The 221,282-nt window shown below is 36.2% G+C and overlaps 3 protein-coding genes and 1 pseudogene across 4 annotated transcripts; all 4 read right to left on the bottom strand.

Moving 5' to 3' along the window:
* Positions 1-4,340: 4,340 nt before the first annotated feature.
* Positions 4,341-10,267, bottom strand: LOC113105162 (immunoglobulin-like and fibronectin type III domain-containing protein 1; annotated as a pseudogene).
* Positions 10,268-23,737: 13,470 nt separating this feature from the next.
* Positions 23,738-31,768, bottom strand: LOC113088508 (immunoglobulin-like and fibronectin type III domain-containing protein 1). The gene is made up of 20 exons (XM_026255773.1): positions 31,673-31,768; positions 31,468-31,567; positions 31,303-31,344; positions 31,140-31,188; positions 30,801-30,981; positions 30,407-30,520; positions 30,148-30,310; positions 29,270-29,542; positions 28,614-28,758; positions 28,281-28,324; positions 27,761-27,888; positions 27,495-27,636; positions 27,109-27,402; positions 26,170-26,349; positions 25,919-26,047; positions 25,447-25,755; positions 25,103-25,188; positions 24,816-25,008; positions 24,226-24,522; positions 23,738-24,119 (listed from the first exon to the last, which is right to left on the bottom strand). Exons 2-20 carry the CDS (start codon positions 31,565-31,567, stop codon positions 23,770-23,772), a joined length of 3,219 nt encoding a protein of 1,072 aa, XP_026111558.1. The 5' UTR covers positions 31,673-31,768; the 3' UTR covers positions 23,738-23,769.
* Positions 31,769-36,414: 4,646 nt separating this feature from the next.
* Positions 36,415-63,670, bottom strand: LOC113097175 (immunoglobulin-like and fibronectin type III domain-containing protein 1). The gene is given in 30 exon segments (XM_026262386.1): positions 36,415-37,002; positions 38,245-38,571; positions 39,657-39,953; positions 40,737-40,929; positions 41,673-41,758; positions 41,837-42,145; positions 42,394-42,522; positions 42,603-42,782; positions 42,890-43,186; positions 43,287-43,580; positions 43,671-43,815; positions 43,899-44,023; positions 46,467-46,823; positions 47,925-48,029; positions 48,111-48,131; positions 48,833-49,223; positions 49,225-49,841; positions 50,353-50,625; positions 51,162-51,179; positions 51,182-51,329; positions 52,109-52,222; positions 52,338-52,521; positions 52,711-52,756; positions 52,909-52,950; positions 53,068-53,167; positions 53,613-53,752; positions 54,962-55,081; positions 56,201-56,230; positions 58,042-58,129; positions 63,563-63,670. Coding segments are annotated over 29 exon segments (5,142 nt in total). The 5' UTR covers positions 58,091-58,129; positions 63,563-63,670; the 3' UTR covers positions 36,415-36,997.
* Positions 63,671-76,665: 12,995 nt separating this feature from the next.
* On the bottom strand, positions 76,666-220,878 carry grm4 (glutamate receptor, metabotropic 4). Of its 2 annotated transcripts, XM_026262405.1 has the most exons (12): positions 220,449-220,878; positions 177,384-178,277; positions 132,525-132,741; positions 121,291-121,426; positions 119,815-119,969; positions 118,700-118,840; positions 105,356-105,556; positions 99,579-99,715; positions 97,887-98,822; positions 89,239-89,488; positions 79,704-79,736; positions 76,666-77,845 (listed from the first exon to the last, which is right to left on the bottom strand). In XM_026262405.1, the coding sequence occupies exons 2-11, from the start codon at positions 177,909-177,911 to the stop codon at positions 79,717-79,719; spliced, it is 2,721 nt and encodes a 906-aa protein (XP_026118190.1). In that variant the 5' UTR covers positions 177,912-178,277; positions 220,449-220,878; the 3' UTR covers positions 76,666-77,845; positions 79,704-79,716. The 2 variants fall into 2 exon arrangements, with proteins under 2 accessions (XP_026118190.1, XP_026118185.1); XM_026262400.1 differs by lacking the exon at positions 79,704-79,736 and having other exon boundaries at positions 220,449-220,876.
* Between the last annotated feature and the right edge of the window lie 404 nt (positions 220,879-221,282).

The raw sequence follows: 221,282 nt of genomic DNA on the forward strand, positions 1-221,282 counted from the left end.
ATGATGCTGCTAAAAAGAACATTCTTCTGTGTAATGCAATGTTTTTATGTGGTTTAAGGTTCAACAACACATTATTTTGCACATATTTGCTCCTCTATGCCCCCCCTTTCTTTGTTCTGAAAGGCCAGACGAAGTAGTTTCGCTTTCAGAACAAAACACGCAGCGTCTCCACAACATGGCACCAGCGGCAACAGCTTTCTTTGGGTGGATATTTGGGCGGCATTATGCAAATCTTCTACATCATGATGTAGACATGTGGGGGCGTGTCTGAATGAGCAGTTTTAAGGGGGTGTGTTTGACTTTTAACTTCTATAAAGAATATCTGTTTAAATTTGAGACTTTAGTCTTTGCAACTTTACATATCTTCTTTATGCACCAAGAGCTTGTAACACTCCAAAAAGAAAGGAAAAATCGGAATCGCATCATAATGACTCCTTTAAAAATACACTCAATGTGATACAGAGTCTCTATATAACTTGCGTATGATCCCATGCACTTGTGGGAAAGAGCACACATTAACTGTAAGTATGTGATTTGAGAGTAAAGCTGATTATGAGAGTCATATCATTATGAAATTAAAATGTTAATATTATGCGAATAAAGTTATTAGGAAAGTAACATCAAAGTGATGTGGTTGAGAATAGCAAAGTGGAGAATGAATGTTTGTTTTTTCTTAATAAATTAAATTCTTTGCAACTACTGAAGTGTTCAGATAATTACTATACTGATGCACCACAAGACTTCTTTGTTTAGTAAATCCTGTAATTCAGTTGCATCCTTTTTGCATAGATTTTTTTTTGCTGTTGCTGCAGTGGCCTGTATATTTTGTGATCACAACACGTTGTTATATTGTGATTGCTTTTTTTCCTCTCTCTAAATATTTATAGTTTGTTCATACACCATTGTCTTAAATCTCCTAAAAAAAATTATTCCCACAACTTTACGACTTTGTACTTAAAATCGTGCTTTATTTTTATTTTTGAGATACTAAAAAAAAAAAAAAAAAAAAAAAAAAACTGTCTGTATATAGGTCTTGTTATTGTCTATTATTCATAAAACTGTTGCTTTGAACTTTCATAATTTCCATTATTTAGTAATAAAACCTACTGAAATAATCATGATTTTCTTTCAGGATAGATTAAGTAATGAAACTGCCAAGTCCTAAACCCCAGAATTTATTTAAAGGTGTTCCTCTTTCTTTCCCCTAATGTCCCTAAAGAAGATATATCAGGCCATGACCTTCAAAAAGTTAACCAATAAAGATATATTAAGGATTTGATTTGATACATATCACATGGTGCGTAATACTAGACTGGCAGTAAAAAAACTTATTGGCATTCCACGATTCACAGGATCCTCAGCAATGCTTTTACAAGGCCAAAGGGGAAAGAAACAGTTATCCAACATTTGACAGATCACACATGAATAAAACGAAATTATGTGAGCCGTAAATGAATATTTCTGCCTAGCTTAGAACCAAGAAGATGTGACACAATTGTCCGGTGCTTAGTAACTGTGTCTTGCTGCGGGAAAAGAAATTTGAAATGACATTTTTTTAGTGGCTGAAGCAATGGTTCTCCACCATTAGGCTGAGATGATGCTGTTCTGAGGTCCCAGCCTTAACCTTTCATTCAGATTGCTCATCTTTCCTCAACATTTGTCAATCGATCTGGTGTCAAGCTGTATAGTCTATCCAAAAGCCTCCCCTTTTCACTTTATTAGTCTGTCTGTCTCATTTTTTATCTCCTACGAAACAAAGTAGTGAAACAAAGCCAAATGAAATGCATCAAAACAAGAATAATGCACTCAAGAAGCAAATTTGTTTAAGATTTTAAGAGTCGAGATTTTTCCTATGAATTATGATTATTTTACTTGGACCAATGGCAAAATGCAAAATGACAGCCTCAGTTGCCATTTTCTTTCTTTTTATGCAAATGAAAGTAAATGGTGACCAAGGCTGCTCTTTACTATTGCTCTGCTTAACATTATCTCTGTCTTTTATGGAAGAAAATAAGTCACTGAGGTTTGGAATGGCATGAGTTGAACAATGCAATATTGTCAGAGTTATGTCTAAAACAAGAAAAAAACATTATTCAGTTGCATTTTCTGAAAACAAGTTGTATTATCTTTGCTTCTTAAGTAAATGTGTTTTGCTTTACCAGATCTCATAAGATGTACAAGAGGTTTGGATGTTTTGTTGGAAAATAAGATGAAAGTAGCTATTGATTTATTACAAATATTTTTAACGAAAGTTTGATTTGAAAAATGGCATGCATTTTCAAATAGAAGTTTGTATAATTCTGCATGGCACATCTTTTGGTAAACATAATAAACAAAGTTAAGTCAAGAGATAGCATGGATGGGAATGATTCTCATAGCCGAGATTAATAATGTATGCCAGTAGATGACCACATATTCATCTGTGCTAACTCTTAAGAGGAAAAACCACTGCTGGTGTAGCATATTGCTCTCAGTGGTTTTCCCCTCTGTTTTACATGTGCAGCTGTCTTCCCATAGTGATAATAAAATCATGTGCTCAAAACCATTATTTATTTCCAAATTTGTTTCCATTATTTATTCTTAGTTCAAGGACTAATGAAATTCTGCTGTGGGTAAGCTGTGAATAGGAATGGTGAATTGTTCCTGATGGTTTTCTGTGCTGCATGTCAAAGAAAAGAAAATCTCACCTTTAAAATCTTGCTGCTCCTCCAGCTTCTGCGTCAACACTGCCCGTTCAGTTAAGAACATTGGTGGACCGAATGGAAACCTTCCATGCAGTTGAATCAATCAGCTGTCACATTAAAGCTTTCATTTGAGAAGCTGGGGTGGATGTCCAACCCAAGAAGCAGATATTCATTTGCATGTATCATTTTCTGATCATGACTAATGGAAAGCAAAACTGTATTGCTTTGTGTGATGTCAGGCATTGCAAAAAAAAAAAAGAAAAATTGTTTATCATGTTATTTTGATGTTCATCTGCTGATCTCAATGTCTGGCTGAAGAAAGTGTCTACAAACAAGACATTGTTTATTACTCTCATTGTTTAACCAAAACTGATTATGAACTCCATCCCAGTAGTTCACTTATTTGCTGAAATGTTATGATTACAATGAAAAAATCGAGTGAGTTTAGCATTAAAGCCATACATGTGTCCTAAATGTAGACACTTGCCCTATACAGGCTTTGCCATTTACAGTAGGATGACGGTCTCTTGTAACATGACTGAACATATTGCATGTTTATTGGACATTTAAAGTGTATCTTAAACGGCTCTTAAAATGAAAGCAACAGTTGCTTGTAAGAGTTTTTTGAGTGTAATTATTACAGGTGATTTTTGACCATTGCATTTTGATTATGCCTAAATATAAAGCTTTTACAGATATAATAATCAGTGGCTCATATTGTTATTAACGTAGGCCTTGTAAAAAAATAAATATATTCATGTGGCAGCATATTTCCCTTCACAGCCCTGAGAGAGGGTTTCATTTTACATTGACAGGGGTTTACCAAGCTTGACGTGCCCAGACAGCTTGTCTCAAAGTCTGGGCCCAGGCAAATTGCAAGGACCTGGGCTTGAGTTAGCCTGGAGACATCTCTGGACTTCAGGAAATTGAGTAAACACAGACGTCATCCTATGACCTGAAACAGCTTCTGAAGCCACAAGGTAAGCAGCAAAATGAGTGTTTATTCTCCAGTAGAGTCGTAGATAACTTGCATCACTTTTGTACTAAGTCTATTGTAATTGGCCCAGGGCAGGTGATCTTTGCATTGGTGTAGTAAAGTACTTGAATCTTTTATGATATCCAAAATGCCTTGTGTTCCATATCTAGAATTTTTTGTTGAAAAAGGAGAAAATACAGTGTAAAAACCCTTGCTAAGATTATCTTATTTTGATTTAGAAAACTGTTTACTTATTTAATTATTTTTCAATAAACAAAGTTCACGTTCGATTCTTATCGCTATAACAGCACTAATATGCAGTTAATAATTCTGATTTCATCTAATAAAATATCACAAATAGTGATAAACCAATATATCGCTTGGCATTTGCAGTGCATATTATTCCTAAGGAGCTACATAAAATGATTCAATATATATTGGTTTGCAGTACACAAGCTAGCTGGTTGTCAGTGTCCTGAATTTAAATCTCTAAATGAATCGAAAAGAGAATAAAGTCAGAATAAAATGTCATTTTGATTGCATTTCATGGCAGCAGTAACATATTCAAATGTGGTAATAATGATTATCTCTCACTATTAGTTTAGTGGAACATTCTGCTTTGCCACATGAGTTGACCGCCAACACTTTGTACTCACCACTATGTTCTGGCCCAACTCGGATTATGTAGAGCAGACTCCATATACATTTGTGAAGTAGTAGTTGTTGTTGGAGTTGATGCAGATGTTTTTGAGGTATAATGCAACCTCTGGTTTGGGGAAGCCACGGACAGTGCAGGTCATGTACAGCTGAGAGCCCTGTGCTGGACTGTGGACTTTCAGTGGAACCAAGATGGAAGGTGGCCTCTCAAGAGTTATCATGGTTGGTGACCTTGTGACTAGTGGCACTAGATATGAGAAAAGGGAATAGTTCAGGCCAGAATTTAGTTTCTGTTATTGCTTGTTAATATTATTGCTAAATAAATTGGCACATGAAGTATTCAATGAAAATTGTATACCCCAAAGGACATTACAGCCAGTAGTGGTGCATATTGGGTACATTCTTTATTAAGCCATTTAAACAGCCTTACAAAAAGTAGACTAATTAAAACTATTTCATAATATATGAATTTACAGGGTCACTGAGAGGTGCTTGTTGACATAAGGACACTGCCCTTGCTTAGAGATGCTTCTGCATGCAGCAAGGCATAATTATTACTGTTATAAAATGGACAGTGTAGTCACATTCACAGTAGTGATGTACTTTGGTCTGCTTTTTGCTCTCTGCATAATTTATTGAGGCTACTTAAGGCAAGGATTTGAAATATTGCACATGCAGGATATGCAAGGAGGTTGTTGATATGGCAGTGATTTAAGATGATGTAAGTGATCTTACTTTCTCAAACTACTTATATATTTGTATTAGTGGTGAGGCTACATAAGGGCCAGGGTGGCACCAGATCACTCAGCTTGACGGCTGGTTCACCCAAACGAAATATTTGTTTTTTTTTTGTAGGAAAGAAAATCAATAAATTTTCTGCATACATGACAATAATACATTAACATAAGAACTTCTTGTTAATGCAATGATACTGTAATTGCAAGAGTTGTCAGTCAGAGCAATCAATCCAGTCCAAGTGCACTCCCACTGTAAAATATCACTGACTGCACTACCCACCATACCTAAGATCCAGTTTCTCTTTGTTAAACTTCCTAATGTTTTCAAATGATCATCGAGACACGGTTGGTTCCTGAATGTCCTATATCTTTAGCAAAGCAGCATTTCAAGCCACTCTGAGGATTAAACCAAGATCTACATGTAGTGTTATCTTGTGTTTGGGCTTGTTGGAATAGAGAACACCTGCTCTAAATAAATGGAAGTGGTTTACTAATGTTTGGTGAAGCTACAGACCAAACCAAAATCTAATTGTGGCATATTTTTTATGTACTTTTTGTACTTCAGGTATTGTTTGGTCGCTAACTGAAACAATTATATTTGTTGTAATCTGCAAGTTGGGACCTTTTTTTAACAATATAGAGCAAATCTTTTATGTATAATGCTCAACAGACAACATTTTCAAGTAAAAAAAAAAATAAATTATCAAAAACGAATCAAGTCATTTTAGTTGTTGAAATTTTCATCCTCATTTATGTCCCATGTACTAGAAAATTACGCACTTTAGTTTGGGAGTAGTAGTACAATATTTCATCAAGGTCCACTCACTTCAAAATTTTAGGCCTATCAACTGATTTGTATATATCCTAATATCTTGCAGTAATTGTTAGATATATTGTTAAATGCATCCTTTCTCTCTCTCTCTTTCTTTCTTCCAGGCTTACCTGCCACTCTGACCTCTATGTCAAAGCTTGACTGTCCACTAGAGATATTTGCCATGACGGTGAAAACACCCGAGTCTGAGTAGTTTGACGAGGGGATGACGAGTGTGGACAAGTCCTCAACATTGATGATGTTGGCCCAGGGGGACACAGGTTCATACTTTTTCAGCCATGTGATGTCAGGTTGTGGTGAGCCGTTGCCATGTTTGAAAGGAAATTATAAAATAAAAATCATGACTGATTAAAAATATTGAGCTTAACTGACCTTTCTTTAGTAAGCCCACACCATCCCTTGGTTATTGATGCTTGCTTAAGACTGGAAAGTATGATTTTTGCTCGAATTTACAGTTTGAACAAGTCTATGCTAGTTCCTGAAAATCTGAGCCAGTTTAATCTGCTGTTAAATTATGTGCTAGCATGACTAAATACAGCAGAAACTGTGAGCGCTTACCAAGTTATTAACATTAATTTACATTAGGGCAAATCTACATGTTCTTACTAATGTTAGATATGTTCATTTGGGAATGAGGCCTGACACACAGTTTAATTCACAGCATGCACAATAAATCAAAGTACCTCATAATCGACTTTGATTCTTATAGAATTTCTTGCTCTTACAACCATGAAGCCTTCAGGATCTTTGAAGCGGGGCCTGACTGAAAATGAATGGATGGAAAGTAGAAAGAAAGACAAAATGTTCAATTCAGTTCAAAGTTGTACATTTATATTCTCTTTTAAGAAACTATTATGAACAGAACTTACTGTTGGGGGTTTTAGCGCAAACCATCGCAGAGGGAGCGCTGGGTTGTCCAGGCCTAGATATATTAATGGCCGACACTCTGAACTCATACCCTGACCCCTCAGAGATATCCTTCACTGCATACTTTAAAGCTGCGCAAAGCAGCTTATTTTTAATTGTCATAGTAGTATATCAAGTAAAGCCGGTGACTTGATAACCAACATGTCTGGAGAGGAATAATTAGTCCACTGTTATCTGCTGGCGGAGCCATGACATATTGGGCTGTTGTGCTCATTAAGAAACTGGTTTGAATCTTGCATATCTTGATTATTATTAGAGGAAATTGTCAGATGATGGTATGAGTATGTATCAAAGGAAATCAAAGACTGTTCTTTAATTATAAAATTGTGTTAATTCCATTAGGAGATGGAAGAAGGAAGGAGAAGGAAATGTTTCTAGTTAATGAGACATTGTTGGTTTATGAGAGACAGCGGTTTGGTTTCTGGGGTGGTCAAGCAGCTGGGAAAATATGATGGAAATGGAGAGGCGGTAAGCTCTTGAAAATTACTGGAAGTTTCTGTGAGAATTCATAAGAGGTGCCTCAGGTAAAGTGCTAGACCATTAAAAGCCTTACCAGGGGCTATTATAGGATTTCAGTGTTGGGGGTCTGAAACGCTTACCTTGTCGTGAGTCGTTTTGGTTCAGAGAAATATGTCTTGCTTTGAGAGTTGCAGGGTTGAGTCTCGCTTCATTGACTTTGTTTTGTAAATGCACCCAATAAATTAAAAGAATATATCAATAACCATAACACATTTGGTCGATATCACTCGGGGGGCAAGAGTTTGGATGAGAGATAGAGCGTACGTCTGAGAGCCTTGAGCAGAGGTGTCTGTGCCTATTTCTCACTGACTAGAGGGAATGATTATACTTAATGCAACTTAATGTATTTTTTTTTTTTTAAATGTCTGGTATGGAGGTTTCAGAGTGAAATACCCTCAGATGCCTTACTGTAGCCAGTTTTCAGAATAATTACAGTTTTTATGGAGAATTTCATGTCATTGTTTTATATGTTATTTATAATATATGGCATGATCACCCCGACCACATTAGATTTCATCAACTTAAAAAGTTACAACACAGTTCAACATTTTACAGTGTAGATGTATATGTTTAAATATATATATGTATATCATATAAGATATTTAGATCCTCTCTTCCATGGCATTTACTTCTCTCTATAGCTACTCTTGTATTAATAATCAGAAGTTTTATCTGAATTAAAGGTCATTCAATCATAAAACTATTGTTTCTTAACTACATAGATTAAAAAGTACAGAAAAATAATTTCCATTTACTTTGAACCTTGGATCTGTCTTCAAATGCATGTCCTCTCTCGGATTCAAACACTATAATTCTTGTTTAATTGTAACCTAAAGATACACAGTAATTACAATCAAGGTTTTCCTAGCTATACATTCATTGGGTTCAACAGCTGGAAAGTTCATGGCATTAATGTCACTTTAACTATGTCCACTCTTGATTTTTACTTGAACAGCTATATAAAGCTGAATGGTAGGGTTTGGGAAGTGTTGAGTGGCTTATTAAAGCATGTAACTCTTGTCTAACTGTAGATGAACCAGAAACCCTTTGGTTTTAAAAGTGAAGTTCTCTGTAATTGGAAAAAAAATAACCAACAACCCAGACTTATTGGAAAAAATTTACCTGAGTGGACATTTATGTGAAATGATATGACCTTGCTTGTATGTTTTGTGACACTTTCAAAGTAAAATGTTCATAGAGTGAGTTACAGGGCAAGGTAACTATGTCAGAAAATCCATACATATGAATCTGGATATGTGCATCAAAGTAGCAGTTTACAAATCATGCACTAAAGTGTTTTGAGATCATAAAACACTATTGTGCGATGTAATTTAAAATCAGACCCTGTTTAATCTGGAAAAGATTAAATAAGCAGCCCTTGTATGCAAGGGTACATTTTTGGAGTTTTACAGACATGTAGGCGTTTTTTTTGGCAAATGCTAGGAAAGTAAGTACCTTAAATAGGTTCCTTAGATGGGTTCAGATTCCCCCACTGGTTTGTATCTTTCTTGCGTTTCTCTAGCTGGTAGCCCAGTATTTTGCTTCCTCCATCTTTTTCTGGTGCATGTTGGCTTGAAGCGCTGACCACTTTAGAAGGGGTGGGTTGACCAGAGTAAAGTGCATCACAGAAAGTTCTGATACCGTACTTAAGTGGAAAAAATGTTTCCAGTCAGAGCATTTGGTCAAGTTTTTATTTTATTTTTTTATTTATTTATAATATGCATAATTGATGTTGTTAATCATAAGCACTCCTTATGGAAGCATAAGTTCCAGCCATGATGCCTTCTGTCTCCAGAAGATTATTGATACCCTCAAGATTTCTCAGCATAGATTCGAGATATGTACTTGCCATTGGACACGTTTCTGTTTTGAAAGGACAGGCGGTCGGCTGAATTATCCCACACCTTCTTCCACATACTCTGCCCCACCTGCTGATGCTCGACTAGGTAGATGGTCACTTCACAGCCACCGGTATCACTTGGTGGATTCAGTTTTAGTTCAATGACAGAAGATGAGTTGCCAATCACTTCTACTGGACCTTGTGGTGGACCTGGCTTGTCTGCAGGGGTACAAAGTTGTTTGAAATACTTAATGTGTCAGTTTAATGTTAATGTATGAGCCTACATGTAAAAGGCTGAAGGTTTATAAATATTTATTTCAGAATACATTCAATAAAATACACAGTGGAGTAGAAACATACCGACCACAATAAGCCTAGAGAAGGCCTCTGCAGTACCAAAAGTGTTTTTTAAGCTGGATCTTAATTTCCCCAGAGTCAGACTGCAGGCATTCTTTTATCTGAAGACGGCTCTAGTTTAGTTCCTTTACTATTTTTATGCTTCCACCATCAAAAAGCTCAGTGCCATTCTTAAACCAGCTGATCTCTGCTGGGTCTCGAGAAGGTAATGGTATTTTAAAGAAAGCAGTCTGACCAACTTTTACTACCACATTTTTGGAAAACTTGTGAAGGTCATCAGGGTCGAATTTAGGAAGATCTGTAATATATATAAAAAAAAATCATCACCTATTCAATCATGAGTAAATTTTCCCTATGTAAAATACAAATATTTATTTATATGTTATAGCAATATATTGTTTTCTGAAATGAAAAAGAAATACCAACAATACCTCCAGCTGTTGTCATGGCATCAGTCTCACACCCCATAACTTCAGCCTGATACTGTTTTGAGTCTGAATCTTTGCTGCCTTCTATTGCTAACTTTTGTGTACCTCCATCTTTAGATATGCTTGCTTTATCTTTAGAAGACAAATAACAAAAGTGATAGATGCAATATAAAGAGCAATTACCAAAGACTTTTTAGAGCAATTAATAAATCAATACTGTGTGTATACTATATTATCATCAATTCACCTTCTTCCCATCCTTACTGGATTTGCTGGCTTTCAAGTTACCAGCAAGCTCTGCTGATTCCATACCTATAATATCCAGAGAAATGTTGCATTTTATACAATTATTACTTTATCTCACCATTACCTTTTTTATGTCCGAGTCAGAAAAAGGGTTTCTATACAAGAAACATCACATCAAAAAACGGTGAAAAAAAAATTGGAAATAAGATGTTTCAAGACCATTGAGATCATTGAGAAATCAGAAGAACCTTGTAGCAAATAAGACCATTATATGATGATATGAGAATATGAGGATGATGTGGGAAGATTGTTTGGTGTGGGTGACAACTGTTGCATTGCAATCTGTCAGGGATTTTTAAGATAGAAGACCAATTATGAGAGAATTGAAACAGCGGAGGAAAGCGCTTACGAAGGCATAGTCTAGAGATTCAGTGTCTTGGGCTTAGAAGTGGGAGGTGAAATGCAATATTGTGGAGGTGGAAGAACGCAGGTTTAGCAAGGAAATGTATGTGGGCTTGAAATGTTAAAAGATTGTTTATTAGTATCAACAGTAGTTATAGTGTTCATTAGTATTAACACCACACATTGTAATATCAGGTTAAAGCTCATTGCAAAAAACCATAGTTCCGTGCATTATGCCTTTTGATTACATTACTAGGGACTAAGAATGTGATGCATTTTCAAAACAGAATACTAAAATGATATATAAAATATTGAATTAATAATGAACAATGAAAAATATGCAAGTTTGCAAGTTTAAAGCTTGGTATAGTTAATCACAGTGTTACCAAAATTAAATGGATTAAGACAGTTGACTAGCTCAATTATATTTGAGTTATAAATCACTTGCCTAAACTGCCTAAATGACATATCTTTGCCAGCTAAGGACCATTCATCTTGTCAACCGTTCCCCTCAGGCTGATCGTGGGCAGTGTCATTCATAGAGTGCCACACTGTGGTTAATGTGAATATGGCACTGAATAAAAAAGGTTAGCGCTACACTTAACTCATATTAATTGGAGTCAATGTACTGATGAGGAAATTAATGGCTGTTGTATTTGAGCAGTTATTATTTCTCATGTAATGTTAAGTACACCATCAAACAGTCTGAGTCTCCAGACAGCAGGGCTTCATCCGAACCTGTAGTCACACCTTTCTGACATTTTCTCAGCTGAAAATCCTATCAGTCATTAAAAAAGGATCATTTGTATGCATGCATGTAGACATTCACCTTGATATCACTTCTGCCTTTGGACTCTCATGTCACGCTTGAAAATGTATGGATGTCACTGCATGAGAAATATCGATGCAACTGTGGTGTCTTTATGTGGACGGAGATAGAATTTTTCTTATTTAACGAACCTGTGCAGATCTCCTACCTTCCCTTGTGTCTTTTCCTCAAGTGTCTGTTACACTCCTCGCTGGACCAGTGTCTCCAGAGCCATGTCTCCTGACCTCTTTTTCTGCTCGAGAACAATCTCCAGGAGAAGATGCAGAAACACCGCTGTCCACTGCACCTGCTGCCTCTTCCTCAGCACTGGCTGTTTTGACAGCAGCAATTCTCTCATCTCTGCTGTTCTGCAGCGATCTTTGCCAGGTCAAGCCTGCCCCTCCAGCTTGGGCTATTTTTCGGGGTTCCTTTTTGCCCTTAGTATCTCGATTGTTATCGGCTGGTACATTGCACATGGCAAACAGGACACAAACAAAACAAAACAAAACAAGACAAGCACAATATACAAGTCTTATTAGATATATTGCTGCAATGTGAACTTTAACAGTGTTGGGGATACTGTGGTTAACAACACTGAAGTTATATTATGGAAAGTTTTATTTATATATTTGATTATTATTTGATTTTTATTTATTACTTTTTTTTTTAATGATTTTTGACCTGTGAATAAATTTGTCTTTGGACGCAGTGATGTCATAATTGTTAAAATCAAAGTTAAGATGAAGTTCAAAAGAAGCTGATCCATCGATGTGTTAAAGGTTAGAAATGCTCTTGAAAAACTGTGACTAAAAATATCATTACATATTGAAAATGTATCTAAAAAACAAAACATAGAAACCAATCAAAACCTCTGCTTGCTCTTGTTTTCTCTCACTTTTCATCTCATTCAGTTTCTTCAGCATCCAGCGGAAGTCAGTAACCCCATATTCTGCACAGATGTGCTCATAATCTTTCTTATCGGCGCTCAGGAAAATCTCCCAGAACTTTGGGTCAATTTCTCCATCTTTCCTTGCTTCAGTTTTAAGACGAACCTTACTGCAGGGTTGAGAGGTAATTCACAGTTGATTAAAGGAAAAGGTATGGCTATAGGATATGGGATTTATTTTGGGAAAGGCTTTGAAAAGGATATCAAACTTTTAAACCTAATTTCTTACAATATATTTTTTTCTACCACAGAACTTTATTAAAGCTTTGGGGGACCATGTCTCCCCACCTCCCCAAAACAGCTCATATCTTAGGATGAAAACAAAGATGCATTACTGTTAATGCATTAGTCACAGAGATTGCATATCTATATCGCAGCTGAAAAATGCATGAGCGAAGAATCAAACCACTGACTTTTTAAAAAAAACGTATGGTACTGCACATGTTGTTAACACTCACTGGTCTCCTGGTTTGCTTTGTTCTTCTTGAACCCCACTGAATAGAAAATGCCACATTGCAAATGATTGGGGTCATGAAGTGCTGTGTTAGGAATGGAAACAAATTATTTGCATACCTTCAGCATAACAGTGATCATAGCCTTTCCAAATTCATTAGTAGCAAAACATCTGTATGTGTCTGCTTGGTCTGGAGGAACATCTGGCATCTAAAAAAGAGTCTAACTAGGAATATACATTCAGTAATATAATTTGTGGGATGAAACTGGATAATACAGAAATTCAGCTCACCTCAATAATGTGTTCACCAGAGTTAGGGTCAAACTTGGTTTAATATTTCTATGGATCTGAAATATCACCATTGTTCCTGGCCTATTAGGGATGGGATCTCCTACTACAATGGCCTTGAAAATAAATTGTGTTTGCAAAAAGAATGATGTTTGAGCTGTCTTATCATTTAAATTAATGGATGATGGTGACTTATTAAGGAAAAAAAATACTTTGGTGTTTTAATGTAGTGTTATAGCTTTTTTTTCACGATTGTAAATAATGTATATTAATAACCTGTAGGGGTAATCATCAGGGCTGGTAGTGCTACATTTAGGGTCATTTATCAAACTCAAGCAGTGAAAGATTTGTACCTATGTTTATTTAGCAAGTAAACCATTTCTGATGATGGATGATAAATTGTCTGTAAATGTGCATTTCTGAATAACCGCCATGCTCACACTGACCATTGATAGATAGGGATCTGCCTGGTGACAAGAAAGAAATTGGTCTCTATATGACCTGTAATTTCTGAAACAGTGCCACTGTCATACCAGAAATTGCTTTGCGGGATAATAGCGTGGCTTCGCTGAAAAAAATTGTTGAGGCGGAGTCAGCGTAAAGGTTGATTGAAGGTTTTCCTTTTTCCGGAAACCATCAGTCCACAGAATAAGACCACTTGTGGTCACAGGGAATACTATTCTACAACTTGGCATGTTGCATGCATGCTTCAGGATGCATGCTTTTTTTCTCCTTTTGTGAACCTGCAGTATGATTTGATAAACGTTAATCAGATCTGAGCAAAAACACACTTTACAGTAAATTGTTTCAAACCTACAATGAAGTGTTTATACATATTTAATATTACAAATGTCGAGAAGTTGCTGGCCTTGATGCTTCAGACCACAAGTGCTTGAAATCTATTTAAATATATGCAAAGTGCCCTCTGCAAGGTTTCTAAGTGATTGTATGCCTTTCAAACTTGACCATGTTAATCAAGCAGGTAAACAAGGTGCTAATCTTAATATCATAACCTCACAACATGCCGACTGCCCTCCGTGACTCCGCTAATCAAACGTTCTCAGTCTGTAAAATCATTCACCTTGCATTTCTAGAGACTCTTAAGATCACTTGATCACTAAGTCCCAGCATCACTTAGAAGAATTACAGCTGATGACAATGTTTTTCTGGCAACTTCAATGTAGTTAAAACCCCTGCTGTGCAGATGATTCATTGAAATATCACCCATCTCTTGAACAGATTCCAAACGCTGTCTGACGGGGCCGATCTCAGCAGGACTCAAGAGCGGTCATGAGTCCGGTCAGACGGTGTGTGGTATGTTCTTTTAACAGTGTTCTCAAAGGGAATGCAAACTATCCCTGTTGATGTCAGATATTTTTTTTAACAAGGATTTGAGCCAGGTGACAGAAATTGACTTTGAGTTAAAGAGGAGCCCCGTCTGTCTCCGATCATTTGCCATGTCGTGTATGATGGGAGAAGTCAGCAGGTGTCACTCATATTTTTGTCTCAAGCATTAAATGGAGATCAACACATATCACTGCGGCATGCGATGTTGACATGTTCTGAGTGATCTCTGGACTTGCTGAGTTGAAACACTTTCTTTGAAACATAGGTCAGAAAACAAATGAGATGTTTTCCAAGGGAACACTTTAAGCGAGGTCGAAATGTCATCATTTAAAGATTTTCTCTCATGTGCACAGTGCACAAAAAAAAAAAAAAAAAAAAAAGATTTTTCGAGGTTGTAAATTTACATAAGAGAACATTTCTACTTAAATATTCTTTTTGATTAAATGTGTTACTGGTTCTTTGTAATTATTTGTTGAATTCAATAATTGTTCCAAAAAAAAAAAAATAATAATAATAATAATTCTCAGTGTAGAACGCAGTCAAAAATTTCACAGAAATTCTCAAATAAAATTAAAAAATGTAAAAATATATTATGTTGTGGGTAAACTTTATTTTAGGAATTATTTTTTTTTTTTTTTTGACAAACACAAAATGATGACAAGGAACTAGCTATTCATCATTGATTTTTATAATAAACCTCTCAAATTCCTGTTATTCCTTTAAAACATTTGGTTACATAAAACATTGATCTACTGCTGTAGTTCAGTTTCAATAATCTTATATGTTAAACTACAGTAGTACCCTAAATGGCCTTTAACCTCTCAGGAATATCTAATAAAGATATATTAGGATTTTGATTTATGCATCTTAAGTAATCTGAAATGACCTGGTGTACATGTGTGTGACATTATAGGCTTCCACAGACTGGCCTTTTTTAGGCTTGTACCAGGTTACATAGTCACTTGATAGGTAACATGTCACATATAAACAAGAACATTTCATCGTAAATGTCATGATGTTCTGATGAATAACTAGACACCTTGTACATTTCCTCGACAGTGGAACATTTTTTTTTTTTTTTTGAGGTGTCCTTAACAAAAACACATGTTGAAAGACAGTGACAGCTCTCAAAAATCTCAAAATTCTTCCCCAAATTAAAAAGCTCTGGCATTATGAAGTGAATATTGTATTTATGTTGTAGCAAGTGAATAATGTTAATCTTAATAAAGTGTTAATCTTTGGTTGGTCAAATATACGTGGTCAGACATTTGGCCCCTGACTCCTGCTCTTTTCTTGGCTTAGGAAGCGTGATTTAAAGTGAGCCTGTGCTACATTCACTGAGATCAGATGTCTGATGCAAAGTGGGGTTCGTTTTTATGGGCCATGCTGACCTCCAAGCATGCTAATGTTAAATCCGGACACCTGCCACACATGTTCTTGGCTTTGGCAGGAACATTAAAGCTTTTAAAGCAAAGCATACTGTATAGAGATCAAGCACTGAAGGTACAAAAACACTTAACAATGGCTGTGATCCAAAACGTGAGCTGACTACGTAGGCTGTTTCAAAAGCATCATTATGGTGCCAAGAATACCTTTTGTTTGGCAAAATTCTAAGGCAGCCTTGCATGGACAATCCCATGATGCATTGCAGTAAGCTCAGTAAAAAAAGAAAAAGAAAAAACATCTTTTGAAGATAAAGGACAAAGCAGTTAAATCAAATTAAATATGGACTGGTTTACTCAATATTGTGTTTATGGTTATTAACATGGCAACACTTTATTAAAATTGTAAGTCGGATCTCCTATGCATGTTGTGGGAAGTGCTATTTGTACAATGCTGCCAAAAAAAGAGCGATCCAAAACAGTCTTTTGAGGTTCTATTTCAGTTTAAGATGCTGCCTTAAGAGACAGCAAACCAGCTCACTGAGTTTGGGAACTCAGCCAACATGTCTCAGCTGATTGTGTGAGGATCAAATAGAACTAAAAATGTAAAATGCTTTGGAGAATGACTTTCAACTCCAAAATGAGTCAGTTTGGATCCTCTTAGCAACTGAATGCCCTGTCTTTTTTTCTTGATGATACAGAAACATTGTTTTTATTTATTTTTTTATTAAACTTAAGTCATTTAGCAAGGACATCTACAACTGCAGCAAGTACAATTTGCATAACAGTCTTTGGCAGCTAATAGGATTTTTATTAGAAGATTATAAATCTTTATAATTTAATAATAAGGGTTATCAACTGGATTAAACATTTTATTGAATTGATTGCATTATTGCATGCTGATTAATTATTACCATTAACCAAATATATAAGTTTTTGCCACAAACAATAAGAAGACATTACTGTGGCAGATAAAAAAATATTAAGCAGACATTGCAGAAAGTGATATTTCAAAATTATTGCAAATTATTGAGCTATCCACTTTATGTTTGTATATTTAATTGTGCTAAATTAATTAATTCATTCAATTAATTCTAATAGTGTTTACTTAGTCATTTAATGATTATTTAAACGTACTGACCTTTTGTGTTTCACATAAACGTACGTCACTAAATAACGACCATTTGAGGAGATTATAGGATACAAAATGAATGAGAACGTACTAGAGCATGTGGAGGAAAATGTTTTGGAGCTTAGTGAAAGGTTAAATACACATCCAGGTGTCTCAGAGAGATGACATACATCTGTGTTTTGTCTGAACAGTACAGCGTGAGTCATATCAGAGCTAACAAATCTTTGACACACAAACGGTTGATTAAGATAAACAAACCCAGCGTCAGCAAAATAAAATTGATCTGCTACTGTGCAAATCCACTTTGTACACAAAGTAATACATTTTACTCCACCATGTTTGTTTTTACATGAGATGATGTTAAAGAAGTTAACTTGCAGGCTGATGACTGAAAATGCAAATGGTAAAGCTTAAACTGTATTTTTGAGAGTTTAAAGACCAAAGCAGATTAAGATATTGACCAGCTGTCAAAAGCATAATTATTTTCCACTATGTCCAGGGCAACAGTAGATTGGCAATTAACTTACCAAGAGCCAAGTGAACTCCTCTATCTAAGCTCTGCTTAATAGTCTGGTACGGTGTCTCCAAAAGCTAATAAAATCATTAAAGGAATTTAATATCAATGTCCCTCTATCACAATCTTAACTACCCAGTAGCTGCCAAGAAGAGCATTCAAGCTTGGTGACGTGGTTCCCCCTAGAGGGGGAGGTAATTATTCAATTTAAATTTTAATTTTATCTTGTGGTAATTGAAGAAGACACATTCATATTTACCTGAGTGACAGCAAAATTAAATATTTCATGCTTAGATAACTAAAAAAGCCAATGACAAATAACCGTGACTCGTAAGTAACCCTCCTAAGCAAAAACATGATACCAATTAATGTTGTTGTTGTTTTTTGTTCTTGAAATAAAAGACTGTCTGGGACAGTTACGCAAACCTTTTTATGTCTTTCTATTCTTTTATGCTCACAGACCAGAAGATACCAGAGATAACATAACTACAGTAGGCTACATCAGCGGTTCCCAATTCCAGTCAATGTTCCGAACCCGGAGGCAATGAACACGGTGTAGGGATCGTATAGATCGGAACACAGTTCATTCACATAGCTCATTTAGTGAGACATGCAAAATATGTGCGCGAGGACTGGAATTGGGAATCGCTGGGCTATAGCCCATTGTGTCATTCCCCAGTGAAAAAACTTTAAATGTACTACAATGCCGGGAAGGAAGACCAAGTTGTTTATGTTTGTCTGCCATTCTTGCTCTGTCTACACAACGTGCATTAACACGCTGATGTATGCCATCAGCCTGAACAGGGTGCACTGAGGTATGCTGATACATACGCTAACAGGCAAGTAGGAAAGCCATTTAAAACGCTCGCTTTAATTGGACTTACATTGCTTGGTCTTACGCCTTCCACAGAATATATAAACACAGATAAATACATTTAGACCACTTAATAAAATGATTGTTTTAGGGATGTGAAAAGACTTTGAACCAGCATAACAAAAAATGTTTCTGAAGACAATCACCTATTGCACCTTTAAATGTTCTGAATTTTGATTACAATTACTTTTGACGTAATTTCTTTACTGTATAGATTAGAACAATTCTTTATAGAACAATAGTGGATTAACACCATCATTTAACATTTAATGTGAAAATGTATGTTTTGTTTTTGTTGTTGTTTTTTTATTTAACCTACCTATAAATACTTTCCTCATAAATAATTTATGCATTTTATAAGTAATACAACACTTTTTAGAGAAAGTAATTACAGTAAACTACACTGAAAATGATTAATTGAATTTACTAAATAGTTTTAAGGTAAATGGTTGCAATAAATTTATCTGAGCCACATTTAAATACATTTAGCTGAGTAACTTTCAACAAATGTGTTTATTTAAATCTAGCTAAAATAAATTGATAGCAACCACTTACCTTAAAAATGTAGTAAATCAATTAATCATTTTCGCTGCCGAAGAGCTAAACAGCTTATTTTTAGATAGATGCAGCTAAAATTTTGGTGAAAAATTCCTTCGTATTAACATGATTCATTGCACCAATTTTGTTGTCTCTATTGTCACAGTCCATAATTATAGAAGTGATGTCAGGTGTTTGAATGAAGTTAAATCACTTCTGTGCTGTAACATGGAATGTTGTTTATGAAAAATATATTTATTATGGATTTGGTTTGCTCATTTGCTACATCAAACAATGACTCAGGGATGAGTCAACAGTGATTAAAATAAAGTGTAAACTGTTTCCAGACATGGCAGGGTGGTATAGATGTTTTTCTTCAAACCAGCAATCTTTAATCGCATCCTTCAATCACAGACGACTCGCTTTAACCAGTCGGTGGTTTCAGAACAGCGGGGTTAGCCAATGTTTCGTGCCCTTCAAGGTCATTGCCGACAGACTCTTCCTTTAAGTTTGTTTTTAACTGCCACTTTGGAGTCTCTCAGTGCCGGCAATTATAATGGCTGACATCCAAAAGGTTCATTTTATAATTTCATGGGAAGGAAGAGGTGCAATAAGTTCTTCTTTAAGTACCTGCAATAAATCAGATTTGCCGATGTCCAAGTTTCAGCAGAGTAGATTATGGTTTACATTTGGATGTAGCATATCAATCACTGCAGAAAATCCGATATATTCATTTCATTAAGCTGCCCGGAAGATGCCAAGCACCGGGTTCATGAGAGGACATGTGGGATTGGCTGCAAACTCCTCCCAGTGAAACTGAATATATTTTATTCTTACCACAGGCTAGAGGCTATGAGAAATAATGACAAGTGTTTTTAAGGTCCCCAGAAAGAACACCAATACATTCTGACCGCTGTCAGGCGGGGATGAACATCGCTTTTGATAAAGGACACCTTGGGGCCCAAAACGGAGTCCTCAGGATGATAAGAGATTTTTGCACATCTATATGTGGTGTGATGCGCAGCACAAGGGATAAGAATACAGAAACGACCTGGAAATTGAAATATATGAGAGACAGCTTTTTTAAATCTTTTGTGCTCTATACTGATAAAACGGTGAGAAAAATATCTACAAACCAGAATATATAGAAATAAATGGACAGAATAGGGGGATTGTAAATAGATTTTCTAGATTATAGATCTTCTGCTATTGATTAAAATGTCAAGCCTGTTTGCATAATACAACATTCCCCAAATCCTCATAGAGAAGTAATAGATTTCTGTTAGCTGGTGTATTAAATCGTATTTATATATTTATATATATTTATATATTCCTTGAGAATATGAGGATAAATTATGTTTCTCTAAATAGGAATATGACCATACATTTAATGTAACTTATTTAGAGCTCAAAAAGGGAACTCTCTCTAGAATCCATTTCATAAACACAAGCTGAGGATTCCGACTGGCTTATTAATAAATTATATTATGGCAGCCGTGAAAACTGCGACACCTATTATGCAAATAAGAACTGACCTCTCTACGGTGAGTGGTCTAAATTAGTCATTTCCAAAATAAAGAGGCAAGCAGTCTGAGGCTCTGATGTTGTGTATTATTCAGTTATACATTTTGGGAAATTATTCATTTGTGTCTCACGTTCTGGAAATAGAATTTAATTAATAAAGCAAACTACAAATCGACAAAACACATCTGCAGTTAAAGAGTATTATAGTACTTCCAAATCTGGTAATTTGTTCTAAACTAGGAACAGGCTAAGATCCGTTCTAAAGTTCAAGCTGAAGTATTATAGCTGAACCCTTGACCATGGTAGTTAACCCTATATGTTGCCTTAAGAAGTCTCAGGTTAATGTCAAATCACCTCATTACAGCAAGGTTCAAAATCCATGTCATTGCTAAAAACTGCTCAGCAGAAATTATTTTTATGCCATTGCTGTTGTAGTTGTTACTGTTTTTGCTTTGGTAATAATTCTAGATTTTTATTACACTGCTCTATTAAATAATCAACTTTGATTAACCAATTATATTTCTGTATCCATGCTGAATAAAAGCATTAATTTCATTTTTTTTTAAATATAATAGTGTATAGTTACAAAAGATTCATATTTAGAATAAGTTATTAAAAAAACAAATGTGTGTGTGTATATTATATATATATATTAATATACCTTAATATATATTCACCAGTACTCGAAGACGATAGACTGGATGACCACAACAGTAATACAAACTTAAAAAAAACAAAAAAAAACAACAGAGCACAGAACATAGGGGTGAGCTTAAATGAGGCAACTAATGAGGGCAACGCAGGTGCAGGAGGTCAACTGATAAAGAACTAAACAAGATAATGACCTGATGAACTGAACTAGGACAGGAACAAAACCAAATAAGGGCAAATAGGAATAGGAAACACAAAAGACAACACTCAAGTCCATAACTGTGAAATATAACAGTGAACAGTATAATTGTCCCTACATGACTATCATTTTGCAGTCTCTTCCTTCTTACATTAATAATTTCTTACTCACATTAATAATTTAAACTCAGTTCTATTTTAATGTTCGTTTATTTATATATTTGGTAAGTAGCCATATAATTATGGAGATAATGTACAGATAGCCTATCATTATACTTCAGTCAACCCCTCTGGGTGATTATGAAAACTGACTGCACATTTTCCCTTACAAGTTTTACAATAATACAAATTTTAGGAAATGTTCATACTCTTTAATTCTTGAATGCATAATACAAACTAACTTTTTACCATGGTTAAGTTAGAATTCCTATGTGTTTTAAATACTTTATTTTGTTAATAACACACAAGTTTTGCAGACAGTTCACATCATGTTTTTAACCAGGCAAACAACTCTAAGCATCCATAAAGCGCACTTGAGTTAATTACTTTTACTTTGCGCAGTTAACTGTCTAGTTTAGCTTTGGTCAGTCCTCTGATCTATTGACTACACTTATCTGTTATGTGTTGTTTATCCATTTACAAATTATAGCCAGAATCCACATGGCAAAATTAATCTGTCCTGCAATTATTTAGAAAAATTATTTCCATTTGTTTTAAATAAACACTTGAATATGTACATACTGTGCACACGTAGTTGGAAGGACAGATATTTTAGGAAAGGTAACATAAGTTTAAGTGCTTAGTCAAGCCTAGTATGTCTTTGAAAGCATTCATTGCCCCGTCAAGCTCCAGGCAATACTTTCATTTGACATAAAAGCACTAGATTGTGTATACTTTCTTCCCGTTGCCTGTTGACAGATTTTCACGTATACATGTATGCGCTCTTAGAGGTCTTCAAACTATAAGCGGCCCCTCCCTGTCTGCAGAGGCACTGCCATCTGTCCACTTGACTCAGTCCCTCTCTGACCCCAGTACATGCTAACCCAGACATTATATGCATTTCCCATTTACTACCAGCATGCACTTTCGTCCCTGTAGGGGAAAGTTAATAATGGAAAGCTATAAAGCGAGAACCGAGGCCAGGTCTTAGAAAAATAAAACACTTTTATGCCTTTTTTTTGTTATTATTTATGTCTTGCATTTGGTGACATTTATTTGAAAATGCCTCAGAGTAACATATTTTGTACTGATTTTGGAAATGCTTTTACCTTTTGGGAGATTTCAACAATCTTCACTGGCTGGAGAGATTTTTTATGATCATGGTTTACGGCCAACTTCAAATATTTACAGGGAAAGTTATTGCACAGCACTGACATTTGCAAGCATGTTTACTAGCTATTAAGATCAAATGTTACTTGTTTTCACATTTAAGTGTTTATAACCTTTGCCCTGGTGGGGTCATGTACAACATAATTGTATACGATCAATTTGAAGACAAATATTTGTCACAAATATGGCTTTATACAGTTTTATCAAAAGTAAATATGTGGCAATAGGTACATTTAATTCACTCCTTTTTATTAGTGATGTCAGTCAATGATGGCAAATCAATTGACAAAGCAAGTAGCATTAATGCTTTGAAACAAACAAAATACTGTACTTGACTTAAAACTAAGTCAAACATCTGCAGCTGACATTAATAAATGTAAATCCCAAGCTCAATTATGTTTACATTTATAAACTGAAGATGAGTCAGAGGAGTCTTCCAGATGTCACACAGATATTTCACTCTGAAAAATGAAAAAGCAGACATTAAATTATAGCTTAAGGATACAATAATTATAATACTTTTCCCAACAAGCAGAATGTTTAACAATAATATAATAATAATAATAATTTTTTATATATATATTTTTCTGTATTTTTTTATTCTTTGTGGTTTTTAGAAATATTAAGCAGCATTTTTTTCATCCTTGATAATAAGGAAGGTTACTTGAGCAGCAAATCAGCACATTAGAATGATTTCTGAAGAATCGTGACACTGAAGACTGCCATAATAGCTGGTGAAAAGTAGGCTTTGCTCCACATTAATAAATTACATTTGAAAAGATATTCAAATAGAAACCAGTTACTGTAAATTCTAATAAAATTTTACAATTTTACAATTTTATTTTTGATCAAATAAAGGCAGTTAAGCAAAAGAGACTACTTTTAAAAATGTTGTTTTACCGAACAAATTTTTGAACAACAGTGTATACAGTACATATTTATTTAATTTACGTTCATGCACAAATGTATTTATTAAATTTATGCATTTAGCAGACGCTTTTATCCAAAGCCACTTACAGTGCATTCAGGCTATCAATTTTTACCTATCATGTGTTCCCGGGGAATCGAACCCCCAACCTTGCGCTTGATATTGCAATGCTCTACCAATTGAGCTACAGGAACACTATATGATATATTATATATTATATATTTAAACTACAATAAAACTACAGCTAGTGTTTCAGACATACTCTGACAACATACCTAAGATTGTCAGCTGTGTGCTACACTGAGCACTGCCTAAAGAGTTTTCTGCCACTACGCTGTATTCTCCGTTGTCTTTGGCACCGACTCTCAAGATGAGCATGGAGCACACTCCACAGGTGTTAGTGATGTAGTAGTTGGTGTCAGTGTTGAGGCTGACGTTGTTGCGGTACCAGGTGACATGAGGTATGGGGTTGCCTCTCACTGCACAGCTCATGTAGCACTCGTATTTCTCCGGGGTAGTGTGCATCTTCAGGGGAACCGTGAAAATGGGAGCAGAGTCAAAGTTGCAAGGTTTGGATGGGGCTAAGTTGAGGCTGAACTTTTCTGCAGGAGATAAGAAAGCGTGCTAAATGGAACAAAGAATTTCAAGGAGCAGATTTTATATTATTTATCGAGAGTGGACCGAGAGGTAAAGTACCAGTCAGCTCACCTTTCTTCCTTACAACGCCCCATGTCAGGGACTCAGATGGTTCTGAGAGACCTATGTCATTTTTTGCATACACACGGAAGTTATATTCCCTTCCTGGCATGATGTTGACTGCTGTGAAGTTGTTGTTGAACAAGCGGTCAGCGACTGCTTGCCAGGTGCGTTTGATGGAGTCCCGTTTCATCACCATATAGTACAAGTGATTGTCTCGTTTCTCATCAGGAGATGGTTCCCAAGAAACAGTCAATGTGCCAGGGACATTTTCTTCCAGCTCCACTGAGCCAGGTGGCTTTGGATCATCTGCAAAACATGCCAGGTATCAACACAATCCATAATTTCCATCAATATAATCTTAGAGATTTTGCCAAGGATGTGTTCTTTGATAAACAAGTTTTTAGGCCTGGAACAGATAATAACAACCACGTGAAATGGTTGAATAGTTGCTGAAGAAGACTGCACAAAGTCTAACCCTAAAATCGGAGTGGTTGATATTGTTCCAGGATGAACAAGATTGTTTATCTGGAGACACATTCTGTGTGCAAAATTGCAGTGAGCAAATTATATTTCAGGCTTGATGTGCTTGGCTCTCTCACCCGTCACTCTGATCTCAACACTGAACGTCTCCTGACCCACTATGTTCTTGACTATGATGGTGTAGATCCCGCTGTCAGAACGCTCGGCACTTGGAATCAGGAGCTGGGACATCCCATCTGTATTGCTCACAGTTACACGTTTGGACACTGGTATTCCATCTTTCAGCCAGATTATAGTTGGCATTGGGGATGCCTGGATATGAGAGTAAACATTTTATTACACTCAGTAGATAAGACATCTGAGGATGGAAAAAATGCCACCATTTCGTTCTATAGCATTTGAATACCTCAAAATTTATGTTGACCCGAGCTGAATTTTCTGCTCTTACAACCATAAAGCTCTTCATTTTGTGATTGGTGAAATTCGGCCTTACTGAAAAAGAGATTTGAGGAGTAGTAAATTAATGGAAATGTAAAAATAATGTTAACAAATACTTGCAACTACGCAGTAAGTCAAAAGTTTGTTTTATCATTGCTAGTTAAAAGCCTTAGAATTGCTTTGGGTAAAAGACTTTGAAAATGTATGTACGTTAAATGTAAAAAAAAAATCAAAGAAATGTACAACCAGTGAGGTCTGAGTGGTAGTGTACAAATTATATATATATATATATATATATAAATCATATTATACCAGGTGGCGGCATGGCAATGATGTAGTTGTCCAGATCTCGGGGTTCCCCATCACCTCCTTCATTGGTTGCAACCACTCGGACCCAGTACATAGCCATAGACTTGAGGCCAAGAATTGTATAAGAAGTTGCAATGAGCGGGTTTGAGTTGCAGCGACCCCATTCTGTGTTCTCAGCTGGCCTTAATTCCACAAAATAACCTTTAGCTTCATCCTGGACACCTTCTTCCTCCTTCGGTTTTGTCCAATGCAAAGACAAAGAGGTATGGGTGGAATCTGTGACTTTCAGGTCAACGACTTTACCAGGGGGTTCTGAAATCCCAAATTGAAGCACAAAAAGGTCAAGGAAGGTAGTTCAGTTGTAGAATTATATATTTTTTCTTGTTCCTTTGTGCCTTATTCCAGCAGATTTTCTATAATAAAAATGGTTATAAAATGTGTTAATTTCATAAATATTTGAGTGTTGTTGACTTACTTTTTGGATCTCTGGCTATCACAAATTCAGAGGGTGTGCTTGGTTCTCCAGCACCAGAAAAGTTGATGGCTGACACACGGAATTCATATTCCATTCCTTCAATAACATCTTTCACATCATACTGTTTGCCTTGGAGAAGACAATGAGTGAAATAAGCGTAAAGCAAAAGCCTAGCATGTTTTAAAGAACTAACTAAATGGAAGTTCAAAAAGTATATTAGAACTATGAGATCTATGAAACATAAAGACAACCTTTAATTGGCTCATCAGGGGGGTTCACTTGACCCCATATGTTGCTGCCCCGTTTGCGTTTCTCCATATTGTAGCCAACAATGTTGGACCCACCAGTGTTGGTGGGAGATGACCATGCCAAAGTGATGCAGTTCTTAAAGGCACTGACCACTTTGGGTGTAGATGGTGGTCCAGGATATGCTGAAACAAATTAGTCCTTTATATGTAACAGCTCCTATGATCATGAATGTTTGCTGACATTTTCAGTGTCATTGTGATGCTATTTAAGATCTAAACACATGTAAGCTCACCTTTGGTGCCAGCCTGGATGTCATTTGTCTCAAAAACATCACTGATACCCTCTGCAGTCACGGCCCTGATGCGATAGCAGTACCTCCTCCCATGGTCCACATCAGAGTCATTGTAATGCGGCTCTCCAGGGATATTTCCAATCTTCATCCAGGTGTTACGTCCAATCTGGTTACGCTCAATATAGTAGTTTTTTATAGGAGAACCACCATCGTCCTTTGGGGATCTCCACTTGAACTCCACACAAGATGCTGAGGCTTCTAATACTTCAACAGGACCCATTGGGTTGGTGGGTTTATCTGAATTACAAGAAAGAAATGAACCCTGATGAAGACCTGCTTGACCTGATACGCGTTAAGGTGTCCTTTATATATATAGCCCTGTCTTAGAATGAAGGCTATTTATTTTGCTTACTATGTGAGTGCCTGGATGTGGATTTGTGTGTGTGTGTGTTTTGCAACAGGATCCACCTACTGTATCATTTATTACAATAAATAAATATTGGGATCTTGATGGATTTTGTATGAGGTGGTGTATACCAATGTCTTATGGATTATGATTGGATTATATTTGTAAATTCCACTGGGAACAGGTTATATACATTTCTCTTTACTATTACATATGAATGTTACATGGCTTTTCATGTACAACCTAGAACGATGAGTCTTGAAAGGGCTTCAATGGTTCCAAACTCATTTTTGAGCTTCAGCTTTATTTCTCCACTGTCTTTGCGTTGACATTTCACAAGTAGAAGGCTACTGTGACTATCTGACTTCTCAATCCTGATGTGATTATCCTCAAGCATCTCTTCACCCTCATTGTACCACTGCACTTTCATTGGCTCACGGCCTACAAAGTCCATTTTGAAAGTTGCTTTTTGGCCAACCTTGATTATCACAGGCTCTGAGAATTTGGCCAAGTCATCTTGATTCATCCTTGGTGGGTCTGAAACAGAATACACAAGAGAGTTTCCTTTTTCAAGTTTCTCACTTGCCAGAAAAGGCAACTCTGTATTTTGTACATATAATGCTTATTACCTTCCACGACCAACATCGCCTCAGTTTTACGTCCAGCTGCCTCAAAGCGGAACTTTCCACTGTCATCCTCTGTACAGTTTGATACAATCAGTTTATGGACTGCTCCATCTTTGATGAACTTTAGTTCATCTGTGGCTGTTATCTATACAGATATTTCAACAGAATCATTACTTACTAAAATCTCTGTTCTCCATGAATAATATTTATTTATTTGGGTATTGTTAATTATTACACTGGGACTTTGAGCATCGAAAACCTGTGCTTACCTCTTTTCCATCTTTATACCAAATGCCATCACACACATTTTCACTGCTGAGTTTGCACACCATTTCAGCTGACTGACCAATGATGGCGTGAACATCTGAAAGTCCACTGGTGAAGTGAACTCCTGGATCTGAACAACAGGTACATTGACCACAGTTTAAAGGTTATACTAAACTTCCACTTATATCATTAGGAAAAATTATGCATTGGCAAGACCTTCCAAAAATAAGGTTGGGTGGGGGGATGGGGTGTTAAGTTTGTTTTATATGCAGTTTTCTGCTGATGCAGTTGGTACACTGTCCTTAAATATTCTGAAAGTGGTTCCAGGCCAGCATTATTATTCAGCATGAAAAATGCTGCACGGCTAAGTAAGTCTCAAGCAAATAACTAAAAAAACGTAACAGCATGACTATTAAAGCCTTAACAACTTAAAGCTACTGATGTATGTAAACTGTTTTTTTTTTTTTTTCGTAGTCAAAAGAATCAGCTAATGCAAATGGTAAATCAGTACAGTAATCCTACCAATAATGGTGTCTGGGACCAAGGGCCCAGTTCTCACTCTCTTCCTTGGCTCCTCACTGGGTGCCTCTGTTGGTGGAGGAGCAGATTCCTTTGATTCTGGTTGTTCCTCCTCTGCCTCTGGCTCAGGTTCTGGCTCTTCTGCTTTGCCTTCAGAGTCTGTCTTGGTTTCTGGTTTAGGCTTGAGTTTGGGTTTAGGTTTAGGTTTAGCCTTTGGTTTCGGCGGTTTCAGGGGCAGCATTTCCTTCATCTGCTGGTTTTTCTTCTTCTGCTGGTTTTTCTTCTTCTACTGGTTTCTCTTCTTCATTGGCAGCAGCCTTTTCAGCCTGAATCTGCTTCAGCTGCTCCATCCTCTCCTCGCGCTCCTTCTGGAGCTTCTCCTGCTGTTCTGCTGCGATCCTGATCAGGTCTGCGCCTCCACCTCCTGCTTGAGTGGTTTTGCGTGCACCCTTCTTGCCCCTCTGGTTCGGATCTGGGTCAGCTGTTCCAAGGGCAGACCAACATAGGAGGTGTTAATATTCTGGCCACTGAGTGGAAAACTTGCTGGATGTCTACATAACACTGCACACGTACATTCTGCTCTCAATGATATGATGGATAGAAATGGCCATTTGAACAATGCAATTAGTTTTCTTTTTTGCTCCTTATTCATTTAGAATTAAAACATTTTATTGAAATGGTCAATTTTGTGGTTTCAGATTGAATTACTTATTAGTGCTTGTCAGGTCTGTCCATACTGAAACTGTGTAATTGCAGCAATCAATGTTCATTTAATTATTCATTCATTATAACAAAAGATTCTAATTTTGAACATGTTAATCAAATCTGCTCTGAATCAATGAGGTGATCATTTAAATGTGTCAATTGCAATGATATCTATCAGTTTATGAATAATTCTCACATGGCTTTACTGTATGTGAGAGGATCAGCATATTTTAACATGTTTATCAATTGATCTATTAAATGTGGGTGATGTCCGATATTAATCTTACCCTCCACTATCAGCCAGGCGTTACAAGACTTCATTCCAGCCACAGCTGCGTAGATGCCTTTGTCCACTTGCATACAGTCCTTCACCACCAGTCTATGGATTAACATGTCCTCAGAGACAGAGATGTCATACTTTTCACCCTGTTCCAGGGCGACGTTCTTGCCTAGCCAGGAGATCTTAGGGAGCGGAGCAGATAGGACACACTCAAACACGGCATCCTCTCTTTCCACAGCCTTCACTTCCTGAATCTTTACCAAGAAGTCTACCGCTGGAACTGTGAAGGTAGAGACAGTAACAAAAGCATGATTTAACTTAAAACTGTACTTTATGTGAAAACATATAAATGAATTGTTAAAGAAATATTTTAATAGCGCTACATAAATTACTATCAAATAGAAGTCAGCACTCCAAATTGTTTTCCTACATTTAAAGACATAATTCGTTCTGAAATGAAAATTCATGTTCACACTTATGTCACTCTCATCTGATTGCATTCATTTTTTTTTCTCTGTGAAACACAAAAGGAGACATTTTACATGAAAATGCATGCCAAGTACAGAAATTTAAAGTACTGTAGACTTATAATGTTCCCTTTATTTGAATGTTATAATTACTTAAGTTTCAGGTTGTTCTACAAATAAATCATACCTCTTATATTTTACCTTATACTGTATATATCATACATAGTTATCCACTTGAATCCCGTTGTATGGAAATTTAAGGCATTTTCTAAAATATTGTTTCACAAAAGAATTGAAATTCCTTAACATACTGTAATAGAAAAGTATGAGGTTGAGTAAATGCTGACATTTTTGTCTATTTTATAAATTTCATATCATTTAATTGATAGATGTAGCTTTCTATATGCTTAATGCTCACTTTTAAAGTCAGTTGAGAAGACATTGACCCCCTCAATATCGACTTGATACAATCCAGCATCTTCTGCATTCAGACCATGTACGCTAAAGATGAATTTCCTGCCGACTTGACGCAAAGAATGCTTCTCGTCCGTATCAGTGTTAAATGGAACCATAACACCGTCCTGAGACAAACAAAATGCAGAAATGTTTTGTAAATGAATTTCATTTCATTATTTATCTGCAAAATGAAGTAATCAAAAATGTGTCTATTGCTTAACCTTGAGGAGGAAGATTCTGGCATTGGGATCTTTGAGATCCATCTCAAATTCAAATTCGGCACATCCGGGCGTCTTGATTTCAATATGTCTCAGGTTGCTCAGGTGTTCAATGTACTGTTGGAGGAAAAGCAAGTTAAAAATATACTTTCAAAACTTGAAAAGACACCTCAGAGGCTAGATTTACAGAGGAATTTAGCACATGCACTTCTTGAGCAAAAATAGCACAGTAATAGAGACCGCTGAGGTATTTCACACATCACATTCATTTCCAGTGCTAGTGTATTTATATGTTGAAAACTATGACATTTATTATTTAGTTTGATGGATTTGGTTTAAGCCTTAGCAAAAACAGTACATGCAGTAATGATTTTTCACTGTTCATTTAAAAATTCACCTGTGACTGCTGCTCCTCTATTTCTTTTTTCTTCTCGTTCAGTTTCTTCAACATCCAGCGGAAGTCCGTCACCCCGTATTCAGCGCAGATGCGCTCGTAATCTTTCTTATCAGCGCTCAGCAACAGTTCCCAAAATTTCTCATCAACTTCTCCATCTTTCCTCTCCTCCTTTTGTTCAGCTCTGCAAAAGCACAATACACCATGAACACCCCTTCCCAGGACCTCCAGGGTCAGGCTGGACACATGCGGCTGCTTTTGCATTTCAAAAAACAGATAAACAGGCCATTCAGAATGCAAGTTGTGTAAGAACCATCATTGGTATGATCAGCAAGAACTTACCGGGTCCTCAGGGTCCTTTTTAAATCGGCTGCTGCTTTCTCTCGTTGGTCTGAAAATAAATATAGTTGTGCTATTCATCTTTATTCTGCAAGAGAGGTTGTATTTCGAATATTTCGTTGTTTATTGCTTTAGTGATTCACTCAGGACTAGAATGCAAACTGACCTAATCGTGCTTCCTGCATTGCTTTGCTCTTCTTGAACCCAACTGAAAAAAAGAATCGTTTTTTTTTTAGCACAGCCAAGTCAGTTAATTGATTCACTTGTTTTACTTGTACTTTCTGCTTAACACAAATTTCCCAAGTACAACTGGTGGAGGCTTTGTACTGACCTTCAATCACGTTGAGTGTGACTGTGACCATAGCACGTCCATATTCATTATTTGCATAACATTTATATGTATCGGCTTGATCAACGCCAACATTAGGCATCTATTGGGCAACATTGATTATGTTAGAATTAGAAAAAATACATGGATAAGATGAGAATTTAATGAAAAATGAATGCAATTAAACAAGTTGCAGACACTATGGCACCTGTAATTGATGTTCTCCTGAGACTGAATCATATGAAGCAACATATCTTTCAGGATCAGATACATCTCCATTGTTTCGAGCCCATGTCACAGTTGGTGTTGGACTTCCAGTGATGATGGCTTTGAACATGGCAAGCTTTCCTGTGAGGTGGGTTTAACAAAGTCATGTTAGTACTTCTGAAACACAGCCATCATGTCTTTTCTTTGAGCATTACAGATGCTTTGAGCTGCTGTACTGTACAGGTACCTTCCTGAATAGTCAAGGCGATGGGTTTGCGGGAGAAGTCAGGATGACTTTTTCCTGCTGGGATTTCCTCCACGAACTGTGTGATCATTACTCCTGGGACTTTAGATCGCTTCTTAATGGCCACTGAAGAATGAAAAGAGAATTTTAAGAGCTGATACTTCATACGTGAAATCAATGGATTTTGAAAAGGTTCTCAGTGAAGATCTACCTTGCCCAGGAGCATTGGGCTCCGCTTCCTTACTTTTTGAAAATTTCATCTTGGCATGTGGGATTTAGGGAACTCAGTCCTGTGGGATCAAAAAAATCATTACAGCTAAGAAATATTAGCAGTTTTGCAGGATAGTCCAACAAATGTATTTACAAAATGAAAATTCTGTCATTATTTACTCATACTTATATCCTTATAGTTTATTTTACTCTATGGGAAAAAGATGAGATGAGATGTTTTGAAGTGGTTTTGAAAAAGAAAGGTTTTACTTGATTGTATACTCTGTTAACTTGCGAACTGCTGTTACCGGACCATTAAGTCAGTGATTTGAACTCAATAATTGGATCAGAGAACAAATTGTTCCTTTGAGCTAGCCTTTTCTCTCTCTCTCTCTTTTTTTTTTTTAACTGAACCATTGATTTGGTAAGAAATCGGTCTAAACGATTCATTCTCAAACTTGGACTAATTTGTGGAACCACTGAACCTCACTTTATCTATGGTACTCAAATTCACCTCATTGAAGTTCAAGACTATCAGTGAATAATACATTCAGATTTGGATTCTTTCCTATACATTTTATGGATTTCTTTTGTGAAATGTATTTTTTTAAGAAATGGGGGGGGGGGGGTGGGGTGTTGAAAGATATCTTAATAATGTAAATAATTACAGATGTCTTTTTTTTGGTTTACTTAAAATTTTTGGAATTTAAAATGTGATTTTTAGTTTGAAGTGAATTCACTTCTCACTGTTCTTTGATGATGACGTTGCAGTGATTCTTGTGAAATTATGAAAAAGTTATGAAATTATGAAAAGAATTTGTTGCATTTGGAAAAAGTGCTAGACTTGGTTCTGATGAGCAAGCATAATGAATTTTTGACTATGATCATTTCTGTTCCCTGAGGCTGGGAGCATGGAGCTTAGCAGCAGGGCTAAGCTAAGCGCTTCTGTCAGCTTTTCTCTGCAGCAACATGAACACTCCCAACTGTCTAGAAAGTAATTCATGGGCAAGTCACAGGAAGGGAAAAAAAAGCTGGCCACACTGTCACTTACACCAATCCGCAACCTTGGGATTTAAGCAATATGTCTGCTACAGGAATGTAATGCTGACACATTTCGAGTAAACCTCATACCTCCTGAAGTCTCTATTAGATGGGTTTTTTTTATAATGAAGATAGAGACAATAATTGTGTCTGGAGGTGGTGGCTGTGAATTGTTAGCAAGAAATATGCAGCAATTATGCTTTCATTGAATTACAACTAGGGTTTTTATTGAAGCAGGAATGGTTTCTAAAGCTTCTAAAAGCTTCATTAATTGTGTTTCTTGTGAACTGATGAGTGGTGGTGACCTTACAGGACTTGTAGCCATGTATATTGTTTGAAGCACATAAACTGACATGCTTGAATCTAGATTCACAGATCTCAGAAGTGTATAATCAAATTCAGCAAATGCAGTATGGTAGCTTAGAATTGATTCAAAAGGACCGGTGTTACTGAGAACAGCATGATAAAGACGCATCGAAATTGCAACATTTTTTTAGAGTAGTAATTTAAAGCTATGGTAAATTGAGGACTTTGCTTCTCAATTAACACTATAGCATGTGCCCACTGGTGTAAGTCAAGTAGCCCTGCGTGTTTTTGTCTGGTATAGGTCACATACCTCATAAAACTATCCATCAAAACCCCCTTTGACGCACACTCTCATCTTAAATGCAGAGTACCAACATTTTTCAAGTGCTCTTTTCCTCCACAATCTCCTATGATACTAATACTATTCCCAAGTGCATTTCATAAAAGCTAGATTGAAAGGTTTCATAAACTATGCCATTGGTTTCCTTTTAATATTTATGTGTAGCAGTTGCCTAGGTGATATGTTGCATATATATGTGCATCCAAATAATAAATGATAATAAAAAAAATGTATACATATATATGTGTGTGTTTGAAAGTATTACACACACACACACACAAACATAGAGGTTGTGTTATGTGTGATAATCATACAACTATAAAATAGGTGCTGATTTATAGTGTAAGCAGTACATCAAGATAAGTTTATCTGCAGACAGCTTCTTATCAGGGATAACCATATTTGTAGGAGATGAAAAATAGCCATGCCTAGCAACTGAGACATATGATTGATTTATAAATGTGCCCAAAGGAGGCCTGGAAAGGGTCTTGTGTCCTAAGATGTCAGCCCCCCATTAATGGCAGCACGGCTTCTCTTACTGCTTTGACAATTTTTATGTCAGATTTTATGACTTATTAAATAATCTTTTCCCCTTACCCTGCTTTCCTTGCTCTTAGGATTGCCTAAGGATTTTACAAGGATTGACCTGCATGTTAACAGCATATTTTTTTTAATTATTGATCTCGTCATCATTATCCATTGATATATATTTACTTGAACATTTGTTATTGTCTATGACATGAATGCATACATTTTATAAAAACACAATATAGAGTTATTAAATAAAATGACCTTTATTAGGAATATGTAACTTGTTTTTTTCTCAGTAATCCATACATTTTAAGCTATTTTCATGATAACATTTCCCCTAACACATTAGAAGTAATTTTGCTCCAGTATAATTGACCAGAATTGCTTGCTGTGGAGTGTGATGTGAGACCAATAAAAATAACACAATGGCCTAAAATAAACTTTGTTTTCATTTATAGATCAATGTAAAAGCTGCATGTCACACACATTGCTCCAAACTAAGAAAACAGATGGTGTAGCATCCTTTCATCATGACATGATAATAGGAAACCACTTTGAGAGGAACAGAGACCATCACAAACATTTTGTTTTTGCCCCAACAGATGTCTCTGTTCATCTTTCTGAGAACTATTCCGATGGGAATCAAACATTTTCATCTCCATTTGTGTTTCGAAACAACAATCAGTGAAATAACGTAAAAACGTATTTTACTGTTGGCTACAACAATCATTTCACGATCAGTACTGCTCTTTTTTTTCCCTTCAAAACCCTTTCAAATGCATTCCAAGAATTTTGCACATCTTTTCCCTACATAAATAGCTTAAAATCAGTACATAGTTTTATTGAAAGTAGTCTGTTATCTACTGACATGCAGTAATTCAGGTCCATTCATGAATCATGTCAGACAACTCCAACCTGTTCTGATTGGCCAGGTGCAGTACTTCCTCATGAAGATTCCTGGTGTAATGTAGCAGAATAGTGTAAATACTAAAGATTGGCTACTTACTTTGTGACTTGTGCCCCGTGCTCTTTGTTCAGCTTTGAGTGCAGACTTCACCTTTGCGACCCAACTTGAGATGTTCCTCAAAGGTGTCCTATTGCTCCTCAAGGGTGTAGGCTGTGGGATAGGCTTAGCCGTGCGTTCTGATCAAGGACATGTGTGCGATGAGGAACTGTGACTCCTCCCTTAGATATGGGACCAGGCTGGAGAATGAAGCTTATGAACTATCCACTGAATAAGAAACCCCAGGACTAAACGCACAGTGACAGCGAAGGGAGCAGCTTCCTCCTGATGTGAGAAAGGTAAGCTTGTGCTTCTCAAAATGATCTGAAGAAGCTTTGAACATATTGATACTGATGTTTTATTTGTCATTATATGTGCGTACCATATTAAAAATTCTATGTGGGTCATATAAGAATAATCTAGGCTATATTAACAAAATAGAACGGTTCTCATTTTAAGCTTTAGAAGACATGTTTATGTTCAGTGTAAATATATGACATTGCTTTGGAGATAAATTATACTTAATGATTTATGGGACGTATAAACTTTTAATTGGGCAAGAATGAAAATCCTGTGCTTGTTGGATATGAGTTTGAAGTTACATTGGTATGCTCAGGCCAGGGAGTTGTGGCCCATATATGGATCAGAAGAGACATAGGTCATAAATCATCATGATGTATTGACTCTTAAGTCTGACATCTCCACATGAGCACATACGGTACATAACCACACCACAGGAGCACCATACTGATGTTACATGTGCTGGACCCTGTCAGGCTGTTTAAAAAAAAAAAAAATTGGCAGTAAAATACTCCAAATATAACAAGGACATCATGTTCAGGCTTTACTTATACAGTATTGTAAGTGAGACTTCATGGTGTCATCTGCATGCATTTATATGGTACGTCTGTTTACTATTTCTCTCATTTTATTCTCTCTATGAATGGATGTGTTAGATGAATTTTAGAAGCTTAGGATCATGGATAAATAATTGGATCAATATGTTTTGTGAAATCATACGTAATGTATTTGTAATGTTAAGGTACAATAATGGTTGATACACAAGTGCACTGTTCAAAGAACCGGAATAATTTTTTTATTTACACCAAACCACTGTATATTTCTGATAAAGCATACCTGAAGAAGCAAAAGCTTCTTTTACACTTTAGTGTTTCCAGACAAGCAAAAAGAAAAAAATGGATGCAAGAAATCAGCACTTTACACTTTTTTTTTTTTTTTTGTAATTGAATTTGTGAAAGTGTGAAATAGCAGCATACGTACACAAAAGCCAAGAATAAATAAATTAACAAATAGCGTACAAGAACAATAACCACCAAACCTGAACTAAGCTGAAGTAAAATCATTGCCAAACAGGATTAGGTAAGCATGGCATATTAAGCATCAGCCACCCAAGCGTTACAGTTCAGAGGTTTTATTTCTTCATGTTTTCAGATTTTTGTGCTATTTAACACAGTAAAACTATATGAAGTTTTTCACATGCATTTGATTCTACCATTTTTTTGTCTCATGAGACCACATTGTGTAACGTTTTCACGAGCCATCTTTCTGCAAAAAATACTCAATGCTGTAGCTCTACAAATGGCCTAAAATCCAAAAAACAACGTTTTGACATCCTCCCCATGTCAAGGTTTTATTCTGAAAAACAAAGAAAGAAAATATAATATGGTTAAGGTGTTAGATTCAGTTTATTTGCAGTGTTATGTATGAAAACGTTCTAAACTTTCTGTATTAACTTTGAGTAAAATTTATGACTTTTTGACATAAAGATATTTGAAACCAATTTATTCTAAGGATGTCTGAAGCTGTTTGAAATATATTTACAGTAGAACATTTTTAAATCATTAAGCTAATTAGTGATGCATTGGTAGAAAGTCTTGTAAAATTGGATTCAGAAGTATTAAGATGTTTTTGTTTTGTGCAATTATCCGATGCATTAACGAACAATTAACAATACATTTGTTACAATAATCAGTAAGTTCAGGTCCATTAAATAATATTAAGATACTTTTGATTTTAATAATGTATTATACATGTTGAAATTAAAATGAAATTAGATTAATAAATGTTATTTTATTGGTAGTTCATGTTAATTAATGTAGTTATTAAATGTTCTAAACTTTACTTTAAACATTATTCACTTTCACATTAAGTAACTTTTATGAGTAAACACATTTAAATACCTGAAATAGAAGTGTTAACCAAGTTAACCAAGATAAATTTAGGAATGTATTATATACATTATATTGTGCATAGGTAGTTAGTTGTGCATTGGAAGGATGCCTTGTAAAATTGGATTGAGAAGCATTTAGATGTTTTCATTTTGTCATTTAATAACTTTTCTGAGTGGCATTTGCTGGGATTCCAACAGTGTTGTGGATCATGGAAGATCATCCTGTAAATGGATAGATCAATGCTTGTTTTCAAAACCAGCACACAAATTGCTTGCTATTAAGTAAAATGTTCAGTAAATGCATTGTTACCGTCAGGTCCAAAGACCACCCTGGATGCCATCTTTTCAATTTTGTCTCCCCAACATGAAAATAGTTCAAAAGTGCTGCTGAATACATTATGTTATCTTGTCGAGGCATGGAAGTTATTAAACATTACTGAATATAGTAAAAAAAAAAAAAAAAAAAAAAAAAAAAAGCTGCCGCTTTGGTAAGGCAGATTTTCATAAAAGATACAGTTTTTAATACTAAAAGAGGTCTGAGGATTTATTTATGGTTTTATATAGTACTTAAGCAGACGATGATGTTTTTGGGAAACTTGCCTAGAGATAAAGTACGACTTGTACTTCGAAACCCCGCTGTCATCAGGTACTTAATGGTGTACTGTAACTTTCATCGAGTGAAGCGAGTTCTTCATGTGGACCCTTACCTCTCACTGTGAGATTGGTGGTGCACTCTGCTCTTCCCAGCGGGCTCTCAGCCATGACTTTATACTCTCCCATGTTGTTGGCTCCAACCCTGAGAATGAGCATGGAGCACACTCCACAGGTGTTAGTGATGTAGTAGTTGGTGTCAGTGTTGAGGCTGACGTTGTTGTGGTACCAGGTGACATGGGGTGTGGGGTTGCCCCTCACGGCACAGCTCATGTAGCACTCGTAGCCTTGCGGGGCTGTGTGGATTTTCAGGGGGACCATAAACCTCGGAGGACTCTCCAAGTTGCAGGTCTTTGACTCTGGGATCTTCAGTGTGAATTTTTCTGCAAGAATTGAAGGGGTTTGGTTAAAAAACAATTAATTGAAGCTGTGTACTTGACATGTCAGTGGGACACCCAAGCAGGGTAAACAGACACCCCTAGTGGCAGGACATGGGTCGCAATCCAAAATTGGATTACAAATCTGGTTACAATAGCTGGGTAAAAACAATATTAAATGCAAATAGAATGAAACTAACCCATATAATGTAACCAAGTATAGTTTGGGTAAAAAAATAAAAACGCTTCCCATTATATTTGTTGTTGGAGGACATTATATCAAACTCAGTACTCCTGGCATACATTCATCTGTCACTTTCCAGTATGCCTAACATATTATCACGATATTATGGTAACACCACATGTTATTAAATTATTTTTTTTATTAAGCATATTTTTTTTTTGTTATAAAATTATAATAAATGCAGATGTTCATTGTTCGTTTGTGTTAGTTTAGGTGCATTATACAATATTAACAGATACTTTTGATTTAATTAATGTATTAATAAATGATAAAATTATTTTAGAATTTTTAAAGTTAGTTAACTTTAACTTTTTGTAGTTTTGAAAAACAATTTGAAACTGATTGTGAAGTGTTACAAATATAAGTGGTATAATAATTGGCCCAGTATTTTAGGCTTAGCAAATTGCAGTCATAATAATAATACATTTAATACATTTTAATGTTTGATTTTCAGGGCTTTTTTGTTACATTTATATATAAACATAATACATAATAATAATTTTGGTGTTCGGTCAGCAGTTGAAGCACAAATCTAGATGTTGAATCAAAAACCAGTTTGAAAACTAAAATTTTAATTAATGTACATTGAATCTAAATAGCTAACTCCACCCATCACTGCTCAGATATTTTTTTTCTCTTTAGTACAAATAGGATTTTACTAAGAACTGTCTGAATAACATCTGTCAAAATTTGCACAATCTCTCACAAGATGCTATATATCACTATTTATACTAAATGCAGACAGATCCACCATTCATACACTTAGTGTAAATAGCTGCTGTCAGAAATAAGGACAGAATGTAAATAATACTAGAAGTTTGAATTACCACACCCCTGTATCACAAACCTTTCTTGCATGTGATAAGCCATTTTGGTGACTCCGAATGGGCAGACAGGCCAATGTCATTTTTGGAGTACACACGGAACTGGTATTCTCTCCCTGGCATGATGTTACAGGCCGTGAAACGATTGTTGAAGATACGGTCAGCTACAGTGTGCCAGGTCCTCTTGCTGGAGTCTCTCTTGCTCACCATGTAATGCAGGCGATCATCGCGTTTCTCGTCTGGGGATGCTTCCCAGGAAACTGTCACTGTGCCTGGAACGTTCTCATCCAGCTCTACAGGGCCTGGGGGCTTTGGCTCGTCTACACCAAAACAATCAGTCGTAGTTCATCAGGACTGACAGATCAAGTCTATTACACATACATTCCTCTACAGAGCAAACTTGGTTGAGTATATCCATGTATAAATCTACACTACCATTCAAAAACATTTTTTTTTAAAGAAATTTATATTTTTAATCAGCAAGAATGCATTAACTTAATCAAAAGTGACAGTTAAGATTTTTTTGTGTGTTTCAAATAAATGTTCTTTTAAACTTTCGATTCATCAAAGAATCATAATAAAAGTGCATCACAATGTCTGCAGAAATATTAAGCATCTGTGTACACTGTTTTTAGTATTGATAATAATACGTTTTTTTTTTCTCACGCCAAATCTGCATATTAGAGGGATTTCTGAAGTATCATGTGATGCTGAAGAATGCTTTGCCATCATGAGAATAAATGACATTATTAATTATATGAAAACAGGAATAAGTTAACAGAAGCTTAGTGTTTTTCAAAACACAACATTTCTGAAAATACTTTCTATTGTCCCATCTTAATATGTAGAGCCTAAAAGTTATTCATGAGATGATTTCACCAAAAAGTACAAGAACTTTGGCTCTGTGGTACAATACTAACAAAGCGTTGCTTTGTTATGCCAACATAGCAACATGGCTTAACCAATAGTGTGAGTTGGGGGCGTGGCTATCTGTTTTTCAACCATTGAGACTTAATGGTTATTTCGGACAACATATTTATGGCCATTTACGATACCATCTTTGATGACGGATCCACAAAAAAATGCTGGCTCCTTCATTTTACCTGTAACTCTAATCTCAATACTGAAGGTCTCTTGTCCCACAACGTTCTTGACTACAATAGTATAGATTCCTGTATCGGAGCGATCTGCGGATGGGATCAGGATCTGAGAGCCTCCCTCAGCATTGCTTATAGTGACACGTTTGGACACAGGGATACCATCTTTAAGCCAGATGACATCAGGCCACGGGGAAGCCTGTAAAAAGGTAATATAGGACAAGTATCTGACATGTGGCCAATGCAAAATATAATTTTAATGAGGGGAGTAGGAATGATCTGAAAAGTTTATGGGAAGGGAGCATGATATAGCCTGGCTCATGGATATTAATTAGGGGATGTAATATTCAGCAAGAAGTCCCAAATTATTAATGTTATTATATATTTTTTATTTGTAGGCCTTACATGACACTCAAGGACACCATATACAAGGATGGCAATTGATATTTTGTGAATGAAAAAATTTTGAAGTAGTAATGTGAAATTGAAAGTGACAGTGACATACAGCCAAGTATAGTGACCCATACTCGGAATTCGTGCTCTGCATTTAACCCATCCAAAGTGCACACACACAGCAGTGAACACACACACCGTGTACACACACCCGGAGTAGTGGGCAGCCATTTATGCTGCGGCACCCGGGGAGAAGTTGGGGGTTCGGTGCCTTGCTCAAGGGCACCTCAGTCGTGGTATTGAAGGTGGAGAGAGCGCTGTACAGTCACTCCCCCACCTACAATTCGTGCCAGCCCTAGACTCGAACTCACAACCCTTCGATTGGATTGCAAGTCCAGCACTCTAACCGGTAGGCCACAACATCCCCCAATGCTGTTAAGTACTGTCCAAGATGTCACCCAGACTTTTAACCTGTTTATGATTTGCAGATGCAAGTCGACACTACATTTTTGATAAAGGAATTGATATGGTTTTAGTAATGCAGATTACCTCAAAGTTGATGGTGAATCGTGCAGAATTACCAGCTCTGACCACCATGAAGCTCTTGATCTTAGAATCTGTGAATCTCGGTCTCACTAAGAAAAACAAGACATTGATGTGGCATAGCCAGTTCAGTTAAAAAAAAATGAGAGGCAGTAGATAAGGTGATTCACCTGGAGGAGGCATAGCCAAGATGTAGTTGTCCAGCTCCCGTGGCTGACCCTCTCCACCATCGTTGACGGCGATCACTCTAACCCAATACATGGCCATTGATTTCAGTCCCTTTACAGTGTAGGAGGTCATGATGATGGCATTTGTATTGCATCGATCCCATTCTGTGTTCTCAGCAGGCCTGACATCAACAAAGTATCCCTTGGCCTCATCCTGAACACCAGGCTCTTCTTTTGGTTTAGTCCAAGTCAAGGACAAGGTAGTGTAGGTGGAGTCTGTCACTTTAAGGTCAATGACCTTACCAGGGGGTTCTGAGAGAAAATTGAGATGAAAGCATTTGAATGAGAAAACACTGCAAGAGAAAATAGGGAGAAGTGCAAGAGGAGTTCAAATTAGCTTGTTATTTTAAGCCCAGAAAATTCTGACCTAAATCGGCTATTTTTGCATATTTTTAAGGGGAGGCCACGGTTCATTTTACGAAATGTACAGCCTTGAGAATACTTATGCTGAATTCCTCTTCTCTTTTTGAAGATAATGAGCAATCTGAGAAAGAACTTACTTTTGGGGTCTCTCGCAAACACAAATTCTGAGGAGATACTTGGTTCACCAGCTCCAGATATGTTGATGGCAGATACACGGAACTCGTACTCCATTCCTTCAACTACATCTTTTACTTCATATTTCTTTGCTGTGGATGGTAATTAAGAGGTAAACATTACTAGCAGGTAGTACTTTAAAGTAGCTCGTGTAAAAATGTGAGATACAGACCTTGGATTGGCTGATCTGCTGGATTGACTTGGCCCCACAAGTTGCTGCCCTTCTTGCGTTTCTCTAAGTTATAACCCAAAATATTGGTTCCTCCAGTGTTGGTCGGAGGGGTCCATGTCAGGTTAATGCAGTTTTTAAAGGCACTGACTACTTTAGGAGTAGATGGCTGACCAGGATATGCTGGAAATTAAGACAATCCAGAGGTTTATAATAAGACGAATCTGTATAGCGGCTGACTAGCACAAGGCTACTCTGAGATAATTATTTTTTTTTTTTTAGGAAATTACCTTTAGTGCCAGCTTGCACATCCTCAGTCTCCATCAGTTCACTGATGCCCTCATCAGTCTCGGCTCTGATACGGTAACAGTATCTTCTGCCATGGTCAACATCACTGTCTTTGTAGTGGGCTTCACCTGGGATCTGGCCTATCTTTTTCCATGTGTTGCGTCCAATTTGGTTACGCTCAAGTATGTAATGTTTAATAGGGCAACCACCATTGTCTTTTGGTGGTCTCCACTTGACCTCAATGCAGTTGGAAGATGCTTCAACGATCTCCAGTGGTCCAAGTGGGGGGGTAGGTTTATCTAAATTAGATAAAAATAGAGAGCAAGTTTGTTATCATTAACTGTATTGCATTCATTTAAAAAATACAACCGGTTTAACTGGGTCACGTTTTGTACTCACCAAGTACAACTAGATTAGAAATGGCTTCAGTTGTGCCAAACTCATTTTTGACTTTGATTTTTATTTCCCCAGTGTCTTTACGCTGTAATTTGGTGAGAAGCAGGCGGCTTTCAGTCTCTGAAACCTCAATCTTGCAGTGAGAGTCTGGCATGAGCTCTTCACCATCTTTATACCACTGGACTTTGAATGGCTCACGGCCAACAAATGGAATTTTGAAGGTGGCTTTCTGATTGTGTTTGACCACAGTCGGTTTTGCAAATGCTTCGATTTCCTTGGCACTGAATCTTGGTGGATCTAATCACACACACACAAACAGAAAAAAAAAATGAAACATGAAATATGAAACATTTGCATATATGTTGGCTCAAATGAGCAGAAACAAACCTTCAACAGCAATCACACATTCGGTTTTACGCCCATCAGCCTCAAATCGATATTTTCCAGCAAATTCTTCTGTTATTTTATCAATTTTCAGTTTGTGGACCACTCCGTCTTTACTGATAGTCATACCCTCAGTGGAGGCAGTAATCTACAGAGAAATTTAAAGAACAGCTTACACATGCACCATATATACCATTTATCATATTATATATACTTGTGGCTTCTTTATACCTCATCGCCATCTTTGGACCAGACACCTTTACATTCAGCACTGCTAAGTTTGCACACCAGTTCAACTGCCTCTCCCACAATAGCTTTGCAGTCTTCCAGCCCAGCAGAAAAGTGAACACCAGGATCTGTGAACAAAATGAGTAATTAATAATTCAAGCACAGTTATGATTTTGCTGGATGATGTTTGAGTTGTAGTCCACATACATTAATTGAGACCTACTGTAGCAATTCTACACTTGTACACTTAGTAAGTATTATATGGATATACATATTTTATAGCATGTGTTAAAATGAATTAGCTTTCATTTAAATGTAAAAAAAATATCAGGTGTATGATATCTTGCCATTGTCTTCAGTGCTGACTTCCTAGAATCCGAATCTTCTTAGAATCCGTCATGATGATGATGATAAAGAATATCTCTGAATGGCCAGTACACATTTAACCTGACTTATTTTAGAAATGCATTGTACATTCATTTTTTCTGTTCTAATAGCACATAATTATCACTCTTGGTTGAAGTTGTTCAGTTGAGATAATTCTCTGAATTAGTAGTCACTCTAAATAAGCTTCACCACTAATGGGCAAATTATCGAAACCTTCTTGTTTTAGTGGTATTACCAAATAATGTTGCTGTTCTATTAGATTAATAAGAATATTTCCCCCCTTTTACAATTTCATGTTGTCTTTGGATACCATCCAAATGCAATTTGGTTCTTGCGCAGAATTTGCTTTAAAATCTCCAGGTAAATACTGATTGAGTCACTTTCTTGCAACCCCAAGTGTTTCGACAATTAAAGATCTTGCTGGAATTACTTCTGAGGCATATACAATCTTTAATTTGTCTTCTCGTAATTAAAGTTTGTGAAGTCCTATTTGGCTGCATTTATTAAGATCTTATCATGTCATGGTTCCTCTGATTAGTGAGCGAGGTGTTTGGCCTTTAGCAAGACAAGCAAGCTAGGTGAAGACAAAACAAGCGCATATTGATCTACACAAACAGCAGACACACAATGCATACGAAATATCTGGCACATTAAAGACTGGGTGGATACTATTTTTACAAAAATACATTTATTGTTCTATCTTATAATAAAACATAAACTGTTTTCCACAAAGAGTTGGTCCTCACTCCAATTACATACTGAGATTTTTTCTTTATTTTAGTTAAAGGAATAGATTACTCCGAGATGTTCTTCCAAACCTGTATATTGTTGTTATTTGGTAAATTCTGAAATTCAATTTATAAAGTTTTTTTACATAGATCTTCTATGACATTTCATACAGGCCTGTCAAACACAACACGAGCAGCATAGGTAAAACATATGATTCTTTTATACAAACAAATAAACAAACAAATATAAAAAACAAAACAATAATAAAAAAATGAAACAATCCTTTCATTATTATTATTATTATTATTATTATTATTATTATTATTATTATTATTATTATTATTATTATCCAGAGGAAAAAATACAATAAAATACATTTTTGGAATGGGATGAGGATAAATGCATTTAAATACATAATTTTTAATTTTGACTGAATTATAACTTGAAGAAACAAAGTTATCCAACCTCCACCAGCATCATGTGAAATAAATTCCTACTCAAATCAACCTAATTGAAGAGGTTATTAAAGTTACTGATTTCAACTCGCCTTGTCCAATATATCTCTCACTTATTTTGAGCTTGCTCATCAGCTATGCCTCCACGATGTTTCAACAAGCACATTATGTCCAAGAACTGCTGATAGGAATATGCAGATACTTACAAAACCGGTTCTATAGCTGTCGGAACCTAGGGTATAATCTTTAAAATGAGCGCTAAGGACAATGGAACTGACAGAGTTTCTCAGTGGAAAGTTATCCAGCAAGTCCCAAATTATCTTGGAAGATGTTTGGTCCTATGGAATTAAGATCCAAAACATGTCCAGAAGGATTAAATTAAAGCTAAATAGCTTAATAATTTAATTTAATTGGGGCAGCCGTGGGCTAATGGTTATAGAGACAGACTTGTAACCAAAAAGTTGTGGGTTCGAGTCTTGGGTACCAGCAGGGATTGTCAGTGGGGGGAGTGAATAACCAGTGCTCTCTTCCACCCTCAATACCACGGCTGAGATGCAACCCTTGAGCAAGGCACTGAACCCCCAACTGTGCCTAGGGCACTGCAACATTGGCTGCTCACTGCTCCGTGGGTGTGTGTGTGTTCACTACTCACTGCTGTATGTGTGTGTGTGTGTGTGTGTGTGTGTGTGTGTTCGCGTGCACTTGGATGGGTTAAATGCAGAGCTCAAAATTGGAGTATGGGACACCATACTTGGCCACATCTCATGTCCTTTCCTTAACCTAAGTAAAAAAAGACCTAAATCCTTCAGAGAGGCTACTGTATAACAATTAAATGCTTTACAACCACACAATTAAATAAGTTTCTGAATAACAATGTGCTTGTTGTTTGAATTAGACCAAGAACTCCTACAAGGAACTGCACAGTTATTCTGTGAATGACAGAATGACTTTGACATATGCATGGACGTCATTCTTAAGTGCAACTTCAAATATCTCTTACCAACAGCTGTCTCTGGAACCTTTGGGTCTTGCTTTTTACGACCTGAACGCTTGCCAGATTTAGCTGACTCGTCCTTTTCATCTTCAGCTCCTTTTTCTTCTTCTGTGGCTTCAGTGCTGCCCTCTGATGGGCCTCGGGGACCTGGCGGCTTCCCTGGGCCTGGTGGGTCCCCAGAACCTGAAGCACCACCGGACCCAGACGGGTTACCGGAACCTGAAGGGTTGTCAGAACCTGACGGGTTTCCTGAACCGGATGGATTACCGGAACCTGATGGATTACCAGAACCTGATGGTTTGCCAGAACCTGATGGTTTGCCAGACCCTGCTGGTTTTTCTTTATCTGATGGGTTACCTCCACCTTCATTCATGCCGTTCGGTCAGTCGGTGAAGCATTTTGAAGATTGAAATGAATTTGATAAAGAGGTTGGAAATAACATGTAGAATAAAAAGAAAAACATTTAAAACAAACAAGAAAATTTTAGAAAACTGACAAAAAAAACAAAAAAAAAACACAAAAATGCAAGCAAGTTTTCGAGGTTGTGCCTCTGCTGGATCTGCAGTTTTGTTGCTTTTGTGCCATGCTGGGTAATTCCACCCACTATAAAATCTCAATGGCCTGAAAAATCCTGCTCCACAAAGCTCTGTAATAAACAACAAATATTCTGATTTGCATTTATTTTGTGCACCATTTTTGTTTTTTATTTATTTACGAGACAATGGAAAATGCATATAATATGATACCAGCATTCTAGTGATTTAGTTTTTGCTTCCTATTATAAATAATTTGGTATGGCTGTGCATATTATAAATAATACTATCCAGATCAAGAATTGTGTACCATAGTATGATTAAGGTTTTATTTATTTATTTATTAAGTTTCTGCATGTTGCATGGCTCTGTTGCACAAACATTTAGAACATGATGTTTAATATACAACTATGCAGAACTCAATAAGGCCAATGAGATTTCACAACGGGAGGGGGTACCCAGCATATCACCACAAACATGGAAACCAAAAATCACATAGATTTTTTAAAACTTACACACTGACACTGAAAAACACTGACAAACCAACACCACACAAAATGGGTACATGAACAACAAATAAATGACACAAACAAACAATTTAAGACAGACAAGCTGAATAGGACATTTAGCTGAAAGATTTATAGATTTTATGGAAGATTCAATGATAGAGAAAATAAAAAAGATTTATTATTTGATGTATTATTATTATTATTATTATTAAAAATATTTTCATTGGATGACCTCGTATTAATGGAAATTAATGGTTCTCATTATCAATATTTTATCAATCATTCAAGTAAAAGCTATTTGTGTTACTGTTGATGTTTAATGGAAAAGACACGTTTTAGTTTAGTAAACTATTTAGTTTCTGTAATCACAGCAAATGATTTTAATTTACTGTATATTTAGTGTATTTATCCCACACTCTTACCAGTGACTGTGTCTGGTATCAGTGGGCCTTGTCTGACACGAGAACGGCCCTCGGCTTCCCCTTCTATGCACACATCTGGAACTGTGCTGGGAGTGTTTGAGTTTCCTATCATGATTTTTGATGTAAACTGTTAATTGATCGGCACAGGATGTGCAATGCTTTGATTGTGTTGTGAGTGTTTCTCACCTGAGCTACAGTAAAACACCTCTAGGATGTGTGTTGTGATGAGATGAGTTGTGTAAACAGAAAGTTGTGTGAGGATGTTGCACAAAACAAAGCTATTTTACAAAACCTGTTGACACTTCAAAAAAAGGCAATAAAAGGTTTGTAAAAAGGTATCCATAATATAGATTTGGTAAAGATAAACATTTATAAAACAGGTATCAGTATTATTGGTGAATGGAGTTCAAATCTGTGTGTACATATACTGTATAAACACTCTACTCACCAAGAAATTAATACTTTTATAGACCAAGGATGCATTATATTGATCAAAAATTAATTTTGCATTGTTTAAAATCTAAATCAACTTAAAATAAATACTAAGCAAATAAATACTATGCAAATATTAAGTGGCAATGTCACGAAATGCAATTTCCCCATAACATGAATAAGTAAAAAAGAAAAAAAAGAAAAAAAAGAAAAGAAATAGAAAACTTTTTTGTGAAAATTGTTTTTAGTTTTACTGCATTTTACTGCATCCAATAAATGCAGACATAGCCTTAGTCAGTCAAGAGACTACTTTCAAAAACATAAAAAATCTTGCTATATATGTATACATGTTGTATGAAAGTTTGGCCTGCAGTATATTTTCTGTAAGAACCAATCAATGCTGAAATGTTACATTACATATTTTTTTAAAATGAAAAATAAAAGCAAGAAGGATGTCTCCTTGTATAGTTCCTTACCTACAACAGTCTCTGGTACAAGAGGTCCTGCTCTCTGACGCTTCTTGTCTCCTCCATCTCCTCCATCTCCTCCCTCACCACCGCTTCCTCCAGAACCATCAGCTCCTCCGGCCCCACCAGCAGCTCCGGCTCCTCCAGCTCCATCAGCTCCTCCGGCTCCACCAGCACCTCCAGCTCCATCAGCTCCTCCGGCTCCACCAGCACCTCCAGCTCCATCAGCTCCTCCGGCTCCACCAGCACCTCCTGCTCCATCAGCCCCTCCGGTTCCACCGGCACCTCCTGCTCCATCAGCCCCTCCGGCTCCACCGGCACCTCCGGCTCCATCAGCTCCTCCAGCTCCACCAGCTCCACCAGCACCACCAGCTCCTCCAGCTCCCCCAGCTCCCCAGCTCCCCAGCTCCACCAGCTCCACCAGCTTCTCCAGTACCGGTAGCTCCTGCAGCAAATACTGCTCCTACCGCCGCTGCAGCACCACCTGCAGCACCAGCCTTCCCAAGACTTGCTGCCGCAGCAGCTGCTTGTGCATTCATCGCAGCAGCTGCTGCAGCTCCTGCCGCGGCAGCTTCCTCAGCACTCAGACCTTCACTTAAGGCCTTGAGTTCAGCCTGCTTCCTGGCCTCCTCCTCAGCACTGGCCTTGGCTTTAGCTGCTGCAGCCCGAGCAGCTGCTTCTGCTGCAGCTTTAGCTTCAGGCTCAGATTTACCTTTGGCTTTAGCTGCGGCAAGTGCATCCTTTGCAGCTTTAGTAGCAGCCGCGGCTGCAGCAGCTGTTGCCGCTTGAGCTGCCGCTTTTGCCGCTTCGGCTTCAGCCGCAGCTCTGGCTTTAGCTTCAACTTCTAATGCCTCTCTTTCAGCCCGGAGTTTCTTAGCAGCCTCCAAAGCTTCTGCTATCTCCTTCTTGTTTTTCTCTGCCTGCTCAGCAGCTATCTTCAGCAAATCTTCACCACCACCACCTGCCTGAGTGGTTTTACGGGCTTTCTTCTTTCCCTTTGTTGCAGGATCTTTGTCAGCTAGTGTGGAAACAATAATACAAGCAGATTCATATTGAATTGAAGCAAGTTAATAAAATTACAGGATGTAGTACAAATATATACATTAAAATAATACATTACAGAAATGAAACACAATATACTGACTCTAAAGACATATTTTGTTATGTCTTTATTTGTGGGCTTTTTAAAAATGTATGTTATTAAGGGAGTCCTTTATTTGTGGACAGTATTTTATATACATATGTGTGTGCGCGTGTGTGTGTGTATATATGTATATATATATATATATATATATATATATATATATATATATATATATATATATATATATATATTTAATTTGTGTACATATGATAAATAATAATTTATATAATATAAAATAAGATACTTTGAAGTATGCTTCTGGTCGCCATTGACCTTTTTTTCATACTATGGAAGTCAATGGGGAGCATACATATATATATATATATATATATATATATATATTTATTTATAGGACATATTTCTAAGTGAAAAAAGTTGTACTTACCTTCTACAATCAGCCAAGCACTGCTAGACTTAATTCCAGCTATAGCAGTATAGATTCCAGCATCCAAAGGCATACAATCAATAATTCTCAGACGGTGGACCAGTTTATCTTCAGAACAAGTAATCTCATATTTTTCATTGTTAGAGAGAGGTGTATTTTTTAGGGTCCAAGTAATCTTACTAACGGGCTGAGTTAAAACACACTCAAAGATGGCATCCTCTCTCTCTTGGGCCGTCACCTCCTTAATCTTCAGGGCAAACTCCACAGGGGGAACTGTGTTAAATATGGATAAACACACCTCAGTCAATCCATGGCATTATGCATTCCGTAAAAGCACTGCTGAAAAGATTAAAAGCAAAGCTGGTTTTAAATTCATGTGCTTCCACTTGGATTCTTAACTAGCTTAAACAGCACGACTTGCTTGATTTTTTAATGGAAAGACATTAGTTAAAAACTGAATTAGCATATTAATATTATTATAATGTTGGTAATGTTGCTACAACTGTGTATACATGTTAAGAAGCAAAAGACAATTTATATTAGTAGACCAGAAACATCACACGCTGACTTTGATGTAACTGTCCAGTGTGCTCTCCAGCAGATGTTTCCAGTTTAGACAGCTTTATTGATTATAATGGGATCGATTTAGTTTTGGGGCATAACGGCACATAGCTCACATCCAGTGTAGATGTGTTTTTATGTTGGCAAACCAACACAAATGAAGCTTAGACAGGCATGGGAATTCGTGCTGGTCTTCTCAGCAGGAGGTTAACTGACAAACAGACAAATATGCTGTAAAAAAAACGTACTCTTGAAATCCGTTGAAAAATATTGACACCCTCAACATCCACTTGATAGATTCCGGCATCTTCTGGATTGAGGCCGTTAACAGTGAAGATGTACTTCTTGCCAACTTGTTTTAGACCATGCTTAATTTCACCTTCAACGTCTTTGCTGAATGGAATCATGACACCATCCTGATCAAAAGGGAAAGAGTAACTGTGATGAATGTTCATGATGCATATATAAAATAATGTTCATTGAATTATGATGGCTGAATAGATGGCACTTGTGCAGTATCTTCTGAGTATTTTTAATTTGAAAAATATGCAATGTCACAGTCAAGTACAGTAACGATAAAATCAACCTTCATACCCATATGCAAATGCATGTTAGCACATCATGTTTTTAGTTGTAGTAAGTAATTTAAATTTAGTTAATTATTTGCTTATTGTGGCCTAATATTGTCATTACCCAACAAAGTAACTGATGTCATAATCATTGAATAATACGCCACCTACTGGACTGAAGTGTGAAGCGCTGAATGGAGTATAATCATGTCCGCTATGATTTTACTGTTACAATTTGCTTAAATATGGAGGTTCTTTTCCCCATATTATTGTATACAATATGAAGCATCAGTCAAAGAAAACAATTCAAAGCAAAATCTAAAAAAGAACTCAAATAAACATTATCCGAAATAAAATAAAGCTGAACAAACTTTAACTTTTACTTATTTAAACTTTTACAAATGACAACAAAATTATTACAACTTAAACTAAAATTAAAATGAAAAAAAAAAAAAAACTATAATAGATAACAACTGAGATGAACCAATTTTAAGTGGCTGTTTACTGATTATCACTTATGATGAGAGCTCAATAACAGGCCTTGCTTTGTAACTAACATTGATCTACTGTGCCAGTTACACCTATTTTTCACTGGTATTTCACATCCTCTGATTCGCAGTTCTCACCTTATACAGAAAAATGCGGCTGTTGGGGTCTTTGAGATCCATTTCCAGTTCAAATGTTGCAGCATCCTCAGATTTCACCTCAATGGGCTTGAGATTACTGATATATTGGATGAACTAAAGCAGTGAAACAAACAGAACATGACAACTGGTCTCCAGATTTGTGCATCTAGCCATGAAAATGTGGAAGCAGTTTTTTGAGAAACCTTCTGTCATTTTGGCAGCACTTTACCTGTGCCTGCTCCTCTTCTCTTTCCTTCTTCATCTGGGCCAGTTTCTTCAGCATGCCACGGAAATCAGTGATGCCATACTGGATGCAAATGTTCTCATAGTCTTTCTTCTCAGAACTCAGCAGCAATTCCCATACAGAATCGTCAATGTCACCTTCCTTTTTCTCCTCAACTTTTTTGCCAGCACTTTAAGAAGATTGTGATGGCCATTATGAACTTCAGGTCAAATGCTAGCACTTAACTGGGTTAACGTGACTGGTGTTTTAATATGAGATGGGCTAATTAACTATCAGACGTATAAATAAAGCCTAAAGAGAAACTGCACTGCTGATGACATAGCATTAATGTGTAATGTAATGGAAACAAATGTCTCACCCTCTCCTGAGCATCTTTCTTAACTCTCTTGGGTCACCTGCTGGAGCTTCCAAATGCAATCAACAAACAGAAGAAAGCGAATGCGTATATGTGCCTTATTCAATGTCAAAGTATTCAAAGTATCCCTTTAAATCTTTTTCCTTAACTGCCATGCTAAATTGAAGAAAATCAGCTACTAAAAGGTTACAATAATCTTACCTGCTTCCACCATTTGCAATTCTTTGTCCCTTTTGAATCCAACTGGAAAGAAAAAGAAAATAATTTGCAGCTATTTTCATGTATGAATGTGTTGATAGAATAAAAACTTTGTAATGAAAGTAACAAACAAGTAGGGCTTTTAAGATGTGTGTGCCCTACCTTCAATTATATTTAGGACAACAGTGCAAACAGCTTTTCCATATTCGTTTGAGGCATAGCATTTGTAAGTGTCAGCTTCAGCACTGCTCACTTTAGGTATCTGCAAAATTAAATGAAAAATAGGTCGTGTTGATGAATCGTGGGCAATAATTGGATTACAGAGATAATGAGATGGACATTTAAAGGTGAAGTGTTTAATATGTGAGCTGCTAAAGATAATAGTTAGTAAGGACTGTTTCCAAACAGGTTTCTTGACCACTCCCACCACCCTCTGCCATTTGGCCAGCGAACAGGAAGTCCCGCCCCAAAATTGTGCTGGTTGTGATGATAATGGTGCGTAGGGCTGCTCAAACAACTGATGGAAGCAATGCTTTGATGGCACAGGGCAACAGAGTTTACACTTTTCTTTCTGAATCATCCTACTTACAGTCTCTTCCCATTAAGCTGGGATATGAGAAGGTATTTTAAAATTAAACCATTACACACTTCACCTTCACTACATGTTAAGTAGAGGATTTAATGTGAAGCTAAAAGCCTGAGCTTACCTCCAAAGTGTGTTCATTAGTTGTTGGGTCATATTTGTTCTGAAACTTTTGGGGATCATTCATTTCTCCTTTTGCTCTACGCCAGGATACAGTGGGTGCTGGGTTTCCAATCACTTTGGCTTTAAAAATGGCTAGTTTTCCTGCATTACGAAAATTCAAGTTGTTATAGACTTGAAATACATTTTTAAGTAGAACTTTCAAAAAAGAAATTCTTGTGCCTTGAAATTCTTGTTCTTGTTGTGTGTCACGTGTGTTTCGGGCTGTTAATTGCAGATTTTAACAGTCATTCTTTACAGTAATCAGTAAACTTTGTGAATATTTACCAGAGAATGTGTTCCAGTGCACCTCTACTCAAAAGTTTGGACACACTTAACTGAATTTATTTATCTCCATTTTGATGGAAATGTTTTATGGTATATGCTTAAATGCTTGAATTTAGTTTTGTGTAATACATTTATTCTACAAACTAATGTATGAACTGAGCCTATGTGTGAATTTCTTTACAAAACTAGCATGTTAATAATTAAACAAGTGCCTAGCACACTGTATATTCATTCTGACCACTTAAAATGCATCCCAGGATGCATCCTGTGAAGGTTTATTTATTTATTTATTTTGTGAACATCAAGTGAATATCAAGATTGTGCAGATCTAGTAATATTTCAAAATATTATTTAATTGGACCTAAGTTTTCATGAGCTAATATGGAACAGTTGAACATTAACAAAGAATAATAATTACAATAGCGAACGTATTTCTCCTTATTAGTTTATGCATTAACTTCCATTAACTAATGGTACTTTATTGTAAAATCGTACCATATTTTCTTTATTTCTTATTAGAAATGCACATGGTTAACATGGCTGACATTGTTCTGTTTTCCAAGAGACAGTCTTAGTTGTATTGCAGAAGACTATTTTGACAAAGTCAAATGGTTTAGATATAGGCAGAAAAAGGGGGGGGGGCATAGTTTAAAAGGTTACATGTCATTAAAAACATAAATGAAGACAAGACATACATTACACATTTGAGATCTGACTCTGTGCATTTCAAACTAGCATGAAATGGGATATATGCTATTTGATTTCTTTCCCTTGGAACATATATAGCCGTGGTCACATGTTAAAGCTGGAGGACGAGCAGAGAACTTGATAAATCACTCATGTACTGCGTAAATTAAGTCATGTAGCTGCACTGCTTAGACATTTAGGGCAGTGAATCTGTGTGATAATCCTCTGTACGTGCTCCTAGCTTGTTAATTTCACATCCAGGATCATTTAGCTCTCAACTGTCGCCTCTAATCATATTTGCTTTCACTTTTGTAGATTCTTCTCTTTTAATGTGCTTACCTTCTTGAATGGTTAAAGCGATGGGTTTACGTGTGAAGTCTGGAGTTGTCATCCCCTCTGGAAGTTCCTCAATGTACTGTGTAATCATAACACCGGGAACCTTGGATCTCCGTTTAATGCCTGAGAGAATTCACATTCAGGGTACAGTGTCAGAACATCAGGGGAACCAGCCCAGCAGGTGCACAGTGACGTAACATATGCTGAATAAACATCTGCAACAGCTGTAGTCTATGGATTGAAAAACATTTTACAATCTCTGTACAACATATAAGATATTTTTAAGTGGGGATCTATGACTTACAATGATTGATTTACTTAAAATATGCAGATTCATGTTTGGCAGATTTAAACATTCCTAATTTTTTAAACAGAGGACTGGACCGAGGCTACTTGTCACAGTGTTCACTCTGGTGAATATATTTATTAAAGTAGGTTTATTTTTGAACGTAAATTTGTCTATTGCCATGTCCTACATTTACACCATTATTACAGAACACACTTGAGCTTTTTACTGTCATGTTAAGCCATTTTGTCACATTTCTTAAAATAAAAAAAATAGCAAAATAAACAGTATATCAGCTTTGAGAGTAAAAAAAAAAAAAAATAAAAAAAAAAAAATATGACACAGCAAAAAAAAAAAAAAAAAAAAAAAAAACGAAACATCACACAAAAAGTCAGTAAATTGTTAAATATTATAATTTTTTTGTGCTAAATCCTAGCATTTATGTGACAATTTGCCCCAACAAACACCTCTGGTTATACCACTGACAGATATATTATATTATATTATATTATATTATATTATATTATATTATATTATATTATATTATATTATATTATATTATATTATATTATATTATATTATATTATATTATATTATATTATATGAACCATCTATTGGTTATTTTAAAGGGAGAAGATTTTCTAAATATCACATCATGTTTCAATACATCAATATTGAAATGAAAATTGATCAAGCATTTTACATTGTGCATTTAAATGACAGCAATCTGAACATTAATTGTATAAATAGCACACTGATTTGAAGTTGTATTGCTTATTTAACTGAGTATTATGATATGATGGATGTGATATATTACTTGATGTTATGATGTAACGTAGTACATATGATTTGTTATGTTAGGATGTGATGTGATGTGATATGATATGATATGAACATATACTGGTTATCGTGACATGCATGCAGATGTTCAGGTTGCTGTCATTTGATTACCTTACCTTGTCTCTTGAGAGGCAGAATTTCCAGTCCTAGTACAGTATGGACACAACATTACAGTACAACAGCAACGAAGGAAGGGGGAACAAAGAAGGAGAACACAAAATTGTGAATCCTGGCATTTTTTTCCTATGTCAGGTTTGAACGAGAGACAAAATAACTCACAAATACAACCAAAAACACAGACAGGGGAAAAGACGGGGAGGTCAAACCAATAAAACATAATTATTCAGACCATTAAGTGGTTGAATGTGAGATTACAATAGACAAGACTAAAGAGAAAGCAGACAAACTGGGAAGGAAATAAAAGTTTGAGACCTGTTTCACACAGCATACATTATCAGGTGATTATTCTACTGCTGCCTTGTGGAGCTACGAGTTTCTGCTAAACACACATTTTGGCTGTACACATGCTGAACCCATAAGGTAATATGGTGAAATTATATAATAGGCCAATTTAGAAACAGAGTAATTTTGAATATGCGATTTTTGAGGTAACATAATTTACATGAGTGAACTTCTCGCTCCTCGTAAAAAGATGAAAGCCGGTCTTGATGTACGTCTCACAGTTAGCATACTATTCAATGTGCGTCACAGTTATCGATTGTTGCAGAGGAAATCGTCTCAGAGAACTTAACTTATTAACATTATAGCAGCATTCGTCTGGCTGCAACACTGATTATTTTACACATTCCAAAGAACTATTTTTTCGTATCAGAAGTTTTAAGTTATACATTTAACTTTGTTTTTTTTTTTTACTCTGCTAAAATTTGCGGTATGAAACAGGCCAAAATGGGCAGAAATTTAGTCATTTGAGAACACATATTCTAAATCATGACTGTAAAAAAGGAGGGGTTCATAATAAACATAAGAAGAAGTAAAAAAAAAAAAAAAAAAATTATTAATAATTAAATAAGGTAAAATAAACCCCCTCCTCAAAGGAAATGAAATAAATAAAGCAAGTGAGACAGAAATAAAAATGGAAATAAACAAAGAAAATAAATGTTAAGTGGGTGGATTTTCATAAAAAGGTTTAAGAAATGAAGAGTTGTTCTGTATACAGGTTCGACTCCAGCCTGGTTTTATTTACCGTCCTTCACATCACAGGCACTTCACATTCTGGTGGGTTGATGGTTGTCCCTCGCATCCATGGTTACCCGATTCAAAGAAACCCTCGATGAATGACGGCAAATGCTCACAAGGCTGTTTAGTGAGCTTCCACATGAAGGACGCACTATACACTGATGAAGGCTCTGATTGCATAAGCCACATTCACAGCCTCCACTTCATTTGCATCTTGTGCACAGTGGTCAGTTTCCAAACCCACAACCTACAACTTTAACCATCTATTTGATCATTCATGTGTTTAAATAAATTTGTGTGGCTAGGTTAGACTCAACGCTTGCTTTTATCTCGCTTTTCTAACCCCTCAGGGACAGATATATTATTCACTTTACCATGGAGAGGAGGTCATTAGGTTTTATCTGGAAAATCCGGCATTGCATTTTAACGCAGCTGCTTACTGTGGTAGAAGTTTTCTAAATGAGACCCATGTCCTATCAAGTGTGTCAAATTCCATTGCTATACTTTCATCATTATGAATACAAAGAAAACTGATTAACTAAATGACATCTTCTGGGAATAGTGACCATTAAGAAATAGAAAGAACAAATTACAAAACAAAAAAGGATGGGGTTTTTTTTCCGCCGTGTATTTCTCTAGCCGGTCTTCATGGAGAACATGGATTTCTTGTTTCAGTAATTCAGTAATAGAGCAGTTGGACAAGGTTCGGTGCCGGTGTCAGCCTGCCATATGGGAGAGAGAACAATTATATTGTTCTTACCGCCTTGCCCGGGAGCAGTTGGATCTAAAACCTTGGCTTTTTTCATCATCTTGATGCAGTCCAATAGCTCAAGAATTCAGAAGCTTCTCTGGGTGTGAGAAAAGCAATATGAAAGGTCAATTCAATTTCAGTCTTATTAAACACTTGGACAGATTAAAAATGTTTGCACGATACAAGATGCAATTAGAAGATGTATGAAAATGCAAATTTTATAAATCAGTCTGTCCAGGATATTCATCCCATGTGGTTTTGCAGCACTTATCCTCATTAAGCAGACACCTCAAAATAGGTAACACTGAACATTTGCACGTTTAAATAACCTATTAAGTCCAAACAGTTTAGGGAAAAAGAGCAATTCATGTGAAATAGGCACCAAGATGGAGCAAAGTAGGACGATGGTTATCCCATCTGTTGGGATGTGATGCAGTGTGACAGTGCAGTGCATTATGTTCCATTAGAGAAGCTTTGGGCCTAGTCAGCAAAACCTCCACGGCTCTAGTCATTCATCTTTTCAAATCCACTCATATATACAGTTCAGATCCAGTCAGTGTGTCCTCACTAGTATACTAGCGCTAGCGTAGCACTAATATGGGATTTTGACATGTTTGGATTTAACTGTCTCCTGCAGGGAGACATATTGGATTTGAGGAGGAGAGATGAAAATGTTTTAGTGAGCATGTGTTTGAGATTTTTAGCTTTGCTCCAAAATCTAGTGTGCTGTCTATTACAGGGGATGTCACATGGAATGTATGCATCCATTTGTGCTGTTTTAAATGTTTTTCTGTAGACAGATGACAGATGACATAAGACGTATTTGTATTTGATGTATTTGATTCATGTGCACTGCTTTTTAAGACACAGTGACACAGTTAGCTAGCTCTTTTTGAAAGCAAGAACATGTGTGAACTACCCCAAGGCAGCATCCTAGTACTGAATTAAAAATGTCAGTTGAAATTTTCACTGAACGCACATTTCTGACAGGGAAGAAAAAAAAAGTCTGAATTGGGGAATCAAAGAGTTGATGGTTCAAAATTCTCAGAAAACTGAAAATTGTGAGATATGCATGTAGAATTGCTTTAATAAGAAATTGCACTTCTTGTGTGTTTATCTCCCAGTTTAGTTTATAAACTCACAATTCTGAGATGAAAAGTCTGAATTCTGAAATTTAAAAAAAGAGAAGTTGCAATTACCTTTTTTATTATTTATTTTGTGTCTGAAACAGGCTTCCATACATTACAGGATTATTTTCTTATTTAAGGACAAGTGCAATAATTTTGCCGAAATGAGGGGAAAAGCTGTCTAGGTAGGCAGTTGACTAGGTTTTGTACAGAGCTTGTTTATTTGAAATGATCGTAGTCTAGGGCCGTCGATGCCTCTTGTCCCACTCTCGCTGTTGACTCCTGCTAATGGTAGTCTCAATCTCATCTCAGATCCTGAGCGAAGCAGGTTGCTTTATACAGTGGCTATCTTCTTCAATAAATAACTCTATGAAATTGCATTCTATGCTACATCAGTCATCTGACCGAGTGCCATATTCCATACACAATAGCATGCTGATTGGTCTCTTAGAGACACTGCACAGAGCATAATGAGATATAAATGCAAGTGTTTTGTGGATCACAAGCTGCTGGAATATGACATTTGAGTGTCATCCTTCAACATGCATGTGATTCATTGCACTCATCATTATGCATGGTTTGGCTTGCTATTTCAGTTGGTGAAAAACCTGACAGTAATTATTTCAATTGGTTGCATCATTGAGAATAACACTATGGCAGTTTTATTACTGCTTTGGATAGTGATACAAATTTAATAATAATGATAAACTTTAAATTAATCAAGTAAGTGCATGTACCATATAATGAAGTGGTGACACTCAAGTTAAATAACATGTAATGCATTTATGTTCGTTAAGGCATTAGGCACTATTCAATGAACAGCATTTATTAGATCAATGTTTTTTTCTGCATACAGTATACTAATACATACATTTATACCATTACAAGTAGCATAAATTAGCATTAGTTCAAGATTTATTAAATATGCTGTTAACAATGATCAAATGAACAGTGAACAATAGTATATTAACATTAATATTAATCAATATTAATTCAATATCAAATCAATAAATGCTGTAAAAATGAATCTTAGTTTATGAAAACTAATGCATTAACTTATGTTATAATTCGAACATTTGATCAAAATTGCGTCATCTATGCTATTATACCAGTGGTCTCAACTGTTGGTCATAACTCAAAAATGGGTTTCAGGTCTGTTCTGAATCTGAAAGGGTTGCAGACTGCAAGAGGTAAAAATGAAATGCTAAATGTAAATAATAAACTAAGTAACAAACTTTTAGGATCCTATATGATTGCAAAATAAATAACCTTGTCAGTTTTTAATATACTTCCCATATGTTTTGTTATTCAACAGCTGTGCTTTTATTATAGCACAAATATATCTGTTATGTGGTAGGAGCAGCCAAATTAGGTGAATACCAACACTTCATTTTGTGACACTAAACATCACATCATCCCTAAAAACCTTGAACAATATCATGTAAGGTAGAACCAAATGGACCAAGACTAGATTAAATACAGATTACTTCAAGCAAGAGTAAACATGGTTTGTGCCAACCACAATTTGTTGAGCACGAAACTATCAAAATTCAAGCTGCTTTTGCAAAACAGAATGGTCAATTTCCCTTCGTTTTGTTTGATAGATGGTTTCGGTATGTCATTGGGTCACCACATGCCCAGTTCAAAATCTGGCTGCAAAACAAAATGATTTGAGAAACACTATTACACATTCTCTGATTACAGCAAAAGGTATTCAGAATGAAAAATTATTTAAACACTCGTGCTGGTTTGTATCATGTCCTATGCAGGTCTTGGCTTCTGTTCATTTTGGAAAATGATCTCCCTAACCCTCCTGAGCAAAATATCCCGAGACTGAAACTTGCCAAGCTGAGGGTCTTCAGTTTACACGCAACCTGAGCTTCACACCACTCAGCGCAATCACATGCTTATATGGGGACAAGAAAGCTCTCCATCTCACTGCTATCTTGGGCATTCTCCAAATAAAAGTAGGTGCAGTATATTCCCATCTTACTTAACAAATTAGTCATTTATTGTGCAAAATGCACCTGTATTAGCTACGAGGGTTTTCCACCTGTATCTCAGATCAGAAGAACTGCTGCATAAAAGGAGACATTTTCATTGTGCTGAGAACCTGGAGCCATGCTTCATAACATAATTATATGCCAGCAGCAGGCCGCACTGTATAACAGTAATAACAGTGCATGAGTAAACTATCACTTCACACGACTATATGAAAAGCAAGTCTAATGACATGCTCAAGTTTTAAACTATACCGCTAACCTGTTTTTCCTCTCTCAGAATTGCCCTGCTGACATGTTTAGTAGGACACAGTCATTTGTCAAATGATAGGGCTATCATGCCAGCCTAGCACAGCCTTGGTTGGTGCTAGTTATTTACATTTCTCAGAACTGGTGAAGTTCAAAAAGAGAGACATTTAGGGATTAATAGCATATTTATCATTAGCATACAATGCATTAGGCAACATTTATGTGAACCCAATGGGTAAGTTCTACCTTCGGCTGAAACCAAAGGGCCTTTCAATAGGAAATAGTCTGAAATATCTCAAATTACATTCTCATTCTCATTCAGACACATACTTGAGAATTTAAAGCCAACATGCTTTAAGATATTATTATTTATTTATTTATTTTTATTAAAATGAGTCCCATTTCCAGAGCCGTGATTGTTTTAGTAATTGCTTAATTATGTTGGTGCATAACTAAGTTTCCCACTAGCCAAGCACACACTAAATGCAATATCGATGAAAGCATTAATTCCACTTTTTCTCTTAGGACAGGCTGGCAATGACCTCTTTAGTTCTTAAATTGAAGCAACACATGTTTTAGGTGAGGAAATGACTGTGTTGAAAATCTGCCTGCTTGTCAGTAATTTATCTAGAGTATGGAAGATGTGATTCCACAGGGTGTTTAAGTGAGCAAAATCACCCTCTGCAATAGGCAAAGCCAATTTTGCTCAGTCTATCGCCCTCCTATTTCTCTGATTGGCGATAAAATCTCTTCCTCTGTCCTGTCAGCCTTACCCACTTAAAATGGCTCCAGTGGATAGACTCTCCAGGGATCTCAAATGTCCCCATGCACCCCTTAACCTCTCTCAGTGTGCAGGATAAAATCTGTGGCTCCCAGAAGACGTTTAAAGATAAATTAACACAAGGCCAGTGTTAGTGACAAGCTTGAAAAATAATTGCTGAGACAATTTGTTGTTAATTTCCTTTTTCTATATTTCAAGAACAGCTTTAAACCTTGAGATTCACTTTAGCACTTCACCGCATTGTAAAGCATCAATGCATATGCCAACATGAGGAGTTATGGTGAATTCACTTTATAGTCACACTAAATATTTTAAAGCAACTCCAATACACATTAATAATTAATTGTTCCATATAAATTATTGTTGCTTTTTTGTACACAGCTTCATTATCATCACCCAAGAAAAGTGTACCTACATAAATGTAGGTTTACAATTCTTATAAATTGTGTGTATAATATAATATAATATAATATAATATAATATAATATAATATAATATAATATAATATAATATAATATAATATAATATATAACACTATGCTTCTACTACCTGAACACCATTATTTGCATGCTTCTGCATTTTTTCATTATAGTAGACTTTTACATGACTTGTTCATGCTTAAGTTAAAAACTCCAGAGCTAAAAATCATTAGTTCACAAACCATCAATAATAAGATTATTTTTATTATTTTATGGAGAACCGATGTGTTACATGACACATCAGTCACATACAAAAAGTATGGAGATAGGTCCTCCCACTGATTCAAAATACTTCACGTTCATTAGCTTCATTTGATGTGATAGCCGTATCTATAGTTAGAACTTCCTTGCAACTGTTCTGATTTGATTTCATGCCACCTGACTATAACAGCTCTCACAGATTCCAGACCCTGAAACCCAAATCGGGAAGACTGACTCATATGGTTTTGACGTGTGGCCACCCAAATAACTGTAAGAAACTGCGTTTAAAACATCCAAGTTAAGACTAATAATGTTGTAATAATGATAATATAAGGCAAGTCTATAAACAGGGAGTAACACTATAAAGCAGCACAAGATCATTTAAGAGTCTCTGGTTTCAGAACTCAAAATAATGTGAGATTGTCAGAACTGGATTGTAAAAATCCACAGTCGCTATATTAAGTCAACCTACATGCATAGTTCACTGCACCCAACAGAGTGCGAAACTTGCCACTTTGTTTGTGTCTCGTAGAAAACATACAATTGTCTGTTCAAGGTACACAGAGTGATGAAAGAAACTTTGGCACAAAACAAAGATATGAAGCTCTTATTGTTTTCTTGTCCTTTGTGCATGTCTCTCAGTTCTGATAGAACGGTAACAAAAAGGCTAAAAAAAAAAAAAAAAATCCTTACCAGTTCACAGTTCTCTGTGCTCCGCTCTTGCTTCTTGTCAAAGTGCTCTGTCCTCTTCTGATATTTGAGTGCTGCCTCCAAGTTGTCCAAGGTAATAAATCCTTTGAGCTCTGTGTGTGTGTTTGTGTGTGTGTGTGTGTGTGTGTGTGTGTGTGTGTGTTTGAAGGGAGGGTCTATGAGAACACCTCAATACTGTTGACACCTAATTATTATCAAATGACTCTTTGACATGATGTATTCTTAGAGGTACACTTAGTCATACTTCATACTGATAGTCAAAAACCAGAATTAATTAAGGAATTTGCTTTATTTACCACAATCAGCATAACTTAATAGTTCTGAATTTATGAACAACAAAGAGAACTTTACTGTCTCTGCAGTACTGTAAATGTTTGACATTTATGTTTTAAATTCCCTTAAAACAAAGCAATTAAAGAAACCATTTGCAATACAACTGACTTAATTTTATGTCACTGATAAAATGAAGCATTTTATGTAGCTTTAGCTGCAGAGAGAACAAGCAGTGCTCTGAAAGGAATTTACCATTACAAGGTGGTTTGTCAGATCAATCAAAGATTTTACATCACATTTTGCAAAGTCATATTTCTGTCTGCTATCTAACATCATCAGTGATCTTGCAGTATATCGAGCAGTAAAACCCATTATAAGAAAGCGAAGACACATTTACTGCTGCTGAACAATTTACCTTTTCCCGTGTTTTTAATGTATTGATAGCACTGTGAATAAATAAATGAAAAATAAAAAAAAAACAGTAGCTGTGGTTTTCAGAATAATTACAAGAATATTATAATAAAAATATAATACATATTCACAGAAAAACCTGTAAATTCTACAGTTCAAAACTCAAATTTACAAAACGCTACTATTAAATAGTGTTTTGCGACACATTAACAAATCAAAGTTCATCACACGATTTTAAACTAATATATAAAATGTTTACGTGTCGTGTGACGCAAATACACAAATGCTAAATAACATAATAGTAACAAATATGAAACCGCAACAATGCGATAAACATTAAGTAAACAGTCTGTTATCTAAAACCCTAATAAATAAGTGATAGCAAAAACTGTTATAAAATATAATTATGCAAAAAAAAAAAAAAATACCATCAAATGTGAAGTGTCATCCAGGGAATTCTGGGAATATCAGTTTACAGTTCTCACTGTGAGATGCATTTTTACTTCTAAAAAAGGTACAGTGGTAAAAATGCATGAAATGTATGGAGTTTAATCTATTACAGGTTTTCCCCATATAATAAGGAACTTTTTACAGTGAGTCTATAGAACAGAATGAGCACCTATGCATTTTTTATTATTTATTTATTTTCCTTTTTTATTATTAAATGGACAAAATATTGTCGATTTTCAATGTGTTTTTTACTTTTGGCCTTGTATCCATGTGTCCATGACGTCATGAAAAAGCCTTGAGAAAATATCCAATCATAAAATACATGACAGTATTATTTTACATAATTAAATTCATCCAGTAAACAATCCCCTGGGCAATTATGTTTATGCGTTTATCATTTAGATTACAATCACGGAGTACAGCTAGGATTGCATTTAGGTGTTAGGAAAGCAACACTCCTCTCACTTCAGCCAGATAAAATAGGCATTCGTGTTAGAACATAAACATAATCTCTTTCATAATTATCCGCATGTGTTTATGGCCAGATTTTAGATGTAAAAAGTGTAGTGTGCATTAGCTTATCCATGTAAGTTTGTAGATACTTGTGTTTCACTGCAATCTCCTTGACATTCTGTGCATTCAGTTCCTGTGTACCTGGAACTGAACCCAACACATAAACCATCGAATTGCATCGGAAATGACTCAGCAGAATATCATTTCTCCTGATCACATGAAGGCTGACCTGGAGCACTCATGGTAAGATGTGAGAAAAGATGGCTAATCCTCTTAGACCACAAAGGTCACTGGGTCACAAGTTTTTATTACCTTCTCATTAAACTGTACCATGACCTTTCTGCTTAGGCTGCAATGTGCATGGAGCAAAGTTATGAAAGGAAGGCCTAAAGCCAGGAAGCCTGTTCTCTGTCGATGACTGATTGATTGTTATTACCTGGAGCCAGTCGTGTTATGAGCAACAAACATATTGTATAAAATAGCTGAACAGTAGCTGCTTTCAGTTATATGACGTAAAAATATTAAACTAATTTCTTTTAATTTATATTCTTCACCTGCTAAATTGTGCATGGGATAGAACCACTTTTTAATTAATTTATATCACATTTAAGTGACATTCAAAAACAATTCACAGTACAGCAGGTGAAAATCATACAGATGGCCCGAAAATGAACTCATCTTAAAGCTCTTCAGAGGATATTTGCACCTTCTGTGAAGCTTTGCACTTGTTTTACAAATTTCCATTTATATATGACAATCTCTAACAAGTGAACACAGCTGGTGGCCCTGGAAGTAAATGAACAATGCTCAGAGAATTACGGCATTGCCAGACACACTGAATGCCAGTTGCATGACTGTAATGTCATTCGGAATTGCTTTCTGTGCTGTCGTCATTTCTAAAGTTCAAAAGGTCTTGAAGTAGTAAAATGAACGCTATATTATTTTTCATTTGGAAGATCAAACTGAATATACAGACTTTTGCATTAAATGATTCATGCTCATTAGCACTGAGAATACATATCCTGAGAAGTATTTCTGTTATGCATTAAATGATGCATTTTTTTAAGGAAATACAACTGATGAACTTTCCTGCATTAATTAATTGATAATGACCTCAACATATTATGCAACTTGTAATTGTCTTATGCCAGCATTATTCTCTGTCTTAAGCTGCCTAACTTGTTAATTAATTACAACATCTGTAGGAAGTGAACAAGTCAATTATTTTTTCCAGCGTGTTAATTTGTGGTGCAAATACAAATGAGGAAGTGGAAAAAGTCTGATTTCAAGGTGTTAGCCAATGGTGGAAATGCAAATGGAGTGATTAGCCAAATCCGCATGAAATGGCAAAGATGGAGTTATTACAATCCTGCAGCCAACAAAGTTATTTCAGTGCAGACAAATATGTGTGAACTAGGAATATGATGGTTAAAATCTGTTTCTGAAGATGGAATCAAGCAAGCTATGAGTCAAGACTTACTATTTTTGAGCAATCTAACAAATGCGGTGGTGGTTGAAGTGTATATTTAAATCTTATGCAGTGTTCATATCTGAAGGATTCATTTGTCTGCATGTCTAGACCCTGATAATCTTATTTACAAAAACATAAATATCTTGTAATCCTTTCAAAGTGAATTCAATATTACAGAAAGATAAATGTATGTTTTTGCAAGAGGCAATAATCAGATTGTATACTAAAACAGAAAAGCTATTGATTTGCCTTATATATGAGAAAAATAGCAGTTTCTCTCAATTGCGAGTCCAACAAGTGAAGTTTATATTCCTCCTCCATCACATTCTCTCATTCATCATTTGCACTTTTCCCAATGTGACAACCTGTCAACACTGTCACTTCAGTAATTTCCCATATTTGTTTATTTTTGAACATCAACATCCCAACCCCCATTCTATAAAAACAGATAAAATAACCCTGTTCATTTGTACCATCATCCAGACTGCTAAAGAGCTAAACAAACAGCTAAACAGTATTTTTTTTTTCTCACTAGCTGTAATCATTTCGAGCTAACTTTGTTTAAATATATTTGAAACTTCAGTTAGGACTCAGTTATACTTAAAAAAAAAATTGTCCGCACTCATGAGGCTTTCTGTTTTGTTTTATTTTTGGGCCAATCTATGCTTCACAGCAAACAACTATATAAACCTTTATTTCACAGCTAATGGTAGCATGGCTCATGCCCCACAGGAAGCAATTGGTTTTCTGGTTAGTCCTCGTCTAGAGTGGCGACTCTTGATGAGTTGTAAGCAACGCTTATGGTGACATCACTCTTGAACCCTTCAAGTGGCAAAAGGTCACCCACTGACTCCAAATTTACAGCACCTTCAGGACAGCCATTCCAACACAGCATGTACAGAACACAACTCCAGACAGAATGTTATTTTTAGGGAAGACCTAATTAAATGACTGGCTGTGAAGAGGGTACTGGAAGGTGGGAAAAGTTTCCCACATAGACATTGCGTCAGAATAATCTGAATCTGTTGACACGCCATGATGTTGTCTTTGAGGGAACATTTATATATTTGCTGCCCATTTATGTAAATTAATAGGAGATTTATAAAATTCCTACTTTATAATAAAAAAAGACATATATATATATATATATATATATATATATATATATATATATATATATATATATATATATATATATATATATATATATTATTTTTTTTTTTTTAATTTATGAATTAATACTTATTTATTTCTAAATTTTTAGGGTATTTTTTTTGTCTTCTTTTTTGTAACCTAAGGTTTATCCTGATATGCTTAGTTTATATTTTACCTCACAATCTTTTTGATGTGGCTCTAGTTCCAGGTTGAGGTTGGCAGTTCAACAAGGACCAGCAGGGGTCAAATTGGGCCGCAATGATCCAGAACAGCATTCTGGCACCTTTGATGCAAAAAATACATTTTCTGCTGTTGGTTTATAAATCTAATCCACCCATGTATGCTCAAGGCCAGTTTTTGTCTGATCCAGTATGCATATTCTGTCTCCATTTAGCAAGTGTACTGACTTGAAAAACATTTTCCTTGGTCTGTTTAGAGCTGTATATGCTGACGGGTATTTACAAAATGCTTTCAACACAGGTATATATAATATTTATAATTTTAAGAGGATTTTAACATCACCTCACCTCCAAAATTACAAATTACAAGCACAGTAGAGAAGTTTGCAGAACTACCACCATCTCAGAGATGACTGATCTTTTTGTGGGGTCCAAGAAAACCTTTCTATGAACAACATTAATGAGACTGTGACTTGACTGAGAATACATACATTTTTTGTTCTAAGCCCCTTTGGTAAGAACCAGCATATTAACTTAGTGTTATAGCACACCGACATGCTAATGAAGTTTTAGTTTTATTTTTTAGGATAATTCACAGTCTTTGGGGAGAAAATAGCATATGTGCATACTGAAATGTCAACAGCTTATCTGTGAATTTCAGCTCGCGAGGATACATTTTTAGAGCGATAGCAAAGTTAATCAGTTGGAATTGCTGCATCTTGCAGTTATAAATATGTCATGTTACGCATGCAAATATTCCTTTCCAAATAAGATGTGATTCATCGTGATAATCTGTAAATATAAGTGCTGTCTGTTTCTGTATAAATGATGATCTTACTGCATAACCAACTGATGATTTTGATCACAAACACAATGCCGTATATACAAGCTTAGCAGCAGTAAATATTTTCAGTATCAATTAATCTCCAAACCTGCAATCTTATTCTGGTCTTTCAGACCGGATTAATTGCTTTCTCTTTTGTTCCAACAGGCTGCAAATGTGTTGAGCAAGAAGCTATATTGCAGAGAAAATAGTTTTTACATTTTGCACTCAGGCCTGTCTTAACTTCTCAGTGGCATGTTTATGTTGGAGATCTAATTCAAGAGACTATTAACCAGCTCTCCCATGGCTAAATGATAACCAGCGAGAGGGTATTAGAAGGCTTCCAGCAGGTCAAAGCCTGACTCATTTGAAGTCACTGTGTGTGAAGAAATGAATGGTTTCCAAAATCAATCATAAGGCTACAACTGTTTTACATTCTTCAACATTCACACTATTTGAAAACGCCAGGTGCACTTGCAGTACACTTAGAAAACTGCCATAATATTTGAAACCAGAGCAGCAAATTTAACTACAGCCCTGACTTCAAACACAATACTGACTAATCATACAGAATTTGTTCCTGCAATATTATCAAAAATATTCAATATTAATCATGTCAAAGACTCAGACTGCCTACAATTCTGTATACGTATACCCAGTATTATATGTTTGCAATACACATACAATGAAATAGTGGATGGAAAAAAACAACAACAGTTTGATAAACTTAAATCTATGGTTTTATAATTATCTTTTTTTTTTTTTGTCATTGCTACCTAGTCATAATATTTGAAAATTAATATATACATATTTAGCAATAAATGAAAAATATATTTTTCTGTGTAATAAACATTATGGCGCATAACCTTTCGTGTTCATCCAAAGTCTATTACATTCATTCCCAACAGATGTGAAACTATCATGTAACCGTTTCACAGATGCCTAAGCAGTGCATAAACTGCGAGAGGAAGGCCATTGTACTAAATTGTACTACATTACTTTTTTGGGTACAATTTATGAGTAGCCTATATTTAACTTTTAATATCCTGCAAAGCTCCTCCGAGTGACTGACAGTAACCAAGGTGGGTGGAGCAATTGTATTGGCTCAATTGTATAATCCTGATAAATACCCTGATCTTCACTTTGAAATCTGACACCAGAACAATCCCAGCCTTGAACACAGCCCAAAAAGCCTGAGATATTACTAACAGCAATGACATATCACGAGTTCCACATGAACAACTATATGCACGTATTAAGTGCTAGATATATTAAGCCTCCAGTGTGGCAGTCGTCAGTCAAATCCACCTGGAAGCACTATCAGAGGAGTCTTCCACAGAGGGAGGGGAGCGCGAGTGGGTGGCCTGCATGGTATTTTTTGCACGTCATGTGATCAGTGAGTGCAGGTTGAGCCGGGTGGGGGTGGGCCACTGAAAACTGAGACATCTCTATTTACAGTACAGCTGCAGTCAATATGTTTCATTTTCACCCCTAGCCAACAGCTAATTGGCAAGCTTTTTGCCTCACGCTCATCGGGATTTTTCGAACACTCTCGAGTTACCCATTAGGCAACACGGTTTCCCCGTCTCCTTCTGATATTCAGTGTCCATGTGTTTTTTTAATTTCTCTTCTCTCTCTTTCCCTAATAGGAGGCTAAACCAATAGCCGTCCCATAAAGATCCTGCCTGTGGACTGTGAATTCTTTAGGTCTTTAGCTAGAATCTCGCAAACTCTGTTGACTTGACCCTACCGCCACTGGTGCGCTCGTGATGTATCCAGTTAATGGCACAAGATCTTGTGAATAAATACTTTTAAAAGGTGAAAGATCACCGGGACCTGACTTGGCCGTGTGACAGAGGGGTATCAACACGGTCTTGTGATAAAGCAGACAGCCTGAGTGTTGTAAGCCTAAGACTTGGAAAGTCGAAGTCTGCAGTGCTGGAAACCAGTGGACAACCTCAAGGGGCTTAAGATTCAACTTTGATATATATACTAACCATAACAAGATGACAAATAGACTTTAAGATGAATGTACTGTAAACAGTATAGTGTAACATGATAAATTTACTGTGTGACTAAGAAATTGTATAATTAGCTGTTATGAAACACATATCTATTTTGAGTCATAAATGCTTTTTTTCAATTTAGTTTTTACATAGCAACCTAATTTTATTTACTGCCAAGTATTATATAGTTAATTCTATAATGTATATTCATAATACAAAATACATAAATAAAATTTAAGCCATATAAAATATAAAATAAATAAATTTACTAATGAAAAATGTTAGATAATATTTAAAAAGTATTTTATATGCTTCAAAAATATATTTAAAAGGTATATTTACATTTTTGATCATTATAAATATAATATTTCAGATTTCTTTATAATTAATTTTTTTTTAAATTTAGTAAAAAAAAAAAAAAACTGAAATATATATCCATCAAATATATTTAGGCTTTTCTTATTTAGAATTTATTCCACTTTGGGAACCAGAACAACGTTTTTTTTTTTTTTAAGAACCGGGCCAAAAGAACGATTTGTTCACATAATGATCTGGTGGTGTTTAACAGCTCGCTGGAGTAGAATTTTGCAATGAATAATGACTCTTCCATTTGTGTGGTGTATTTATATGGACTTCTGAGGCTGTTTTGACTCATTTTTGAAGCTTAACAGATGGGATCATTATGAATGGCCAATGTGTGAAAAGAGCTAAAATAATGACCAAAAAAAATGTTTTGCACCTAAAATAATATAGGCCTAATACTCAAATCTGAGAGCCTTAAATGCTGTACTAATATTAATTTGTCAGTGTCAACAATCACAAATGCTTTTTTTGCTTTCTAGTCCTCATGATGTTTATTGATGTTTTATACAGAAAAAGTTGTATTTAGAATCTATATGATCTTTTTGGATTCAGTTGATTCACATGTTTTGACATTTTGCATGTTGTACTCAACTGTAAGGCATAAATGATCTGTGAAAACAAATGTTTTTAATTACACTATACTAATTTGGCCGCTTGCTGGCTTGTATCTTGCATTTTGCACATTACTCGAACATCCTATTTCCATCTTTCAACTTGCGTAAATGAATACTGTCACAACACCAACATGGAGTAATTTGCCGTGTACAGCTCCCTAATCGAGATGTGATTACCGTTTATATCCCCATAAGACCAGCGACAAGTGCACTGGTCAAAATTACCCACTTTCAATCTGCTGACAAGTAAAAAGTGAGATACTTTGGTGACAAGCTAGAGACTGGCTGTTAATCAAAGCAGCTGTGGTTCGCTCGTAATCAATCAAACAGCTGTGCAGCACGTTTACCCAGAGGCTCTGAGTGGAGAGCGCATTGGCCTCCCAGGGTTTTGACACAGCAGTGCATTCTGGATTCCCCATAGGGTAAAACATATGATATTGACAGTGCTTATTGCTTCATCTAGCTCACCACATTGGCATTTGGTGCAAAATATAATTACATTAGACACATGCTGCGAAGTGTAAAACATGGCTATTTGATTTGACTCATTTTTAAAGATAAGTGGTTGCACATATTGTAGAATACATATAGCCATACTCAATATTGTTTGTTGTTTGCGGTTTGTATATATACGTGTTATATATGACCTGTTTTCTGGCTTTATTTATGCAAATCTGGTATAAAAAACTGACACATGAAATATATGAATTATATAAAAATAAAATAGTAATGCAAAAGCTGAATTGTTTGAAGAGTCATTACTCCTGTCTATTCTGATTTGCTGCTCAATAAACATTTCTTATTATCAATGTTGAAAACATTTGTGCTGCTAATTTTTTTTTTGTTTGTTTGTGGAAAGAACTGCATTTATTTGAAATATACATATTTTGTAACATTATCAATTTATTTTCTGTTATATATTTTTAATGCATTAATTTGTTTATTTATTTTGTATATATATATATATATATATATATATATATATATATATATATATATATATATATATATATATATTTTTTTTTTTTTTTTTTTTTTTTTTTTTTTTTTTATAAGCCCATCATTTAGATTCAAAGGAATTAGAAAGTGGATACTTCAGAGCACAGTTATTGTGTTGAGCGACCTCAGAGAATTCCCACTGGAAAGACACAAGTTTGGGTTAAATGACTTCCCCAAGAGCACAATAATAATAAAGCAGAACGTGACGTGACTAACACTTGAGACCACATCCACAGTTCAGCAGCTCTGGGATCTGCTCTGTTGCTAAGCCTGTAGTTTATTATGCAGAACTGGGGGAAGATTCTGAGTCAATTTATGCTTTGGGAGGAAGGGACAATCCAGCAAATACAGTACACTTGACCTAATTCTGTATTTTATGATCCTGTTGGATTCTTTCATGCTTTGTTCACTATTGTTTAAGTGCCTGGTCTTTAAAGTTTACCCAATGTGTTGGAGCCAATGTCCTAAAATTTAATTTGTAATATATTGATTTGTTTATGGATTGCAATATATGTTATTTAGCCAAATATCCAAGCTGCTCTTAAGGGTGACCAGTGGCTGTGAAACTAATAAGGGCAAAATGTACCATGAGGTAGGACATATCTATATGAGTCTATATGCTGTAATATATATATATATATATATATATATATATATATATATATATATATATATATATATTTTTTCATATTTTTAAAATGTTTTATATATATAATGTAAGGAATAGATCACATTTAAGTTGTATTTTACTCATTTAAATTTTATCCATTGTGTACATCTGGTCTTGTTTACAGTATGAGTACACTTGTGTAAAGTCTAGTCCACTTTGCAGCTTGTTTTGGACACAGATATCTAATTAGAGAAGAAAGGACTGTCTAACTGACATGTAAACTGAGCAACATGGCAAACCTGGGTGAATGCAGCGATTACTTCAACATGATACTTGGAAGACATGCTTCTAGACAGATGGGTGACACTCAGACACTGCATGAAGTCAGCCATTCAAAATGGACCTACTGTAATTGACATGTTGAGAAAAGCATGTACGAGTTCAACCTGCAAAGGCGGCTGACATGATCTTTGCTTTTTTTGACATTTTAACCATAAGACACACAGTAAACAATATAAAGGGAACAAATGAAGCATACTTTCTTCAGGAGAATTCTCTAAGGACCTGCTGCACCAGCTGCCATTTTGATAGATTGAGGCTCTGTGCAAATTGCTCGGCCGGACTATAACTTGACACCTCTGGAACCGTAAACAAAGCCGCTTTTCATCACAGGCTTTCCCCAAAACCGAACACATGTACGTACGCCTGCAAATACACATTTACAAAACCTAATCCCTTATCCTTACGTGTTTGTGAATCCCCCTTTCAGGCTGAAGGTAGAGTTAGCGCTGCAAAATGAGTCTGAGTCAGGGAATTTAAATAGCTTTAGTGTCTATTTCGCGTGATGACAAGCTACAGGGCTGTTCTTACAGTATTCGCGCAGCTCTCCAGAATGTGATATATGAGACCACACACAGTACACACGGTAAACACACACCCACGGAGTGCCACTGTGAGGTGCTGTTTCACTGAAATCTACCTGAGCAGCTGTTTGTTTCAATTTTTTTCAAATTGTTTAGCCCCAACTTGTCCAAATGGATTTTAGTAGCAATGTGCAAAATAATCAGTCGCATCACCAATGATAATCCAAATAAAATGTTATTTCAGTGCACTCAGTTAACATGAAAATAAAAATCATATTTATGTGAAAAAATAATGAATATACTTTTAACAAAGTACATTTGTACACAACCCAGCCTGTGCTATAATTGTGTAAATTATCGGCAAATGAAACAGTTAAACATGATAATATAGACCTAGCATCTGCAAGGATTAAATGTAATAACTGCAAATATGAATTAGAAGTAAACATATACTGTAAATGTGCACACAGTATAGGATCCAAAAGCCTGAGACTACATTTAAAGTCTGTAGCCAACATAGAAATATGTGAATAGACTGCTGTGTGAATGAAAAGCTATTACAGTAAATATTTAAGAGACTGCCTCCTGAAAATCCTGGGTTGAATGAGCTAATGTAGAATAATTATTGCGGTATTAAAAAATTAATACATACCTCTGTGGAATAATTGATTCTGATTAGTCAGTCACAACATTCTCTGGTTATATAAACCAAACTGTATAGCTGACTGTTGTCCCTGGCAACCACTTTCCTACATTGTTTCATGTTTCATAGCATGCTATGATCGCTTTCTTCTCACATATAAAATTAATTTCAATTCGCATCAATATTTCATATTTCCATTTTTTTTTTTTAATATTTTTTTTATTTTTATTCAGTAGCTGTGTAATGATCAAGATTACGTACAGTTCATGTTGACACAATAAAGTATCATATTTCGCTATTAAAGCACCAATATAAATATTACAATTATATACATAAATATACTGTACACATAGACACACACTAAATAATATTAGTACTTTAAAATATTTATTTAAATGAAATAATAACAATAAAACATTAACAATATTTATATTTAACAAATAAACTGTAATCATATTATTATAATTCAAATAAATAAATGCTTATGAAAGTTTAACTCATAAATAAGGAAGAATCTTCTTCAGCTAACAGACTACTATGTTCACACACACACACAGATGTATCGATCTCAGAGAACATGACCTCCTTTGCACAGTATCCTGATCCACCCTTCACTGTACACTCTTTCCATCAGTTTCTAAGCACTGTCAGAGAGATGGAGTAGCATTCCAATCAAGTCCCTGTTTTATGTGCTGTATTCCAGACAGACCTAAATAAGCCTAACATGGCCTATAATTTATGTCTTGTAGCTGCCCCGTTATACATCACAGAGTCAAAGCACCAGTGCTTTTCTTTATAGCTCCTGTCTTCCTCTGCGCTGTTGCCACTGATAGCAGATACATTTCACACTTAATAATGGGCCTTCTGAAATGCACATTATGATAGATGGCTGCCTGTTGTAAAAAAAATAAATAAATAAATAAATGTTTCAGTCAAATGACATTTCTTTTAATTTCCACCGTGCTTTTGTGTCACGTTGTCTCCTAATCTACTAAGTGCCTTCTTGAAGGAAATTTGAAATGCACGAAAGGGAATATTTGATTTTTCATTCAGGCATGAGAACACTCCTCTTGTGATTTTGACTAAGAATATTAATAAAAATAACTACAATAGCGTATTAGCACATTAAGAGACAATACAACTTGGTTGTTTTAAATACTGCATGTTTCACTTTATCTATTTATCTTTTGTTAGTTTTTAATAAAAAGCATTACACTTGAGTCTACTTATTAAGATTAGGGTTAGAATTAAGTATTATTGTTTGTTCTATTTTTCTCTATTTGCAGAAGAAAAAAAAGAGACAAGTTTGAGCTAAAGACCTGAATCTTCACTCAAAAACTGGTTTATAGGAAAGAGCTGTGCTATCACTTTTTTAAGCAATCCGACTTTTGGATTTTGCTTGACGCTGGAAAAACAAGTAAAAAAAAAAAAAGAAAATCGCACAGATTTAAAAGCAATACCATAATAACTGCACGCAATGCCCTAGCAACCACCCAGAACAACCTAGCAACCACATTGCAGTGTGCCCAAACCACAGCTCACATAAACATCTGATGCTTTGCCAACATGGCAGAGATGATTTTTCAGAAAACAATGAGTTTTGAAAAATTTCTTTATTAGAAATTATTTATGTATAAAAATTAACATGCTTCACATACCTCATATGTCTTATTTTACAAATACTTTAATTCAGGCACTGTATCTGACTTTTATTTTCTCTCTTTTAGGATGAAAAGCAAACATTAGCAATCAAGAACACACATTAAGTTGCCATTTATCACGGTCAACATAGACATTTTACTCTGCAGCACAAACAGTGCAAAAACAAAGAAGAGAGGGGAAATCATAAGAACTGAAACTTAAATTCACAAACATCTAAAGAGACAAATCAGCTTGTCTCTCTCTATCACCTGACATTTCCAGATATGAGTACAGGATCCTGTCATCTACTCCATCAGCAGAGCTTCTCAGAACCGTCGGTTTACTTGAAAGTGATGATTCTTCCGATTTCCACGAGAGTCTTTTATAGCTGTATTTGTATGAACGTGACTTACTCGTGCCGCCCTGTTCCAGTGGAAGTCGGTTCCGATATCTTGAGTGTCCGACGAACGTCACACCATTTCTAAATTGTGATTTCAGATTTGCACAGGTGACTGTGACAGCTAGCACATTTCGACAACAGGGCAAATTTGTTTAGTTTCTCAAAGGTGTATACTTATGCACAATCAAACATTACTCCAAAGAGCACTTCGTACATCTTCAACAGTTTCACAAGGCCCATGGTGAGGTAACAATACAGCAACATAGTTCAACAGCATTCCAGAAGGTTCTTTTTTTTTTTAAAAAAAGGAAAAGAAGGAAAGAAAGAAAAAACAACACAGCACAGGATGTCAAAACCAGCATGCTTAACATCTGTAAACAATGGTCACTGTCTCTGCTGTTGAGGAACAAGAGGAAAAAAGAGGAAAAAGCTCCAATGAATTTATTATTTTTTTAGCCACCACATAGTGTTAGCATCAATGAAACAGCGGACACTGACATGTTGTCCTTAATTAGTGTGTATCACTTTAACAATGGCATCTGAAATAGATAGAGCAAGCTGTAATGGAATAGTCTGGGTGACAGACCGTCATTCCGACACACCGTCTCAACAGTCTCGGCCTCCCCAGATGCTCCCTGTGTGACTTCACATAAGCTTCATTAATGGAAACATGTCTGTGGGGGTCTTCCAACCATCTGCTATCTCACTTCCATAAGTGACATAACGTGAGAGTGATTTATCTTGAAATGCTGTCTTCCAGGGGTCACTTCTGGGATTTGGTAGTGGCCTTTTATCACTTACCTAGATTGCGTGGTTGCTGTAGCTGATGTACGTTTGTTTAGGGCTGAGTCCTGCAGAGGAAGAGAGAATGTGATAAAAAATAGATCGTTTGAAATCAAAGGAAATGAAAATGTGCTGAAAATATGAAAAGCCAAAAATTGGTTTCTTCGTTGGAACGGGTTTGAAGAAAAGAAAGCGGTAAATCCTCTGCAGTGTATGGGTGCCGTCATAATGAGAGTCCAAAAAGCAGATAAACATCACAATAATCCATATGATTGACTCCAGTCAATCCAGTTATCATTATCTTGTTAAATGAAGAGATGCGTGTTTGTAACTTAAAGTGGACGCTTCTGGCCAAAATACGAGTCCATAATCCATAAAATGCTTTTTCTAGTTAAAAGGTTCTTCTCTGTTATCCTCTCACGTCAAAATCCACAACATATTTGCTTAAAATGGTTTCGGACTGCTTCACTTGTAAAGTGATCTGTGCACATTTCTCTCCTGATTAGGAACTGTTTCTCTGGAGAAAGCAATATTATAGATTAAGTATTCTTTTAAAGGTAAAAACTAATGGTGGATTTGTTTCTTACAAACATGCAGTTTTATGTCATGTGCATTACTTGTGATGGTTTTATTAGCTGTTTTGACTCTCATTCTGACGGCACCCATTCACAGTAGAAGATCCATCAGTGAGCAAGTGATGAAATGTTACATTTCTCCAAATCCATTACGATAAACAAACAAACTTGCTTAAATCTTGGATGGCATGATACATTGTCAGCAAATGTTCATGTTTAGGTGAACTATTCCTTTAACTATAAACAATGTTGCCTTATTAGCCTTTTTCGACGTGAAACACAAGAGGTAATTCACCAGATACAAGTTCACAGGGATCTTCATCAAAACCAGAGTGGTTTGACGCAGTACCTCATGTTTCATTTCTCTACAGGTCCTTTTCCAATGTGACAACAACTTCTTTGAAATCTCTATTAATTTGCCAGGAGTCAAGTAGCGGAGTAGCAGGTCTTGTTAGATATCAGACTCTGTCTTTCTGTCCATCTTTAATATCTTCAAAAACATGCAAGTTACCTGCAAACAGTGTCAAGTCTGCTATTTAAGCACTCATTCAACAAAAACCTGTAATCAGCAGCTTAATCCTGTCATTTGGCATCCATCTCGCAATAGCCGTGTAGTGCAAACAATCAGCAAAGATTGCATGAGTGACACTGCCTTCAGCTGTTCATGTAATAACCTTGCCAAAGAAGAAGGGTCAATGGAAAATTCAAGCTCATTGCATCGTTATATGGAGATCAAAAGGTTAGCTCATGCAATCATGCAGAGCTGTTGGAATAAGTAAGGTGAGGTGATATTTGACCCAACACTACTGGTGCAGTTATCTGTTCTGGAATCTCCCTCAGCGAATGGAGCACTGACCCGTAGGTACTGTCAGATAAATAGCTCCATTTCAGCTTAATGCGAAGGACGTTGTCACAAAAAACGAATTTAAATGATTCTTTCTCTATATAAAAATTTCTAGCTTAGGTTTATACTGTTCTGTTTGAGTCTGCTACCCCAATTTGTGTTCCTGTTTATGCAATCTAGGCCATGCACGGTTTTGAAAGTTTTCATACCTACTCTCTATTTGTTGAAAAATGCATAAAAACAAATTTGTTGCTATCTTTAGTTCTTTCCCCGGTATAGAGTTTCTCACCTACAAAGCCCTCTGCAAACAAGTGATTTGCAAAAACAATGTGGCATGCAAGCTTTTTGTGTCTGTTAGCAGTTCTAACAAATGTCAGCGCAATGCATTGTCTATTATAAGCTAATTGATATGCACAGTTTAAGCATTAAAGCTAAATGGAACATGATTGAGTTTAACAATTAGGTCCAACAGTAAGCCAAGCAATAACCAATAATTAAAGTGTTTACCTGTCTTCATTGTTTAGTTATCATCAACATATCCTGAAACACAGGTTGAGCGGTTACATGTATTAGTCAGGCTTTGTTTACAATAATTTAGCAGCATTTTAATGCATCTGTATCAAAAAGAATGACTGAAAAATGATAGTTTAAATAACAGATATTTGCTTGTTGACTTCATGATTTTGCACTACATTTAAATGAATCACACTGCAATATATAATATATATGACATCATATGGCCATACCAATTTTTTTAATGGTATGCATACTTTGGATTATTTTTAAATGATCTTCAACCCCCAAGTGCTTTCTTTAATAGAAAAGTATCAGCTGTGTGTGCATTACGTTCAGTTATAATGTTGCAATCAACATGTTTACAGCGATTTAAGCATTTTCTTTATTGGTTGCGTCACATTGAAGTACCTCAACCTTGAAGATGTATATTCACAATCTAAATAATGATCCATTTACTGTAAGGTTACTTTTCTTGTTTTTGTTTTTTTTAAATCCAGAAAACGTTGTCGTTATTTTAATGATTCATGGGCAGCTCACAATTGTGAGGTAATTGTGTCCTCATCAGGGCAATTGTTTTCCATCTGTGTAAACTGGTATCGTCTGCAATGCAGGGACAGGATACTTATGCAAAAAGCTAATTTCTGCATCTTATCTCTGCTAGGAAGTTTCCTAACTTAAAGTTATATTAAAACAGTTTTAAAATAAAAATGTCACTTAGAAGTAGATTTCAATGTAGGATGTGAATGTGTTTGCAAGGCAGGCTAACATGGAAAGCTACTGGAAATCTCACCAAGCTTAAAAAAAGTGTATATTATACAAGGGCAGCTGTGGCCTAATGGTTAGATACTTGCACTAGTTACCCGAAGGTTGCCAGTTCAAGTCTCGGTGCTGGCAGGAGTTATAGGTGGGAAGGAGTGCATAAACAGTGCTCTCTTCCACCCCCAATACCCATGGCTGAAGTGCCCTTGAGCAAGGCACTGAACACCCAGTTGCTCCCTGGGTGCTGGATAAATAGCTGCCCACTGCTCTGGGTGTGTGTTCATGTTGTGTTCACTACTCACTGCTGTGTGTGTGTGTGTGTGTGTGTGTGTGTGTGTGTGTGTGTGTGTGTGTGTGTGTGTGTGTGTGTGTGTGTGTGTGTGTGTGCGAGCGCGCACACTTGGATGGGTTAAATGCAGAGCACCAATTCCTAGTATGGGTTACCACGACTTTCAAAAGACAGTACATTCTGAAATCTGTTAATATACACGCAACAAAATTATAAACGCAACTTTAGTTTTTGCCCCCATTTTGACTAACCTCAAAGGTCAAAGACTTTTTCTATGTACACAGAAGGGCTATTTCTCTCAAATATTGTTCACAAATATGTCTAAATCTGTGTTAGAGAGCACTTCTCATTTGCAGAGATAATCCATCCACCTCACAGGTGTGGCATATCAATATGCTGATTACAGAGCATGATTATCGCACAGGTGCGCCTTAGGCAGGCCACAATAAAAGGCCAATCTAAAATGTGCAGCTTTACTGTACTTGGTGGTCCTGGGGGGTCAGAAAACCAGACAGTATCTGGTGTGACCCCCATTTGCCTCAGATCCTTGATCAGGTTGTTGATTGTGGCCTGTGGAATGTTGTTATATATATACACATTATATATATATATATATATATATATATATATATATATATATATATATATATATATATATATATATATATATATATATATATACTGTTTGAATTAGGGAAAAATAAGTCTGTCCTACCTAGCATGCCTTGAAAAATGGCTCAAAGTTATACCGACAGTATTTGATTGACAGGTTGGGTCTTGGGTGTTATGTGTGCATGTTCTGTTGTGTTTAAATAGTAATGATACAGCACATATTACAACTATGAACATGTGTATTCCTGACATTAAGAGTACTGTCATTGCACACGCATGTCTAAATAAATGATTTTAGGCACAAAATGGATAGCTGAACTTTGGCTAACTGCACAAACGGATAAATGAACAAGCACAATTTGGTGCTGAAATAAGTTTCTTATGCATTTCAAAGTAACATAACGAACTGCTTTTTTTATGCATGAGCGCATTTAGCTCAGCTCAGCTATCATGATATGCACACAGCGACTACCACCAACATGCTCTCAAAAAGACACTCTTCAAACGCATCCTTGGATTTTGTGTTTTTGCATTTTTCATGAGTACTATTTATTTAGTTTAATGAAACAACTGAGCAGTTGAATCTAAAATTCTAGTAATGTGCTACAAGAGGCCAAATCCAGGTTAACAGAATGCAGTTTTACAGTGTAAAGTCTCCGAACCCTATAATACACCCGACACAATGCGATGCAAGGCGCAGTGCAAGTGTGTTTGCTGGTTTCAGTCGTTAAATTAGCAAATGCATTTGCATCCATTTGTTCGCCCATGGGCAGGCTGGTCTAAAAAAGAGGTGTGTTCAGGCACATTGCTGGCGCATTGCTATTTTAAGGAGCTGAAAATAGACTGCACCATAGACCAACTCAAACCTCTGTCTGGCGCAATGTTTTTTCTTTATTATTTAAACAGCGTGTTAGTATAGGTGGGTCACCAATGCACGTACACGCTGCTTATTAAACACAGGGACGCACAGCAGCACACAAACATGCCAAATCTAAAAAATTAAAGTATTGCAATGCATACACATTTTTTGTAGGCTAATTAAATGTATTTATATATTTTATATATATATAAATGCCTACGCGACATCATGGATCTCCAGTGCATGTATCAGAATTAGGCTATCTATTTGCTCGCACACGAGCAGCTCCGTTTTATCTCGGAGACGCGTTCCGTCTTTGCACTGGAAAAATTCTGCCTTGTAAATAGCAAATGCGTTATGGCACCAGCGCAACAGGCTCTTAAAGGGAATGGAAGATGTGACTCTGATTGGTTTATTGCACGTTACACTCTGTGGTATAACTGAACCTGTTGGGGCCCATTTGGCCTTAGGGCCCATTGAACTTGGATATGCAGAGGTGCTTTCTCGCTGGCTCAATCTGCCCTGAAATTAAATGACCTTGCACAGAAATTTTCAGGAGGCATTAAAAATGTAATTGTCATTAAAATGTAGCCTGAAGGAATATGCTGCATACTTTAACTAATCCTAACAAAAAATACTTTAAGCCTCCTTTTAGATGTGTATCGCCTAACAGACAAAAATAATAAAGTATGCTGCAAGATATCTTCAGAATTTTGCTTTGTTTAGCCACAATATAAAAAAGAAATGATGATGAAAATATATTTCTGATAATAAATTGTAACAGTCTGACTCATTGTTTGTTTTCTGGTCAAGGATCAAGTCGTCTGAGAATTATTATGCATTAAATTATTATTTTCCAGTGTAAAAAAAAAAAAAAAAAACCTCTCTAACCAAGGCAGCAAAATATGATATTGCGGTTTTGAATTCATCAGTATAGCTGTCTGTATGGTGGTCATGCACCATTATGATGTCGAGAGACTATTTCAAGGAGACCTACATTGATCGTTTTAGTCATACAAATCCTGTCGGCTGACGTAAAGCAGACTCATATTAATATTGATTATATTTAGATTTCACCCAAGAGCAAAACTCTTTAACTTAAAGGACACATGAGAAAACCTACTGATGTCCACAGAATGTAACTATGACCTTGTCATTCTCATCCTCTTATCCTCATTCTTTGGCAAGTTTCTATGATCTTTGTAGGCAACATCACACATGCATTACAATTTGATCTTGTTTATATGCATCACTAAACTCTATACACGTGCTGCATTGCAATGGTATCAAAGATGGACTGTTACTTTGGAATCCTAAAGTGTCTTTTATATCCGTGATAAAACTGCTTGCCAAGTACTGACTTTTGTAGATGCACTAATGGAGTGCATCTCGCTATGACTGTAAATAATGTCACATATATGAGCCAACATTATAATAGCTACATAAAACATGTCTTGTCCAATCTTGATTGGTTCAAGATCTTGTTTAACTACCGGTAGGTGAGATGACAAGAAGTGTGACTTCAGAAGTGTGACTTTAGGTGCTTCAGAGAAGACGGAGTGAAATGCGTCACATATGTGGTAAAAAAAAAAAAAAAAAAAGACGGTGAAGACTTACAAGTCACCTGACTGTGAAAAAGTCTTAAAAATTGTGAAAAATCAATGGGCGGGAAATGTGTCATATTGCTTTGTTAATAACTTGTCACCTTATAGAATGCACAGTTGCACCCTGTCTCTTTAGGCTACATGAATAATTAAACTTAAAGTATAATATTGTCTAGTGCAAAAGCTTCAACTGATTATGTTATAGAATATTTATGCAGGATTAGTCTCAGAAAACTAAAATAGCTCTATTTTGTATTTAGCTGTATTTTTTCAAAATAAAACATTTATTGAAAATAATTGTGATTTGGATTTATTTTAGTGTGTTTTATGCAGCTTTGAACTGTACCTGGGAGTGATTCTGCAAATATGGAAATACTTAAATTAGATTAGACACTAATGTTTAAAAGTTTTGGGTCAGCAAGATGTTTTTAGAAGTCTCTTATTCTCAACAAGGCTGCATTTATGTGATTAAAAAATAAAGAAATAAAAAGAAATAAAACTAAGAAGAAGAAATATTATTACTTAAATAGTATCACTGTTTTTTATTTTAATATATTTGAAATATATTGTATTCCTATAATGCAAAGCTCAATTTCCAAGTGTCACATAATCCTTCAGAAATCTTTCTAATATGCTGATTTGCTAATATGCTAATAAAAATGTTCAAAAGAACAGCATTTATTTGAATAATAATAATAATAATAATAATAATAATAATAACACTGTAAATGCAGTCACCTTTAATTATCAGTTGAATGCTTTATTGCTTAATAAATGTATACATTTCTTTCAAAACATATTTCTCAGGAACTTTATAATGATGTGGACAGTGGATAAGTGCAAGTGAATACACATGATATAGTTTTTATACAACATTTATGTTTTATGTATGCTTATTCTTCACTGCTAGCTTCTCCCTTGCCTCTTTCACGTTGTTTTTAACATTCACAAGTCAGATAAGACTGAGAATACTAAGTTTCCTCCTTGGCACTTTCCTGGTCAGTCATGTGCACAAAGTCAAGATATATTCAACTTTACTTGAAAGCTATGTTATTGTAGCACACTCATGCTAATAATATAATGATGATTACTGCATATATCACGCACAGATTGATGAGTCCTTGCTCGACTAGAAATACAATTAGGAGATACGTAATAATTCAATGTCATGTAATTCATTTAGAAGTAATTGTAACACTTTATAGCAACATTTCTATCACATTACGCTACATTAAGACACTTAACAGACACTTTTAGTTAATTCAATTTAAGTCTTAAAGGAGGATCACAAATCAAATAGAATCAACAAGGAGATCCTGTTTCCCCTTTAATGCATTCATGAAATGTTAGACATTCCTGAGCCATGGAAAAGTTATTTGTTAGCTTGCATTTGCTTTACGTGCAAAACAACTGCTTGTGTTAAATAACTCTAGTTAGATCTTTTAAAAGGGCACATGCTAATGTAGTCACTGACTCTAATACCTCATTTACAAAAGCACATAGTTCCACTGCAACTGAATTCAAAGTGGTGCTATACAGAGCTGCTGAATATGTACTAGATGAGCTGAGCAGATGAAATTCACACTGGGTTTGGTAGCTGTCTGGTACGGTCATGCAACCAGCGGTAAATATTTGCTGAAAACACTGTGTGCTAACTGGCCATGCTTAATTGGGCGAATTTTCATCTATGTAGCAACCCTCATTACACAAATTTAATTCTGTTGTCAAAACATTTATCTGGATGTCAGAGCTATTTGTTATTAAAACCCTACAATATGATTTACTGGGTACTGCTTCATTGCAAAATGAATATAAAATGCTACATAATGAAAGCAGAGTGGATGTGCGTTGCTGTGAATGCCAAATGCAATGTAATGGAAGCAGATCATTTGTGCCTTCCTAGTCTAACATGATACTTTGGATTGGTTTAGCGTGATATTTTATTCTAGAACAAGTGAATGTACAGACATATCTTGGGAAATGTCACATTAAATTCACATCATTATGAATTTTAATATTCTTTTTGCACATCTCTGCCTGGATCTTTTTTTTTTTTGGTGGATTTTTTACGTGTGTATCTGCACATGCTTTTTGAGCTGGCATGGAACAACATTCCCACATCAAAGGGGTCAAAGTATAGTTGGTTAGCATGACCCTGTTAGCCACTGATCGTAGATGTGATCTGCCTGCAAATAAACAAGTTGCTTCACTGACGACAATTCAACATGATCTGTGTATTCTGGGGGAAAAGGGTTTTTGTAAATAACATATGAAGCATAAATATTTTACTATATTATAGACAGTGATGCACCAAAAAAAATTGCAGCAACAAAAAATATGATTAAAACAGCAATTTTTGGTTTTGGCTGAAATCGTTTTGAAGGGCCGAAACTGTTGACTAATCACATTTTTGTTTTTAACAGATAATGATATGGATTATTTAAAGGGGTCATATGATGCTGCTAAAAAGAACATTATTTGGTGTAATGAAATGTTTTTACGTTGTTTAAGGTAAAAAAAAAAGAGCTTTATTTTCACATTCATTACATTTATTGTTTCTCCTCTATGCCCTGCCTTCTGAAACGCGTCAATTTTTACAAGGGTCATCGGTCTGAAAAGTGAGGTGTTCTGTGATTGGCCAGCTATCCAGTGCATTGTGATTGGCCGAATACCTCAACTGTGTGACGGAAATGTTACGCCCCTTAACATATTGCGATGCTGTGTCCGGCCGGAGCGATGAGACATAAAACCCATTATAATCATGATATAAACATGACTTCTAGTCGTGTCCTCTTTTGGGAGGCCAAACAAAGTAGTTTCACTTTCTCAACTAAACAGCATCACACATGGCAGCCTTGAGTGAGTGAAGGCCGGAAGCCTAGAGGCCTAAAGTGAGCCGCTTGAGAACGGTGTGGCCAGTGGATTCTTGCGGCAACCACATGTGAAGACCCTGGGCTGGACTCCAGCACAGATCAACTCCAGGCATGACGAAGCAGATATCGTTCTCATTTGGAAGGCCAAACAAAGTATTTTCGCTTTCACAACCAAACACTCAGCATATATACAACATGGCAGCAGCGGCAACAAAAATACTATGAGAATAAAAGGTACGCTGTGGGAGTGTGTTAGAACGAGCCGTTTTAGGGGGGTGCGGACAAGTCTTAACTTGTATAAAGAATATCTCTTTGGATTTTGATTCTTTAGTCTTTGCCACTCTACAGATCTTCTTTATGCACCAAGAGCTTGTAATACTTCAAAGAGAAAGGAAAAATTAAAATTACATCATATGACCCCTTTAATCTCAAGATCGATCTTTTATTCTATGCTGTTTTCTGTTGGTGCGTGGACTTCACTAAACATCATTTGTAGTGCATCTGCCATCCAAATACCTGCAACAGCCTTGAATTTTTGCTTTTAAAAGTTTTAATATAAAACACTGTCAGCTTTCAAATTCTGTTAATTTTATCCAAAATACAAACCATACGTGTGGTTTTGACACTCTAAGCATGAATGAACATCAGAAGGTTTGTTGAAAGTAACAGTAGAACTTACAGAAATGTATCATGTCTCAAGTAATGTAGGGAAGTCCATAAATCAGCTTCTAAGCAATGTCAAGTAATGTTGTATTTATCTCAGGAAAGCCCTTCAGTGTCCATAATGTCATCAGCCATCTACAAATAAATGAGCACTAGATGCTACTACATATTCATAATATTTTACTAAATCTGTTTGAATGTTTGAATAAAAACAAGTTCCTATTACAGCCACCATTTATATATTTATAGTTCAACAACAAATTAGAGTACAAACTTCATTCTGTTCATGAAAAAAAAAAAGAGTAATTTAAATGTTTATACAACTTTGGTTTCATTTTTTGGCTCAATGAAAACATTAATTTCATTCATTCAAATTTTGGCCTTATGAAACCTTTCATTTACTGGTGTTAAATTAATTTCGGCAAATGTCTTACTATGTCTACTGAAAGGGTGAAATGGATTTATATTTGCATTTTATTTTTCTCCCTCTCTGGTGCATTTGGAATCACATCACAGATTAAGGTAATGAAAATGCTAATGCTAGAGGCTATTCGAAAAAAATTGTAGACTAACAGGAAGTCTGGGGTATCAAGGCACAATCAATGATGTCTCAAAATTGCTGTACTGTCTAGCTACATTCACACAGGCAGTGAAGCACACTTTTAGTCTGTGAATTACTAAAACTTTGTGCATATATAACACATGCAAACCAGATGGCATATGCAAAAAAAAAAAAAAAAAAAAAAAAAAAAAAATCTGTCTACTGAGGACTCTGTATTCCAGATATAGCACCAGAAGTTAGCGCCTCATGTCTGTTTTTGCAGGTTTCTCTTAATAAGTATGTCGTTTGGGGGCATGCAAAATAAAGGGCAACGTCAATGCAAATGAATGAAATAGTTCTTGCAAAGTTATTTATCACCTCAAAACTTCAGAAAAGGTGTGCAAATGAATACCACATTAGATTAAGAGCACAAAAACATATGAGGTCACATTCAAACTTAAAACATATAAAACACACTCATCTGCAAGACAGTACCTATCCAGATGCTGCAACTAAGTGTATAAAAAATACAAAATGAAAACTTTTTGGTACCAAACTTAAATTGAAAACCTAAATATATAAAATGAAACAAGTGCATGTGTGCCTATTTACCCTTAGTATTACCATAATGCTTAAAGACAATTTGACAGACAGTGCAAGCAAATTAGTATAATTTATTTGGAATCTTGGTAAATAAGGCCCTTAATGAATAATATAAATATGCAAACAAAGACTCAGGCTTTCGTTTCTCTTTCAAGAAGGCTACAGGTTTGCTTCTGTTCTAGTTTGTGAGTTATTTCTGTTGAGGCAGCAGGGTTTTATTTACTGCTGTATTACAAAGCTTGTTGATCAGCTGCTGTGTTTTATTGATATTTAAATTAGCAGGAGATGGATTTCAGTAAGGATTGTTGCACCGATTCAACCGATTTGCCTCTTGATAATTTAAAAACCACACCGCCAACACATATCTGATGCCAAATGTTTAGATTCTAACATAATGAATCCAAAAAAAACCTTGCGCAATGTGAGCCAGACGATTAGCGGTTTGTCTTGTTATGATCATCACACAGACTCCATTAAATGTCTTCATTGCATAATAAAAAGAACGTTATATTGGTTTGGTTTGGAATGATCAAGGTGTAAATAACAACAGATTTGTTGATTCTGGGTGAATTCGGCCTTTAAAAGAAAGTAAAATCTAAAGCAGCTGTATCCAGACTGCTGAAGCATGATTTTGCAACCCTCTTCAAATTCGGATCGTTTTAAGTGAGCAAAGGAATGATGACAGTAAGTAACAATAAAGTGTTTGACGTCAAACCCGCTCACCCTGAGTTTCCAGGTTCTCGCACAGCTCTGACTTGGCTTCTCCGTTGGGCCGGAGGCTGGCCTTGGGGTTGAACTTGTTAGACATGGTGGCGGCAGTGACCACAGCTTTCAGGCTGCGAGTGTTGCGTTTGGCCACATTCTGCTCCGGGTGGAAGAGCACCACATAGACTTTCGGCATGTAGAGCATCCCCAGAGACACAGACGCGCTCAGACTCACCGAGATGGTCAGCGTGGTCGTTTGTATGTACATCTGCGAAACAAAATCACAGCACATGAAAATTAGAAATCGCTGAAAACAATGCCATTACCACATGCCATACTGGGTCGTAATTGGTCAATCACAGCTTTCTGTGGCCAAATATTTTTGTATAATGGAACTGGATATTTTTCTGTTGCGCTGGGCAACCAATACCCAGCAGTGTGCTAGTTTTATATCACACCGCGGTCTATTTCTTCCCACATAATCAAATCATTTTCACTGAAATCAATATTTCAAGTCCATTTATTTACTTATTTGATTGCCATGGAATTATGTAAGAGATAATTCAGGCCATTATTACAAACTACGGCCCTTCAGGATGGCACAATAGCCTTCTGCTTCACATATCGGGGGTGCATTATGCAATAATGAAGATTTGTTCACATGACCTGGGACCTTCATCTCACGAGGGCTTGTTGACATAATAAACCCCTGATCTAACTGACACAGTCAATATGTCAAATCTCAACAGAGAGTGACTCAACATGCCCAAAGCACCAAGCACCATCGCCACTTTCAAATATGCGTAATTCTCTGCTACATAATATGCAAATGACTAGAATGTCAGAATACACAGTATTCCTGATATAACAAGCAGATGACGGACAGCATTTGCTGAGATTATGAAGTGTTTAAACCAAGGGTATGACAGTTAGTTTATAACTGACAAATTTCAGTTAGTTTCCAAGGGAAAATACATTTCTCATTTTTATTTAAAGTACTTGAATAACTAAAACTAAATCAAAAAAAATATTTTAAAAAGGCATTTTTTTTTAATAAAATGACAATTACACAACTATTACACAAATTTAAGTAAAAACAGACAACACAAAAATAAAATCTTATTTAAAATATGAGAAAAAAACTATAATTGTATAGCAATGATACCATAACCCTGACTAAACCAACCTGCTCTTTGCTCTTGCCCAGAGTTCAAATAATAAACTACAAGATGAATTATTTAGGAACTTAATCTGTTATAATAGACTTTACTGTACAAATGTATCACATAATGCTCAATGTTTTTCAGCTTCTACAGTTATTGCCACATTGTCCATGTTTGATGTTTAATATATAGTGTGCTCTAAAATGAAAATGAATAGAAAAAAAGAAAGAAAGAACCACTGAGCCACAGGAACATCGTGTTCCTGACAGATAGAGAGATTATATATATACAAATACATTATATATATAGTATATCTGTCAGGAAAGAAGGTCCATAATGTTCCTGTGGCTCAGTGGTAGAGCATCACGTTAGCAGCACAAAAGGTTGTGGGTTCAATTCCCAGGAAACACACATACTGGTAAAAAAAATATAGTCTGAATGCACTGTAAGTCGCTTTGGATAAAAGTGTCTGCTAAATGCATGAATGTAAATGCCTATACTGGTACCTTAAACATACATATTAGTATCTAAAGTGTACATATTAGTACCTAAAAGGTACAAAAGTGTAGGCACCGCCCAAGTGACAGCTTTTGTACCTTTTTTTCTGAGAGTGTATATAATAGTAATATAAAAATAGCATTACATAAATAATAATAATATTATTGTAAGTCATAAATAATACAATTCTGAAAAAATATATAATTATAATAATTAAAACCATTTTCATTCTCAGGTTTTTGGACTCAATTCACTGTACATAACGAGCAGCTGTGAGCATGATTATCCGGCACGATGCCACAGAAAGAGAAACCAAACAACTGATAAAACTGTTGTGTCATTTGTCTTGGCTAGTTAGCACAGAAACTGGGATTAACTTGCAAGTGATTGCTTGGATGCTTTGTTGTGTCGTGCCCGGGTGGGACACAGTGCAAGGCATTATTGCCTAAATAATGAGAGGGTAATCGTGATTATTTTTAACCAACTACTTGGAGGGCTCTGTTTGTGACATGTTTTCAGTGGCACACAAACAGTCACACACCCCAGCACTAATGGCTCCAGCCACTCCATAGCACTGCTGCGAACCCCTGCTGTGTGTTTTGGCTCTGGCGGACGTGACCTCGGCTCTGGCTCCTCTGTGTGCTGTGATTAAGTGTGACTCACTGCTGTGATCTCCATCCAGAGAGACTGACTGGAAAGCAGTTTCAGCACAAGTCGACAGGAAGGGTTAGGGCCACATCAGCTGTGCTGGGGCTCTTCTCGAAGAAGAGACAGATGGCTACCACCCAGCACTGGCCACTATGAACAATCCTAAAGTGTGCCATTGAAATATAGTGCAGTATCTTTAAAAACAGGTCCTTATAAGTTAGTCACGACACCAGCATTTCAATGTATTTTAGTCTCAACTATGTTGTTTCCACCATTAAATCACAATTAAGAGCCAAAGTAAATAATTTAAATAATATCTGAAAATATTTAGTTTGTATTAGTGCTGTCAAAAGATTAATTGCGATTAATCGCATCCAAAATAAAAGTTTTTGTTGACGTAATATATGAGTGTGGTGTGAATATTTATTATGGATATCAATACAAATATTTTGAAATGTATTTACAAATATTTAAAGTATATATTTAGAAAATATTTGCAATGTATTTAATATATAACCATAACATTTTCTTGAATACATGCATGTGTATTTATAAATACATAATAAATATACACAGTACACACACATACATTATGTGAACAAAAACTTTGACAGCACTAGTTTGTATTAAGTTGAAAACATATTTTTATTCCCACTATTAGTAATGCTAGATTTATAAAAATAATACAATTAGTATTTAAATACATTTATATTTAATATAAATATTAAATCTATCATTAATATTATACTTCGTTAATATATATTTATATCTAAATATAATTTATTTAAATATTTAAATTATATTTAAATATAATTAATAATTGTTTAACATTAATATAAAACAATGCCATCCTCCTATAAATACAGTTCGTAATAAAATGAAGAAACCAATTACATGAGTGTTTTGTGTGTGTGTGCGTCAATATATAATAATGACATAATAGGCAGTGGTGGATTTATATGACTGCAACTATAAGTAAAACTAAAAAATATTTTTTTTTTTTGTCAACTGAAATAAAGCTGAATATATATTAATGATAAATAGAAAGATTAAAAAAAATCAATCAATCAATAATTACATAAATAAAAATACTTATTTATTTATTGGCAGATATATATATATATATATATATATATATATATATATATATATATATATATATATATATATATATATATATATATATATATATATATATATATATATATATATTTTTTTTTTTTTTTTAAGCTAATTCAAAACCTAAAAAAATATATAATTCTAAAATAACAATGCATGGCTGTGTACATGATTTGAATAATGTCCTTGGATAATAACTTGACACAAAAAGTGCATTTGACCATTCATGCGTTGAGTATATCACCACAAGGCACGAGTACCAATTACAGAGCATGCATGTATGTAGGCATGGAAAGCAGCCACCTGTCAGTTAAACAAAATATGTTGCATTAATTTTCATGCTTTGATATCAAACAGAATTACATTTGACTTGGGCTAGAAAGCGATTATATAGCAATCACCCAAAATACCCAAGCAAACATTCAGAACACCTTACAATAGCAAAGCAATGCTCTGGCAAACACCCACAACACCCTACTACTGGAGAGTTTTAGCGCCGCTCAAATTGTCTGCAGTGAAATAAAGCATAGTTGAGAGAGGACAGTAAATGATGGGATCAAGATATGTCACTTGTCACCGGTCAATATGTCGGAGGTCTAACCACATGGCCGTGGCTCAGACAAAAGCTATTGTACAATATAGTCCTTGGTCACTTAGTCAGCAGAGTCACATTTCCAAATTTAACCAGAAAATCTATTGCAGGGGTCCAACAAATCACCTGAAAGGAAAGCGAGCGGTCCATACATAGTGATTAAACCAGCCCGAAATGATTAGGTTTGGTCTATATGTCGAAATATCTCACTAATCTTGCTGAAACTGAAATTGCAATTACAGTCACAAAATGAGGATTTAATGGCGCACGCGATACACGATTCATAGCGGTATCTCATCAATGCCTCCGCCTCTGGCTCTGTATGTGCAGACAGCACACCTGCATCTAATGAGGCTTGTGAGAAATACTGAGATGGGAACTAGGCAGTGAATCAGGGTTAGTCCTCTGAGACAGTCTCTGTTGTTTCAACACATACAAAGTGTTCCACTTTTTTGCCCTCGAATTGCAACAACAAGTAAAAAAAAAAAAGGCTACCGTTATTGCACTCCCACATATAAATGATGACTTGATAAAACGTACACCGGAACGCCATCAACTTTAATCATGCAACAACTCACTCTGCCACTTCTTCACCTGCTGCTGCCAAATTATCTCTTGGGGTAAAGAACAAAAAAAATGAACTGCCATTTTTTAAAAGGAAGTAGGTCTTATGTCAACATCAGAGGCTTTTTAAGAGAGAAGTAGGTCTCATGGTAAAAGCGGTGCTGTGAAAAACACAGCTCAAAGGGATGTGAATATTTGTCATTCAAATGAACTATGCATTATCCACATTTAAAATCCTTCATTATGATGCCCACCAAAAAACAAAATTCCTACTGTTGGATTACATGCTGCCTTAGATAAAATAAAATAAAACACAGAAACAATAGGTTTCATTTTTCCAGTATCTTGTCCAATCAAAGCATGCATCCAGGTCATCCCTGAATGTTGGATAAGTCGTTTTGTTCACCCATAAATAAAATATATATAAACTGGAATATAAGTAAATTTTAAGTACATTTTTATTTTTGGATGAACTTTTTTTCACAGACTGTCTCCGATCCCAAGTTTTTGCATCCTTTGAACTTCTGGCTCTACCAATCACGTGAGTTTGGGAGCACAAGCACCTGTTTGACTGAGCAATGCTTCACAGGTTAGTACGGAAAAAAGTACTTGTGTTTGAGCTTTGGCCAAAAGCACACTATAAAATAAATGTTTTATTGCATTTTCCTGTATTATATTTCATAGCAGAGTGTTCCAGGCTTTCACTGCATAGTGCAGTCTGAATAGTCACTGTGTAGTATTAAATTCTATCAGTGAGAAGTAATTTTTGTATATTTCAGATATAAATGCACTCATGCATCTGTCTTCACAAGGTACTCATTTGTGACATCAAATGAATGACAGACTGAAGGAGTTCAATAACGGGAATGTCGAAGAAACTGACATTTAACAGAGGTCAAGGGCCCCCTGCTACCACACCTGTCACATCGCTGACACACACCTGTATGTAAATAAGAGATGCTGACCTCGCACAGAAAGAGACAGTGATTACTCCGTCAGCAACACAAAGGAGGAAAGCCCCTGCAAGTGAACCCTATGGCATGGTAACATGATGGCACTGTAATGATAGCTTCCAGTTTTGGAGGGCGGCGATGCATACAAATTGCAGTCCATGTAAGTCGAAATGCTTGACTTGACTTGAAGCTTTCTCAAAACCAGCATGAAAGAGGTTGTGATAACATCCAACCACAGAAAGAAGGATTTGTAAGTTTAGCTTATAATGTTTCAATGCACAATATGAATTGTACTATCAACTACAGGGACATCAGATGAAATCAAGGCATCTTCACATAATCTGGCACATGTACATCGATGTGAAGTTTCGAATGTAAAAAAAAAAAAAAAGTATTACTGTGCGTATATGAAATGTATTTCTTGCATATTTATAATATAATTTCAAAGAATCAGCAAAAACACATTTAATTAACTGTGACAGCAGAAAGCCTAAAATATAGTATTTTCTTATAAAACATACTCCAATATATATTTTAAGCTTAATAATTTCAATTTATTACACATGATTTTTGATTAACCATTTAAACTGAAAATGTAAATGTAAACACTAAAACAAAGAGAGAGAAAAACATGGAAAAATTTGTAATGACAGGATTTTCAAGATGAATTTATATATATATATATATATATATATATATATATATATATATATTGGCATAATTTCCCAGCAAGTAATATATTAAGGATGGGAAAAGCTACTTAATTGCATTGCATTCAATTGTTTCTTTTTATTTATTATAATTCACATTTTCATTTTTAAGATGCAGAAAAATGACCATGCTTCTTTTTTAAGACAGACAGGTTTTTATCAATAGTCAGATTTTTTACATACATTGAAAATTACCCAACAAAGCAATCAAAAATCCATCTGGATCCGTCTGAAATCCAGGAAGGCAGCATGCTAAAGTCCTTAGACCACAATGAGGCCTTCCTGCCAGACTAGCTCATTTAAGAATCTTTTGGTTAAACCACAATAAGATGACCCTCCGATTAATCATTTGACAGGCTGATCAAATTCAGAAGGGACCAAACCAGCTGCCCACATTTAAATGTTCCAGAAAGCCTCCAAAGACATTCATTATTCACTTTGACATAAGATGACAAACAACTGATGGAGCCGGCATGCTGATGAGGCGTCTGGCAGAAATCGTGTGACAAGTGCACAGGCAGAGAGATAAGGTAAATCACAGGCCAGGAGGAAGTGAGGCATTTAATTGCTCTAAAAAGACATGTCATCTCTGACTCGCCGGGCTTTATTGTGCTTGCCAGCTTCGGATGATTGTGAGGTGCTCTTGTTTTGATATGTTAATTCCCCTCTGAAAACACTGTTTGTTGCACACACAGTGGTGGGATTTTGTCATAGGATGCATGCTTTATTTTCTGCGCAAAACAAACTGTTTCACTCCTGTGATGTACAGAGCAGAATTAATTTCAAGCCCTGATTACACCATAAGAGGACTGATTGAACTTGAGTGCATACTATTGTCAAAAATTACAAGCCTTTTACAAGACTGATAGTTTTACTTTGAAAGCAAAGCATACTGTCATTTTCTTTGGTAATTACATTACTTTATATAAAAAAAATCTATTTAAAAAAGCATATTGCTTTGCATTTAAACAATATTGCACTGTTGTTGTTCTACTACAACAAAAACGAAATAAAAACTGTCACCATTTAATTTACTGCAATACTGCAATAGCCTCTAGATCAGGTCTGTAATAGAGTATTTTCTCACTTGCTAAGTAAAGTAAAGACTAAAATGTAGACCATAACATCACGATTAAAATGTTTAATAGCTCACTGAATTGATATCTTTTGACATAAAATTAGTGCTCAGTTTTTACGAAGCCATTCATTCAAGTGCTCAAAGGAACCTGACACATTTTTAATTTCATAACTTCATTCCTTCATGATTTTTTTTACTCATCATGTCCTGTAACTATCCAATTGTGAAAAGCATAAATTCCAAGATAAAAATGAGACCGACTGCAGTCCGATCACTCAAACGATCACCGCTAATTGCTAAAAGACTTCCACAGAAAATTGCACTGAAGAATTACTGTAAAAATGACTGTGAAAGTACGTCAGCTAGTTTCCAGGAATACTGTAAATTCACACTAAAACCTTATATGGTGTAGATTAAAGAATCAGATGCCTGGGAAACATTGGGAAAAAAGAGAAGAGATTATGAAAGAGCATGTGATACAGAGTTACAGTTTCCGTCATTATGATTTTCTCTGATCAGCAGAAATATAGTTATTTGTTTCTTTGGGATCGGTATAGGCAGGTCATAGGCAAAATGCAATTACCTAAGTCAGTTCATACAATTCTATATCTGAACGAGTCATTCAAACGATGGTTAAAAAGGCACAGTGGGAAACTGAGTTTGAAGCAGTAATGGCTCCCTAACAACAATTATAATAATACTCAAATAGCTGAAATTGCTTGTTCAAGGTTTTGCTAAGGGATACACTAATTAAATAAAACTCAGATTGAAAAACGAGAAAGCCCTTATCTTAAGCTTCACAAACAGAAGGTCCCAGGTTTTCTAACTGAAATGAGTAATGCAGCCAATGCCCGTGTAGCTGAATATATAATTCGGCCTCAAAATGAAGAGCCTTTTTGTTCCGAATTCTAAGTCAGTCAGTACTTGTCAATTGATTACATCATCTACAAAAAGCTGACACTCAATCTCCTTGCTATTTTCAAAGTCTCTTTTATCTTTGAGAGAGCAGTGCTTGACGGGCAAAAGAGAGAGCCTTTGTTTTTCCCAACTGCACATGTCCTTTTCAATATTCGAAGGAAACCACGTGAGTTCTGCACTGTAGCGCCAAAGCTCATGATTCTCGATTTCTCTTTGAAATGAACTGTCTGTTTTACCGCTCTGCTTGATGTGAGGCCCAAATGAACAAAGTCAATTTGTTCCCGCTGGTCTGTTTTTTCGCTGAAAATGGACTGCACTGAATGGCATGTTTTGAAGGAAGCTGGGGCGGTAAATGCTGTCATTACTTTAAAACGTTTGATTTGCCAAGGTCTTGAGGAATTGCGCTCACTCATCTGCTCTTACCTTTTCCGTCGACTGCGACGTCCCGAAGAAAATGGGGATGAAAGCGAGCCAGATGATGCAGGTGGTGTACATGGTGAAGCCGATGGGCTTGGCCTCGTTGAAGGTCTCGGGCACCCCTCGCGTCTTGATGGCGTACACCGTGCACGTCACCATCAGCAACATGCTGTATCCCAGGAGGCAGATGAGCGACAAGTCTGATATGTCGCACTTTAGGACTCCGCGCGCCATCTCGGGATCTGCCGTGCGCTGGTCCTCGTAGTCAATGAGAGCTTGGGAAGGGTCCATTGCGAACCAGATGCACACCCCTAGGAGCTGAACGGAAATCAAGCTGAAGGTGATTACCAACTGCGAAGCCGGACTGATAAAGCGTGGCGCGCTCACAGTCATTTTTCCCTGCTCAAAAATCCGATAAATCCGATTGGTTTTGGTGAGCAGCGCCGCATAGCTGATGCTCATTCCGAGCCCCAGGAAAATTCGCCTGAGCGAACAGATCCCTACATCTGGGGTCGAGATCATCAGGAAGGTGGTGGCGTAACACAGAAAGATTCCCGTAAGCAGGACATAGCTAAGCTCCCGTCCGGATGCCTTAACAATCGGCGTGTCATTGTAGCGAATGAAGGTGACCACAACAAAAAGAGTGGCTATGATGCCGAGAATAGCAATCAGGACCGGAATGACTGCCCAGGGTGAGCTCCACTCCAGCTTCACAATCGGAATGGGCTGGCAGGCTGTGTGATTCTTGTTAGGTCTTAAATCAAAGCGGCACATCTTGCAGGTGTAGAGGTCGTGCTGATACTGGTAACCATCGCAGCGATCGCAGTGCCAGCAGCAGGACATGCCCTTAACAATCTTTTTACGCCACCCAGGATCGCAGGGCTGACTGCAGATGGAAGCCGGCACCTGCTTCACTCCACCTGGCCACTGCATCGCCCGCATCTGAATTGCAAAAAAAAAAGTATTTACCATTTATCACGGCTAAAGACGAAACAATGTTTAACATCTCAAATGAATGTTTCATTTCCTCAGCCGTTGACTCATTAAATGAATTCTTGGGGATCTCAAAGGAGCCATTTTCAGCAGTGTTCCTTAAGGCTATGCTTCAAACCCTTTTCAAAAGCGACGTGTGCGTCAAGTTCACCAAAATGTGAAACCGTGTTAGTGTTTGCTTACTCTCACTTCACTCCAAACCCATATCCTGTTTGTTTTTCTGCAGAATGCTTTTCAGAGATTATTGTGCAGCTCATTATAAAATGAAAAAAAAAACAGTGATTAGAAGCTGTAAAACTCCCCAAAAAAGTATATTCGATTTATGTGCTATAATTTTACAGCCATATGTTTAAGGAAAAGATCATACTGTAAGTCTTTATTATACAAATAATACTAATACTAAGAAGTGTTACTGTACAACATGACATGACATTTTTTTTATTCTCGACACTTCCTTCAGATTATAAAAATATTAATTTTGGTGTGTCACACAAAGCAATTCAATGACTTAAAATTCACAAACATTTTTTTTTTTTTTTTGCCTTTTTTACAGTTTGAAATCTATAATCAATCTTGTCGTATGGCAATAACTGATATATATTATTTTAAAAAGCCTACATTTGTGTTGGACAAAAACAATAACAAAATTACAGTTTGTAATGGTATAAGGGTGAAACACAAGACAAGAATTTTATATATACTTACATTTAGGTAAAGTTGGTCAGTCCAGTGGCCGATGGTTTTGTATTCAGCTGTTTTGTTCTTTATCTGGTACTGGTAGATATCGTAACGGCCTGGGGCATCTCCGTTCTCATTGAACTGCACCGGACTGCCGGCAATGCCTGTGAGCAGAGAAATCTGATTAAAGGATGCAAAAAGTGTTGCACCATATAGCTTCACAGTAATGAGTAACTGCTCATGTACAGACATATCCAGGTCAGCGTCCAAAATCTGTGAACGAAATTCACCTGAGATTGATGGTGAGCTGGAAACTGCAATATGTTAAGCTGGACTAAATGTGCTAGCAGTCAGTTTAATAGCACTTTTGTTAAATATATTGCTTTGGAGGTTACTTAATACTATATCTAAGCTATAGTAAATAACAATGTGTGTTTCAAAACCACTTATCTGTAATATAACAATAAGCATTGTACCTAAAGGAGCAAAAAGGACCTCATTTAAACCTGAAACTGAAAAAAAAAAACCTGCATTACCACTGCTTAGTATAAAATGCATGGGCACATTCATTTAGCTCCATTTAAACAAGTCGAAATTCCCTTTGCAGATATCTAACCTCAAGCACGTTGAGTGCAATTTCTATTTTGCGAGAGCAATAGCTTATGGAAGGAGGCAGGCGAGGAGGACAGGATAACAATGGTGCTGCATCCCATGATGCATTTTAGATTAGGTGCCTTATTCTGTGGAAAACCCTGCTGTCTCAGGCTTTAAAGTTTCGGTTAAGCTATCTGTATTCCAAGCACCTGACCGTGTCCAACTTAATTCCCTGGACCCTGTGCAGCCGAGTCTGCCGAACAATAGCATAAGAAATTGTGTTTTCACTACTCGTGTTTGCGTTATAACTATTTTGAGGCACAATTCTCACTGAAATCTAAGGGTGATTATCAGCAATGGTGGATTTCTGGTGATGAATATCCATTCTTCTTTGTGCAGGCTTGGAAGCTGCGAGAGGCTTATTTCAAACTCTGATGAGTCAACCGCTCTGGATTAGGGAATTAAGATTTTTTACAGCCATGCTTGGTGGCTGTGCAGTTCCCTATATAAAGCAGACAGATGTAAAGGATTATGAGAATTTCATAAGGACAAAATATTCATCAAAACAAGAGGGTGCATACGATTGAGATTCCCAAAGTAAGCACTCAGTTACTGACTCATTCAGGCGTATGACCTTACCATATTAATTTATCATCAGCAGTGCTCAAACTTGAGCCTATGTACTAAATGCCAGTGCATAACTTGTCCCACACATCTGTACTATGCATATGAGTGATACCTCAAATCTTGTGGGTTAAAATCTTGTGATTCAACCCACTTTAGCAACCACACTGCAAAATATAGTTACTAAACATGATATAGACAGAGCCAAACTCACAGTACCAGTGATATGAATTCTTTGTTTGTTATTCAGTATGGGGTTCTAACTCTACCAGGAAGATGCCACTAAACAGTGAACTGTCCCCAGACATATATCCTTATTAGAGCCGTGAGTGTGCTCCACGGCATCAAAGGGTTGAGAGTTTTCTTCTGAGGTTCACTTGATGAGACATTGTGCAGCACTTCAAACAATGGGATCAGGGAGAAACACAGGTAGACTTCCACCTCCAGAGACAGAGCTTTCCACTCAGCCAAGAGATTCTTCTCCAACCATAATATTCAGCAGAGAAGACACATGGTCACTGCCAGCATCACAATGAGTCTTTGTCTTAAAGACTGCTGAAAATCATACTGATAGAACCATAGAACAATAGAATGATAAACAGAAGGATATATAGAATGATAATTATACAGACAAACAGATATAGATAGCCACAGACACAGACAGACAGACCGACAGACCGACAGACCGACAGACGACAGACAGACAGACAGACAGACAGACAGACCGACAGACAGACCGACAGACAGACAGACAGACAGACAGACAGACAGACAGACCGACCGACAGATAGACATATAGATAGATGCGTAATGATACTCTCCAAAATGCCACTCTAGGGTGACGCAGGGGAGAAGAATTGTTAAATAAAAGTTGTTATTTTAGTTATTTTTTGCGCACAAAAAGGATTATCTTGTAAAATTATTTTCTGAAGATTGACAAAGGTCTTGCAGGAATGATATGAAGGTGAGTGATTAATGATATGATTTAAATTTTTGGATGAACTATTCCTTTAATGAAACTGAAAATGAAAGCATTCTGTGCTTTATCACCAGCAGGACTTTAAAGGAACACTACACTATTTTTGATCATTGAATCGGATTAGACCATTAGCATCTTGCTCAAAAATGAGTTTTCTATTTAAAACTTGACTCTTCTGTAGTTACATTGTGTATTAAAACCGACAGAAAATAAAAAGTTCAGATTTTCAATGCCGATGTAGCTAGGAACTATACGCTCATCCCAGCATAATAATCAATTAAGTCTGCTGCTGTACCATGGGTAAAGCAGCCACAATGATATTACTCAGTGCCTGAAAATAGTCCCCAGCTAACTTCCAACGGTAGCCTATTTTAGGCGCTGCTTACTATCATTGCGCCCGCTGCACCAGTGGTACAGAATATATTGAGGAAAAATATCTAAACTCTTTGGTCATTTTTGAGCGAGATGCTAACGGTCTAATCAGATTCAATGATTTATGCTAAGCTAAAGCTAAAGTGCTACTGCCAGACACAGAGATCGGCTGAATGGATTTGAAAACAGTAAAACTCAACTGTTTAACTCTAGAGCAGTTGGACAATGTGCCTATTTAAAAAAAAAAATAGTAGAGTGTTCCTTTAAGGCCCATTTTGGTAGTGATATATGTTGTTAAAAAGACAATGTGGAAGAAGCCTTCAATTTGAAGAAGTTTGGGACTAGTGGTGCACAGTAATGAAGTAGTTTTACTTTTGAGCCGATTGCAGATGTTCTCAAGTCAACCAACTCACTGATTCAAATGATCAGTTTAGTGCGAGTCTCCAGTGAACTGAATTCACAAGTAAGAATCAGTGTGAGTGCACGCGCATCTGATGCTGTTAAAAGTAAGTAACTAATGTTGAATTTTGGGATTAATTATTGTGACTTAAAATCATATTTAGGTCAAAACTGTCAGTTGTTTGTAAACTAAATCTGCTGTAAAGGGTGATTTGTTTAAGCCCACTAAAATACTCGAATGCAGACACATTAACAGCAGAGTCTCTATGTTTTAGGTAAAAAAACATTAAAATGACACAGATTAAATAATATTATGCACATTCATCTTCCCCGATGCTGTAACATTAGCTGGTTTACTGAAGTGCTATGCATTTAGCCCTATCTGTTTTTATATTGTTTGTCAGCACACATAGCATAAGTTACTATGTATCTGGATCAACTAGCGGCGTAGACAAATATAAATGTTTATTCATAAGCATGCTGAAAAGTCAATAATTTTAGCTGATGCTAACTGTCTAGTTAAATTGTGCTAAGTTGAGGTAATTTTATAAAAATAAAAGCCAAATATTTTTATTCAACCACCTAGATAGATTAAATCTGAGGGAAAAAGAAAGGATGTGATCTTCAGAAAATGGTTAATACATTAATCAAAGTGGGACGTGATGCCCTCTGGGGGCATTTGACATGAGGTGTTTTTACACCACAGACGTGGTTTGAGAAGAAAAAAATCATTATGAAAATCTAATTATATTTTCCTTATTATATTCATTATTTCCTTATTGTTTACTTTGGGAAAATCCCAGGTATTTTGAGCAGTAGGATTATAACAAATATATGCTAACATAAAATTAAATGATATAAGTAACCTATATAAAACTGCAAAATAAACATTCATCTATCGGTACTTTTTACTTAAGAACATAAAAAATCTAGTTCTATTGTACTCTCACTCCAGTAAAATTGAAAACTGAGTACTTTTACTGGAGTAATACTGTATTATACGGATTTGTACTTTAACTCAAGTACTTGATTTGTGTACTTTGTCCACCACGGTTTGGAAGCAAAGCCAGCAGTTTAAAGGCCTCACACTCAGTAAACTTACAAAGAAGAACCACTCTGGACAAGAGTGATGGCTACACAAACAGAAAAGTGATGGGCCGCCTCGTTCAATCAGGCTATTCAAGCCTCTAAAATAACTAACCTCACTCAAAGTCACATGGAAAGGGGAGGATGGGGTTAAGTGTGAATAGGAGCCCTGAAAACGTGCAATGGTTACTAGACAGCAGGTCTCAAATCTTGCAAAACAAGTCTTTTTTTTTTATCAGGCTTATGGTTATATAGCAGTACATCGCTGCCAGACACTGGATCTCAGCTCATCTGCTGCAAACGTCTGCCATGGCCACTTCTGAAGTGGCAAGGAGAAGTGTTGCAAACTGACTGCATTCTGAAAACAATTATACTTATCAGCATAATAGAATAAGATGACACTGAGTAATACAAAAGCTGTTGTTTTGCTGTAAATAGGGTAATAGGTCGGCCAGTATGTAATGATGCAAGAGTTCAAGTCAAGTAAGCTCAACAATAAAGCTCAACTTGACTTGACATGAAGAAATCAGAGGATTAGTGGTAGGTTTTTTATTAATGTAAAAAGGATTAACAAGAAATATAATCTAATATGAAACTGAGCATGTGAACCACTCCTCAGATGTTCATACTGAAGAACGTGATCATCAGGCTGTTAGAAGGATCATAAACCTGCTAAAATCTAATGCTACGATTCTGAAATTTATGTATGTCTTGCTGAAGCTTTCAACTCATATTGCTATGTTGATAATATGATTTGTTAGGAAAAAAGAAATGCAAAAATGCAAAGTGAAAGATTTTGACTGTGGCTATTTCTCCCCACTGTATATACTGTACAAATTAAATTCATTTAATGCAACAAACCTACTTGTTTTAAAAAAAAACAGTTGCTGCTTCCTGAAGGACTCCTCGATCAAGTGTTTATGTTCTGAACTAGCATTCAACTCCCGCAGTAATTGTCAGGCACTTCATTAATTCAATTAGATATGCACCCCCAACCCCAACCCCCCCAAAAAAGCATCCTGGACTATTCCAAAGCAGACACTACTGACACAGTAAAGCTCAACAGAGAATCATTCAATCAAATGCACTAATGATTGAAGGGCACTTGGTCATACAACCATGTGACAGATCGATTTGCATAACAGTTGACCCAGTTGGGGGGAAAAAAAAAGTTTATGACCCTGAAAGTCATATTCTATTAGCCGGTTACACTTCAGAACAGTAGGCCACATCACCATGGTCCTCAGAGTAAATGTGAATACTTAGTAAATTAATTAGTCATACTGCCATTGATAGCCCAGGAAGAACATGTCCAAAGGGTGTTGTGAGCCCACTGCAAACTGCTTTAATTAACACATACATGGCTCAGGAGGAACCTTGGCTTGGTTACGCTAAAGCACATATCAAAATACTTTTCTGGGGAGCAGTCTGTCACTCCTCAGGGCTTCTGTTGTTTCTCACAACTCTAATCCATTCCAGCAGCTAATCTTTGTAAAACCATTTGTTGAAAATTTATGGCCAGGGTGGGGCTTTAGTAAAAGGATTTTGAATAACTTTCAAAAAACGTATCCTGTGAGAGAGCCGTTTTAAAATTGTTATGCTGTAATAAAGAAACTTAAATTCACAGTCAGAGGGCTAATTATGCAAAACTCCCTTTTCTTAAGCACCCATAAACAGATGTTTGCTCTGTGCTAGTAGGTCTGTCAAAAGACAAACAGAAGAGCAGTAATGCAGAAGGTAAACCGCGTACCTGCTATCTTGACATTGCGGATGTACTTTAGCAGGAGGGTTCCATCAACTGGGTCCATTCTGGAACAGAGTCCCACCTTGCCAGGGCAGAGGTCTTTGTGCATGTTGTGGAGGGCGTGCGCCATCGCGTACACTGCATCAATCACGAACATCACCTTTCCTTCTTGCTCGTAGGACGAGTCTTTTCCGATCCTCTCTTGATCTAATAGATGAAAAAGAAAGTCTGCATCAACACTGAGTGAAGTGTCATTTAGATTTTAACGGAACTGTCACACTCACACCAGGAGTAAAAGATAAAAGATATAAAACATAAAATAATACATTGTATTAAAACGTTCTTCACGTGTGTCTTTTTCCATCTAAAATTAAATAAAATGAATCAGGATTGGTTAACTTGAACAGGATGAAGATGTCAAATTTTTCTTATGTTGTAGAAATATTTTTTATTTCCTTTTTTTTCTCTCTTCTTTTAGTACTGCCCTTCGGAATCAACAAGAACTTGCAATGTTTCCCGGAAGTTAAATTAAGTACATTTTACCTTTAGATTAAAAAAGTTTTCACCACCTGGATCTTACTGCATCGTGCTTCTTTCTGGAGCAAAAGTGAATGTTTGAACCTTTTTTAATAGTTGTGTTTGAGCCCCTCAGTTGTCTTCAATGTGAAAAGATGGATCACAAAATCATACAGTCACTCAAATATGCAAAATATGCTGGAAAACTGCAGAATCAGCAGGACATGGAGGAACAGTTGTTACTAGTTACATGTTACACTCTAAAAAGACTGTATTTAAATATGGTGGTGGTGGGGGGGGGTAATCAAATATCTACAATATGCCACGAGTTGTCATCTCACATGTTCAGTAATCCAAGTCCCTTATCTTGCTCTTCATGCCACAGATAAATGAAAGAGGTCTGGTAACACACGAGGGTGGAATAATAGACAGGGAGACAGCAAGCAAGATTAATTATCTCTCAGCGCTCATATAATCATGCCAGACAGCTGTATATTCATTAGAGCTGGAGTTGCTCAGCTTGTGTTTTTTTTTTTTTTTTTTTTTTTTTTTTGTAAGGTCTTAATTGCAAAGGAGCCGTTTCAATTATGACCCTGCCAGAACAAACCATGGAGATAGCTGTCAGATGTCAGGTTGGCAGATTGCAGGGTACACTCTTCAGAATAAAGCCAGAGCCATTGTCATTTTGGGTTACTGCCAGCATTTACAGAACATTTACAGTGTATCAACCAACTGCAAAAACTGAAAGAGCAACCATTACTCTTTACAATAGAATGGCTTTCAGGTTAATGTTGCTTAGTGCAGTATTGTACAATTGCTTGAAATTTCAAAAGGCTGGTTTCCTCTTTTGCTCAATACTCCTTTCTGTTTTGCCCAAGACAAACCCATCCATACCCATCCATTGTCAAACCTTTTCTTATCTAAACAAAGCCAGTGCATTTTTATTTTGAAAAGCTGCTGTCCTATTCTTCTAGGGTTTCTAATCACCAGGACTTCAGCTTTGCCTTAAACAGAAAGCCAACGGCAATTTAACATCCTCAACAGTCCCTTTGCCCAAACCCTAAATTAAAATGACAGGTTATGCTTGTGTAAGGGTTCACCATAAGCATAACTACAGGTGTTGGGGGTGGGGGATGTGACTGTTCGAGTTCCGACATGGGTCTGCCTGAAAAAAACAAAACATTGAGAATCTCTGCTGGGAGAGGATAGTCAGCCCACACACTTCTTAATGCTCTGCATACACAAACACATTAGCACTCTCACTGGCAGATGAACACACACATACATGCTGTTTGTATTCTGTGACTTTATCTTCATATGGTGCAATTTCTCTCCAAATATTGACATAATAATTAAATTATTTATATATTTTTATGTGGTGTGTGTGCATAATATATGTCTGTGCGTGATTTACTAACAATGTGCAAATTAAAGAACACAGGCACAACATCTAGTTTACAAATTGACCAACGCAATATACCAAGCCCAGTGCAGATTTGCATTGTTGCAAATAAAGAATAAGGAAATAAAGAAGCAACAATACACTGAAAAGAAATGGAGGAGAAAAAATGTATGTTTGCTAGAAGCTTAGATAGACCTGGTATTGCGTGACTCCAAGTTGAGGGTTCCAAGTCATCTTTTATTTCCTGAATTAAAATAAAAAATAACATTTGGCAAACGATATGTTCGGATAATAAATAAACATTTAAAATAAATAAATAGGTGTGGGAAAAATCGCTCCCTTGGGGTGGTGTTGGCGCAGTGGATAAGACACATATCGTTGGTGTGAGAGACCCGGGTTCGAATCCACTGTGAGACACCAATGTGTCCCTGAGAAAGACAATTAACCCCTAGTTAATCCAGAGGCTTGTGACCTCTGACATATATAGCAATTGTAAGTCGCTTTGGATAAAAGTGTTAGCTAAATGAATAAATGTAACTGTACCATGCACTCTCTGTTCTCTGTGGTGCTTTCTCCTAACTACAATAATTGCAGTTATTTCAAGCGCAAAAGTTTAAGACACTTTTTTGGGGCACTTTTTTTCTGGCGCAAATGCCAGTTATCTGACAAACGCAAATGTTAGTAAAAAGTGTTGAGTGATTCATTTGAATACTCTCCTCCCATAAATTTTCCATCTGTAAGGGAAACTCCTACAAATGCATATTCAATCAGGTCAAGTGCGAAAATAACTGTGTTCACACCTTTTCAGCGCTAATTCATCACTGAGTGCCTTTAGGAAAACCTGACAGTACAATTTTAATGGCAAAAGATGGTTTGCGCTGGTGCAAGCTGTTAGTAAAACTGGCCCTTGGGCTGTTACCAAGCAAATGAAATCGGTATAAACTAAATTCATATTTTCAAAGCAGAGGAAACACAGAAGCTCCATCTGAAGTGACATTTAGATGTATTAACACACTGTTTAATGCAGGACATGAATGCATTTAATTTGCAATTGCAAATTGATAAATTATGTTTTGATTCTGTATAAATGGAACTAAGCATTTTCTCACCAAATATTTACTATATTTACATATAGTATAAAGTTTATTAAATTCTATTTAATTATTCTGCACTGCATGAAAACATGAATTACAAATAAAACAAAAAAAAAAACATCAACATAAAAAAAAAAATCAACTGGCCTGCACACAAAAAATCCTACAGATCTGACATCGTTACAAGCACCAGCTCCTCAGCCTACATTCTAAACACATCCACGTTCTCTATACCGCCGGGCCCTGCACCTTTTAAGGAATCCTTTCCAATTAAGGGAGGCATCTCAGAGAGTTTGTCGGAGGCTGAAAGGTGGCAGAGAAGGGGACCATGACAGAGTAGCACGTACGTAACCTGCAGTACCACACGATGCTTTAAAGACACTAGCTGTCCTGCTCCGAGGGCGATGCTCTCACTGGGAATAATGGCTCTGACTCTCCCCATTTGACAGAAAAATCTCCAGAGCCTTTTGTCTCACTTAAGTCTCTTGTTTGTGGTTTCGGATAGGTGATTCTCTGCTCAAAGGGTTTTGTGGAAACTCTGCTGTACCCTTAACCTCAACAATGGTTAAAAATAAATAAATAAAAACTTTATACAAAGTGCTTTTGATTGACAAAGTGTGAGTGGGTCTATAGAAATGGCCAGGCTGTGCATGCTACTCAAGGAGTGCCAGTCTCTGAATGCACTTACTGTATAAAAGCAATCCATTAACTTCCGGCGAATGAATTAAAATATTCAGCATAGAGATATCTGCTATAATTGATTCAAAGGACAGAATGACTGCTTTAGATGTTGCATACATTAGTTTTGGATCTCGGACCTCAAAATCCCTCCAGCAATCAAAGAAGAAGGGTAATTATTTCTGGCCTTTCAGAAATAATGCAGGTATTATTTATTGCGAAGCTTCAGGCGTTTCGTCTTAGGTGCAGACAATCTAAATGTTAAATGGTATTATATATATGTTAAATAACAAAATAAACGACTGTATTTAACAATCTATTTAAATTAGTTTGTAAGTCAAACTGTGGCATTTATACAAAGCGTCGTCTACAGTGTTGATGACTTAAGTGTGTTCTTCGGGATCAAATCAACATTCCTTTGTTTACAAACCCCCTCTTTAATCCATATGCAACAAAGTTCCAGTTTAGGGATGCTGATAGCAGATGGAATCTGCATCACCTCTGCATTTATCAGACATCCCTTCTGGATGAAAGACGAGTCCTGCTTTTTCATCTACGCTCCGATGCAAAACATTCAAGACATAAGACGTCTACTCTCCCACTCCTCTCTGAGCAACACAAGCCTCAGGGAGGTTTTGTAGGGAACCAAAGCACCTCAAGTTTTCCTGTTAAAGCTTGGCAATCCAAATCCCATGAATTGTCCCCATCTTTCAACACTTTTTGAATAAAAACAAGGATGTCTTGTGTCATCATTGTTTTTTAAATACCCCATTTATGGGAGCCATTTATTTGTTTAAAGCTTAAAAAGTATGGTTAAAAATATTTGTCTCAGCTTAACTTAACTGCATGCAATCTACTAAAACATATACAAGAGTATCCTCAAACTCTTTTATGTCAAGGTCCTTGATTAGGATGACCTTTTAAGGAACCTCCAGTAAGTTGTAATATATTGTAATTTTCCATATACATATATATTGCATGAGATTTATTTTTATATATAAAATATAAACATTTCCAAAATGAAATAATTTTCGAATTTTTTTTATAATTTGCTTTGGCTCCAGTACAATGAAAATAAAAATGTAAATAATTCACCTTGTACTATATAATCTAAAAACTGTGAACAATTAAAAATACACTAAAAAGACACTCTGCACACTATCGTTATATCCATAACCTGAATACATTATCAGTTGAATCTAAATTCATTAATTTCTTACTTTTAAGTTGTCTCTGCTGAATAATTAAATGTTAAATGCAAATTTATATACCACTTCTCACAAAAAACACCCACTCCAATGCAGTTTTCACAGAGGATATTGCCTTACAACCCCCAATGAGTCTATGTTGAAGAGAGGCAAACAATGAGTAGAGCTTGTGTTGAGGTTGTGGAAGGGGTACATGGAGAGTTTGCTTTGCTGTATATTGCTTAGCTCAAAAGCAATTACTGTGCAAATGTTTGTGATGTGACTGTCCTTTTCTTCCATTTGCTTCCTGCCAACACTATAGATTACATGTGGTGTGGAAAAAAAAGTACAGTACATTTTAAAATGCTATTCTTCACTACACTGAAACAATTTTCACTCAGAAATTGCAAGTAAATTTCACAAATAATTAAAGAAATGTAAAGGAACACCGAATTAAACAGGATTTTGAAATAAAAAGACTGAAATAGTATTTTCTAGTAAAATATACTGCATTTATGCTTATTATTTTAAAGTTATTTATCAAAGTATAGTAGTTAACTGCACGAGATTCAAGTGAGAGTTTCCGTGCTGGGTTTTTGTGCTACTTATACAGGACAGGAGATGTTATAATGGCAATTTGCATATACACATACTTTTCTAGATTTATAAAACCATTCTCACATACTCTTAGACATGCTAATTCAAATTAGCAGAACACTGTGCATACAAGCTTGAACAGCTTATTATGCACAGCCTCATCTGCATATAATTTCCATATGCATCCAGACAGGTGATTTAAGTAACAACGCATTTAAATTACAGTTTTAATATTGTTTAGATAATAGTGAAAATAGTGAAAATATACTGATGAAGAGAAGTTATTCTTGTATTGCAAGTGCAGTGAAGCAGATCACTGAAAGAACTTGCTTACCATTTTCTTTAACAAATGTGGAACTGCAACATTATTTTTCATAGTTTTGGGAAGGCCACAGGCGGCCATCAAAGGGATCATTGTCAGCATTAAGTGGCACAGCTCTGCACAATACAACACATCTGAGTGCATCTTTACAGCATCATCACACCTCCATCCATGAATACCAATGATCAGACTGATCCAGACAGCTGACAAAAGATGTTTCCACAGACCAATGGTCCATTCGACTGCCAAACTAACAACTCAATTAAAGCTAAGTGTGCATTAGACATTGATGTTTATTTCAAAATTATAATTTTTTTTTGAATGGTGAATGCAATTTCTGCAACTTAGAACAAGCCCAAGTGGAATTTTCATGAGCCAAGAAATCCACGCTTTCGTTAAAAATACACTCCCCTTAGAATGTCAAGGAAAAAATCTAAAAGCAGTTCACCTATTCCCAACCTTTCCGTTTTAGAGCTTATATTTTAATGCCTTTTCAATTAGTTACGTATAATTAATTACATTTTATCACTCCTGGAAGATGACTGCATCTGATTTGAGCATTTTCTTTAATACATACATAAGCATGAGGTTTTGCTCTAAATGTGTTGAATTAAATCAGAAGCTGAGTTTTGAATCATTCATTACTTTGTAACAGGAGACATACATAGCAATAAATTAATGTGGTGCACGAGTTTAAATAAAAAGTGACGTGACATACAGCCAAGTATGGTGGCCCATACACGGAATGTGTGCGGTGCATTTAACCCATCCAAAACACACAGAATTGAACACACACCATGAACACACACCCAGAGCAGTGGCCTGCCATTTATGCTGCGGCACCTGGGAGCAGTTGGGGGTTCGGTGCCTGGCTTAAGGGCACCTCAGTCATGGTCTTGAAAGTGGAGAGAGCACTGTACATCCACTCCCCCACCCACAATTCCTGCCAGCCCAAGACTCGAAGTTACAACCTTTTGGATTCTAAATCCAACTCTCTAACCATTTCCTGCAACTTTTTTATTATAACTTATAAAAGTTTATTATTTATAATAAATACTTCAAAGGGCACTTTTGAGGGCAACATTTGGGCAACTACACCATATATTCTGCAGAAATAAGTCAGATTGAAAATTCTAGGTTAAACCAGCAATTAGCTTTAATTGATGGTACTGGTGCTGCTTTTTCTGGTCATTTAAATTTGGTAAATGGAAAGATCATGTATCAAATTAAACAATTTTGCGAGCATCAAAGGGATAATACATTTCCCCTAACATTTATTCCTTTTGAAACTAGTTAAATGAGGCATTTTGTGTACAATCAATATCTGGGCTACTATATATTCACCAGCATCAGTCAATCTGATGCTACTCAGTATCAGACAATGTGTACATTGATATTTCATTGAGCATCTTGATGCGTACTGCACTCAAAAAATTGGCAAGAATAAGACTTGTGCTATTCAATTTGATTAAGTCGCTGAGTAGCAAGCAAACTATATTAGTGGTTTTCAACCAGTTATGCTCCAGAATCAAAGATGAGTATCAAAACTGTACAACTAAACAGTCCTCAAAAGTGCATTGTTTATTTTATAAGTTGCGAAGCCTATTTATTTTTCCGATCCTATCGATACACGCATATGTAGCTATTTTGGGTCACAACCTACCAAAACCATTGAGAAAACGGTACTCCAAAGCATTGCATGTCCCCTTACTCAAGAGAGCAGTAAAATCAAGAAGCTACAGCAAACCCATGTCAACAAGCTAAACTTTGCCCTCACATCTTCTGATATCACAAAGATCCATCTCAACATGTGCAATCCATAATCACAAGCTGCTCTCTGCATGGAGAATTTCCTGTATGTTCAACCCTGATAAAAGAAGAGCTGAGTGCTACAAACAGAGAAAGACAGAGAGCGAGAGATAGAGAATAGGAAGGAGGTAGAGAGGAGGAGAGGCAGAGAGAGCTGAACGCTGAGATATCCAGCCTTTTAATCCGACAGTAACCAGAGGGCTTTTGTGAGGGCTGGAAAATCGCAGCATTGATGTACCGCTCTCTGCTATCTCTGGCTGCTGGATCTTCGATAAGCGTGGGGGTCAACACAGTCTTTATATTTAAGCATTGCATTCTCTCTGATAAACCAGCAATGCTATACATTTCTGTACTCATTAACTTGCTATCCGATGCATAATTTGAATTAAATTCAACATGATGCACTGACGTTTTTTTGGACTAAATCTAACACACAAAACCAGTGAAAAGTTTGGGGGTGGTACGATTTTTTTATGATTTTGAGAAGATGCGCCAATAAATGCTGAAAATAAACGTGGATTTGCGCATCTTCTCAGTTAACAACGGCTCTGTGTAGTAACAGCTGCTCTATGTGAAATCACGCACCTGATGGAATTTACCGCTGATTAGAGAACCGGCTTTACTGATGAGATGCGCATTAACGATCGGCCGATCGTGATCGGATCAGCCCTAAAAGGAGTCCATCATAACTCTAGTATTTAACGATACTTTAGAAATCACTCGAATATGCTGATTTGATTTTTCTGATTTTTCAATAAAAACGGTCATCATTTAAATACAAATAGTAGTTTGTTTGGTTGTTTTTTTTTTACCTAGAATTTAGCCTCTGATTGGGATGCTCTGTTGAAAAGGGCGTGTCCACTGGAAGATTTAAATGTAAATGCTAATTTCTTTGAATATGAAAATGAGCATTACATGTGGAACTCTTTTAAAAGCTTTAACTGTATTTTACTATAACAGCCATCAAGATGGACTAATGGTAAAAAAAAAAAAAAAAAAAAAAACAAGTGTCGATTTTAGCAGTACCTTTCAGTAATGCATAAGTGTGACCAACTGAATGTTGTTCATCAACAGCTCATTACTGAGATGTATTTTTAGCTTTTAAAGCAATTTCAACAAGGCCATTTCATGACTAGGGCCAAATGCACACAATAAAACATGAAGCATGAACTAAACAACTTATGTAGCAATGGTTTTCCAAATGATTTACACAGAAATTTGTCCTTCATGTGTTTCATGAATGAGGTCCATTGAACACAGCATGCCAATAAAGGTGAGATTCAGGCTAATAAGCCTTAAGGTTAAAAATATACGTGCACTGACGTGTTTTGCTTTAACTGTTGACCTTTCTGCAAAGAAAGAACACAATTTAAATGAAAAATATGACATCAGATGACTTCTATATCAATGGTTTTTCTAAAGTAGGACTCTCCAACAGTGACATCGGCGGATTAAGCTTCAGCGGGGGACCTCCCTTGAGCTCGATGTGCTCTCGCTGAGCTCCTAGAGCGTGACGCCAATGAGAGGAGGGAACAGCAAAATACTGCCAAACGTTACTGTGATTGGATGATTACACCATCAGTGCACAAATACACATCAACGGCTCAAACTGATGGAACAGGTTTAACTAATTACAGAGTAAACAACTCATTTGGTCAACACCACTTTCAGGCACGTCCCAATCAATGTCCCAATCAAACTTCAAACCGCTAGAAATGATCTGTGAGCGAGTGCTCAGCTAGGTAAAACTGAAGCTGCATCTCTGCTGCAAGTAAGATAGAATGGATTTAATATAAATATACACAAATATTACAGCTGTAGATGCACCAATTCAAAAATGTGTGTGTGTGTGTGTAAATATTAATATTAATTTATAAGTTATAGCATGAAAAAAGTATATTCATGCTATAACTTTTAAATGGCTGACACAATATTACATTTTCTAAATAAACAAAAAAATTTAAACAGCAAAAATAATAATTTTAGTGAATTTAAGTGCCGCAATAATATGCAGAAACGTACAGTTAAAAAAATGAATGATAGAATGAATTCTGAAGGGTCATGTCAGAATTAAGACTCAAATAATGACAGCTGAACATGTAGTTTTGTCATCACAGGAATAAAAGACATTTTAAAATATAGAAGAATAGAAAATGTATATTTTAAAATGTGGTAATATTTCACAATATTAGCTCCTTTCTAAACAACAATTCTAAAAAGAAAATGCTATATATGTTATATGTTAATAATGTCATTAATATATGTTATATGTTTATAATGTTAATAATTAAGGTCTATATGCACACACAGACACAAACACAATATGCAAGGTATTATTTGCAGTCAAATACCATGGCTGCATTTCAGGAAAAAGCCCCATCTCTGTTAATTCATTTATATATACACATTTGCATGAATGCATGAATGCAAGAATGAATGAATGAATCAATCAATCAATAAATGAATCAATAGCAGAGAAGGGGCTTTTTCTGAAATCCAGGCCACTGGATTGAAATACTGCAAATAATACCCTGCATATTGTATGTAAAACCCAGCTCACAGCTATTGAAAGGGATGAAAGGCAGCAATGTCACAGAATCAAGCTTTGATTCATACCCCAAATATGTTTCACAGATCCTCCATCACATTAGTCATTATCGAAAATGTCAGCTGGAATTTAGGCAAATCTGTGGGTGCCTGTTGACTCATGCATTAGCATTGTCCCTCTGAGGCTATATTTACACTGTAGTCTGTCTAGATGACGAAAAAAGCAACAACTCCTCACTGTGCCAGTGACAATGGGCAAAACAGACTCAAAATGTTCTCAGAAAGCACAGGTCTTCTTTGGACAGCACATGTGGCATACTAGGAGATTTCCACTACACAGTATCATTGTGTGCGAATAATTATGCCATGCTCCCTTGGAGACTACAAAACAAATCATAAAAATTCAACCATGCAAGCTAAACCTTAATGGAAAATACATGCAGATCTTGACTGTTAATCTCGGTCAGCAGTTATTACAGCATCGAAAACACCCAAACCTGGGAGACTGTCACTATGCTAACTCTAGGTCCCACAGCAAATGATAAAGGTTTAGCAAGCCACAGTCATAGTGGCCTTCGGTTCTGAATCAGTGCTTTCAGACAAATATTACATCCTCCCTTTGAGACATAGCTGTTAGAGGATGCGACCCAGTTAAGGCTGCATTGTATTTCAATGTGTGGTCGTTTTCATGAACTAATAAAGCTGTGTAAACAGTCTAAAACCATTTTCATTTCCCATGTGGCATTATAAATCTGCTACAATGTGCATGGCAAATGCCGAATTGTTCTTTACACGAATAATCAAGCCTGATGTCAGCACATGTGCAGTTCTGCGCGCATACACTATCACATCTCCTGTTTTGAGATGTGAGCCCTTGGGTATAGCAAGAGCATGCTAGAAATACATTTGATCACAAAACTACCATAAAAGAGAAAAAAGGCTGTGCTGAGTTGAACATCTCATGCATGCACACAAAAACACCCTGCCTGCAATATATATATATATATATATATGGTCACACTTTATTTTAGGGTCCAATTCTCACTATTAACTAACCATTGACTATGACTTTTGCCTCAACTAACTCCTTATTTGCTGCTTATTAATAGTTTATAAGGTAGTTGTTAAGTTTAGGCTATTGGGTAGGATTAGGGATGTCATGCGTTATATGTACTTTATAAACACTAATAAACAGCCAATATGTTAATAATAGACATGCTAATAAGCAATTAGTTATTGGTGTGAGTTGGACCCTATATTAAAGTGTTACCATATATATATCTTTTAATATCAAGCGGATAGAAGCACTTCATTTTGGGTAACAATGACGAATTCTTTGTTAGAATTATAATAACCGCAATAAAAATTATACTTTATAATTATACAGCCATATAGGACTTTTAAATCATTTTCAAACTTTTAGTCTGTAGTTAATTCATAGTTTATAAATTGTAGCCTCTGCTTAGATACAGTAATAGGCATATGTAGAGAGTTCTTCATTTATTGTCACTAAAATTAACAAATTAATATTGTTTTATTGTTTAATTATAAATCATCCTTTGTTTGTATTTACTGTATCTCACTGGTTCTTATGAGTGTTTGTTTGTCATTTACATAATGCATATTTACTTACAAAAACATACAATATTTCTGTATTTATGCAATTATTGCACTGTAAATTTTTCTGCCTATTACATATTATTTATATATATATATATATATATATATATATATATATATATATATATATATATATATATATATATATATATATATATATATATATATATATATACAGTATAAACTTCAAAGGTAAACAACATAAAAAATATTTATTTATTCAATATGTATTACAGTATTACAATTAATAATAATAATACACTGGAAAAAGACATATTCTGTTATTATATTAACTAATTATGATTAAATGCATAATAATAATAATAATAATAATAATAATAATAATAATAATAATAATTACTATGATTGTTATTATAATTTTTCTTTCATGTATTAAATTGGACAATATACTAAATCTGCTTTGCAGCACCTTCATTTGACAAAAATAAATAAATAAATAAATAAATAAATAATGAAATGCAATGTTCTGTTGTACCTTAACTTTTCATTTGTTGACATTTTTAAAAGATAAATTAAGCTGCCAAAATTTCAGATGTGAGCCCTTGGGTGTAGCAAAAGCGTGTGGGAAATATATTTGACTGCAAAACTACCATAAAAGAAAGTAAAAGCTGTCCTGAGTGGCATGTTTTGCATCTCATTCACGCACGCAAAAACAGCCTACCATATTTTTTTTAATCAAGTGAATAGAAGCACCGCATTTAATCACCAATGGCTATTCAAGAATGTGAGGTAACAATGATGAATTTTCTCGTGGGCGCAGCAATTAGCATAAAGAAAAAGTGATTTATTATGTTGTGGAGGAGCGATGGATTTTGTTTCAGGCCAGATACTTCTTGCAGCTCACTAAAGGCCAGCCATTACAAGTGAGCACACTGACAGGGATTATGCACGGTGACATTTAGCGCGCTGCAGACGTTACAGTGAGCCCCTTTGCCACAGTCGCACATAATCTGACTTACGCCGTCTGTAGGGGGTCACCGCACCGATACCGAACTGAGAGGTTAATATCCTGCCCTGCTTACTGGTGCAGTGCAGTAAACGCTGTAATGCTTCGTAGGCTACATGCTGAGAATTAGACGCGCTACCGTAGCAACCCTTGGCAGAAACCTCTCCTCATAAGATCACAAGCCGCACTGATGGGACAAAACCTGAAATGTGTTGCTAAGAGTCAACCTTTCTCCACGGCCAAACGGACGGGCTGTGACCAGGGCTGGACTCATAGCTGATGGGGCCACCACGGGGGGCTCTTCCCCCGAGACAAGTCTTGAATTAATTAAAATCATCATCTCTTATCCAATTGGCTGGATTGTATTGGTTATGTGTGCTTAGTGCAGGGATGCTGCTGCTGTGCATCAGAAATTATCAGACATAGAACAGCTTTGCTGTGGTATGACTAATCAGACTCTGGTGTAAACAAAAGCCCATTTCAGGCGATCTGGGAACAGCCAAGTTGCCAAGTCTTTTACGGTAGATTTGGTTTTCTCCTTTGCTCACTTTCTTTCTTTTATGGTGCTCTGGAAATGGAGTGTTGCCATAGGGAGAGAGAAAGATTCTTACTTGTGCATTTCTTAACGCCGGATCCCTTCTTCAAGGCATGGCGGCTGAGCTTGCAGTTGAAATTGTTCTCCCAGAACTCCGCAAACCAGATATTCCTCCGGTTGTTCTCGAGTGTGCGGCTGGTGAAGTAGCGATCAAAGCCTGAGGGTAGATCGATGAGATCTGTGTCACTTTAATGCGCTTTGTCAGAGTCAAAGCTCTAAGCCAATGAACTTCAGAGAGCAACATGATTTGACGGAACATTTGCATCTAACATCATTTTCGTCTCACCAAGAATGTTCTATTTTTGCTATGACTAGTTCACACAAAAAATGAATAATTTGTCATCATTTGCTCATCTCTGTGTCAGTTCAAACTAGTTGGCATTTTCCTGTGGAACACAAAAGGAGAATTTTTGAAGAACTATTCCTAGTTACAGTTTATAGTTTTGGAGCAGTCAAGCTTCAAAAAGGACCAAAAACATTTAATTGAAAAAAAAAAAAAATTACAAATAGAACACACATATAACTAAAGACAATAAATTGACATTTATATTAACTGGAAAGAATGAAATTACTATTGTGTGTAATTCTAAGAGTATTAGTTGTAATAATTATAATAATAAATATTATGTATGTTTTAAATTATTATTTTATTTTATTATTATATGCTGTATTTAACAACAGATTTAACAAAATATTAAATATCAATTCATTTACAACAAAATATTGAATGTTTTGTCAAATATGCAGTTTGAATTAAAAAACGTATCTTTGTATTAGCAATAATAAATAATAATAATAATAATAATAATAATAATAATGTGTAATGTACTGTATGTATTTATAATATTTATAATATAACGACAGCATTCTGTGCATTCTTAAGAACTTAAAAAGAAGACTTTAAATTATCTTAAGCATGTTGTGTTCGAAAGAAAAAAAATCGAATGCATTTTTTTTTTTAAGTGAACTGTTCTTTTAACGCTATGCATGCACCATAACTTACACTAATTAAGTGCATCACCAGTAGCTAAAGTGTTGTCAGAAAACATTAAGCACACACTCCGGTTCAGACCTGGTCTCTAATGGATGAGAGCAGCCACTGATAAGCGCAGGATTTAATCTGTCACTTGCCTCTGATGTTCTGTCGTTTGGGTAGGATGGTAACAGCTCCCTCGGCCATTTCCTCCTGGTGAAGCACCGGCGATATCTTCGAGCCCCAGCTATCTGACCCCACCCACAGGAAGTGACCCGTCTTATTGGCTTTTTTTGCCGCCTGCAGTAGCCGCCTGTTAAAAGATGAGTGACAGTTTCCATAAAATATTGAATATAGGCTTTGCTCAGGACTAACATCAACTCTAATTACATATTTGCAATTATTGTCTGCATTCTGTGGTACTTTGGTGATTCTCCATTTACATTAACTGCAAATCAATATGTTATTGAAAGGTCAGTATCGACACTGCTCACTGCTGACTTTTCTAAGCATTCTCCATCTGGCACGGTAGCAATTGATGTCAAAATTAGTCATGCACTACTGACAGCAAAAGCATTTGCCCAAGATAATAATGGCTCAATAAAGTATGTTTCAAGCAGCACGCACAAAATCATTTGCTGTCTTTTAAACAGGAACCGACTTAGAGCGCCTTCACTCGCAGTGTCTTTCCGTAAGCCGTGGAATTCATTATCTGGGCTTATATGCCAGTAACTTATCAATATTTTTAATAACTGCATAACAATTCACCCACATGCCAGCTACGCCCTCACTGCAATTTATTTACCTACATTAAACATGAAACAGCATTCACAACTCATTTTACTTGCAAAATAAAGCATTAACTACAAAAATGCAAATAGCTATTTCTCTATTGGTTAATATTAATCAGCAGTCTACATGGTCAAGGTGACATCAGCTGAAAAAGAAACTTAAAACAAGTTATTACTTGCATCCACAATAAATTCAAGAATATGTATAATAGGGAACAATTTTGGATTCATATTCAAGTTATCAAGAAAAAAAATCAAGTGATTGTATTTTTTTAATTAGAAAAGCATACTTTCTGAATTACAGGTGCATCGATGTGAACATGGATAAACAAGCCATTATGAACTCAAGGACAATGGCTGACAAACAATAATTAGAGAAGCACGATTAAACAGTCATCCTGAATGCTTAAGCAAGCAACAAATGGAAAAAGTTTGACCATAATTATTCCTTCAAATTAAAATGATTATTATTCAGTGGATGTCTAATAGCACATTTAAGTGAAGGCTTTTTGTCAATTTTCATGAGGATCTAATAGTTTTGATTAGGTACTCCAGGTGCTCAGTACTGGAGCGTTCAGACGTTCCCATAAGGCAAATTAAATGTGTTATAATAGAGGTCAGGTAAATGAGTTGTTCGCCTCTCTGCAAAGTGTATCTTAGATGTTATTTTAGAAAGCAATACCCATTTTGGTATTTGTTTTATTAACTTTGTAACCCTGCACAATGGATTGAATTAACAGCAGAAATAAGTTGAACTGCTTCACGTAGCTACAATAAAATAACATAAAGACTATATAATTTGTCAAGATAGATGTTAATTTAAAACTAACAAAAGCTACTCACCTTATATCGTCCTCGTTTGCAAATATAATAACAACCTTCGCATTCGGATTTTCTCCCAGTCTCTGAATTATCTTATCAAACTCCCCTGGTTTCGGCTCACGGGGGATTTTCACCGACTGTGAGATACACACACTTCCTGTGGGGGGAAAAAAAAGAAAAAGTGGCATTACTGCAAAATATGGAATCACACGCCGAAAAATTCCCAGCTGAACAACTTCTTATGAGTAGTTCTGTCTAAACTCACTCATGCACTGGTAGAGGCAGATGTTGCTATGTTTGGCAGCTCAAATATATGCTGTAAAAATAGACAACTGTTATCGCAAGGAGCTATTTCTACCTCATCTGGCCGTTAAAAATGACTTTTGTTAGTGTGACCTAATGTAGTCAGGTTCATTCAGATATATGAAATCATATTTTTGACTTAAATAAATCCAGTTGCCACATTTTTCGGTTACTTGACAAAACACTTTTTACAGTGCACTTGAACAGAACAATGTTTTAAATGCACCACAATGTTTTTACACTACACTGAAGTCAAGTGGCTTGCTTTATCCTTATCATTTTCTCTGCACAGCCGACTGAGATCAATACCAGACCCCCTAAGACCAAGGCCAAGACCTGCTGGTCTTGGGGAGCTGAGAAATAGAAGATACAGAATTTATTGCACCATTCAGTCACTTAATCAATGAGTTCATTATACTAAGTAACATATATCTGATTTTATATATACAAAATGATAGATGTAATATTTTAACAATGTGTAATGTAACACAAAGCTCAAAGAGTAAAGTACAATGAGAATGCATAAAACTGATAAACTTGCCTCAGGTATCTGAATTCTGACCAAATTATTGGTTTCTTTTACCAAAATCCCATTGGCACAAATACCTTCAACAATCCTGAATAGCAAAAGAGCAAAAATAAAACGAATATAACATTTTAATGGTAGAAAAATCTGGATGTTACAGAGAAACTTAACTTTAGCTTTGGAACCCCAATGTGTTAAAGTTTTGCTCTGCTGGGTTCTTAAATTGCATCAGTTCTCATTATCAGTTTTGTTTTGTTATATTTTGTTATCATGTACGTTACTGTATGTTTAACAAATGCCCTAACTCTTTTGTTGTAATCTTTTGTTGTAGAAAGTCTCATCTTCCCAATATCCAACCGTCACATATCTATCTTCCTTTCACAGATGCCTTGAATTAACCTCCTGTCATATCAGCAAATAGTCGTATGCAGATTAACAGCAAAAAAAAAAAAAAAAAACGCATAATAATAGGCTCATTAAACTTCTCGCATCCTTTCAGAGAAAACACCGAGCCCTTGTAAACTTCCACACAAACCGATGGTTGCCGTTCCAAGGAGAGGGCCTTTTCAAAGCGTTTGACCTGTCCTCGCTGAGAGAGGAACACTGATTTGCATCAAAGGCGTTAATTAGACAGAAAAGAGAACCCTCAAAGATGCCATATGGAGAGGCTTCTTAACGGCGGGAGTCTTGCAGTCACTTGCAGCCCTCTGCTGAGTGCATATGCTACTTTGAGTCAGGAGATATTTTGAATGACTGAAGGCCTTAAGGTAAGAACTCCACCTGTCACTGAATGAGACAGCTATGAAGCTGACAAAGTCACAGTGACTTGGCTGGGTGTGTATTAAACTATTTTCTGTCTTAATATATTTGACAGAAAGTATTTTAAAGTAGTTAAAACATGTAAATAGTTCGTTAAATTGCTAGCAAACAGAACTCCAAAAATAAAGACAGACAATTGCAAAAATAATTATTGTTTCCAAACAGGTTTCCTGAACCCATTTGCCACTGATCATCCTGTCCCAAGCTCGAACCACTGGTTGCAGTGTCAGTTTGGTTCTGGTCATAAAGCTGTTGTAATAGAATCCTATCTTAATCAAATTTAGCACATTTATTTTAATAGGAATACATGGCTTTCTAAAAGGAACAAATGGGGTTTTGATGCATCACTGTAAGCATGTCTTGTGCAAATTGACCAATATATGCACAAGCATTTTCCAGCAGGGTCATATTTGATGCTTAATCGAAAATAATGAACAGCAGGAGGGGTGATCTGAGAACAGACGGGTACTGACAAGATGGAGAAACTGACTGAGTTATAAGAGTTATTTGAGTGGGTAGGTCAGTTTTCTATTTATTTACTCCTTTTTGTTTTTGGAAACAATATCTAAAACTTAATTTTTGAAAGGAGCTCTTTCTGTCCACTTTGAAAATGAATGGCATGCACAATGTATTAAGAAACTTCCAATCATGTAGAAGTAAAAATCTGATAATGTAATTAGAGATAAAATGTTCTTTAGAATGGAAATCTTTATTATACCCAGGGGTCAGGGTTTGGCAGGTTAACATCACCCAATTAGCCCCTGCTCGCTCGCAGATCCTGTGACTACACCATCTAGATAAAAAATATATATATTTCTCCATGATGCCAATTGAAAAAAGTAAAAAAAAATAATAATAATTATAATAATAATAATAATAACTTCTTATTGCCGAAATTTAATTCAACAGCGCAGGAAGATTGCACGTTGAACCATTTCATAGGGTCTTTAGGGAAATACACAAGGAAAAAGAGCCACGACCTAATGTTGTGAAAAGGGTCTATTAATAGCAATGACACATTCAGAGTCAAGCCCTGAGTGAGCCCAAAGTGACAGGATGTCAGACGTTGATCCTCTGATTTGTGACAGACTTAATTATTATCCTTTCCAGACATTGTGAAAAAAAAAAGCTAAAGAGAAGATACTAACAAAGCATCCATATGCTTTAGCAGCCTGTCTTCAGTGACAATTAAAGGGACAGTTCGCCTAAGACATAAATATTCCGTCATCAGTTATTCTCCCTCATGTCATTTATAACCTGTATCTTCTGTGGGGGGAAAAAAGAAAGAAAAAGAATTCTGAACAATGTTCTGGTGGCTGTTTTCTATTCAATTATAATAAACATCAAAGGAAGAACAAGCAATCACCCTAAAGGTATCATAAAATTGGTCTACTGTATATGATTGCTACTGCTACATTTCAAGCTATCCGAAGCCTTTGTGTGAGAAACACTGTTGAATGAAAGTTCTCATTCACTGAAAGTCACATTAAAGATGAGTAAATGATGAAAAGGGTAATTTCTTCAATAGCCATTTATTTAAATAGCCAGTATCCAGTCATAAAGATTTTCTATTGTTGCAATTTCTATATTAAATTGAGAAAAGGAAGCTGATCCATTATTCTACACATTTCTGAAGTAGCACACAACCGAGGGAGGAAATAAGTTGACATTTCTTGAAGCAAAAGTTTTGGCTTTATGCCTCCGTCTGGGTTTACCGTGTTCGATTTAAAAAGCAACGACAGCATCGCATTTTCACGAGTGAGTGGATGTCTGTCATGTTTTCCTCAAGAACTCCCACAGACTTCAACATGATAAAGAACCCCAGCAATCCACAGCATCAACTGGGATATCTAACTTAGATATATATATATATATTTCAAAAATCCCTTTTAGCGGGGCACTTTTATCAACAAAATCCATGCTGCATTTGCACCTCGCCCGAAATCAGGCGCGCACGGTTTTTGAGAGCAGACTGTCAGAGAGGAATCACAAAGGAAAGCAAACGTCAGATCGAATCTTATGCGTTATATATAATAATCTGCATGTTTGTCTCCAGTAATTATGAAGGTTATAATCGTTGATCCATTATTACGAAGCCTTAGGTAACTCACCATATGACTAACCTCCCTCTTGATTAGATTTACCAGGGCCTCCAAGGTTTCTATTTGGATCTCCACATGGAATCAATTACAGCGGGCAAATCTTATTTATCAAATATTGTAGATTTATGTATGCTGAGAGCAGCGTAGGCTGTTTACTTTGTTATTGTGCCATGCTGCGGCTGAAGATTGCTCATCACTCAGCGGTGGCCCAAGTCAACTCCACGGTACCACTGGGCGACCATTTTCCACGGTGATGTATGCTAGTGGCAGTCACCTTTCAAAACTCACCAAATCTATTCCTTCACTTCAGAATTCGACCCCTTCAAGGTCCCTTAGCAGCGGGCGCATTATAAATTTGGCCCATTACTGGAACCCAGAAGATATTGAAAATATCGAATGAGGTTCTGCTTGAAGGAGAGTCAACAAAGAGAACCGGTGCAGCATGTTTCCCTCAATGCCTCGGATGTTCTTTTACGGTGGACAGCTTATCGCACGCAAACTAGTTTAATTTGATTACCGCGAATCTACTGTGGTATTAGATAACACACACTCGGTTACAGACATTACAAGAAAATAACATATTAAGACAGGGTTAAGATGTCACAAAGCCCTCGTTTGAAAACGCCATGAAAGACAGAGGAGAAAAACAGTGAGGTGTTTCACAAACATAGTGTTTTTCTGCTTTTTCCCTGGAGGCAGAACTGAATTGAATCATGTGTTGGTCAGGGCAGTAACACACACACACACACAAAAGTGAAGTCGGGAAAGCCTTCGGGCCTGGAATTGAAGAGCGCTGTCTTATGCTCCATAGGTATTCTTGAGTCTGCAGGGAATGATGAACAAATCATAAGATGATCAAACATTATGTGCCAAAGAGGCGGCTTTTCATGTCCATCATTTAAAATGTATGGGCTAAGGTTAGGATATGGACACTGTAATCAAACATCCATAGCCTACAGACCCTCAATATAACAGGGTCTCTTTACCGGGGGCATTTTCTCAGAGGAGAATACAGAGGCAGTGCCTCTGTTCACATAAAAAGAAAAAAGAAAAAGAAAAGAAAAAGCGAGAGAGAAATAATCGACAGTAAAAAAAAAAACACCAAATAAAACATAATGGCTAATAGCTAGAAAAGGATGACAGATGACTTAATAATATTAATCATTTTCTGTATTAATGCAGGTATTATTTTTTAAACAGTGTCAAAAAATTGCAGTAAAATAAAACAAAGATTTGCTAACCAATAGTTTGCAAAATGTGACTCTTAATAATATGAATAATTAATAATATTAATTTCACTCTATTATCACTACAATTATTTTTGTAGCAATGTCAAAGATGTTTACAATTTTCTTTTAACACAAACATATAAGTACTGTATATAGCACTGGTTGCTTGTTGATAGTGAGAAGTAAATGGTGTTCCATACAGTATGCTTTCATTCCAGCAACTGTGGAAACATTAAATGGAACATTAATTCACACTGAACTAAAAGTAAACCTAAAATGCTGAAAAAACTATTTGCCTCCTCATTTCAGAAGATCAACACACATCGCTGCACTTTACCCACTGAATCTGTCCCCGTTTCATTTCTATGAATATCTGAGAGAATTCTGTGTGCTGTACATCACATATTATATTACAATAAGTAAGCATTATTTATCAGCCTATCACGCATTAGCAGAGATTCTACAAGGTGCAGGATACCATGCTGAGTCTCTTCGCTCTATGTGGTACACCACTGCTCTGTCTCCGTTATTTATTCATTTGATGTCATGAATTATGAAGGAATTACTCCAAGCAGGCAATGCTACACAAACATAGTTCATAAACATCTACAGTGCAGCCCAAATGTCTAAGACCATGTAAAAAAAAAAAAAAAATAAAGTATATATTTCTTTTATTTAAACATGTTTTAGAATTTTAAATTGGAAACACATTATGGTGTAATATGAAGATGATATTCTGTACTATTTATAGGCTACTAATCAAATTTGAAATAAAATAAAATAAAATTTAGCTTGACGGCTGCTGTCATTAAATAAAAAAATGAGTCAAACTAAAATAATTCTGTTCTGAAAATCATATTTTAATTAAATGATTCCTCTAAATTGTTTTGCATACAAACAAATAAACACATAAAAGTAAAACTAAATAAATACAAGTCTCAGACATTTGGCTCCCACTGAAGATCCTGCACTTAGGGATCATTCTTAAAAAAAAAGAAAAGGCAACTAATATGATTGTTAAATACTTTTGTTGATACTTAAATAACTGTATTCCTAAGTGATGGGGACAATATAATAGGATTATTCAGCTAGACATCCTCTTCATCTACTGTATTACTGCAGTTCAGAGATGGATGGAGATATATGTGAGCAAAGCACCATAGGAGACATTCTATCGACCCGCACAGCCAAGACTTAAGCTATTAATTATCTTTGTTTGTTTGTCTCTGCCTTTCTTTCTCATTCCCTGTTGTCCCTTTTCTTTCGTCTTGGCACTTGCTCTTTCTCTACGCCCTGGACAGATGTGCAAACACTCCCATGAAGCTATAAGGAAATGGCATGGCACTGCAGTGACGCTCATGGTTATTCATATCACGGCCCCCAAAGTCTCACGCCATCCGTCCAGCATCCTCTAAATACAGCTGTGGGAGTGGTCTGGATATCCAAAGTTACATAATGGGGACTTTTATATGGTGTATGAATAAAAACATAAAGCATGAATAAATGCACATAACTGTCACCATTCCCTTTGTCTATATCTAACCACCAGCAATCAGTTACAACTTGGAGATGCTATTAACATTTTTCTTCTGAAGTACTTTGTATACTAGCATATTACAGCTAGATTTGTCACAATATCAAAATCTGAGTAGTGGGTATCCTGGGAATGAACTTAAAAGTGGGGGACACACTATAACACTATATATTAATTAGGTGATATCATGTTCCCCCAGTGAGTGTTAGCCATATAAGGATTACCATTTATCGATTGGGCGTTATATTGATTGACTGTTGATGCAACCTGTAGAGCGTGGATTCTGCTTAATCTTAAAGCTGTAATTTTATTTCACTAAATGCATATATATATATATATATATATATATATATATATATATATATATATATATATATATATGTGTGTGTGTGTGTATGTATATATACGTATATACGTATATATATATATATATATATATATATATATATATATATATATATATATATATACATATACATATATATATATACAGGTGGTATGTCGGAAAAAATTCACAAATGAAAATATTCAAATAAATATAAATAAACAAACAGGCAGCTGTAAAACATATAGTAAAATATGATGCAATTTTTTGCAATGTACTGTATATGTTTATCTGAAAAAATGTCTTTAGACATAGACCAGTCTCAGGCTGCTCAAACAAACAGACCAATGCACAGACCAAGTCTCAGCATTTAATCCATTAATTTAATAACACTTTAAATAGCTAAATAACTTTAAATACAAACTATAAATAGATACAATTCTGAAAGACATGTGATTTTCTATCAGCATCAGTAAATATGACCTTAAGAAAATTAACTTTTGACTACTTTCCTAAGCTCTTCTTTTGACGAATATGACTTCCACAATTACATTCCAAACAGTAGGTTCTTATTAATTCAACTCTCTATAAATGCAAGGCCGTTTTTCATTTCATGGTTTTTAAATGTTCCCTCTCTTCCAAATTGATTGTCTTTCCTACTGGCGAACACAATTTGATTCATTCGAATGAAACTTGCTCTCCATTCTGAAACACCAGAGCAGCTCTAAGAACAAAGATTTTCTGGATCACGTTATTTAACATTGATGCATTAATGAGTTAATCCATTATGCACTGCACATCTACAGTCAAGCAAAATGTGTTTGGGCACACCTTTTTGAGCTCTGTTGTGCTTGTTAAAAGAAGGGAAGTGGGGTTTTTCTACAACGGATCCTGAAAGAAATGTTCTATATTAAGTGTGACTGGAAGCATGCAAATATGGTAATTACTCATCATCAACAGCGGTTCACTTCCGCAGTTTATTCCAACTCTGAACCTTGAGTTCACAAGAACCACACCTCAGATGTACTTTTCAAGAGTTCGCTATCACACCAAGCAAACAAACTTTAGCTTTTAGTGCAGAGTGTTAAAGCACCCTGATTCTCCATTAATAAGGAAGAGCCAGTTCTCAGCATAGAATATGGGAGAGTAACAGATGTTGATAGCCTCAATGCGTAGGAGAAACCATGGACATGTGAGGAGGACACTGTTACCCTAGAGAAAAGAAAGGAGCATGACTCCATCTCCCTCAGAACTTCCTCTAGGCGGTTTTGAGTATGCTCACAAAGACTATTCATAGAACAATTTTAGCTTCCATCTGTTTGCATCCACCAAAGCTTGAGGGTTATGAAAACTTTTTAAGATCCAAATAACTGTATAATGTGATGAATGACTAATTCTATATTAAATATTTAATGTAGAATTTACATTTATAACAAATTAGACTGAGTGCATTAACATCTCTTTTCCTGATCTATGTGCAATGCAAAATTCTGTAGATATTTCCCAGTAACAAAAACCTGGGACCCTGGGACCCTGGGACCCTGGGCCACATGTTGGTTCCAGCCTGTCAGCTAAGCTTAACCTAAACCACTAGTTACAGTAACAGACTTGGAAACTCAGGAAGAAATTTAAAAGGAAATCAATGGCTGAACTCAGTATTCCTCTCACAAATCGCAAGACCACTTCCCCCCTGGAGTGCACTTGAAGTTTCATTTCTCAGGAAGGAAATGCAGTTGGGAAGGAAAAGCTTTGGAAAATATTGCTGCTTTTGATCAGCTTATACTTTAAGCTTTGTGATTCATTTCACAAAACAACTAGATGTTCATTTGCAGGAGGAAAATATCAATGTTTTCAAGGCAATAGAATAGCATTAAAGTTTTAGGGTAAAATGTCATAAACTAAAATTTGATAGAGGAAGAAAGGAAGAGAGATCAATAGCAATATGCAATACAGACGCATAGACAGGTGCCAGAAAGAAGTCCATTGCAATTCATTATAAAAAAGTGGATGGGGACTGTAAATTAAGTTTCAGTTTCAGTTAATTGCAGAAAACTGTGGAGAAGAAGAATAAAAACTATTAGAGTTGCATTTTCTAGAGGAAGTCATTGAAATAAAGAAGTACAGCATTTTTAAAAAGAATCCTTATAACAGAAATAATATATTTTAGAAAGGATATCGTTTAATGTGAACTAAATTAATTTCTTAATAATAGTTTAATAGTTTATACAAATACAGTTCGTTTTAATGCATGTGTTGGGCAGGGGCGTCGGACTGGGGGGGTAAAGGGTACCAAGTACCCAGGGCCCGAGCCAGGGGGGGGGCCCTTAGAAGTCAGTTTTCTATACATACATATACATGCACTATCATTTGTAAAGCATTTATTTACAAATAAAAAAAGTTCCTGTGCAAAACTAAACTTGTAGTTAGGCACTGGTTTGGTATATAAAAAAAGTCATTTTCATGCTGTGCAGGGCCCCACCACCCCTCTCAAATCAACGTAAATGGTACGACCCGCAGTTCAGGTGCTTCTGCTGCGGACCTGCGGTTAATCAGTTAATGAGACAGGAGCTAGGAAGGAGCTAGGAAGACAGGGGAAGAGTCATGTCTATCCTTAAGAAAGGAAAATCAGGTGCTCAAAAAGGAAAAGAAGATTAAAGAGAGAAAGGCAAATGGGTGCAAGCAGTTGCTCACTCAGTTTTTTTAAAAGAAAGGTGAGCTCCAAATGCTTCATTGAGCACTGTCATTGTTTTAACATAAATATCTACTCTTGGAGGAGTTCTGCCCAGAGTCAGAAGTTTTCATGAAAACACTGTATATTTCCCTCCATTGTCAAAATTTAACACCTGCGAAAACACAGATCGTTAGCGCCTATTTTACCAAATTGTTATGCAAATTAGCTCACGCACGTTCTTACAGTAAGTACAGGATTGTTCTCAGTTTAATGCACATCTTAATGATTGAAAATGACTTATTTTAAAACGTAATTCAAAGACTGAATGTCTAGTTTGGTGGTTAGTGTTCCCTGTGATTCCATAGTCTGCATTTATTTTAAACGGACAAATAATCAGCAATTAACATGTACTTAGCGTACACTTGAAAAAAGGTATTGTGACAATAAATTATATTTTAGCAACCATTTGAAGCCATATATTTCAGTTTCAGACCCTGCAGCAACAGGCCCCTCATCATGGCCAGATGAAAGCAGTGACAGTGAGGTTTATGTGACAGTGAGACTCACTTAGTAATTAGTAATTAAGTGTTAAGAGGAAATAAGCAAAATGGGTACATTGTTATTGTACACATTTAAACTTTAAAGGGATAGTTCACCCAAAAATGACAATTGTCATCATTTACTCTCCCTCAAGTTGTTCCAAACCTCTATGATTTCCTTCCTTTCTTCTCTTAAACACAAAAGAAGATATTTTAAAGAAGGTTGGTAATTAAACAGTTGATGGTCCCCATTGACTTCCATAGTATTTTTTTTTTCCTACTATGGAAGTCAATGGGGTCCATCAGACGTTTGGTTACCGACTTTCTTCAAAATATCCCACCCATTGGTATCACTATGGTATTTGGTACGGGGGCCCAGCAAGATTGTTTGTACCCAGGGCCCAAAATTTGGTGCTACGCACCTGGTGTTGGGAGGGGGTCATTTAAATAAACTTAAGCACAAAATGATTTATATTATCTATTTTTACTACTTTTTATTTGTCAAATATACTGACAAACATTTATGGTAAACTTTATTATCTGTTGAAACATTTATGTCATGTATTTAGTATTTAAATATATTTGTAAGTGCTCAATGGTAATTATGAAGTTGCAATTTTGTACATGTAAAATATATTAAAGGGTTAGTTCACCCAAAAATGTCATTAATGACATCATTTTCATTTTTGGGTGAACTAACCCTTTAACATAAGCTACCATAATGCAAATCAAGTTCTGCTCACATGCTTTAGTATTGTGTGTTCTTATTTAAAGCATGAACAAAAAATCATTAAAACAATGATTTAAAATGTACTATAAAGCAAAACCACTAATTTGACATTAATACAAAGTTCACTTTTTAAAATGTTTTAAGAAAGTGTACTTTATGTGCACTTCAGGGTCTTTGTATTTCATATAAACATTATCTGTAAAAAAAAAAAAGGTACACCTTTAAGAATTGAAGTACAGTTCAACTGCACATTCAGTACAATTATGCACACTTCTTTTCACAAGGGAATACCAGTGCTAATTTGCGAATCCTGTGGTTGGTCACTTTTTTCCCCCGTCAGACCATCTCTTCCTGTCTGAGTGGGCAATTCTTGGCCATAAAAAGCTACAGTGAACAACAGGCTACACTGCATGATGAAATTTGAGCTAAGTAAGACTTTCAAAGATATCCCCAAAGTGAATGCAAACACACTCTTACCCTCTTCCCGAGATTTCTGGATGAATGCGTCTACGCCGCTCTCTCCGTAATTCCCCTCCGACGCCACCGTGGAGACGTAATTCCAGCGCATGGCCCTGACTATATCCACCATAGCCTGTGCTTGGTAGGTGTCCGGTGGTACCACGCGGGAGAAGAAGTCATAACGGGTGTTGTCACTAAGATCAGGAGCCGTGGAGGCATAACTCACCTGGGGAATCTATAGGAGGAGACAAAAACATAAATCCCATTCAGGCATTAAATTACACAATTCCCAAAAACCCCTGCTGCTTCTGAGCTCACCTCTGACAGATTATAACATGCTCCATCATGCCAGACTACATCCCCTACCAAGCTCTCTCCTGCACAGCCACAGGTGGCACACTCAAGACCGTGGGGATGAGCGCAGTCCATTCAGAAATAAGATGTGTGGAAAGCAACAACAAGCTGGTCAACAACTTCCACACTATCAAGGACTGGTTTACAGGAACCCCAATTGAGATGAGAGTCTCTTAAAGGAATAGCTCAAATTTTCTGCATTATTTACTCACCCTCATGTCTCTTCAAACATGAGGGTGATTTAGTATTTTTATTTTTTTCAGTGGAATTCAAAAAGTGCATTTCTGAAGAATATCTACAAGTATAGCTCTCTTTGGCATGTTCACTAGAGTGCATGAGAAACATCTGAACTGTGAATGAATCATTATTTTGAGTCAGATATTTTCAATGAAACATCTGATCCACATCATATAACTGTTTTGAATGATCCAGATTCTTGACTTCAGAACATTTGACTCAGAGTTGTCAACTAAAGCGGAAGAATATCAGATTATCAGCTTAAATCAGCGGGCTTGTAACACAGTTAATCTTGCAACACAAAATTCATTTGGACTACTTTTAAGACACTTCTATTGTGTTTTTGAATAAATCAAAACAGCCAAAACAGGCCCTTCAAAATGTCATCCTCTGAGTTCTGAGGAAAAAAATGAGGACATGAGATTGAGTCAATTTTGACATCAAATGAGTAAACTAACCCCTTAAGGGTCTCCCAGACTGAATTGTGTTGAGAATTTGTACACAGGCTACACCGAACAACAAACACACAAACCAGGCGTGATGTGAAACTTAAGCAATCACCATAAAATGGATAGCCGGTGATGCTCGGAATACATTAAGCTAATGTCAGACATAACATAATGGATGGCTTGCACCACCAAGAATGTAATTTATACAAGTTTATTAACTTGGCTATTGTGAACATACTCTGGCTTTTAAGCCCACTCTCTGCAGACATAATACCAGCGGTATGGCTCCATTAAAAGGGATCATAAATTCATCTGCGCAGAGGACAACAAAATATCAGTCAAAACAATAAACGAATGAGAGGCTTTTTCGAAATCCAAACAGACTGCAGGTCGATCATCCACCTTGATATCAGCTAGTAATATTTATTGAGAATGTAAAAAATTAAGCTTGAACTACCATTTGTTTTTACAGTTGTTTTGAAGTAGACATAACGCTGAATGTTGCTTAAAGGCCAAAGTTTGCCTTAAATTTAACTTTTAAGCAGTATGTCCCAGCATCAAATGTATTACACGATCATTTATCAATCAAATCAAATCATGCATGAAATATAATCCAGGAATATAAATGTAAAACAAAACAAAACAAAAAATCTCGCGTACTAATGTAAAGCTATATACAGTATTGTTCAAAATAATAGCAGTACAATGTGACTAACCAGAATAATCAAGGTTTTTCGTATATTTTTTTATTGCTACGTGGCAAACAAGTTACCAGTAGGTTCAGTAGATTCTCAGAAAACAAATGAGACCCAGCATTCATGATATGCACGCTCTTAAGGCTGTGCAATTGGGCAATTAGTTGAATTAGTTGAAAGGGGTGTGTTCAAAAAAATAGCAGTGTGGCATTCAATCACTGAGGTCATCAATTTTGTGAAGAAACAGGTGTGAATCAGGTGGCCCCTATTTAAGGATGAAGCCAACACTTGTTGAACATGCATTTGAAAGCTGAGGAAAATGGGTCGTTCAAGACATTGTTCAGAAGAACAGCGTACTTTGATTAAAAAGTTGATTAGAGAGGGGAAAACCTATAAAGAGGTGCAAAAAAATGATAGGCTGTTCAGCTAAAATGATCTCCAATGCCTTAAAATGGAGAGCAAAACCAGAGAGACGTGGAAGAAAACGGAAGACAACCATCAAAATGGATAGAAGAATAACCAGAATGGCAAAGGCTCAGCCAATGATCACCTCCAGGATGATCAAAGACAGTCTGGAGTTACCTGTAAGTACTGTGACAGTTAGAAGACGTCTGTGTGAAGCTAATCTATTTTCAAGAATCCCCCGCAAAGTCCCTCTGTTAAAAAAAAGGCATGTGCAGAAGAGGTTACAATTTGCCAAAGAACACATCAACTGGCCTAAAGAGAAATGGAGGAACATTTGCCCTATGCTGAAGAGGACATGCCCTTGAAATGGTTGTTTCAACAAGACAATGACCCAAAACACACTAGTAAACGGGCAAAGTCTTGGTTCCAAACCAACAAAATTAATGTTATGGAGTGGCCAGCCCAATCTCCAGACCTTAATCCAATTGAGAACTTGTGGGGTGATATCAAAAATGCTGTTTCTGAAGCAAAACCAAGAAATGTGAATGAATTGTGGAATGTTGTTAAAGAATCATGGAGTGGAATAACAGCTGAGAGGTGCCACAAGTTGGTTGACTCCATGCCACACAGATGTCAAGCAGTTTTAAAAAACTGTGGTCATACAACTAAATATTAGTTTAGTGATTCACAGGATTGCTAAATCCCAGAAAAAAAAAATGTTTGTACAAAATAGTTTTGAGTTTGTACAGTCAAAGGTAGACACTGCTATTTTTTTGAACACACCCCTTTCAACTAATTGCCCAATTGCACAGCCTTAAGAGCGTGCATATCATGAATGCTGGGTCTTGTTTGTTTTCTGACAATCTACTGAACCTACTGGTAACTTGTTTGCCACGTAGCAATAAAAAAATATACAAAAAACCTTGATTATTCTGGTTAGTCACATTGTACTGCTATTATTTTGAACAATACTGTATGCATGCTAGAACTGCCTCTGGGTAGCAATTGGTCTTGCTTTTCATACAAGAATTTTGCAGGTCAGAGGAATAGAGACAGACTGAAAGAATCACTGTAAAGCATCTCTTAATGCCTTGCATGTCACACAATGCTGGCATTCAGTGAGTGAATATGAGGGCTGCTGTCATTCGCATGTTAAGTTCATTGGTTCAACTTCATGAGCAACTGACTGACATCAGCAGAAATGCATGATCAATATGTTCAGCAGTTAAATATTTACCTTTCAATCTGCATAATTGCAGACAGAACCTTTATATTGGGATCCAAGCATCTGACACCACATGGAAAATTTGGGATTTCTTAAAAATGTAATGTATAAATTACATGTATAACATAAAACTAAGATATATTTAAGATTTGCACTATTTATAGGTAATCAAAAAGCTAAATTATATCATTACCCTTGTGAACAATTTCTTTTAAATGCTAAGGCTATATAATTCTGGAGTAATTGCACAGTTATTTTTAGTTATATTTGCAGCACACTTTTTAAATAGAGCACCACATGACCGTTTCAGTTTGGTTTGGCAAGACATCTCAATAAGCACTGCCTGCACGGTGTTACAGAAAAGCAAATTTAATCTCTAAAAATGAATCAAAAATAAAATGTTCTTCTGACTTGACATTTTCTTCATTCTCTAATGTCACTGAATACTTGAATCTTGAGGGTGCATGACTTTGGTAAGGAACCACACACATCTGAGCAAGTAATACACACACACACACACACATAAAGTTAATAATCATCAAAATTAAATAAATAAACATTTGAAATATATCAGTCTGTGTGTAATGAATGAATATAATATAAAAGTTTCACTTTTTGAATGGAATTAGTGAAATGAATCAACTTTTTGATGATTTTCTAATTATATGACCAGCACCTGTATGTATATGTATGTATATATATATATATATATATATATACTACACACCAAAAGTGAAAGTATTAATATAGCCTTAACAAACATTAAACATTAAATTAACATTAAACATAGCCTTCACAGTTTCTTCAAGGTAGTACCAAAAAATGTTTTTTTAAATGATGAAGCAAAGAGAGCTTTAAGTTTTTTCAGGTATCTAACAACAGTTAAGTACTCAAATACATTTTCAGATAAATATACAAATAAATATATTAAAAAAACAATTAATTATATATATATTTTTAATAGGTCTATTCTCACGGTGAAAAGCAAAATACTAATATGAAGAGGCAAACATTTACATCTTAAAAACAAAGAACCGTCTTCAAGAAGATCTGTTACACTGATATATTTGCAGCACATGTTGATGTTTTCAGCCAGGGATATGCTAAAATATATGTATACGAATTCTGTCAGGGCCAATAACTTAATGCATTACTCAACAGAGAAGAAGCTAACTCACATGGCATCGAATGTGACAAGTGCGGACTGATGTGTGCACACCAAGTAATGAAGACTCCAAATATTGCTGAGGCATTCTGACTGACATTACTGTAGATGACACAAGGAAATTGTCAAGGCTTTTATTTTCTGTTGCTAAACCAACGGCTGTAAAATCATAATTTCTACATTAATGTTAAAGGAAACCATTAGTCAGGACTGAAAAAAAAAGAAAATCTTGTTTATTTGCTGAATTCGACCCGACACCAAACCTTGGCATCGCTGAATTATTTGTAAATGTCATTGAAATGGTTCAAGTCACCCTGCTGATTTCTCTAACAAAGATTTATTTAATATTCCATGCTGAAACGAGGGACAAAAGAGGTTTGTGATGAATCTCTTTTCTTTGTGTCCAGACCTCTGAGGAGTTCTTGAGAAGAGAACCAAAGGTTACAGCTGTTGCTTCTCCTAACATGTGCATGTCAGAAGTCATTTAAAATAAGATTTATTAAACAGAAAGTCTAGGTGAAAGGCACCTAATCATAGGCGGCAGCTTTGTATGAAATGAATGCGACTATCCCTATGCATTGCTCTGAGCCTTGTGTATGCACTCGCGTTTGCATAATAATGTTAGACTGCTACAGTATATGCAAAGGTCAGAATTAGCGTTTGTCTAATAAATAGCCAAATGCAAAGTCCATTTATTGCAGTCCTTTATATCAAGTGAATCAAAGGAAAATAGTTCATTGCATTGTTTGCTATAATTAGCTGAATAACAACTAAATACTGCGATTTCACCTGTCAGTGAATGAGCGAAATGCAAGAAATATGCTATTTGTATCTGATGCCATTGGCATGGGGCGACGCATAAGAGGTTTGTGGACAAACTAATTTGAAACAAATATCCTTCTTCCATATCTAACGTCTTCTCTGCTGGTATCAGCTGTTGTTTACACTGATAGTCAATGCAATTTTCACATCTGTTACTGTCAAGCTGAACAGGGCAGCAAATGGCTGAGCTGTGAGAACAGAATGACAAAAAAACGCTGCGTAATTATTGAACAAAACAGATTGGAACATACTCTATGGTGTTACAGTCAGCCATTGAAACAATTTCATAAGCCTGACTCAATTTTCGGTGAATATTTGCCTGATTAATTAGAGAGGAGCAGCAATATTTTATCTAAATATAGAGAGCATATTTTATCACTGTATATTGACATGAGCACAAGTGTGGCAAGGTGTTCTAATGCATCGAGCTACATCTTTTTACTTAAACCACTGCATCCCAAATATTGTAATTGCTTTTTTATGATGCAGAATCAATGGCTCTTTAGCCATACCACATGCCCAGACAAGCCCATTCACAAAACTGCAGTATCTCTGGTCCTAACAGAGGCATTTAGAAACTCAATCCTCCCTTTTTCAAGGCCACAATCTAATTGAGAAATCTGCTGATGTATTGGCCGAGCTTCCCTCACGTCTGACAGTGTGACAGTCTGTTCTGCCATCAGTGGCATGTCTCTGTAGTGACTTTCATTCACAAATGGCTCGCTTTGTCTACAAACATGGTTCTCAACTGGTTTGCATCAGATTTTATAGACATCAACCTGCAGCTGGGTTCCCTAAAATATTAGTAATAATAATACATGTAGAACTATGTTCATAAAACTTAACTGGGACAAATGTTTATTGTTTATTAACAAATGTTTATTACATATACATAACAGGACAAAAACAAGACATGCCACACTGGTGTCTGTATCAAATTTCATTTTTAAATGTACATTTTTAAATGTACAATGTGTTTTTTTATACTTAAAGCATATTTAATGCAAGTAAAGTATCTATTTTAATGTTTCAAATAAAATGACAAAATACGAGTAAAAATTAACATATTCTGAAATGTGCATGTAAAATACAAATGTACAATATGTAAATTATATCAGATTTTATATAATATAATATATATGTTTTATATATACAATAATAATCAATATAAATATATATTTTTTGCAATGATTATATTTATTTACTTATGTGTTGTATAATGATTCTTATTCTAAAAGTAAGTCAATCTTGGGGGGGGGGTAGAAAGATTTAAAAAAAATATTAAAGGTAAAGATCTTTTTTAATGCTCAGAATAATAATTTAAAAAAAAACCCTACAAAAAAAAAGAAAAAAAAAAGGTTTAATTCTAATGTACATAAAAAAAATAAAGCTGTATATATTTTTCGTCCTGGATCAGAACAAATTTTGATGAAACTATTTGTCAGTCTATCAAATGTTGGTTTAAGTAATATAGATTTCAATATTAGCATTTTCAGGAATTTGGGTGTACATAATTACAGTATTTAAATATGTTTTCGATGCTGTCAGTATGCATATATAGTCCATTTCAGCAAGTATCCAAACATACAAAAAGGTAAACAAAGTGTTATGTAAAAATAACTACATTATTTTGAGATGAGGCTGGACAAATAGCCTTTGACATCAACAACCAAATAAAAGAGAGGTATTTTCCCTTCTCTTTCCTTTGCTAAATGCACGATTATATGGTTTGTTGCATTTAATCACTTAAGTTTAGCTTTGTTTTGACCTTATCAGAGCATACTTGACTCACCATTTGAGAACAACTGACCTTGAAAATAAATTCACTCGATGCTTCTGTGAAATTCTGATAAGCATCCTCCAACATCCTCCTCATGAACTGTAAAGCTCTACATAAAACGAGTGTGTATGCTTGAAAAAAGGTGGTTAAGTGGCACACCTTTGAAATGTAACGTTTATCATGCATACGTCAAGTAAAAAGTAATTCATTAATAAGCAGATCTTCCACCTAAACTGAAGACACTGACTCACCATGAATAATATTTCCCAGCATGCCTCAGATCTCGGTTTAATATCTCCATCACTCAGTCCTGACCTTTGTAGATTTAGTGCTCCTTTGCGCACTGGAAAATGGCATCTAGTCATGCTTATCTCCTTGAGCATCTCTGCTCTCCCGGGAAGACTGTCAACACAGGGCTTCCTTATGGCATTTCCTTGGTCAATCAAATTATGATGGGATTCATTTTCGGACTGAACGCCCAATGCTTGACTGATCCTCCTATATATTTCTACAGTAATGAGGCTCTCAGGTAGTGAAGCGCTGGGTAATTCAGGCGGACGCAGTGATGAATTGGAAACTGGGAATATCATTTGGAAAAGGTCAAACTACTGATCAGAGGTAAAATTTACGAGCTGGGAAGGACCCCTAGTTGGAGAAGGTATACCATAAGGCTTTGTCAGTTCATTATCTCCTTCAAGCAGATCAACATGTCACTTGTTAAGGTTGACAGCATGAGAGGAGCTTATCGAAGCAAAGGCTCAAAGAAGTTTCGGATATAGACGCCGCAGGAGAGCCGAAACCAAGCAATCTAAAAAGAATCGACTCTAGACATCAGCTTGTTTTTTCCCCGCAAGACCAAAACAAGACAGAACAGCCATTGGCAGATTTCGGAGGTATCTGTTATTTGGGAGCAAAGTTGAAAATTAATGGGAGTTTGGGGAAAAATGGCACCAAAGTAAACAAAAATTCGAGATAAGGGTGCAAAAAAGCCCCTGCCCAGTTGAGCTAGATCTATTATGACTTTCATAATTAAAGTGAAAAGCGAAATAAATTAAAAATGTAGACTGGGGTTACATTTACAGTAGATTTTCTCTCGTTGCATCAGATTTCTTTTCAGAAGTGTTTGATTTGTCACTATAGAGAGCACCAGAGTTCTGTCGTGCGTGCGCTCATTGACCGAATTCTGAATCTGCATTCATGAATTCTCTCATTATCACAAACAACAAAGTGCAGAAACAATGAGATTCATTTTGCAGTGTAGACAGCTTCAGAGATTATAAAAGGACATTTTTGTGAAAGGGCATAACTTGCTGCACTTCAGGACTGCTTCAATGTTCTTTGCTCCCTTTCTTTATATAATTTATTCCCAGCTTGAGTAATTATTATTTTTTAAAACAGTTTGAAAAATAACCAATTAAAGTCTTGATTTTTCGTAACCATAGAAAACATTAAACAAATTCAGAACCGTTTCTTAGATTGTTTCATCTATAGACAGAACACGACATGCTTTTTCCCCTAATTCTATTAAACGACATTATCATTAATACAATACAAAGAGCATTAATCATGAAGAATGATTTTGTGATTATATTGCATCTTCACCCTCTTATAAGTTCCTGGTTTATGGTTAATATATAGGTTACTTAGACTAAGTTATGTCATTTTTGTGTGAATACATAAAAAAAACATAAATGCCAGTCAGATGTGGCTTCTGTTCCACCTTTTTAGTGTAAAGACTGCTTTTGCTTGAACATTTTGATGGGAAGCATATAGCAATGTGATTGACTAAAGAAACTGATTAAATGTAAGTATTGGACATAAGATAAAAATAAATTAAAAAAAACATACAAAATACCATTACAAAGCTTTCAAATCTATGTTTAAGCTCCTGTTTGTGAGAATAACTTAAATAGAGTAATTGTTAAAGCAAATATTTATAGTATTCCAAAGCTGTTTGCTTATGTTGACTGGGTTACATTTAAGAAAAAAAAAAAAAACATTAGGATCTAATATTGCATGAAAGCTTTCTTGAGGTGCACTTGTGTGCTGTTTTTTAACCAGTTGTGCTTGATATTTTTCAAAAACAAGCTCTTTCATCCACTTTCCCCCCTCTGTTTAAAGAACATTAATCAAGACATGAAACACTCGTTCAACAACGAGAATGTGTTAATCAGCACTGTCAGTGATAAATGTCAAATCATCCACACAGAGTTTAGAGACCATTGATGAGTGATGGTTTTACAGTCGGCTGCACCAAATAAATGAATAAGAACTGGTGGAACAGCCAACATGATAACCCCCCTGAAGAATCGATAGACGGAAACACTTGTTAGCTGCTCTTGTTTGTTTCCCCTGTTTTCATTTAAAGAAAAATCTCATTTAGTTTCATTAAAAGCATGACATATGACGGAAAACAATGAGTCGACTGTGAACTCCATTCCAATGAAAGACACCCAAAGAAATATGAATTTCTATAGCTCATCTGAATCGGCAATTTGCTGCTACTGCGGTGTGAGGTGTTGCTAAAGCCCTTTGATAAATAGGGTGGTCGTGGAGGCAATAAAAGCTGCCATTAACAAGATGTGCGGGATAAACCCAATGTTAGAGAATTCTTCAACGACACTGCCTTGCAATCTTTCTCAGATGGATAAAGGCGTAAATTATAAATGCTCACAAGCGGCATCAATTATTTAGAGTTGCCTCGATGCTCTAGAGCTCTCAGTGGCTGATGTCGGTGAAATATTGGCAAGAGAAAATACCACCTGCTTAATTATGGTGATTAGCTTTGGGGGCCATCTCAGCCTGCCTAAACCATACATTCTTACTTATCTATTTGACTGCAAATTGAACCACTCTAGCTGACGCATTAATAGCATGATTGTTGCTGATCTATTTGTTGCTGGGTCAAATCTTCCCTCGGAAATGAGTTAATGTTAGTGTAATAGCATGTCACCGCTGCTATTTTAAAACCATAAACAACCGATTTGTATGAAATAAATATCTCACGATCGGCTGGGGTTTGGTTTAACCAATTATAGTGGAAATTTGAACATACTATGCATAAACAAATTACTACTACATCTTACCATACAACAACTTCTGTTACATACAATTTCTGCAGTAATGCATGGAAGTAGTGCAGTATACAACCGATAACTGGGTACTGAATCCCTTCTACCGTCTAAATTCCATACAGTATGTCAAATTAAATTCTACATTAAATACTAAAATGCAAAACTCGAAAAATGAGATAAGATTGACAATTTATAGCATCTTTTCAAATACTCAAAATGCAAATATGAAGTCACAACAATGTAGCAAACATTTATTGTTGCATCATGTTTCTATACAATTATGTATAGTATATTTTTTTAACTTTTTATTCAGATTAGAATGCAAGTATTGATCAAAAGTGACAGGAAATAATATATTTCTATTTTAAATAAATGAACATAAAAAAGTATCGTTTAAAAAAAAAGAAAAAAAGAACCACAAATGTTTTCCTTTGATTATATGAAGAAAAAGAGAAAAAGAAAAAAAAGTTTATAGAGCAGCACACCAGTATATTACAATGATTTCTGAAGAATCATTTGGCTCTGAAAATCGTTATTTTAACCTTGTAATAATATTTCACAATATTACTGTTTAGTGTTATAGCTCACTATTATATAAATATAGATTACTTTAAAGTAGTAATCTTTTTTTTTTTTTTTTTTTTTTTGAGATTGCCTCTCATCTTGTTCAGGCACTCACCCTCATTACCACAAATCATGCAAGAGAACCCAATGCCTCTGCTGAAATACTGCAGCCGCTCGGTTGCCCTCCAGAGTCCTGTAGTCATATTTTCTTTACATTTGTTTCATGCCACTTCCACCTTCTCGACCTCTGGATGGGTAATTAAGTCTGTGCCTCCACAGCTAGCCTTTTTCCCAGGTTCTACACTTCGGTATAGAACAGCTATTACCATTCATGGAAGGTCACGCCACCTCAGACATTTCCCCAGCAAAAAGGGAAAGACTGCCCAGTGTGCTGAATTCATCATTGTTTTTACTGTGTTCTTGTCACAGACCTTTCGGACTGTAATATACCTTCGCACAGCGGCAATGCTCTCTCAGTGGGTCCTCCATCCATCCATTCAACTCACTGTGATTTCCGCGTTCTGTACAAACAGATGTTAAATGTGGAGCCTACAGAGGCCTGTGCAACAGTTTAATTATATTGTATGAGGTCTGTTCATTTAAACACATTAATTTAGTGCAATTAATAAAAGATAAAAAAACACAATTAAAAGTAACAATTAATCATGCTGCCTGATGCATGCAGTATTTGAATTCCAAAGATGATGTTTTCGTATGCACAATAATGTAATATAGCAGCCTCCAAATGAATGAAATGAAATGCAATTAACTTGATTAAAACTTATAGTTGATTAAAAGTCCTAGTAAAAACAAAACATCAAAAAATAAATAATTGAATGAGCCCAGATAATAATATACATTATACATTAATATTTTCTAAGCCTCTATTAATAAACTGTACATGCAATTAACTATATTAAGCATTCGAATTGTTGTAAGTCCAAAGTTAAAAACATGTCCCAAAAAAAGCACAGATTCTAAAAACAGGAAAACACACAAGCCCTTTTGCTCTGCCAAACTGAGACACGTTTAGATCTCAGCACCACAGCAAGTGCTAAAATGGCCCTCTAAATGTCAACAGCAGCATAAATACATGCGCATTTGCAAACACATGCACATTGTTGTCGGTTTTGTCAGGCATTTTTGGAGAACAGCTCTGGAACATCTTCTCTGCATGTTCTTATAGTTAAAAAACCGCCTGTTTTCGCCCTGCAACTCTATATGGAGTCAGATGGTGATCGACTGCGAGTCAGCAGATCAGTGTTGACTTCATCACTAGAGATAGGGCAGCTGGCCCATCAGGAGGAATGACAGTTCACAAGTCGCCGGAGGGGCTAAGCGCCTGCTCTTAACAGTCAGCCTGCAAGGCTTCGACACAGTGTCACAGATCACTCTAAGCTCCTCTGCCTCATGAAACTGCCCCTGATTCATAGGCACTCCAACTAACACACAACGTAATGATAGATGGCAGTTGTTGAAAGATTGAAAGCGAGCTAAACTGTTGGCTTATTTGCTCTTGTGACAGCAAAAATGAATATAGGTGCTTAGAAAAGTCACGGCTCTTTAATAATTCATAACAATCAAGAGTACGGTGAAGCAGAATCGGTAATTTGTCATGCATTAACAGTGCTCTTTTGTCACAGTGAAAGCTTTGCATTATCGCTGGCTTATCACTGTTATCACAAAAACTACAGTATTTACGGTTCACTCTCGTTGGCGGCTGCAACGTTCAGATGCTGGATCTGATAAATGGTCTTTGTTATGCCAATATTCCAAGCGCTGCTAACCACACACAGGGGAAAGGCACTGGCCAAGCAGCTATTTCAGAGGTTACTGAGAGTTTATCAACTGCAGGGGAATATATGCCGGTGCATTTTCTTTTTTTTTTTTTTTTAAATCAGAATTCAGCTCTCGGTGTATTCATTAAGACCTGAAAGCACATTTTTTGCCGGAACTTTGGATTTCCATAAGCTCATTAGTGATCATGTTCCTGCTACGGATCAGAAGGGTTGGGGCAAGTCGTTATTATGCAACAGCAAGGCTACGCTTTTAAATAGGAATATTTTAATTAATAATGCCTTTATGCGCAAACTCATTCAAATTCTAGAAGTGAATGAGTACTTTAAATCTTGTTACATGGAGAAAGAGAGTTGAAATAAATGTACTGTAGGGTATGGTCAAACCTTTCCTTTGCCTTATAATGTGAATATTTTAATATTGCAAAGCTTATGGTCTGCACTCTACCCGATGAATATTTTACATAAAAATGCATTTAAACGTGTAAGACCTAGGTGTGTGGGTCCAAGGTATTTATTAATAAATAAAATCGCAATGCATTATATAAAATGATCAAAAATGTAACAAATGTGTTGAAACGGTAATGGATTTCATCGTGTTTGAAATATTTTAAGAAACAGTCTCCGAGGAGCTTTTAAAGCTATAGATTTTTTTCATCTCAAAAAAGTAAGGAAGAAAATACAGATTTCACAGTATTATTTATGCATTTTCCCACGAGGCAAGATGCAATGTCTTAGCAATCCTGTTGTCATAGCATTGCTTCTGTACTGATCATGGGTTTATTCTGGATTTAAAGGGACTCTTCACCGTGACATTGCAATTCTGCCATCATTTACTAACCCTCATGTCATTCTAAAACTGTACGACTTTCTTCTAAGCAGAAAGGACAAATTCTGAAGAATGGACGAGGACGGATGCATTCAAATACTGTACATTCTTTAAGTCATAACATTAAAATTTTTAAGCTGATTCGGTTTAAAAAATAAAAAATCATGAACAAATTATTTGGTTCTCAAGTTCAACTTGATTTATTTATTCATTTGCAGCAGCTAGAGAAAGATTATCTGTCTGTTACATGTAAAATTAGTATATGAATTCAGAAGGCCTTTGTTGCATCTTCAAACAGAACAATATGTTGCATGATTTGCAAAGACCACATCTATGGTGCTTTTGCATGCTTTTTAATACCTAAAACCTCATGTCCATTTAGTTGCATGAAAAAAAAAAAACTTGTACATTCTTCAACATTTTCACTTTTTTTAATAAAAAAAGCAAATCATGCAGATTTGGAAAACATACTGTGGTAAATGGAGTAAATGATGACAGAAGTTACATTTTTGGTTGAACGACTTTGATGCAGATAAGCATCATTCTATTTTCAGTTCAGATGTTTTGTGCTATCCAGGCACACTAAAAAGCCGAATCTCCAGACTAACTGCCTCTTGATTATCCCACTATCAATCACCAGAATCATTAGATAAGTAAAAGCAAGACTGAATCTGCTTCCAATTTCAGATGCAATTCAGGGGTCAATTACAGTTCAAATTCATCCAGCGATGGACCTTATCAGGCATGAGAACTGCCAAAGGTCTAAATCACTAAAATCTATATAAAACTCAATCTTTGACATTTGGAATTGGAGCTCTCTATTGGCACGTCCCTATCTCCTATAAATGGCACACGAGGAATGTTGGCCCTAGAGTCATTATGTTGCAATTTTTCTCAATGGCACTATGACAATAGGCTGAAAACAAGCGGCTGCTGTTCACCAAATGTATTCACACCAGCAAATAACCTAATCGTATCCAACTTGAGTGATTTGTTTTTATTCATTTTTATTTTTTTACAAAATAAAGCTGGATTCAATGTGAATCGAGGCCTATTTGCAGACAACCCTAATTGAATTGTCAATAAACTTGTATATAGAGGAAATTTCATTTTGGATGAATGCAACTGATTGATCCTGATTTTAGCATGAAGCTTACAATCATATACAACTAATCTACAAAACTGCAAAGAGACGACAGTGGCCCATTTTAGGAGTATTCCTCTGGAAATAGTCAATGCAGTCAGTCAGTTGAGGAGGAACATAGACCTTATTGTGCAGTAATGCACTCCTCCTAATTCACTCTTTTGCTTAAAGGGCTACAAAGACGCTTCAGACACAACAAGAAAACAAACCCACGGGGCTCCAAAGTGAAGCAAAGTCTGAAAGAATAAAAGCATGGTTTTAAAATAACATCCATAAAGCAGCTCTTATAACTCAGTGGTTGGTATAAAACCCCTTTAAAGTTTAGCCAAAAATTACATACATTTTTTGTGGTTTCGTGAGCTCTTTCAAGACTCATTTTTGTTGGTGATGCCAGTCTGATGCTCCATTAGTGGAAGCTGTTTTTTCTGATACAAGCTCAAGTATGGTATCTCCGTACACACTCATCGCCTCCAGCGTGTAGCAGCTTTAAAGGCAAATAGAACAGTCAAAAAGCAAGAGGTTATCAGATTGTGATGTAACCTAATAATAAACTCAACACCCAGTGGCCGGCATTTCCTGTTACACTGCCTGAAACCATTGATTTGTCTCTCAGGTTGCCATTTCAATTAGATACAGTATAGACTCCCCTCTCCCAGGGCACTGGATTCAGTATTGCTCTCATTGTGTCTTACTCACTCAACTGAAATATGCTGGTCTGTGTAGAAAATTGTTCGTGTCTACATCTAGAAGTCCTAAAGCACGGCTGATAGCAACATAACTGTCTTCAAGGTGATTACGGCTAAAATATGGGGCAAACACACTCTCATTCGGTTGCAGAGCAGCTTCCACCTGAATAGTTAAGCTAATATACATTTATATCGATATCGATCTTGATCCTACAGTACACTCTTGAATAAAAATAATTGGTCGCACTCGTAAAACACCTGCAAGAAAATTTCTTGTCACAGCTTTCACTGTCATAACGGTCAATCGATATCATGTTTGAACTTCTTGAAGCTGCTACAGCTGTCATCTGAATCTGGCAGGTGAATTGACGTGTATATGGTAATCCATATTCAATTTGGCTTCCTAATGCTTTCACTCTCAACGGATCAGTCACAACTTGGTAGTTCTAATGTCATTTTCTCTAATGCTCTGATCTTGTCGTGCATGGGATATCTCTAATGGATAATGATATTTATTGCTTGTGCTTGTTTTTTGTTACATCTGTCCGCTTTCTTCGCTGTGTTTCAGGCTGAGATTTGTTAAAGTAAATGCTGTAATCAGTAAAGAGATGAATGTGCAAACCCAAAAGTGTGAATAAAAACAAATCAGCTGGGGCCAAAATAAGAAAAACTGATTTGCATAACCTCGCTGGCCTCGTTAAACACTTTCCTTCCTCTTAAGCCCTTAAACACAATGCATGATTTTCGGCTGTCCCAGACAAAAGATTGTCATCGTGAAACAATCATGGTGATTTCTGTGAGAGGTTCAAAGATGGCCGTTGTCACGATCTTGTGACCAAAGATAGCCTATGATACAGCATGATCATCACACAGTTTGTTTGCTGGTTTGATCCAATTTTACTGACCAACCAATTAAAATGAAACAAGAAATCAACGCGACATGGCGCTGAAACATAAAACTGCTTACCTCAAACTCTTATGCATTCCTCTTTCGCCACTTCAAAATACATCTGCTAAAGTGTGATTTATCATGCTTTTTGTTTACTACTAGCGCATGCTGGAGACATTTCATTCTTCTATAGAAACGTGCATCGTAGCCCACGAGTCATCATCCTACAGTCCACCGACATATCATAGCCAATTTTATTAGATCCATGTCCCACACTGTGACATGCAATGATCTTATAGGATTGCTAAAATCGTGATGTGTGTTTAGGGCTTTAAGACAGAGCCGGCCCAAGGCATAAGCGAACTAAGTGACTGCTTAGGGCCCCGTGGCCACTAGGGGGCCCCCAATAGTACATGAAATGGCTTGATTTGAAAATTACAAAAGACAGCATGCAGTCGTCAACTCTAGTGGTAAAACGAGTGACTTACTCATTTTAGACTCGATTGACCCCGTGCTCGAATCCGCCTTTAAGCAAGCAAATTTTCTAATTTCAATTCACATAAGAAAAGCATTTATTTTCAAAAAAAAAAAATGTATAATCGAAAATATTGAAAATAGGTGTGGGGAGGGATTTATTGTCCTAATAAGGTGACATCCATTTAATCATTTGAATTAAAATTTAAATTTACACTCCAAGTTATTGCATACCGTTTTATAATGTACTACACTCTTAAAAATAAAAGTGCTTCACAATGCCCTAGAGGAACCTTTTTGTCTAAATGGTTCCATAAAGAACCTTTAACATGGCCTAATGGTTAGAGAGTCGGACTCGCAATCGAAGGGTTGTGAGTTCAAGTCTCGGACTGGCAGGAATTGTAGGTGGGGGGAGTGCATGGGTGTGTGTTCATGGTGTGTGTATGTGTGTGTGTTCACTGGTGTGTGTCTGCACTTTGGATGGGTTAAAAGCAGAGCACGAATTCTGAGTATGGGTCACTATACTTGGCCGTATGTCAGGTCACATCTGATGAACCTTTCTGTTTCTTTGTGGCGTAAGAAGTTTCTTCAGATCACAAAAAGGTATAAAAGAGAGAACCTTTGCCTGAATGGTTCATTATGGAACCAAAAATGGCTTGAAGATCCTTTTTGAGGCACCTTTGTATTATAGAGTGAATAATACTGAGGTGCAGATAATTTGCAATAAGTAGTATAAATAGCAGAAATATTCAGGTATTTTTACAGTGTAAATTTAATTTTAGATTAAAGTTTTTGTCTTCTGTGTAAAAATTACTTTCATTGGTATGCATTTTTAGTAATAAAACAATTGTTTCATAAACTTGGTACTTATAACCGCTTAATTATTTACCTTTGCCTACCTTTGACATCCTTGCTAGTATATTCCAATATCATTATGCCTCAATTACTGTAGTTAAATTTAGATTAAGAGTTGTCTTTTTATGTACAGACGGCTTGCTGCTGTGTATAATAATTTATGTTGTTAAAATAACATTCTTTTCTGTAAATGCATTGACTGCTGTTGTATTTAGCTACTTTTCAGTACACCACATTATATTCCACTTAGTACTCTAAGACTTGTGTAAATGTTAAAGTGCAAATTAACACCTGACCACTCTTGTGGGTTTGCTGCTGTTACAATAAAAAAATCAGAGAAAGGTCAAAACATTGGTATGATGTAAGCAACACTGACAAAATAAATAAAACTGATAATGGGTGAGTTAGATTTGTGTGAGAATAATCAAGCATTGACAATAATAAATAGATGTATTGGCGACACCAAGGGGCCCCCACATAAAATTCTGCCCATAAATGCTTGGGCCTTTATATTAAATGATAAAAAAATGCAAAACTTGCAGCATTGTGAGCATGAGATATGTTTAAGTTTTTAGATGATGTTACCTTGAATACAGGATTAAAAAGGATATTTTTTTTGTATAAGGCATTTTTTTAAATAAGTTTAGAACATAAACTGTCTTCATAAATGCAAGGTGTTAATTAAAGTAGATATTTGTATTTGTATCAGTAAACATTCCACTGTAGGTTATAGCTGCAAAACTAATTGAAAAAAAAAAATTCTAATTAAGATTATGATTACGGCTTCTCCAGTTAATTGAAAAATGTTCCTGTTATAATAAACAATAGATATATGTTATTAGCATATCCATTTTACTATATAGGCCAAAATATAATATTTAGCTATTTTGTTTTGTTTTGCTGTTTTTATTCAGCTTGTGCATTAAATTGATAAAAAAGCAACAGTAAAGATATGTATAATGTTACAAAAGATTTATATTTAAAATAAATGCTGTTCTTTTGAACATTCCTCTAATCAAAGAATCCTGAGAAAAGTAGCAAAAGTAGAACATTCCATAGTACAGAGAAAGGGGGGGGGGGGGAAACATTATGTAAGTCAATGGCTGCCGTCAAATGTTTGGTTACCAACATTCTTCTAAATATCTTGTTTAACAAAAAAAAAAAAAAATCATATAGTTTTGGAACAAGTGTGGGGAAAGTAAATTGAGTTGGAAGTATATAAGATGTGAGAAAAAATGGGATGAATTTTGGTCATTAAAAGTTAGAGTAATTCACCAAGGGTAACATTACACAGCAGTAGCCCGGTGCAGTGGGAATACTAGAGACACGGAGACTGGTATTAATGCTGGTCTATCTGACAAGGCACATTAGCACACTGGTGTGTGTCTGTGTGTGTGAATTAAGGTTCTGTAAAATGAATTCTTCGTTTGACTGCCCTGCTGAGTCGCTGAGCAGGTCCCTACAATTATTAAGGGACCCGAGTCACATTAAAGGGAACATAGATCTTTTAATCCTTTGTTAAGCCCATTTCCAAGCTCAATTAGCAATCGACGTTGGAAAGTAACGCTTGCATCAAGTAAGACTGCAAGTTGCAAGTGTATAAAACACGACTACGTCAACACAAAAAGGACAGATAAAACATCAGTTAATGAGAGTTTTGACAAGGCTCCTCGGGGACGATAACCTCCCATCTGCACTAATTAGCCCATCACAATCTACTTTGTTCAGAAAATGTACGTCATCCGCTTTCTTACCCTTCTTTTCGGTTACTCCCATTGTCATTTTAGCAATTGTCCGTGTCACCTACTTCAATTTCCCTGTCACCATTTCAGTGGTCCCAACTAATCAAATCTTTCCCATCTTCCTTGCCACCGCCTGGCCTTTTTCTGAGGGCAGGTCAGAACCACCTCTAATCCCCACTGTCTACTTGAAGGTCATGAAACACTAAAACATGTTTTTCAAGACGTTAACCGATGCGTACGTGCTGCGCATGACAAAGACCATGACAGTCTGCATATTTTTTTAAACTACCTCAGCTTTCAAAGTGACTCATTCATTAAAGTGACCATCTTATGTACACTTCACTAATGGCTCTCAGCATCCACTTCCCACAATGCCCTTCAATGAAAGGGGGGACGCCATTTGGAATTCGTCCTTAATGTCCTGAGGAATCCGATACCCTTGGGACTTTGTTAAAATGCCTGATTAAAAGTCACTGTCACATCTTCACTCCTTAGCCAATCATATAATTATGTGTGTGTGTGTTGTTGTTGTTTTAAATACATTGATAGAAAGAAAAATTCATGAAAATAATCATAAACATACAAACTGTCACTTAAATTTGCTGGTCCTGCACACTGAGAATATTCTATTTACTAGAATACATATTTTAACCACAAAGCATGCAAAATATAAGTTTTGCTGAATATTTTAGCTTAGTACACTAACTAATAAGAACTGTAATCATAGGAAATGCAATTATATATTTTTCCAGTCCATGAAACCTTTTAAGCTTCAAAAAAAAAAAAAGAAAATGCAATTATCTGGGATGTACATAAAAACCAATATCAAAGCACGATAATTCCCCTCAAATGCTGTCCAGTCAAACACAGTTGTCTGAACAAAGCATTTCATATTCCTGAAATGTTAAGGGTTTGTGAGTTCCCAGAACGCATTGCAGCATGAATAAACTATGTGGTTACTGTTATAGGATTATTGTTTTGTAATTATTTCAATAGATGTTTTACTAGTAACCACTTTTTTTTTTAATTACAGGTTTAGTCTTTTTTTTCCTATTTATTTGGAATGTAACAGATAGCTGACAAAGTTGTACAAAACTATGACATATCGCAATGTATCGCTGTCTCTGCCTACAACTGTCCTTCCAGACCTGAGATTCAAGCCGATATGCACTTGAGAAAAATATGAAAGCTAACCCGTAGACATTACAGAAGTGTTGTGCAAACCTAATGTAAACTGAGTTCAATTTCTCCCTAATCTGGGGATCAGATGGAAAGTAAAGTGGAGAGGCGCCTTGTTAGGGGATGGTCTTTTTATCCTGAAACATAATCTGTCTTGATACGTGGAAAGGCTCCGGTTGAACATTTCCCTTGAGATTGTATAAAAGCAAACAAACCTTTACTCCAATAGCACAGAATAGTGTGTCCATTGACGCAACATGCTTTTCCGATAGATTCGAGTCCATTCAGAAGCTCTATGAGATTCTTACAGAACCCTCAAGCATTCAGGGAAGAAGACAGAAGCGTTTCTGTGTTACTTGAACAAAGCTGAACGGAAACCATTGTTAATGTAGCTCTCAATAGCATCGTCTGACAGATTCCCTCATCTCTAAGCACAGGGCAACTATGTGCGACTGAGTTCCATTTCAGCAGCTCGAGATGGAGGAAGTATCACGACCGAGTTCAACCGAGTGCATCCCTATGGAAGGCTCATGCATTTTTCATGTAGACCCATGCCTTTGAAAAACCCAACACAATAATTTCCATCACCACTCTTCTGTTCTTCTGTAGTGATGTATATGTTCTTTGGCTCAGAGCAAGATTGCATTCCCTTTCTGGATAGACCCGTAGATGAACCAAGATGGCTGAAGGAAAGAACAAAATGAGGTTCCTGTACTAAAACACAATTTATCTATTTTACGAGTTGCCCAATGCAGATGAATAACAATAAAAAGGATGATGAATATCAATAGCTCCAAAATTAACCTACTGTACATAGTCAAGCATCGTCAGAGATAGTGGCTTGCTCCTGGTAGGTTAACTACATTTTGAATAAATTTAGTAAATATCTGTACATAAACTACATACTGTAGGTTCATGAGGTAACTGGTTCATATCTGAATTTGCTGGTTTCACTTAAATTTTAAATTTAAATTAAAAGTCAAAAATGTAATTTTTGCAACACTCAGGGTTCAGTACAAGTTAAACTGAATCAAAGGCATTTACAACAATATTTACCACTAAAAATGTCAAAAATAATTTCATTTTTATTTAAAATCATTTAATCAAACAATCGAGCTGTCACAATAAGGCATTTACAATGGAAGTGAATGGGTACCCAATCTGTTTTATTCCATTGTAAATGACATTATTTTTATGGTAAATTATTATTATTTATTTACTTTTTTGGAAAGTGAAATGGTAAGTCACAAATGTTCTTGGTTAAGCTTAGCTGTATTGAAAAAGTATTATTATTATTATTATTATTATTATTATTATTATTATTATTATTATTATTTAGATCAGGGGTTTTCAAACTTTTAGGAGCCAGGAACCCCTTACAGGGGTGAGGATTTACCAAAGTTCCTCTCATAATCATAACAGTTTTTAAGGATAAAGTTTAATGTGGGAAGGAGGAATGAACATAGTATGAATGTTTTATTGGTGCAAATGGTCCCCATTGTATATGTACTTTTTAATAGTACAACATAATATAATAAAATGTACCATATTTTCCAGAAAGATGCACCAGGTCAGAGAGAAAAAAACAAAACAAAAAAAAACAAGATTTGCATCGGTGTGTAAGTCGCATTGTACTATTACTTTCAGAAATAATTTAAATACAGAATAGGTCTAAATAAAATGAATGGGAACCAAAAAAAAAAAAAACATTACAAACATGAACATGAATTTTACTTCCCCTCACTCTGAATCATTTAAATAAATGAATATATATATTTTATACTGCCAACTGCTTGGTCAAAAAGAAATTAGCATATTTTGCATATTAGATAAAGTGCAAAAAAATGAATTAACATAGTAAAGGCATCAGAGTTGATGACTGAAAACTACCCTGCTCTCAACATCAGGAGGAGGTTAAAATGAGGGCTAAGAAAATCACTTCTTTAGTAAAAATCAAAAAATGTAAGCCCTTCAACGCAACAGCTCAGAAGTGGCTCAGACATATGCACATTGATTTTGAAACCATACACCATCAAATGAATCCATCAAAAGCCCAATTACATGCTCCTCGCTGACATTTAATAATTATCAAACACAGTCATAACCACTCAAAACATCCCATTAGGCAAGTCAGATCCGCGCCTGAAAAAACTGCATTGTGCCATATATACACACTCTCTACGTACATCGTGGTTGTGATTTGATGTTATGGAGGCTGTGTGGGATATAACACATGCACCGGGTCCTGCAGATAGCTTTGACAGTCATAGGATAGATAAGGCTGGGATATCTCTCAGCGGTGCTGCTGGCCGGCCTGAGTGCTGTGATCACACAGCGAGTGAAAATGAGGGATTGATGTTTGCACCACATCAAAAGGCATTGCCTGTTTTCGCGGTTATTCACAAGCATTGTGAGGCAACCTCGCCAATCTTACACGCTGTCCCATATGTTAGTACACTTCTTAATGAATATTTACATCATTGCAGAGAAGCATCCTTAAAACAGAGGGTGGAATATTCCGCCGCAGTGAGTGGGCTTAACATCCACTCAGCTCCATTAGCTGAGTGTGGGGGGCTGGAAGAAGCTCTGTGGATGGTTGGGAGCAAAAGCTGGTGGAGAGAATGAGGCACGAGAGAATCATTTACAAGCTCCTCATCACTCACATTGCTCCAGAACTGCATGAAATGCACCCCCCCCCCTCCCCCATCATCCAATGGTCTGCCTAGGATTTTTCGCGCTGGGATAACTCTACACAAAATGAGTCGGTGCTCTGAAAGGAATGGCTAGCACCATGTCTGTGAGTCCCCACAGGCCTGACGAGGTCTCGCTGTGTACAGTGTGCATTTGTCCAGATTTCCCAGAAGACATTGTGCTTTAGTTTACGATGCGGTTTTTGTTTATCAGTGCTGACAGCGTTAACACTCTGTGGACACCAGCCATACTGAGCACGACTGTTATGACCATAAAGTCCAACAATATTTCACCATATATACTGTGTACTACACATAATATACAGGGGTCATTCCTAAAATGCAGTGCTTAAGCGTAAAATAATACACCTTTGTTGTATATATGACAGAAATATGCTTTGGTCAGTTCAGGTACTTTGAACTTTATTATTAATACAACAGTAAGAAAATGAAGAAATTGGACTATGTAAGGATGGAAATAAAAATCAAAAGTTCAACTGTGCAAATTCAGGTTAGATAAAATGAGGGTGTAAATTTGTTTATAAAATAATACATATTAATCTGTTAAATTTTCAAACAGGACGTTTAATGTTGCACAGTGAATGAAAACCAAGTAATATCACAAAAATGCATAATTTATCAAATCCATTGCTAATATTCACTGATGTTTGATTTGCTTTCGATCCAAAGTTGGGTCACTTCCAGGGGGCTGATTTTAGCCAAAAAGGGGATATAATAATTACAAGGATATTTCATCAGCATGAAAAGTTATATTGCAGAAAGCGACTTACATTGCATTCAGGCTATCAATTTTCTCCTAACATGTGTTTCCTGGGATTCGAACCCCCAACCTTGCACTTGCTTACGCAATGCTCTACCACTTGAGCTAAAGAAACACTGTGTGTGTGTGTGTGTGTGTGTGTGTGTGTGTGTGTGTGTGTGCGAGTGTGTGTGTCTGTGTGTGTGTGTGTGTGTGTGTGTGTGTGTGTGTGCGCACTCTTGTTTTTGTGACATATTGTGTATACTAGTGTTTATAATGACATTGGTTTGACACAGGTATTACAAGAAGAGGGTGATTTATGAGGTATGATTGGCTGGCATGAACTAATCAGTGTTTGTATTTCATTGAGATTGGTCAGTTGGGTAAGTTTCATGAGCTTATAGTGCCTGTGTTGTGAATATAAAAGAGGGAAGTGATTGGCTGCTTGGGATGCATTACCCTTGATACTGCCCATGTTTGACATGTGGCTCTTTGAATGAGTGCTGGCAGTTGGGTTATCCTCCAGTCTGTCATGCATGCTGGCTGTTGGCAAGTTCTCAGGTTAGTTCCTGGTGTAGAAATATAGAGGCTTATTACCTTGTTTGCTTTTAGTCATTGGCCTGCAAGTAACTGTAATCCTGGATGGTATGCGACCATGTGTATTGCAACATTGTACAGATTTATTGGTATGTATGCAGTTTCTTCTTCTTTTTTTTTATGAGTTTTTGAGTAACTTTCTGTTCAATGTCCGGCAGGTTTGATTGCACGTCCAGGGGTTTCCAGTGATCTTAACTGAAGCCTGAAAAACATCAAGTAACTGTTTTGTTATAGTTTTAACAGTCTGTTATATATTTTTTTTTGTGTGTGGTTTTAGGTAGGAGGGGTTGGCCATGTATTGCGTGTCCACATGGAGTGCTGAATAACCTTTTTTATTTCTTTATTTTCAGGAGTGTGTGTCATGGGTATTGAGTGTGGGGTACAAATCTTTGGGTCTTTGCTGAACACCTCCCTCTTGATTATTTTATTTTATTGTACTTATGGTTTTGTATTGTATTTGTATTGCCGTAGATTTGTGATTTGATTGAGACCCTGTGAAGTGCTGTATTTCTTGTTTGTTCTTTATTGTATGTTAATAAAGTGATTCTTGTTGAATATGTCTATCTTCATGCTCACCCTGCCTTTGGCAACGAACCTGTGTCCCTTTTGCTTAGGGCTGTTATGTCCTGGTGTGTTCCAGGTGGTGTAGTCGACTAGGATTTCTCTTACTAGTAGTAATTTTTAAACGCCTGACCACTTCTTGCCACATGTAGAACACAAAAGAAGATATTTCAGAGAACATTAACTATTCCTATGAGACAGTTATTATTATTATCATTTTTATTATTCAGTATGAGATAACCAGACAACCATAGCACACAATCAGTCTGGTCAGAGCATAAGGGCTGAAATGTTGTATTTGTTCTGGTTAAATTTAACCTAGGCTCACAGATGGTTTAGCTCACCTTCAAGCACCTAAGCAGGGTTTATGAGCGATGAAGGTGTGATAAAAAAAAATTGAGGAGGGGGTGGTGTAGAAAATATTGATTTGGTGTTGAAATGCTGCTCTATTTGAAATAGCAGGAGAAGCGTTAGAATATCATACATGTGGGAATTTTTGGAAAACAATGTTATCTGTGCTTCAGCATCTGTTTCTGGGTTATGCAGTCCTCTTTTCTGTTAAATCTGAATTCAGTTCTCCACACACCCACTCTCAGATCCATTAAGGCTCTGTCTTGTGCACAGCAACCTCATCCTTCTGAGCCATTGGCCTAAAGAGTGAGCAGCTAGGAAACCGTCTCCAAATGCAATCGATCCATGCATTTCAGTGTCTCATTTACCCTAAATGCATTTCTAACGTCCACCTCGTCTCAGAACGAATGTGCCCTCGGTTCAATGATGTATGGAAAATGCTGAACATCCGCTCAAGAGAAACAAAACCGTCCAGACAAAACTAATTATTTAAGCTCATCAAAATGCTCTACTTAGTATGTGTCATTCTGAAGACTCATAGAAATGCAAATAGTGTTTTGGTAAACCATAGGGGGAAAATACAGAAAAATGCTCACCATAATTAACTAGTTGCAAGCTAATGGTCTAATGCTAAAATGTTTCATTTACAAAAAGCAGCTTAAACATGACTCATGATTTTGATGTCTTTTCTTACTGTAAAAGCCCTGGGGTTAATCTGTTTGTTTGTTTCATGTCCATAATGTAACCAACCTTTTTATGTTAACATATTTCAGAGGGAATGTGAATAATTAAAACAACACAAAAAAGCAACAGCGTGGAAGCAATGCACTCTATATATTGTGCGCTCCATTGTGTGTTGTTAGCATAACTGTTGCAAAAAAACCAATTTTTATTTTATTTTAAAAAGTACTAAAAATATACTTTCTAATTTAAGAAAACTAATAAAACTTTTTCACATATAAAATGTATTTCTTTTTTATGCTGGAGTAAGTCAGCTAATTAGCTGACACAATATATATTTACATGTATTTATTTGTATGTATATACTGTGTGTATATATATATATATATGTGTGTGTGTGTGTGTGTGTGTGTACACGAATTGTATTAAAATTCTGTAATCACTTTAGCTAACAAAACCTGATGATCCATGAAATCCACAATTTGTTCATTAATAATTCAAATGAAATGGGGAAGGAACTGGGAAAGAAATGTTCTTATTATTTAGTAGCTATACAGAATCTTAAATATTTCTTATTCGTACATAAATTTTTTTCTTGTACTATTTTCCGACTCATAAACCATGTTTATTTCCATGTCTAAATTAGATTCCAGATTTTCGATGCAGTCTCACACTTTTGGACATCACAGAATTATTTACTCTTATTTATTCAGTTGATTTGGGGCATACATAAAGCATGTCTCAAATAATGCCACAGCCTTCTTCCTTATTCCAAGTTTTGAAGCAATGAGAAACTACACTCATAATTTACCCTCGCTGCCCACCTGCAATGCTGCTATTATATAGTTCAATGGACCATATGCCTAACAGCAAAGCATTAAATCAGACATGACTGAGGCCAGCTGGAATCAATATCTCTCTGTTTTGCATCCTCAGACTCTGCTACGAAGACTGCACCAACATAATATGTGATTATGGCCACAGGCATTATGACGAGATTTCATTCTTACGATTTGTGGCCATGAAAGACTGATGTGATGTATGACCATGATTTACACATTGCTCATTATACTCTTGTGTTGTCTTTTTCTAGCACAACATAAATCTGAAATCACATGAAACATGCAAAATGTTCATACAATTAGGTATGTAAAAAAACAGAACTTCCTCATAGGGCAAATTAAGGTGAAGGACTCATGTTGGAATAAACACTGGAAGAAATGAAACTGATGTTTTGTTGGACACTGAGTGTTGTGACTGGCAGGTTTCAGTTTCATTAGGAACTATATAACATCTCAAGCCAATAAACATCAATAGCCTCAATAACCTTAAGCCTCAATAGCTGCCGTTATAAATCGCAGAACGGAGCCTATGAGATGTCAGAAGCATGCTGCAAGTATTAGATCCAACGCAGCTTTAATGCCCATAACTGCATCCCATTTCCTTTTGGTTGATCCATAGATTGAACCAACCAATCAATGGCATCCCAAAGATGTTTCAAAGAGATCACATCCTACAAAGAAGGATATTGCATTCTGAAATTATATAAATTCTTCTAAAACTATGTTTTGTCGCTCACAGAAGCATGTGGCTTTGGCAAGTTGGGAGAGCGATGGACAGTAAAGTAAGCTAAAGAAGCTGGTTTTCTTAGAAAATCACAACTTAAAAACAGCACAAACCATTATAGCAAGTCCAATACTCTGAACAATTTCCAGTTGATGTCTAATTCTACTTCCCCCTTGCCTATGTGAGATGCACAGACCGGTGATGCAGCAACAGCAATGAGTTTTTGAAAAGGACTTGAGGTACTGAAAATCTAATAACATTGTGAACATTGTACAATCATGATGTATTTTAGGGTGCTTATGAGGTGCATCATGTTCACTGCAACAGCTGTCTTTCTTTGCAGAAAAAGCATGTTCCCAGAATTCTCTTGACACGGTGGATTGTTGTAACACCATCATGTGCATCACATCTGAGATGGAGTGGTCTGTTTGGCATCTACTATCTGTACTCTTTCTAACTCACTTAAATAGCACACTCTGCCCATTATCACATGAAACAGCACACTATACGGAGGCAGTGGCCTATTTAATAGTAACTGAATTTCCTGGTATAGTGAGCAGTACACATTACTCACACACATCCATCCATTTTCCAAACTGCATGTCCTACACAAACACACACACACTATATTTACATACATACACACTGTAGATACAAGCTATATCTTTCAGTTTGGGTTAGTAAGATTTTTAAAAGAACTTAATACTAGTATTCAGCCAGAATTGATAGTGACATCAAAGTCATTTACAGGTGCTGGTCATATAATTAGAATATCATCAAAAAGTTATATTCATTCATTACACACAGACTGATATATTTCAAATGTTTATTTCTTTTAATTGTGATTATTATAACTGACAACTAAGGAAAATCCCAAAATTCAGTATCTCAGAAAATTAGAATATAACTTGAGACCAATACATAGAAAAGATTTGTAGAAATCTTGGCCAACTAAAAAGTATAGAAATGAAAAGTATGAGCATGTACAGCACTCAATACTTAGTTGGGGCTTCTTTTGCCTGAATTACTGCAGCAATGCGGCGTGGCATAGAATCGATCAGTCTGTGGCACTGCTCAGGTGTTATGAGAGCCCAGGTTGTTCTGATAGTGGCCTTCAGCTCTTCTGCATTCTTGGGTCTGGCATATCACATCTTCCTCTTCACAACACCCCAGAGATTTTCTATGGGGCTAAGGTTAGGTGAGTTTGCTGGCCGGGTGCCGCAGCATAAATGGCTGCCCACTGCTCCGGGTGTGTGTTCACAGTGTGTGTGTGTGTGTGTTCACTGCTCTATGTGTGTGCACTTCGGATGGGTTAAATGCAGAGCACGAATTCTGAGTATCGGTCACCATACTTGGTTGAATGTCACGTCACTTTCACTTTCACTTTCTTTAAACCAGGCACTGGTAGCTTTGGCACTGTGTGCAGGTGCGAAGTCCTGATGGAAAATGAAATCTGCATCTCCATAAAGTTGGTCAGCAGCAGGAAGCAAGAAGTGCTCTAAAACTTCCTTGTATACTGCTGCGTTGACCTTGGACCCCAGAAAACACAGTGGACTAACACCAGCAGATGACATGGCACCCCAAACCATCACTGATGTGGAAACTTTAGACTGGACCTCAAGCAACGTGGATTGTGTGCCTCTCCTCTCTTCCTCCAGACTCTGGGACCCTGATTTCCAATAGAAATGCTAAATTTACTTTCATCAGAGAACATAACTTTGGACCAGCAGTCCAGTCCTTCTTATTTAGACGCTTCTGACGCTATCTGTTGTTCAAGAGTAGCTTGACACAAGGAATGCGACAGCTGAAACCTATGTCTTGCATATGTTTGTGTAGTGGTTCTTGAAGCACTGACTCCAGCTGCAAACCACTCTTTGTGAATCTCCCCCACATTTTTGAATGGATTTTGTTTCACAATCCTCTCCAGGGTGCGGTTATCCCTATTGCTTGTACACTTTTTTTCTACCACATCTTTTCCTTCCCTTCGCCTCTCTATTAATGTGCTTGGCCACAGAGCTCCGTGAACAGCCAGCCTCTTTTGCAGAAGTGAGAAAAAAACTGTTTATTACGTTTGAAATCTAGATATTTATCTTTAAAAATGCATGGATTCGCTACAGGGGGCCTTTATTTTTTTAAATATGTGTGTGTGTGTGTGTGTGTGTGTGTGCGTGTGTGTGTGTGTGTGTGTGTGCGTGTGTGATTTGACACCAAAATATAAATGTTTTCATGGATAAATGACACTGTTAGGCCATCCATTTACTGAAAAGCAAGAAAACAGCTCTCATTGTTAGATTTCTCATTACAGCACCCCTGTAAGTCCTCTGGTCAGTGTGTCCAGTTTGAAAGCTCCACTGATCTGGCTCTCAGTTGGGTAAGTGTCTGGCACTGAGATGAGGAGACAGGTAATGCTTAGAGTGAGTCAGTGCCCAGTCCCTTTTTGGACGTTATTAGGGTTTTACTGCTTTGTAGTAGAGCGCACTAATGCTCAAAAACAAAAGAGTCCATTGTCAAGATCTATCTAGTAAACGAACTCTTCCAGCTCAGGGAGCACCTTTAAGAGGCACTCTACATAAAAGCAATAACACACAGTTGTTTCCTCTCTCATGGTCTGACTGCATGGTTGATGGTTTGCGAGTTTTGATTTTCTCCTGAGCACACAAATAACCAGCTTTTCTTTTAGTTTTCCTCTTTATGGAATCTGCTGTAATGGCTGCATGACATAATGATGTGGTGACGTGTTTTTTTTTTTTTTTGTTTTTTTTTTACATCAAGTAATGCTAAAAAAACATGATCTTTGAAAACAGAACAACATACATGGGATAAAACAACATGGCTCAGATTGCCCAGTTTGGAATCAGTCTTCATTTAGCCGCAAACTCAAATAGATGAACTGAAGCTGTGAAGAAAGGAATACAGAGATAAACCCTCAACTTTACCCTTGGTCATTTGTCTCCAAAGAGATTGGAAAGAGGGAGAGTGCGAGGTAAAAAGTGCAGTCTCTAAAGGCCCTTGTTGACAGAAACAAAGGCTGTGGAGAAAGTCTCTATAATAATACCAATACCACCATATTTGCTGACCTCCAACAACCTCAAAAGAAAAGACTCTGATGAAGGTTTTAAGTTCAGATAAGGCTAGATTCAAAGAAAAGCAGAAAATGAAGGCTTCGAGAGAACAAGGCTGCATCATCTCGCACAAGTGGCACATGTATTGAACTGAACTGAATCCAAATCTGTTACCTTAGGACTTTCAAATCATCCAGATTTCAATAGCATTTCACTTCTTGGGTTGGCCCAATGGAATAATTTCAGTTGTCAGTACTAATGTCATAAAAATCTATATAAATTCCAATCCCACTGCAAAATTTTGCAAAACTGATGTGCTATTGGGGCGGCAGTGGCTCAGTGGTTCCTGTAGGTTGTCTACAAACCGGAAGGTTGGTGGTTCAATCCCCGGCTCCACCTGACCAAGTGTTGAGGTGTCCTTGAGAAAGACACCTAACCCCATCTGCTCCCGATGAGCTGGATGGCGCCTTGAATGGCTGACACCGCAGTCGGTGTGTGAATGAGTGGGTGAATGTGAGGCAAAAATTGTAAAGCGCTTTGGATGGCCATGTGGTCTGTTGGAAGCGCTATATAAATGCAGTCCATTTACCATTCAACATCTGTGTAATTGATTTGTTTATGAGGTAAACATTAATATAAACATGAATTTCTTCACGCATTTTGTTTTGTTTTCCAGTAAAAAGTAATATAAAACTATATATAAAATGTTCATTTCTGTGAATTGTGAGGACTTTCCATAGACTTCTATTACTTTTATACTGATCAAACAACTTTTTTATCCCCTAACCCTACCCCTTACAGAAAACCTGTTTGCATTGTCAAAACTTTAAATCCCTGTTTATGTCCACTTAAGAAAAAACAACTATACTTATATTTATACACCACCAAGTAGTTTCAAATAGTGCGTTTGACCATACATGCAAACATTGCTACATACATTGCTAGCATTGCTAAATGCAACATTACCTTGAATGCACGTGAAGTTGCATTTAAGCATTAGAAAGCAGCTGCTTGTCAGTCTGTCATTGAGTCTGTAGAAAGACTGGCATCTGTACATTTTTTACTATAGTAGTGGTACTTCTGACATCCCTTCGCAGTTCTGCCAGCGCTTTCCTGCACAGCTCCATTTGGCCCCATCACTATAGCAGACCATTAACCAATGTGCAGTAACACAAATACTCTGACGTATGGCTATACACACACAATAGAGCATAGTGAAAAAGAAACACCCCAGCATGGAGGTTATCCATCAACGTCGCAGCAGTGAGAAAATGAAAAGCTTTCATAAGGCGGCCCATTCCGGCTGGTGCATTTGCTATTGAGTGCACTTGACAGTGTAAACAGATTTGTTGGCCAGCTTGGCTATCACCCCTCAACTAATGGGGTTGAAGAGGAATGGGCACACCACGCAGATATTGAACAGGAGCGTTAATCTTGATTCAGCTGTCATTTCCCCAATGAGGTGTTAAATCAATATAGATATGGCTCCCCAGTTCTAAGCTTTACCTCTCAAGTTCACGCTCAGGAAAAAGCTAAGAATTTAATGAGGAGCATGTTAACCATTTGCCTAGACTCTTTTAGCAAAGACAGATTCATCAGGCGCCATAGTCTATCTACTCAATCATGGCAAGTTGTCAGGGGAAATTCAGATCTACCCACCACACAAATAATGCACAACGTTGTCTATCCTCTGCAGTGCACGCAGTTAGTAAACCAAGACAATCCTGTGAGCAAACAATACCAATCAGCTCAGAGAAATGGCTGTGCTGATAAAGGTTGACTTGTTTTGAAAATGAGTGCTGACATGCAAAAAACTATCTAACAAATGAACAAACTAAATAAATGAAAACGATGCTTGCAATCAAATTGTATTGTCAGGAATTATGCACACATATATCAGCACAAACTTTGCGGTGATCTATGACTTTGGCATTTTGGGGGTTGTTCACAGGCTTCTTACACTATTAGCATCAACTGTGTGAGCCTGAATATGTGCATCGAAAGAATAACTTGTCCACTCGTCCAACAACAAGGAAGACAGTGAGACCCACTAGAGAAATAATGAATTGATTTTTAATTGTTTGCTTTGTATTATCTGTCTATTTATTTATTTTTTACAGAATGCCAGACATTCTTTGCAGTGAGGAAAGGGCTGGTGATCCACACAATTTAAAGGTTTGCTACCTCAACTGAAATTTGAATGAATTGCTCAAAGCCAAGTCTCTTTGTAAGCAGTGATGCCCATACTTCTCATCAACTGGGGAACGCATCACACAGTCATTATAGTTTCGGTTAAAGATTTTCTCTTTCATTTTCTCTGTCTTAAAAGGTTTTCTTCACATCTTGCACTGATATTAACTCTCTTTGATCTTGTCATGGTAGATGATTTGCTGCCCTGTCAAGACAAAATGTAGCGAAATCTGAATGTGAAGTCTGAGGCTTCTGTTCTAGCAGAATGTTCACATTATTATATACAGCAGGGCAGGGGTCCAAGATGAAAAGCGTATGTGTGGGGTCCCTCTTCTCTCTCTGGGTCCAATGAGACTACATCATAGGCTAATCTTCATTCTCAACATTTCTGACAACGGCTCTGCAATGAAGTCCAAAAGTCTGAAAGCACTTATGGTAGATATGGTAGAAATATGGTAGATCTGGAAACCAACAAAGATTGAAAGGAAAAAAATCTAAAGGAAAAAAAAGGAAAACATTTGAAATTTTTCTAGGTCAATTAAAGCAAAAATAAAAAAAACAAATAACAACATCAAAACTTTAAATAGTTATGATGATAAAACAAAACTAAACAATTAAATATTTATTTATTTTAATTTATTAATTCAATTTTAACATGTGTATAGAAATCAGTTTATTTTCAAATTGTGATAATATTTGTAATATTACTGTTTTTTACTGTCTTTGATTAAAAAAATTGCGATGGTGAGCATAAAAAATTAATTTCAAAAATATATATATAAAAAAGTACCCACCCCAAACTGTACAGCATTGTATGTGTGTGTGTGTGTGTGTGTGTGTATTAATTTAAATTAAATACAATATAATATAAATACTGTAATGGATAATAAGAAAAATACAAAAAAGAAGCATTTTCCTTTTGACGCCACAATAAATATTTTGTAGATTCACATACATTTTTTGATTCCTACATACACTAGTGCAATATCCTATTCAAACTGCACTGGTGATGTGGTAATATCCAATCATGTTGCAGGTAAATATGCTGCCACAATCTGTTCCAGTCATATTCTAATCATACGTACATCAAAAAATATGTTTGAAATAGGTTATGTGGTTGTATTGAATTTTGATTGGATGTAGGTATCTCAAAGATGAAGAAAATGATTTGATATCAGGTATAGACAGGAGCGTAAGCCTCTAGCCTTTACGGTTTTGTTTGTGCCACAGTGAAGGAAAAAGCACAAAGTAATAGGATGGGGGGAGGGCGAGTATGCTTTGAGGGAATTGACCACCTTGACAAGCGAGGTGGAATGGAAGTCGAAGTCAATCTTCGAGCTGCTTCACTGGCGTGACTAGTATACTGGAGAAATCCCTAAAGGGAAGGGCACTCCAATGAGTTTTCCCAAGTTTAGAGCAAGCCACTAGCAAACAGACAGGACCACACATCCAGGCATCATTTCAATTCTGATTTTACACTATTATTCCCAATTAGAAGTCCATTAGGCCATGTATCTATATGGGGCTACACATTGCACACTGAGCCAGTGCTAATACACAAATCAGCAAAGAGAAGAAGAAAAGAGGTAGCCGACTGCCATTACATGCAATCACACTTGATGTGCTCCCTACCAAACAACATGAACACTTTCTGTGTTCATTCAACATGGCAGGGACTACGGGCAGATCAGTCTGTTTTGTTTTAAGAAGACATGATTCAGACCTTGAATTAACTATATCACCCAAGGCAGAACTGCACTAATTCACTTTTACAAGGATGCACTGGAGACTTGAAAAAAAAAATTGAACCATGTGCAAAACCATCAAGCAAAGCAGAGCAACCTGCTTCAGTATTGCAGCATTGTGAAAATCTAGCTCATACTGTATGTTCATTCTTCCTCATGCATTTCATATTTCATGAATTCTACAAGTTGACTGGTATTGAGGGTTTGCCTTTATACATCAAAATGTTACAGACTACAAAGTAAAAAAAAAAGTATTGCCCAGAAGCTGCTTTTTCAATTTAGATGATTCTACCACGAAAAATAAAATAGTGCCAACAAGGAAGCAATGGCACAACATAGTGAATGTACAGAGCTAGACGAATTGACTTGGCTCCGATAATTTGTTCTAGAAATTTTGTGGTTTCATATTGAAATCTCAGATATATATTTTTTTTCTTACTGCATACTTCAGTACCTTGGCAAATAAGAGCACTGTGACAATTTTGAGATGTTCACATAGCAGCAGAATATAGTTGTCAGACATATATTTGAGCTCTTAACGCAGTTATATTCATAACCGGTCTGGCTGTTTATGGAATGTGACAACTGCATTCAATAACTGAACTCACATTTGTAATTTTCTGGATTCATAACCGTATATTTGACGAACACCTGCTGTGTAAAAAGAACCGTGAGTCATACAGTGCGACATATATACAAAGACAGACATGTTCCGTTTTTATGTGTGGATCTGGTAACATACAAATATAACAAAATGAGTGTGTCACCTGAAAATTTCAGATCCAGTCACTGTCTTCCACTGACGCAAGTCTCCTTAGTTTCGTGGCCTGCGTGCAACTCCATCTCAAACTGCTGTTGGTTCATTAACGTGAAAATCACTCATGATGCGTCAGGTGTGACTTTCCATTAATATTTACAATGCCATATATTAAATTTATTTCAGTTACTGTTACATTGATTATGATTATTATTATATGATTATATTGTTATGATTATTAAAAATCACAGATTTTTGTGAACTCTGAAATCTGTAAATTGATTTGTGAGTGAATCAGTCAAATTGTTTAGTGAAATGTTCAGTCGTGTTTCTTAACCAAATCAAGTAGTTCGCTGAGCAGACTCGGTTCTAAAGAGCAATTCTCATTTGTTTTTGAGTTCAAATAATGATAAATTCTTCTATTGAAATCCATGGAGAAGGTAAAATGTGTGTCGTGCATATTTTGATGTGATCGACCCGGGTTCGAATTCACCTTTTGGCAAATTTTTTCTCCCTTTTCAAATTTCAAATTACATGAGAAAAGCATTTATTTTCAATGAAAATTAAGTAATCAAAAAGTTAAGCGTAGGTGTAGGGAGGGCTTTATTGTCCCAGTAAGGTGGGATCCATTAAATTTACACTCAATATGTTACTATTGCATACTGTTTTATAATGTACTACAATACTGAGTTGCAGATAATTGCCACTATTTGCAGTAAGTAGTATAAATAGAAGAAAATCCTGCTATTTTAACATAGTGCAAATATCTATAGATTATATTTATACTTAGTGTAAAAAGCATATCACTACAAAATGCTGCTATTTGCACTTAGTGTAGCCGCTGCCTTTTTTTGATAACTGCCAGACTAATGGCAACGATGCAATGTTGCCAGATGTTGCTATTAAAATAAACAAAAACGTATAAATATAAAACCAAAATCATTTCAAATATTTTATAAATTGGATAAGATAAAGTTATCGCTGACCCTAACTTTCTAAAGTGTTAAATTTAGTGTAAAAACAAGTAAAAAAAAAAAAAGGCTGCATCTCGCACTTTCACTTGCTCACAACTCTCTGAAGACTCGTTCATTTCGGAAGCGTCTCGCAGCGATCATTTTATACACAGATGCTAAACATTCTGAATTCGGTGACCTCATAGCTGGCTACGGCCATGGTCACAGTGTACAGAATATGGTACCAGTGGCTCATTTAATGGCCAGAGTGGGGCTAACGCAAACATTTCTAATACATTACACATTAATTCAAAAACCCTGAGACGAAAAGCCAGTGGGAACCTCTGAATAGGAAATTATGTTAAATTTGTCACTCCAATCCCTTGCAATAGAGAATTAGTTTGTAAGGTGGTAGAAACATGATCACACGCTGGGTAGGTGTAATTGAAAAATGGAGGCGCTCTTAGACGGAGAGCTATTACGATGTAACCCTCATTGAGATGGAAGGCAATGTCAAATTGAACCTCTAAGCAAGCTACTCAAATGATGGCAAGTTTGCTTCAGAAATCAAAGAGACCCAGTGTGGTATTTTTCTGCCGACGGGTAAAAGCCCCATCTGTCACACAGGAAGAGAGACTATTTATTTGCCATAACCTATACTGAAAAGAAAGCAAATTAAAATAAATGGAGGCCTGTTGAAAGCATTTGAATGTTTGAATCTGTGAAAGTTCATATATCACACATTGCCATGTAAATTATTCAATTTACAGCACTACAATCAAATAATTAAGAAGATATGAAGGATAATAAAGATTGTTAAAATTGGTCCCTCAGACCTATGTTGAAAAAAAAAACTCACCATAAACCAGTTATTTTATGAAAAGATTCAATGCTTCACATAACAATGTGGATTAACTGCAATTTTCCTGGCCTAGCAATTGCCATTGTCTGGGGTAATTTCAATGTTTCATTTTACATGTCAACATTGTGCATGCATGCATCTGTTCTCTCGCGAAATGTGCAAATCTGTAACACCACTGAGTGACTGATAAGCAATAGACTATGTAGCTTTGCACGTGTGATTTGAGTAAATAGACATGTATTTTCCATAAATACACAGCAGTACAGTGCCTCCCTGAACATGCATTAAGAATGGCATTGAATTTCTAAATTAAAGATGAAGTGTTTTTTGTTTAATGCTAAAAAATACTTTCATTCATCTTCCCAGCCCAATATAAACTAAGACACCTAAATGTATACGTTTAACAGGTAGATTTCCCCTAGAAAATTTTTTTTTAAATACTGTGAAACATTTTGTAGTAGAAAATATTGTCCTGTTAAACTGAGCATCTCAACCGCCCAGTAACACTAGTTTAATGGCTTAAGATTAGGTCGTGGCTAACTGCTAATTTAACCAATAGCATCCTGTCGCCAAAAACATTTTCACACTTCACCTTTGGGTTTTAAATTCTGAAATATTTCCTCACTTGAAAACTGCTCTTTTTGCTTTCTCTTCCAACATCACCTTAAATATAGCCATCAGCAGTGATTTTTGAAGTTACTTGGTGAGAGCAGTCAGGTCAGAATCCTGGGCAGCAAGACTTAGGAAGACCAGAAATGATAAGATGGAGGAAAATAGAGCAATATCAGACATTTGAGTGGAAACAGACAGTAAGACAGCAGCGTAAACAGGCCAATTTAAGAGTGAGTGTTAACAATTGTTATAGCAACCCTTCCCTGGCTCTCTGAAACTCTTTATAGTGCTAAAACAATCAAACATCCACACAGACAAAACAACCATTGAGAGTTTATATCATGAATCGACTGTCCTCCTCAAAGTGTCTGGGCGGGAATGAGGGTTTAAAATAGGGGTGTAAAAAATCTGCAGACGATTACATCGCCCTCCAAATTTAATAACTAAATTACAGGCGCAGCTACAAACTGTGCGGCATAAACATTCACAAGCCTGCTGAAAACACAACAATATTGATCAGTGATGTACGTGAATACAAAACTCAATGCAAGCGAGCAATGATTTTTGTAAATAATTAAATCTAATTTTCACCCTAAACATTTTTTTTAACCACTGACCTTTTTTTATTGAAAGTAAAGATCTTCTGTTAATGTCAACACAAAATGCCATTTTCCAAACCATTCAGATGCATTTGTCAGTTAATGGGGATGTTAAATGAGAAAAAATATTGGGTGGGGTCAGATTTTATCCGTTGGACATCATCGATGGATCGTGAAAAGTGGTCTTATGTTGGCAGGGAAATGACAAATAAGCGAAGAAACTAATTTGTTTGATTTCTTTGGAACAGTGCACAGTAAGATGAAGAACGTGTATCAGGAAAGTAAATGGGGTACAGTTTGATTATTTTTTATGTTGACTTACACTCTAACACTCAAAAAATAAAATAAGGATGAATCACTATGCCATTTTTTGAGTCAATGATGTACATAAATCATCACTAAAATAAAATAGTCAGCCATTGTTTAATAGGAACCCAGGGCAGTTCTATGACCCATTATAGCAATTCTGATGGTCTGTCATAACATAAATTTTTAACAGACTGTTTGCATTATTACCAAGATAGAGGGGTAGTTTTGCTTTATAGCCATGGAAGTAAGAGACTCTGTAATAGCTAGAACATTATCAGCGCTGGTAAACATCTCACAAATCCAAAATGCTTTGGATAGTTTCATTTCGAGAATTTCTGGCACAGAAAAATCAGTGATTAATCCAAAACAAGCTTCCATTTTATATTAACAATAAGAGAAGGCAAGAGGGATGTGGCTGTAACGTTTATGACAGCTGTGAGTTTGATGCTGCAACTCTCTTGTTAGATAAATGATGCTGGCAAATTTCACATAACTCCAAACAAGAGTTGCTTTTTTCTTTCTGACTCCAGCCTTTGCTCTGAATGTCAGATTTTTCAATACATAGATGTTTAGGAAGGGTAATTTGCTGCTTCTAGCTGCTGTTATGTAATGCTGATGTGAAATATTAATCGTGAAAAGCTCAGGACTGGCAAATCTATGCTAGGGAAAGTGCTTTTTGTTAACCCCCTAAACTGCATGCAGGTGGCAGACCTTCCATCTTGAGCAGGGTGTTCTTGCAAGAGTATGCAGTTTTCTTTCTCCCTGGTGCTTGTGTGTGTGTGCATGTTTGAGGTAGTGGGCGACAGTCCCGTGTGTGTGCATGTGCATTTGCGTATGCAAGTATGCATTTTTTCCTGTTTCTCAGTGCTTCGGATTCCATAATTGAAAACTAGTGAAATGCAAGCAAAAGGCCAATAGCTGCATCTGGTCAGAGAGCATGTTAAATTCAGTAAGACTGTCTGGAGCAAAAAATGCTTTTTGCTGATGCACAAATTCTTTTACTGCCTTGGGTAAGCATACATCAGTTCTTTGAGCAGATGTGGCAGATATTTACAGTTTTCTACTCTGTAATGCATACAGGCACCTTTCGCACAAGTACTGAGGCAGTACCGTGATGGTATTAGATGATTATTCCAAGGTGCTTTAAACAGGGAAAGTATAGGAAGGAGCCATTGTAGTGTTGGATTTTCCTATTCCCTCACTATAGGAACATTTTCATTGGTACTTTATTAAATTGTCTGATTAAAATGAATACAAAATACGTTAGAGCATGTTTAGTATCAATCTAATTCATGTCTGTTTATCATGTTTGATACAAGAGTTGGTTATGGTCTTTACATTTAATTGGCCAATCAAGTTTTAAAAGGGGTTTCACATTCTAATGCAAGCTCCTATAACTCTTTTTTTTTTTTTTTTTTTTTTTTTTACATATTTACACCAGTAGGTGGCAACAAGTGACTGCATTATGAGTCATTGGCTACATTTACATGCGCAGTCCTTTCAGTTTCGTGGTCCAATCCGATCGAGTATTAGAGGAGGAATAAACCACCCCCTTCAATCCGATCGAAATTGAATTCAGATCGAGCTCAATCCGATCGATTAAGGTGTTTCTGAACGTTTTCAGTCCGATTGAGCCGTCAATCCGATTACAAACGGATTATTTGGATGCATGTAAACATAGCCAGTGACTCATTCATTCAACCTGGTCGTTCAAAACACTAATTTGTCCAGAAACACTGCACACCTCATTGAGGCTGTCTCAGTTGAGAAAAGCAGCTGTTAATACACTGATGTTCCATGTGAGGTGTAATTACTGAAATTGCGACAAATGGACCAAAACATTTAAAATGGAAATGTAATTAAAACTGTAAATTGAGCTGCTGTATCAAAGCAATATCATGTTTATGATACCTACAAATACTTTATATATCCCAACAAATAATTTAGTGCAAATTCTGCTTAAAACAATTTATGATATTACTGTTTAGTTTTCAGATTTTATTGCAATCTTGACAAGCAACTTTGGCAATTTTAGTCTTTTCCTATTCAAGTAGACTGGAGCCTTACCTCCATTACCTAACATTGAGGACTGACTTGCCTAAGGGACTTCATGTACCATAGTACTGAATGATTACACACTCTGGTACTTCAAAGAAGACCATGCTATTGCTATGGTACATGCCCAAAAATACCACGGTAATAATACCATGGAGCTTTTTTTGTCAGAGAAGAGTCTCAGTCTAATCCAACATTTTTCAGTCAAATGAAAACATCCCTCTTACCAGTCCTTTTTTTATATACATTATACTTTGATGGTCAAAGCTGAAGCCATTATCTAAGTGGATTATAAAAAGATTACATCAGCTTCAACCGAAACCTTTCAGGCTTCCGGTAAAATGGCTCTGGATGGAACGAGTACATGTTGTACATGAGTAGAGGAAATTGCAAATGATTGGGAGGAACCAAGGCATGTATGCGTAGAGTGCATAACAGTGCGGTGAGGTGCATCTTTATTAACCACACCCGAGGTGTGCTTCTGAACTAAAGATCAGTGCACTGTTGATCTGAAGATCCTAATAAGAGGGTTTGCACAAAAGCCCTCAGTAAATTTATGAGCAAACAAGCACCACCCGCAGTGAAGACTGCCCAGTTGCCCTGTCATTGCACCTGCTGCCTCTTTTTCTCAATAACACCAGTGTTTTAACTGTGAGCTTTAAATGCGCTTTTATCACCACTCATGCTCTAGGCCTGTCATCTAGACTCGCCGCTGCTGTGTTTCCTCTGCCTGTGATCTGTCTTTAATCACAACTCTCTGGCTGATGAATGGCACTGTGTAGTCTGCGTTTCAGAGGGTAAATATCCATTAAACGTTGGGCATCTGTCTCTGGGCAGCTTGGCTGAGGAATGAATGAGAATCGGCCTCGCTGACGCCAGGTCAGTGCTATTCTGAGCTAAACATGAAGTCCTGCCTTATTCATATACCTGCTTTGTGAACAGACACAAATCTGATCCCCAAACCCAAACTATTTTTTATTGCATAACCACCGTCCCCTGTAAAATGGAGAGAAATTGGATCTCTGAGGTTGAAAGCAATCAACGGACACTAAAGAATGTCTTTAATGGTTAGCCTTGAGCTACACTAATTCTTATAGTCAGGTTGATGTTCACAATTCAGACTCAATTAACAATTCATGCATTACATATACAAGACATGCTACAATACATCATGTCAAACCCATAATCCACATTTACTATCTGTGTCCCGTATTGCATGTTAACTGAATCACGGGTGCAAAACTGTTTTATTTGCATTTTCAGAATCTCCCCCTGAAGTGATCATCAAAGTGTGAAAGTGTGCCATTAAACATTCAAAATGAAAAATTACCTCTCTTCATAACAATGTGAATATAAGTGAAAAGAATCTGATCTTGAAGAATGGAAGTGCTGTATACTAATTTGGAAATCTCTTTAGCTCGGCTTCATCCATTAAATGCTGTAAGTGCTGTGTTCGATACATCGATATGACGATGTATCATCACAGAGATTTTAAGATATACAGCTGGCCCTCTATCACATCGTGGCATGAGCGCTGCAGTGGACCGTGCTTAAGTTGAAAACAAGAACAACTTTTAAAATGGAGTAGAAAATGTGAGGTTTCTAAAAAAATTATGAATATAGCAAAATATATACAGGCTTCAACAAGATTTAATTTGGCCGCAGAGGAACACAACTGGGGTTGCCTGATATAAAGAGACCTATATTGTACTTATAGTATTACCTATATTGTACTTTGGGACAGTTATGGAGGCCCTTCATATTGCAGAGGTCAACGGCCTGCTCTGCCTATAGGTAGCAATGGCCCTATAGCATGCAGTGTTTAATAAACTGCTGTTTTACTAAATTCTACTAATTGCACCGAGTGGAAATTCAGTGCAGTCCTTTATCATAATACATATCGTATTGTGCCCTCTGTATAAGGATACATATCATATCGTGACTTTAGTGGTAATACACAGACCTAGTATATGTTTTGTTAACAATTGTTTGGAAATAGGCCAAGTTAACATTATCAGATAGGAGCCTTGCAATTTGCACAGAATGAGTGGAGGAATGTTACTTACTATGTTTGGTCGTGGCTAAGTGGATGTAAGAACCTCCAGATTGCTTTCTTATCAATTATACATTTACTGGGACAATGCTATTCACTCTGCTTACCAAAGGAGAAGACCAAACGACAGGGGAAAAAAAGATACAGATGCAACAGCAACAAAATCCAATCTCACACATCAGTGTATTCATTCCAAACCTGTGAAAAGACGAGCAAAGCCGTCTCCAGCATTTGTTTTGTTTGCAAACCTAGTCCAGTGGTGTTCAAACCAGGCTTCTTAATGACCTTAATGATCAAGCATCAACAGCTAAAGGTTTGCAACGGTGTTCATTAAGATGTTTTTGTTTTTATTTTCTTTTCTTTTAGTCATTTTTTGTCTTTTTTTTATTTATTAAAATTAAATTGTATTTTTATTTTATTATATTTAAGAATTTAATTTATGAATTTAATTTATTTTAATTGAGTTTTTTTTTTTTTGTGTGTGTGCTTTCAAACGATTAATTGCACACATGCATGTATGCATTTAGGAAAAAATATGTTATGTTTAATATACATATATATTTTATAAATTATATGAATATATATATATATATATATATATATATATATATATATATATATATATATATGTGTGTGTGTGTGTGTGTGTGTGTGTGTGTGTGTAAAAAAATGTAAATATTGTACTGTATGAGTGTGTGTGTGTTGTTTTATATATACATAATAAATATAGAGATATATTATGTAAACAATATTTTATTTTGGATGAGATTAATCACGATTAATCTTTTGCCAGCACAATTTTTTTTCATAATTTTATTTATATTATATATTAGGGATGGGAAGGCTCGCCGATTTGCTGTGCATCGGGATAGATGCCAGGCATCGGTTTAAAAAGTGTGCATCACATACAAGTTGGCATTTGTATCGCATGCAATGCATGGTTTCTAACATATTTGCACTGTTAATAAACCCTAAGGCTTTTGACGATACATTGATGTGTAAAGACACAAAATGATTGGTCTGTGCAAGAAATTGTCGCCTGAACCGTTGTCGTCGTCTTCTTCTTGCTTTATGATGTATAGCAGACTTATAAGTGCATTAATGCCACCTATTGACATGCTTAATTGAGATAGCATAGATAGCATGTGAGTGGTTTGAGAGATAGGTGGCGGTAATGCACATATAAGTCTGCTATCTGTTGTAAAGCAAGAAGAAGAAGAAGACGACGGATCAGGTGTATGCGAGACAGACATCATTGTGTTCCTATTGCTCAGTGATAGAGGAAATCAGTTTAGTCTGACAGTTAACCTGCTTTAGACCAGGTTAGTTTCCCTGCAAAATTTGGCACAGTGAGTAGCTTGATCTAGGCTTATGTTAAATTTGCTTTATTGAACAAAATATTTTAACAGTGAGTCGGACTATCTGAAATAAGCCTGACTTATATGATAAACTTGTTTTATGAAACAGGCCTCGAGACATTAGAAGTGATCATATTTTTTCCATTGCATCATATTCCATCGAATCACATTGTGTTCAATCGAATGGAAATTGGATCGCACTGCATCATAACGGGTAAATCATATCACATCGCATCAGTAGCAGCTTCATACAGAATGTAACTTTAATGCAAGTCATGGCCTAGTGGTTAGAGAATTTGACTACTAACCCTAGGGTTTGAGTCTCGGGCTGGGCTATACCAGGACTTAGGTGCCCTTGAGCAAGGCACTGAACCCCAAACTGCTCCCTGGGTGCCACAACATAAATGACTGCCCACTGCTCCGGGTGTGTGTTCATGGTTTGTGTGTGTTCACTGCTGTGTGTGTGCACTTTGGATGGGTTAAATGCAGAGCATGAATTCTGAGTATGGGTCACTGTATATTATGTCACTTTCGCTCAGTCATGAAAATGCACATCCCATATATATATATATTAAATACAATAGAAGATTTCTAAACTCCAAAAAATCTTTTTTGGAGTTTTTTGGTCCACCAGCCTGGACCAGCATGGAAATTCAGTTTGAACTTGGAAGCAGATAAGTAAATACATCATGATCAGGTTCAATCCAAATCCACAGAAAATAAATAAATGGAATAATGATTATGCTGTTTACCTTAAACAGACGGAGGATATTAGCCACCATTATAGACACGGAACTGGATGACGCTCCAATGACACCCACCACCCTTTCTGGCTTGGTAATGATGGGCGATCCTCCACCTTGGCACTTCACATCCGTGCCATCCTTTTCAATGAGCGCCTGGACAAAAGTGAGGGACTGCTCCAGAGCATGAGTGTCTCGCGAGCATGTGTCCAGAATGCGTGCGCCCAGCGTGATGTTTGGGAGCAGTTCATGGTCATTATTTATGCGGTCCAAAGCAAAGAGCATAGCTTCCAGACGATGGATCCCTTTTTCCTTTTTCAGCTCACCGCAGGGTTTGCCCTCGTGACCCCGGGCGTGAACGGGAAACAGGCCGCCCAATGAAATATCCCCATCAATCCGGATAGAGTTTAAATGTGTGTGGCCTGGACCTTTGGGTTTCGCAGCCAAAGCAATCAGAAAGAGGTAGAGAAGGACCAATGCTGAGCCCTGACAGCGACGATTGGTCCATCCAACCATTTTGCCCATGGCTGAAGACATTGAAGCAAGCCGGTTTCAACCAAAGCGTGTCTATTTTTAGATCTGAGATGTGTCACAACTGAGTTGATGGGTCAATGGAGGCACCCTTTCACAGGGCACAATCTTTTAAAGTTCATAGTTATGTCACGTGGCGATGGGTTTGTAATTGAATGGAATGCTCATCAGGTTCTTTCGGCAGCAGTTCTGAGTCAATCCACTTTATCTCCTGTCAAGGAACTTCCTCTAGGGTCCTTTGATGAGATTAAAGGTTAACCGTACGTCTTTGGTCCCTTGCTCCCACTAGGTTTTCAATCGCTCTGTCTCCTAGTGGAGATGGTTGGGGGTCCTGTGCTGCGAACACAAAGGTTCACCCACCTCTGAGCCTTCCTGGGGAAAAAAAAGGATATGAAAAAAAGAATGAGTAAGCACCACAGAAAGTATATACATTCAGATGTTTCTGTGGCAGTATGGGCATTGCAGCATTTATGTTCTTTCCTTAAACTTTCCTTTGCCGCACCTTACTGAAAACCCACATGGTTTTTCTCACATGCATGCTCCCTCCCTTTAGTTTGAATTTAAAACATTGCTATGTGCTCCCAAGGTCGAGAAAAATATGCTTTGGCTCCCACATGTCTCTTTTCAACATTCTGAATGAAGGAGCTGCATTCAAATGAAGAGCTCCAATCCAGCAAGAGAGAATTATCTATGTAATGAGCTGTTTTCGTTTCCCCCCATCTGAAATGACAAGCTCTGATAAAGAAAATGAGTTGGGTTGATGAAAATTGCTCTGCACACACCGTATACTGACAAAAGGCAGACCTTTTAATCTTTAGCCGCAACAGTCACCGCGGGATATTTAAGTTCTCGGAATGAATTGTTATTTGGGTAACCTCAAGGTCATTAATTACTTAAAACGAGATTTAATTTGTATGACACTGATCTCGATGTGAGGACAAGTTATTTCCTACAACTTTGACAGTCACTGTTATCATTACTCTCTTAATTGCTGCCTAATTGGGTAAAAATTTACATACTGGACTATTCCATTAGGCTTCTGTGTTTTCAGCATGCATGTGCATGTATTTGAGCAGCTGGTTCGTTTGAACAGAAATGTTGCTTTAATTGTGAGTGACAAATACAGCAAACTGATCTAGCCATATTTGTAATGCCTACACATTATCGTTATCATGCAACATCATGATTCACGGCTTGACTTGTTTTCACCTCCTCCAGCATGCTGAAGATATATTTTCTCTGCCAATTCATATGTATCTATTATTTTGAGTTATACATACCATTAAAATCTCCCGTTATATTGCTTTTTATGTACAGTACTGCATATTTTTAAATGATCACTAAATCCTGTGCATTTCTTTAAATGTGGATGCAGTTTAAGCAATTATTTTCAAGCCTTGATCTCAGCAAATCTTTTTTGCACAATTTGGTTCACCTCACTTATTTACAAGCTGACAGAAAAATCTCAGAAATTCTCTTTTATGCCTTTGTAAATCTAACTGACCTGCTCTCATTCTATCTAGTTTTTTTTTCTTATCTCATCCTCTCTTCCCACCTCTTCCCCTATTAGTATACTATACGCTGGCTCCACACTTCTCCTCCTGTGCACAAGCACTTCAAAGAATTACAACAGGGCCTCTGAAGTGACTCTGAAATGCTTTTTCAATGTTGGCAAATGTGCTTTGATATTAAAGAGTGAACTGGGGAATCCTTCCTCCGGGGAAAAAAAAAAGTTAGTGTGAGAGAGCACGGTAAGGCTTGAAGCACATGTTCCATTCTCCCACGCTCACAGTTAAGGGAAAAACTGCCAAACACGTGAGAGATGGAACACAGCCTAGATTCAGAGGTGTTTGTCTTGAATGATTTGCTGTTAGGTGTTGTTAACAGTGTTGGGGAGTAACTAACTAAAAGTAGCAATGTTCCCAACTCAGCTACATTTTTCATTATTGTAGCTTTTTCCAGAATTGCAGCACTCTTCCTTAAAAAGAGGAAGAAAATTTTTTTTTTTTTTAAATGTGTATACACTTTTTTTTTTTTTTTTTTGGTTTGGCTGCAACTTGAATTAAGTAGCTACAGCACAAAGTTACTTCCCTAACACTGGTTAATAAACTCCCTTAGATTTTCAAGGTAAAGCCAAGCTTGTTAGATGGCTGTTGACCCATATGAAGCTGTCAGCAAGATCTGCGATCATTGCTGTGATTTGCAGGGAGTGTCAGCCCTACCACAGAAGTTAATTTAATTCATTAGTTAAAGTTAATTGACACTGCATGGCTGTCTGAGAATGTAATGGAGATATAATAAGCTCTGTGAGTTTCTATCAGCAATAGGCTTGGAACCTATAGTGGATAGCAGCAATTAAAAAAAAAAAAAATCTCTATTTGAGGTAATTTTCAATTATTTCAGATCTGGTGTATTCATTAGAATATTCAGAATAATTGAAATGTTGGAACTCTTTACAGCTCTTGCCTGTAAAGATGCCATTATTTTAGTTGAATAAACACAACCTTTATCACTTGAGAAAAAATCCACAAACAAGCACTTTTGCGGGGAACAATTATATTTGAAAACTACACTTACAAAAGGCAGCATGGTAATGGATCACGATGTGAGTAGAAAAAAAAATATATATTTTTTTTTTTTTTTTTTTGCATTATGCCATGGTACCGTATCATTTTTTTAAATATATGGACCATTTATATACCAAATGTATGTAGATATGGTAATAGAAATTGCACACATCTAATCAGTACTTTAAATTACATCTTTATGTCATTCTGAAAGATCTGCACACTGATTGTCCCAAAATCCCTCCAGCAATGGACTGTAGTGCACACATGTAGCTTGATTGCTAACCAAAGGCACATTAGAGCCGGTAAGTAAGCAATCATTAAATTCCTTGAGGAAAAGTGGAAATGGTTGGAGTAGACATTTTGTTAGCCTATAAAGCAGAAATATCTTCAATGTACACACTTTTAGCTTTATTTGACTTTTATAGGATGGGAAGATTGTCAAAACAACATCCACATACTGGCACAAGTAAGCACACATGGCACTGCAAAATCCTACAAATGAGACAACAACCAGGTGCATACATTGTTGCACACTAGATAATGTTTTCATTTGTTCCTTTTCTCAAAACACAGAGCAGATTCATTGCTAATGTGGACGAAAACAAAAGAACAAAAAAAAAAACAACCTTAGAGCTCCTTAGATAGCAGTTTAAAGAGATTTGTACTGGAAATCTGTAACTGCCAATAATATTTAGCCATTCTAAGTACACTTATTAAAAGTTACTTCCAATTTCAGTAAGCCTACAGCACTCTGCTTCTTATAACAATCCAAGTGTGCAGCACACATAGTATGCATACTGTAGAATACCAACCTTTAGTCTGCAGGCTGCCCAAGGGAGCAACAGGCTAATAAATCTTCACTGGTGCAGTGTGGCGCACAGAAACTCTATTGTTCCTGATATCCTATCTGATATCATACTCAAGTTTGTGCTCAAGGAAATATTAGATATGGCAATTATAAATAGTACTAATGAGATTATTATCTGTTTCTCATAATGCTTTACATATTTGGAGCCTTATATCAGACTCCACCTCCAAAACTCTTAATAGTAAGCCACTGCTGTTGTGAAAGGACAATAACTTATCGTGCACTGCAAAATTAGAAGCACAAATTGCATTCTCACTGGAAATCTTTTTACGGCATTCATTTTCGGGGAAAGTCACATAAAAAAAAAAGCTGCAGAATCTGGATCACTCCGCGCCCACACGTGCCATTCACGGCGGCTTTCTTTTTTTAAAGCACCTCCTTGTCTGGGCTTCTTTAAGCATGTTGGGCTGACACCATTCAGTCAGTTAGAGCTGTAATTGATCTTAAAGGAATAATCTCTTTCCCATCTCTTCTAGACAGGAGAGATGTGGGCCACAATGGGAGGAGGTGCCATGGAAGAGCTCTTATTCTGGGAACAGATCCTTTGTAAGAAGACTGAAGGTGACATGGGGGGTTCAATGCACACCCTTTGGAGTGGAGAAGTAATTTGGACCTGATCATTCACTGCAAATTCAGTTTAATCAATGTAGAGTGAATCAGGCAGGCTAAGGTCAGGCCTATTTTCCAATTCAAAGCTCAACCAAGGCTTCAGTTTGTGTCTCAGAACAGATAAGGGGCTTACACAAATAAAGTGTTTGTGATTAGTAGAGAGGAAGACGATGGAGACTGATGGTAAAATGAAAACCCATGTGGTCCCACATTATATTAAGTGGCCTTATATACTATGGACTAACATCAAAAATAAGTACAATGTACCTGTTGTGTTCATGTTGTATTTGTTGTATTGTCTAATTATAAATGTAATTATATAAACTAATTACAGATGTAATTACATGCAGGTATATTTTTAAATATAAGTATAATGTAAAAAAGCTTGTATGTACTCAATAAGTGCATTGTACCAAATAACTGTAAACGTAAGTACATAGTAGTTAAGGCCACTTAATATAAAGTGGGACCAAACATTCCTTTTTATTCTGGGCTGTACCTCCAATACTTACTAAAGCCAGCCATTAAATGAGTTGGCAAGGATAGACTGGAAAGATTACAGTGAGGTGGTATCCATTTATGGTTTGGCATTATTTTGTTACTAGCAAGGTGAATTTCATGATGTCAAGTATGTCGAGGTCATATTTGTGACCCTGGGCCACAAAATTAGTCTTAAGTTGCTGGGGTATTTTGTAGCATAGCCAAAAATACACTGTACAGTATGTGTCAAAATTATAGATTTTTTTTTATGCCAAAATTTATTAGGACATGTAAAGAACATGTTACATTAAGATATTTTGTACATTTCCTACTGTAAATATATTCAAACTTAATTTTTGATTAGTAAAATGCATTGCTAAGAACTTCATTTGGACAATTTTAAAGGTGATTTTATAAATATTGTCCGATCCTAACCAACCATAAAGCAATGGAAAGCTTATTTATTCATCTTTCAGATGATGTTTACTTCTCAATAAAAAAATTATATATATCCTTATGACTGGTTTTGTGGTGCAGGGTCACATTTCATTCCAAAACCAACAGAGCATCTAAAATTATTTTTTATATAAAAATGGATCTGAAGCCTATTTTTAGGAACAGTAGGAATTTTCCAATTATTTATTTGTTACTACAGTTAATCAAGTCCTCTTCAAATTCTTAATTAAATGTATTACAGAACAAAAACAAAACAGTTACTGTTCTATATATATTATTTTTATTTTTATTTTTCTGGATTCTGAGATTTAGAAGAAAAAGATAAAATCTTTTGGAAGGAATGGAAGGGTATATTTTTCTATACTTGAGTACTATAATGAAAATGAATGTTCATGAATATCTTGGTCCTAAATTATTCCTTATTTCCTTCTGGTATAATACATGGACCAGAAATGTCAATGTTAATGTTTTGTGTGTGTATGTGTGTGTGTGTGTATGTTTGTTTGTTTGTATTTGTTTTGTTTTTTCATTGTTTTAAAAAATATCAGACTGATAACAGAACATGTTTAAATGACATTCAAACATTATCATGTCAGTGCAGAATTTATTGATATTAGTTGAGCTGTTTACTCATTGTGGCTGGGACCTAAATAATTCAATCAGGGAATTAGGAGCCACATAATCCAATGTATTTTAAAAATCAGTTCCCTGTATCTAAAAATCACCTGGTTGACTCAAGGCCTAAAGAGACTCAGTCAAATTGAAACACCAATGAGATAAACACAACATGACAAATCACAAAGCTTTGTCAACTTTTCCATCACATCAGTGGAATAACAAACATATTATCACATCCAGATAACTGTACAGCCTACATCTGAAATTAGCTTTGGGATCAAGAGAGCACGTCAGGAAATATTGTTCGTTTAAGAGTTCCCTAAGGCTCACGTGCTGATTTAGGCAAATATCACATAAAGTTTTTGGCCCAGGCATTAAAATGTTGCTACGATAAGCATTTTGTTGACTCGCTGACCTTAAGGGCTGTTATTGTTGTCTCGTGATTGGCTGACAGGTCTTTGAGCCATGCAGATTTCTTTGTGCACTCTTCCTACAATACAGTGGACACATAACTGCACACTGTACGAAGATAAGAAGCCCAGGCACTTAATATTTTACTAGCTGGCTGCTAGTGAGTACCATGGGGCTTGCACCCGGCCAAAAGACAAAGATAGAACTTGAATGTGGGATGTCACAGTCTGGAAAAAGCTTCAAGACTGCATACCAAGCAACTAATCAGAACACACACACACACACACACAACTGCTGGGTGAGAACCAAACTCTACAGTACGTATGCTACCGCTGAACAGAAATGCTTGGCAAACACACTGCAAGTGTGCTCCCCTGGTGAACATACTTCACATGCATACTTGTGTTCATTATTGTGACATTTTAAGCCTGATCTGTAGGGTTTTTTGTTTGTTTTGTTTTGTTTTACATTTACACAGAGTCATATGTACAGCTTGTATTCTTTATGTAATTGCTCAATAAGGTTCCCCTTGAAACCAAAAATGGAAGAAATTTGATTTGGTCAAGTATTAAATATGATCAACTGTACAGTATTATTGTATGTTAAGCCTTATCTATAATCCTGTATTATGTTTTTATTTTGTATTCATATATAAATACAGTCATAAAGATATTTTATCTTTAACTGAAGTAGTTAACAAGATTGTCTTTAAACCAGCCTGTTTCAGTATATGGTATAAATTGAATAAAATATTACATACCTGTATTGTCTTTTATTTATTGTTGTATTTGAAGCCAGATCTGTAATTTTGTACCATATTTTAATTTCATATTGTTATATAGATTTGTGTTTATTGTAGACAGTTCATCTTTAACTAAGCTGCTCAAAAAGATTCACTTCAAACCAAAACATTTCAGAAATATGGACTGCATGTTTAAAATTTTAATCATTCAAATAAAGTCTTATATATCAATTATATTTTCATATATAATTTGCATCATTAATCATATAGAGAGTTTATCTTTAAATTACTCAGCAAGACTCTTTATTTTTTATTTAATATTTTTTCAAATGTATTGCTACATTTTAAGACTTAAGACCTAAAATTGCTCAACCTTTTTTTAACCTTTACAGAGAGTCATGTAGAAAGTTTATTTTAAACTAAATTGCTCAACAATATCCTCTTCAAACCAAACCTATTCAGAAAGATGGACCAAATGTGATATTTTATCATATAGTTTCACAAATCAATTTAATTTTACCTTACCTTTTAATGTTAAATAAAATATATAAAAAAACTTTGTATAATGTATATTTTTCTTTTTCAGTTGACAGGAACAGGTCTGTTTGAGAAAGAGAACAAACTGACTGTAGTCAATATGCACTAATGTCTGCTATTGCTCCCCTTGAGGCAACGCTGAGAATACAATATTCTCAATAAGACTTGCACCGAGTATGTTTCTAGCCGTGCAAGTGCCATCAGATTCATTGAAATGTTGAACTGTGAGATCAAAAACATGAAGACAGTAAGACATTTCATAAGAAGAGAAGAGCACTACTATGCTCTAATTGAATATTCTGATCTTTTTTTCCTCTTGAAAGATGGAAAACGGTCAATCCACAAAATTAAACCTATAAATATCTTCCAGAGCACATTTGGACTGGAGCGAATAACCAGATATCTTACAGCGGCAAAATGTCACAGACAGCTGTGGGACCTCCACACGGCACAAACACACACAGCAATATCACCACATGTTTGCTGAGGCCAGTCATGGCCGAGAATAAACAGATATCTAAAGGTTGGGTGTGAGGATCCTATAGGGAATCGGATAAATGTCATTTCCACATTTCCTTAACCTTTGCACTGATAACAACACCTGCCTGGGTTAGAATCGTCATGTAAACGCTAACTTGCATGCTAGGGCATAATATCCATGCACTGCATGTGACTTTATGTGTTCCAACTGTATCATCTAAAGCACTCTGACAGCACATCCTCCTAGCTATGAAATAGTTTTTTCAACGACTAACAACAAACAAAAAAAGAGGACATACTGTGGTAAGATCTTCAAGTAGTTCTAAGACCCGTTTGTTGATTATTGATAAATTGAAGTATACTCCACAAAAATTCTGTACATTTATTCAGGCTAAACTGTTCAGTGCAATGACTCCATTCATTTTTATACAAAATTATTTTATCCATATTCTACACTGAAAAACAAAATACAAATCAGTAATTTTATTCCAAATCAGTGTTTTCTGACATAATACAAGTTTGTCAGGCCACAGTAAATATATAAGCTGCTATAGAGATGACTTACTGGCTACGTTTACATGCACACTTTTTGGTTCTTTCGGACTGAATTCATCACGATTGATGAATTTGATTGTAGTGTGTAGTGTGTAGTGATCCGGTTGATGTGTGCGTTTATATGTCACAAGCTTCAAATCGGAATAGATTTTTTTAGACATGCGCACACTGCTGAAATAGTAAATTTGACATATAGATAATTGAGTTTCTCACTGTTTGCACATAACATACGTTTTTACGTTATTACGTTATTATCATATCATACGTTATTTCTGCATCATTGCACATGCGCAGTCCTTTCAGTTTCGTGGTTCAATCGGATCGAGTGTTTACATGCACGCTCAATCGTATTAGAAGAGGAATAAACCACCCCTTCAATCCGATCGAAATTTCATTTGGATCGACCTTCATTAATTCGGATCGAGCAGACATTAATTAACATGAACAAACAATAATAATACATAGAAGCATTTATTAATCTTAGCTAATGTGAACTTTTACTAATGCATAATACAAATCTGAAGTTGTACCTGTTAACATTAGTTAATGCACTAACATGAACATTAATATTAACTAACTAGCATTTAAAAGCTTATGATATGCTGTAAAAATGTACTGCTCATTTAATGTTAGTTAATGCATTATAATGTCAACAAATGAGACACATCCTTTAATGTGTATCAAGTATGATGCCAAAGAAACAGAAACCAAATAAGCAAAATACGAAAATGAAATTGAATTAAATCTTTTTCATTAAAATAGCTTTGTATTCCTTGTTGCTTCGTAATATCAGCCTGGTTAAGAAAATGGTGTGGCTATTTTGGACTTTAGTTAATTGCTTACAAATTCCAATTGTCTTCTATCTTACATATTTTTGTATGCTGAATTGTTATTGGTCTTCCATTTTCAGCATCAACCACAGAAACACCTTTTACACTGTATCAGAAAGTATGGTGCTTTAACACAGAATCAAATCTTAAAACTTTAAACCTACTTTAAACTTCAGCACTTTTCCTTTTACTACCTTGAAAGCAGTGGAATTATATTCAGGAAGTGCAAATCTAGTTGTCTTTGATTTATTATAGCAAACACTCTTTTAACATCCCTTAAAATTTAGCCATTAAAAGAGAACTACAAAATGCTTTCAAGCTGAATATAAAATGAGGACAATTTCGCCGTGACAGAGGCAAGGAATCACATTCAAAGCACATGTAGCACTCTCGTTATAAAGTATAACCCCCACGTTAATATTTCCGATCAGCCATGCAGCCCATTTCTTTCTTGGTGTTTTCAGATGCAGCAGAACATGCAACACTGAGTCACACTTCGGCGGCACTAAAAGAGGGAACCACCAACCGTCTATTTAAACTTCAAAAGGAAGCCGTGTCGGCTCTCTGATCCCAACACATTGGCACAACATTTGTAAAAAAACTAGCAAATGAGGACAAGAAACAACATCAAGCAGATGTGTTTTTCTGACATGCTCATATCTCTCTTTCTCTCTTCCACACTCACTCTCCAACTGTTCTGCAGGGGAAAAGAGGAGGAGCTCTGTCATTCTCATTGCAGAGGAGCCATGCACAGCAGGAAAGTAGTAAAGGGAGGGAGAGAGGAAGAGACCTCCAGACACACAAACTAATTTACTCCGCAGCTGCCTTTTCGATCGCAGGTATGCGGCAGTGAGAACAATACAAAGGTCTAAGATAGAGGTGTTCAACTACTGGAAACAGACTGCATGGACCGCAAAATCAAACACTGAAGTTATATACAAAATACATGGTCACACTTTATCTAAAGGTCCAATTTTCACTATCAGCTATGACTTTTGCCTCAATAAACTCTTAATTACTGCTTAATGTAGAATATGTGACCCTGGACCACAAAACCAGTCTTAAGTTTTATAGCCAAAAATACATTGCATGGGTCAAAATTATTGATTTTTCTTTTATGCCAAAAATCATAAGGATATTAAGTAGAGATCATGTTCCATGAAGATACAGTATTTTGTAAATTTCCTACTGTAAAATATTTAAACTTAATTTTTGAGAAGTAATATGCATTGCTAAGAACTTGATTTGGACAACTTTAAAGGGGATTTTCTCAAAAATCTTCTTTTTTTGCAGCCTCAGATTCCAGATTTTCAGATAGTTATATCTCGGCCAAATATTGTCTGAACCTATCAATCCATACATTAATGGTAAGCTTATTTTTTTAGTTTTCAGATGATGTATAAATCTCAATTTTGAAAAAAATTGACTTTAATGGGTTTAAGGTCCAGGGTCACATATAGCCAAGTAGAATATGTGCTTTTATATGTACTAATAATAAGCATGCTAATAAGCATACAGTGGTTAATATTGAGAATTGGTCACTATACCAAAGTGTTATTAAATATATAATATCTACAATAAATATAAATATAAATAAATTAAAGTTTATGCTTTTGCATTTACCTTTCCACAAATTAAACCATTTCAAAGATCTTAAATCAGAGAGGAAAATCTTAAAATCATAAAATTATGGTATTAAATGTTGCAAGCATGGATAAAAAATGTATATCTTCCTCAGTATTTTGCCTTGTTTTTCAATATGAATATCTAAATTCCATGAATCAAGATGTATTTACCTGAGGTGCAAAATTAAGATCTTATTTTCTGAGAAATTGAACAAAAAGTGAGTTTAAAACAACAAACAAATATATTTAAACCTAAAATAGGTTTCCCTTTGAAAAAAAAGTTGTTTTCTTCTAAGTTCTTTTTCAATCAAACAATATATTGATGAATATCACAAAAAAAAGAAAAAGAAATAACTCTGGCACTGGAAAACAAGTGCAAAACTAAAATACTTTTTTTTTCTTTAGTGTGATCAGAAGGTAAAGTAAAAATAACTTTCTTATTCTAGTGGTTAGAAGCCGAGCCTTAAATACTTAAAAAGTAATGGAGATTGGTGGGAAGTTGTTCAACTTAAGTTGCTAATACAACTTATTTTAAGAGAACATATTGCTCTATTTTGTTCCCTTCGATTTTTATATTTAAAATGTCTTGCACTAGGTACTAAAAAGGTCTACAGAAACCCCATTTAGCAACTGATGCACCAGTTAGCTTTTATGAATGAGAAACTTATCAATAAATCACACATTTATCTTTGTCCGCTACTCACACAAGTTATTGCATGCCTATTGCATGATTCTCCAGTATGTCCTGAAGCAATCGTGTTACCATAACAGATGAATTTGCATCAAAATACAGTAGATTTGTTTTGCAGAAATTTCTCACTGTTATGCTTTGTTACCCTATGTACAATTATATGGCTAGCCATGTTTTACAATTAGCATTTTTGCATTCTGCAGCTAATTTTTGGGTCACAGCCCACCAGTTAAGACCTCACAGTAGAAGTCATGTACACTTCAAATGCACACTTTCCACTACAGTTTAGAATTTATTTTGGATTTTGTCATTTTCCTCAATATTTACACTGAAGTGCACCAATGTATCTCACTGAGAGCCTCTCGACAAGCCACATACTCATTACATAATCCAATCTCCAGTTCAGTTTAGTTGAGGCTAATTTTATTTTGATGACACAATTATACGATTACCATTAACATCCCAAAAAGCAATGAATTGTGGATCTTTCTGAATCATTTTATTTAAACGAGACTTATTAAATAAATAGACAAAGTACACTCATTATGTATTACAAAATAATATCTTCAGCTGACAAAACAGTCATTTACCAGTTGATCTAGGAACTAATTATATTGCATTTGCTATTTTATTGTTTTCTGGTGGACTGTTGCTTAAACAAGGCTGCAATATTTTCTCTACAGAGTAATCAAAGCAGACTACTGCGGCCATCAGAGCATATTGACTCATCTGTCAAAAGTCTCAGAGGTCTGCCATGCAGAACAATGCCCTCGCATCAATAATGCAGAATGCAGGCTGCAGAATGTATGTTGATGAACGTGATAAGACTCATCAATTATGCAGTGGTTCTGACTGGTGCATTTTTCCGCTCTGTCTTTTTCTAAGTGGCGGTATCCAATCTGTGTACTGGGTACAAAGTGTTTCAATTCAATTGTCAGTTTCTTGTCTTATGCCAAAAAAAAAAAATTCCAAATGCTTGGTGGTCAAAATTGCTGCATTTCTGCATGCACCTGCAGCAGCTGTGGCACTCAAGGTAGGAGCGATGTGGATGTTTGAAAGCCAGCATTTCTGATAATCACGCCTTACAGATAGTATGCACCTGATAAAACATCCTGGCATTTTCCCTTAAGAATTAGCTGTGAGCCTACAGGAAAGTTCTGTGCCTTTGAACGTCTGTACGAATCCAGAAAGATAAGGACGGCATTGTTATTTTCTGAAGGCATTTGTTGTTGCACTTGCAACAGTACGAATTGTGCCTTTAAGATGTGCAAATTACTGTGAGTCTCTCCATCAGAATAAAGAGAGGAATGCTCTCATTAAAGCAAAAGGCAACTAATGAAGGAATGATGCAAAGAGCGAATCATCAAAGGTAATATAGGATGGGTCTAATGAGAGCAAAAGAGCAAAGCAAGGTGAATATTTTACCAGAACAGTCTAATTAAATGCCCAAGTGATCACCCTAAAATTAATTAACCTAATTATGTTACAACTAGTGGAGAGTTGTTGTTTTGTTGTTGTTTTTTTCAATGGAGGAACAAATCCCTTGAGGCCATTTGTGAACAATGTGAATGTCCAGCCATTAGAATAGTACATGCATTCAATAACATTTGACTTCCAAAGATCATTTTATTTTATTAAATGTCTACACATAATAGGTCAAATAATTAAAATAACATGTTTCTTGATCTTTAGAAAGAGAAATTACATTTAACATATGACTGCCCACACAATAACAGTTTTGTTTTGTTTTGTTTATAAAAAGGACAGGGCACCACCACTAACATTAGATCTGGCATCAAAAACACAATCAGTATGAGTCAGTTATGTTATTTATTTCACCCACATCACTCATCCTAAAAATATAGTAGAGCAAGAGCCTGATTAATTCTGAAAGGTCATGTACAATTAAGAAAAGATTAAAAAAAAAAATAATTATATATAAAATTGTCAGAAATTACTCAAATGTCTTAAATCTCATTCAGTCAATTATGCATTTAAAAATGTGATGCATTGTGATTGATACATAATTATACGAGAATCTAAAATCCAGAGATGGGGATGAATATGGTGATGTAAAATAAAATGATAATTAAAAAAAATGAAATTCTATCAAATTTTTCTTTAAGTGTTACTTAAATCTCTTTCAGTCAAATATGCATACAATTTGGTGCATTTTGGTTGGTTACAAGATGTAACTGAGAATGTTAAAAGTCAGAGATGGGGTGGAATATGATCATGCAAAACCAAAATGATAATTTCAAAAATAAATATGGTCATAATTTATTTAAATGCTGCCCTAATCTCAGTCAATAAAACATGCATAGATTACATTTTGTGCATTTGGGTTACTAGACTTGTGAGAATAATTGCTGTCATGTACAGAATTTGAACACAAAATGTGTTTGAGGGTTATTATGGAATAATTACTTTAAACCTTTTCCTCAAATTTTATGGACTACTAATGTGGTGTTTTTTGTTAATTTTTGGAGCTAGATTCTGCATTAGTGTTTTGCGAAAAAGAGAAAGAAAGAAAATAATGCACATTAAGAATGGCAAGGAGGTGTATAAACAATGACAGATTTTCATTTTGGGTGAACTGTTCCTTTAAATATGTTTTGAGTGCAAAAACAATGACAACATCAGAAGTGCAGAAAAATAATACAAATATCACCCTTTTATCACTTAGCATATCACCCTTTTAAATGCATGAGTAGCTGATGACTTATAATGAAAGTAAAGTGCACTACATACAAAGATGGCTAACTCTCTTGTTGGGGACGATTCTTCTGTGAATGAAGGGGGTTTGATATTATGCGTGATCTGTCTCTCTGCAGCTGTTTGATTTCCCCTGGCTCTGAACTCAGTGAAACACTGGTGCAATTTGTCAACTGCAAATACAGCCTGAAAGACATCTACACCAGTGAGAGACTCCAAGTCACTCCGCCGCCTTGCTGAGATGCCGTTCTCCCGAGGAGCTGGGCAAAATGAATGCAACACTTATGAAAATAGAACTCTCAACTGGGCTACATGTCAGACAGTGAGCTGGTTTATTTTGGGGGAGATGGAGCAATTCAGTTCATCCTAGAAAGCTCCCAAGACATACTGACGAGGCCAGCGACAAACTACCTCAGGCCCTGTATGCTAATTAGGCCCTCTCGCGAAAAAGAAGCGCTCTCTTCACACGCCTAACTTTTATTTTAGTGCAGCACTTCAAAACCCCAGATACTGAGAGAATCAATTAAGACAGTGCAGTACAGAGGACATGAGATGAAACGGGAGGAGAGCCCTGACCCAGTTTCAGGTACTCCAGTGCAGAGATGAGCATCTTTACAGGCCTGAGGGAAAATAAAAGGGTGCGAATGTGAGAAGAGTTAGAAGCCAGCAGGTCCAGGGGAGGCAGCTCTCCTCAGTAGGTACTTTTCATTATTTTTACCAGTCACCAACCTCCCTGACTCCTCGACCTGTCTATGGAGTGCCAATTTACTCACCTCAGAAATGGAAGTCACCTGGGTGTCCAGCAGCGCGCTATAATATAAATGAAAGACTTGATCTGCTTGCATTAGTCGTGTAGGTTCTTTAAGTGCCATGAGAGCGGCTGGCTCTTCATGAAAATGGTGACTCTCAACCTGTTATTTGGAATAAACTCTACTCAGTGTTTATTCAGTGTTGGGGAAGCCACTCGGGAAGGTGGCTTACCGAGCTAGAAGATACACTTCAAGTAGTTTTCAAGATACCCATTCAAAAAAAAGTAGTAAGCAGCACTAAATGCTACAATTTAAGCGGACAACATGTATTTTCAAATTAGATTTTTGGCACAAAAACAATGCATTCTATTTTTAAATGTGAGTCAAAATCATAAAACTGAACAAAAGCACATGAATATTTATCAAAATATAATTTGTAAAGCATCTTTTTTGAATCATTCATTTACTGTACATGGACATTCCAAACAAATGATTCATTTGAATGAATACACAAATAATAATGAGCTAATTATCTTGAAGGAATGAGATTCTTCAATAATGTTTGAAAAAAAAAAGTGTAATGCATGGACTGATTTGTGAATCATGACTTGACATGAACTGTCCAAAAAAAAAAAAAAAAATCATATGAATGAATTTGTTCAATAATTCATAATGAGCTAATGCACTATTCATAAAGGCAGATGCAATTTTTTGTTCTTTGTTCACTGGTAGTAAAGTTGCATGTGTGAAAAATGTGACATTTTAAAAAGCTATGTCACATTTCTACTACTCATTTGGAAAAACTAGCTAGTTACTAGAAAATCTACACTATTTTGAACTATTGTCAAACTTCTAAAAAGTTAATAGCGTTGCAAAAGAATAGAGCATACAGAAACCCAGAGCTGAATTTTCCAAAGACAGGTCACGAACCGTAATTCTAGCCGATTAGACTATTTTAAGTGGCTTAGCATGAAACGCATCTGCTAAATGGCAAGTGAGTGATTTGCATGACAATATCTTGATCCTGAGTAATAGAGCTCAGCTAAAAGACATAATGCCAACAGATTTAATAATGATGCTTCTCACAAACACAATCTCGACTGGTTAGTTCCGTCCAAACGAAGGGCAAGCACGGTCATCCATTTTCTGTATATATGGATATAGATGACATTCAAACAGGCCTTTCAGAACATATGATCCAAAACATCAATCCCTGCCATTCACTGGAATACCAAGTAACACAGGAATATTTTACAGCTGTCTAACTCCCGTGCATTGCTGAAAAGTCCTCGCAGTGCCTTACCATATTAAGATGAAGTGGCTTTATGTGATTGAAAGCTGTTGGTTAATGAGCCTGTGAGAGGATGGGGCGATCACAACAGTGCATCTATGCTGCTGGTTTCTCGATAATGGCATCGACACCAGCGGCTCTGGTAATGATCCAGGACAAGGTGAATGAAAGAAAGTCTCGCTTAGCCACTCAGAGTCCAGCCGAATCAGAATGACTCAGATGTTTGTCTTGAAATATATAAAGATTTATTTCATTTTCATCATTCGATTCAATATGCAACCCAGACGCCATCATTGTGAAAGGGAAAAGAAAACAACACAAGTGCAGTACTGAGAATAAAACAGTGTTTGAAGTTATTGGAACTGGTGGGTTGTGAATATAAAGGTCAAAGGTCAGCGTCACCTTGGATAGAAGTGTTGTGCGGTATTCAGAACTGAATTTGAATTGAGATATAGCAAACATGATGCAGAATTGTAGGTGAAATATGAACGTTATGGGAACATCAAATAAAAAAGAAAACAGAGAAAAACTACTTTCATGTTAGAACTATTTGTTTATCATAGAATCTTGAACATGAAAATGTACTATGGATTTGCGAGAAAAAAAAATTAAATTAGAAGGCAAACTGGTTTTCAACATAATAATAAAAAAATTTCCTGGAGGAAATTTTTTTTTTAACAATTTTGAAAGGATCATGCGACACTAAAGACTAAAGAGTAATGGCCGCAGAAAATTCAGCTTTTACAAATCAAAGTATTTAAAAAGTTAAAAGTTGTTTTAAATGTAAATAATTACTGTTTTTACTGTATTCATGATAAAATAAATGCAACTTTGGAAAGCATAAGATGATTCTTTCAAAAAAATTAAAACCTTACAGATCCAAACATTTGAACGACAGATTGATAGATTGTTTTTTATTATTATTAATAAAATTCAGTCAATTATGCATGTCATCTCACGGCAATTCGACTATATTTACGAGGTGGCTTTTTCGTAAGAATTAGTACAACCACACTCAAATCGTACAAATCGTACGTATTTTACGAGTTGCACAATTCGTATGAATTTGTACGAATGACCTACACCTAACCCCGCCCCTAAACCTAACCATCACGAGTGAGGTCTTACAAATTGGTATGAATAAGCCACCTCGTAAAATACGTACGAATTGGTCGTGAGTTAGCATTGGCATGACTTGTTCATTAAGTTCTTGTTCACAAACAAACAAGATGTCAAATAAAATACCAAAACATTGACTTGTTCAGTAAAGGACTGTATTTGTTCACTAAGCTCATCCACTCCAAAGTGATATGCTGCTTTCCAACTCGTCATATAAAGCTGCAGTGATTATTAGACAAATCAGTGACACACTTTACATATGAGGCAGTTTAGAAGCCAGTACACTAAATGAGAGTGACTCATTAAAAAAATGAATCGTTTCCAACCCAAACAGCACTACTATACATAATTAAATAGTTAATTATGAGTTTATTTACAATTATAAGCTGTTAGTCAATGTTTTGGGACCTCCATCTGAATCCTGGCTGGTGCTTCCGAATATAGAAGCAGCTGTCATCTGTCATTTGCACCGTCACAGCTGTGGAGACTATATATAGATGAGCTTACACTGCTTGTCAGGTTTACAGATCGTATCACACTCATCAAAGCACCTACAGACTTTGTGTTTTTATTGCAAACAGTGAGAGCAAAGTGACGTGCCAAACAGGAGGACAAATCTGGCAGCACTATCAGCGCACTAATCTTAACAGCTGAAATAAAACTGGCTCGATCACTGCAGAACTTCACAGCACGTTGACGCAAACAAAAAAGGGATTGTGTAGAGGTCAACCATGTTTCATCCAATCTTTCACCCAAGGTTGCTTAGAAAATACGGCCTACAACAGAGAGGGACAAAAAAAAGGCTTTCACTGTTGTAGCAGGTCTGATTGCCTCAATCAACCTGCTTCCACAACCCAATCAGCATCCCACTCGAGTCCCCGTCCAAAATCTTTGTTCTTATCCTCTTAACGAACCTTTCCATTTGCTAGGTCGGACCTTGATTTAGTCCCTTCGTCCACATGAAACAACTCATCGTGTAAAACCTTTGATGCAGAACCATTTTAGTATCTAGATATCGCTCTGTGCGCAGCTTACATCCGTAACCTGCCCTCTGCCACAAACCTTTACCTTGCGTGTCTTTCATTATTTCCCCTCTCAGATGCTACAATTTTCTACTTAATCAGCCGCTAATTAAAATATGACTCCAGAGTCCCTTATGGGGATTGTTTCTCTGGAAAAACCCCTCAAGGAACCGTATAACATGTCTAATGAATGACTAATCAAGGGACTAAATTGTCGGATAAACCCGTTTGGTCTAGTTTAATGTCTGGAGTGTCGCCTCTGTGGAAATGGCCTCATGTGAAGAGGAATTGACAGTGCTCTCATTTTTATCAGCAGCTAAACCCTCTTACAAGCTCTGAATAATAAGCGTGCCAATGCAAAATCGTGGGTTTTCGCTGCAAACGATCTTTGTTTTCTTGACGAGTGCTTTGTTTTCTTGTGTTTCGGCACTGTGCACTGTTTAGCTAATTTCCCTGTTCATTTTTCTCTCTCGGTCCTGATGCTGAAAGACACCATATTCAGGTTGGGCATTCTTCTTTGTGTTCACTGTAAACGTTTGGTCCTTACGGTCTATTGGATGCATAATTCATTTTATGTTCGCTGCGCCACTATATGGGTCTTATATTTCAGTGAAATGAGGGGATATATATCAGGGTGATGGATCACGATGCTAGACTCGGGTCTCTGGTTGTCATGGAGATGGGTATGAATGGTAGACAAGTCAGCGTTTCATGGCGGCTTGTCAGAAATGGTGCACAAAACAGGATTATGCTCTCTCATCCACAAACATTTACAATGAATATGATGTATGTGCTCGTGTCCTCTGATGCGAGCGATTTTTCTGTCTGATGTCATTTGAACAATGGTTGTTGGGGGGGCAGACGCGATATTTACTTTTGCAGAAAGTGAAATTCCAGACAAACATATGCAATATTCATTGATTTTCTTTGATGCTGTTTTTCTGTTGCCAACATGTGGACTCAAAGTGTGGAGAAAAATAAATAAATAAGGGAGAGCATGCCGCCTCGGTTTAGAGATATGTCAGGGATTTATCAACATTTAATGTGTCAACTGTCCACGGGAATACATCGATTTTTCTATCAGATATGATAGATATCCAAAGTCTTCATACCGTATCAATCTATTGCATTAGGGAGTGGTGAGAGAGAAAAAATGAGCGCCTTATAAATGCGAGATTCTCAGAAATCTTATTTGCACAAGCTCCCTGGAGAGAGAAAATAAGATCTATCACTCATAGATCTTTTAGGACACAAGTACAAATGAGATAAATTATTTTTATTTGGAGAGCAGCTGATGAAGACACTATGACTCATTTAACAGAATCTAAGCTATATTCAAATCAGATGGACGCAAGATAGAACACATCGGAAACATTTTTTCATTTGAAATGAGCATTTATAGGCATTACCAGGAAGGCTGGAGAAAGCCTGCCATGTGGTGTCATTTAATTACATATAAAGTCTAATTATAGACAAGAAATAAAAATGCTACTTACACTTGCTATTTTGGGAATATTCAATTGCATTCATTTTCAGAAGTTAGTCTACATTTAAACTAACTACTACAAGCTATGAAGTGTTTCAAGTATCATTTCCATCACAGAATGTTATTAAATACAATGCATACTTCGCTATATGATGAAAAAAACATTTAGTCCATATGTTTTTATTTTTTCATAAAATTCTCCTGTGTTTTAAGTCTCAAAATTGCTCATAGAAGTAGCGTATGTTAGAACATACGTGGTTGAGTTTTATGTGGAGCCATGCATGTTATGTGAACTGACAGTGCAAATCCTTCCATGAACACTGTATGAAAACATGCATACAGATGCTGTCAAATGCAGCAGCCCGAAACTGAAAATGCAGACAATACTTATAAAGCTAAATACAATTTCAGTGAAAAAGTATTTTGTCTAAAACATGAAATGGGTGTGAGGATTTTAAAGTTATCATAAAACATGTATTACATATTACATTATGTATGAACGTGAGCAGAATGTACTCTATAGAGATGGCAGGATTTAAAGAGAAAAAAAAAAGGCTTTGAAACACTTTGAAGTGCATACATTACATAACAATACATGAACGTTTTCACTTGTGTGTTTAGAATAATGAGAGCAAAATCATCAAGGAACAATGTGAACCAAAAACAAGAAAACAGTTTAGAAAAGTAGAACAAGCAAATCAGTACTAGAATGAAAAGTGTGAGCCGTTTCCTAAAGTTTGCACAGAAAATATTTGCTGTATAGACAGTGGTGCTCCATATACAGTGTCAATTTAAAAATAAAAATGTAATGTTTTTTTCTTTATGCAATGGATGTATTATATTGTACAAGTTGAAGTGATCATTTGTAATAAATTTTTCATTTGTTTGTTTTTTAAAGCAAGATTAGAGTGGCTTTATCACTGATAAAATGACGATGGATGGATGGATATCTAACATTTCAGCTGGTTTTAAAACCAGAATTACACTACCATTTAAAAGTTTCGATTGTATATATGTAATATATAATAATATGAGGAACTGAAAGTTGAAACTGAATTAATGATTATGATTAAGCTGGACCTACAATATGATGAACAAGCACCATGTTTCACTGATTCACTACAAAGTTGCCATCTACAGTGAAACTGCTGATCCTTTAAATGTCACACACAAAGAGATTGTTTTCATCAAAATAATAATTTTGGCAATGGTGAAACCAGTCAACAGTTTCTACAGCTAAGCCTTTGGCAGCGCCACATTGCCAAGGGTTTATTCCATACAAATTCGTACCTCAGGCCTTTCGAAACATGTTCCAGGAATTGAACAGGGCTTACACAATATAAATAAGGGAATAGGACAAAGGAAAATTCTCCCCTGCAAGAGCCTGTGTGTCAAAGAATTCTGCCAGGCTTTTCAGTTGCTGTTTTTAATCTTCCCGACTCCCCAGCACTTCATTCAGAGAACCACCCCTGAGGAAGCCATGAGTCCAGATGAACAGTGAGAGGTGTAACTCGGAACATCATCACCTTGTCATGGGAAATGTGACTGAGATGGGAAAGGCTTTTTTGTGGGTGGTCAGGGCACACTGGAGCTGACCGATGCTCCTCTTACTGAGCTAGTCAAATAAAAGGGATAGTTTTCTCAAAAATAAAATTCTGTCATTTACTCATCCTCATATGGAGCCACTAAAGAAACATGGTGATGGGGGGGGGGGGTTAGATGGGAGGAAAACTTGTATTTTAATTTGTTTGTATTTGCGTTTTCTCAAAAAATGATCGTTCCTCTAAACAACATTGCATTAGGTCACAAAACTCACAAAATTTGGCAAAGAATGCGTTTCTCCGGTGCTGGAAGTGAAAAAAAAAAGAAGTGGCCTTACTTACTTAGCCGATACTTTTTCATCAAGTTCCTTCAAGAAGTGTGTTCTCACACAAACCATTTGCGTTCACCTGCATAAGAAATGCATGCCTCAGATTTAGCAGAAAAAACGCAATATTTTTGTAAAAGAACAAAGTTTTATTGAAGGAAGGTGATGGGGAAAAATATGAAAATGCATCCAATCCAAATGAAATCGCGATTAGGCAGAAGCTAAGATTGTCAAGTGTATCTTTCATTGAAACACGGTTCTGTGATCAGTAGTAAATCTCCATTCGAAGGGAAAAACTGAAAGAGACTGATAACGGCAGACAGAAGAGAAAACGATGTCAAATTTATCATCCCACCCATAGACGCCGCATTAGAAAATAAAACACACATAAGCGTAAACTAGTTTTTTGTGATATGGTGCAAAGGTAATGTAAAACAAAGAATAATGTCAAAAATGTACGTACATTAAAAAAAATATAAACATGAAAAACTTTCGAGGATTTCCAATGCTGATGACCGTTAAACACGTCATCACAGTCTTGTGAAGAGGGTCCATAGCGGTTGCTGAATAAACAGATTTAAATGCTTTCATTGATTCATCGTGACTAATAAAAACACGACTATGGCAATAAATGGTTTATCTGAGTTAATTATAATAAAGTATATCTATAATGCAATGCTAATCAACATAGCCTTCATCAATACTTAGAATACTATGAAAAATGTTGTGTGCTTTTTCTGAGTAAGACGCCATATTATCTCACAGAAGGATTTATTTCAAACACTCGGCTACGTTCGTATTATCAAATTAGGTATTTTCACGTTTTCACATGTACTACACAGAGCCGTAGTTAACAGAGAAGCTATGCAAACAGCTGTCATTATCGTGAACGATTTCTTCAAAATCTTAATCGTATTTCTGTTAAAAACAAGCAATTAAATCAACATCAGGGAGAGTCAATGATTCATTTTGAGGTAAACTACACCTCTAAGGCTTCTCTGCACTACTATTTTGTTAAATTCACAGGTCAATGGCGATGATCACCATAGATTAAAAGTCGAAAGATTTCATCATTCCGAAGCATGTTTCATGAGCTAATATTTCATAAGCCAAAAAAAATGCTCAAAAAATGAAAGCAACTGCCAAGGTGAAGCGGCAGTATTATGCATCCTCGCTAAGAAATCCGAAATCTAATTAAATTTTAATGATGGTTTGATTGAAATCAAGTCCCGCTCTGTTTCTAGTCAAAGTGACTTAGAATTTGCTCGTTGCGCAGTCCAAACCTTCAACTCCCATCAGCCTTTGTGGCACACATCGTTAGTGACAGAGATTTTCCTGTACCACGGTGTTGCCGCCCACGCAGGGCCTGTTCCTCGAGCCCTCAGAGGCCATCAAAGGTCGGGCCTCTGAAGACAACTGCTCCCATTCTAGCTGTGCCAGTGACTGCCTCCGTTTCGCTCCAGTTCCCTGGCTGTCTTGCTCCTACAGGCCTGTATGAGGGGGTTACTATAATGCCAGCTGACATTCTGACAAGCATGTGATTGTTGGGAGTATACGGGGAAGAAGGAGGAGGGCGCGTACTCTCTCTTTGTCGGGACCTTTACAAGCCTTTTAAAAGCCTGGAGAAATGTTTGGTGATGAATGCAAGCCTTAGAAATGGCCGAAAGTGCTGACACGGCAGGGCTGGAACAATGGAAGCTTGGCCGGATTCTTGATACGCGACGGCTTCTGCAGTTACACCTGGTGACTCATGAGCTCCTATCGCTTTAAGCAGTCGCTGTCATCCGCGTTAAATACAGCAGGAATCAATAGATATTTAATCATCTTTAATCATGATTATGCTGGTCTGTTTAGTATTCTCTGCAGCTGGAGGTCTAGCATAACCTTCGGTTTTTAAAGCTGAGTGTGCACATCTTGCAATGTTAAAATATTGCACATTAATATGAAAGCAAGAGTAAACACCATCTTTGTGGCAGTGTGTAAACATTGTGTTATTTATCTGAAAGTGCTGACCAGCCCAACATAGCACAGACTATTTAGACAGTAATTTTTTGCAAAGAAAACTAAAACAAAACATGACAGATTAATCTGTGGTCTCAATTTAATGAAGACACTTGCAAGCTGCATGATTTACAGCATTGCAGGGTTCAAGTCATTTTGCATGCTCTAAGCCTAGCATGACCGCAGCTTTAATTATTAAATATTCCAGAAAAAAAAAAAATCTTAGAAAGTACAGTGGCCTCCATCTGAAACTTTTAGCTACACTTGAAAATGTACAGTATGCATTTAACAGTACAGCATTTGAAGATATTAAAATAAAATAATAAAAACATTTTGTTTCATATTCATTGTATCATATATTTTAGTAAGCAAAAGGCCTTTTAGTACAATTTTGGAATGTGTGGTGCATGTCTTTTTGCTGCAAAATCTTTAATGATTACAATTAAGTAAACATAAGAATATTTTTTATATTGTTAGCGACCTTTCAAGATGAACATTTACTCAATTGGAGCAATTTCTGATTATAAAATGTTTGATCATAATCATATAAAAATGTAGAAAATATGATGCATCAGGCTTTTGAGAAAAATGTAAGGAATTTTATTCATTATTGTATTGCATTTCAAGTATATGTTGCTTCCAACAATTACACACAAGTACTTAGATTTAATCAAATTATTTATTATACTTTTAATAATTATTGGGAGATCCAGATTGAAAACTTAAAATATTTAAAATATAAAAATTTTGATATGTAAAATATTATGTATCAGAGTTAGCAGAATTTCATTTTACTTTTTGGACATATAAATAATATCTGCATCACACTGCACTTTTTGGGGGCCTCTGAATAAAATGTATGGGATTTTTTTTCTCTTTCCTACTTGAGTATGAGGTTCATATTCTCCTATCACACTATATGATTCATATAAGCCTGCTATCAAAATAAATAACAACATTAAATAGTATTTGAAAAAAAAATAACGTTGTTTAAAAAAAGATGTGAGTCATATTCATGGTTAATGTCATTACCTGCACCTGTGATTACACTGCTAAGTGCTAAGTAATCTAAACAGTGTGAATCTGTGGGGAACTGATTTCATATATCTAAAAAAAAATCACCTTGAGACCAGCTGGTTAAAAATAACAGCAAAACTATCTGAAAATAGTTCTAGCTGCATGTGCTTGCAGATGCTGCTTTGGTTGATATTTGGTTGTAATTTTTAAGTAAAACCTAGTTGTCCAAAAAGTGTACTTTCGGAGGCCACTGCAGGTTTAAATGGTTAGTTCAACACTGCAGTTTTTCACTGTTGACCTAACTTTTCCTGTCAGTGGACCATGATAGTGTGCATGATCAGTGCTGATAAGCTGACATCTCCTGGCCTAGTGCTACTGTTTACTGTGGTTACTTGCAGCCTTTCCTGCCTGCAGGCTCTCAACCGTTCATAGTTGCTGCTCTGCTATTGTATTGTCTATTGTGGCTCAGATTAGAGGGCTGCAGAGGTCCACAAATCTCGCGGGAGCGGGTGGTTTTACCTTTGCTGTGAGCGGGAGTGGGCGGTCAGAAAATTTCGCGGGAGACCCCCAGGGAACGGTGGTGTGTAGCAGAAATGGCGTCAACACAAGAAGTTGAGAAGAAAATTAAAGCTGCTGTTTACTGGACAAAAGCAAAGCAAGGCAAGTCTGACATCTGGAAACAATTCTTATTTGTCACTGAAAAAAATGGGAAAGAGCGATTTCCTGTCCTCTCAAAATTCACACGTTTTATTTTGAGCATTCCCACATCTAGTGTGCTGTCAAAGAAGTGAAATATGCACAGATTAAGCGATGTTTAGATGAAAACAGTCAAATCGATGTGAGAGGAAAACAGGAGATGGACTTTTTCACTGAATTTTACAGTATTTTGGCCAGACGTGAAAGTTTAAAGTTAAAATGCCTTCATGGTGGACACAACTTTTCACTTCACAAAACATTATCTGATGGACTGGATATGAGTGGATTTCTTCAAATCTGTTCTAATGGGGAAGTCGTGGCCTAGTGGTTAGAGAGTTTGACTCCTAACTTTAAGGGGTCGAGTCTCAATACCATGACTGAGGTGCCCTTGAGCAAGGCACTGAACCCCCAACTGTTCCCCGGATGCTGGGCATAAATGGCTGCCCACTGCTCCGGGTGTGTGTTCACAGTGTGTGTGTGTGTTCAGTGCTGTGTGTGTGCACTTTGGATGGGTTAAATGCAGAGCACAAATTCTGAGTATGGGTCACCATACCTGGCTGAATGTCTCATCACTTTGATGTGGAAATAAACTCCTCTACATCTTGGATGGCCCAAAGATGAGTACATTTTTAGCTAATGATCTTGAAGTTGAATGGTTATTCTATATTTTTGTCTAAAATTCACATCCAGAAAGCATACATTTTCTGAATGTTTTCAACTGAGTACCTTTCACAGCATTGCTATCATTTGCATTTCTTTCAGTCATCGTCTACCAACTCTTATGCGAGCAGAATTCATATTCAAGTTCAAGAAGATGAGACTTTTTTCCTAGTGAACAAGTTAGGTCAAACCTGCTCTTGCAATACACAACAACTCCCTTGCAAGCTAATAAAAAAAGATTCCAAGAAATCTTAATCTTAAAAAAAAAAACATATTAAAGTGTTAAAAAGTGTTTTTAATGATGACTTATCTCGCCTAGGGCACCAAAGTGAGTCAAAACTCCCACTGGTGCCGCCTTGAGAAAAAAAATGGGTGCATGGAGCCCCTGAATTTGAAGATATTTGACAACCTAACTAAAGAAGAGGCTCTTAAAAAACCTCTCACAGATAAATTGAAAAAGTAAGTTCACGCAGCATTAATGTTGCTGTTCTGTTCGCCACCCTAAAACCTGTAAACTGTATACTATAGCTCGTATTATCTGGAAAAGTGAGATAAAGAAAATGCCACCCACAGCAACTTTTGGGTGTCCACTTAATTTCAGCTTCTGCAAGAGCCAGAAATATCCAAAGTGGACAAAAGCACATGCTCAGAAAAAAAAAGAAAAAGAAGAACAGAAACCTGTGAATGCTGAACGCAGGCAAATATGGCTCTTTTTTATTATTAAATGACATCCATGACACATTTCCCACTGACCTGAACAGAAAGATGAATTTTCTTTCCATGCTTTATTTTTCCCAGTTTCACTGTACTTTCAGAAAGCTGATGCAGAACTTCCACTGACAGCCTCTTTGTTTTTGTGCAGTATATGCACAATGAAATCCACAAGCGTGATGCAACTTGGTTAGAGCAGAATATCTATCTTGTTTCTCCCAGGTACTAAGATAATCAGCTACAAGATGCAAATAAACTCAAACTGAAAAATATTGTTTGACTGAATACATTTTCTGATAACAGCATGTGACCACGTAAGTGTTGCTAAGCCCTCAGAAAAGATCTCGTACCCTCCATAAAATTTACTCTCATTTAGTACTGTATTATTTAAAGTTTAAGTGTGGCATGCTACTAGTAGAACCACATGGCATTGCAATCAGTTTGTTTAAGCTCATGACATCTATAATACCTGGAGAAAAGCTATCCGTTACCATTTCCTTTGATTTCAACAACAGTTATGAAAGTATGAAATCTGATATGAAGCTGACATCATGATTGTCTGATGGCACAACAAAAACGAACACATGCAGTTCCAAGCCCTTCATTAGCAGCCATCCTCAGCTGTGACAGGAAAAATGTAACTCGATTTTATGCTTTTAAGAGCTCTCCAAAAACGATCAGGCACTGATGAAACATCTACTACAACACAATATATGAGGGCTGTTGTCACGGCTATATCTGAGGATCTGTGATCAAAAGATATTTTTGTCTAATTAGGACAATTATCATAAATTTGGTCCTTCAAACTAATATTTCGGAACCGGCATGTATCTATATGTTGGATAAACACAATCACATTTATAAGAGTGTTATTATTGTGTATATATGTATTATAAACTAAAAGTTACAAAATAATAAAAAAATTATTAAAATAATAACAATTAGTGGTAATTGTTTTCCGTAATTAAAATAATAAATATAAATACTACATGAAAATTTTGAATTAAGTTTTTCATATAATATTTATGTTTAGTATTTTATTTAAAAAAAATACTGCCTTGGAAAGTAGCTAAAATCATCTTTGAGTTAAAGTTTTAAAATTACAATTAAAAAAATATTAATGATTATTATTATTATTATCATTATTATTTAAGCTATATAGAAAAAAAAGTCTAATTAATAAAATTATTCTTATTGGCAAACTAAAAATTATATGAAAATTTAAATGATAAAAATAAATTCAAAATAGCAAGAAGTACTACAATAGTACACAATAGTTCTTTAACAGTGATTTTTTTTTTCAAGTCAGCTAATGAATTGTTCTCAGTAGATGTCAGACAAGGAAATTTGTCAGACATTTTACAAACTTAATTTGAAATTCATTTGAAAAATGTGTTGAAAAATGAGTGCAACAACTTTGAAGTTCAAACTCTCAAAACCACTCAGAATGTAGACAGAACCTTATAGTTCAAAGGTGGCAAAGTCAATTTATACAATTTATTTATAATAATATTTTTGGACAAAACAATAGTTTATTACATTTATGTTGCCTTTAAAAAAATGTCAGTTATGTGAATTCATTTTACTCTATAAATATAGCTGTAAAACTATATCATGGTTCTATTGAGACAGATTACCCTATATAGCTGGACAAATAAATGTATTCAGTCAGAATAAAGGAAAAAGCCTTTAGGAAGCAGATGGTGTAGTTACAGCATCTACCACCAGGGGCTAATGAGGTCATGTAAACAAGCCAAAACCTGACCCCTCACTTTGAGCACCCATTCCAGGCTGATAAGCACAAAAGCGCAGCACCTTACAGGCATCCAACTTGCTCACATAACGCAATTTGAGCAAAAAGTTTTGTGGTAGAGAAATTACATAATTTACTTTTAAACAGCTTCAGAGTATATTGCTTCAAATATAAGAATAAATGTACATAGACTGTCTCACTTTGCACTGGAGCCATGGCACAATGATTTCATTCTCATCCTTATCTACCACAATGAGCTCGAGCATTTCCCTGACATTTGCCCAAGTAATAGTTATAAATTGCATATTCAAGAGGCGACAGACTGCCGCCTTGCCGATGTTTCACAGCACATAGTTAACTCAGCCAGTGGTCAACCTTGTTTGGAATCCCACTGAGTGTTTATGCCTGGATATCTCTGGCACGCTATCCATTATATTGTGTTTTTTTTCCCATTGCGCAACAAGTGCCGCCAAATCCGTTTGTCAGTGACAAATGTGAAAGGATTCCTCGGAGCAGGAGGAAGCAAAGTGCCTGCAGCCATTTTAAGTTGTGACTCTGTGCACACGACGGCTCAGAAGCCAAAGACACTGGCAAACCACTGGTATGCATATCCTGACGGGAGGGAAAGTGAAAGAGAAGGTTTTTTATGGATTAAGATGGTGCTTTTCAATCATCTAAGAGCTGAAGCTACCCCCGCAACACAACAAGAGCATCCCCCGTGGGAAAGACAAAGAGAAAACACCCACGTTGTGAAGCCATACGCTTTCAAACATCACTCATTTTACTGCCTCTCCTCCAGCATGTGTGTGTGTGTGTGTGTGTGTGTGTGTGTGTAACGTGTGTGCATGTCTATCTAATATCCTTGGGGAATTTGCCATTTTACCATTATCACTGTTAGATAGCATGCAGCTGGGGAATCTGAATACCAAATGAGTAAGCCATGTTCTGAAATACGACAAAAATGCATTAACATGGTAAATGACTTTTGGATTTTCCTATTTGTTAGCTCTGATTTACATTCCATCATGTGCGTTTCTTTAATTCAGAGTGCATTGTCTTCGACAGAAATGCATGCATGCTTTTAAAATGACTGGGAGTAAAGCACTTGTTTACTGTTTAACTGCAATGGATGTGGGTAGTGTTACGACCCTGATTTTATTAATATATACAGTAGATGAGGATCAGTGAATAACAACCAGGATCTCTTGGAAAATACATTCTGTAGTCAACATGTGCTTTACTGGCTGGCTGTGATTTTTTTTTCCTCATGTATAAAAATATACAGACAGGGTCATAACACCACACATGGAATCAGAGTATTTTTTCTGGCATAAAAACAAGAAGGATGTCAATTAGAATGACAGCATTATATTTTATTAAATTTGAAAACCAATGCCAATGAAACTAGAAAATACCATCATTTATTAACTTAAAATATCGTGATGATGAACAGCAGCATTTAGCTGTATTAATGCCCTTTTTAACAGTATTACTTCTAATGCTTAATTATATCCAGTATATAATAATCCACACAAAATGACTCCGGTAAGAAGTCTGATAGCATTTATTTTCCTTTTATTTCGGGGTATTTCCTCCTGGTTTTTGTTAGATATGTAGAGCGGGAACAGTGGTGTATTTTTTTGGTTTATAAGGATTTTGAAATTCTCTCAGATTTATCTCTTTCTGTTTTATTGCTTTTGGTTGTGCGGCTCCTCAGGTAATTTGTATTCTTCTGGTTCTATCTATTTGGGACTCAAAGAGTGTAAATATATTTGAAGTAACGAAAAGAGTTTTTCCATTCTTATGTCTCCTTCTGTTTCATTAGATTCTCATACCGTGTGGACCAAGGCCTGGCTGCAAGAATGGAATAGTCATATATTGCTTGCTTTTGTAAGGAAGGTGTGATGACACATTCTGTAAATCCAATGGAAACACTATAACAAGCTCTAGCTGGACGCCAGCAGAATGCACTGGAGGTGAGAGTATTACGCTCAACCTGGCCTCACCTACAGCGCCACGACTCCCTCAACACACGTCTGACGTACTTCTTGGGCCAGGAAAAGATCAGAGAACAGCCCCTGAAGCTGTGCTTCTGCAGAAACACTGATAAACAAAGCAAGAGTTGAGTAATATATGCAGTGATGGGATGACGCCCCATGGATGCAACAGCCATATATCTTGAAATATAATGAAATTAATTAAATATATTAATAATGATGAAATATATCTTCCTTCAGTTTCCTTGGAAGGGACCCAATAGATCTTGGTTAGACATGAACTTTAATTTGACACAAATTAAAACGTGTCTCTGAATGATGGACTGTACAGCAACAACATTCGTCTAATTTTTGTTTTTGCTCCGCACAACCTAATATTAATTAATAATATTAATCTAAATTAATTTATATATACACTATGCTATTTATGATATCTCTTTATCTATCTAGTATGTATTATATATTTATACAATACAAACAATTGTGTTCACTCTGAAATAGGAAAATTAATTACAGTATGTATTATAGTATAGTATAGTATCATGGAAAAAGAACCACCCTTTTTAAAAATGTATTATGTCTAATTATGTCTAATTTATTGTACTGTATAGCATCCATTACACACACACAAAAAAAAAATACATCTACATAAATGTGTAATGTGTTGGAGGAGATTGATTTGAAAGAGACCTGGAGATAGAGAGTGTGTGTGTGTGTGTGTGTGTGTGTGTGTGTGTGTGTGTGTGTGAGGGAGATAGAGAGAGAGAACATTTTAATGTAACATTCCTGATATCCAGTCTTCACCATTGTTTTTATGTGCCACTGTTATTTTTAACTAGTAACTGCTGTAATAAAAATAGTGATTCTTGTGTTTGAATATGCTGTGTGCTGGTTATGTGGGTATGCGCAAATCTATGGGTACTGCATTCATAAAATATAAATATGAGATACTGAACTTCATGCCTGGGGTAGATGAAATGGGCCAGCAACTAAACAGTCTTTTTCATAAAATAATGAGGTTATTTTGCCGCTTCTTATAGAGACTATCATCTATGATACCATATGTTACTTTTAGTTTCTTCTGAATAAAGATAATATTATAAATAAAACTTACATGAAAAGCTGCTATTAGCATGTCAGTGCACCTGTCCAAATTCAAACCAATCAAATTGATATACTGTACATCACATACTATTGTGGAAGCTATTTAAAGGGTTCATATGATGCTTTTTTAAAGATCATTGTATTTGCTGTAACAGAATATTTTACATGCTTTAATGTTAAAAAATCATATTATTTTTCAAATACTGTACAATATTGTAGGTCCTCCATGCCCCATCTCTCTCAAACACATAGTTTTCTACAAAGTCCCTCCTTCCGACAAGAGCAGTCTGCTCTGATTGGCTACCTGACCCAGTGCATTGTGATTGGCCGATCACCGCAACAATCGTCGAAAATATAACAGCCCTTTCCATAATCGCGAGCTTTTACTGAAAGCTGCGTTTACTGAAACCACACCTTCTTTGCATGAACATTTGGGTAGCATTACACAAATATTTTTTATATACTTTTATATACTTTATATACTTTACGCAAAGTGACATAGAGATGTAGGGGAGTGTTAGAACGAGCCATTTTAGGGGGCATGGCAGACTTCTTTGGATTTGAGACTTTAGTCTTTGCAACTTTGCAGATCTTCTTCATGCACCAAGAGCTTGTAACACTTGTAACACAAGAGAAAGGGACAATTGAAATCTCATCATATGACCCCTTTAAAATAGAATAGATACTGAATATTAAAAAATAACTTACCTGACATAAAAATTATTCTGTTCGTAATTATTCTGTATTAAAAATTCTAATAATAAAAAAATTTATTATTAGTATAACTCATTGATGGAAATGATGCATAACATTTTCAAGCTTCCGTATGTGCCACTTCGAATTTCTCATACTATTTGTGGATACAGAATTTTTCACAGCTCCAGTTTCAGTTGGAGAAAAAAAATCAATGGACATTCGGATGTGCTCCAATTGAAATGCTGCCCATTCATTTAGCTCTGATTCAAGAAATCTCTTGCTTTTTCCCACATATTTTTAAGCCTGCCTTCTGTGGATTTGCATGGGAGAAACATGCACGCAGCTTAGAGGGAACACTGATGTACAGCGTGTTCAGCGGCTTGTACTCTTGCATATCCAAGTGCTGACATTCAACTGGCACTACATGCAAAATAAATCTTTCCAAAGAATTTACTTTAGAACCTTAGAATCTTAATACAGCAGAACCTGTTTAAGAGACTCTGCATCTATCCCTCACAATTTTGTTTTCTATTGCGTGAAATTAAAAATGGCATCTACCCTGACTAAGGTCTACAGATGTGCACACACATGCAGAGGGGGGAGGCCTAGATAAAAACTCAGGGATTCATTAACAGAGAAGCCTTTTTCATCTAATACACTCATGACAATTAACAGGCTTCATAACACAGCTCTGGTGGAGAATTATAGCACAGCCCTTCTCTCTAAGTTGCAGACCATGCATTATTAATTGGGGCAGCTCAAAGTAAATAATTACATCTCATTATCAAAGCTTGGGTCTCTAGTATGGAGGCATGTCCTCTCTATTTCCTTAATGAGCCTCTAAGCTGGCCCGTTTCGCATTGTTAGAGATGTTAGGTTTGAAAGAGTCAACTCCTTCCCAACTGAGGTTCTGTACTGCAAAATCAGAGGGCGAAAGGGAACAAACTGTACACCATCAGGGCTGGGCTCGCATTCAAGGGCTGCATTCATTATTTTTGTCCCAGCTTCTGCCATTCTGTTACATCTGGCAAATTTAAGAGATTGACTCAGCCTCTGTTGCTCATTTCAAGAAGATTGAGGGAATGCAAAGAAATTAGCTGTAGGTCAGTGGCATGACAAGCCTGAACAATAGGGGCTGAGCACATACTCCATTTTAGACATCAGAGATATAACATGACTTGACTACCCTATACTCTAAAAAATGCTGGGTTACATACAACCCAGTGCTGGGTGAAACATGGATAAACCTAGGAATTGGGTTGTGTTGATTTGTTTTGTTGTTTGTGTTGTTGTTAAATGTTTAACCCAAACTTCTCGATAGTAACCCAACCGCTGGGTCAAAAAACAACCCAATTGCTGGGTTTGTCCATATTTTACCCAGCACTGGGTTGTATTTAACCCAATATTTTTTATTTGTTTATTTTTTTAAGTATCGTTAAATCACGTCCTAGGTGTGTTTTTAGTTCAGTATTAAATTTGGCTGGTTTATATATAATATAACATTATACAATTATATGAATTTTACATTTCAGTTCAGCTTCAGCAACTTAATTTGAAATCAGGCAACAAAGTACAATTAAATCTAAATGTAGGGAAGTAAATGAAAACAAACCAAAATTCTTATAGAAATTCTTATAACTAAAACTTTAAACTAGAAGAGCAAAGTTTGACTACATTTAAGTGTTTAAATCTTTGAAAAATAAAAGGTTTGGAGCTTTTTTTCAAAAAAATCTGATTCACACTAATGAAATGAAATACGTCCAAAAATCATCATGGATTTTGCATGAACCATGATATATACAAAGTGAGAAATTTGTTGATATTAAAAACAACATTGGCAAGAGAAAGAACAAACACTCACTGCCTGCCCTCAGAATTCTTCACTTTAGCGAACACTAGAGGTGGGCAGATCGATACTTATATCGATAATATCGATACCAACGTTGGTATCGGTATTGATCGATACCAACGGGAAAATATCGATACTTAAGTTTCAGTTTCTCTCGTTTTGCGACCTGGCCGTGTTTGTCAAAATGCTGCTGCTGTCACAGAGCAAGCTTTCAAGAGTGCTGCTCGTGCTCGACACTGCTCTCCGCCCCCTCTCCTGTGTTGTACCGTCACGTGACTCACCACTAGCGCTACCACCAGCAGTCAGGCGCGCGCACCGCTCAGCCGCGCATTTCTAACAGCAGTCGGTCAGAGGCAGAGAAAGAGGAGCGTTGTATGGCTGTATTTTCAGGCCGATCTACCCTTTTTGTGTTAGCTGTGAAAGGGATACTAGTTTCTATATTTAAACTTCACCTAGATGTGTACCAGACTTAATTATTTTATTATTTTTCAATAGCTGATTCTCCAAGAGCAGTGGATATTACAAGGCGCCTATCAGAAATGATTGTGAAGGACCTGCAGCCTCTTTCCATAGTGGAAGATGTCGGCTTCAGGAATTTTGTATAAGGAGAATTTGTTTTATATTGTGAAGTAAAACTTTGTGACTTTAAGAAAAAAATACTGAAAAGAAGTGCACTAAAGAGGAGCAAATTTTTTTTTATTAACATGCTACTTGAAAAGAGAATTTGTTTTTACATTTTTTATATTTGTGAAGTAATCATTTTGTAACTTTGTTTATTTAAATAAATCAGAAGTAACCAAAAGTTGTTTCTGAACAAAAGCTTTTGTAGTACTGATTAATAACCCAAAATGCAAATCACAAAAACAAATTAAAAGTCATGAAAATTAATTTAGATTTAGGTTGAAGACACATCCACCTTAATTATTAAAAAGTATCGATATTGGTATCGGTATCGGCGATACTGGCCCTGTATTTACTTGGTATCGGATCGATACCAAATCTAGCGGTATCGCACACCTCTAGCGAACACTCAGAAGCTGTCAAGTCGTGCCGCTCACTTGCACTGTAAACAGGGAATTAAAATACAGCCAATGGATATTTAATCAACTTGCTATTAAAATTGCTGCAGTATATATACATAAAAAAATATTCAAGGCTATAAGCACAAATGCCAGAACTAGTCGTGTTCTGCTAGGTAGGTCAGTGATTTCATAACGGTCACACTTTGTGGTCAAATTTAAGGGAGGATGCATCAAAAAAGTTATGTGGAAAAAATCACTTATCACAACAGTTCAGTTACAGCTTTCAAAGCACAAATGTGAATGGAGCTTGCTTGCTCTATAAAAGCGTCCAGTGATGTCCGTGTTCCCGGTCACCGTAGATTCACTTCAAATGGTGGGCAAGGAGCTGATCGTTTTCATTTAACCTCTACATGCGGCCCCTCGCCCCTGGAGTCAGAGACTAAAAGGAAACACATAATCTGGCGGTGTGAGATAGGAGGGAGAATATGATCCAATTGGCAGTGTCAGAACACCGAGTCTTTGGCTGTAAGTCTGCCCCGGACCAGGACAGAGTATGATGCTGGTGGGCTAGTTAAATGTGCTAATTTCACACACCATTTCACATGAGGTGCTCATACGGGGGTCCGCCGTTAACGTGACATAGGGGACACAAAGTCTCAGCATGACTTTGCACTGTTGCATTGCTTTGTTGAATATCTTGAAGGGATATGGAAAATTGAAATCTTGCCGCTGGATTCTTGTGGGCTGGGCTAACAGAGATCTTTGCTCAGGGTAATTCGTGCTATGTGGGTAGCAAGGGCTAAGATCAATACAACAGCACAGAATCTCCTCAGGTGGATTAATGGTGAGTTTCACTCCAGAGGCAAAATTACAGTCAATCAGATGATGATAAATTGTTGTTAAAAAAAACTCTTATTGACTGAGTAATTCTTATATTTTGCAGTCTTTTATGATGAAATCCAATTTTTGCATTACAAATTAAAGGTAAAAAGGAGCATTTAACTTGATTTTCTGAATATCTTTATGAATATCTTAATGTTTAGTATGCCCACCTTTAACGTTAAAGGAACAGCTCACCCAAAAATGAATATTTGCTGAAAATTTAAAAAGACATCCAAGATGTAGATGAGTCAGAAAAAAAAATTGAGAAATTTAGCATTACATCACTTGCGCACCAGTGAATCCTCTGCAGTGAATGGGTGCTGTCAGAACGAGATTTTAAACAGCCACAAGTAATCCACACCACTCCAGTCCATCAGTCAACATCTTGTAAAGTGGGAAGCTGCGTGTTTTATAAAACCGTTGCTTCCAGCTAAAATACGAGCCTTCTAGTCATAATATTACTTTTTCCAGTGGAAAAAAAAAAACTGTCTTGTCTGAATCGGGAGACAAATGTGCACAGACCAAGCACCATTAACAAGTACAAACAATCATATTGGTGGACTTTGAAGTGAGAGACACTATGATGTTTTTTGTTTGTTTGTTTGTTCTTTTATCAGCTGTTTTGACTGTTATTCTAAAGGCACCCATTCATTGCGGAGGATCCATTGTTGAAGAAGATATGTAATGCTAAAATTACACTTTCAGCAAATGTTCTTTTTGGGGGGTGAAATATTCCTTTAACAACAGCAGAACTCAAGCTGACATGCAATTTACAGGTTTGTGCAAATGATCCATGTTGTCTAGCATGATCTAAAAATGTTCTGGAACGCGAAAGGAAGAAAAAGGTAGAAAAGGTCACATGATCAAAGTTAAAAACTCATTTATTACATGATTTGATTATTGATCCAGAAACAGTACAGTATCTAAGCAAAATGTTCCTCTTTTTAATTTTATTTGCTTTAATTTTATTAAACCCTAAAAATTTTCAGGCTTAAGTAATAAAACTAATATATGGTTAAGTAATATATGGTTAAGATTTTTATATGTTTTCTGATTAGACTTGGAGCCTCTCTCTCTCTATCTCTCTCTATCTCTCTCTCTCTCTCTCTCTCTCTCTCTCTCTCTCTCTCTATATATATATATATATATATATATATATACACACACACACACATTCATTTGCTTCAATACACATTTGACATCTATAAAACATTTTGATTATACAGATTATACATTATACACTATTTATATGCAGACAATTTCAAATATTTAAAGTGTAGCATATGATTTATTGCCTCTTCTTAATTTGCCCGTCATAATTTTTTTCATAACTCACTGTTCTGCCAAATGACTAATGACCATTTACACATCATTTATCACTGTGGGTACCAAAAATATCTTTTTTTTTTTTTGCTTTTCAAGCAAGTCCTAAATCAAGCTCTGAGTGCAGTCAAGCAAACAAAGACGATTTAAAAGAAAATTTTGGAAAAAAAGAGGAGCGTTCTGAAGCAACGCACGTGCCTTGCATCCAGACACCCATGCAGAATCGGCCTAATGAGTTGGCTCTCACCAGAGAGGTGGACAATACCCTGCAACCATCGCTCTGAAATGAACCGATGCAGAGCGCGAGCCAGACTACTGACTTCTCTGTTTCATACAGTCCATTGAGTTCCTCTGGGGGGGTACGATCTTGTGCCACAGATCCTCTTACCCAAAACACTACACGGCCCATTTGCGGTAATAGAGCACACAGGAATGTTTTTGCGGTGTATGCTGTGGATTGAGAAACACTGTCGGTGACAGCGACAACTAGTGCTGTGCTCCCCCCAGTCTTCAAGCAGTTGGCCAGGGTCTCCTAAAGCAGATGGTCTGGAATGAAGACACTCAATATGACCTAATATGTCTCATTACACATTTACACAATCATATACCGAAGCAGTGAACTATTTTCTATTTAAATAGGCTGCAAGGTCTCTTTCTTAATGAATATCTACAGTAGGCCTTGCTGTTGAGTAAAAGTACCTAAACATCATTAAGCCAAGATGAATCTAACTGAGAAGAAAATTGCTATTCTTAAACTCAATATGAAAAGGCATTCAATCGCAAACCTATTTTGTGTCCATAATGTCACATATTTATGATTGAAACTTGATGTTATCTTCTGGGAAATTACTAGACTGTTGAGAACAATTCATTCCAGGATGGAGAAATAATAAATTTGGCTATCAGTTAACATTAACCAAAAGCCTATATGAGTAGTTTCAGAAACTGAAAATATTTATTTTAATCAGCTCATTCAATTTCAAGAACATTTCCTTTCACTGTTCCTGGCGGAATGATTTTACTAACCCCATACAGAGAGCCGAGTGCTGACAATTTTCAAGCAACAACTGAAACTTGAGAGAAAATTTCAGAATGGCAAGATATCCACTTAGAATTATGCGATATAAACACAGAATTGCGAGATATAAACTGGGATGTTAAATGGCAATCACAGTTCTGAGAACAAAGGTCAGAACTGTGAGATATAGAGTAAGAATTTTAAGAAAAAAAAGTCCAATATGTGGAAGTCACAAATAGCCTCTTAATTTTTATATTCTGTGGTAGAAATGGGTTTCCATGCTTAACTGCATCCTGCTGACTTAAAAAAAAAAAGAGCAAAAAAACACTTTTCACTTTTTCTAGCTTGTACTATTCTGAACAATGTTTGAAAATGTTACTGCTAACACTTCTTGTGGGATCTCCTCCTTAAGCCAAATCGTTGTTTTCCGTATTTGTAATTCATATTAGATAAAAACATCTGCTGATTAAATTCATGTAAATTAAAGATTACGAAAAACACATTAATTTCTTTGGGAAAATGTGCGCTGGCAAATCGTGCCTAATAAGACCAGAAACGTGTCAAGAGGGTACATTTAGATTTTAATAATCTCACTATTTTCTGACAGCAATTTTTGCTGTGAATCTTCACCGCTAACACACTTCTGACTTGAGCTGTCATGCCACAGCTTACATCGCTTTAAATATGCAAGGCTTGTTAATATTTGGGTAATGATCTTCATTTAAATAATTCCATGTCGCAAATCTGCATCACACACATGTTTTTTATTTACCTGGCCTGTGAAGGTGAAGGCAGGAAATAGAGGTGAGAGATAGAGCAAGAAAAGGAGAGGGAGAGTCTGTATCTGATAAAGTCATGCCACTCTGAACTGTACTGATGTGAAAAACAGATGTAGGCGATGACCTGGTATAGGCTATCACACTACACTCAATACACTGTCTCCTCTTCTAGCCCTCTGTGCCAGAGGGTGTCATCAGATAATGTGCACAGAAAATCTATAAGCAAGAGCCTTTGACAACGGACTAAATTGAGTCAGAATGTGGTTTTATGCTTAGTCAGTTGGTTTAAGTAATTAAGTTGTGATATCAGTCGAACTTCCTCAAGCAATGGTTTTTGATCTTAAAAAGGACCATTTATTTGCCAGCCGGCGATGGCGACTTTAACACACGCACATAAGCTGAAACCAGACATTACAATAATCTTATCCACATGCATGTCACATTTACCCCTTACCAAACTGTGATATTGAACGCTCTGGCCCTGAACAGCAGGAAACCGATTTTAAAAATACAACATTCCTAGCACCAATGATAACGCAAAGACAGAATTCCCACATCATATAACATCACAGCATGATCCCCTGACTGGTGCATTGGTATAAAGTAGGCCTTCCATTAACCACCCTCAGCAATGTTAAAAAATATACTCATTATCATTTCACATCAAATGCAGTATCCTCTATTTCTTTATCAAGTAAGAGTTCCAGTCCAAAAAGAAGCATCATTATAATCATTTCAGGTTGTGTTGTGCCAAACCTCTAACATCAGTGGTCAATCTGAATGACATTTAATCGGAATCTAATTGCAGTGTCATTATCGGTTATAGCTCATCACCATTACTCAAAAGTAAACTCAAATAAGAGCAGAGCTTTATGGGTGTCTGCCAGTCTATTTCACACCACCAAAATGTCACGAATTGTTCCCAATACAAGGACTTTAGAAAACAAAAACTGTTAATAGAGTTATTTAGGTGCTAACAAGCAGCTTTCGGCCATCTGTCAGCAGTTGGTTACTATATTCATTTGCAAATAATGACAAACATTGACATAAACAGATATTCAAAATACATTTCCCTAATAGAAATCCCTTGCCTATACACCAGAGAGGTGACAACAGGTGAAGCACGAGCATTATGACTTATTTAGTTAATTCAGACTGCTTGAGTTGTCCGCCGCTCTCTCGAGAGGTAAACAACATTAACCGATACAGACTCTCAACCCAGAGGAAACTCAGGGTCAAATGGCATTTACAGAGCAAGAGTCCTAAGAAAACCTATAAATAATGTATAAATCCTACTGTTGTTTCTACTGTGCAGAACTTACATGGTGCGTGATCAGACTCATAAGGAGCGCAAATGCACACTTCATCAATTGATGTCATCGAGTGACCAGAAAGAAGTACAAAATTTGTCACAGGCCAAAAGTTTACAAGTTGGCACCACGCCAGTTTTCCTGACTTCCCTATCGCTGTGATGGAAAAGTTCATTAGCTCATTCAATTATGTAATAGAGCCATCTTGGCGGAGCCTGAAATCGCCAGACCTTAGCGTTCCAAGCAAAAGCTCTTTCCATTGCTTTAAAAGCTTCTCTAGATTAATGAAGTCTGGAGAAGTGACTTCAAACCGCACTTGGCTATGCATACGCCGAGAGCCATGCTTCTCTATCATACGCCCGGTCTCCACGGCAGCTCATGTTGCCCAACCAGCGGCCACAGAAAACTCTTTTAGCAGTGGCAAAACAAGAAAATGCAGTACTCTCTGCTTTAAGATCAATGGGTTTGTAGCGCTCTCACAAAGACCCTGGGAGTGAGTCATTGCTGCGACAGCCTCTCCATACTACAAAAGTCACTGCACTCCATCACACATTGTTATAGCACATCATGTAGGTGTATGCTTTTGTATTACATAGTTGACTCATTAGATCTGACAATGCCATGCAGTATTGTGGTACAAAGTTACAAGTCAAGGCATCGAGACATCCGTGCAGCCTTCTGACTGACACTTCCCAACTCATTATTTCTTACAGGTGTTTTATCTAACTTGTCTCTGGCAATTTCCAGTGCCAATTACAGACACTTTTAGATAGCAAAGACTAAAGCTAACGCCAAAACATCCATTAATGGTATTAACGAATGTGAAGAAGTTTATACCAACCCATCTAACATGCTTTCTAAACTAGCCCATCTGGTCCAGATGGCCTTAAGGTTTGACATCTGCAAGGCTGATAAAACTCTGCGCTTCCTCCAGACCTCCACAGGCAATATCTGGGTCAATGACATAATGCATCTATTAAATGATACATTTAAATGCAAAACACACAAAAATATTTTCTAAAACAGATATGGCTTCAAATCCTCAATTCATGATAATCTGTGATGCTTAAAGTAAAAATGCTAAGGTGTTGGACATGGCGATTTTTAATATATATGAAAAAAAAAACAAAAAAAATGTTTCTATATACAAATGTGTGTGTGTGTATCCCTCAAATCCCAAATTAAAGTCATCATAGCCAACATGCAGCCATTTTGTTGTCATGTGACAAGAAAACTACCAAAAAACATTAGGTTAATATAAAAGAAATCATATGTTTAGCTCAATTAATGTTAAAAACAAACATGCATATGTTTTAAAAAACGTATTTAAATAATGTGTGTGTGTGTGTGTGTGTGCGCGCGTGTTTTTAGGGTTTAACAGCATTTTTTATTTAATTTGATGGACTTGTCACATGCATTTAAATGACATTTTTAAAAATATCTCCTCATTATCTCGTACATGTTTATGTCATTGACCGATCTTTTAATATCTTACTTTTGTAGCGGCAAGTGACCAAGAGATTCAATATGTCAGACAGACTGAAATATTACTCCCCATTAAAATATTCTCATTGCGAGGCAGCTCACCTATCCAACTTGTAAACAATTTTTCTCTAGTAAACCTTAATAAAAACATTCAATCCTGAATCAGTGATATTAATTCAATCTAAGAGGCGTTGATGCACAACCATAAAACCTGTTGTTTAGAACAAAGTGATGGGCAGAACTTCCGTCTGCTGTATTCACAGAGCAATGCAGAAAAGCGCAATACGATCAAAGAAAAGTCTATTTCGCCAAAGTGCTGCACCACTGATCATTATATATCTTGAAGCCATTCTCTTCTAAATGTCTCACAAACATCGTGCCTACTACTATTATTTCGAGAAAACCAAGAAAAATCTCTACGATATCAACGAATCAACATCGACGAAATGAATCGAGCGACGCTTTACCGTGAGGAATCCGTGAGAGATGTTCAAAGTTGACCCATTTCCATGCACTTACCTTCTTCTGTCTGCCGCCGCTGTAGTCAAACACCTCCAGTACGATCACCTTAACACAGTCGACTGCAGATTTTTGGGTATCTCGTTAATCACTTGAGGTACGATGGCCCCCAATACGACAAACTCAATTCCCCACGTACGGAAATCACACGCAAATCTCCCCAAGCGCGATACCAAGTGGGAAAAGCTGTTGCGCTGTCCAGTGAAAGTGGTGCTGAAACGCTCTCGGAGCCGAAGTACTTTCCATTTCTCCAAGTCTCCGTGTCCATTAATTCAATATTGACAAATACTGTTCGTTTTGTGTGAGGAGCTCACACCTGAAGAGATGGTACTGCACTGAGCCTAACTGGAGAGCAGAGCCGTGCTGAGATGTAGGCAGTGCTCTTCAGTCGAAGCAGTGAGTTCAACGCCCACATAGCCCACTCTATTTGATCACACACACATACACACTCACACAACGCAGAAAACACACTGACTGATGAAAGAGCTTTTGTGCAGCTACCAATAAATGATTGATCTCTCTATTACAGTATATCTGCATATGTACGGAGTTAAAAGCACATAAGGATGTTTTAATAAAGGCTACAGGAAATTCCTTCAAGAAAAATTATGCAGGAATTCTTATAGAATTACATTTATAATTAAGCAACATTAATGAGATACTAGTGCAAAAATGCTGGAGATAAAAATTCTGAGATAAAAATGTTAAATGATTGATTAAATGAAATTGAAAAATGCAACAGAATAAATTATTAATTGTTGAATGAATATTACATTACAATATATGGTAAAGGTTTATATTTTAAAAGTCAATAAAATAAATTACTGTAATTTA

This window comes from Carassius auratus, chromosome 6 (genome assembly GCF_003368295.1).
Source record: "Carassius auratus strain Wakin chromosome 6, ASM336829v1, whole genome shotgun sequence".
Taxonomy (NCBI): Eukaryota; Metazoa; Chordata; class Actinopteri; order Cypriniformes; family Cyprinidae; genus Carassius; species Carassius auratus.

Coding starts and splice junctions, on each gene's coding strand:
- LOC113088508 (XM_026255773.1), bottom strand. CDS start 31,567: ATGCCTAATGTTGGCGTTGATCAAGCCGATACATATAAATGTTATGCA. Junction 30,982..31,139: donor AAAAGGACCCTGAGGACCCG/GTAAGTTCTTGC, acceptor GTGCTTTTGCAG/AGCTGAACAAAAGGAGGAGA. Junction 27,637..27,760: donor GGTATAAAGATGGAAAAGAG/GTAAGCACAGGT, acceptor ATATCTGTATAG/ATAACAGCCACAGATGAACT.
- grm4 (XM_026262400.1), bottom strand. CDS start 177,911: ATGTCTTCAGCCATGGGCAAAATGGTTGGATGGACCAATCGTCGCTGT. Junction 132,742..177,383: donor ATATCCTCCGTCTGTTTAAG/GTAAACAGCATA, acceptor CTCCTCCTATAG/ATTCCCCAGGTGAGTTATGC. Junction 105,557..118,699: donor CGGCGTTAAGAAATGCACAA/GTAAGAATCTTT, acceptor TTCATCTATTAG/ATCAAGAGAGGATCGGAAAA.